The sequence below is a fragment of the Melanotaenia boesemani genome, chromosome 16 (assembly GCF_017639745.1).
Source record: "Melanotaenia boesemani isolate fMelBoe1 chromosome 16, fMelBoe1.pri, whole genome shotgun sequence".
NCBI lineage: Eukaryota > Metazoa > Chordata > Actinopteri > Atheriniformes > Melanotaeniidae > Melanotaenia > Melanotaenia boesemani.
The window spans coordinates 16,678,910-16,932,508 of record NC_055697.1 but is presented as its reverse complement, the minus strand read 5'-3'; the positions used below and the strand labels follow the sequence as shown (position 1 = coordinate 16,932,508).

Sequence of the window (253,599 nt, the reverse complement as noted above, 5' to 3'; positions counted from 1 at the left end):
AAGTGTAAACAAAAGAAAGTGGAAGTGGAATCTCTTGTCGACAATGACTTGTATCAGATCATTAACCTGCTAAAATCACGACAACAATGGGGGACTTCCGTGTCACATTATGCCGCCATATCGTTTTAATTTATTTAGTCTGTTGAAGCAAAACCTGTTTCTGGTAGAGTATTTATGCCGTCAGCTAAGACACAGAGGTTACATGTGCCAGATAATGAGTGGTTGACATGTGACGCTTCTGTTGTTGTGTTGTGATTTGCGGTCTTATGAGAATGCTGTACACTCCTGGGTGTGTCGTTGTAAAGTTTCATTGCCCAGTGGAGGCTTCTGCCTTGCACACTACAATGTTTCTGGTCCTTTTTGCCTTTTCTCCTGCACAGGAATAGTTTTCATTCCACTGTTGTGCATATGCATTTATAAAATACTGTGTTTTGCATGGAAACATTGACATATAAACGGCATAAGGCTGAGGAGACAAACATGCTGTTCATTACTCTTCCATACTGCATGTAATGATTCCTTAAATCTTGTTTTTTCTTTTTTGTTTGTTTTATTAACTGTGTTTACATTTTCATTGTTGTGTTTTTAATTTTGTAGTTGTGTTTTATTTAATGTGTAATGTGATGTTCTAATGTAAAATATAGCTGTGTTTATCTTGTTATTTTTGGTTTTATTCCTATTGGCTGTTGTTTTTGTTGTCCTCCACGCATCCACCACATAAAACTGACTTAACCTGATTCTTCATCATACGATTTAATGATTTACGTTATGGGAAGCAAGTCTTGACAATGTAACTGTGTAAACAGATTTATGTCCCCACAATATGAGTCATACAAGTACACATACACAATGGATCAAGGTTTTTTTTATTGTTTTTTTATTTTTTTAGGAAGAGAAAAACATGTGTTGAGTCAGGTCTGCTTTGATTTCTGAGGGTGTATATGATTAAAATAACCCCACTATTAAACTTTTTGTGGTGTGATTCAAAAATGACTGTTCATTCCAAATCTGGCTTGTTTATTTGTTTGTCATGTTTTCATTCATTTTTCTTTTGCAGTTAACGCATGTGTTGTCCATCATGCAGTTTGTCCCTTGCTGTTTCTCCCTCTTTTTGGTTTGTTTCTTTTTGTTTGTTTTCTATTTCATCTCATGCTCAAAATGAAAACATTTGATTTTCAGTGTGGAAAGACTCCAGCTCTGATCTTTGAGTTTCATACTCCAACTCTGCTTAACTTAAATCTCCAGGGTTTGAGTGCCTGTGTTACTTCATGCATTGGTGAAACTGCACTTACATCTCTCCCTTACTCTCTCTCACACACAGATATAGCCCCATTCTCACACACGCACATACTGGGATATAGGTTTTGCCAGGGTCCTTTCATAGATCAGCCTCCCTTGACAGCTCTCTTAAATGTCCTTGGCAGCCCCCCAACCCTAAGCCCTCGTTCCCTCTCTGTTCCTGCACCTTTTCCTGTCTGGCCAAGCCCCTGATGGATGCAGCCATATTTCTCTGCCTCTCTCCTTTGGAATGCACCCATAACCACTGGGCCCTGAAATGCAAGACACAATCTGTATATATCCCATTAAGTGTCACATTGTGAATGAACCTGTTTCTCTACACTTAGTTCACCTCAGAATGACATGCACAGCACCAAGGCTGGGGTTAACCAGCCCCTTTAAAGTCATGTCAAATGTCTCCTGGATTCTGAGTTTGACTAGTCATTCTGCTTGTGTTTCTTTTATATAAATTCTCTTTAAGGCTGCATTTAGCTACTTATTATTCTCTTGATCTGTGTCTGTAGCTGCACTTTAACAAAGTCTTAGTTTTATTTTTTTACTATTCAGCATGAATATATTGTAAAGTATTGCACCAAGAAAAGTGTATTCTTCACCCTCTGCACTTCCCAGATAATGTTTGTTTTTAGATCATAAGCTTTTATACACTCTGCTTTGCTATCAATCACATTTTTAATTTAATGTATGAATATGTGATTTATGTTGCCCAGGCAGAAGATATAAATCTATTTTGCAAAGGGGGGAGGTGGTGGGGGCGGGGGTAAGAGCTGATGTTCCCTTATTGATTGGCTGGCTTAATAGTGTTTGTTCTTTATAGCTGATCTCAGAAAATAAAGCAAATAAATAATTGAGAATGAGTGCAGTCACTGTGATGCTCACGAGGATGTGAGAGAGATTGAGTGAGGAGGAAGTAGAAGGAATAAAAAGCAGCAGATAAAAAATCAGATGGCAGAAAAACAGCTGAAACATCATAAAACATTAAGGATATACACAGAATATTCGCCCCATCCATTGTTAAACTGACAGTGGTTCAGAAGATCATTTCAGTTCATCAATTCAGATAAAACTAATTACTTGAAATAACTTTTTTTTTTTAACTTTCCTGTCCTTTCAGTTTAACAAGACTGGGCATGAAGTCACATGATGTTTTCATCAATTTTACAAGCAGCTAGGTCAAAGCAAAAGGTTAGCATAGTTCTGCATCTGTACTGAGCTACAATACAGTTTGCTTCAAGGTATTGCCATCCTTTGTGTGTGCAAAACGCTAACTTTTATTGACATCTTTTTGCAGTGTCATGAGTTACAGAACGTGACATTTTGTTTGCAAACCCAGAAGCCACATGGTCAGACGTCAGTCTTGAGTCATGTCTTTTCTATTAATGTGAACTGTCAGGCCATCACTTGCTCTAAGACAATTTTACAATTCTCGGAAGATTTGTCAAACTGATTTGATAACCCACATGGTGGTTTTTGCCCAGCAACAAGCTTTTTGGAAGAGTGATGAATTAAATTTGTCTTGACATGTTGCATGAGGGGCAAAAGGAAAGAAATTACTCTTTTACTTGACCATGTTATATAAAATAATTAAAGTGGCTACCTTGTGTACCATGAAATTTATCGTCTTATCTGCTATCTTATTAGCCAACTCCAGCCCAAAGTCTTTAATCATAAACCAATGAAGGAAATGCTAAAAAGACCTCAGATCAGTGACTTCACCTTCTTCCAACTTGGTCTACACTGAGAGGAGGGGATGGGGGCATAAATCCAGCCCATTAGCCCTCAGGTCTCCTGATGACAGTTCCCGCCCTATGGCTGATGTAAACCAAACTTCCTGTTTGGTGATGAAGAAGCCTGTCATATGGCTTGAGCCGCTTCAGCCCCTGTCACCCTCCCTCTGCAATCTTCCAACATTAATAGCAAATCGATTCTAAATAGGGGACAAGAGAAACAAGTGAGGGGGGAAAAATGGATTCATGTCCATCGGACGATGCTAAAGGGCAGGTTAATTTTAAGAAGCAGCAGATTAGGATATTTTTGACATCAGTTCTGCTGTCTATCTGTCATTTGCTGAGGAAAAGTATCAGAAGGTGATCAGGATGGAATAGATAGCACAGGGATCCCCAACTCAACATTGTTTTGTAGGCGTTCACCACTCGAGGACTTAACAATGTAATATGGTACGAGACATAATGGACAATATTTTGCCTCATTGTTGCTGGAAATAAATTAATCCTGGAAGAGATGACTCCCTTTAATTGGTCATTATCATATTAGTTGGTCAATACCATGAAAAGAAAACCTGCAACAAAATTTTATATTCTGAACTTTAAAGGTGGAGTGTGTAAAAAAATCAATGACAGAAAAATTCTTATAAATTTTTGAAAACCACGTTTCTGTTGGTACATAATTCCTTTATTAAAATAGCCGTTACTTTTTTTATTCACTTGGAATAAGGCATTTATATCTACTTGCTGTGGGTCCACATACATGGCAGCTGCCATATTTGTGCCACTATTTTTACTATGGTGTCTCTGAATGGACAAACAAGTCGTTGTGTGAATCAGGATTCCTCTGAACCTTAAAACTGCAGTATCAGCTCTGTTTGATAGGTGGTAGAGCACTGTTTAGCATAAGAAATGCTTTAAAAGGTACATAGAAGAAGACAGTACACATGTACACAGTTCTGAAGTAGTTGCAGTCATTGCTGCAACCACAACTGTGCTTGTCATTTGAATGCTTATCTTTTCATCTAACTGTCAGTAATTCTTACACAATGTACCTTGAAAAATTGTTTTTCATGTATTTCCAACATATCATATCATTCAAAATGTTGTAAATTTAGGTATGATGTTTTGGTGACACAATGTTACGGCCACCGCTTATTGCTGGCAGCTGCGGCTCATTCTGCCGCTGATTGCCAGCTCTGGAGGCTCTGTCTGGAGTGGCTGGACCAATCAGGCTGCAGCTTGCTAGAGGCTGAAAAGGCTGCAGCCGAAGCCAGTCGGTGGTGGGGGGAGCTGGTTTGGCACAGGCTGCTTCACCTCACTTAGTCACTATGTGTGTGTGTGTTGTAGGAATGTGGCTGGTTAGCACAGGTGGCCTCATTCCGAGTTGTGGTGGAATTTTTAGGTAGCAAAGCTTACTGGGTGCTCGCTGTGTTTCGTATGGGTGATCCGTTTGGTTGCCGACCATTTTGTGTTGTCCTGTGGGAGGACTTACTCGTGGTTTGGTTTAAGTTGGATTCACCATTTTACACCCAGTTTTGTTTAAGCTTTGGCTACACCGTTAGTTGTTCTGCCACAGTGGGTGCTTTGTGTTTAGTTACAGTGTTGGGCTAGATTAGTGTTTGGTTTTGGTTGTGACTTCCGTCACTTTAGTTTATGGATCTGCTGCTCTTTTGTTTGGTTTTAGCTTCACCGAGTCTTTGTACAGTCATTTGGTTTTCACTCTGTGGTTTTTGGTATAGGTTCTGGTATATTTCTTTCAGCAGGTCCGCTAACCCCAACACTCGTTGATTTTGTGTACTTTTTTGTTACAGGTTTTCACTCATCGTTCACGGGCTTTAATAAAATGGTTTTATTTTACCTTTACCATCTGTCCCCAGCGTCATCTTTTGTTATGCCCAATCATACCCCTATATTGGGTCGTAACACACAATATTAAACATGTATGGCTTGTGTACCTAAACAAACTAGCTACAGCTTTGCACTGACTGCCATATCTGCCAGCCTCAGTCAGCAAAGTATCCCTTTCCTGGTTTTCTGTTGCCGTCTCCTCAGTGAGGTAATCAGGCATTCTCCTGCAAGGTAATTCCTGCTCAGGAGTGCATGTGGCCGACACTGCGGAAATTCATTTTTTGGTTTAATTTCAGGCCTATTGATCGTGGAACGCTTTACGACTGCATGACATCCATAATCACAACAATGGTGTGACAGCACAGATAAATAATATGGCATAGGCAAGGAGAGAGAGAAGGGATGTGGGGATGAAAGGGAAGCAAAACTGAAAACAAAGAAAGAGCCAGGTTCAGTCTCTTACTGCATTCTGTATTAATTACTGAACTCCACCCTCCACCGTCACCTGATTGATCTCCCCTCACAGGCCATAAATTAGTTTTCTTTCCAAAGTTATCTGAAATCTGTTTGTTTAAGCATCCATTAAAAGATAGTAGCCTCTGCTCTATGGTAATTACTAAAGCTACTGCAATATATATAATTATTAGGATTAGTGGAGCGGAATTAAGTTACTGCAAAAGAAACCACAAGGGGCTAAAGCCACAGCATGATTATGAGGTTCTGCATATACTGATGGCATAGCTGAAATAAATATAAGTTAATTTAGTCAACTGTGAAAATAGACTGAAAATCAAAACATACAACTGCAATGTTTTGAGGTAATATTACCACAAATAGACAGGGCATCATAGAGTTGGAACAAGGATAAAAACGGAAAGAGAGGAATGGCATGCAGCACATGTCAGCTTTGATGTTGCAATTATGATGATTGAACCTTTAGCTTGAGGAAGTACTGAGAAGCAAAACTATTTGTTAACATTTAAATTGCAAACTTCTGAGTGTGAAATTTATTTGTTCTGGCAGAGCTATTCACCAATGTTCAACATGCCACTGGCTAGTTGATTTAAAATTAGACACTTCCACTGCATTTTACACCTCTTGTAAGATATTTGTAGAACTATGCACACATTCCTGGCATGATGTTGAGTCATTCCCCCCCCAGTAAGCATAAATGCTTATTTCAGAGACCTCGGGGGCCAGTGTGGTGAGAATTGGTGAGGGCAGAATCTTTAAGAGAGTCAAGGGAGCTGTTTTTGGCCAGCAGCAGAGGCCATGGCAGGTCTTTTGCCTCCCTAAGGTGTGTACACAAAAAAGAATTTATGTTACTTACTAAACATAGCTTTGCTTCATTTTAAACACTTCCAGCAGTGACACAAGTTTAAAACTAGATTACACACATACACTGCTCACACTTCTGGAATTAATCTGTCCAGTTAGGAAGTAACACTATGAACTAGTTTCACCTGCTGTTGTTAAAAGAAAATAAACAACAGGTGGACATGAGAGGCAATTAGTAAGACAACCCTTATAAAGCAATGGTCCTGCAGGGTGTGGCCACAGACCATTTCGCTGTTATCATCCTGTCTGGCTGATTTTTGGTCACGTTTGCATTTTGCCATTGTCCTCTCCACTAGAGGTAACATGAGGCGCTGTCTGCAACCCACAGAAGTTGTTCAGATAGTCTCATCCAGGATGGCACATCAATCTCTGCTGTGGCAAGAAGATTTGCTGTGCTTTCCAGCACAGTGTTGAGAGCATGGATGAGAAAACCAGGAGACAGACCACAGGAGGACAACAACAAAGCAGCAGGACCACTGTGCTCCTTTGTGTACTGCCAGAGTCCTGCAAAATAACTTACAACAGGCCAATAATGTGCATGTTTCTGCTTAAACTATCAGAAACAGACTTATGGAATCTGTTTCTGACAGTCACAAGTAGGGTCTATACTCACAGCCCAACACAGTGCAGCCTGACTGGCATTATCTAGAGCAGAAGTCCCAAACCCTGGTCCTTGAGGCCCACACACTTGATTCAAATTAAACGGCTCTATGATAAGCTAATAACTATTAATTATTAATTGATTAATATTCATTAATTAACAATGAACTATTAATTTGAATCTGTTGTGTTGTAGCAGGGAGACATTTAAGACCTGCAGGATAGAAGGCCTTGAGGAGCAGGGTTGGGGACCTGTGTGCTAGATAACACCCTTTGTTCTCTTCACAGATGAGAGTAGGTTCACATTGAGCACATGTGATAGATATGAGAGTCTGAAGACACTGTGGAGAACATTCTGCTACCTGAAACATCCTCCAACATGACCAGTTTGGCAGTGGGTCAGCAATGGTCTGTGAGGTGTCCTTAGAGGGTCGCACAGCTCTCCAAGCCAGAAGTACCCCGACTGCCATTAGGTACCTGGAGGAGATCCTCAGACCTATTGTCAGAGCACATGCTGCAGCAGTGGGACCTGGGTTCTGTCTGATGCATGACAATGTTCACCATGTAATTGGAGTGTGTCAGCAGTTCCTGCATGATGAAGGAATTGATGCTATGAAATGACCTGCCCGTTTACCAGACCTGAATCCAGTCGAGCACCTCTGGGACATCATGTCTCGTTCAATCCACCTGTTCAATCAGTCTGTGGTGCTATTGTGTCGCACCACAGACTGATCCCTGATCCAGATCTGGGAGGAGATCCCTCAGGAGAACATCCATCATCTCATAAGGGAGATGCTCAAACATTGTAGGGCATGCTTACAGGCACGTGGAGGCCATACACACATTCCACAGAACCTAATTTTGAATGGTCTTGAGAAATATCTACAGAAGTTTGGTCAGCCTGTGATCTAATCTTTCCACTTTTATTTTGAGTATGACTCCAAATCTAGACATATATATATATATATATATATATATATATATATATATATATATATATATATATATATATATATATATATATAAAATGTGACCTTTCGTAGTGTACATGCAGTTAAATGATAATGGTGCATAATAAACAGTGGTGGTACTGGGGGAGATGCAGCAGTGTGTAAACCGTGCCTATTCTTGTTGCTGGGCTCTGACAGTTTCTGCTCATAAAACGTCTCAAGTCAGGAAGGCGATAAGGATGCAGGTTTAATGCGGCTTGGCACACAGTTTTATTTGTATGGAGGTGGAGCAGTCCCTCTCCTCTCCCCCCACTCCGGAGAGGCATAGAGCAGAGTGGATACAGGTGCAGGACGGGGAATAGTGGGGCGACAGTGTGCTCTCTGTGAGAGAGCAAACAGTTATGAAGAAGGACACTGAACACTTTTACAATGGCCCTCATAAAATGACATAATTAGATTAACATTCATCGTCTACACCCGCTTGTTCCAATGCAGGGTCCCAGCTGCTATCAGGCAAGAGGCAGGGGACCCCCTGGACAGGTTGTCCATCCATCACAGGGCCAACACAGAAAGCCAAACAACCTCTTACAATCCTAGGGAGAATTTAGATACACTAGTTAACCTAACAGGCGTGTTTATGGACTGTGGGAAGAAGCCAGAGTACCTGGAGACTCCACACTCCAAACTCCAGACCAAAAAGCCCCAGCTGAGGTTTGAACTAGGAACCTTCTTGCTGTGGAGCAATATTGCTAACCACCACACCACCATCCACTTTACATAACTGTGTATTGACTGTATTTTCATATTCATTAGTTATAAAATCTCCACTTAAACTATATTTTAGTAACAAACAAACTATCCAGCACAACCAAGTAACTTATAAGCACTTCATATGCTTATGATTATGATTATAAGAAGATTTTAGGCATGCTGCATGTTTTCACTGCATATGTTTAATTACTTGGTTCCTTTAACTTGAGATTATTTGTCGTTAAAACATGTGCACTAAATAGGACTTAGAAAAGATCTGTTTTTAGCTGGGATTAGGTTCACTGCCAATGAATTGTAGTTCTAGTGCACCACTGATTAACTACAATTATTTGTATGTAAGTCAACACCCAGCATGCTTTCTTTTTTGGAGAGGACTATTGACCCTTTCATGGACATGACCTGTTAAGAGAGGCAGCATTTTCTTATCTGCATGCCCTTGGAGTATGCGCCCATTGACATGCCACTGTGACTCTATCTTCATGCCAAGATGCTTCCAATTATACGAGCCGCTGGAGTGAGGCAAAGCGTAGGTTTCTGTACAATGAAAACTGGTCCATGGGTGACGTGTTTTTCCCCCCAATAGAGAGGGCTCGCACACATAGGGGGGGTTTAAAAGAGCAGTTGTCTCTTTTCTTAACACCTCCCAGCTCACCACTTTTTCCTACAGTCTCATGACATCCATAAGGTAGGCTGATCTATCAAACTGATTTCTCCAACCACTATTACCTATTATATTCAGCATTCCAGAGTATCATATGTAAGGATTTTTACATGACATGAGTTCCTGTGCTATCAGTCTTTCTTTAGAATCCTCTCTTTACGCAACATGATGCCGCCTGACACCCCGGCTGAGGTGACCTCTAGAGCACCCTGTAGCTGACAGCAGACTGTCAATCAGCTGAAGTGACAGAGTCAGTGTTGGACAGCCATCAAGAGAACATGACATGGATGAGCCTTTATAGTAAATGGAAACTTGTCAAGCTACAAATATGTTTGTGTCAAATATAGTTTCCTTATGTGACTTTCCTCTCACTTCTGGGAAAATCTGCCTCTTCTAGCTCTGGTGTCTTAGTTTACACCTTTTTATCCATCTGTTGATAGTTGATATATATATATATATATATATACACTGCTCAAAAAAATAAAGGGAACACTTAAACAACACAATATAACTCCAAGTCAATCACACTTCTGTGAAATCAAACTGTCCACTTAGGAAGCAACACTGATTAACAATCAGTTTCACATGCTGTTGTGCAAATGGAATAGACAACAGGTGGAAATTATAGGCAGTGAACAAGACACCCCCAATAAAGGAGTGGTTCTGCAGGTGGTGACCACAGACCACTTCTCAGTTCTTGCTTTCTGGCTGATGTTTTGGTCACTTTTGAATTCTGGCATGCTTCCACTCTAGTGGTAGCATGAGACGGAGTCTACAACCCACACAAGTGGCTCATGTAGTGCAGCTCATCCAGGATGGCGCATCAATGCGAGCTGTGGCAAGAAGGTTTGCTGTGTCTGTTAGCATAGTGTCCAGAGCATGGAGGCGCTACCAGGAGACAGGCCAGTACATCAGGATATATATGTATGTATGTATATATATATATATATATATACATATATATATATATATATATATATATATATATATATATATATATAAAATCTAATGAGGAAACATCTTCTTTACACCTTTTGTGATTTGACATTTTCAGTTAAAGTCCTTTTATTTGGTTTTCCAGAAGAGGGCAGCACTTCTTTATCTAACATTATTGTAAAGGCTGCCATTTACTCTTATTATTTAAAGCACTGCTCTGTAATTCATTGAGGAGAGGCATGCAGGCAGAGGTCATAATCTTGAGCCTTTCCACATGGAACAGAGCAGGTTGTGCTGCTTGTTCAGTGCATGCTTCTCAGCTCTTTAATTTTATTTTCCCTTTTTCCGTATTTTAAAAGAAGTCCTTACTAAAGCATCGCTTGTGAAATGCACTGTGATTTATGAAAAATGCACATTACAATTAACATAAGACTTCAGTCACTTCCGCATATAATGCCAGCTTCCCTTCATTGCCCCCCCTTTTCTCTCTCTCTCTCTGCTCCTGCTCCACCCTATAATCACGCCGGTTCATGGCTCTCATTTGGAGTGGTATATATAGCAGTAATTGTCAGGGTGCAGTACGGAGACTGGGCAGAATGTGTGTACTCTCTCACAGGGCTGTTTTGCAGTAAATCTCTTAGGGGAGAGGATGGGGCGGGGAAGAGTTGGGGTTATGTACGTGCACAGGAACATGCACACACATAAAGACAAACTCATTTACACACAATGCTCAAACAATACAATAAGCACAAGGTAACTGGGTGCAATTTACAAGCACCTTCAGTGATAAAAGGCATTTACAAGCATTCTCTTTGCTTTAGTTAGTTATTATATATCACTGCCTATTCATTTATACTCTGACATGAAAATTGAGGGGGCCTCATAATGTGTTTTTCCATCAACAGAAAGAGACAATTATGCTAATACATTCATTATTCAAAGAGGCCTCTTTGTTTTTAAGTAATTACTAACAATCCTAGGTGATGAGCTGTGTGTCAGGTGGTCTGCTTATGATCAATACTAGCACAGCAATGAAAACACGGAAATCACTTTTTGAGCAGGAGAAAACACAACATCAGTCATATCAGGCCCGTAGATTACGCAGGATCAGTTTATCTCTCTGCATAAAAAAAGCGTGTCGTCATGAGGCAAAAAGCTGCCACATGCATTTCAGTGGAGAAATTCCTGCTCAGTAATCTGAAGTTTGATCACCAGAATCTCATCCAGAGTCTGGCAGCCTTATAAACCATGGAACACTGCCTCCAAAAGAGATGATGGCAAAACCTGTTAGGCCGTTAAGGTGTTTGCATATGTGCCTGTCCAGGTTGGGGGAGGGTACCTGGTAGCTTGTATGGACAGGTCTGTCATTCAGACAGCACACACAGTCTCCATTATGGAGCTGTCTGTAGTTCCCATTGGGGCAGGGTGGGGTGGCAGCGGCCCTCCCAAATAAAAACACATCGTGAACACAGGAAATGGAGAAAAGTGAGGAGAAAATAAAATAAATGGAGAGAGCTCACACTTTCTCATCTCTTTCTTATATGAGATTTCGCTCTTTCTGTTATGATTCATCTTGACACAGCTATTGAGTTGGCTTGGGTTTCAGTTCAGATTCAGAAAAGTTGGAGATATAATTAACTTATTAATGACATAATCACATCCTCTTATAGCAAGGTATTGATACCTGTGTCTGCCAGCGTTGAGATCATTTAGCTCTTTTCCAAGGAAAAAGCATCTTTCCACAGAACAAGTGGATTAATTTTTAATTTACACTTCTAATGGAATATCCTTTTTTTTCTTTTTTCATTTTCTTATAATTTTTTTTTATCTTGTTCAGGGTCATGGGGGTGCTGGAGTCTATCCCAGCTGCCATAGGAAGAGGTCATCACAGCACTAAAGGCAGACAACTATGCGTGCTTACACTCAAATCTACTGTAAATTTAGAATCCATAGAAACCTGAGCACTCATGCAGGTTCAAGAAATGAGTGTTTACCAGTGTCACACTTTGCTGAAAGTGTATGAAAGGATGCTGAATGTATGAGTGCACACCATGAACTCAGGTGCTCGACTTTCAAGTGTCTCTTTCCTGTTTGCCCAGCAGCTGTTTCATCCCAGCAAGTGACCACTTCACAGCTCTGCTGTTTTCTTTCTGGGTGGATTTCTCAGCTGTGATCAAGTCAGACTTTTGTCGAGAGTAAATTTTCTTTCCAGACATAGCTGATTACTCCACCCACGTCCACCAGGCCTGATATGCTTGAGTTCAGTCATTAAATCTTGGACATTTTTGTGTATTTGTATTACTGGAAATAGTTAAGCAGTTCCTCAGTTCCCAGGACAAGATGTATTTGCTAAGGCTTTATTTACAGCAAACCTAACCGCTTAAAAGGTTTGTCTTCTGGCAGACTAGTTCAAAATGTTCTTAAACATCTAAGGCAATAAGTGTACAAAAAGTATCACAGCAGGTAGCAGGAAAATTCAATATCACCCAATCAGATACATTAAAAGTTCTGTGACTGTGCCACCATTGGTCAGAGCTGTTCTTGATCTGAGACACTTTTTGATCAATTATTGTGCAGTGTCATGTATTAACAACAAAAAAAAGGCACAAAGTCGAGGACAGATTAGTATGAGATGAAGTTTTATTGATTCACAGTAATGATGAATGAATGTATTGTGATTTGACTCTGACTCAGCCAGTGTGTATCCACAATTATCTGAATGTCCCCCTAGGCAAAATCATAGCACAGCTTATCCCCATCATACCTTACATTTTTACCTAAAAAATAAACATGTGGGTACAGATTAGGTTTTTTAACAGAGCTAACCGTTCATACAGCTTCATTTCATTTGGTGTTATCACAGCTAAAAGCAAACTAAGTCACATCATATGAAATGAATTTTTTACTATTTAGATGAGGTCAAAGTCCCTGAGAGCACAGCTTTTTTAATGAAAATGACTATAGATGAGCGCCATTTAGATCACACTCTCAGCTTTAAAGACACAAACAAAACTGGCCATAGAACACAAATTCCCACTGCTATGTTGGCAGCATGGGTACTAATACAGTAATATGATGATTATAAACCAACTTAAACTATGGAAAGGCATATGATTTTAAATAACACACAGAACAGAATATGCTAATGCTTAAAAAAAAAACAAAGACAAAATGACAACAAAAAAAACACATCAGAAATATTTAAATTCAGACTTTCATGTCTAACAAGACCAGCTTTGCTGATCTTTTTTACTGTATTTATGAGTTTGACTGTGTTCATGCAAGTGTGCACAATCAGAAAATGTTATTCTGAAAAACTTCCAGACCTTCTTTGTAGAATAAAAATCATGAAAACTGTAGTAAGGATTAGAAAAACTGCTAAAGAAAGCAGTTAAGTCTACAACTGTCTTTATGGGTGACACGTCCTGTCAATTAGAAAGCCAGCTTAGCAGGTTCAGCCACTAAAACAAGAAGTCACGTCAAACACATTAAAGGGCAAAATAAACATCATTTACACATGTTCCAAGTTGGAAAGAAATAGGAATTGTATCATTGCCTAGTGTGCTAAAGCATACTTATTCAGCATTGTGTAGAAATGTACAGTACATCTAGAAGGCCTGGCCTTGGTTAAAAAAAAAATAAGGTTAATGTTTACTGTGCTGAAGCATGAATAGAGGGGTTTATTTTTTTGTACTAGACAAACATGTTGTTTTCATTGGGGAGCTGAAAATGCCACCCTGTGGTCTCTATATAGCTGCCTACAAAAAGGAAGCTTTTGTTGTAAAAAGTACGCCTGCATAAGTCCTCCACACTTCATCCCTTTCTCATTCTGTCTTTCATTTGACATCTCCTTCAAACATCAGAAAATCTCCCTTGTAGTTTGAGTAACGATGGAAATCCAGATTCATGCCCTTTCCATGATTGCAGAAGTAACAGTTTCATGGTCTTTCTTTATAAAACACATGCTTTAGCCTCAATCTTAACCATAACCTTAAGTCTAACCAAACAGACGTAATTAAAAGGCTTTTTATATGCTCTCAAAACCCAGGCTGCCTGTCTACCACAATACTGCGGTTTTGTCAGACCAGTTTTTCTTTCCATCAGAGAGGCTGGGGGAAAAAAACTGCACAGTTACAATTGTTTTAATGATTAAAATTAAATAAATTAACAATTATTCATATGCTTGATGGAGGTGTTCTAATACTATGTCTTCTGACTACTGCATGAACCTTTAATTTTTTTTATTCTTGATTATGTCAGAAAAACAAAATGCTTTTTCTAATTAACACTAGCTAACAACCCATTGTACTGAGCATGCTGTGTAAGTGTGAAATTCATGAATAAATAGAGCATAAATAGCACATTTAAAACTAAACACATACCTTACATTTCAATGTCCCATAATGTAAAACACAATAAAGTCATATTAGATCAACACCCAAAAATTGTTATTTTTGCTGCTAATTAAAAGCAAATGGGGGTAAAACTTGAATACTGATGTTTAAAATATAAAGTGCTTTCTTCCATAAAAATAAACTGACCTCTTGTTTTCTACTCTAAATATGAAGCACAAGTACATATTTATAAAATTATAATTTTGTTAAAATCAAAGCAATAATAATATAACAAATGAACTGCAATAAAAAGTACCCCAAATATCCTGTATAACACCATTCACCTGAAACCTGATGAGGTTAATGTGACTACATACAGTTTTGTTAGAGCACCAATATTTAAGAAGTCTAAAAGCAAAACCCTTCTAAGTGAGTCAATTGTGAAGTCAAATAAAAATAAAAATAAAATTTGAACCATCTGTGGTAGTTTTTGCTAAATGTGCATCAATTCAGCCTCTTGTGAAAAAATTTACACAATCTCATAATTTTTCATCTCTTCCAGATCTAAGATTTTACAACAGTACCAGCTTCCCTGTTGCCTGTGTGACAGATATTCTACAGTTATCTTTACACCTTTCGTGGGTACATGATTTGAATGACAAATTTCAGAGTAATCCCCATTCACAAAAATCAGAATAGTTTAAATCTATATCCATAATCATTTCTCTTTAGTAGAGCCTACTAACACGCTGAACTAAGCTGCCCCTGTTCCACTCCTGTTGTCAATGGCTGTTTGAGTTGAAATTGGAGCCTCTGTGATGGCTGCTGTTGTAACATCATGTGCTCATATTTTAGCCACATCTGCCAAGGAGATGGGCAGGTGCCACTTTGCGTGCTTTCTGTTATTGTGGGTCCTAAGGTCCCAAGGTCCTGGGGCCATTAACTAAAGCCCTCCCTGAATTGTCTCGTCACTCCATTGGAAGGCCTTTGCACTGGACCCTGGGATGGGCTACACAAAGTTGTTGGTGATTTGCCTCTGGTGTTCAAACAGGTCTTCAATTTCTGCACTATAGGCGTCACCTGTGGGGTGAAAACATATGGGACAATAACATCAGGCCAGGGAAGAAATTTAAAAGAATGTAAGAATGATGAGGTGTTTTCTCTGGCTTACCTGCATGACAACTATACATGTAAGCTCTGTGGCCATCATATCTGCATCGACATCTCATCACATTGTTCATAAAGTCTGACTCAGCCATGTCCATCGAGGGATTGACTTCCACCTGCAAAATAACACAATCATGACCAACCTCTTTCACCTTCCGTTGACATCATATCTCCAGTTGACCAGGTTCATTTTCTTCACTCACTGGCAAAGCCATTTTAAATAAACAGCCGTTGCATGTAAAATTGTGAGAGGGGCTGTTATTAAACTGCACTCGGGGCTGGAATTGTTTTTATAGTCAATCTGCTTCTCATCTATAAAAAGAAGTCTGGATGACTTTTCCATACAGTATTCCTATTTGTAAAGATGAATGCATATGCAGTACTTTCTCATGTACTTGATGCTTGAATGATGTTAACTTGGTTGTCTGCAGCTGGACGTATCAACAGGGTAACATACAGCAGTAAAACACTTGCTTTTACCATGTGCTATGCAGAGCATTACACACACTGGAAGATCTTTAAGGGAAACCCATTGTAAAAAAAAACATTTATAACTTGTACAGAAATGTAACAAAGGCTTTTCTGCCCCAACAAAACATGCTAACTGGCCGATATTGGATTTCTGCAACTTTACAGGGAAGGGCTGACAGAATTTAGATATAACACGTCGTAGGTTCAAGCGTGTGCAGGGCACAATTATCCTGTGCTCTTAAAACCACTGCAGAGCTGCAAAAACAAAGACTGAATGTGAAATCTGTCTTATTCTGAGTACTGCCATACATGTAACAGTAGCGTGTCATTTGCAGAGCAACTCTGTAACTGCTGATACAACCATTCTCTTAATCTAGCCTAGTGATAATACTGAGAAGCAATTTTCTTAAATAGCTGCTCTGCAAACTGCTACACCCACTTTAAGTACAGGTTACAAACAACTTCTTGGAGAAAGAAGTCAATCTACAATAACAAAAAGAAGGAGAAAACTTTTTAAAAACGCTGTGAATGTGTCTTGAATTTTCTGTGTAAATTGTGTAAAACAGTGTTGGACCAGAGTGTATGAGGATTTTGCTGAGAGCTGGCTCGGTGGGAGAACCCATCGTTCAGTGAGAAAGGGGCTATAAAAATAAAAACAGGGCACAAGGAATTCCTTGGTGGCAAATTAGCCGTTCCTAATGGAAGGGGGGGCACTAGGTGCTGTTTGACTTAAGGGATGCAATAGCTAATTTGGGTACATTGGTGTGTATCATTAGCATTGGGTGGTCAAGGGCAGGCCTGATGAGTCTTTCTGTAAAGCCCTAGATCAGAAAAGCCAGACATCATCTGCACTTTATTAGATAGAGGAAAGAACATGGCAAAGAGGAGGGCTGCATTTTTCTGCATTTTTTATTTGTTCTATAGCCTTGATAAATAGTGACTTCATTGCACAGCTTGTTCTTTTTTCTTGCTCTCTCTTTGTAGTGACATTTCTCTTTAGAGCTGAAATGATAACAACCTTTTGACCTCTTAGTTCTTTTCATTTCTTGCTCTCACTTATCTAAAGTCCAGTTTTGGCTTCCTCTGTCATCTATCCCTTCTTTGCTCCTCCATACTGTATGACAGTAAAGTCCCAGTTTATAATTATACCCCACTCTAAATGCTTAAAACGCACCCAGTCAGCATATGCCTTTACAAAGGTGTGACACATCATCCATGAGTAAATTAAACAAAGTGGTCTTCAGTAGAAAGCAAAGCGGTATTAATTACACACGTTCATGGTGTGACCTCTCAGATAGCAGTTATTATCAAACAGATAGTTGGAAGTAATTGGCATCACGCTATGATCTGAAGAATACCACATACCACAGTGGGATCAAGGGTCTAACATAAAAATGGAGGCTACAGAGGAGTGGAGTCTTTGATGTGTTTTAGTCTGGTACCACAATGACATGACACTACAAAAAAAAAAAAAAAAGGAGTGGTTGAGGTGATGACTGTGAAAAAAAGAAGACTGGCAGGTTTTACTGGTATAGAAATAGAAACACTATCCAGCTACAAGGAGGTCCACCTTAAGAGCCTGTGAACATCTGGTTCTTAATTAAATCTCTGGTCTTCAGCAAAGAAAAAAACTTTGATATATATATATATAAAGTAAAAAAAGTAAAAAAAAAAAAAAAAAAAGCAGGAAGCAGGAAGCAGGAATAAACATTCAGCCTGGTTTTGTCAGAATAATCCACCTAAGACCACAACTAAAGCTAATTAAACAGCACATCATAGTATATATTGTGTGTTTAATCCATACAAAAAATGTGCATAAAAATGCAGTGTTTCTCCAAAAGTTTTGTGCCAGATTCTTTCTTGGCAAGCTAGCAGAAAGACAAAATGCCAAGACAACATTTGAGGTTTCCAACCATAATCCAAGGTGGCAGCCATGTTTATTAACAGAGGTAAAAACTGTACGGAATTAATCTTTATTAGCACCTTTGTCTGCTTGCATCTCTTAGATCATACTCCTCACTGACTAACTTCCCTTCCTATGAAGATGTTGCTAAGGCATATTTTAAGCTACAGTGTCTAGTGCATTTAACAGGTTGCATAATGCACTATTCTAACTGGTTTTGCTTACAACTGCAAACAAGAGAGTAGTCCAACTTCAAAATGTGAATGTAAATGGAATACTTTCATGCTTTCTTTCACCAATAATAAAAAAATAACCTCCTACCTGGAAGATGTAGTCACCTGGCCGTACATCTGTCACATCAACCCACTGACAGTCGATATCGTGGCGGTAGGTGTCCCAGCAGCCCACAGAGATGCCCTGATCACCCATGTTGTAGCAGGAGAACCGTTTCTGTAGTCCTAATATATATTTACACATATGCCAACAATTTTATCAGTCACAACATCAAAGCTTATTGAATGCTTGACACTCACTGTTATTTTCAAAAATCTTTATATTCGTGAATTGCAATAGGCTCAACACTCTATGAATGCTGTCTTTTTCATATGAGAAATTTCATCCATTACATAAGTAAACGGGGAGTGAACAAGATCAGCAACAATCTAATACATTAACCACAAAGTATAAATCTGAAAGCTGTTGCTGGAATATTAGTATTCATTTCCTGTCACTAATAATAAGTACTGTATATTATTGGGACTCATGAATAGTGTTGAACATTTACCATCAGGGCAGTAGGTGTCCTCGAGACAGAAGCTGGCCTTGTGTCCCTCTGCAACCCTTGTGCCATTGAGAGTCAGCAGGTCATAATGTGTGAACACCTCGATGCTGTGGTAGTGCCTAAGACGTCAGAAGGGAAAGTCCACGTGAGAGTGTGTATCTGCTGAGTGTGTGCATTTACTTGAAATGAACACTGGCTCCCTATGGCTCATTTCCTAATGACCTCACTGCTTGAACATGAGCATGGGTGTCACCATAACACCTCTAACAGAAGCTTGTTTTAGCACCAGCCTGGTTGGGCTGTTTACTCATTCTAACTGAATGGAGGGCTTTGAAACCCACATCCACAGCTCTGATATGCTGTAATAATCTGATGTGGATTTGACTTTGCATTGGCTACCCTGTCCCTTGTTTGACACCTGACCTGGGGTGGCTTGACTGGTTCAACCATCATTTTCACAGACACGCTAATGAATCAGGAGAGATGACAACGCTATTCCCAGTAGCAACAAACAGTCTCTTATGTCTCATGTCCATATTGCATGCCACCTGTCTCATCAAACTTCTAGCATGTTTTCTTTTCTGGCAGCAATTAAAAGCAAAAAAATTCAACATAAATCAAATTATTCAACATGGAGGAAACTATGACATTATTCCACATACATGCTATTTTTGGGGGAAAAGGGGTGCTTGTCATCATGTTTTGACAGTGTCTGAAAACCAAAGCTCACATGCATCCAAGACACACTAATCTAATGATTCCCAACCCTGGTGCTCAAGGCCCACTATCCTGCAGGGATTAAATGTTTCTCTGTTGCAACACACTTGATTCAAAATAAATGGATCTCTGGTAAGCTCTACACAAGTCCGTTATTGAGCCATTAATCTGAGTCAGGTGTGTTGAAGTAGGGAAACATCGAAAGCCTGCAGGACAGTGGCCCTTGATGACCGGAGTTGGGACTAAGCCATAGTCTGTTACCCTCCTAAAATCACTCAGAATAACTACAAGAGCAACAATAACAGGCCACATATGGAAGGAACTGTTATGACATACATAAGAGTTCTTTACACATCTAAGCTATCACCTCCCTTTTCCTCTCTTAAGGGATGTCCTACCTGTGGCACTGGTGCCATGTCCAGCTTTCTTTTGATGCTTTGGGTCTGAAATCAGATCGACCCAGGTTCATGATGCGGGAAGAAAAGCGCAGCAGGCGTCGGTGGCCATACGGCCAGTTCATCCTAGCAGCAGATGATGACAGACATTTTTCCTCATGGGCACAAGTCAGCAGATGGAGGGGACGGTCCTCTAGGTAGGCTGTCTCCTGGACCAGCTGGGCATCCAGAACTAGGTCCGGGGCAGCTGAGAAGAGTCAGATGTGAGATGTTAAGTTAGCTTTACTATAGGAAATTTAAAGAGGCGTTACAGGAAGCTGGCTCAACTTACTGTCTGAACAGCTGACTCCAGCAGCTCTATTTCCACCTCCACGAGGACAATGGACATGGTTGTTGCGACGACATTGTTGGATTGAAAGCTCTGTGCCCACACAATGAGCTCCACTGAGAATCACTTCACTTGCATTTGGGTTACCAGACCAGTACCAGGTCTCCTGTCATTGAAGTGCGAGGGGAGAGGACATGGTAAGCTTGGTAAAGCAAATGGTAAGTTTTGTTTTGTCTTTTTTTTTTCTTCTTTTTATCAGTAAGCATAGCTTATTGTTCACTGCAGTGAAGACAGGAGATGTGACTATGGATCAGTCACCAAGGGTTCATTTTTATTCTCTCATCAATAACTCATACACTGCTGTTGGGATTTTGACAGCTCCTGGAGAAATAATGCCTAACCACTCTAGTTTGTCATTTTCAAAATTACTTTAACTAGTTTAAAAGTGAGAGTTCAACTTTGTTTTAGTATTCAGGACTTTGAGAAACATCTGTGATAACATGTTACAATTTATAGGTTGGAAAGTTACCTGATGAGCACTGGCAGCAAAGCCCAGGCCAAGCTGTCTGCACACCACCATGGCCTCATTGATGTTCCAGTTCTCACTACAGACAGAGCCCCAGCGCTTACGACCTCCAACCTCCATCAAAACCTCCACACGGCCTTCTGATGGAACTCTTCCACCAGCAAGCCGCACCTGGACATCCATCATATTAATAAGATTAAATGGGTCTTTCATTATTAGTGAGCAGTACTAAAGTTGTTACAAGTGATTCTGTTGATTTTATACCGTCTTCTCTGTGCCAGTCTTAGGAACATTGCAGCGTACAGAGGCATCTTGGCTGTGTTTAAATGTCCAAGGTTGGACTTCCTGGAAGTGGCAGTCCAGGATGGAGCGCTCTGATCCTGTGCACTGTACATTGTTCATATGAATAGGTCCTGTACCTGAAAAGGGAGAACTTGTGTTAAACTGATAAAAAACACTAAAGCAGGGAGATATAGAAGCCACAAAAGCACAGATATACATAAAGGGCAGTATTTATTTCCCTGGGGCCACCCAGTATGGTCAGAATAGAATTAGTAGATTTTATCATGAAAAGGAGCACTTGTACATAGAAATGAGGATTTGTGCTCTTTTCACATGAATGAGCATTCTCTATTTTAGCATCAAACCAACAATGAAAAGCTGCTATCTGTCATAGCAAAATGCACTTGCATGCTTAAGAGCTGCAGCAAAAAGATCTACTTAGGGCATCTGTCACACCTCATTACCACTTTTCTGTTGCTTTAAGTACAACAACAACAACAACGTGTTAGTGTGCCACCCTGAGTGAGCAAACAAGACCATATGTATGTCAGCAAAAATAAAAGGCTTCCTGGCATTCGTTTGTCGTTTAAACCCAGATAATCTCTAAACAACATAGAAAAAGACAGAAAAAGCTAAAGATTTTGCCAGAGCAAACAGCTCGTGCCATAATGATGGCAGTACATGAAAACACAGAACAAACTATGGTTTCAGTGTTTTCTTAAAGCAAAAGTTGCAAACAGCAAACTTGGAAATGAGGGAGTGTTGAAATAAACACGGCCAAAAACACAAAAACTGTGGGAGCGAGACAAACCAAGAAAAAGGGCGTAAAGAAAGATACTTGGGTGACCAGATTGCAGCATAACTCAATCTGCCTCTGTGTTGGTTTTAGTAGATTGTAGGCCTGCTTTCATGCTGGTCATCATGCTTGGGTTTATATGTACGAAAAGGACAAGCCTTCATCACTTCCACCTCTATCTGCACTGTATAGGCCACAAAATAGATACAATCTCCCACTGTTTAACTTATCAGGGAAAAGTCACAAAATAGGTCCTCAAAATGAGCTCTGACAGGCTCTATTTAAACCTTACCTCAGAATAAATGCCAGAAAACCGACCACACGTACTTTATATGCACACAAATACACACAAGTGTAAGGGTCCTTTTACTGTATGTATACATAGTACCCTCTGTGTATGTACTCATGGACAAAATTACACAGTAAAATAACAATGTTGGTCAAAAAGGAAATAGAAACATATCCCCTGTAATTTAACTCAGTGGTGGTGATGATAAATGGAATGATAATGAGAGCTGGCAGATGGTCTCTAAATGGACGCTCCCTGACATCAATTTTCCAAATGATCCAGCCAAGAACTTAATCATGGAATACATTTTTTAACGCATTATCACACCATTATCTCAGTATTCTTAAAGTTTCTGAATAAACCTGTGTGACTTAGTGCATTTGAAATCAACATAAAAAAAGTTTAAGATGACACAACTTATCCCAGCGGAGTACGCTGTGTCCTTAAATCATACAAAGGAGCATAAATTCATGAGATGTGATAAATGAAACCTTATTCAAAACCAGAACTTCAATTTACATACCATCCTCTACATCCAGCCAGTCACCCACTGCATTTATCACATTATCATGTTTTATGATCAGAAATAATTCAGTTCTTTCCTGTGAGATTCCAGTTTCACATACTAATGACTGAATGAAGTAACTAAAATGATCAGGATTGTTTGTCTAGTTTGGACAGGACAGCAAGTGTAGCTGCACTGTCACGCTGATGTATTGCATGCACAAGTTAACATTTTAGACAACAGAACAATGCAAGACACTTTCAGGATGTCTTTGTGATGGTTGTTTTTTTTTTTCCAAAGGCACTTTAAGCATTTGGAAAATTACATGTCACAGAAATACTGTATGTCAAACAGGCTGCATGTTACATACAGAAAGCTCTGAGAGCTCTTTGAAGCCCAAGCAAGGAGTAAAAGAAAACTGTGATGTGTGTGTTTATGTACCTGTGAGAAAAGTGAACATATTTGCATGGCTGAGTTTATAGTTTGAACTAAGTTTATGAGCATATGGGTTGTTTTGGTCTGTTTTGGCCCTCGTATGACATGACAAGGACAAAATAGATGAAAAAGGAGAGTGTTGTGATTAACTTCTAGTCTGTCACATCCCTGGTCTCATCACTTTGAGATAACAAGGCCAATAACAAAAAAACTAACCACTCTGATGTGTGTAGAAGTGTATGGTGTTATTGTGTTTCAGCCTGCTGCCTTGGAGATACTATTTATTTAAGCTAAACACCAGACAGCTGAGCAATTGCGCTGTTCTTCGAATGCATTATGATGCATCAGATTTATCAGCATGACTATTCCGTTGCCTTCAGATGGCTTCTTGGTTTTATTGGGAAAGCTTTATTGTAGCTATAGGGACAGAAAATAGGGGACACTGTAAAAAGCTGTCATTATTTCATAGTAAAAAGGCTGATAAGATGGATTTATAAACTAATGCTATAGCTTCATCTTCAGTACAACAAACTGGACAGATTTGTTGCAGCTAATCTGGTCAGTATGTTGCCTTTAGCTTCAGGTAAATATGGATGCTTTTACTACAAGTCCAATATCAGACAACAAAGAGTGAGCCTGTCCTCCCTGTCAGTTGATAAGGCCACAGGTCTGGACCTTATTCCCTCTAGGTTTCTGAGAGATAGTGGTTTTGTAACATCTAGTATTCTTACTCATGTAATAAATTTCTCCATTAGTCAAAGTGTTTTTCCAAATGAAATGAAGAGGGCTAGGGTGGTACCCCTCTTTAAGTATAATAGTAGATCTGATGTTGGAAATTTTAGACCAGTATCAATTCCTAGCCACAGTACAAAAGGTTCTTGAGCGTCTCATATATGAGCAGGTGGAGGAGTATATAATTAGACAAAATCTGCTTTATTAATTCCAGTCTGAATTTAAAGCAGCATACTCAACTAACACCTGTTTCATTTATCTCTTTGATTATGTGCGTCAGAATTTTGATCAAGGAAATTTCGTTGGTATGCTACTTGATTTGCAAAAGCATTTGATACTGTCGATCATGTTGTGCTACTCTCAAAATTACAGTGCATGGGTTTTAGTGAGATGGCACTGAAATAGCTTTCTTCATACATCACAGGCAGGACTCGAGTCTATGGTGTTGAGGGGACCATGTTTGATCCTTTGGGCATAACATGTGGGGTACCCCAAGGTTCTATCCCGGGGCCCCTGTTATTCTTGGTTTATATTAATGATATGCCAGCTGCCACACAGTGCAAATTACTTTTGTATGCCGATGATGCTGTTTTACTTGTCCCAGGGAATACAGTTAAGGACATTGAAATTACTCTTGGAAATGAACTTGTGTCAGACAACCAGTGGCTGGTTGATAATAGGCTTCCTCTACATCTGGGTAAGACTGAGTCTATTTTATTTGAAAAAAAAATAAGATAAAATAAAATAAAAATGGCAAAATCTAATCCTTTAAAGGTCATGTGTAATGGAACTGAAGTAGTGGCTAAATCTCAGTGAATTTATTGCTTCCAAAGTATTAGCTAAATGTGCCTGCAAATTAGAGTTTATATTTCATAGGACAAAGTGTTTTGATTTTCCTGTGAATATGTTACTAGAGTTGTCTTTAATTCAGTGCCATTTGGATTATGTGTGTTCTGCCTGGTTCTCTGGAACTACTATAAAATAAAATAACAAATTACAAGTACAGCAAAACCATCTCATTCAGTATCTATTAAGTGCTCCTCACTCATATGGGCAGGGAAGAGTTTAGCAGAGATGTTCTCCTGCCAGTCCATCTCAGGGTAGAGCATCTCAAATTAAATCATATACATAATATCATCAATGGTCATGCCCCAAAGTACTTATGCTCTAATATAACCATGGTTCACACACAGCACAATCATAATACAAGGGCTAGTATCGGTTCCTGTATAGTGCCACGAGTTAATAATGCAGCTAGAAGCTCTTTTCACTGGTATTATGGGATGGAATTTTTGTCAACCTCAAGAAAACTTGTAACATCACAGAGAAGTGTTAAAAGCCAGGTTAAGCAGCTTTTATGGAACAAGGTGAATGTTGTTTAGTGAAGTGTGATGGGCTTTTACAGCTGTTTTGTTATTTATGCAACTCGTTTATAAAATGTATATATGTGATTTTTCACTTTGAATGTCTTAGTAGAGTAAGGCTCTCTTGCTCTTTTCTTTTGTTTTGAACACCAAGGATCATGCTGGAAACACGTTTCATATGTTAGCACTTTAATCCTAGTTAGTTGCTAATACGTTGTTAAAATCATTCAAATAAAGAAATTTTTTTTTTTTTCTTCAAAGACAAACACAAGCACAAATTCCTATAGAGCAGGATTTTTTTTCTTGTGTACATAGGCAAAGCACATTTATATTATATTTATGAATAGGTAGATTTGTTACACTGGTTCTGATACCCCTGGTCATGACACACAGCAGGGATATGAATCAGCAACTGAGAAAACAATGTACAGGAACTTACAATTCAATGAGCATAAAAGAAGAAATATGACATAAAAGGAGAGAAGTTGTAGAGAAAGTAAAAACCAAATTACCAAATGTCAAACCACATTACAGCTGCAGAGCCACATCCTAACGTGAAATGTCTGAGGCTGATTTTATTACACAGTGCCACTAAACGTCTACATGCGTTTAGATCAGTGAAAACTTGTTATAAGGGAGCAACAGAAATCTCTTTGGTCTTTGTTGATAAATGACACTCAAAAGCCAAATGCTGATCAAAGCCAGATGTTAAGGGGTGTGAGGACTTAGAAACGGTCCCCTTAGAAGAGCCAGTTTGAATAGACCTGTTAGACTCATCAAAAAGAAAATCTGCAGAATGAATATCTTCTACAGAAATCCCAATTTCAGAGGTTAAAAGGTAAACATAATTGACTAGGCCAACTAATTCAAATACAAATTTGCTTGCTGTGATCATTTGAACAGCTAAACCAGCAGAATATAATCCCATATTTCTTCTCCTTCAGCATTTTTGAGACTACACCCTAGCCTGAGGCATGGGGAAGCCGTTCTCTCATATATCTCACAAGGGTGGGGAGACCACTAGCACAGCTGGATACCAACTGAAACTGTGTGTGACACCGAATCTGGACATTTTAAATTGAAGGGGGGGAAAAAATGCAGCACTCAGTGAGTCAATGAAAAGCTCAGTTGATCCAGCAAGATTATGTCTCTGGCTTTAGTTGCCAAATCCAAAGTGTCTGTGCACATGTGTATGGTGTTTGGGCAGCTGGTAGCACTGGCAGCGTTCACATAATCACAGCTGGAGATTCTGCAATCAACACATTTGCAGCTCACAAGGTAACATACACAGACAGAGAGACAAACACACATGCCCGTACATTATCTAATCAGTCAGGGCAGACGGGTGCGGCGTCTACGATAAGCAAAAGATAAGCAAAAGTCTCCCTGTCTTCTCTGGAATACCATGACGTATGATAAACACATTCAAACAACCAAATTGTGGACTGAAAACAACTAGATTAAATATGGAGTTTTACAGAATTTCCAAAGTTGTTTGAAAGCCTTCACTTTGAACAACAGCAGTTTTCTCTCTCACCTTGACCCATGAAGGCTCCATGCAGAGCATCCTGTGCAGTACCAAAGCCCAGCTCTCTGCACACCACGCTGGAAGCAGTTCTATCCCACATGTGATCTACGATGGTTCCCCATTTTCCATCTCGGAGCACTTCCACACGACCCTCACCCAGCCTGGGGCCTGCTTTTAGACGTACAGGCTGTAGAAGGGAAGCAAAGATTACATAACTCAGTTTTAACCAAAATGATTATGCCTTTGTTGATACAGTTTTATAACTCTTACCACAATTGGATAAGGAGCCTGGGGTCTTCCTGATGAAATGCGAGCAAACTGAGGCCCTGGTACACACTTGACTACTGCATGTCTCCCATTCTTACAAGGGCTTGGACTTCGGGGGATAGACAGCTGAGCGTGGCACTCTGACAGGCTGTTCTCATTGCCAAGACAGTGAACTTTCTCTACCCAGAATCCCTTCTTTTTTGCCATGAGACTTATTCTAGAAAGATAAGAAAGTGAGCCTTAGTAATATATTCTTAAAGTCAAGTTGATCTTAAAATGCTTTGATTTACTACCAGCAACCTTTGTTAAAGTTTAAGGGGAAAAAATCAGACAATCTGATTAAATGTTTATTACTCAGAAACTAATTAAACTGATCTGATTTATCAGGACTGTTTGAGCAAATGCAAATGACCATTCTGCTAACATAAGCAAAAAGCTCTAAAATCTTGTCGAAGTTATTTTGAAGTATTTCCTGTTCTTATAAAGCATGGTGGTGTTATAATGGTCTTTTTATTACCTTGTTGTGGGATCAGCAACCTTGGTATCCCATATTTTCCTGTAAGGGAGCAAAGAAATAGACATAAGATAATATATATTCTGTACTTTATACAGTTGGATGCTGTGTAAAATGAAAACAGAATGCAGTGGTTTAGAAAACCATTTCTTATTCACAACAGAACTAACAAACCAAAAGTGAGACACTTTTCAATTTCATGAAGATTATTAGCTAATATTTAATTTCATGGCAACAATGCATCTCTAAAATATTAGATCAGGCTTATACAGGCTGGAAAAGAAAGCACAACACTTTGAATAGTCCATCATCTACAGTACATGATATCAAAACATTTAGAGATTCTGAGGCCATCTCTCTGTGCAAGGGACACAGTCGAGAATCATTACTGAGTGCCCGTGAGCTATAGTTCTTGCATTAAAAGCAGCCATCGTCAAAATCACTGCTTAGGTTCAGGAACATGGTTTGGAGGCACAGTGCAATGTGCAATCCACAAATCCAGGTGTGAGCTCCTTCATGCAAAGAAGAAGTCATTGGTGAACATGACCTAAAACAATGCAGTCTTCTTTGGGCCAAGGCTCATTTAAAATGAGGCAAAGTGGTAAACTGTTCTGTGGTCATCCAAATCCAAACTACAATCTGACTTATTAGCACACAGTTCAAAGTGCATTAGTGCCTACAAAACTAGCCAATTTGCACATCTGGAGAGGTACCAGGGACAGGGAAAAATATAGGTTTTAGAGCAACTTAAGATCCCATCCAGGCAAACATTTTTGTTAAGGTATGCCTTAACAAAAATGCTGCACAGTGGTAAAGTTTGCACACAGTAAAAGGTTGGGTTAACATATACTGGTAGCAATGACTAGTCTAGTCTTAATTAAGCTGTGTTCAGTCTCTTCATAATTTGATTTTTCTCATTCTGTACACTGCTGCAGTATTTCTTTACAGCTCCGTTTGAAATGTTCAGTTTTAGCTGCTGAAAGGCTCAATGTGAGTGGCCAGAGCACAAGACAGATGTTCATTCATTGTTCAAGGTGAGCCAAACCAGCATCTTCTGGCTTCACACAAATGTCTTCCATAATGATGCTGACAATTCTGAGATGAGAAACAAACAAACAAACAAACAAAACTTTGAATAATGAAAGTACATAACAAAGTGAAGGAAACTGATGGGGACACGCGCATAAACAGTATGTTCTATTTAAAGAATTGCATTGAAGTGCAGTTTCTTCAGCCATAAGTCAAAAATACTTCTGGCATTCACCAATATAAAGTAGTGCTCATCAAGAATATTGTGGGCAAGGCATCAGAATGAAACCCCATTACAGAGATTTAACTCACACAGAGCCAATTCATGTCAGACCTTTAAATTGCATGTTTCATTATAACAAAGATATGCATGTAACTCCAGGATGTAAGAACTATGTAAGTACGAACGAAACTACAACATTAAGTTATTTTGAACCTCCAAAGCCACATGTAGTCCACAAAAGAAAAAAAGGAAAGATCATAACATGCAAGATCAGAGAAACAGGACATTTCTGGGAAAGCAGACTTTGACCAAGCACGATATACAAACAAGAACATTGGCACTATGCTGGAACCAAACAGAGATTTATGCACTGAGTAGGCTGACTGACTTGGCAGGGCAGTGGAAGGGAAAACCTGTTCTTTTGGCAACACAGACACAGACCATACCAGGACATCCTTAGACCATTGCAAAGGGCACGTCCCATCACCAACAATAACATCAATTACACCACAAACTCTCCTAACATATACATACTACAAGCAAAGCATTCATTATCTGCAAACCTCTTTAAGTGGTAATGCACAAAAACAATTCATAAATCAGGCAAAATTTATGATATAATTTTCAATATTAAAACCGTTTAATGCTTCTTACAGGGTGGAGACAAAAGGCTTGTTTGTTGGGCTGTAACATGAGCACATATACACCTGGATTTCATCAAACACTTAATGACACAGAACTTATGTTTTCAAGTTTATTTTTATTTACATCACAGGTGTGAGAAGCTTCAACACGTAGAAGAAATGTTCCCTAAAACATAACAAAATGCTGAGTTCAGTGACCTCCCTTTTATGGAAACAAACACATCCATATATATTTGTGTAAAGCAAAGGCAGATCAATATTTATATTTCTGACATGAAACTCCAGACATTCCTGTGAAGCTGAAGCACAAACCTTAAAAAATAAACCGAGGATGTTGAAATCAAGGGACTCATTGTCAGCAACATAATGCCATGTTGATGGTTGCGTGAAGTCATGGACTGCTGAATCTACCCTTTCCACAATCATATAATGACTTGTTTCCTGATGCTGCAAGTAGTCACTTAGCAATGAGTACCTTATTGCTCTAAAGCTAAAAATATCACTCATCAGCATTTTTCAGCATTTTTCTTAAAAACCAGTATACATAAATTCAGGCAATCATTTAGCAAACTGACGGATATTATTTTTGAATAAAACTATTTAAATGGGCCATTTTTCTGGCTCATTTGAAGCACAAACTCAGCTTGGAGAAGCTAAATGCAGGACTTAAATTAACATCTACAAATGTAATTTTGGTGGCTGAAACAGTCTCAGTTGGTGTTTCAAAATTCTTTTGAAGGTGATTTTTGATAAATGAAAAAAAACACCCAGAAAAGGAAAAATTTCAACTGTGTTCATGGCTCTATATAAAGCTGTTTGTGCTGAGACCTGCTGGAAGTTGTAACTCACTCACTGCATAGATTTAAATACTTGTGCTTCTCTGTGTCTGGAGTTGCACTTGTAAAATATCTTAAATGTGTCTGCCATGTGGCTTTGCAGTAGCATAGGGTAGAAAGCAAGGAGCATTCATATACACATTTTCTCATGAAGCAAACATGTCTATGACTTGTTTGTGACCTCACCACAAGTAAATCAGCTAACCAATTTTCCCTCTTCAGAAAGCAGCGGGACTACTACTCAGGCTATAAATGATGCCTGCAGGTCTTTCATTTGACTGAATTACAGCTATGCTGATCTTCACTGAAGAGCAATGAAATGTAAATTGTTTTATACACACACACACACACACACACACATACATATATATATATATGAGTATGTATATATATATATGAAACATCTAATAATTAACATTAGATCGCAGCTGTTAGTTGTACATGCATGTAGCTGCATAAGAGTTTTTCTTAACAAGTTGTAAACTCATGCAGCTGAATAGGCAACCCAGCGATTAGTTTGATTTTCTTCTCCACAGCAGTCATCTGCCTTGTGTAACCATAAAGTTATCTTCACCACTTGATGAGGATCCAGTAGAGCAGAAGCTGATGATAAGGGTTCCCACCAGACTATTATGAGACAAGACTTACACCAGCATTTAGGTTACCTCATCCTTACATGTCTCAATATCTCAACTCTACTGTATGTCCTCTGATGTCAGTGGCAAAAGTTTGTCTTAAAATAGTGTGACAATGTAAAATATTATTATTTTTTCACTATAAACAGACAACTTCTTATCCCTTTCTAATGAGAAACATAGATAAATAGTTTAAGTAAAATAATTTGTCTCTTAAATTACTTAGGCATCTTTTTCTGTGGTTGGATATATTTAAAATATTGTTGGAGCAGAGAGTTAATTTAACTTAATTGTCAGCTTGATTCTTGGCTAAAAATAAGATGAAAAAGAAGGCCAAGATGAAGCATATTTTTCCTCAGAATGAAAATGAATGAAATATTTTCAAAAGATAACATTTTTAAATTCCTCACAGTGTCCATGAAAGGGCTCTTACTAGTGACACAATGGCTGGAAATCTCCATGAAGGCCTAAGTGAACAGATAAAAAAACCACAGTGCTTCAACTAAGCTTGGAAAAGCCAACTTCCACAGTCTGACTCAAGCCAAAAAGATAACCACTGGCATGCATACAGAAATTAAAAGTTGGGGGAATAAATCAGAGAGAAGGTCATTTGAGGAAGATCACACAAACAACAAACAGGAAAACCACATTCAGTTACACAAACTGTCACCAAAAAAAACTGAAAATGATACCCTCATCATAAGAAAATTTCAGCTGAAAGATAATTAAACAAAATACCAGTTAAGTCCCCAAATCACTATAGTGACAGAGGAAGACCAACAGCCGCTGACACAGCGGACAGTGCTGCAAACTCCTGCTTTAATTGGCCATATTTCACACGAGCAAGCAAAAATCTGGCACGTCTGACTACTGCTCTCTCTTCTTTTTTTTTTTTTTTTTTCTCCGTCACCTTTTTCTCTTGTTACTCTCCTCCACTGTCTTTGCCAGCTCTGTTTTACTCTCCCCGTCTCACACACAGAGCTGTAATTGGGGGTGTTTTTTCACCATCAGCAGAAACCCAGGAAAGCTTTGGTTCTGACCAACTTGTAATTACAGCATCTTCAGAGTTTTATCCACGAGACACATGGAGCACAGAGAGATGGCTGGGTTCAGGATTTCTAATAATGGACTGAGAGACTTGGGGAAGGAGTAAAAATTGGGTTTGGTTGCAAACAGTTCTAGATGTTCTTACAACTAGAGGAAGATGTTACACCAGCAGTCAAAGGGTGGCTTTGTTTTGTTTTTTTCTCCATACATCTTTTCTTATAATGCCATTACATTTACCACTATGCAATTTCAGTAAAGTTTCAAAGGAAACCTATAAGTTTTCCTGATTCTTGTTTTAGTTGCTTTTTTTTTTTTTAAGAGAATACGTTAAAATTAACAACTGAAACACTAAGGCTTTTGTACCTTTTTAACCAGCCTGAAGTAAAAAACAAAAAAAGCACATTAACATGAAGCAAATAAACATATGTAGAGGTAGAAAACAGCTACAGATGTGGTAGCAAACAATTCATCATGGCCTTCGGCCTCAGCAAAACACCAGGTCACTCCCAGGACATGCAGACCAAAATGCAACAATTCATGACCGCTTCTAAACTAGAGACATATAATTTACCCACACGCAATAAAAAGAATTCAGTTTACTCGCATTTCCATTTGCCTTATTTTTCTTGTTTCCCTGTTTTTAAATAAACAGTATTATCCCTTTTTGTGGTTCAGTCAAAGATTAGAAAAGTAAAAGAATTACTATTATTTAAGCTCCTTTAGTTGATGTAAGAGAAAGAGTTTAAATCTACATCTTAAAACAGCCAGTGGGCAGATTCCCTGCAGGCTTCAATCCTAGTCCTTCAAGCTACAGCAACCCTGCTCTCTTTTGTAAGATCAGTCTTCTCAGTAAGCAGCCAAATCTGTGTTAATATGTTGCAGCCATACAAATCCACTCTTTCTTCCCTCAACTAAAATGTGTCTTATCTTCAGTTCTTTGCATCTGTGCTGTCAAATCCTTACTGCAAGAAAAAATTTAACAAATCCACAAAAAAAAAAGCATCACACCTGCAATGCAGGGAAGCTGTAATAATAAATGACCCTGTTCAGGCCACAAACAGAGTCAGGCTGTGCTGTTCAGCAGCAGCTTATTCTGAGGGCTTTTTATGATTGAAGATGTGATGCGACATAACTCCCCACTCCAACAGCAGGAGCTTGTTATACCTTCAGTGTTTCCATTAACACACAAGTTCAACACAGATACCTCATTTTAGATGTAACGCAGAATACTTGAAGCGCCTGAACGCTGTCCAGTAGGGATGGCTTATAAAGTCTAATAAAAACTTAGAAAAGTCAACAAATTAAGTGTTTCCTCCTCAACAGTTGCAGTCTTTTCAGTAGCATGAGGAATCTAGCACCTACAGTACAGAGCAGAAGTTGTGGCCTGTCACCAGTTGTGTCAGAATAAGCCCAGCCAAAAAAGGGAGGGAATACCTAAACTGTGAATCACCTATGGCTAACAACTCTCTAGGAACAAGATCCAACTGGGTTCCCCTTCCACTGATGTTCAGACACTACTCATTCCTATAATAGCAGTGGGGTAATTCTGTGCTAATGTGTGGTCCTCCTGTGGTTTTAGAGCAGAACCTTCCCCAAAACCACTGCTTTTTTTCAGCAAGCAGAGAAGAAATGTCCATCTGTGACAAAGAGGCAAAAGGAAACACCTAAAGACAACATATTAAGCACGTTTCACATGCTAGCATGAAAATGTTTAAAAATCGCTTTGGACCTCATAATTTTTCAAAGTAATAATTTAAAAAAACATACACTTAAGTGAAAAATTTAGATGCCACTCTATATGTCAAATATTGTCAACAACAAGCACTCTGCTGCCTAAGTTTTGTAGGAAATAAGTGAGCATAAAGATTTCTAAGTTGATAATAATTTTTCTCTAACTTTAGTTTGTGTCTTATGTGGAATAACATGAAGTGTAACATACTGCAAAATGATTTTAATCATAAACATGTGCACTTGCAGGATGTCAGAGAAGCTAGAAATGTTCAGACATACATGGCTGTGTTGTACTCTAGGAGGTTTGCTTGCCAATAAGACAAGTAACTCCACTCAAACCTTTATTCTGCTCTCCTGCAGTAACCCCAGTCTCACATGGGGTATAGATGAGACAGTTAAACCAAAATCAGCAGTAATATTACACCTCAGCATAGGTATCGAAGAGTTTAAGTACTGCTCTTTGTCTGAGAGCAGCAAGCTGAAGATAGCATCAGAAAGAGAGAGGAGAAAAGAGTGAGAGAAAGGCAATGAGGTGTGCAGAGGTGATTTGCCACGGGGAAAGTGCAGAGAAAGGGCAATGGAGAGGGGACAGGGATCTTTTTATCATCATCCCAAAGCTGAGAAAAGAAGAGTGTAAAGGGGGACACTAAGGCGAATTGGCTGGGGAAGAAAGATAAGCCTCAATGTGAGCTCTTTACTCAAAGTGGCTCTAAGCGAGATGTTGCTGATGTGTCTTCATTCTTCAAGATGTGTTTTTATTCATTTCACAATAGGATGAATTGCATAGCATGTTGCTCTTTTGAACCACAATCTATAACACTGAGCTGAGTTCATAAAGGTGAATTGTGTTGCTCTCAGTATAGCGGTTAAGAAAAAGACATACTCACTTGTATGTGTTGACATTGTACTGAGTAGCCTCTGGAAAGCCAAGCATCCCGCACACAACCCGGCTGCTATTGAGACTCCAACCCAGGTCACAAACTTGCCTCCATCTACCAGCATGCTTTACTTCCACTGCACCCTCTGTGATAAGGCTCTTCTTCTTGGTAGCCATGAGAATGGGACGAAGACGGACCTCTTCGATTCGCACCTTACTGTGACCCTTTCAGAAAAGACAAATCACATGTATGATTACATATCTTTCAGGGAGCAACAGGGATTTAAAAGATGCAAACTGCTGTACCTGATAGTGTTGGTGTCTTTGCAACTGGGGACTCTCATAAGAATGTCCGTTTCCATAATATCCGTATCCTGGATGCCTCTGGGATGCCACATAGCCTCCCCACTGAGGTGCAGTTCTGCCCTGAGATCTAGCAGGAGTCGAGTAGTGTCTGCTGGTAGGTTGATCCAACCTTCGTTCAGGCATGCACACTACCCCTAGGTCTTCTGAGTGTTTACAGTCATTTATCCCCCAACCATTGTGTTTGCAGTCTTTCAAAAACTTCTCAGAACCGTCGCAGCGTACATTATCCATCCATATCGGACCTTGTGAAAAAAAATCATTCATAACTTCATTCATTAGGATTTCAATTGCTTGTACAATAAACAATCTAGTTCATGTATTTACACAACAGCCAGAATCAGTTACTAAACACCTAGCACTTGACTTTTATGGGGAGGCTGATTTAGGGTTGCACCTTAGCAGCGTGTTTAGCAGTGGATACACAGTATTTTACAAGGCGGCAGGGTGCTGTAGATCCTGTTCCTGAATCCATTCAACCTTCTCTTTCATTTGGATTTAAAAGCAGCAGTAAAGAATGTCCATAAACCACAGCAAGTGTTGCACAACTCTGGCAGGCAAATGCTGTCATTATTCTTAAACAAATGCCCCTTTTCTGCCCATATATTTGCTCTGCTGGCCTGCAAGTAGACCTTAATGAGATGTAGGCTCCAATCCCACAAGTTATCTTTGTCACTTTATGATGCTAGTTATTTTGGATTTCTTAATTAGTGGTCTTTTCATGAAGCCATACATGTGAGTTGTAGGCTGTTTTTGGAGAAGATTTGGAGGTGACAGTCTGAGATTAGCTGTCTAATGTGACAGGCTGCCTCTGCTTACTGTTAAGCTGAAAGTAATTTCCATAACAAGCCTGAAAAATCACAGGTGTAATTAATGTAGTTATTTAGCATAATGAAGAATCGCTTTTTGCAAGGCAAGTCAACATATCAAGGCTTATTGGAGCTTGTTCTGTCACTAACAAATGGTCAATTAGTCTTTGGTTGTTAAAAACATTTGTGTTTATTCAGCAAAGTTTCTGAGCGCTCTCACCCGTTCCTTCTCCATACTTTGCGCTGTGGGCCCACGTTACAGCTCCTCGGAAGCCCAGTTCTCGGCACACCACATTGGCCAGTTTTATGTCCACTTCATCATCGCAGATTGTACCCCAGGTGTTGTTGTGTAGCACCTCCACGCGCCCTTCATGCGCCTCTCGCGCAAAGTTGCCCGCCAGACGCACTTTGACTGTAGGTGCACGAGTGGCTCTGCGCTGAGACAGCGTGGTCCGCCGAGGCTCGGCATGCGCAGGACAAGAGAGGAACAGCAGAAGGAGGCAGAGGTTCAAGTAGAGGATGCGTGTCATCATTTAGTGAGAGGAAGAACCCTGTGGACAGAAAAGGTGGGCACACTGCATGTCTTTGTTTGCTCTGCTTTTCTTTTATGTTATTATATAGGTTCAAGTATTTGATTGTCTCGTCATTAAAAAAAAATCAGCTTCAGTTTACTTTATGACAAGTCAAACAGCGAGCAAATAGCAACTAAGATGGCCTTGTTATAAATCAGACCAACACTGACATCCTCCAGACAAAATTTGTTTAGTCTAGTACAGCCATGTTATCAAGATATGCTCTGAGACAGTTTCCAGTACTCTGGTAACTTATCTACTTACAATCAGTGAGATAGGGCTTGATTTATTTTGTATTCTCATATTTGTTAGTGCCACAGTGTCACTCGCAGTGTGATGCAATGAAAGCCAAAACACATCAAATCAATACCTTTTTTTATCATATCAAACGCTGGTATATAAATAGAGATACATTAGTTTAGTTTTGTAAGGCAGTTCATAAACATCTCTGAAAGGCAAACTCGCCCCACAGACCTGTATGAGGCAAGCTTTGACTGGTGGTGAACAAGCATTTCAGCCAACACAGTGAAAGAGAGAGATTCTTGAAGTACTGACACACAGCAGGCCAAGGGGACAACACAGTGACCAAAATATGTATGTTTACCTTGATGATAAAGTTACAACAAACACCAACAAGTAAATAGAATCTGCAGAGTAAACCTCACTGAGCTCTGCATAAGCCAGCATGCAGTTTCTAAGATATTATAAAATGTTTTATAAGATAACTTAAAACTGGAACTCAGCTACTTCTGTAGTACTATTGCTAAATGATATGAAAAAATACATCTACTATAAATAATAGTTTATATATGCATTGTCATCCTTCATAACACCTGTTACACTTGCACTCTGATGCACCTGTACTAAAACACATAAAACTAAAAAATTATTTTAAACCAAATCAGGTAAAAATAAGATGATTGAGGTAAAAGATCAAAAACTAAAAAGTAAATTAAAAAAAGAGATTGTAAGTTGACTCACCTGGCAGGCAGCAAATATTGCAGTGGTGAACGTCAGTGGCAAGGGGAGAGTGGCTGTATAAAGGAGTGTGTCTACTAAATGCTCTCCTCACTCAATCCTTCCCTCTTCCCTCCTATTCCATATAACACTCCCTGCCTCCTTCACTGCCTGCCTCCTCTTTCACTCTAGATCTTTTTCTTTCACGTGTGGGCTAAAATTAGAATACTGAAATGTACAGCTGGTTTATTAGAAATAAAACCAACTGTGCAGAATTTTCAGATATTGCCTAAAAGAAATCCTGAAGAGTTGGGTTTCACCCACGAATTATTCATTTTAGTATCTTGACATTTGTATGACTATGGATGTTAGCATTTTCTACCGTTCCTTTATGCAAATATGATTCAAGGGTTACATAAAGTGATTTACCGCAAACGCAAGAATAATTTATTTTAGCTTGTGAGGTTCAATACTCGAGCAGAAATGGGTTTAATATATTCTAAAATCCATTTTCTGTAAGTCAAGTGCTTTCTAAGTTTTTTTTTTTCATTTTTTTCTTTCCTCATTTTATGACTTTATCTCCTGACTGGCTAAAGGTGCTTTACGCAACTGTAATCTCAGAGCATTACACAACTTTAGAGTGAACGTGTGGAAAATGTAACCAACAGGAAGGACTATGGTTCCAGAATAGTTTCAAACATCAAGTTCCAAGTGTCTTAAAGAAGCTCCCTATACCACAGGGTAGATATTTCCTTGTTGAGATGGCCACAAACCACCAACTTTAAAATAGGCCCAGCCTTACCGTAGCCATGGTGAACGTGACTGATGAGAATATGCATTACCACCCCAGCCCAGGAATATGTTACTATAGTCTAACCTATCATCGTGGTGTAGAGAGCATAAAGATGTAAGTCATTGGTGTACAGAAGCGTTAAAAAAAAAAAAGTCCTTTTTTTTTTTTTTTTTTGACTGTACAAGAGTTGACCCAGCTAAAGTTTCTCCCAGATGTCTACCAAACCCTCTCTATATGTTTGAAACTTGTTTGTTTATTTTTTGAGTCATTTTTGGAAGGATTTGGAACAAATTTAGCTAAATGGAAATGTTTGGCCTCAGGGTGTTGTGTTGATAAACTGTATTTCAGTTCACAAGTAAACCTCAAGCAAACCTTTCTAAGGAAACAGGGTTTATTCATAGACATGAAAAATGACAATTATGACAGGGAAAGTAGGAATCTAAACCTCAGCCACAACCATTAAAAACACTTGGCAGTATGCAGATTTCCAACTGGATGCAAAGGAATTAAACATTACAAACTCTAAGTGTGAGTATATATATATATATATATATATATATATATATATGTATATACCATTTGAAGCTGTAATAGGGATTTTTATGTGTCTCAGTGATGGTGTGACTGGGTGGCAAGGTGGTGGTCCCTCCCTAAGTTGTAAACCAGAGCAGGAAGACCAGACCCCCTATTAGCGGGGCCAAATCAGAGGGATCTCAAAGGCCGACAGAAAAAAAATGAGACATAAAAAGAGGAAAAGCAAAAGAAAACAAAGTGCAAAGATAAAAATGCAAAGCATCTGAAATGTGGAACATTTTGCAATTTATGATACATTCTTTTATATCACACCAACAGAACAAGACTAGGCAGGTGTCCCTGCCTGTCTGTCATTCCTTTTTTACAGTGGGGGTGTGGACTAGTGAGAGTGTGTTTCAAGGCTCGGAGAGCATGTAGGACTGTCTGAGCAAAGCAGGTCTCTGTGGCAGAGCGTTCTCTCTCTCCACCTCTTTAATTACGCAAACCGACCCGGCTCTGCCCTTACCCACAATCTGTGGAGGCATGAAATAAATACATGCTCTCCAACAATAAACAAGTGCCTTTTCAAATGACAACACCTCCTCACGCTCACCCCTACTGCCATCCCACCAAGCTTTCATAATGCATTTACTTTGCACAGTCTATAGGAGTAAATGAGTTCATGGAATATGCAGAGAACTAAAGCTACATATAGGGTGACCATATTCAAATTTGTATTAAATCGTTTGCATCCTGCACAAAATCTGTATTCTAAAACGTAGCATAAGAAGTTGTGTTATGTAGCTCCAGTGTTAAGCTAACATTACTGAAAAGGCAGAGGTGCAGAGAGCTCAGGAGCGAATGGTAGAAGAAAGAAAAAAAATAATAGAAAACTAGAAAAGACTCAAATGTTGTGTAAAATATACCTCAGAAATTATCAAGATGAAACCAAATTACCTGTTTTCACTCAGACCGAATCCTTAAGTACGCGAAGTCTGACTAATAAACCATGAATTAACAAGGTACTGTCAACTTTGCTATTCAACAAGACAGCCAGCAAGTCTGACAACTTTCTTAACAAAGGAGCAATGAGCTTTTTTGGTTGTAGAAAACTCTGGATTTCACCAACTGTTGAAGACATTGGAGCTGTAATGTAAGATGAAACAGAGCAAGTACAAAATTCACTGAGATACTGAAAAGATGCTGAGAAGATGTGGCTTTTATCTTTTATAGTGGGGAATTTGAACTCATTTGACTCCTTGTTTTTATTACCACAAAGGCTAGTTTTATGTGATTGTATAGTCATTTGAGGATTCAAGACATTTGTCACAGTTTTCATCCACTGACATTCCCTTAAAGGAGACTAGCACTAGCCCCATTAATTCCAAATAAGAAAAATGAGTGTAAACACATATATTAATTCCTCTGTGGCTCTGTCTAGATCCATTTTACTCGGTCCATTTTTCCAGTCTGTGGTTATATCCTAATGCATTCCAGGCCATATCTTTTATTTTAATGACAAATTGGACAATAATTTTCTCACATGTATTTATGTTTTTTTTGTTTGTTTGGTTTTTTTTTTTAAGACAATGCTAAACTAAAATTTCAGACTATAAACTAATTAGAAAATGTTTACTGAGTTATTAAATCCAGGGAGACATAAGGTCACTTTCTCATGAGCCACCATTTAATGAGACCACCTTTTTCCCAGCTGTGGAGCTGCCCCCTATTGGTCCCTGAAAAATAATACAGGTTAAAAGCAAATCAGACTAGCTTAATCTTTTTTAAACAGTTTGTGCAAGACTGGATCAAGTGGAGGGATGCTTTGGTACCACAATCTGTAGACCAAGGTAGAACACACTGCTCAATAAGTTGTCCAAATTGAAGTCATTTCAAATTTGAATGTTTTAATTTATTTTCTACTCTACAAACACTTTACTACATGCATACTACCACATTACATTTATCGATTAACAGCAAAAAAAATACTTTCTTTAGCAGCTGTTTTGTCAGGCTGAATTATGTGCATTTTAATAAGTAAACTATAAACTTTAGCAACATAGTGCAAAGCTTACACATGCATTTGCAGGTGGAATCTGTTCTTCTTTCTCAAGTTTTTTCACTCTTCCTTTGGTTGGTTGTTGGCCACACAAATGTCTGCTACTAATGATGAGAGGGTTACCGTGCTCTGCCCACACTGGACTGGTCCGCCTTGATTTACTATGTCAGGGTTTTGAGCATCAGAAGGTACTTAAAGAAACATAATGGATCCTGGTAATTAAAAATGAAAAGTGCATATGCAAAGCATAAGGGGAAGAGATTTCAGTACAAACCTTTCAAATACAACTCTGCCATCTTGTGGAGTGCAGAAACAAATTTCACTGCAATAAAATAAATCAAAAAGCTGCATTTCTCACTTTCTTCCCACTTATGTAGACACTCAGACATTGATAGTCAATATATGTTTATTAAATAAAAAAAGATTCTTATTTCGGGTGCAGTAATGCAAAATATTTGTGGGATTACTAAATAAGATTGCAGTGTCCAAGTTATAATTGTGAACATAATTTGAAAAATATTTGACCGAAAAAGTCTGAAACATAGTAAAGAGACCAAGAACAAAAAAGCAAACATTAAAAGTCAAATTTATAATATTCATATAATGAAATTAAAAAATGCTATACTAAAAAAAAATGATAAAAGTCTACACAATTTATTGTACTGCAAAGAGATCTTTAACAGCACCAGTCAAACAAGAAATGAACAAGTACGTTACATGAACAAGAGCAGTTTTAAGCTCGGTTTCCACTTCCTTTTTCCCAAGTTTTAGCTACGAGACAGAAAGTAACACAAGAAAAGCAGAAGTGCAGCATGTGACAGTGTTTGCACCAAATGGCTCTTAATGTTTGCCTTGTAAAGCCTAAAAAAAAAAAAAAAACAGATGAGGGGTGTTCTAAGATACATACATTTTTAAAGTTAAAGTCATAAAATAAATGAAAAGTAAAATCTGTTTTCAAAATAGTTTGCTATAAAAATGAAGAAAAAAAAATGTATAAATAGCTAAATAAATACTCTCACTATGTAATGCATAGTTTACTGGTGAACGTAGTGTGGACTTTAGATGTAGTTGTTGTTTAGTGGATGATACAAACACATGCCAGTGGGCTTGTTATGCAACTTTTAGTGTCCAAACACATGATAGAATGAGGCCATTTTCAAAGCAGAACCATTTAGCTCACTGAAATACTGAAATGGAGGCCCTAAGGTAATAAACACTGCTTCTAAAGGTTCAAAAGTAAATCTTTCTAACAATGTTGCTGTGTGTGACTATTTGTGGCAGACATTGTGGCTGCAAGTATGTCTGAAACCTCTTTTTTGCATAGATATAAAACTTAAAAGTTTGGAAAGTAAATGTATACTGAATATCCAAATGCTGATGGTATAATTGTTGAAAACTCAGTCTTATAATCCACAAAGGAGGATGAAGAAGCCTGCAGATCTAAAGCTTTTTACACTTGATAATTGCATGCAGTCCAGAAAACCAGGATCCAAAAACTGTAGTTTCAAAACTGCTTGTGAGATAAAACAATACCCGAGCAGTACAGCTTTTCTGTTAAGGGCCGATTTTACATGGCTACATAATCTTGTCAGGTTTTGCCATTTCTTCAACCAGACCCTTAATTTATCACAGTTAGTGTCTCCATAACTTGTCACAACTCATCTCACGTCCAATAAGTGTATTCAATCTCTCAACACAAGGGCAGCCAGTTGGTAAATAAAGTGAAATATGCAATTAATCCATGCATTAAACAACTTTATAATCCTTTAGTCCAATTACCCACTTATAATCATCTTAAGGGTACATAGAAGAGTTTTAAGGCACCCTGGATCACTGTATGTTATTGGTTTTAAAAAAATGCATAAGGGAGGTACTGAAATATCAAGTACATCCAGTTGCAAATCTTTGGTCTGGTGCTGATACAGGCACAGGAACAAGTGGAATGCAGCTCCAGGATTAACTGCAGACTGATGTGAGATGAAAGCAGCTGTGAACAACAAGTACTTTTTAAATATCGAAAACTGGAGAACACTTTCTTTTTTTTAAAAAAAGGAAGGTCCCTGGAATAACAGCGAAACTACTGATGTGGCCCAAGTTAATTTTACTTCCATTGTATGTTGCTGGTTTTTGATGTGATGTTTAGTGTCCCTTAAAGAGGGAATAAGTCGCCATGTGCTTTGGAGGCCTGCAAATATGAAGGTTTGTTGCTCCCTTGAACTACTGAGCAATATAATCCAGTCTGATCTTGAAGGCTGAAAAAGCACCCCTCATGCTCTCAGTCCTTTGTGGCTCATGTGCGACTATCCCTCACTGAGAGCCCAACATCTGGTTCTGATCCTTTACTATTCTAGTCCTTTCTACCACAGCAAATATTTTAAGCCTAGAGATCTCAATTCAGTAAATACCAGCTCCAATGGCACAGTTGGTGTATCTCAGTTTTCTGTGCACCACAGAGGCAGGGCTTAAACTGGGTTCAAGGTTGAAATGGTTTCCTGTCCTTCCCCTTCTGATCAGGAATGTGTTTGTAGCGACATTTGTCCCCAAAATGGCAGCCAGTGGTTCTCCAGAAGTAACACTCGTCTCCGTTTACTGGACCACGTCTTCGAGGACTGAGCAGAGAGAAATATGACATATATAGAGGCAAAAGACAAAGATACACATTAGCCATAAATAGAAGTAAAAACTGAAAATTCATTTTTGCGGTGCATGATTTTCTAAGCTAAAAAAAAAAAAAAGAAAAAAAAAAAAAGAGAGAAGTACACCAACATCATTTCACATCCCGATAGGACATATTAAAGCATTTCTAACATACCCTATGTAAATTAAAAAAGATAAAAATTAAGTAATAATAGTAATAATAATAATCATCATAGTAATAAACATTAATTCTGAAGTCTCACTGTATTATTTCAGTGAACTAGAGTTTCAGAGTGTTTCTTACCCAGCAGCAGCTCCTGCCTGCTGTGTGACAGGAAGACAGGTCTTAAGTGGAAAGGGGAAGACCCTCTGAGTGCGACGGTCAGGATAGCGCACCACCAAGCGTGTGTTCTCAATACAATAACCCTGTCAGAGCAAACACACATGCAAATCTAACAATAGTCTTTACAAAATAAAAAGCAAAACTGTGAGTAAACAGAAACTTACATTTAGTTTCTCCATGGCACGGGTTGCCATGTTTGCATTCTTAAAGTTGACAAAGGCACAGAATCGCTCATGCAGCACACGAATACTCTCTATCTCACCATACCTGCAGTGCAAAGCAATGAACAGACAAGTCAACACATGGTTCAATATTAGATTTCCATGTTCCTGTGCAAGAACAATGTGCTTATATGGACTGAATTTAACTCAGATTAGGGTCATACATTTTAAAAAGGTCCCACAAGTGTTTCTCTGTTAACTCAGTTGTCACATTTCCTACCCAAAGAGATGGGCAAGGGCTTCTGAAAGAAATATAAGAGATATTGAAACAGAGGTACAATCACAGTTATACAATTTAAAAAAAAACTTCTTCATTATTTGGCTTAAATCCATAGAACTTTTCCAGTGTCTTTATAGGAGAAACAAATAGCCACCTACCCTGGTTGCACAATTGCTGTATCTTGGCCCCCAGCTGCCGGAACAAAGTGTCATTACCAGAATGCATAGAAATTCAATTACAAGGCATTAGCACACATTACAATGAGAAAATACTGTATGGGTTCATAAAATATTAAGAGTCTAACCTCTAGCTGTATCAGGACAAGATGCCAGAGCAGCCTGCACAGTTGAAAATTTTTCCAGCAGCATGACACTTTGCACCTCATCAAAACCAAGATCCTGGCAAAAAATACAAGAGAAAATTAAGGGGAATAATTCTAAAGTAGCTACAGGCAAACCATGTCAACTTATTCATCCATGGGACTTTTGTAGGTTTACATATTTCTGGTAAACAAAGTGGTTGTCAAACAAACCAAAACGGCAAATGTCTGAGCATTTTCAGTGTTTAGATGCAAGTTCATACAATACTGTAAAAAGACTGAGCTACCTGATGGCATAAATCCTCATACTTTATCCCAAATAAATGAAGAAATAAATACACCTAATATTTTATCAATATCTTAAGCTTTAAAGTTCAAGACAAGTTTCTACACAATGAAGTGGTTGAACATGTGAAAAAGACTGGAAGCCTGTAAATTCTTTGTGTGTGAATGGGTGAAAGCAGTTGGTATAAAGACCTTTCATGACTAATAATGCATTGTTTCTTTTTGTCTAAGTTAGCATTTTCTAAGTCTAAGTTACCATTTCATGGCCTAGGTTCGTTATTGAAGCCCAGTCTATGATGCCTTCATAATAAAATTTTCTAAGCTATTCTGAAAAATGAAGCAAATAACTAGCTCAACGCTCATGTTAGCTTCTTGCTTGGCAGCTGCAATCTTAATGAGTAAACAAGAAACCAGCTATGGCTTATTTCACCCGATGAACTTTAACTTACCACAACTTAGCAGAAGCTAACAAAGAACGACCCTAACCAACTAAAGTAAAGGGATTTTAACAAAGTGATCATGGCAAACTGGTATGTTCTGACTCAGCTCCTCAGGATTGCAATAAAAGGTTTACAACCCCCCCTCCTTTTTTTTTAAACTTCTTTTCATATGCTCCCCCTCATTTATTACTGCACAAGGAGTTCTCAAGTAACCTCAGTCAGATTCATAATTTGAAAGATTGTAAGAACCAAAACAGTGCAAACATGAGGCCTTTTATAGCAATCAAGAACACGTTTGCCATGCATGTTTTTGTCTAAAATGAGCTAGAGTGGCCACCACTCCATGCCACACAAAACTAATGAGATGGATGTAACGTCATGTGAATGCAGGCAATATGACTAGCTTTATAACAAAATGTGTCTAAAATGAATAGCTAAGCATTTTTAATCATGTCTGCCATTTTAACAGGAAAAACATTGCTACTATATTTGCAGTTTTATTTACCATTAACTGCAGCACTTTGCAGTTAAAGAGGTCATTGACGGCTTCCTCACAGTCTTTGTCCAGTTTCAGCACCTGCTCCATAGCCTTTTCTGCCTCACTGTACCGCTACAACACACAAAAAGTGCATCACAAGCTTAAATCATAAGGTCACTCAGCAGATATTTCTCTTATTATTTTATAATCACTTATTTATGACCACAGTGGCTGGTGCCCACCTTCATGCCCATGAGAGCACTGCCTTTGCGGAAGTATCCTTTGGGCCACTCCGGAGCCAGCAGAATGGAGCGCTCAGCATCTGCCAGGGCCAGAGGATACTGCTCCAAGCAGTAATAGCAATAAGAACGATTCCCAAAGAACCTAGAGGAAGTCATTTAAAATTCCAAAATAAAAAAAAAAGATTATGTTTTAACAGTCTAAAATGTACCATAATAACTAACAAGTCATGATCAGAGATATACCTGTAATCCTTTGGATCACATTTGATGGCTTCTGTAAACATGCTGACTGCTTGTGCATACTGACCCTCTTGCACCAGCTTTATCCCTTTTTCTGCAGGACATGAAGCATACTTGTAAAAAATGTTCTGTTGCAACACTAGCCCAAAAGCTTCAACAGACCTCGGTGACATGTTTGCATAAAGGAATGCAAAAATCAATAATTCTCTTGAAGTCTTAGATTCCATTTCAGTTAAAAAGCTAATAAAATGTTGGTTATATAGCATACCCTGTAGAAATAATTCCTTACCTGTCAGTGAAGTACTTTTCTTAGTCATGGTGTCAGTTCCATTTGTCTGTAAGTAATGTAGTATTTGAATCACTTTATATTCATTACAATGTGTACACACACACACACACACACACACACACACAGAAACGCGCACAACCCAATATTAAAGCCTGTCATGGTCCAGAGTCCATTTTTCAACTCATCAGACTTTGGAACAGCCAGATGAACACACTTCTGCCACAATAAAAAGATGAGAAGAACAAGACCTTCTGCTGTAACAGCTGATCTTATGATATCATTAGTATTCATTCACCTCTCTCTTGGCCTCATTCTCCTTGTTTTCTTTGGACTTGCGTCTTGATCCTTTGGGTTTAATATGACTAGCAGCATTAGCAAAGAAGGCACTGCTCACATCCCACTCTGGTTCCTGTGGGGCACAGAAAGACAAACAATAGTGTTGGATAATATTCAATTTAGATCCAAAAGCTTTCATCACAAAAATTACACAAGCTAATTTATACTTTGAGATCTGTAAGATAAGTAATAAAGTAGCAGCAGACAATGTATAGTCAGCACCTCTTCAGTGGTCCTGGCTTTTGTCTTCTGGTGTCCTTTGATTCCTGCAGCAGCCATGACCTCAGTGGAATCGTACTTGTGTGAAGCTGTTGGCTTTGCTTCCTTTTGCTCCTCTTTTTGTGCACTTTGTTTCTCTTCTTCAGCAATGATATCTGCCTCTGACTCACTCTCATCCAGTTCAGACTCTCCACCTCCATCTTCCTCTTCATCCTCCTATTGTATATTATGGGTTGTGTAAACATTCAGCTCTTCACAGCAACAGAAAATAGCAATTGTGTTCTTCTAATTCAATTACCTGTTCAACACTGTCATTCTGCTTAATCTGCTCTTGTTTCTTCCGTTTTCGACGGCGCTGAAACAAATAAAGTAAAATGCATCTTACCCGTCATTTACTGAATAAAAGAATAAAGAATCAACACTTTCTGTAGGGTGTTTATTTATTTTGACTGCTCACCTTCCTCTTGGCTCTCCGTCGCTCAGCTTTCTGTCTGACCTTCTCATCCTCACTCAAATCTTCCTCTTCATTTAATGCTTCCTAAACAAATACAAAGACATTTAAGACTGTATGTTCCACACAGTCCTGCTAATGCCCTGTCAGGATGACACCATTTGTTTACCTGTGACAAAGGGGCATCATGACTTGGGTCAGGGTTTGCAGCACCACAGTCCATCTGCTCCTCCTGCTGTTGAACAGCAGGACCTATGGAAATAAAACAATGCATTAGGTGATTGAAATGCATTACTTGGCCTTGTATTTTCTAAAGTTTTTTTTTTTTTTGGAAGCTTTATTCTTTTTCTTTGAATTAAAACTGGAAAAGCGACCTCAACCATAAATGGCAAACATATGTTTTCTTCCTGCTCTGAATCATAATTTGACTAACTCTTCTCAATAAAATTTTTATTCCACATCCACAAAAGAGGAAAAAACTCCCCAACACTGAAAGTACACTTTAACAGGTTTCTAGAAAACGTGAAGTGAAACAGGATGTACTGCTATGATATAATGGCCCAGTCTTCTCGTTCCTTCTTTGTTTCCATCAAATACAGAAACAAACAGTAAGCAGCCCCTTTAAATGTTAACAGAGAAAAGCTTTAACACTGTAATTTGTAGTTTGACATTTCAAATTCTACAAGTAGGCAGACCATTTTTATCTCTACAAGTGTCCTGTTGTCTGGATGGTACATGAACATATTCCTCCTTCATATGCAGATTTAGACACTTTGACAATTGATGACAAGTCAAGAAAGTGTAAGTAACATTGGGTGGGGACAGAATTACATCATGCCAGCTCATAAGAAGCAGGAAATGCTCAACATGACATAAAACTGCACAGATTACTGCTTGGTGAGACAGATTCAGCCGAATCAAGTTGTTTTATTTTTGTTAGTGATATAGAAATAGAGCAGTTTACCTATTATGTACTACATACAGCTGCCTCAGGCACTGCCGTTTCAGGGAAACTTGGTTATATATGACAGAGACAACAGCCACTGCCCTGAATATGGGAAACATGAAGGTTTGTTGGGGCATAGATCAAACCAAATAAAAACACTGTCATTGACTTGCGCCGAAAGGAAGGAGACCAATAGCAAGAAAAAGCAAAAGGACGCAAAAACCTTGGAGGAATCTGTGTGGTGTCAAATTTTCCTCTTGTTCAGCAAAGATTTCCACAGAGTGACAAATCCATACTTGGTCTGTGACTCATGTAGTAACTGCTGAAGCACTAATAGGTGAGCTCACTGCAGTTTTAGTATTTAAATGCAGATTCTAGACACTGTATACCAACTTTCTCCTGGGAAAAAAGAAAACAAGCAGCCTCTAGACTTGCTCATTTTCTCTTTATTTATATTCTGTAGGATTTAAATGCTCTGGTCACCAATCCAGATAGCAATGAAGAAGTCACAATTCCACTTTGCAGACAACAAAATCCAAACAACTCCTGTCACAGACTAATATTATCTTAAGTAAAGAGTCGACTATCACAATGCATCTGAAACATACATATTGTAGTGAGTTCAAGGAAATACCAACTGTTCGCGTCTGGCTCTCAAATGTCAAGAAAACATCCACTGGTATGTCTATTGGTTTTATCAGGCTTTTGTGATATCTTTCTTTTGACAGAATGTCCTGTTAGCACATAAATGATTAGAAAAATGGTGGACAAAAGTAACAAGAGTCTTTGTTTCTTCTCTTTGAGGAATCTTCCTAAATTAGCTTTGAGCTGAAAGGTGAGCTCTCTCCACAGGAATGCAAAATAACAGTCTATCATCACAGTCTGTTGTGTTAAAGAGAAATCAAATTCACTTCTCTCCCCCCCCCCCCCTCCTTTTACTCCTTCTCAAAAGATTAAGAGAGAATGTAACATCGTCATTAAAACAAACACTATTAAACATATCTAACGTGTTTTATGTTATTTTGTCACATAAAACAAGTCACAAGAGACATAGGTGATTGCACAACAGTATAATAACATGCTGGCACAATTTCCAACAACAAAGTAAGTGGCTGCAAGGCACAGCTGTTTCTGGGAGAAACTGAGTCTATAAAGTTTAGACATCTGTGAAAAATCAGCTTTTCATCTCAAAACAAGCAGTAAACAGAGGACAAATATGGAATCTGCCCTCTGGTGTGACTTAGCATGTACACAGATAAGTGAAAATCTGAATATCTGACATTTGAAGTAGGAATAAAACTAGGGAAAAAAATTGTAGTTATTAACGGTTTGTGTTGAAAGAGGTCTTTCGGGATGCTCAGGTGCCTCTGATGTAACTTTAACAGCAAGCACATTAACTAACATGTTACAGCCTGCAATGAAAGGAAATTTAACACAAACGGAAACAAAGAAAAAGAGGAAGATACTATGGTCGTGGCATAAACATAACCTCATGCTTAAATAATGTACTGTGGGCAGTTGCCACCTATGTAAAGCATTGTTGTCATACCAACAAAACCGGAAAATGCATTTTAATTCGATTTGGTCAATTTTATAAACTCACTTTTGCTTAATATGTATAACGTTGAACTTTTCATTGTTAGATTCCCCGTTATTTGTTTCATAAACTCAATACTTCGTGAAAATCTGACTTAGTTGTAACTACAGTTTTTTTTTACTACGCAAACTTGGAAGAAGTGCGAGAAAGGGTGGAACTGGGAAGAAAGGAACTTTTATTGTTAGACCACGTACTCAAACTGATCCTCGACACAAAAAATAAATTAAAAAATAACAATATAGACTACTACTGATACACATACAATTAATCCCGCTTTAGCTGTATTAAAAACTTTAAATGACACATGTATCTTATCACTTTCGGGATCAAACTTGTGGTAAGTTCATAAAGTTTTGAAACGAAGAACGTTACTTACCGCTTCCGAGTCCCAACAGCCTGCATATATCTCTGGTGAATTTCATGAGCGCAACCATTCAGCATTATCGTCTCAAATATAATCCAGAAACATTTAAACAATTGTTAAACTAATGGGACAATCGCTATCGAATCTGCGGGAATCTTTGGTGGTTTAATCCACTTCCTGAGCGTCAGACGCAGCGGCTGGATCCACCCTGAACAGCGTCTTAAAGGTACAGGACACAATTTCAATCAAACAGAAGAGGTCTTGATAACAAGACAACATAGCATAACCGCTCATTAAATGTGCTGAATATGCAAATGTGCATTTCATAAAATTAAACTAAGACTTAAATTTTTCGTGTCAAATTTTATTAATAATGCACATAAAAAAAGAACACAAAAACTGACAATGGTGCTCATCAATTGCTTGGGAATATATATATATATATATATATATACATAAATTAAACTTTGCTATACAGTATAGCAAACTATCATGAACTTTAATAACTTTTATCCAATAGTGAACAACTGTCCTGTCCTACCTTTTATTCAGCAAAACAGAAATAACACTTCCAGCACGTTTTGTAGATAAAGCGATTTCTTTTCTCCAAACCTACTTTTCATTAGAGAATAGATAGTTCTGATTTCTCTCATCTTCTTAAAATGTCTTTTCCCCTTCTTTGTTAAGTTAAGCCAATTTCAAAGAAGTGGTGTTTTTGGAGACACAGTACCATTTTTGTTTTACTGGTAAGAGAGGCTTTGCAATGCTCACACATCACCCTGGGTTTCTTTATGACATATTGATTATTAAAGACTGAGCTCTTGGAGTAATCTTTGTCAACCACTCCAAAGAAGAGTAACAATAATATTAAAATGTCTCCATTTGCACACAATCTGTCTGATTGTGGTAGATTGTTGGAGACTAAACACTTAATTTTTACCAAGATATACATGTTGTGAAGGTCAGACTTTGGAAGATTGCAGCCAAAATTCAGTTGTCATTCAATTCATTTAAAACACAGGACTTTGCCTCTAGGTTCTTAGAGGTTGACGTGTTTGTACCACTTAGACATATAACATTTTCTGGTAGACATAAATGCTAATTGTATTTTTTTTATTGTGCTATTTTTTCTTTTTTGTTTGTTTTGTTGCTTTTTTTTACAGATAAGTTTAATGTTATTGGAAAAAAAGAGTGTCAAATGATTAAATAGTTGCAAGCTTAATTTTCTCTAGTTGTTTCAGTTTCAGGTTGCTGACTGGCAACATGTCATCATTAATATGTTATTGATAACAACTGATGACCAAACATGTCAGGTAAAAAAACTCTTTTATTAAACTACTTGTGGAATAAATGCAACATAAAACACACCTATTCTATATTTTTCCTGGCTCGTTTAGATTAACCTCCAATCACAGAGTTTTCGAGGGATAGCCTGTCTTATTTAGCATCTCTTTTTTTATTGTTTTTTTCTCTCTCATCCATATTACATGGACTAATAAATCAAACTATCAAACATCATATCACCGTAAAGAGACTAATCAAAAAGACATCTTAAAGTACACTGAAATGTGCACTGAAATGTATTTTTCAGATTGGTTGAAATCACACATAATAGGTATCATGAAGCTTCACTGAGTGAACCTCTGATGCTGTCATGTGTCTCAGCGACGTTTCAGGTCAGCAATGACAGCAAGTGCTGCGTTCCAGCCAGCAGAACCCATCACACCACCACCTGGAATCAATGCACACATGAAAATCACACACTGTTTACTCAGTCATCCTAACTCACGAGTCATGATAAGAAAATGACTCACTGTCATTTTTTTATCAACATCAGTGAAGATAAGATCTTAAGGTTCAGTTGCTGTGCCTTAAACACCAACTAGCAAACTAGTTTTTAGACCTGTTGCTGCACTATACATAACAAATTTCAACATCCAGCGGAGCATTAAAGACAAACCTGGGTGACACCCACTGCCACACAAATAGAGCCCTTTAACTGGTGAACGGTAGTTTGAGAAATAGGGCAAAGGTCGTGCTAAGTAGAGTTGATCCAGAGACATTGATCCATGGAAGATATTCTGTAAAAACAAGACCAAAATGTTTATTTATTTATTTTTTTTTTTACATAAAAGAAAATACTGTGATTGGTTCACTGCTTCTTAAAGATATAAAAAATATAAAGTTAATAAACTGAGCTGAGATAAGTGGAACAGTGCTGATGTGAACTTTGATTCAGCTACACAGGTTGTGGTTAAAGCGTCTCTAACCATTAACTGCTTATATAACAGGCCAGCCCCAATGTGGATAGTGAATGACTCAACACTGTGTAGGAAGCAAATTACTTCCTCATCCAATGAACAGATGATCATGCCAAGCAAATAAGCTGCATGTCAACATTCAAATTGCTTTTCAGATCTACAATGTCTACAGTGTACAGTTTGTACCCCGCCAGTGAGTCCAAAGATCCTCTCCAGGTCTGGTGGACACAGGATGTCTCTCCCCACCACGGACTTTTTAAACCCAGGTGCATATTGCTCCACCCAGTCAAATGCTGCAGAGACAAATCAATAAATGTTTGAACTAGCTTATTTGTTTTGGAAAAGATTTACATCTTGGAGTAAATATTTTCTATAAGTTTGTCATCAGTTTTATATCAGTGTTGAGCACTGTGCTACTGCAATCTTTAAGCATACTTAGAATGATAAAAAGTCCAACATGATTTGTGTTTCTAACCAGTGTCTGCGAAGGCCTCTTTGTCCTGTTTGGTCCACTCTCTGCCCTCTATGCGGTAGGGCGTGAACTGGGTGAACAGTGACACCACATGACAGCCAGAGGGAGCCAGAGTGGGATCTAACACTGATGGGATGGTCATCTCCAGCATGGGTCTGTAGAAATATGGAATAGAGGACCATGATGAGAAAATGTGGCAGGAATTAAAGAATGGGTGAGGTGTTACCTAAATGTTTTGATAAAACAACGTTTTTTTTTATAGTTACCTTGGAAAACAACTGTTTAACTGCTCATAATTGGGGGAGTGTTGGCCTAGTGGTTACAGTGGGTTTGGGTATGTAAAACCCAGATTCAAGTACCCGGTGGGCCAACAGAGGCGAGCCACCCTGGGCACCTAAGCAAGGCCCTAAATGCTCCCTGCATTCTGAAACATGGCAGCCCACTGCTCTCTAGTAAAATCTAGAGATAGGTAAAATGCAGATGCTAATTTCCCAATAATGGAGGAAACATTAATGGTTCTGACCAGTTCTAGCAAAAAAGATGACATAATTATTAAACTACAAGAACACTAATTCTATAAATCACTGTATAGCTACTTCAGGGAACAAACCAGATCAGGGAACAGAGTTCAGGTGTTTGAATGTTTTCAGAAAATATATAGTAGAAGGTACACATGACTTAAACCATATCTATTATGAGGAACAACATATTAGTGTGCTTTTTACACTTTTTTTTTTGTTTTGTTTTGTTTTGTTTTTTTTGTAGAGAGCTCACTTTTGTAGTGAAGACTTTGTTTACCTGGTTGAGGGCCGTTCATTCCTGGCATCGTTGTATGCAGCCTCTAAAATGTCCACACTTTCACAGTTGAGATGGATTGAGCACTGATGGTGGGGTCCTGGTTTATCATCTGGTGTGGGAGATGCTAGGAAGATGGGTAGCTTGTCTACTGCCACTTTTAAAACAGGTCCCAACAAAGAACAAGTTTTACTTTTCACTGTCATAAAAATCTCACTTTTTTTTTTGCAGAGAAAAAAAAAATAAAGACTTTAGATTTACACTTTTCAACACCTTGAATCTACATTTCATGACTAAATAAACTTTACAGAACCCAAACCCTGCTGTATTACAAAGCAGGTGATACAAATAAAGTACTTTACTCACCACTGTAATAGTGTGAGATTTACACAGTCTTACAACCCATGTTCAAAAATGTACTTTAATAACTTAGATTGTGCGATTACACAACACAGCAGTATCACATTTAGTGCATCTGTTTTAAACCTTCCCACATCCTCCTATTAACATTGATGGTGGTGAATTAGTACACAGACCCATTTCCTCAGGTCTGCAACAGACTCATAATTGATCTAAATTTACAGCTATATACTCTATAATTAAGCAAGAATGCAGTACGGTCAGCAAAATTCTTTGTAGACATCCATGTACTGTGCCTGCCAATTTAGAGGTATGATGACTTGATTTGTACATAGTGTCTCTTTATTTAGACAGCAATCCTCTGTGTATACATGACACGCCTCCTTCAAGCTCCTTCAGTACCAGTGGTGCTAAATATGAGGGTTTCACTTGAAAATGTGATCAAAGCGCTGAGTAGTTTGATTGTCCAGCATGTAGTTTGTTGCCCTGTTTATCCAACTTTAATATATTATTCTGTCTGATACACAGATTACACCCTTTAATGTTCAACACAGAGAAATGTATGTCTTTTCAGATGAGTGAAAACTTTGGGAAAGACTCATTTTAACTTTCCCATTGTGTTTTAACATCCAGGTTTATAAAATCTGCTCATGGAATGACAGGTGCAGAACAACAGCAGGTATGCAGAAGGCTGCTGGCTGAAGAGCCTTCTTAAATCAGAAATGGAGGGTTTCATTTCATATGTATCATAGAGTAGATGAAATAAGGATGATAGAAACTGAACAGACTTACCGTTGATCTTAGTAACAGGTGAGGTGTAATCTATCTGATCTACAGCTTTGATGAACTCTGGAGAAAGGGCAGCCTACAAAGAAAACAGAGGCCAAAGTAAATTCCATTGTCTGCTTCGATGCTTTGATGCTGATTCTTATAACTACCTGTGGTGTGAGGTTCTTGAAAGTGATGTATGGGGTAGCATTTGATAAAACAACTTTACTGTGGATCTCTGTGCCATCTTTGAGCACCACCCCCTTAGCGACACCATCTGAACCAACAAGGATCTGTCCTACATCCTGCCAAGGATACAGAATCAACAGCTGGAGATACTGGAATACAATTTTAATGAAACCAGAAAATAAACAGCAGTAAATCAATATAGTCTATGTAAAAAATAATATTACCTTCTCAGTAAAAATGTCAACACCATAGGACTGAGCAGCTTTAGCAATAGCCTGAGACACACCTCCCATGCCTCCCTCCACATAACCCCATGCTCCCTTCTCTTTCTCAAGCTCTCCCATCACATGGTGCAAAAGTACATACCTTCAAGGCAAAACAATTGAATCAGTGTATTTAGAGGTTAGCATTTAATTCTACTTTCTTCCATGTGTTATTGTTGGCCTGCCACAGGTTGCTGTGAACTATTTCTCACCCACTACCGGGATTACTAGGGCTGGTCATGGCTCCTATCACACCATCGGTAGCCAGTGTTGCTCTCAGGGGCTCCGATTCAAACCACCTAGTGAGAATCTTTGACAGAGAATGAATGAGTCATTCTTGGAGCAAAAGCAGCTGATGCTTAACTTTGTGTAAGCTTCAACCAACCTTCATTATTGGCGCAGTTAAAATCTCATAAAAGTCTGGGAAATTTCTGCCAAGTTTCAGACCTTTAATTTCAAAAGCAAATCAAAGCTCACTGTCACTCAGATGGAATATTGTTTAAAACTTCATTTCCAAAGCGCACATTCATCAACGCACCACATTTGACGAGAGGCATCAGTGTTTTAGCTGCAGCCAGCCGCTTCCTCAGTGGTCCAGCTGTAACACCTGGTATATTTGCAGGGGGAGTGTCCAGTAACGGGTGAATGGCACTTGCCAGCTTCTCAAGGTGTGTAGTGAATTCTGGATAAGCCTGGGACAAGTTAAAGCATGGATGGAGATATGAGTGAGGAATATGGAATGGTTCAAGACAAAGAATCACTGTGATGGAGAGACTGTGAACAATTCTTTGGTTCTTGTATGACAAGAAATTGCATTCAAGTAAAATTCAGTTTCACATCCTAATGCCTTAATCACCTTAGCATCCTTCTGTGAGAACTTGCCAATCTCATTCTGGTTCTTCACCAGATCTGAGCCGAGGATGAGGGATCTTGGTGGAGCACCTTTTATCCCCTCCTCCAGCATGGGGGTAAAAGCATGGGGGTCTCTCATGTACACTTTCAGCCCATGTTTCTGAATGAAATAAACACAAAAATAAAACAACAAAATTAAACAAATGAAGGGCAGAAAACTATGCCTATATCACTTTAACCCACAATGAAATCAGCTAATTGAAAGATTTATTTAATGTTTTTAAATGAAATGGCTGTGTCTACCTTGAGCTCCAGGTCCTTGCATATCTGTGGTCGTAACAAACTGAGCAAGTAAGAGCACCTGGAGAAGCGAAAACCTGCGTGCAAGTGTTATATCTCTGATAAGAATAAAAGACATGCAAGCTGGGGAGTCATAAAACCTGCCACTAAAGTAAGAAATGCTCAAAATTTACTGGTAGTGGACCCCCAGACCCACAATCTCTATGTAATACTGTATGTCCCACCCTACATTAAACCTATTTATGACCTTCATTCACTTCCCTTTTACACATTTGCTCACAGTTTATACACTGAGTCAAATCTACTCCTAGTTGAGTTCACATAAATAAAAGACAACCTGTTTTCCATGTTTTCACTAGCTGAGCAGATAGTTTGGGGGTTTTGTTTATAGCACGATACTCTAACAATGTCCAACACGTAGCTTACTGATTAACCAATATTCTGATAAATGTTTGTCAGAATATTTTGCTTTGATGCTGGTTGTGTTGTTTTTGCTTATGAGATGAATCATTCATTTATAGCCCGGGAAGAGCCAGGATTGTTTTCCTGTCGGGGTAAATCCTACCAGGGAAGATCTCCTCTGAAACGGCTGCTCCTCCTAGCACATGTCGGCGCTCCAACACAGCTGTCTTCACTCCTCCCATCTGAAGATAGGCAGCCTACACACACACACACACACACACACACACACACACACATATATACATATTACCTTTACCCTCTTGTGTGCATAATGTACAATTTGTGTTGTGAAACAGTTGCATGAACTCACTGCCACCAATCCATTGTGTCCTGCAATGAAATATAAATGATTAGATTTCTCCTTATTAAAATTCAGCTTCAGTTATATAACAGCGTTTGGTTGTAGTTTTTCGTTCAGAATATTTTAAAGAAAGGTAAAAAAAAAAAAAAAAAATCCAAAGATCCAAAGTACAAGACGCGCAAAGACAGAGCCAACTCACTTCACCACAATTCAGTCTTTATTTATTACACAACCAGTGAGAAACATATAATAAAAAATGACAAGCTTGGCTGCAGTGTTTATACTAGATTTGCAAAATAAGTCTGCTGTTAAAGCACAGCTACAGAACTTTTTTTTCCCTCCTTCTTTTATTTGTTTTAACGCAGTCCACAGATCTCACCTCCACCGATGACCAGCGCGTCATAACGGGACTTTAATGCGGTGTGATTTGATCTAGATCCGCTAATTGTCCCCGCCAGTCTCGCAGCCCTGCGTCCTCGATCAGCCCACACCGCTGCAGCCATGGCAGCACTTGGAGGCAAATTAGTCCACATCAGTCCCGCCTCCTTCCTCCACAGATTTCCGCAAAGTAGATCCGGGTTTCGAGCGACCACTGTGACCCCCAAATGAATTCCTGTTCTTATTGACGGGAAACGGATTAGGCAACCACAAATGGATGCATATAATTCTGCAGTTTAGTAAAAGTGTTTACAGATCGTATGGCGCATTGTGACATTTTTTAAAACAATTTTCTTTTGTTCTTTTTCAGCTATCAGTTTACATCAAAATAGTTTTACCAGAAAATAGAAATAATTGTTTTTCTGGGTTGTTTCTGTTCACGTTGATGTAATGAAGTGAATAATAGACTGTTTACCTAAACATAAACATATGAAAAAATCTGTTTGAATCATATCCTCTTCGTTTCAGTTTCACACACACACACACACATATATATATATATATATATATACACATATAGGGAAAATATCCAATCAATCCACTTTATTTATAAAGCACATTTTAAAAACAAAGAAAAATCTCCAAAGTGCTGCACATCAACAATCAACAATAATCAGCAATATTGATTTAAAATAAACAGATGATTTTATATATATATATATATATATATATAGAGAGAGAGAGAGAGAGAGAGAGAGAGAGAGAGAGAGAGAGAGAGAGAGAGAGAGAGAATAATGTGACAATCAAAAATATTGTATTGTTGTTCCGCAGTTCGCCACGAGGGGGCACAGTTGACCCATTAAAAGTTGTTTTGAAGTTTTTCAACAACTTCAAACTTGCACCAGTTTTGTCTATAAAGTCAGTAAAAAGGTAATGGTTGATTATTATTTGACCGTTCTTCACGTATAACTGAATATTTAGATATTGACAATAGCTTTGGACTTGAGTCATCTTAAGATATGAGGGCACACCTTAAGAGCTTTAAGATGAGCTCTTAACACAGAATGGTTTCTTAGTGCTGCTATTGAAGATGTCATGTTGGCCTAGTGGTTCATTTACTGTGCATTAATGAGATAAGAGGCCATGGATCACGTTGTCAACCTATAAGACAGAACTGGAGAGGCAGACTGTCTGCTGAGATCTTAGGAATGGCTGGTGTTAATTGTTACAAAAACAACCAAACACAGCAGAATATAAGCAAGTTATCTTCTCATCTTGTCCATATAATGTGGAATTTTTTTACCATGTTTTGCTTAGACAGTGTAAAATAATTCCTGAGGTTTGTATGGATTGCGCACTCTCTTGGTAGTGGGAATGAAATTCGGTGTTATAGTGATCTAGAGTTTCCTGCAAGACCTAAAATGCCTCTCCCTTGTCATATTAGAGAAGCATTAGTTTCATGGAAGAGAAATGATCCTGAAATGCTGTCTGCTGGGTTTTCCTTAAAGGAGTGTCTGCGGGCAGCAGCCAATCAACCATAACTAGATCAGAGGATTCAGGCAGGAGATTTTGTTCTTGTAAGCAGAAATTAACACTTCATTCCCCTTTGTCGGCAGAAATTCAACACTGCAGCCCTTGAAGATACTCCCAGGCAATAAAGGGGAAAATTCAATTTCATTGTAGCAGCTCCGTAACTAAATTATCCAGTCTTCATTACAAAATGGGCCTTCAGGCAGGGAAGTTCACCAATGCAGATGTTTTTTTTTTTAAATTATAAACTACTGTCTCATAGCAACCTTAAGAGGTCTTGTGTTGTTAAAGGACATTTAAATGTACATTGAAGTTATTTTACAATGAGGGAGAATAATGTTAGGTAGTCAGGTGTTAGGTGGTTTATTTACGTAATAAAGAAATATATTATTGACAACTTGTTCCTTTTTTGTCATGACACAAAAATAGCAGCTGATTTCAGAGCTGGTGGTGTGTTTGTGGAGTAAAGTGATGCTGAAGAGGTCTGACACATCATATTATGAGGCAGCTTGGGTCTTTCAGTGTGGAGTTCATATGTTCTCCATGTGACTGTACAGATGTTTTCCTGGTCCATTCCTCATGGTCCAAAAAATGGGTCTCAAGTTAAAAGTTATTTTTCAATTTACTGTAGTACACATGGCTGTCTGTCTCTCAGACACCTGTTGTGGATTGATGACCTGTCCAGCTCCCCTGAGACACTCAGAAGAATAAAACATGGTTTCTGAATGGATGGTATGACCGTGTCAATTTTTCCATGTGCAAGATAAAAAGAGTGTTATACCTGTGTTACAAGGTGTTTAAAGTGTTTAGACATATTTTACTTTTGCCCAAATTAACAATAAAAAAACATCAGAAAATCCATAATAAGCATTTTAAAAATATACACTTACTGGCAACTTTATTATGGACACTTGCTGAGTTAGATTTATCTGCTGTTTACTAAGGCCTCATCAAAAATTATGTTCAGAAGGGTCTCTGTATGTTTAATGTGTAATAAGCCATTTTTGAGGTAGGGAAACAGTGAAAAGGCTGAGATTTGCCACATTGCAATAACAGGACTAAAAGTTAGTCAACGGCAACTGGTCTTAAGAACTGATGGATACTCCCCACAGTCAGGACCTCATTAATCAAGCAGTCTGGGATTATCTGGACAGAGAACAGAACAAATGGCAGCCAACATCCAAAAAAGAACTTTAAAATATCTGTCAAGAAGCATGGAGAACTATTCCTGAAGACTAAAGAAATTACACAAAATTTTGTCTGAGAAGGTTCAAGATTTGTCGATAAAGGTGGCGGTCATGCTGTACTCAATATTTCATTGAACAAATTTTGCTTTAACCTTTTATACTATAATTAGACCTGAGCACCAAAAGCAGTGCAAAGGCCTATTTAGATTAAATTGTTTATTTTTCTCCATCTTAATCATGTTTTTGGTGATTGCAACATGCCCAAACACTCATGGAAGTTTGCAAAAGCCCCCAGTGGAATGCACAGAATTGTTTTGAGCATTTGTAGGGAAAATTTCCATGACAGCGCCCCTCATTGTGGTTATCCATTAACTGCAACGCATTTTCTGAAATTTGGTACACATATTTAATATGAGAACACTGAAAAAAATTCCTCTTGGAGTCACAGTCTAAAACCAACAGGAAGTTGGCAATCTTGATTCAGAGATGTAATTAAGGCGATCTGAAGGCGTTCAAACCACAGATTTCATTATTTTGCTATGTGGCATGTGTGATAAAAATATATTGAAAGCTTACATTATTGCCGTGGCCATGGCAGCCCTTTCAATTTTGACATTTTGCTGTGAAACACCAAAATTGGACAAGAAGTTGTTATAAATTTTCTCCCACGTACAACAACCAATATGCAACAGACTGAAGATGTTTGATGGCAGCCCCAACCTGATGAAACCTACATTTCAATATTTTGTCAACTTATTTCTCTGAGCTTCTTCACACATAACTAAGTTTAAATGTGGTCAGTGAGCAGAAAACAAGATGATGATCTTTCACTGTGAAAACTGTGATGCCATAGCTCTACCTGCAGCACCAGAAACATCTTGATGTTTTGCCATTTTGCAATAAATCTTTATTTCAATTTCTTTTTACATGCCAATGCACCACATATATTTTAACCTTGGTCTGAAATGATTGTACATAATCACTTTTTCATTCTCCATTTTTAGAGCAGGCATAGCAAAAATGTAATATGAAATGTAGATATGCAATTAAAATTAGTATTGTCTTTCCTTAATGCATATCTCATACTTAGTAGTTTTAGTAGGATTAAAGTCAGGTGAGAAAGGAAGCCAGGTCATCATCTGGCTATAAAATGAGATTATGAACTGGCAGAATGTATCTCTACTGTAAAGAAAAGGCAAAAAGTGCAGAGACCGCTCCGACTGCAAAACTTTGTGATAAATAAAGGAAAACACACAAAAAGAGAGGGATTTGTCACACAAATGCATTCATTAACATACACACTTTTTATGATTTACACACTGACTGTAGGCTCAAATTACTTATATTTTGTACTGTCCAAACACTTCGATAAATTTAATTCTAATATTTTGGCATTGCTGTTCAATGACATAACTGAAATGTAGCAATAAGAGACAACTTAAAATGTAAACAAACTCCACTAAACTGAATTAGCTTTATGATTATTTTTAAATGGCACAGAGTGACATTTGGATCTTATGAACGCATTCACATGTGTGTTCTGTCAAGTACCACATAACAGGGTTTGAACTCGTCAACGAATCCAATTGTGAGTGACATGCCTATCATCCAATAGCGTAAACGGAACTTGACAGTTGTAACCAATTAGCGATCACTTCCTTATCGCAGTCTGGGATATTTGTCCGTTACGACCTCCCCCTGCTGGGCTTCGGCTAACGAGAGTGGAGGCGGGCAGAGAAAGGTGTTGCAGGGGAAGAAGCTGAGAGACAGCCCCTGGGGAATGTAAAACTTAGGCCCTGGAATCACTCACAAGAAGGCGTGTGCGCGAGCTAAAAGACTTAAAGCGTTACCGTGTTTCTCATGGAAGCTGATGGATTTCTGAGGAAGCGTCGGATGACAGCGGGGACCACAGGCAATGATCCCGGGGTTGCAGGAGCCTCTGCTGGTGCAGAAGTTCGATGGCTGGGGGGCAGATTCTGGGGAGTTTCTGAAAGTATCGTGGGAAGCCTGACTCCTCGGATTGTAGGGGAAGCGGAACTGCAAAGTGTTGATTTTATCTGTAGTACTCAAGATGCACAAACAGATGACTATGAACCGGACTATGAGGCTCTACCACAGGGAGCTTCTACTAGCACCCACATGTTGGCAGGAGCCGTGGCTGGGATCATGGAGCACTGCCTTATGTTCCCCATCGATTGTGTGAAGGTAGCATAGCTCACTGGCTAACAAGCTGACTCACAACCCGTTATTACTGTTAAATGCCTTCACACTGGTCCTTCATATGTTATGTAGCCTGCATTTTGTTATTGTAGCTAACATGCACGTTAGCATTGCTAATTAGCTTTGTGGCTAACCTTAACACGCCACAGAGCTGACGGCAGAGGACAAGGTCAGTCGGCTCAGTTACATTTCACAGCTTTAGCTATAGTGTTAGCATTATGTTATTAGTTGTGTGCGAAAAACGTTCGCTATAAAATTGGTTTAGCATATTTAATTTAGCAAGAAAAGCTAACTGAGACGCGTACCATGTAACTAAGTTGAACACCAAATCCCTCTACTGTCAAAACTTGAGCGGATATATTATTACGCAACTTTACACGTAATGATTTGAGGTTCACTTCATTAAACACTTCATTAAATTGAACATTTAAATATATTACATGTCAGTAAGATTCATTCAAACTACTTAACATTTAACAAATCATAGAAATGACTTAAAAAACAACAACAAAACAATAGCAACACTTTAAACAGCAGTTATCAGTCGAGAAAAAAACTTCAGGGCGTGTTTGCTTATGGGAGAAGCCTACTAATCTCAAATTCAGCAACAGACCAAAGCTGTACTCTGTTAGCAGGTTAGAGGTTAAACAAATGCACCTTCCCCCAACTATTATTACATGACACAAAGGAATGAATTGCTCTGCAATCCTGAGACAAATTGTTTCCTGCAGCCAACAGAGAAATATCTGTTGCCACGTGAACCCAGTGTGGTACTAGAAGCTGCTTCACACACTTCATGCCTAATTGTCTTTTCATCACGAGTCATGCTGTCACTTTGGTTCAGTTCTTTTTATGACCTTATTTAAATTAGTTTAAATTCTGCTAAATAGGCTTGACTTCTCTAACAACCAAATTTGCTTTAGTCCCATACTAGTGTCATTCTTTTAAAAAAGTGGAGACAGAAAGCAAAGGGTTAAATATTGAAAAGCTATTCATATACTCATATTACATCAGCGCCTTAGCACTGCAACCCTAAATCAAGATAAGACCAAGACCTGTATCATAAGATTTAGTGTTCATTTAATAGATGTTCATCATTATAATCTAGTGAAGAATGTCATTCATTCATTCATTTATTCTAAAATAATTATCAGTAATTAGCTGTGGATGTAAGGAAGGATGCTCCACTTGTAGGTCTGTTAGTGTGCACTGCACTGTATGTGAGATCACAGTATCCAGTCGTAGCAGAAGGGAGAAAAGTGTTTTCTCTACAGAGCAATGGACACTGTTTAAATAGAGCACAAAGGTCATTGCTTTCTAGTAATGCTGACACAACCTTATACAGATAAACACTACAGACCCATAGCTGGCTTGGCCTTTATACATGTGTAGGCATCAGTGAATAAACTAGTAGTTTACAGTCAATGAGTCCTGCATCTGCACTAAAATGTGATACAAAGCTACATTTATGCATTCTTAGTATGGTGCACACATGCACACACGGTGGGGTAAGTTTGTCCATTCAGATGGAAGTTTGGTATTCCGAGATTAGGTCACTTCTGGTTCCTCAGACAAATACACTGACCCACTCCATGACCACACAGCCTTATCTAGATTTTAATTAACAGGTGACCGGTCTCTTCTGCTTTTCTTTGAGGTACCATTTACGCATTCTGTTTTTTACCTTTGTGTGTTAAGACGTAGAGAAAGGTTCAGGGTCATAGGAGAGAAGAGGATTAAAGGAAGTCAGCTTATGTCCCCTTGTGACCCTGGAGCTTGTAACTGCATACTTCCTTCTATTCAGGCATTCATGTACAACAACATGGACTACACCCAATGTTGAACACCTCATTTCCCGCATTTGACCCCTGATTCACTCTGCGGTTGCTTCACGTTTTTCTGTTATAGCCATGGAAAGACTTTTTAAATAATGTATTTTGTTTTTTTTTCTGTCAAGTTGAAGTCAAGTACATAAAATGCAATTCTAAACGTAGCTCTAGTTTCATATTGGGTGAATTAAGTTGTTTTCTACATTCCAAAATTCTTCGTTCCAGACTCGAATGCAGTCTCTCCAGCCCGAACCTGCGGCCCGCTACAGGAATGTGATGGATGCTCTTCGCCGAATCGTAGCCACAGAGGGGGTCTGGCGTCCGCTGAGGGGCTTAAACGCAACGGCAATTGGGGCAGGACCTGCTCATGCCCTTTATTTTGCCAGCTATGAGAAACTTAAAAAGACTCTAAGTGATGTCATTCATCCAGGGGCTAACAGTCATTTGGCTAATGGTACCATAAAGCACACAAATATACAGTATTAACTATAAATGTGCAAATCATGTGTAGCTTATATTTTGAATTTGAGAACATAAGGACTCCAAGCTTAGTACCAAACAGCCTCTGTGTGAGATCAGTGATGCTGCTTATTCAGCTTAGTTATGTAAAAAAAAAAAAGACGAAGAAAATACTGGTAAGCCATAAAATGAGTCTCTTCATTGCAGTAGCTGTAACCTGTAGAGAAGCGTCAGCTCTTTCTACTTTCTGAGAAAACTTGTCTTACATGGATTAAGCATAGCGACAAAATTAAAAGAGATTCCAGCAAAGATTTGTTTTGGAAGCCTTGTTCCAAATGTCCAACTTGCCATTATTCTGTGTTATCCCTGCTCTTTTTCCTCTTTTTTTTTTCCAGTTTAGTGGGAGGCTCGGTAAGTCCACTTTCTCCCATCTAATCTGCTAGGTTTGGTTTAAAAATCCCAAAAAAAAAGTTTGTCCACTAGGTGTCTCTCTTTGCTTAGGATTGGCCTCCTGGAAGTGGTCAGGAATTATCTTTGGTTTACCTGTAGAGTATGCACCAGCTCTGCTCTTTTAATATAATGCTTTGAGTATGACACACATAGCTTTTAAGGCTGTGACACAAAAAGATGGATTCTGTTCCTTCCTTTGTTATGTGTAGTAATTTCTGAGGCGTGTGTTTCAGGAGCAGCTGGTTGCGTGGCCACATTGCTTCATGATGCAGCAATGAACCCAGCTGAAGGTAAGGCTTCATAGCTTTTCTTTTGCATTTTCAGTGTGAGTTAAGGTCACAAGATATTTAGTCTTTCAAAACAACAGTTTTGAATTTCAGAGAAGCAGCTTGCAGGTGGTAGGCCTGGGTGAGCTAGCTACACATGTTGGCGTCCAACCGGTAGTCTCAGGCACTCGCTTTCACAGCTGTCTCTGCTCCACCTGTTTAAACATGTCAGTAGAAGGACATTGGTCTGAGTCCTCTTATGCAGCTGTTTGCTGGGGTTCAGCTGTCTGAGCAAATGCAACCAAATTGATATACAGGATGCTTCTGTATGCTTACATTTTCATTTACTTCAGATAACTAATTCCAGTTGTTTTTCCCCATGTTTTTCACCTTGGTACTGTCAACCCTGGACACCTTTGACCCTCTTCACTGTTGTTTCTTCTACTTCCGTGCCCCAAGTTGTGAAGCAACGCATGCAGATGTATAATTCGCCCTACCGTGGCGTGTTGGACTGTGTACGCGCCATTTGGCAGAAAGAGGGCCCTGCAGCATTCTACCGCAGCTACACCACCCAGCTCACCATGAACGTGCCCTTTCAGGCGCTCCACTTCATGACCTATGAGTACCTTCAGGAGCTGCTCAACCCCCACAGACAGTATAATCCCTCATCCCACATGTTGTCCGGAGCTTTGGCCGGAGCAGTTGCAGCAGCAGCCACCACACCTCTGGATGTCTGCAAGACCCTGCTCAACACACAAGAATTTGTAGCCGTCGGCTCTTCTGGCCAAAGCCAAGGAGCCCACAGACAAATCTCAGGCTTGGCCCATGCCTTCCGAACAGTTTATAGGCTGGGCGGCCTGCGGGGCTTCTTGAAGGGGGTCCAAGCCAGGGTCATCTACCAGATGCCCTCCACAGCCATCAGCTGGTCAGTCTATGAGTTCTTCAAGTATGGACTAACCAAGCGCCAGCATGACAAGAGGAGAACCCAACACATCTAGCCTGAGATGTCGATATGTCTTTGGTTTAATCTCCTCTAATATTGCTCTGCCCTCGCTGTGAGGAAGAATTAATACGCACATAGAATCTGACTAAAATACGCTTCAGTTGCCATGACCCTCTCAGACATAGCAGATAAGAAAGACATCTTCAAAGGCAGTTTGAGTAATTCTGTCTCGGCTACATTGTTCAGGAGTTGATGTGATCTCAGTTCTTTTTGTTCTCTCTTACAAGAGAAAACATTCACCGCATTATAAAGTTTGCTAAGCTAGATGAAACGGAAACCTTTTTTGAAATGAGGATTTTGTTCAAACTGAGCACATATAAAGAAGTGGAAAAATTGTCAGCAGGGGGCAGTCCCGTTACTCTGTCAGCTCTTACAGCTTTATCAGCTTAGCTGTCTTTGCAGATTTTAATTTTCACCTATTGAAATAAAATCACAACCGACTCTAGATCTCACAGAGTACATCCAGTCCTGATTTATTTCCAGCTAAAAGGTATTTCATAAGTTTAAAAAGTTTAAAACTTGGTAAATGTTTTGTTATTCTAGTACACAAAAATATGTATCAATGTCCAGATAAGTTTTAAAAAGTTTAGTCAAACCCAGCTGTTGATTAACCAGTGAGTTCATTTAAATGTCAGCCAATAGTATTTGAGCTCAAGGTCAAAGTTTAGAAAGATGTAAGGGTCCTTTTTGTTTTGCTTGTTTTCTTTTGATTATTTCTTTAATAGAAATTAATTTTAATTTATTCCCCCCCTTTATTAAAGTGTTAAAAGATTGTTACCCATTATTTAATTGGACCGATAAAATTTATTTGTGTTTAATTTATTTTTCATAATTATAAAATAATGAATGCCACCCCCCATCCCCTGTATTGGAGTCACAGCGGTTTGATATCACAATATGTATCTAAACCAACATTTAATGCACATGAATGGAAGCTGTCGTTCTTACTGATTGATGTCTGATGTCATTTCTGACACTGAATTGCACATGAGGAATAAACACTTGGCAGCGGAGCTCTGCTCACTGCTCAGAAAAGATGGAAGTCCTTTTTTTTTTTTTTTTTTAGTTTAAGCAGTTCTTTTTCTAATAACATGAAAATGCCTCAGTAGAAAATGTTTGCATATTCACTATTAAAATAAATAATTCAACTGAGTTAAAATGGTTAGAAATGGGATAGAAGCCACAGATTGGCGTGGCTGAAATGGGTCCAAGATACATCTACACTGCCAGCAGCATGCACTAAGTTTGTGTGTTAGCAGGTATTTATTTTTCATTTGAGGCAGGTACAGTTGTTTAGTCTTAAGCGCAGGTGCAAATTTAAACTTTGACCCTTAACTAGAAACACAACATGAACTTGTGGATACGTTGCCTGCATACAAACAACTGGAAGAATGAAGCTTTGGAACTCAGCAAATGATGCATGACAAAGTAAACTCTGATAGGAAAACTGGGAGATGGTCGTGAACTTGAAGATGAATTGTATTTATAAAATATCAATGTTTTAAAATTCAGATTAGAACTGTAAAAAAGTCTTTATTCATACCTAATATATTTTCCAGGAAGTGGGTGCAGGTTTACTGGAATGTGCAAATATAAACAGAAATACAGCATACAAGGCAGAAATAGTGTTTTTAAATTTCTGAGTAAGAAGTATTTGGTCCCTTTATTCTTCAGGACACACTGAACCTCTCAGGCAAACTTTTTTGTAATTATTTTTGTAGTTTTTCAGGCTTCTTGAAGGGCATTTTAAAGATATCTGCTTTAGGGAATATCAGCTGCCTTTTGTTCTTTTTCTATACAGATCTCACACTGTATCAATATTGAAGAGGTCCAGGCTCTGGGGAGGATTCATCACTCCATAAAACCTGTTGCCACTGATTTTCAGTCTAGTTCGTGTGTAATTTGGCATAACTCAGCCTTTTAGTCCCTGTTTCCCTTACAAATTACTCCTTGATAGTCATCCTCCCACAGACATAATTTCTGTAGATGCTTCAGTGAACAGTAGATGCGTCAGCTGAGGGTCCAGATGCATCTCTTAGATCCTGTGCACTTTCAGCTAATTAATCTGGTGTAGATTGTTTTTAAAGCCTGATATTTTTTCTGTCTTCCACTGAAGAAGTGTCAGGACATGCTGCAGAGTTATGCAAAGTCCTTGGCTAAGAGTGCTTTAAAAATCACCTTGGTTCAACTATTTTATGTCTGGAAAACTTTAATTGGCATTTTCCATTGATCCAACTCAGGAGATTGTAACTGGTCCAACTGGACTTAAAGCGATCTGACTATCACTTAATTATGACGTCCCATCTTGTTTTAATTCATGCTTGTGCTGTCCTTTCTCTCAAATGTAAGTCACTTTGGATAAAAGCGTCTGCTAAATGACTGTAGAATAGAATAGAATAGAATAGTTCTTCAGACAGGAATAACATGCACGTACAACCAGACACTGGACAAAGATTTTATTTGTATTTAAAATGTGGGTAGGGAAAGAAAAACAAAACAAACAGAAGGGTACTCGGGTAACATAACCCCTGCAAAGACTTTGTTTCACAGTTATAACAAAACTGATCTGGATCAGCTCCATAACATATAATATATACCATATAAATATATTAGGGAGAAGTTATAAAATAAATAACTGATTATTTTTTATGAAGATTTGTTATACCATCATAAATAGGTCCGCAGTCTGAGCGACAGTCTTTTGGACATGTTCACCTCTTTACTTCTTTTTTTCTTTTTCTTTTGGAGAAATGTGAAACAAAACAAAATCTTTTGGCTCGAAGACATTAAATGGACTTGTGAGTTTTAGAGAAGCTTTCTTAATGCTCTCACAGATTATGGCGAGGAGTGACAGCTCCCCCACCCCAGCCTCCACATACACACCCACTTACATCCATGTTTGTCAGGCAGACACCTGTTCAAACAGGGAGAGTTAATGAACTGTCTCTGTCATTCACTCTCTCCCTCTGTGCATGCATGTACAGTGCACAGTATGTGTGGTCTGTAATAGCTTTTATAACAGTGTGTGTGTGCATGAGTGTGTACTTATCGTTCTCCTTCTGCTGCTCAGTCGCATAGATCTTCCCCTCTATGTCTCTTGTAATGAATCTCATATAAATTGGCTGATTTATATATAGATTTCATGAGTAGAAATATTGTGTGAACACAGAATACAAAACAAGTTTCCTAACATTTGAGAAAAATCATTTCATCATACAAATTCTCAAAAATCAGCATTTTAAGAAACACCAGAAAACAAAAATGACTATTCATGTCTTTAAAACTTCTAAAGTTCACCCTGGGCAATTTGCACCTCCCTCTCTCTGTTCTCCACCTCAGTGATAAAACTGACTTTACATGTTATTGGTGGCTGTCACTGGCTGGGAAAGGGATTCCTACACAGAGTGGTGTTCTTAACTCATCATAGAAACACAGCTGTCAGCGTCCGGAAAGTTACTATCCTCTTCATGTGAGTTGTTGGTTGCAGCTGTCAGTGCCTGAATTTTCCTGTAGAAGTCAGCTACAAGTAAACAAACATGTGAGTGTGATTGTAAAAATAGATCAAAATGAAATGGTGACAAGGAGTGTGACTGTGGGTATAAGGATACCATCCCTGTGACCCAGGCAGAAGTGCATGATGGTAGAGGTGTTTGAACATGTCCTAGCAAGAACATTGAAGAAGGATTTATTAATGTTAATGACTGTGTTGTGTGTAAGTGTGCCAGTTCCACGCTGTGAAGGTAATTGTAAAATATATTTTATGGCAACACAGCAGTCGTGTATTTTTATTTGCAATGCTTCCATTTTTTCAGAGCTTATTTAAAGATACAAGTTCATAATCTGAACTGAATCAAGGACTATCCAGTGAAAGGAAACCAGAAATGGTTGCTAAAAAACGATGATTTCAACTGAACAAGCCTAAAAACTTGAGGCTGCACGAATGCCTTATGGAAGAGAAGTATTAATATGTATGAGTGTGGGGTAGCTGCAGCCACTTAAGCCTGGAGTGTTTCCTTTAGCTATTGATATTATTACTTTTCAAGGCAATTCTTTTTCAGACTTTATATCAATAACACACAAAAATACATACATAAACGCTGTTGTATTTTTATTGCCATAATTGAGCATTAGTACCACTGAGTTTAACCTTTAAAAACCACATCAACCCCCTCCAAATTTAAATAATTTATTTTATGACATGTTGTCTGAACATTACTGTAGACACTTTCTGTTGGAGAAGGAACAAATGCATAAACCCCCCTGTGTATTGGTGTAAGCTGCTGTTTTGGAAACTCAATCCTGTGGTCAAAGCCCCCTGTAGCAAGCACCTGGGTATTTTCACACACACACACACACACACACACACACACACACACACACACACACACACACACACACACACACACACACACACACACACACACACAAATAAAAACAAATATTTAATTTACAAATAAAATATAACAAGAAATAAAATCTACAATATACAAATTACAACAAATATACTGAAGTTAGAATGTTTATCACTCTTTCTGTTTAATGGTGAGACCTTTTTAATGATGTTGAGATGATGTGAGTCGCTTTTTAATAACATGAAAATAATCTTATTTTAATTTTGAATTCAAGAAGAAATGATAAAATTATTTGTACATGATAACTGAATCAATACTGCCTCACGAACATTTCAATATGAAATCAACCAAAATGGAGCTCAGAGCCAGTTTTAAGATGTTTTCCGTTTCAGAAATCACTGTAGATCCAGCATTCATGTTAATGATGCTTCAACACTGATTCAGTTAGATTTTCTTATCTGGGATGACATTTAGGACATTAAATATTAAAATAAAGTTAAATAATTTGATTGTATTAAGATGGCTTCTTCTTTTGCGTGTCCTGACGATCCTAGTGGCTATGGTGTTGGGGGCTTTATGCCCCTGGTAGGGTCGCCCATGGCAAACAGGTGTCTAGGGGAGGGACCAGACAAAGCCCGGCTCAACAGACCCCTATGATGAGTCAAATCAATGGATCCAGGTTTCCCTTGCCCGGATGTGGACCACCGGGGGCCCCCCTCTGGAACCAGGCCTGGAGGTGGGGCACAGAGGAGAGCGCCTGGTGGCTGGACCTTCGCCCATGGGGCTCGGTTGGGCTTAGCCCAAAAGGGGGACATGGCCCCCCCCTTTTGTGAGCGCAACACCTGCAGGAGGGGTGCAGTGTGAAAGCTAACCTAGGCTGCAGCCTTGGGGCCCACATGTGTAGGTGGCCCCTATTGGCCAGAAGATCTTTAACCTTGACCACTATTGACATATTACATACACTGCTGAAAAAAAAAAACAAAAAAACAGCGATCTCATTGACTAGATCCTATAAAAATAAATAAATAAAAGGATAACTCTAATTAACAAACATAAGAACAACAGAACAATACAACCGCTGAGCAGAACAGAGGAAAAAAAGTGTGACAGAGGTGCACAAAAACAAAAAGCACAGCATCTGAAACAACTTCGTGATCAAGATCTATTCAAGAAAATCCCTAAATTGACTGGATTTTTTTAAAGAAGCCGAAACTACATCTAGTCGTCAACACAAACAACCACAGCAGGAGGACTCTCAGCTAACAGCTAACATTGGAGCCACTCAAACGACAGCAACAGAATACTTTGCTGAAACTTTATCACCAAACCCTCGCCACAGCAAAGACTCTCTCTCAGGCCCGGGTTACTGGATCTGCGTTAAAAACTCTGCTAGGTTGTGCCACCACCACTCCAGAAATTAGCTATGACCCAGCCATTGTGAGTCCCTCTGTGATGGCTGCTTCACCTGCAGCACCAGATAGCGACAGTCTGTTAAGCCTGGTACACACAGAACGATTTTTGGGCTGTTTTTGTCCAGATTTTGCCTCTTCCATTATATTAATTCAGGGCACTACATGAGTAAACCTTGCTTTTAACTTTCTGTACATAAATATTATTAGATTTAGTGCAAATTATGGCTTGGTATATATAATAACACAAATTCGCTGAACTATAGACAGGTATAGTAGCAGCAACAAGACAAAAGACAGTTCCTTAAAGAGATGACATTGTGCCTAATCACTCGGGTCTGATTCATAAAAATATAGAAACTTTAAACAGTATATCATAACTACACATCTTTACAAGAAATGTTTGGAGAACTTTGGTTTCATTTACTCATGCTCAGAACAAAGGGAACTGACTGTGGAAGGACAAATGTTTTACACTTCAGCATGCTCTCAGCCATATTGGATGTACATCTGATAAAAGGTGGATTGTCACTGGCTACCAAAATACACAGGGGCCTATCATATAGCCCGATATTCAAGGGACTGTTACAGGTCTTAAAGGGGCATACACATCTATCTAGGACATTTTCAACAGTTGCTGTTTGCAGTTTTTCCTGATGGTATGTTTTGTTGAATTTGCTTTATTTCAACGCCTGCTCACATGGCACTGATAAGGCTGGTAAGCATTAAAACTGTACGGACAGCTGGAAGACATTTGAGTAAGTGTGCCTTTGGTGTTCCCAATATTTTAAAGGGTCCTGGAATCTTTGCAGTGTTGCTCTCTGCCAGGTATCTCTGGACCTCAAAAATTGAATTGTCTGTGGAGTTGGTGGTCTGCCTGCCAACGCCCTCATGCAGCTGCTGCCACAGGTTATCTAAAAAAGAACAAATGGGCATTTTAGTTTTAGTCATCAATTACAAATCCGTGCAAGATTTGCAAGCAACACACAAAAACGGATAATACTGAATACTATGCCTGAAGTGGGTACTGATATCTGTTGTGAAGAAGGTCCAGGCTGTGGCCCTGTTGATGTGTGCCCAATTACAGCTATACACCCCTGTTTCAGTCCATCGACTGCTTCACTGCATTTGGAGGAACTATGAAAACCGAGTGGTTTAAATCTGGGGTCTAGAAGTGCTGATAGGGTCAACACATTTAATGACTCCAAATTGGAAGCCGTGTCTGTAACTCTGTGACTAAGGTGTTCATGGAGGTGGATTGCTGTCTGTGTGTGCAAATTTGATGTGGACACATGAGTGCATGATAAAGCATTTATATTGTGGGGATGACTTTTGATCCTAAAACTCTCTTCTCCTCAGACAGCTCCAAGGTAGCTTGATGGAAAGGAACAAACACAAGAAGTGCTTCTCATATGATGGTAAACTCATCAGCAGTCAGTGGAGTTATGTCTGTTTGTAGTGAGGCAAGAGATACCCACACTGGTTCCTTCTCATCATTTAGCCTTGCCAGCATTTGAAATGTGCTGTTCCAACGTATTGATACCTCACTGATAAGTTGTAGCTCAGGAGGAAGAGCAATCGTAGGGTAGGTGGATTGAGTGATTTCTTTACTATTCGTTTATGAATGTGTGCAGTGTAAATGAATGCAGATTTTGAAGAATTCTTGTAGATGAAATTATGTTTGGTGCTGCATCAGTCACAAGACACTTTATTAGTTATGGCCCAACTAGGGGCCAGCTATGGCCCAGCTATGGCACCCCTATGGCACAGCTATGACTATGGCCCAGCTATGGCCCAGTCATGCATCATGCCCCTTTTGACTTGTGATGGGTTGTCAGCACTGTGACTTTGTGGAAAGTGTTGCATTTCCCACACAGATGTGCACAACTACATATTCTCATTAATGTGGTTACAGGTGGGAGCCAGGTATGCCTCCATGTTCACAGATGTCCATTTGTCAGCTGTTATACTTACTGCCACAACTTGCTGTATTTCAATTTTCACTTGTTCTTGTTCCTCCTCTTTTTTTTTGGCCAACATTTCTTTGACAGTCTTAAGAGTAAACCAGGTTAAACCAAAAGCAAATCAATATCTGTAAATTAAATATTAAACAAATTAAATATATCAACTACTTATCTAGACATTTTCTATACAAACTTTTCTGGTTGGCAAAACATATGATGGCTCAAGGACCTGAAGCAGTTCCCTGAACCCCTCACGCTCAACAATGCTGAAGGGGTTGGCAGTCTTTGATAACAAAATTCAGAAGTGCCTGGTCTGACGCCGGTGTTTAGCATATATTGTCAGATCAGCATACGCGTAGTGCAAACTGACGACTGCACCTAACCCTAACCCGCATGCGGGTTAATGTAATGTATAGTACTCTGATGAGTATGCTAAACTGACAGGACACCGGCTTTCTGGAAACTTGATGGTTAAAAAAAGAAATAATAACAAATCATATGTTTTCATCATTAATAACGCAACCATGAGGAAGTTTTAAAATGTCTGTATACCTGTGTGTTCTAGGTGTGTTTCTCATGTGTTTCTCATGCCTCGCTCTGTAATGTCTCAGCAGTGAGGAGGTACTTTTATACCTACAGAAAATAAAATGAATGATTAACACTAAAAGTCACTTTGAAATGGATTTAAATTCTGACAGATCAAGTGGTAACTGAGAATAACAGGATGAAACAAAGAAATAAAAACAAATACCTTATTTGCCTATATAAGATCAAAATGTCACTGCACGACGGAAACCTTTCTTTTTGTTTTGTGCTCCATATCACGATGGATAAACGGGAGAATTGTGTTAAAAAAGATCTGTGATTTTTTTTGGAAGAGACGAGTCCCGTTGACAGACGTGCTTCCTTTTAAAGACAGTTTGGTGCCGTATTGACAGTCAAAGCAGCAGCTGTAACGGTCACGTGACTTCTTCTTACAGTGATACATGCACTGACACGGGGTTTTGCTCTAAGAGCGCATCAGTGTTTTCAGACCCATCACTACCTCCCAGTTATGTTCTTGACGCACTGTGTTGCTAAAGGCGGAATTACTGGGTACGTGTGCGACACGTTATGGCTGCTCTGCGGCCTCCACTGCTATTTGCGGCCATTTTAGTCAGTGGTTTCTTTTATACCGGGTGCGCTGCAGCACGTATCAGAAATATGTATGGAGGGCCGAATGGACCAAAACGTCTATTTTGACGTTCGTGTTAAGACGTACATTTTTTACGTGTTAAGACGTAAACCCCGGGTCCCGGGTCCCGGGGTGGCTGCGCTGGTGGGCTGCTGGCTCTATGGGGGTTGGGTCAAGGAAGGGGTCAAGGGGGGGTGCTTGGGGCTCGCTGTCCGCTGGTCCGCCTGGGGTGTCCCCCACGGGGCATGGTGGGTGGGTTGTGTGTGGCGTGATTGTGTGGTAGTGAGTGATTGTGGGTGCGGCACGGGGGGAGGGTGTGAGTGTGGGGTTATATGGGGTGCAGGTTGAAGTAGATGGGGAGTGGGGGGAGGGGGCCGATAGCACCCTGGTTCCCGGGGTGTGCGGCTGGAACATCGGGGTGTGTGCTGGCCTACGCCGGGTGGCTGTCTGGGGGGGCCTGGTCCTCCTAGGCATGTTGCGGGCCCTCTGCCTTTGGGGGGTGGGGCGGCCGCCTCTGGGCTCCTGGGGCCCTGGGCCCTTCGCTTGGGCTGCCCTGGGTGGCCGGTCCCTGGCGGGGCCGGCGGCTGCTGATCTTGGCCCACTGGGGCCTGTGACCCGGGACCGTGGGGGGCTCTTGCTGGGGCTCTCCTCTGCCGCCCTTCGGGTGGGGCTGGAGTCGTCTTTGTGGTGGGGTGGCATGGGTTGGTGCTCCGGGTCTGCTGCTGAGGGCCCGGCCCAGGCCCTGGTCTGCCTCTGGCCTCCGTGGAGGCGAGGTCGCATTTGCATGATCTCACTCACCACTCTTCATCACTGATCACTCCTTGTTTCTCATACTCTGCATGCTGACACAGTCACTGAGTTGTCTAGTGGGTTTTTAATACTAAGCGATAATTATAAAAAAAAATTTTGTATTTTTCCTGTGAGTTAGTATCTGGTCGCTGTTATGTCTTTTTGATTTGGTTATTATTTAAAAACTCTTAATGACTGGCAGCCCTGTTTTGTTTTTTTTTGTTTTTTTTTTGCTTGTTTTTTTTTCCTGTGTGTGTGTTTCTGCTTTTGTAAAAGTTGTAGGAAATTTTCTGGTGTGTTCATGTACAGGTGTAACAGTTTGTTGTTTGGTGATGGTGTGGATTGAAGGGTCGTTTCCTTCTGTCTGTGATGTTTTTGTCTTCTTTCTTCTTTCCCTTTTGCTCTTTTTGCTTTTTTCCATCTTTTTCTGTACCCTCCGGTCAGGTCCAGCAAGATTACATAGATTCCGTGATTCAAAGTAAATAAATAAATAAATTAATCACATTATCAAGAGGAGCCTTACCCATAGGCCTCCCCTTGGCAGAGCAAATTTGTTCAGCACGATACAGCAACCAGATTATCATTTTGCTTGCTATGATGCTGGACAGGACAAGTTAGAAAAAAAAAAAAAAAGACTTACAAAGTGTCTTAAGACAGGGGCAGACAGGAAATCAGACATGGGAGCAGTGTAAAAGTATTTTTCAAAATAAATGCCCCCATGTAGATTTACACTGCTGAACCAGTAACACCAAAGACGAAAAATCTGTTGTTATATTTTCTTGTTTTAGCTGGTTTAGGTCCAGCATCGCCTTTCTTTAGATGGATTTAAAAACATATCCATAGCTACAAGCTAATTCACAGCTGGAGCAGCGTCCTAAGACTGATGAGTGACCTGTTACCATCACATCACTTCATTGGTCCAAAGCTAACATAAGCGGAGGTGTTTGGTTCAGTAGTCTCTTAATTACCACAATGGTCCCAATATGTAGTTATTCACTTTTCAAAGATAAACAATAACTTTATTGTTATTTATTTATTTTTCGAGGACCCCCAAGATATGGTTTGCAGACCCCTGGGCTTCTGGGGTCCCCATGTTGATCTGTATGTCTCTATGCACCTATCTGTCTATATGTCAGTCAGTCAGTCTCTATCTATCTGTCGCTGTCTGTCTGTCTGTCTCTATATGTCTGTCTCTACCTTCCTGTCTGTCTGTCTATGCATCTGTCTGTCTGTGTATCTGTCTTTCTGTCTCTATCTATCTCTGTCTGTCTGCCTGTATGTCTCTATGTCTGTCTATCTGTCTACGTATCTGTTTGTCTGTCTGTCTGTCTATGTATCTGTCTGTTTCTGATTGTCTATGTCGAAATGTATGTCTCTACCCACCTGTCTGTCGGACTTTCTGTCTCTATCTTTCTTTCTGTTTGTCTGTTTATATGTCTGACTGTCTGTTTGTCTACCTATCAGTCTGTCTATGTCTGTCTCTCTTTATCTTTCTGTCTCTGTCCATCTGTCTGTCTTTCTGTCTGTCTGTCTGTCTGTCTCTGTCTCTCTACCTTCCTGTCTGTCTGTCTCTAATTACCTGTCTGTTTACGTATCTTTGTCTGTCTCTATCTGTAGATCTATTGGTCTGTATCTACGTATCTGTCTGTTTGTCTCTATGTCTGTCTCTACCTACATATCTGTCTGTCTTTCTGTCTGTATCTATACATCTGTCTCTGTCTGTCTGTCTCTGTCTGTCTCTACCTACATATCTGTCTGTCTTTCTGTCTGTATCTATACATCTGTCTCTGTCTGTCTGTCTCTGTCTGTCTCTACCTACATATCTGTCTGTCTTTCTGTCTGTATCTATACATCTGTCTCTGTCTGTCTGTCTCTGTCTGTCTATATGTCTCTAACCACCTGTCTGTCTGTCTACCTACCTCTCTGTCTGTCTGTCTTTATAGGCGTATTCGGAAGTTCTAAGAACGCAGGGTCCACCATGTGATGGAAGGCAAGTGACGTGTCCATGTTCAGCTGAAGCAATGCTGGTCGCTCTGCAGCAACTGGTCCTCTGGAGTAACTGGTCCTCTGGAGGGCTGAAACGATGCCTGGAGGAACACTTTCATGTGCTGAGGTCCCAACAGAACAATGAAGCAAATTGTGAGCACCTTGACATAAAGTTTAGCTACTAGACTTGTTGATAAAGTTGTTGATATTGTTATAGGAGACGTGCAGGTTGCAATAAATTATTCCTTCGTGTATGTTGGAAATTCTTAAATTGTTGGTGACATTATTTAAAAATGGTATGACTTCCTAAATTCAATTTCTGTTTTGAAATGGCAAAACTAAGCCAGCTTATGAGAACCTCATGTCATATTTAAAGCAAATTGAGTTAGAATGTATTGTGTGTCACTAGATAAGTGACGTAACCTCACCAGTCAGGTTGTGCGGATTTGCCAGGGACAGCGGCTCCACTGCTATTTTCATCATCTTCTCAATATTTAAAGAAATGCAAAAGACGCTACTTTCTGCAATTACAGACTGACATAACCTCAGCAGAGGCATGCTAGTACGTTTGAACAAATAATATTTTCAGCAAACGAAAACACTCATAAAGCATCTCACCATTTTCTGCAGCCTTCTCGGCTTCCTATGGGCAGATGATTTGAAATTTCTTGTCCTTTTTTCCTGTTGTAAGGCAAAAAGACAACTAGTTCAAATTCAAGTTTGTCAATAACAGTAGTGTCAATAACAACAACAACGGTTGTCATGGTTGTTAAACTTTCCTTTAAATGTCAGTCAAGGCAAGTGATTTTTGTGTAAAGTTATTAATGTAAATTATTAATATTTCTGTTAGTCTCAAAGAAAGGCCATTAAGGTGATTAAAACTACCATCAGGGAGATTCAGGATAACAAGTTGTGCATTTGTATAAACACATGAACACTTTATAAACACATAAGCATTGTTACCAGCTCAATTTTGAGAATCCTTGGCAATAAATAGAAAATCTGCATAGTTAGAAATCTGGAAAATCTGGAAAGTTTAAAGCTAATATGGTGAGAATATACTGCACAGTCAGCGCAGTATCGGATGAGTCAACTTATCTGAGTTTTTTAGAACTTTGTTGTGATATTTTTATACAGGTTTGAGTTTGTGCTTCTGTGTTACTACACACACACACACACACACACACACAGAGTAGTTTGGAATGCTAGTGTCTGATGGACTGAAATCCTTTCCTGCAACTCCCTCAGTTGTTAATTTCCCTCTCTAAATTTATGAAACTTTAACTGTTTCTCATGTCAGGTCTCTCTCCATATTTTAAGCCATATCATGACTGGACCACTTTGCATGAATTACAGAGTGATCCAGAATTACATCATTATGTCCTTTTTGCTCCATTCTGGCTAGCAGCTAATGGATGAGGTGTGATAACAGACTCTTCATCTAACACGCTGGGCTATTCTAATACAGATACAGATTTTGATCTCATGCTCCTTGGGGGTGCTGCTGGATAAAGAAGCTGTTACTGCAATCGCTTTGGCTGTTGTAGCCTTTTTAACTGAAGGCAGCATTATGAGGAGAGGTTAAGCAAAAAGTGTTAGAAAACCCAAGGATTAAAGTGAAATTGAGAACATTTGAATGACACATAATAGACAATAAATACTTGTAAAAGAAGCTTTTAAAAGTGGCATGATCATTTAATTCTTAATCTTAGGTACCTCTAGATTAGCTTTAATCCACAAGTGCAAAGCCTCAGTGGGAGTGATTACAAAAAGGTTATAAACTAATAAAAATAATTTGATAAAGTATGTACAAATATGAGATGAATTAAATAAAGATCTTGTTAAATTTTGTAAATAATAGATAAAATGCATGAAAATTAGATTTATTTGAGTATATACATACAAATAATTAGTTGGCGAGGACAAATCTATCTTGTCACCAGTTAAAGAGGATGACCAAACAAACACAAAGTATCCTAATATAGTCCAAATAATCCAAATTAGAACTGTTCAGTAAGTAAATTATTATATTTGAAATATTTTATTCAGTAAACATATCAGTCTGTCATTTGTGGGTGGGGCTCAATCCAGCTTCAAAAGCATGAAGCTGAATTTTACTCCTGAACCATTTGGTGCACTGTAAATAAGATGACACACCAAAAACACAACATGTATATAAATGACACAAGAAATGTGCCAACAGAAGGATATTATTCAAGCATTGCCATTGGTTCATGTTGATAGAAATTATATAGAAATAAAATCTACTAATGATCAAATAATAACGAAGAAACAATAGAAACCTCTTTGATAAGTGTAAAAGATTTACCCTCATGATGTAAAATAATTAGCTATGTGTGCAACAAGAGAGGCCTCGGCTTCCCTATATTTTTCTCAGTGTTGTTGTTTTAGTGAAGAAAGTGTCAGCCAATCGTATTTGATCTCAAGGTCAAAGTTTAGAAAGATGTACGGATCCATTTTGTTTCACTTATTTTATTTTTATTTTTTTAAAGAGAAATTAATTTATTTTCCCCCCTTTATTAAAGTGTTAAATATTAGACGGAAAATACAAATTGTTTTGTGTTTAATTTATTTTTCATAATTATAAAACAGTGAATGTGTATCTTAGCCACTGAATTAAATGTAATACATATAATAAGAGCTTTCAGATTATTTAAAAAAATGATTTTTGTTTTTAAGTCTGTACTTCCAAGATTCTCATGTTCACTTATTTGTTTAGTGAAGTACTCTGTTAAATAGTTTAGAAATGTATCCTCATCATTTTTATTACTAAAAGAAGCAACACAAGCGACAACTGCAGTAATAAATATTGTAGTTTCTGGGTCTCTGGTTCTCAGCATCATGGCGAATGAAAGCTATCCTCTTAGCTACATTTTCACAAACCTCATTCAGACCACAGAAGCTCCAAAGCAAATCATCACCTCATAGTATACGCAGGAAAAAACGGAGCTTTGCATTCAGAAGCTGTTGGTGGAAAGGGAACAAGAGGAAAGCAGGAAGGAGAAATACGATTTGGAGGAACAGAAAAAAAAACTTGGATGCACTGAACAAAAGTTAAGAGAAATACAAAGAACACCATGATGAAAAACTCAAGGAGAAATAAGTTTTTCCAAGACTTGCAGGAGCAATGGAACAAATTTAAAAACAAAAAAAAGGAATAAAAGAACCAGTCTAAAGAAGTGGAAACAAAAGAGGTAGAAAAAAAATGTTATAGGGAAATAAAAAGAGGGAGGAGAAACAAAGGAAAGGTAATCAAGAAAAATGTGAAGAAGTGGAGGTGGAAATCATTAAAGCTGTATAAAGAGATTTAGATAAAGGAATTAAACATTTGGAGAAGATGAAGGAAGAAATACACTTGAAAAGGAAAGGTTGTGATGAAGTTAAAAACCACAGAAAGAAGCAAAGGAACAAAAACAGGAAAAAAAGAAGATAATGGAAGAAACTTTAAAGAACTGGAGTGGAGAGGAGTAAAGACTAACTTTAAAAAAGAGAGAATCCACGGAGAGCGAGAGAGAGACAGTTGAGGAAACAATGTCAGAACTTCACCTGTGGAAAAGGCTAAAAACAGTTGGGGGAAGGAAAGAGACAAAAACTACAGGATAAGATAGAAACAGCAGTCAAAACCCTGCAGATGGAAAAAAAAAAGATTTGGAAGATGCAGAAAAAGATGGGGGCAGAAAAAACAGAAATTACTGAATGTGATCCAAAAGAGCAAGAAAGAAGAAAAAAGACATGCAGGTGAAAACTAGAGAAAATGAGATGGATAAGGAAAAGAAAAAATACAAGAGAGAGTAGAAATGAAAGAGAAAAAGATAAAATGAGAAAGTACAAGAGGAGGAGAAGAGGAGGCTGTGGAGCTGGGTTAAAAGAAACAACAGGAGGCTTGAGGAAGCTTGTTGTTGTTCTACAGAGACTGAACAGTTGCTCCATCTTCCTCATCTTTTCTTACCTTTCATCACTCTCATTCTCAGCTTTTCATCTTTGCCTCACCCTTCCTCCATGACCACACTGCCCATCCTCTATCTCCCATCCTGCACCCCTGACCTCTTCCTCCTCTCCATCCAGTTTTCCATTTTTTCCCATTAGATTTTCCTTTTTATTTTTCTTTCCATCAATTTCTCATCTCCACCAAATAATTACTCCTCATTACCTCATTACTCCCCTCCATCATCTCACTTTCTACCACTTCTGCTCACCCCCCAAAATTCCCCTTACTGCCTCTTTTCAATACTTCACTTCTGTGAACCATCTACTATTCCTCTAAACACAGCCTCTTATTTTTCTCTCTTGCCTTCAGTTTTTTACCTCCACCCCTCCACTTCTTACACCCTTATTACCATCTATCTTTACCCAATAAGAGCATCAGCACAACCAAAAGAAACAAGCATCTGCGATTGCGTCACATATTTGAGTCTGCCCTCGAGTTTCAGCAAAATACAATAACATGCATTTCCAAAGCATCAACACAAGTCACAGAATCATGTCCAGTAGTTTTACAAGGCTGTGTCTCCTGTTGACCCTGGGCCTGTTGACGCTCTTTAAAATTGTATATCTGACATTAAAACATGGATGCAGAAAACGTTTTACAGCTAAACCAGGACAAAACTGATGTTTAGTTATCTGTCATGAAGCTTAGTGAGAAACTTTGAGTGCATCTACATTTACTCACTTGGAACCCATCTGAAGCAGTAAAGAATCTTGGTGTTATATTTTATTCAGATCTTAGTTTTCAGCGACTTGTCAGAAATGTTACTAAATTTTTTTTTTTATTATCTTAAGAATACAACAGTTTCTCTCTCAGGCCGATTGCATGGACACTTTTACATGCTTTTATTACTTTCAGAACTGATTATTGCAATGCTCTCTTGTCTCCCAAAGAAAACTATTGCACCCCTGCAGCTCCTCCAGTATGCAGCTGCACCAGTTCAGATCTGGAGCAGAAAGAAAGCAAACATAAAACCAGTTTTAAAGTCTCTGTATTGGCTTCCTTCCAGTGTCAGAATTGAAGACTCTTCTTAAGGCTCTTAATTGTCTTGGCCTTAAGTATTTATCTGAACTGCTTTTACAGTATGAGCCTGTTACATCATTACAAAATATAAACCTTCAGGTTTATATTTTCTACTATACTTCTTATATTCCTTAAAAAAGTTTTGGCCATAACATTTTCAGCATTAGAGAGGTCACAAGTGATTCATGACTGTTTTTTGTTATATCAGACATGACTCCAAAAATGGCAACATCAGACTGAGTTATGAAGCTGAGAGAAATGTGAGTTCGTGATAAGGGCAAGTCAGGCAAAATAAGAGAAAAATTACCAAGTTGCTGTGCCAGTTATAGCCTGAATGGTTCCCATAGTGTTGTACTTCGAGAATTAGATTGTGGGGGAGATGGAGCTCTTTTCATCACTTAAGAGAACAAGTTGGAGGAGGATTCTTCCCACCACCTCCAAGGATTCAAGATGCTTGCTAACACACAATCACATATGGCCTTTAAGCATGCTCACTCATGTAGTGATTTTTTTTATGGGAGACAGCAATGAAACAAAAAGCAGAATTTTTATATGTTAATACCCAGCAATCAGGAGAATTTAGATGGCATTGGCGTGCATGTTAGTTTGAAACAGGATCCTTTTCACTTCTCGTGCCATAAAAGAATATCATGCAAGACTTGCACTGAATAGAAAACTGCTGGATAAATCTGAGTGTTTACAGTGAAATACCGTTACTAATGGGCCAGAATTGCAAAATGAGCTTTTGTAACAGAGAAACAGATATTTTCAAATGAGCTGGCAAAGCCAAAGTGTGATGATAGAAAAAATCAAGATGTTAAAAGAAGAGTTTAAGAGGCTTTGTGCAATAATTAGACTGGACATAAGTGTGAAGACAAAAGTTTCTGTGTTGTCTAAGGAGGAAACTAACTCTGCCAGTGTCTTTCATGATCAAAGAAAAAGCCATGTATACATATGTGTGTGCACAACATACACACACACACACACACACACGACTGGGCCTTTGGAAGTGAAGTGGTCTGATTAGCTGCAGCATTGTTACAGATTATTCCAGGTGTCCAGCACATTCTGTCCTCTGCCCGTCCATGTCTCAAATGTTGAGTCAAATTCCTTCAAAATGTAAGCGAGGTCATAGAATCAACTCACAAACGCACATCCAATATGTGCACAAGTGTGCAGACACACTCAACATTTTACACGAACATGGCCAGAGACCAAAAACTCAAGATGTCTGTCGGTGCAGTGGGAGCAGTGAAGACTAGATTGCTTGAATGTGAATGTGTACATGTGTGTGTCAAAGCAACACAGGTGCAGTCAGGGACACTGAGGAAGAAACAGACCTCCTGCCCTTTGAACTTGATCTTGAAAAGAAAGCTGTCTTTGCTTCCTGTCAAATAAGATTAACCACTATGCCTCCGAGCACAAGTCAGCACAAACTGGTCTGGAAAAAAACTGTAAGCCAAAAACATTCACACTTGTTGCAAAAGACTTCACAGTTTACATTTTCTTAATGTTTAAATTCTTTTTTTTTTTTTTTTTTTTTTTTTGTCACCTCAATTTTTTATTTTTATTTTGGACAGCCATATATTTGTCCAAAATTTTTTTTTTTATCTCTGTCAGGTCAGAGAATTTAGGGAGGATATCTGTGCAATTTGCGTTGTATCTCTTAATGTGTATCAGGCTTTTGTGTGTGTGTGTGTGTGTGTGTGTGTGTGTGTGTGTGTGTGTGTGTGTGTGTGTGTGTGTGTGTGTGTGTGTGGGTGTGTGTGTGTGGGTGTGTGTGTGTGTGTGTGTGTGTGTGGACTTTAGAAAATGAAGCACTGGTTCAAGGTTAGGACATATTTTTAACTTGGACTCTTGGTCCAAATCCATTAGCCCTGAGAAATATTTGTAATTTAATGATGCTGTATGACAAGAAAAAAAAACTATTCCTGATATGGGGGATAAAGACAGAAAACTGATCCACTTAATCTAAAGCAGACGACTGGACAATGGAAAGCACTGATTTAATTGGTGGGGTGATGACACCTTGAAATGACACATGGGTACACAAAATTTACTTTTAAATACTTTCTGCTTCATACAGGAATGATTATAGTCTCCTCTACTGGGGGTGTAGGAGGAAGAGGGAAGTTTGAGAGGCTGTAAGTGGGGCCAGAGTAGTTCTTTTATCAGTCCTCTGATAGGAAATGTCTGTGTGTCAGAGCTGCTCAATGCTTTCCTTGTCTCATCTTATCACCACTAATTAAAACATTTGGATTTCTCTGGTTGGCTCTGGAGGAGTGTTCATCTGTCTGAGCATGTGTGTGGGAGACATGAGAGCGGAGAAGAGTCAAGGAAGAAGATGTTGCAACTTTGAAAACCTTCTGTCCATCTTTGGACAGGAGAGCTCAATTCGTGTATTATTTCTTGGATCTTTCCTTCATATATTAATAACTTCCACTTATTTGTTATGTTATATACAGAAAAAATAAGTCCAAACAGTTGAAATAAAAGGAAAATTTCAGAAGATTATCTGGAAAATAATGTTCATTCTCCTTGGCTGTTACATACATTTACCTACTTATGATTCTCTGCTGGAGTGCTTTCACTTTAGGAAATAAAGCGCTCTTCTAGGCCTGGAAAATAGGTTGCACGCTGCTGCTGTCCTTTCCTAGTGCTTCATGAGAATGATTGGCTTCCACAGAGAAAATCATCTGCACTTGGTTTTGACTTGTCTTCAGATTTATTATTTTTTTTAACATGTGCAGATGTAAAAGAACAAAATAAATCAGATCTGCCTGTATGCAAGAAGAAATCAGCATACTGAGGACAAATGGTGTGTTAATCTCATTTCTCCTCATCAAAAAACTGCCGTTATTTGACAAACATATCACATTATGCTGTTAACAATTCTCGGGGCTAAGACTATATATTTTCCCAGTGAATATACACGTACAAATACTATGAAAACTTGTATTGTTTCCTTAAAAAATGGCCATGCTCTTTATAAGTTGTGGGTGGGCTCATCTCCCTATCCTTCCTAATCCTCTCTATGACCCCTGCGTTATCTCCAAACACAGATGGGATCACATAATTTTTCTACTCATGCAATTCTGTGCCATCAAAACTACTGCTGTGTCTTTCAAACAGACTTGTGTGCAAATGTTTGAACTGCACACAAAATTTTATTAAATGAGTTTAAAATGCATTAAAATCAACACTAAATGTTAACACAGCCAAACCAAATGGTAGCAGCTTCACCAACATGCCAAACAGAACAATACAGGCTGATTACACTGAATCAGATCAAATTGTGCAGAAAGTTACGATGTCTAATTCCTTTTGAAGTCAGGGGAGCTTATAAGAGCTGATGTGGTTGCTGTGTGATGGATGTGTCTCCCCCAGGGGGAGTTGATGTCTTTTAGCTTTACTGTAAATGTTTACATTCCAGCATGCACTGATGCTATCTGCTAATAGTTTCTGGGACTAGCCTGAAGAGTCCTCTGGGTGGGATTATTTGCAATGTGTGTGTGTCAGTATGTGTGTGAGAAAAAGACTGAGAGCAAGAGGTCAAAGGGAAGCAGATCTGTCTTTAAACAGAGGTATTAACCATGACCCCTTCCTTTCCTGAGTCCTGCCCTGTGTCTGCTTAAGGCCAACACATTAACTGCAGTAAAACACACTCAGCTCTTCCATTATTCCATAAAGTAAAACATTTAGGTGTTACTGATGTCACAATCATCCGAGCTTAAATAATTTTGGCTAGATTCCTAAAAAGAAAACCTCTCCCTGCCTCTGTCGTGTGAGCTCTAAATCCTTTCATTTCACCCAGCAGTCTTGGTGCCAGCAGCCGTTATGTGAAGATGCTGTGTTTAAATCAACAAAGCCCTTGAGAACATGATTCCTCTTACAATAGACACATCGGAAATGAATGTGTAATTACTGCTCATGAGCCTTGTGAGAATTCTCTGTCAATACATGTGTATCTTACAAGTATACCTAGCATGGATTAGGTCAGGGCTGCCATTCCTGTGTTGCACACCAGAGAGGGCAGCCCCACCCTCAAGGCATTCCTCCCAGCTGACAAATCTGCAGCAATAGAAAGGCGACAGGAAATTACCTGCTTCCACTTGTTTCAATAAGTATTATTTAAATCTGCCCTTTTAATATTTTTGTTGTGTTATGTAAGCTGTTGACACTGGGCTGATATTGTTCAGAGAAGTAGAACAACATGTTCTTCTGCACTGCTGTCTCTCTCTCCTCTGTTTTATGAGTCTGTTCATGGGAAGACACAAATATGAAGTGCAAATCAAAATGTTTACATATTTGAGCATTACATATTTATAGGCAGATAAATGTTTGTGGACCACTAGCTGGAGGATATGCCCCAAAAAGAAGTAGTTAGAGCTGACCTGAGTTATGACCTGAGAGTGATTTATACTGGTGATAGTGAAGCAACAGACAAAGGATACAGGCTTCATATAGCAGGACTGTCTCATCACCAGATGAGTCTAACAAATTTGCCAACTCTGTTGTACGGTTGATGGACCCTATGTAAGGAAATAAGCCTAAAGTTGTGTCAATTAGACATAATTCATATGCCCCTGACAGTCATCAACAGTCTTACTTCTTATTCACTTTAAAAAGATCAAATTTAATTCTGAGTCTGTTGCTCCACTTTGTTGGCAAAGCTAAGAATGGTTCAGCTTTTTAAGCTGCATCAGCCAATCAAACGGCTTGTTGAAGTAATATCAAACACCAAGCTGCCTACCATCAAGCTGCATTGTGTCCATGAAAATGTTTGAAAGAGGAAAATCATCCATCTGATGGAAAAAATTTTCAAGTTGTCATGGAAACTATTTTTAGGAACAAATTAAGGTTAAAAATGAAGTTGCACATGTACTGAGAAATTTCCAGTAGTTGAACAAACTACCTACAAACCGCTTGAATTAAAAGTGACACTTTTGCAAACTTTCTGGTCAAATCTCTTAATTGCTTTTTTGTTTGTTTGTTTGTTTGTTTTGTTTTTTGCCATTAAGCAAATTTCTATTCAGCACAGAAATCTTGTGTAGCTCACAGATTATCACAAAGTAGGGCTGTTTAGCCGTCAGCTCGTCACTTTGCTGCACAAAGAGCATTTTCCAGAATGCTAACAGATTTACTCAAAGAGTAACACATTATCTTAAAAATGTTATTTTGCTGCTCACCATTTTGTACACTATTGATGAAATGTACAAGGTGCAGATTAAAGCTAGCAGATGCATGCTAACATTGTAAGTGTTCCACTTACAGTCTCGCAGCAACAGGTGAACAAGTAACTATGCAGACTGGCACAAATGACTTTTGCCAGCTATGATGTTTTCTTAGCATCTAATGTGAACTAACACCTTAATCTAACCAAGCCGTGAATTAAAGCAAAACGGAATAAACTCGAACAAACTATTAAAATTAAATAAAATCAGACACATGTGGTGGGCAGTCTTAAAGCTATTGGATGCCATGTCCTTGTTTTGGTCCTCTGCCCCTCCTACCCCAAACACAGACTTAGTTGACACAAAAATGATCTTTTTAAGAGAAGTTATTACTCTTTGAGATCTAGCATATCCAAAACATTAATTAAGCAATTTTTTGTGATAGTTTAAATAAGTTTTGAAAAACCCATGAAGAACAGAGGAAAACATTACATCCTCAGCATTAGTGACAATCCCTTTAACCACCACTGCAAACATAAATAATGATAATAAAGTGTGAAAAAACAGCTACCAAATTAACAAGTAAATTTGACAGGGATTAAAAAACAGAACATTCTTTTTCCTTTTAGTTTGGATCTTACTTTCATTGTCTAACATTCCTGATGATTGTTGCAGAGTCTGGGAAAAACCAGGGACAGACAGACAATCCGGAAATTTAAACTATTTCAAGGTGGGAAAAATGATGCCTTATTTCTCCAATGCATTTGCTTTGACCAAACATCTAAACTGTAGTAGCACATAATCACAGATTTCACTGCATAAATCAGTGGTGGTAAGAAAAAATGCCTATAACGTTAGTTTTTTTCTAATGCCTGACTGATTACATGTGCTTGGTTTGTCCCTTCAACAATCTAAAACACCTATGGATCCATACATATGACCTGTGTCACATTCGCTCTGTCACTGTCTTCCTTTGTTGTCAGTGGAAATTCACATCTATGTGGCACCACAGACTGGGTGCAGCAACAGAAGAAAAGAGCGTTATCTGGTCACGGCACACAGCAATGACTAGACCAACCTTTCACCAGCACAATGTGAATAATCAGAGCTCACAGAAAGTGGCATACCTCGCAGCCATGACCCAGCAGTGCTGCTTTTTACTCACTGAGTCTTGACTGTTGAATATGTGTAAATGAAAATAATTACATTCAAAGACGAGGTGGTGACAAAGACTAGAACAATTACAATCCGATACCTTGCTCCTCCCAATCCAGAAACCTGTTGTGCACAATGCCAGCCACTTACGATAACTTGAAGTGGTGTTTTGATGTGAGAGATAGATGAGGTTTTGGGTTTGTGCCAGAGTGCAGCACAAAGTAATCTACCATGCCAAAGCAGCCTGCATTGGGAAACAGGAAGTTGAAGTACCTATTTTACATTAAAGTTCTTTGGTGTCACGGCCTCTTTAATCTTGTAATATTGTATTTGCAAGGATAACAGAGACAGGACATGACTGTTTTAAAGCGTGCATACCTTTGTTCCTTGTAGTGTCACACTGATATCAGTGAACATGTACTGCAAATTCAGCAGCTATAATGTCTTTGTATTTCCAGCTTGATTCATTTGCTTATCCACTGCTGTTTGAGTCTATACAAACCAACTTCGTCAGCTTTAATATCATCTGGCTGGTGATTCGGTTAAGAAATAAACCAGTAAGATGCTGGTCACCTCGAGTAAGCGTTATGTTTTCATTGCCATATCAAGTGTGGTCATTGTGTTTGCTGGTTTCAGATGAGGGTGTTGTCTTTTCAGTAAAACATGATTAATGTGTGCTGTCTTACATGTGCAGCCAGGCTGGATGGTGCAACATCTTCATGGTCTATTGACCCCCTCTGACTCATGCAGAGCACAAAAGAAAGTACAACTATGCAGTATGTTTTGCTCATATGCAAAACAAAAAAACTGTAAAAACATTGAATATTCACCGTTAAGACATGATATAGTTGAGGTAGTAAAAATCTAAAACCATATTTAAACACACTTTAAATCCAAAACATTGCCAATAAACACACTCTTCAAAACATAAATAAAGGTGAAAAGAGCTGTAATGTGTTATAAAAAGGTGGGTTTTATAATCAATAAATGGAGCCAATAAACAAAATATCGACTTAAAATGTCTTTTTTTTTCTCAGGGCATCAACAGAAGTTGTTGTCCTTGTTGGGTTTGTACAAATTTAATATTCCTTTTCTGCTCTGTCTGTAGGGTAACAGATAGCTTATTGCTAGTTGCAAGGAAAAACAATACAAAATGCAGGTCATCATACAGCCTTGTGAGGTACATCCAGTAGGATTTACTGGGAAATTCAAATGAGCTAATGGCAGTTCTGAGATGTTGAATAATATAAGATGAGTTGCCTAAATGTCCACTATTACAATTATACTTTAAAAAACAAATAATATGAAAATATAAACAAATTTAGGATGTCATTCATTTCACAGACTAGTGAGTTAAAAGCCAAATGGTGATTGGAATTAATTGGAATTGTAGTTTTTCCTCATTAAATAAAAAGAAATAAAAATTTAGTGAAAAAAAAATGTATGATGAGAAAAATTACTAACATACAGGATTATTTCCTTAAAGCAAGTACCCTTACGCATATGATTGATGTGTAAGCAAATTCAAGTCAAAATAATAAAAATATCCCATCTAATATTGAATATTAGCAGGAATATCAATATTGAATTTCATATTATCTAAAATTATAATTAGCTAATCATAGAAACGTTTTTGTTAGAATTCCAGCTTTAAAACTTTATATATATATATAGTTTTAAATCAAAATAAAGTAAGAAAATAATCTATTGTATGTCTTTATGCTTTCTTGGTCCAATAACTTTTGTACTGTAGCTTTTAAATGTTTTGTTAGACTCTATTTGGCGTAAAGAATTAGCCATCGGTCATATTCTCCTACAAATTTTTGAAAAAGAAAATAAGCTGAATTTTAAGAAACAAACCATCACACATAACCCTATATCTGATGGGGAAAAAACGTACAGATGTATATAAAAACATTTTCTGCACCAAAACGTCCGTAGGGTGCACACAACGCTCAGTGACACAAGTTGGATGCTTTTCCTGAGACTAGCTTCAGTTTCAGAGCATCCCTCCATACGACATGGCGTCCACGCTCCAAGGCTGGTAGTAGTAGTGCAGGTAGGGATAGTACCGATGGCCCTGGTACAGAGGCACAGCCATGGGGGAGTACCCTTCATTTCCCATGTGATACTGTTTCTGCTCGTTCCTCACCAGCACTTTTACCGCCACTGTCTTTGGTGAGCTGAGCGCAGCCAGCTCAGCCGTCATCTGGCGCCGTTTTGTTTTATATCTCCGGTTCTGAAACCAGATTTTCACCTGGTTCTCCGTGAGCTTCAGGGCTCCTGCCAGATCGGCCCGTTCGGGGCCTGAGAGATACCTCTGAGTGCTGAACCGGCGCTCCAGCTCGTTGACCTGCGCGTGAGAGAAGGCCGCTCTGGAGCGTTTCTTCGTACCTGGCCTGCACCGAGGCTCATCTGGCGAACAGCTGATCGTCTCATTTCGGTGGTCGTATTCATCTTCCCCCGCATCCATCTGATTTTTCTGCTCCATGCACTGATCTGTAGCGGCTGAAGGACAGCAGAAAAATGTGATGTCAAGACGAAAAGATGGACAGGACCACTGCAGAGCCCGCAGGGGTACTAGTGGGAAAGGGCCATTATGGCTGATAGATAGTAGATGTGAAGATTTCTTTATTTAAATTTTCTGTCACAGAGTAGCCCATGTGATAAGATAAAATCATTAATATTTATAAGCCCTTAAACTCTACAATATGGCGTCTCATAAAATGACTAACATACTTCATACAAAGTTTGCTTTAAAACTTTATTCTTATTGTCACATTTATTTCATTATAGATACCGTCATGTCTACTGAAATCTGTATTTAGTACCTATCAGCACTATAAGGATGTCATTATTTTTCAAATGATGGGAATTAAAACATATTTTAACAAAGATTAGATAAACATCCCCATCAAGGTGAGGCAACTGCAGTTTTCTCACGTCACCTGTCAACGTGCGCAGATCCAGTGATGCAAACATGAAACCGCCATATTTTCATACCTGCTGCAGAGTAAAACCACAGAGCCTTTACAGTTATTAAAATTAAAAATCTCCTACCTTCTCTGAGCTCATCTTCCGCGGACTCCTCCTTGCAGGTATCGGATGGGAGGTTTCCAGGAGACGCACCGAGATTGCGTTTTGGTGCACAGAGCTCTTCGGCACTTGTGGTGTCGGGTGTCCATCGGGCATCACGTCTACCGAGAATGTCTTTGATAGAAAAAGGCGAAAAACTTAATGTCATGATTGACAACAAAAAAGAAAAACGGGTATTTCCTCACTCTCACGTGCAGTTTATGTGGAGGCATCAAGAGATCAACAATTTGAAAGCAAAAAAGGCAAACCTCACTGATTCCGTCTTTTTACTTTCTGTAACTGTTCTCGTTTAATTGAGGTGATCTTCAAGTCAGGTCTGCTAATGAGCAACATGGATCAAAAGCTGTCAGGACTTAAAGATAGTCTGAGTGCGAGAAGCAGTTCAGACTTGATAGGCTGTTTGCTCTGCCTGGTCCCTCCTCCGCGCCGCCCAGCTGAACGCGGCTGTCCGCATTCAGGACTCCGGTGGAAGAAGAAGGGCTGTGATTCTACAAGAAATATGTCATGGTGAGAATTTTTATTTTCAGATTGTGATGTGAAAGAAAAAGAGTAGAACAAAATCACTACAAATGTTGAAAATGTCTGTGTGAGAGTGTGAGAAGTGGAATTTATGCCTAATTAAAGCTATTGAAAATTTCAAACATAAAACCTGAGGCACATTGAGAAATCTGCAAACGATTTAGATTTTATGCATATGTGTAAATCTGTAAATGTAGAGTTTTAAGTCGTCTAAACACACTGCAGTGTATATTTCTAGAGGCCAACCAAGATTGAATTTAGTTTCCACATAGAATCAAATTCATTAGAGTGCGCTCTTTGCCTCCATTTTAAATTAATGTCAGAAAATAATTAATTGTTTTAGCTACTTTTCAAAATAGCTAGTATTTTATATATTTTTTAAAGCTGTGTATGTTTAAACGTATAGCTTGGAAATGTATAACCAACATCCTATAAAAACCTCTTTATTTTACCTCAGACAGATGAGCAGCGCCGCCACGTGGCCAGGATTCATGCTTTCCAAAACAGCGAGTGAAAAAATAAAAGATAAAGTGACTAAAACCCCACCCGAACGGGGATTAGCTTTCAGTAAAGCAGACGTGATGACAGATGCGGTGATCTGCCTTCTTGGTCCTGTTTTGTTCTCTTCCGGAGAAATCGCCGACAGCCGCAGAACCAGATCACCTCTGGGTATCCAAGTTGTGCCGCAATTTAGCTCATGACTTTACTTACTGTTAAAAATGGTATTAATTAGCTAAGAATTGTTGCACTCTAACTCTTTCTTTCATTGCAACTAACACCTCTTTATAACGCATCCAAGTCTGTCGGTGCTTATGCAGTCAGTTTCTTATATTATCTGCATGCGCATCAACTTTACATTGATAATAATCATGGTGTGTGGACACACATAAAAGAAATAATAATAAATTAATTAATATAATTTGAGCCGATACTTGCTCGCAGTGAAATCAAAATTATTATTGAAAACACGCACACCTTTAACCCTTATCTTTTCCAAATGTGTTTTATTAAGAACCTAAACAAAAGTTTCTTTTAGCCATTTAAGTCTGTAAAATTCTTGGTTATCCGTCATTAACATCTCTTTAACCTCAGCTTTGTCCCAAATTGTCTCCCCCCCCCCTTTCTATATTTGGACCCTGGCTATTCTTTCTTTTTTTAGTGAGCCCTTTGAGTGGTTGCTATTGGAGACTTTTCTGTTTTGGGAAACTCCGCACTTGTAGCGCAACGATGAGCCGCTGAGCTGCTATCTTTGGAAGCGCGCGATAGTGATCGCGAGCGACTGTCAGAGCAGCCGTGGCCCGTCCGCTGCGTCCTCAGGCATCGCCGTCCTGTCGCCAGTTCTATTTACACTAGTGACTGCGCAGCACTTAGAGCTGACACCAGGTATGTCCTACCGGCAGTGCGGTAGCCAGAGGAAGTGGCCAGCGAGGCTATCAGAGGAGACAAACACTCTGTTTACTTTGCCATTCATCTCCATTAATAGCGTCTGCATGTTCGTCCCATGCCTTGTAGGTGAAGGTATTTGCTTAAGTCCATCTCCAGCCGACGGAATGTATATGTGTGTGTGTGTGTGTGTGGGTGGGTGGGTGGATGTGTGAAGCCCATGTTGCGCTTTGAGTATTGTAAAGAAATTGTAAAGGCATTATTATTATTATTATTATTATTATTATTATTATTATTATATAGGCCTATATTTCTTTTTGGGTCACCTATTTATCAGAGTCCTGCTGTGGTTTACAGCCTGTATGGGTCCGGAGGATACTGCCTGTCTGGTTAATGTCCATCTTTAGCTCGCCTTTAAATTTTCTCTGTTTCTGGTTCATGTCTCAGACTCAAGACTTTTCTCACAGGAAAAAAAGAAGGAAAAAAAAACTATTTGGCTTGAGAAGCTATTTGAGATCATGAAAAATGTTTAAATGAATCCAACTCATCATTTTTTTAAAAGTATTTTTTAAAGGGCATCCTGCTCATGTTGATCTTACACACAGAGACAAAAATAAACACACACAAAGCACATAGTCCATTACAATTACTTGTGCCGTTATATTACTTTTTATGCAATTTAATTTAATCCCAGGCGATCATTTTCGTCGTTAGGTCTTTATAACCTCACTGCTCATTTTCCGTTTAATCGCCCGTTTTATTCAGAAAGTCATTTCACTAAATTAAAAACCAAACATAAACGTCAAACACAACACACTTTAAAAGAAAGAAAGAAAACAGGAAAACTAAATTACCATAATATCATTTTATGGCGTTATTGTTATTTTTCGGTAATGTTTATAAACAGGTCTTCTTATGCAAATAATCTGTTCGTCATATGCGCGACTCCACACCTAAAACGTTCATTCTTACAATAACACTTCCCTTTATTTTTCCAGCATATTAAATTGAATACATCTATTAACACTGACTCCAACATCTTGAACAAGTTTACTAAACAAGTGGCTCAGAGAGGGGAAAAAGCGCATATCATAAGTGTTTTTTATTATCATTTTATCTGAATTAGAGGCTAAATGTTACTTCATATACCTGTCTTCCGTTACAACCAACTAATCAACACTTTCTGTCATTTTTAAGGAGTTTAGGCGGCATTGCGTTGCATATTTGAGTCTATCCAGTAAAGTCCGGTGACTGCGCCTATACAGTCTGTGCTACCATGCCCGGATGCCCTGCAGAGTTCCCTGGCAGGGTGTGACCACTGATCCTTGGGGAGCCTGGCTTTGCGTCTGTGCACCGAGATTTCCCAAATTCATGTTCATGAAAGCGTTAGCTGTGTTGCTCGGTGGAAGAGCAGGTAAACTAGAATAAGTACAAGAATAAGTGTTGGTATACACTGAGTTGTTGTAACTGTAGGCTGGGTAGCTGTTGTAGCTGTACGGGTTTGGAGCTCCAACTGTGTAAGAAGGATTGTAATTCTGGGATCCAGTCAGGCAAGGCCTTCCATCTCGAACCAGCACCGGCACAGCCACCCTCCTCGGCGGCGGCGGTGGATGATGATGGTGGTGATGATGATGACCTGCAATCTCCAGAGTCTTGTCCTGACGCTGCCTTTTGCATTTGTACCTCCTGTTCTGGAACCAGATTTTGACCTGGGTGGAGGTGAGTTTCAGAGAGCTGGCCAGGTGCTCTCTCTCCGGGGCGGACAGGTAACGCTGCTGCTTGAAGCGCCGCTCTAGCTCGAACACCTGAGCCTGGGAGAAGAGGACGCGGGGCTTCCTCCTGGTCCTCTGCTGCTTGCTGGCGGGCTTCTCCGAGTCAGCATCCACACACTCGCTGCGCAACGCACTGCCGACTTCTGTTACGGGGATGTGAAAATGAACCCAAGTTAATCATATTACATTCTTAAAAATCCATTCGTGCACTTTCGTTATGCTCCTCTTCACTTTTATCACTTTATTTATTGTTCATTTTAAATGACATATAAAACAGAAAACAACATCGTTGCTGGCTTTTTGAATATTTTTGTTTAATTTGCATTTTTTAAGTAAACATTTTATTCACCCGAAAATGTTTTGATATATATATATATATATATATATATATATATATATATATATATATATATATATATATATATATATATATATATATATATATACATACATACATATGAACGATTCATGCAAATGAATAGGAAACAGTTGATATATAATTATTTTAATCCATGAATTTAGCTTATTATAATTGTTCAGATATTCAAAATTTAAAAAATATGGTCAATAATAAATATATAAAATTCCTAAAAGTAATTCTGTTCATTAGCCAGTTCAACTGAGGGATTTTTTTCAGGGATTTAAATCTGGTTGCAAATCTGTACATGTGTAAACAACAATGAAATTCTTCAAAGCATTGAGTAGCCTATGATCACTTCCAGCTAAAAGAGCTTGCAACAATAATCCCACAAGCGACCCTTGTGTAATTTGTAGCTCTTCCTTTAGAGATGTTTTTATTGATTTATGCCTGTTTAGTTTAGTTTTGTACTGTTATTTCGTTGCAATCATAAGCGAGACATTAAACCCAAACGTTTGGTTTTATTCAGGTTTCCATTATTATTAACTACAGTACATTTAATTAAGGATACTCTCCTTTTTGTGGTCATTCAGTTTTTATTGACGAATCAACTTATTGTCTCTCGTGAAATTGCATTTCTTATCAATTGTTTAAACTTCTAATAATAAATTATTATGATTCATTCTTGTGTATTACAAAAAAAATAAATAAAAATCACCACTATTCAGTTTTATTTTAATGTTTATTTGAATACTTACTGCCCCGCTCCTCCTGCTCCGTCTCTTGTCGGAGGTCTGCAGAGTGGCTCTGCGCCGTGTTTCCGAACGCCTCCAACGGCAGAACAGACTCCGCCAGCCGCTCCTGGACGCTCAGCGTGCTGAGGTAAGACATCCTCTCCTCGTTTTCCGAGAAGCAGGAACTGATGGGACTAGGACTGTCTCTGCCCGCCAGCATGCAAGAGGGTGGTGAATTAGAACCGAAGGATTTGTTTTGGAAGGCTCCCGGCTGTGACAGTGCACCAGAGAGACCGAAACAGGACATCAGCTGGAACTGTTGCTGAGATTGTTGCTGCAGCTCTAACTTCAGAATGTCCTTCACAGAAAAGGGCGTGGTGGAAGAAGCTACAACCGGACTGGGAATCATTATTACCGCCACGAGATGACAAATTGTCACCAGGCCCAGAGCTGAACCAATTTGTATCCAGACGGCGCGTAAAAGAAATGAAAAGCCCGTGCGTAAAGTTGAAAAATGGACGCGTTCTGTTGGTTTTTCGTGCAGACCGAGGAGGGCTGACTCTCCTTCAGCTGTGACATCCCTCTCAGTTGGGTTTTCGTCTGTGGCTGGAGGGCTGGGAGAGAAAGAGAGGTCGATCCTGTTTGGTTGGCTGAATTCAGATAACTGGAGAAAGAGCTAGGTCAGCCAAGATACTGTCCTCTCCCTTTCAGTGACGTCTTGAAGCGGGGGAGGGACTGGCAGGGTCTCTCCTTTCTGTACCTGCGTGTCAGGAAGACGTTTCTAATTTATTGATTAATATCGACTTAATCTAATTCAATCATACTGTTAAAGATGTTCAAAGGTAAAGTTTTATAACATGTTTGTCTTTCTCACTTTCTCACTAAGCATAAATAATGTCGGCACAACCACACAAAACGCCTTGCTAAACCATGAATTAATTGGTTGAGATTATCCACATACGTTTAACATCATTTGATCATTTTGTATTTGCTGGTTAGCTCAGTGACCATCGCAGCTCTTCCCATCATCACGATGGTTTTAAGATTAGCCATATCTTCGTTTCCTGTCTGAGCAATCCATGGATAAGATAATAATATCGCCAGAGTGGCAAACGAGATAATTCTGGTATACTGAGGGGTCATTAGGAATAGAAATTCATTGAGTTATCATTAATTTATTTACTTAATCTTTATTTGAAAACGTTGGGTTGTTTTCCACCTAAAGTCGATTATGGTTATGATTTACTTTGACACAAAGCCTGTATTTTAGGGAAATTATAGCAAAATTAATATTAAATTAATATTAGGCCAAATCTGCTCATGTGATTGTGTCTGTTCCGTGAGGAATATCTAAAACACCCAAAGCCAAACAAGAGTGGGAATTGAACATTTTCTCAAGCGGACTACAAGGTTTAGCTATTTTACTTTTACTTTACTTGGGTAGTTTTATATGTTATTAGATTTTATGTAGTGAATTTAACTGAATTATTAGGGGAAAATTAAAACACTAAAAACGCATTTGTATATCAGAAGTATGTTTGATCTGTTTGTTTTCTCTTCTCATATTCATCGTTTCTTAATAGTTAAGTCCCTGAAAACAGTTATACAGAAGGGTTTCAGTATTTATTACCAAATTATGAACAATAATAGTGATAATATACGGTCAAGGAGCTCAAATCTATTAATAAAAGACAATTATGCGACTTTTCTTAAACTTTACTATAGGTCGCGTGATGCCTTCCGATACACACATACTTCTTCCAATTATTATTAAACAATAATTATTACTATTATTATTATTATAAATAGAAAGAGAAGCAGAATTGTGATACATTTCTATTATTACCTGTGTGCTGGAGGCCCAGGACGATGAAATGGGACACCTCTCTCTTGGTCGACTATCTGTGGCCAAGTGCAGGCGCCAGGGTCTGAGGGCCTGTTGCTTTTAAAGCCTGTGGAAATAAAAGGAGGGAATGTCCACATAATCTTACCTGCTCACCATCAGCAGGACTCTGTTTAGATTAGGAGACCTCGCCATTTCAGAAAGCTAGGAGAGGCTTTGTGTCTGCAGAAAAACAAAACTAACAAACACACACACACACACACACACACACACACACACACACACACACACACACACGCACACACACACACACACACACACACACACACACACACACACACACACACATACATACATACAAACAACGTTTTCCTTCATGCTAAAAATGGTAAAAAAAAATAATTTGCAACCTGACTACACGGCAAAAAAAAAAAAAAAAAAAAAAAAAAAATCACATTGCTGACCAGTCTTTCTCGAGGTTTATGTAGGTCAGCTACTTGTAATTTACTGTCTACTTCCACATAATCAGGGACCATTTTTGCAAGACTTTGGTGGGATTTATGAAGAGGAATTAGCTCGTAAAAGACATTTAAAGGCACTAAATTAGGTCAGTTCATTTACAAATATTTACCCATTCCTCTTTATGTGTAATGATTCAAAGAGACAACAGACCAAACACAGACATCAGTGCGTAAGAACAACTAAATTCTGCCCGGCCTTATGTGAGATCTTGAAACGTTTGCATGCAGATTGTCTCAACATTTGATAATAGATTAAAAGGACTTCATGTCAATCTGAACACCCAGACCACTGCCCCAGCGCCACACCGTCACGGCTCAGAGCCACAATCACCTTAATGGTTCATTTAGCTTTCAACCCTTTACGCACGTCCACGCGCACAACCTCTCAGGTCCTCAAACTGACCGTCACCGTCGGCGGTCTTCGCGTGCCACCAGCAGCATAAGAGTGGCCAAGCAGAGCTGTGTGTTTACGGAGCGGAAGCGTCTGTTTCCTGCTTGTAACAAAACCCAGACTCTCATAGAGTGTCAAGGAGCTGCTCGCTGCTGAGTGCGCTTGACCAATATATCATCTTCATTTCAGAATCATCGTGATAAGCTGGGCAAGGTCAAGCCCACAGCACAGGTTAGCGCGCGTACAGGCTACAGAAATCTGGACATGACTGTAAAAACAAGACAACCTCAAGGAAATTTATAACTGAAATAGATTTTTTTTAAGATCTCCTGGGGGTCCTTCATTCTTCTTATTTCACTTTCTGAGTTCTTAAATGTTAGTGTTTTACCAGGCCTTGCTGAACATGTTTCTTCTTGCTTGTTTTTGCCTTCATTATCTTGATCTAGAAACTCTTAGCCTCAGCGTGGCAGGTGTATAGTCATATCTATAGTTGCAGCAGGCCCGGAAAGCCAATCCATTGGGAAATGTAGTGTTGTTCTTGAAAGACAGAACCCTGAGCACATAATGCATGTTAGATGTCTTGGTAATCAGTGTAATAATCTCTCCTCTGGTTTTTCATTTTTTTTACCACAATATAAACAGGCCTGATCACCCGCAGCCTGTGGAGGAGCAATGTGGTGTATTTGATTGTAAATGGAAAGAGAGGATGTGTGTGACATGACTGGACAATGATTTTTCAGATGATCATGTTAAATCTTTATACAAAAGTGTTGGTTGTGTTCTCACAATAGCATACATGCATGACGAGGAACAGAAGTACAATCAGTTTTCCTTACCATGCTCTTAATAAGCCAATATAATCAGTAGATTGTACAATTAGGAAACGTAACCTAGATAAGCTATAGGGTAACAGATAATCTAACAGAGTATGATAGCTTATATTCTGGATCATGCATTAGGAAAGCTTGCTGGTTACTGAGGTCATCATGTTTAAAGGTCCTTGAATTTATATAAAGAAGTGCAACTCCATGCAGAGTATGGTTACCCCACAAAGTACCTTCCTTTTTCCTTTAATTTCATGGTCATCAGTAAGAATGGCAAAAGACCAAACTGTTGTATGTCAGTAATGTCTTAGTTCTTCTGGGTCCCGGAAGGGGAGTCTTATCAGCAACCCATGTGATGGTGTCAGTAGCCAGGACCCAGACTGTGCTATTGTGCCCCTGCCTGGGCCGAGTGACGAATGACAGCGGCTTCTCACTGGAGGAAATGAGAAGGCAAAAGGGGAGCCCAGGGCCAGATTTGATTTTTTAGCAAACCTTGTTCTCACCCACTTATCAGCTTCAAAAGTATTCCACCAGGACTAACTTGCCTGGTTTAAACAATCCCTCAGGACTCATTGTGTTAACCAGGTTAGAAACAAAACGATAAGCTAATTAGGCAGTTTGCTTGAAAGACTGTGAGAGTCAACCAAAACCCTGTTTTGTGTAACTTGGAGACCCTGAAAGGAGGAAGTGAGGTTAGGCCCGTCTGGGTCCCCTGCCCTTTACCCTCCCTTGGGTCTCATAAATTAGGCTGCTGTAATTCTCTCCCGGACGGCCTTGCCCCAGCAGGTGTGTGTTTGTATACATGACTGTTAACAGGGGGATGTAAGAGGCTGTAATATCTGTGATCTACGGTGTTGGGAATTTAGTTCGGGAGGAAACATGGAACCTAAATAAGCTTATCCTTTCTGTTGCTGTTGTGCAGAGATGTGGTTTAACCATGTAGGATGTTTGGCACACTGGATACTTATATACTACTTACATAACTGGAGGAATAAAAAATCTTTAAAAAAAAATATAAAAAATTTTAATTAGTTAAATGTTGCTGAAGCAGTGACCTGTGCTGGGAAAAACAACATAGCCATAAAACTAATGTTTGCTTCAAGAGGTAAACATCATTGATGGATAATCCTACCAGCTGTCCAGTAGACACATCAAAATGGTGTCTTTTTCAAATAATACTTAAAAATAAAACATCCAATAATTTCTTTTCATTAACATCTAATTCTGGTTCTAACTAATGTTGGTTAGTAATGATACTCTGATTAAGTATATCAAAATCACATTATCTCATACTGTGAATTTGTGGTAATACAGCAGCATTATAGCATTAGAATTGAATGGAAGAATGAGATGCAAGAGCATATTAAATAACTGAAACAGAAAACAAGGCCGGAGTACTATATAATGCAAAAATATACAATATCCAATTTACAATATCCAAATGAAAATTGAAAAATATGGAAAATATGAGATTTAAGCATAAACAATGTATAATTAGAGTGAAGATGTATAATAACATGGTGCAGTGGGCTATGAAAGGAGTAGAATTAAACAGCATAGAGTCTGGAGTCTATTTGAGAGAAGATCAATTGTACGGTGTTACTGCACGTGGCAGGAATGATCTCTAGTAATGTTCCTTGTGACAGTGGAGAGAAATAAAGAAGAAATGCAATCCTTCAGAAAGAAAAATATGGTGAAGATACAAAAAGTAGTTTTCTAAAGTGAGAAAAGGTGGGAGAAAAAAGAAAGTGAAAAAAATTATTTTCAGTGTCTTTGCTAATCAACTTTACTGGAACATTTTCAATATGATGAGTCACAACAATAAGAGAGAGAGATAGAGAGATACTGATACTTTATTAGAAGGTTAACTGGTGGATGGTGAGGGTGTCAGAATTGGGTATAAAATGAACATCTAAAGGCCCATTTATGCTCCCTTGTGCATAAACAGTGACGTCCATTTTAAATGTTGGCAAACGTCGCCATGTTCACACTTTCATGCATCTTTTGCATTGCCATGGTTGTTAAGTCAATTCCTCCACTAACAGGCAGTGCTAAGTTCAGCGTTCACTCCCACGAGCCAACATCAGTTTTAGACAGCATTTAGCAGCGGTAACGCAGTGCTAGAAACTTGTTTCCAACCGTCCAACACGCCTAAAAATTCGCACATAGTCTTTCTTCAAAAGCTCGCACAATTTCTACAGTTGTGCTCATCTTCATTCTTCTTCTGCTGGTTTTCTTTCTTCTTCTTCTTCTCTGGTTTGTCTCTTTCCCAGGTCGCATGTTGGCTTTTCTGCTCATCACTGCCCCTGCAATTTCCAGTGGTATTCCTCCGTCTTCTGCGTCAAGCAATGGATGGCTAAGCTCCCTGAAAACTGGCCAAATTACACACGTAACTGATGCAGAAGACTGACGAAACTGTCCACCCGTATGCATATCCGACTTCTGCGTTGAGCATAAATGAGCCTTACCAGGGGTTTAGTCTTTTCAAGCAATGCGTCATGGCTCATCACTTTGTGCCAAACTCTGTGAGAGACTCTTCATTAAGTGCCAATAAATCTATAGCTCAATGCAACCTTGCAAAGAACATTGGTTTCTTAATGTTTACAATAAATAATATTGTGAATAGATATAAGAAGTCTGGGGGTAATCTCAGTGTGTAAAATCCAAAGCTCAAAACCAGTGTTTGTTGCATGTCAACTGAAAGCCTTTGGGCAGTATTATGTGTGAAACTGTCACGTCACAAGGACCATTATAGGTATATGAGCTCAGGAACACCTTGGAAAAGTTTTTTTTTTAACTTTACACACGTTACTGCATTCAAACATGTAACCTGAAAGTGTATCATGTGAGGAAGAAACTATCAATTATCTCTGTGCAGAAATGCAGCTGAGTTCTCTGGACACAAGCTCATCTCAGATGGACAGAGAGGCAGTGGACAAACATCCTCTGGACAGCTGAGTCCATGTTTGATTTGTGCTTGGCTGGCCTGTCCACTATCTAGATCTGTCTCCTACTGAAAGTGTATCATAAATTGCTGAATCAGACAGCAACAAGGACAAACAGCTTAGCAGCGCAGATAAAATTTATTAACAATTGACTCACAGTCATCTTGCATAATGGCAACATTTTTTCTTCAGTTTCCAACCAGATAAATTGTAATTAAAAGGAAAGCTGATGTGACACAATGGTATACATGCCTCTATTCCAGCATTCTTTGGGTGTGCTGCTGCATCAAATTCTAGATTTGTATATTTTACAGACAAGCAAGCTGGTTAGTGAAGACCATGACAACATCACTTTTGATGTTTTATTCCTATTAAATAAAGCTTTGAATCTAAATACTTTTTTAAAGACAAATTTAAATTTCTGTTGGAAGACCTTCCAACTTTTTTAAAAATTGAAAAATTGTACATGTTAAATCCTGACTGTATAACAGTCCTTGACCTTTGACCTCTCATAAAAATTCAAAATCAGATTATTTCTATATGCTGATGAAGAAACTAGCCCATGATTATAAATCAAAGCAAAAAACATTTGGGCATCTGAGACAAAAAAAAAAAAAACAAAAAAAAAAAAAACTGCAGTTAGGGTAGAAATTCAGATGTAAGACTTCCTGTTCCTGTCTTTGTGCCTTAGCATACATATTTGTGTAAAACTGGAGTATCAGAGTCAGCCAAAAGACAGCATCAATCAGTTTGAAGAGCACAGTGTGAGCTTTGTGTTTGAGGTCCCACCCAACTTCATGACCTGACTGCAACATCAAAGCAGTAAATAACAAACTTAATAGCAGACTATTGTTAATATTCCTCTGAACCAATCTTTGATCACATCACTGAGGATGAATTTTGCAATGTGTTATATTATCATTTCAGCTATGACAGTCAATTGTTTGAGCTCCTGAGACATAGTACATATGCAAGGATGCAACACCAATATTCATTTATTGTAAATAACTTATTTTAGGTTAACATTAAGCGTACACTATAATACTAATCGTTTCTCTCGAATGGTTATTTTGGCTAAAACAGACAGTAAAACTTTAAGTTCAGTTGTACATGCAGTATAGGGCACAACGAACCCGCAGAAACATGAGAAAACTCCCAAAACAAAACAGATTTCATGTCATGATATCTAATGGAGCACACAAAGGTATTTACACATAGGTTGAACAGACACACACACACACACACATACACACACACACACATATGGAATGCAGTCATACACATAGATGACTGATGTGTGTTACATGCGCCATCAGTCATTGGAGTATAGAGGGAGGTCCTGTGCTCTGTGTTGTTGCTGTGTCTAGTCCCTTGTTAGAGAATTGATGACACTGTCTTTGGAAAACAAACAAGGCGGGAAGCAAAAAAGGTGGTCACTCACCACAGCTCTGTGACCCAGAGACAGAAAGGCCATGGCAGCATGTGAGCAACGCTGCAACAGCCCCCTTGGAATGTGCAGCAGTGTATGTGTGAGTGTGTGTGCACACGCTCTTGTTTGTGTTTCAGTGATGCCACAGCTGGAATGTGACTGTCTTGTGCCTGAATGTGTGCCTTTGTGTGTTTTAGTGTCAGCCTCCTGCAGCAGCAATAATAACCCATGTGCAAAAAGAAAAAAACCTGCTGGAATTATTTCTTTCTTTTTTTTTTTTTTTAATGTCATATTTGTGTTATACAACATGATGCCAAGATAAACGTACCACATGGAGGATTTGCACACAAGGGGCCTATAAATATTTGGCTGAGTTACTGAGTTGATCAGGGGATGACACACTTCCCCCTGCGGGCACTGTCTTGCCAGGGGCTTCTCCTGTCACTCCCTGCTCTGACTCACACTTCACATCACAGCCCAGACCGTGGCCCTGAGGCCTTCTCAGTACGCACACACCAAACCCTGCTCCAGGCCCCCAAGCCTTGTTCTGGGAGTGAAATCCCTTAATTGCAGGGCTGACAGTGATAGCTAACATACGAGACACCCTCACCTGGTCGGAAAGAATGAAAACATCTACTGTCAGTGTGAAGCAGGGAGGTGAGTGGGGGTGGGAATGGCTACAGGGAAAGTGAGTAATATGCAGGACATAACAGGAGAGGGAAATGGTAACTGTGTTCTGTGGCAGCCAGTTTTAGGATTCATTACACAACTTTAGTTAAGTATAGTTTTCAGGCTATTCTTTTGAACTAGTATTTTTTGCTATAGTCGTCCTTACCAACTACTTAGAGAAAAAAAGGCTGTTTTTGGAGCAACCGTATGCTCCACGGTGTTCAAAACTTGAGAAAAAAGATTAGGCTGAACTAAGACAGTAAGATTGAGGACCCTTTAAAGTGTTGACATTAAGCTTTCATACTCTTTCAAGTTTTCAACATGTATGTTTTTTTATGTTCCAACTAAATTTGGAATGTGTGTAGATTTATCCATTTAGCAAAAAAATCTAAAAAAGGCTTCATAAATACAGTAAGACTCTAAGTAGTTTGCTTTCTCCACTTGGAATTACTTTGTATTTTTCTACATCTTTCAGTCTTTTCAGAGGACAGTTCTCACCTGAACAGGATTAAGAGACCAACATGATGTTTAACCACCTGGATGCTCAGGGGCTGTTTTCTGTAAATCCTTGTGCTACACACATCTCCTTGAAGGAACTCTGGGTTTCTTATATGATCATTTGCTTCTTATTCATGTATCTAAACCAGTGGTATAAAACTTCTTTTCAATATTTTCTCACCAATTTGTTCTCAAATGTTGGATTAGTAAAATAACAGTATAATAACCTATAAATAATGAAGACTCCATGTTTTCCCCTTTGTTTTAGTGCAAATAAGTACAAGAACATTATGAAAGATGTTAACGTTTCAGGATTTATCCTTTTGGAAGACATTATGAACAACCTGAAATTTCTGGAGAAACATAAGTGCTGTTTCAACAAGACTTTGACTCATTTACACATTAACATAATTTTGTCATTTTATTTATTTTTATATTTTAATTTTATTTATATCATTCACTATTTTTATGACATATATTTGATAAAGAAAATATAATATGTATTCATTTTTATAATAAAAATATACACAAATGTAAATATTTTAATATTTGTGTTTAAAATGTCTATATTGTTTTCTTTATAATAAATGTTATTAACATCATATATAAAAAATCTTATATACATGAATTTTACTATTTTATATTTTTATCTATATATTTATTTACTTACTATCTGTAACTGAAAAATACAGTGTTTCACATTATGATATGAATAACTTTTTAGGATCTAGAAGTTATTTTGAATGTACATATGTGTACATTTCCACATCTGTGTAGTAATCCTGTCCACCTGGACTGACTCACTTCAAAATACAAACTGAAGTCAGATCTACGAAATAAGAAAGACATGGAGCGTCTCTAAGTACCACAAGGGATATGTGTACCCCCATTAGAGAAATACTGATCTAGCTCTCTGTATCTAATTACCTGACATAACTGGGCAGCCAGGTCCAGAACGTCTGTTGGTGGTAAAAAAAAAACTTCAATCATTATAGAATGATGGAAGCTGCTTTTTTATTGTAGATGGGGCAGATTTATGTGTCCTTTGTCAGATCTGTGTGTTGACACAATTCTTTCTCTCAGGTCTACAGATAATTTTCTCAACCTCCCTGTACTGTACATAAACTGCATTCATCAATATAGGTGAGAGAAGTAGGATGCGCCTGAACTTAGGTTTGGAATACTTGTGTAAATCTATTAGAACTTCCTGGTTAGACATGTAGGGAAGAAGCTTTATGGTGTAATATTTAGCCCTGGTCAGTGGCCATACTGCCATCATGTCTTTCCTTGCCTGCAGAAGAATCCTGCACACATGTCCCTGTTATCCCCCTGTTCCAGACCCACCCATTCACAAACCAGGCCCTTCCATCTAGCGTTTTTATTTTAATTTATATACTTTAAAATATCATTTTCATTTATAATATTTAGCAATTATATATATTGTGGTATTAATTCCTCATAAGTAGAATCAGTTCCTGTTTGTGCTTTTTCGGCACTGAGAAAACTTTTCTCTCAAAATATTTGCAAGTTGTGTGTGTGTATTAATGGGTATCTATGATCTATGTGTGTATATAATCACCAAATCTCACAATGACAATGAAAGAATATAATGTGTTCTTTAAGTCATCTTTAATTCATTGACTAGCTTTGATGAAGTAGTCGTAGACTGATACCTTTGGATAGTGATGGAGAAAGCAAAGCTTTTTAAACCACTGAATCAATATGAAGCAATTGTCTTGAAATGGTTCAGGTTTATGAAGCATTTGACACAGTACAGTACTTTCAACATAGAATCTGCATGGAACAATAAAGGGCAATGTGTCATGACACAGTTAGGCACTGTTATATATGACAATTAAGGTTTCATGCACATTTTAAAATCTGAGTGCTTTACCTTTTAAAGACCTTTATGATATAATTATGTTATATACTGATTGTGCAAGCATAAAACACTGTATATAACGGTTTGCTTTTGCAAATTTCCCTCTACCTCTTTTTCTTGCTGCTGTTATCTCTCATTGTTGTTATGAAAGGGGACTTACCTTTGGCATCTCTGTAATGTTGACATCTTGACTGATAAGTTAACAATTAAGCAGTTAGATTTGGAAGTTGCAGCAAATTGAAATGGTGAGATAGTAACTTTTTATCAGCTTCCTGTGTTGCATGAAGTGAACCACTGGGCGGAAAAAAGTGTGTTTAGAGTTTTAAAGGCTTTAACTGAGGTTTTCTCATGCTATGCTTTTTAGAAATAGGCAGCTGATTTAAAAAAAAACACACATGACACTTTTCACAGTCTTAAATTAATTAAAAACAGCTTTAAGTAAGGAATTACTAATTATATGCAGAGTTATTATGTTGTACATCAGGGATCCTCGATCCTGGTCCCTGATGGCCAGTGTCCTGCAGGGTTTCAAAAGTTTTCCTGCTGCAACGCACCTGACAGAAATCAGTGGGTAATTAGCAGACTGGTGCAGAGCTTGACATCAAGAGTATGAGTCTGAAACAGATGTGTTGCAACAGGGAAACTTCTAAAATCTGCAGGACACCAGCTCTCGAGGACCATGATTGAGGATATATACATGGCTATCCATGATGAAAAACTGTACTACATTCAGTATTATAATTACATTAGTATTACTCTGTGTGTTCAATAAAAATATTGAGTAAAGTGTTACAACATTACTGACTGAGTAAACATACCTTGTCATCTCCACCACTAATTTACTGGACAATATACTAAGAGTTGACACTGAGGCCTCCGTCACCCCTTGGCCTGCTTTCCAACGAAGCTGCATTCCCAGTGGAGAAAAGCAGGCTGGACAAGCATTCATTTATCAACCACTTCAGCTCCTGCAGACAGCTCTGGGGAGAGCACAGAGAAGCCAGAATGTTTATACCATATCTCAACAGTGGTCCTCAGGACAAAACAGATGAAGATACTTGCACATATTAATTTAAACAGTTTTACACGCATTCACTCATACAGTGTGGAGTCCTGACTCTCTCCTTATGTAGGGCTGATTCAAACTGACATTTATGATGAGAAGTCTGGCCTCTGACTTTGCACAAATTCATAAGTTGCCCTGTATGAGTTTTTTTTTTTTAAATTGTAGATACCCAGTGTAGACCAAACTTATTCTACCAGTTTCTCCAGTATGCCTTGACTCTGTGGCAACCTACAACCTCTCTCAATGTTTTGGCGCCACCCTGTGGTATTTTGTGTCAATGCAGCAACGCTAAGAATCACAGACATTTGTTGTGAGATTTGTCAGTCATGCGATGGACGCATTCATTGGCCTACAGCCTTAGTGCGTGTGTTTTCTTGAACTTTGACCTGACATGGAGCGGCGCTGCGATGGGAAAGTCGGGTTCCTATTGGTCGAACCACATACGCCCACTTTATAGTCCCCAAATATAAGTTGAAGGTGAAAGTCTTCTTCCATCCCGTTCGCAAGCCGCTCGGGTTACTGGTTATTACAGCATCTAGGAAAAAGAAACCATGTCGGTATTTTGTGAGGTCCCACAAGCAGTCCCTGTAGCTGTTTTCAAGCTAACGCAAGACTTCAACAACGACCAGTTTCCCAATAAGGTGAACCTCGGAGTGGGAGGTAAGTTGCCCGCAGGGAAGCTATTAGCCATGGCAACGGTTACCCGGGGTAATAAGCTGGCTAGAGCGTCTAACCTAGCGTAATTTAAGAAGCTAGCGGAAGATGGCACACTGAACTGAAAAGTCTCTAAAGTGTCCGTTACCCCTTCAGGTGTTTTCCTGCGACCATGTTACCATGATATGAACGAAAATACCAATTTGTCATCCAGTGTTTTACTCCATATAGCACTGTAACACAGTCTGACAGATCACAGACTTATTGGTATCTCCATCTTATCAATAAAGCTAATATTGTTTTCCAACTGTTAACAAAAATAGGTAAGCCACATCAATAGTGATTACACACTTCTTAACAATGTCATTTGTCTTGAAAAAGTGTGGAATAATGAACTAAATCACTTCTGCCCTCACCCTTTGGTTTTATTTTTCTCCAATTATCTGCTATTCTGCTACATAACCTCTGGCTCTGTGGACCAGGCAGTGGATTGGATTACTCTACTGTTGCTACACCAGAAAATGCTCCTTGCAGCAGTTTAAATTTGCATGGCTTTGTCTGACTTTATCTGTAAAGCAAGCAAATGGGACATTTCGGTTATCAGTACAGTTGTTTCTTGTATTAATTTCATTGCAATATGATTAGGGTTAGTAAATCAAACTATGTAAGAATAACGGGAGAAACTTATGTGTAGCTCTGCTGAAGCAGGACTAGGCCATCTGAGTCCCGTGATTAGTACTAAGAGCTGAGGCTTTTATAATCCCAATCCCTCTGCAAGATACACAGAGCTGCAGATGGTCAAACACTTCTGTGCAGCTGGTAAATGTAGGCCACACAGTTTCTGGTGCCACACACTAAAAGTTATTTATAGAGCTAAAATGAGTAGTATGTTAAACAATAAGATAGCATTAATTACAATACATGCCACAAGTTACAGCAGCAACTTTTTAACCATAAAGATCTGCTGCTTTTCTCTATTCTGAAGTAAAGAGGTTATTGAATACTTAACTCCTTATCAGGTAATGACATGAAATTCGGCAGGTGTAAACGTACAACACATGAAAGTATATGTCACTTACAAAGAAACAGCTCACTGTTAGCCATTCTACCTACCTAATGGTGCTGAACTCAAATGTGCCACTTTGCTTACCTATATTATCCAGAAATGTGTCAAAAGAAGGCATTTCTACATCAAGAAAGGAAAGTCTTATGCACATCAATGGGATAAATGCTATTAAAGCCCACAAGTTTTTGTTTATTTATTTATTTTATTTTACTAAAGACATTCTATTCAGATACAACCAGAATGGTAGATTTCTAGCATCAGGTTCATACCTGATGTTCACATCAAGGTGTAATTCTACTACCTTGTACTCTGGTACTTCAGTAGTAGTACTTTTATTTTACTTTATATATATTATTAATTATGTTGTTCCTTGCAGCCTACAGGACAGATGAAGGCAAGCCCTGGGTTTTGCCAGTGGTGAAAAAGGTGGAGAAGATCATTGTGCATGATGATAGGCTAAACCACGAGTACCTGCCTATCCTGGGTCTCCCTGAGTTCAGATCATCTGCCTCCAAGATTGCACTGGGAGATAACAGTCCTGCTATCCAGGAGGACAGGGTTGGTGTTGTTTTAAAAAAAAAAAAAAAAAAAAAGCATGCAGCGCTTCACTTCCTCATGTATTTACATCTAAACTGACAAATCTTTTCTGTTTTGGCTAGGTGGGAGCTGTCCAGTGCTTGGGTGGTACTGGTGCTTTAAAAATAGGTGCAGAGTTCCTCAGACGATTCTATAATGGAAACAACAACACAAAAACACCCGTCTACGTGTCTGCACCTACTTGGGGTAAAACTATGTTCACACACACAAAATAAATAGCGAAGCAGCAAAAAGTAGAAAAGATCCTCCCCTTGAAGACAAGCCCATCGTTGGAGGACTTTGATTGCTTAACAGAGGGATCTTTACACTTGGAGTAGACTTTAGATGTCGTTTACGCTTTGTATTAGTACATGTTGTAATACTATTATCTTATCAGAGGTTTTTTTAACGACATAGATGTGAAAAACACCAATAAAACGGTGTTTGCTTTGTAGTAAAATGTAAACTGATCATCAGAGTTTTCTTTGTTGTTTGTTTCAGAAAATCACAATGCTGTATTTGCCAGTGCTGGCTTGGAAGACGTCCATCCATACAAATACTGGAACGCAGAGAAGAGAGGTCTTGATTTGGCTGGTTTCCTTGGTGACTTAGAGGTAAGGAGTGTGTGACAATTTTACTCAGTTTTTGACACTTTTTTCATTGACTGTTTACATTATGTTTTCCTCTCTTTTCTTCTGCAGAGTTGTCCAGAACGCTCGATCGTTGTCCTGCATGCCTGCGCCCATAATCCAACTGGAACAGACCCCACACAGACGCAATGGAAGCAAATCGCTGAAGTTATGATGGTAGATTACAATACTTACGCAGTGCAAGCATACAAATACAAAACAGTCTGTACATTCATCACTAAAAGAAGTGTCATTTTTAACAGAATATCATTGAAACTTTATGATTGATGATTTATTGATGATTATAATTGAATTTCCCTTTGGGATTAATAAAGTATTTTTCATTCATTTCATTCATTCATTCATTATCTTGCTCTTTTCTAGAGGAGGAAGCTTTTTGTGTTCTTCGACTCGGCCTATCAGGGATTCGCCTCAGGTAGTCTGGAGAAAGATGCCTGGGCCATACGTTACTTTGTCTCCATGGGCTTCGAAATGTTCTGTGCTCAGTCGTTCTCCAAGAACTTTGGTCTCTACAGTGAGTCCTCTCATATAAAATAAACTAAGGCGCTTACATTTTTATGTGAACTTTCTGGAAAGATTAAATGATGTCAAAGCAGCAATCTAAATAAATGTTGTATCTCTTATATTCTGACTTCAAACTGCAGCTGTGGATGTAGTTATGTCAGCGCGGTCTCCTAAAATGAACAGCAGGATTGTTGCACCTGTGACTTGTTTTTGTCTCATCAGATGAGCGTGTTGGCAACCTGACAATTGTGGCCCATGATGGAGACAACCTGAAAAGGATTCTCTCTCAGATGGAGAAGGTTGTCAGGACCACCTGGTCCAACCCACCGTCTCAGGGAGCTCGCATAGTTGCTGTCACTCTTAACTCCCCAGAGCTCTTCTCTGAATGGTTGGCACAAAAATCTCCTTCTCCCTTAAGGCTGTGCATGAGTGGCAGCAGTCACAGAAATTGAGTTTTCCTTCTTCTTTTTTTCTTTAGGAAGGACAATGTGAAGACCATGGCTGACAGGGTCTTGCTGATGAGGGCTCAGCTGAAAGCCAAGCTTCAAGCACTGGGAACACCAGGGACCTGGGACCATATCACTGACCAGATTGGCATGTTCAGCTTCACAGGACTGAACTGTGAGTTCAAGGACCTACAGATAACGAAAGCACCTCAGCACAATGACCAAACACACAGCATGGGAACTAGTCTGGTTAATGTTGTCATTAAAGTTGAAAGATCTGCACAGAAGATGCTGACTTTATGTGATGGGGGGGTGAAATAGAAATTTTACCATTGATCCCTTTTGATTGACTGATCAGCTGTAAATGAATTAAAACATCTTGATCTGTTGTTTTTCCTGCAGCCAAACAAGTGGAATACATGGTGAAGGAGAAACATATCTATTTAATGGCCAGTGGTCGCATCAACATGTGTGGTTTGACCACCAAGAACATCGACTATGTGGCCGAGTCCATCCATGAGGCCGTCACTAAAGTGCAGTAGAAGAAAATATCCTTAGCTCTCATCATTCCCTGCTGCTGGGCTCTGAGCCGATCTGATCCCAGGGACATTTGTTTCCAAAGATTTTTTGCCACAGATATAAACTTGCCCAGTTTCCTTTATGTTTTAACTAAAGATACTGTAGATATCAATCTTGTCATATACCACAAAACCTTTTAGATCATTACAGTTATGTTATCATGTTCATAGGTTACTGTTTTATCTTCTCTTTGTTTGTCACTTACGTAAAGCATCTTATTTACTTTTTCCCTTTTATTTTCCACATGTTGTGTATTATTAGTTAATTGTTAAGGATTGTTTAGATGATTAAGAACTCTGTGACTGTATAAATAGAATTACAGTTACCTCAGCAGTGCTGACTCTTGTCTATAAATGTTCAGTGTTATACTGTAATTCCTTTAATCAAAGTGATAATAGCATATTTCCACTTTTATTTACTTAGCAGCAGCTATTGCTAAAAACACTTAAAACAGGGCAACATTAACTGAACCAAACTGACTGACAAACCTCTAGGAAACAGATTTAATGAATGATAACTCTTATTGCTGGATGAAATTTAAATGCTTGTTCTCAGGATTGTGTTGTACTTTGCATATGTAATAATAATTATTATTATTATTATTATTGTATTTGCTAAAGTCTTCTGCCCACTCGGGTTGCAATAATTACCTCACTTTAAATCTGAATTCATGTAGTGTTTTTTTTCCCAGCTTGAATTAACATAAGCACAAATGACAACGAATGATCTCAAAAGAGAAATCTGAGCCCTGCAATTCTGCTGAAGGTTTGGATGTTTCCAGTTCTGTCAGGTACCTGCCTGTATATGTTGACTGCCCATAGTACTAGTGTAATATTAAGCAAGACTCATGAGACAAACACAGTAATCATCAACCAGGCTGCTATCAAACAGTATCTCTATATGCACAGTGCACCTGTAAAAATGTTTAGTCAAGGTGGAAGATAGGGATAGGATGACTGACTTAATCCAATAAAGAACTATAAATATTGTGTTTGCATTGTTTGCACACATGTTCATGGGCACATATTAAGTAGAAGATAATAATGAAATATTACATGAGGAAATATAAACAGTGGAAACAAAATGAGAAAGACGGGTAATAGTCAAGTATATTTATTAATGTTGCAATTATTCCCTCTTTAGACTATATGGTACGTATTTTCATATCTCTGTGTAACATATATAATCATCTGAATTTTAAATATAAAATTTACCTTCGCTTGTTTATCCTAAACAATTTCCCAGTCTTTACAAATATAGAGCAATGTAAACCTATTGCAAAGTCTTTAAAAGCATTCTGCTTAGAGTCCCTGACCCACAAATCCTCTCTGTCTGAGTCAGCCGTCAGATCAAAAGGCTTCCCCCTTGCTTGTTCTTTGTCTGTGGTGGGGTCATTTTGAATAGCTCAGCAGTGCAGTATTCTTTGTACTTACGTAAGCAGAGTGAATGAAATCACTGACTGTCCCCACACACCACCTGCGTGCGATTGTATGTTTGGATGGGGGGGGCGGTGGCGTGACGTCAGTCTGTGTCGTATTGCTTTCATCAGGCAAATATCAGCGTAGTTCACCTTGGACATTTTAAAATGAGTCAAATCCTATTTTACATTATTGCACTTGTACATTTTTTTTTTCTTTTGAGAAATGGCTTGAACATTTTTTTTTTTTTCATTGAGCAACGTACTGTTGCTCCATCCCCTTGTGCCTTATCAGCAACTCCCCGAAGGATTTACTATTAAACTTCAGGCTGCAGTCTTTTGCAAGACTCATAAAATCTACATCTAGCTTAGTGGGGAGAATACAGTAGAAATCGGCATCCTACTTAATATTCATTAATCTTTTACATGAGCATGCAAGTGTAAATACAAGGATTTCTATGGGGACGATTCAGCAGCAGAAACATACATGCAATTAGCAACTACTTCTTCTAGAATATTCCTGTATATCCACAGATCCAGAAATCCCAGACGCTCATAACCCCCCAGCTTATTTTTAAGTGGTGTATGTAGCTCCAGTGTCCCTGTAAGAGATGAACTGTACATATGAAAATTACAGATATATGGAGATAATGGAAATCATCGTCAGTGCACGGACAGTGTTGACTGAATGTACTCAAATAACAGACTTACAAGCCTTTTTTTTAAACATCAAGAAAGAAAATAGACCAGTGAGGGTGTTTGATTGAAAAACTACAATTACATCTGTTTAGCAACATATGTAGAGCAAAGACCATGTCTTAATGGGAGAACAAACAAAAAAGATGTCCTGTACATGTAACATGCATCTCAGTTGGGATGCTGCATTTTGTAGACAAATGTGTAAGTATGCTGATAAACTGGAGCAATTTTCTGTGTTTTAGATGAACTAATATTTTTTTTCAATTTCATTTGGTAATCCAGACACTTAACAATCATCTAAGGAACCATATTCTTTTTGTTTCCAACAGTCTGCATCTGCCTCATTCAGTAAGTGGTCACTCATGCTGAGAACTGATTATTGTATATCTTTTTTTGTAACAGTATTTAGTTTTAAGTGAAAGTTGTGCTCTTTTTTTAGTGGCTTTCTCCTTTTAATTGTGTGTTCTGTTAAGCTGGCAGTAGGTGGCGCCCTTTTGGCAACATTAGGACAGTTCCCTGTGCAAACATTTTCAGTGGTGTGGGAACTGCCTCTTAGTAACATTTAATGAAGAAAAATCAGTATTTTCAGTGTTTGATCACGTAAAAAGTAACAGCTGGCTCAGATACTGTCTAAGAACCTTGTTAGGTTGAATACTGAGAGGTTTTTTAGTAACAACACACTATAGCTAAAATGCAGTAAATCTGTGCTAAAATTATGACTACAACTACTATATAAAAGGTAACATGGATGAGGTTTGCATCATAAATGTGATTAAAACCAGCTGGGTCCATACTGTCCAGTGTAAGGCTGGATAAATCCATCACTTAGATGTTTAGATTTTCCTAATCAAGTATTTTTTCAGGGTCAGGCAGAGAGGGAGCCAATGTTTCAGAGGGGTCCTGAGAATTATTGATGGCTACAGAAGATAGGATGGCTCCATTTCATGTGAGGGTTGAGTCGGAGCTTGAAGGGAGCCTGAAGAGGTGACAGTAATGAGGGTACCCAGTGAATGAGAAAGAGGAAGCATGCTTCATCCCTCCTCCTCAGTGTCACTGTGCTAGCTTGTCACTGGTGGCTGCTCTGAACCCTCCTCCAAACTCTTTTCTCCATCCCGAGACTTTTTCCTCTTCTTGTTACCTAGAAACAAAGGAGAACATGAAACTCTGATGCATCAGCACTGGTTAAGATACATTTTCCCCTGCACTCTGCCTGAGACTATATATTTTATCTGCGTTACAGTTGTCATGGGTTGGCACATGCTGTAGACAATAGTGCAGCTATTTCCAGAAATGGCTGAGTAAAATTAAATGAGTCATGTATGTGAGCAAATGAGGATAGCTGCATCTGGAGGATGTGCCTGTTGAGGGGGATGACACCTGTTGCTAAGATACACTTGGGACCATTGCTGTGGCTGACAGAAAAGTTCAGGCACATCTGACGATATGTGTGGGTGAGCTGTGGTAAGGGTGTTCGTGACAAATTACTCACTCAATTTACGCAAAAGCTTCTTTCCAATGTTCTCCTCAGAGCTGGATAGAGACAGGGAGCTGATGAAGGGAGATGTGGACGGCTCTGTAGGCACATCTGTAGGATACAGTTAAGAGCAGACTTAGTAAAATGAAGCTGACATGAGTGAAATTTATTGGTGAAACTAAGAATCTAATCCAGAAACTTTACGTGTGCAACATATTAACACTGGTGGTATTCAATACTGCAATATTATTTGCTTTAAGACCACTAACAGATTAATAAAGGAAGCAAAATGTGCATGAAAGAGATGTCTGGATGGGAGCATTGTACTCTAAAAACTCTATATACTTTTCAACATTAATGATTCCTTCACAGATGTGTAAGCTACCCATGCCATAGGCACTAATGCAACCCAAACCATCAGAGATGCAGGATTTTGAACTGTCCACTAATAAAAAGCTGGATGTTTTCTCTCCTCTGTAGTCCACGTGACACAGTGTTCATAGTTTCTAAAAAATGTCCAAATTTTAATTAATCTGACCACAGAACAGTTTTCCACTTTCCCATCTTAAATAAGTTTTGGCCTAGAGAAGATCGCAGCATTTCTGCTTTGTGTCCACTTGTGTCCAGCTTTTTTAAAATGCACTGCTGTCATCAAATTTAAAATGGGTTAATATTTTACCATAAAATTGTAAAATGTCCCAGTTTCAACATTTGATAAATTGTTTTTGTTCGATTGGGGATGAAATTTGGGTTCATGTGTTTTGCAAATCTCTACATTCTGGTTTTATTTACCTTTTACACACCGTACTAATTTTTGGGGATTTGATGACCAATCTAAAGCATCCTTTAAAGCATTTATACACCAATATTCCACTTTGTGCATCAATTTTTGAAAATCGTCTCTTATATGGACTTAAATTTGAAATTTGGTGGCTCAGTGGCTTTTAAAGCCTAAATTTGCATGATGAATCACTGGGATCACTGAACACTTTCTGTTTTTGTGGCAGATTAAAGGCATGAATGTATGATGTATGGAGCAGTGCTTACCATTGTCTCCAGAACTTTCTGGCCGATCCTCTTGTATGTAGGGAATCTCATCCATGCGAAGGAATACTGTATCGTTTGGACTCCTCTGTCCATCAGATTTACTGCCTGAGAAGATTAAATTAGACCAATGAACCGAGAACTAATACAAAACCAGCTTGTTTACAACCCTCCTCATTGAGGGAAGTAAAAACTTTACTGCTTCAGTTGGTGCTTTCATTTATTTATTTAATCATTCATTTGGGCAGGGTTTACCCAAAAGGTTAAACATAACCGTGACCTATTTAGGATTTAGGATTAAGGATTTAGATTCCAACTAAAGATGAGATAGTAGCTGTAGAAAGGATTTAATTGAGAAATCTGTAGATGAAAAGAAAAGAAAAGAAAAGAAAAGAAAAAAACCTGACAATATAAACTACTCTTTTATCAACAAGTAATGGGACCATCTGTCCAGTGACTTTTTTTTAAATGATGAAAACAAAAACACACAAACTAAATGCACAAGACAGATGGCATGTGGTGAATACCATAAGCCTTAAAACCAGTACAGATTGGTTAAAGCCTTGTTTGCACCAGTTTTGTGAGTGAGTAATAAGGAGTGAATGACATATGTACAGTACATGAGTCATACATACAATACAATATGAAGTCATTTAAATGACTTATATTCAAAGTTTAGCTAACTTTTTACACATTAGCTGATATTTTACAGTTAAATGGCAAGAGAACAACATTCATCTTAGTTTGCTTCTGTCAGGTTTCGGGGCCTACATACCACTTTAATTTGCATGAGTTTGAACGTTTAAAGATCATCTTTCTCCTCAAGTTACTTCATCAAATCAATTTAATGGAGTTGTTGTTTGTCTTTTGAATGAAGACTATCAGTGAACACAGAAGCGAAACTATAAATCAGTAAATAAAAGTGTGCAAGAGGTAGCTCAGATTTCATATCTATATTTACTTGTGAAAGTTGATTTAATGGGGAGTGAATTATTTGTATGGCCTCTGCAGGTGATAACTGACTCTTTGAGAACCCGTGTTCTGATCTTCCCAAATTGTTTGACTTGTTACATAAGCACATGCACAACTTACGAACAATGCGATTTCTTTCATTGAGCTGGGAAGTGTTGCGAAGGCCACCATGGGGATGGAGGTGTGCAAGGCGTGCCAGCCCCATCCGAGTGTGTGTGTTCATGAGGGGGAAGGCGATGCTGTTTGAGCGAGCCTCGGGCACTGGAAGCCTCCCTTTAGGGTCAGGATCCACAGCATCTGGTGTTTGAGGGGAGCTGTCCATCCGGGTGGCTGTTAGGGCATTCTGGTAGTGGTTTCTGGTGATCTGGTTCAGAGAATAGAAGTGTTATCATCAGTCTTGCATATGTGCATGCATGCATGGCTGCCTTCATAGCCGTATAACACCTGTGTAATACAAGCAGGATGTATTTGAACTGTATTTGGATAAAGAGAAGAAGAGGTGAAGGGAGAGGGCATTTCAGTCATGTAAGGCAAAAATATCCATGCTTGAAAAGGAGCTCAATTATTCTCAGTGATTAAAGGAAAGAGGGTTGGTGGAGGAGAGAGTGAGAGACAGGATGTCTGTGTTCAGTCAGAATTGGGGATTAGGACATATCAAAGGCTAATGCTGCAGCAAGGGAAAAGAGCAGATTTTCAAAAATTTTAAGATTAAATGAAGGGTGCTTAAAAGTGCACTTTCTTGCTTGTGATCCCAAATTATTGCCCTCAGTGCACAGGAAATTATAGATTTAATTGAGTTTATAATAACAGGAAACTAGTAGTTTAATTTAGTTTATAATGATGGTGTGTTTTTTGTATGTTTCTGCATTGTGTTTGAGTATTTGTGTTTGTAACCTTGATGATCTGCAGGTCTGTGAGTTGTCGGACAGAGTAGTCTGGTAAATAGATCCCCCCGCCTGTTGTGAGCTGACCCACACTGCTTCCACTCAGTAATAAATCTGACTGGTTCAGGCCACTACCACGCGAGCTATACCTGTGAGCTGAACAGAACAAAAGGAAAAAAATATTCTTTTAGTTGTGCATCTTTTCTCTCGAGTCAGTAATGATCAGGTAGTGCAAAAGAAGTTGATGAGAAATAATTCATTTGGAAAGTTTTCAAGTCTTTTAAGTTTTCCACATTCAGATTCCAATTTTTTTTCTTTCTTTCCTCTCATTAAAGACATACCTCTTCACAATACAGCTTTTTAAGTACATTGAAAATAATACTATTACCATTCTAAAAACTATTTAAACCCTTAATGCAACACTTGTTTGATGCAGCTGCTTGCACCTTTCCTGGCTGAATACTCCCCTTCCAAACTCAGTAGGGATCATTGGTGCAGTTGTTATCAGGTCTTTCCATCTCTGCTGCTTTCAGGTCTAAATTTGACTGGATCTTTGCATTTTTCTGAATCCTTCCCACAATCCATCCTAACTTCCAGGCTTCCAGCACATCTCAAAGAAAAACATCCCCACAAATTGTTACTGTGATATTCATGTTTGACTGGCATTAATAAGGTTTACCAGCCTGACCATGACATTTCACCTTTAATCACTCAGTGTTGTTTGGCAGCCGTCTATGAAGTCTCTTTGTGGTTCCACAAATGGAGACTGATGGAGGCTGCTGTGCTTTTAGGCATTTAAAAGGCTGCAGAAATGTTTCTTTACCCTCCTAAGGCTTGTGACTTCCTTTCTATTCTCGCTGGTTAATAATCTTTACATTGTGGCTTAACATGTTTAACATACTTAACCAGCTATAAGGTTAAGCTATACCAGCTATCCCTTTCAGGGTTGTTTAAATCCAGTCCTCAAGGGCCACTGCCCTGCAGGTTTTAGATATATCTAAAACCTGCAGAGAAGTAGTTCCCAAAGACCAGATGTGGACAACCTTGCCTTATGTAGACAGGTATTAATCCTGTCCTATAAATTAAATTGGGCGTAAGTGAAATCAATTGAAATTGCAGAAACCTCTAAAGCCTCTAGATGTACCAGAGCTCAACTATCAGCATCATACCAGAAGGTGAGAATTTATATTAGGTCGATTGGTTTACAGGGAATCCCTCAGGTGACATGATGCAAATATCATGTTTTCACCTACACCTAACCATTATCTAATCCTGGTCAACAGCAAAGTGAAAAAACAGAAATAGTTGTACATTATTGTAAGATGGGACTTAAGCCAAGTTTAATTGTCTGACAGTGATGGTATAAAGTCACCATAATTATGTGTGAGCCTCAAGTATGAATAATATCTACGGATGTTGAGTTAAATCTATATGACAGAACTTGGAAAATACAGGAATTTCAACATCTTCTGCGAGCATACTTATAATAAAAAAAATGGCAATAAATGCTTCTTGTGTCATCCACTGAGGAAAGATAAAGAGAAAGGGGAAAAAATAAAAAAATAAAACTTGCTGTTTTCAGCTATAATACTTCTGAAGCTGCTTGAGGAAAAATTCTTAAATCAGTAAACTCCTAAGAAGGATTTTTTAAATGTTTAATGGGAGCGCCAAGAGCTTTAAACTCCGCCATGAACAGCAAACATTTAAAATGTGCTCACAAGCTCCATAAGAAATGAGAGATAGAAGCAGGCTTTCTGCTTGCTCAGCAGTCTTAGCTTGGATTTCATCTAATCCTGTGCAGGTCATGTCCTTCCACTGGGAAATTCTCTGAAATCACTTCTCTTAATTACTTTTTTGCCACAGTCTCTGCTGCAGGCCAGGACAGACGTTGGGTGGCATTTACACAGGGAAAACCATCCACCACGGGTGCTGCATCTGCTCTGATTGTAACTCCTATTACCGACTCCTCATTAAGTGCATTACAATATTATCTGTATGCAGCAACTTACAAGTAGGCAGAGGTGGGATGAGTGCTGGCATGCCGTAATAGGAGAACGCTCCATTTTCAAACCGGAGAGCCTCCTTCCCTATCTCTACCTCCACTCGGCCCTAAAACATGAGCATAAAATGGAATAAGTCAGAGCTTTATGTTTTAAATGTAAAATTAATGCTTTCATTATTTATCTAATCGAGTGACTCCAACTAAGTGACTGTCACGTAAATTTAACAACCTGTGAGTTTGGGATTACCTGGAGGATCAAGATGAAGTAGTCCACCGGCTTGTTTCTTTGATATAGGTAGTGTTGAGGAGCATGTTTGTTCTTGGGGTTAAACTTGAGCTCCTGTACAACGCTGGGATGTTTGATGAGACGCAGCAAGATCTTATCAGACAGGTGACACAGCCTGAAAGGCTCCACTTCTACAAGACAGAAAGAATATAAAAACACTTGTGGCTCACATGAAAAAAAGATTAAAAGGAAAATGTTTCCCACTGCATGCCTACACTTTAATTTGATCTCCTGTGTGAACCTTGTAGAAATTACCTGTTGCTAAAAAGCGGTGTGTGGCGAGCAACAGTTGTGGCGAGATCTTCACTTTCAGCTCATTTTCTGCCACTTTAAAGATGGAAAAATCCTGTTGCTTCCTTTCATGGTTGGAGACTCGCCGCTTGGTCCGATTGTCAGCTATGAGCACACACAGACTGCAAATTATTAAAAGTGCATGTAATCAAAGTAGATTTAACATACATGCTCAAACAATAGGAGATGGAGGTAAATATGTTCTTTTTCACTGATTAGGTATGTCTTATTAGATGTGCACGGTAATTTTGTTAGCATAAAATAGAATTAGCTACTACTCTGATGTTCCACTGACCTCATTAGCTGGTACTTAATATTCTTCATGCTCAGGGTATTTTTATGCAGCTGCAGATAGCTGGGGATTATCTGGTGCTGTGAGCACCCCTCAGACTGATAAATTTACTGATAAATACTCTGTGGATTAGAGAATTATTAAATATATAATAATCCATTAAATACATCAAAGCTGCAATAGGAATAACTGATGCTGTAACATCCTTCGTCTGAAAAGAAGAACTCCCTCTGCTATAAACACACACAAATGGACACAAATAAATAATGCACTCACAATATGTGCAACACTGGCATCCTGAGTGTAAAAGTGCAACACATTTAAAAATGTTATATTCCTGGCTTTTAGGAGGAATTTTTGTGTTTTTTGAACAATAAAGCATGTTCCCACAACTGTAACAGGACAGATTAGATATGACAGGAGGGGAGATTGCCATTTGAATGCTTTTCTGTCGAGAGCCTTTCCAGCCAATTAAAAGTAAGCGGATTATGGTGATTATGTGTGAGCCTGGGTCATTTATTCACATTATTTAATTATGCATCAGAAAAGAGCTGGAAACAGCAGGAGAGGGAAAGTAGAGTCAATAATTTGATGCAGAAACAGAGGAGTGGATGGCAGTAAGATGCTGCAGCACATACTGTGCTTCCACTAACATACCATCTAATAATATGTAACTATGCTGTAATAATGTTTTTTTCAGTTATAAATAAACACCATAGCTAAACAAACATAGCAAACTGCAATATATGAAAGCAATAATAAACAAAACTAAAGCTGATTCTGAAGCTGAGAGTGCTTTTACATACTGTACAGGTCTGTCTCATCCACAATCTCTGACTTGATGATCTCCTCAATGACATCCTCCAGGGTGACGATGCCCATCACCTCGTAGAAAGGGTCTCCCTCACCCTCGCTGTTCACCCTCTGCACCACAGCCAGGTGAGACTTACCTGCAGGGACAGAATATAAGTGAAATACTTTCAAGATGTGAAGTCAAGCTAAAAAAAACTGCTCATGCAATGTGTTAAGAGGCAACGTCACTGGATAAAAATAACTCCAGTCAATAGCCTCCAACTTGATCTGTGCGGTCAAGATGAAAAATAGCAAAACCCACTAAAGATAAAGTTGAGAGACTATGAGCACATGGAGGGATCTACCTCAGACGATGGATTTTAAATCATCTCAGCATCAGCACTGCTCTCATGTGAGTTTTCAGATGATGATAAAGTAAGCATTGAAGGATTTGTCTGGAGATACTTTGGGAATTTTGAGGTTTGACCCCTTATGTAAACACTATGATTATGCAATAGGTTTGGGGGTATGCTTGCGTCTGCTGACTTAACTGCCCATAACGCCACCTCTGTAAACACAAAACTGCTGCACTTTACAGATCCATGAGCAAGCCTCCCACACAACAGCCCCGCTCTCTGTGTTTAGCTGAGCAAGACAAGCCTGACAGATGCAGACACACAGCGCCAACAGCATCTCTGAGTGAGGTCAACAAAGTGAATGTGACAAGAAGTCAGTGGTGCCACAAACCCTAAACATCCAGAAAGAGAGAAGAAAAGAAGCATACTACTGTTGCACTAAAGGACAAACTATCTGGTCCACACAGATCTGTTTCTGTCTCATATTAAAATATCTACATAGTGAACAAAAGAAAAAAATGCTACTACATTTAACGTATGAATTTGATGTCATCTTTTTTATCTTCATATTTAATCTCTCGCTTTGTGACTCTGTAGACATAAGTCAGTTTGGTGACCAGCAAAGTTACCTAACAAATATTATGACATCACTAGTGCTCAGATTTTGCCAGAGACATATAAATAGCCTCCAGCCTTATTTTGAACAAAATCATCAGTTTGTATTGTAAGAGATGTCCTGATTTAAGGAATCACTGCCAAGGGATAAAATGGATCAAATGCTTTAATCCAGTTTAACAAGGAGAAAATAAAAAATCTGATTGACTGACAGGCAGCCATCTCTACAAATCAAACTGCGGCTTTATGTGATTGGCTGAGACAGCAAGGCTGCTTTCATTGCTCAGGTCAGCTTGTCTGAAAAGCACAGGTGAATCAGAGGAGGATTTGTCCTCAGCTGCTGATGCACTCAGGCAGTGCATTACATCATTCATGTGTTACATAATACTCTTGCAGAGTGGCACACACTCAGACATGCAGGCACACATGCCCAGGGTGAAACCAGGCTCTCCGTGGATGTCCTTTTTGTCAATGTTTCTGCTCTACCAGTTTCCCAGACTCCTGCAGCAAATCCATGTGTCCTTTCAGATAGTGCACATGTTGGTTTCTATTTTTTTTGTGTTTTCGTGCAGAGAAGAAACACTTAATTTATGGCTTTGCAGCAATACATTTTAAGGCTGTTTTAGATGTGTACATACAACAACTAATAAGATTTTATGTTTTGTTTTGTGTATTTATATTCTTTGTACTAAATTATTTTCTTTATAAAACACTAACAAAGCCAATAAAACATACATAAGTTTGACTGTTTTGTACATTACAACGAGAAATGTATCAACCAAGACAGAAAGTTTCCATCAAGACAAATTATTAAAAATTGTATTATTTAAGCATCATTGCATTAGTAATAACTTTATAATAACAAGCTCAGAACCTAAAACTTTGCTATTTTAAGCATGTTTTGTATTTAACACTAATGTACTTCTCAAGTTAAACTGAAAATCATGTTGCCTACTTTTTATTTTTTCATCATTTCTTTGTCACAGCCTCATAAATTCAAATATTAATACATCTTGAATAGCTCATCACATTTTTATACAGTAATTGCAAATGAAGAAATAACAGTCTGACCTGAAAGAGTAAAAAATACATATATTTAGATGGCAGTACAATTTTGTTCTTCAGCATCAACTTTAGTTTTGCATCAGGTTTGCATCAGTATAGAAGTACAATGACAACTCTTTACGCATAGGTAGTAGTCACAATTTAAAGATTCAGAAATAAATGGGCAATTATGCATACACTGCATGCACAAATATTTGATAAATTGCCACCCTTTGAATTAATTTATTTGTTGTACAAATATACATGTTCATATTAGACCAAAACTGTCACTGAAACTTAACCTGCATGTTTAACTAAGTAAAGTAAAGTAAGTATCTTTCTCAAAGAGACATAAGTGTGAAAGTGTGCAGTTGTTTAGACACATTAATACAACTGCAGGAAAACCAAATACTTGCACACATGATGAAACACTGTTCTGCATAAGGATCGTGTGACTTATTGAATAGTGAAAGTTTCTTCAAGAAACTGGCAGCAGCTTTTCAAGATGATTTTCTGTCATCTTCATTGTTAATTAAAATAGTCAATACCTTCGTCCCTGAAGGGTACAGGTCTGAGTCAGAGCCATCCCAGCCTGGCTCAGAGTGAGACCCGGTGCCCATTAATCAAACCTAAAGACTGATCCAGCCGCTCAATCAGAGACCGTTATCACCATTTTATCTGCCCATAAAACCTTTAAAGTCATCAAATAACATTTTTTAACAAGCTTTTGTAGGTTATGGGTATGCATTTGTCTCCTAATCACTGTCAAAGAAACATGTACAACCAGCTGGTTTACAATTTTTCCTTGGAGAATGTGCAACTCTGTTAAAAAAAAACAAAACAAAAGTTTTATGAGGCTACATAAATATTAAAATTAAGAAATAATACTAACATGTTTTCTTTAATACTGACATTTAATTTGGAAAATGCAGAGCTGATAAAAAGAGGTGGCATCCTGTGTATTATCAGTATCTGTGATGTTTAGTGGGGGTACGTCAGTGTCGTGTCTAAATTTATCATCTGGCATTAATGTTATAATTGAGTTATAAATGCAGTTTTGGAGCAAGATATCCCGCCATCCAGAGGAAAACTTTTTTAGGAAACGTCTTGCTTATTTCAGTATGAAAATGTAAAAACGGCATTCTACACACCTGAGCATGTAGCAGCATGATTACGTCTGGCTGTCAGTCTACACCTACCACCCACTAAAAAGTTTTTTAGTGATGATGAAAAAAGGAATGTGATCAACCCCAGTCTTTACTGGAGACAGGTTTATAAAGATCACTTTATAATCAACTCTGAGCCATGTGTGAGCTCTGCACGAAATATTGCTGAAATGACACAAAGTTAATAAATGGTGAACCTGTATAAAAGCCTAAAAACACATGAAAGCAAAAAAAGTCAGCTATACAATTTCATAGTATCTTCCATAAACTGTCCTTCTTAAGAACCCTGAAGTAACTGGTGGTATTCCCATCCTGAGCTATAAACAGACCTCAACCCTGCCCATCACCCTTCTCAGTGAGACATCATCACAGCTTCCAGTCATCCTTCCTGAACAGCAGGAACCTTTAATCCCTGAGAGCACAGCGAGAAGCAGGCGAGAGGGGAAGGAGAAGGTTGAAGCTGAATTTTTCATGGTTGCTCTACAGGCTTGAATGGCTTTGACCTACAGAGTGGAGGGAACTTCAAAGTCACAGTGGGCTGACAATTAAGTGCACAATAATAATATAAAGGTGAAAAGCCTGACCTCATCTTTCCATCCTTTCCATACAACACACAAACATTAGACACACTGGAATTCTTGCCGAATCTGGTGTATATAACTTAGGTAAGGCCAAAGCCATCTTTCATAATCCAGAATTATAAAAGGCAGTAGACCTCCTGCCCTATAAGTGGCTATTTTAATTTATGACCCTGACAAAGCGAACTGCTGCCCCTTGACTGGTATGTATTAAGCTCTCTTTGTTAGAAAGCAGATTTAATCTGCACGACATAAACCACTGCTATTGAAATATTTCCCTTCATATTTTATTATATGTTGCGGAGCCATCTGAATTGTTTGGTGCAGAGCACTGATTCTAAATCTTGTTGAGTGTTTTTAACAATGCTGAATAGCCTCCAGAGGGAGGAGACACACTTTTTCTCATACTGAACAGATGCTGTGTGAGATGCAATACCATCAATCAGCATTGATTGGTATCAAGCAAGAAATGCCTAAGTGAGAGTGGGGGATATTCAATGCCTCAACTTCCACTTCAGTGAAATCAGAATCCACCTAAATTCCTTTTTGAACAGCTCAATATTACAGCAATGTTTGGAGTTCATATACATGTTGACAGGGGCAACAAGAAAGGGTGGTGAGACTACATGAAGTTCACAGTGCTGTCATGGGAAAATTACTTCAATCTCTCATCACATAAATTCTTAAGATAACTCTATTCTGGTTCTTGGTAGTCTCTAACCTCTGGCTGAACCAAACTCACTGTGTGACACAGTATCACATTTCACATATGGTTCTCACTGCTGGGGGATCAAAGGACTTTACTGGCAGGCCCACTTTAAGCCAATGGACTGATGTATACACTGACTTCTGCACTGAAATCTTAGTTTTAAGTGCACAGTCGCTTCAAAGGGCATTTAACTCCAAGGTGGCAGGCGGTTGACTCGAGACTGTTCCAAAACATATGGCGCCTCATCCACTCAACGCTGACTTCTTTCTTACTCGTAAGTCATGCACAAGTTTTGGACATGTAAAAACAAAGGATACACAAGGAGTTATGCAGAGTATTTCCAAAGAGCTTCTGCATGATTTAAAGTTAAATTACCTCTCTTGAATTCCTCCAGCATCACATCTAGCTTGGTGTCACTGAAGACGCAGTGCATGGGATGCTTGTAGAACTGAGTAATTGTTTTCAGAGGGGTGCAGTCGTCTGGATCCACGAAGGCCAAGTCTTTAACAAACAGGATGTCCACGATGTTGGACCTCTCGTTTTCGTAGACCGGGATGCGAGTGAAACCGCTTTGCATCACGTCGGACATGGTGCAGAAATCCAGCACGGCATCTGAAGACAGCATGTAACAGTCTGACAGAGGGGTTAGCACGTCCTCTACGGTCTTGGTCCTCAGTTCCAGGGCTCCCTGGATAATGTTAAGCTCCTCTTTGACTAGGTCGTGGTAGGGATCTGTGACACGCAGCATGGCCACTAGCTTCTCCCTGGTGTAGAAGCTGCTGATTTCTTGATGCAACATGATGTCCAGAATCTTGGAGACTGGATAGGCGATGGGAAAAAACACCAGCATCAGCAAGCGGGTTGCGCAGAGGGTCTTGGAGGCGATGGCAAGACTGTGTCTGGACGCTACAGAATGAGGTAAGATCTCGCCGATAAAGAATATCCCTAAAGTGCATGAGGCAGTTGAGAAAGCTGTCATTCCTAAAATCTGGCACATCCATACCACAAAACATGTATTTGTGAGCACGTTTCCCAGCACCACAGTGCAAAGGATGTAGTTCCCATGTTTACGCACTGACTCTATTTTCCGTGCGTATTTCTGCTCCTTTTCTGTGCCACTGTTCTGCAGGACCCGCAACTCCACGGGGTCCAGGGCCAGCATGCTGATGTTCAGACCGCTGCAGAGAGCTGACAGTCCCAACAAGAGTACCGAGACCCCCGCTTGGAGCCAAACATCAGCCTCCGGAGGTCTCTCCACCACTGCCAGCCAAAAGTCTTTGGTGCTGAAGTGTTCCCATTTCACCCCATCAAACGCACACATGGAGTAATATTTAATAACCTCATCTCTGCGCAGGTCTTTGGCGAGCAGCTCCACCAAAACTGAGTTGTGACTTGAGGTGGATCTAAAAGAACCCAACAGTTCAATATCAGAGCTGCGGGCATTCTCCTCTTCACATGGGTTCCCGCTAGACCGGAGCCGCGTCTCTGCATCCCCACTGTCCTCAATTGGCTCCTCTATGAACGCGATCCACGGAGCGGCAGGTGCGGCGTCAGGTCTTCCGTTAATGTTCAGGTTGTTGGGATGTTCTGATGCAGGAGAAGTGGAGTAATAAACCCTCAGCATGAAGCGGGTCCCCTCTGTCGCCCTCAATATTCCGTCCTGCACAGACAGTCCTCCGCTCTCGGTGTCTTCCGGTCGGACACCGAGTAGCGCTGATGTTGGGGCCGGCAAGGAGGAAAGGGTGACGGTGAGAAGGAGGAGAAAGAACCGGCGCGGAGGCAGGATGCAGCAGAGAGAATCCGCAGCATCCGCAGCCATCATGCTGAATGAACTACTGAAGGACGTAGGAGAAGTGGGTCACGTGGTGTGCGGATAGGATGGATGGAGCAGCTGGGTGGTGTGTTGTAGAAAGAGAGAAAGATCAATTCAGAGATGGAAGGTGGGGGCCACTGAAATATAGATGTAAACACTGACGTATGTTCGAGTTGCTTTATGCCTCCTTGGAGAAACAGAACGGAGGAGATGCTCATTCATTAGTGAGTCATTTGATTAAACACTTCGCCTTAAAAGCAACAGAAATATCCTGCTCAGGCTAAATGCCAGACTAATGATCTATAAAGTTCAAACAGGAAAAACTGGACTAAAAAGTGCAATTACAGCCACTATAGAAAAGCGCGGTTTTAGGCTGCTCAGGTCGGATTCATTTTCATTGGGTTTACAGATTCCACTAGATGGCAGCATCACCTGCTTTGAGTTGACCCGTAAGATAAAGCCCATTGCTAAAGCAGTTCAAACTTGAACATTGCTCAAGTTAAAATGTGTGGATCTATTTCTTTTACGCACAAAGTTATTTTGATCGCAGAATTTGCATCGATTGACGAATTAAATAATTGCTGTGATGTTTCTGCTTTTTATTGAAGGATGCGATTTGATCCTGCAGGCTTAAAAGGACTTTAAAAGAGGCATAGATTTACTTAACATTAATCAACTGTGTGATTGTATTATAAGGGTTTAACATTTCAACATTAAAAACTTTGGCAAGACCAAGAAAATGTCTAAACACTGTTTATGGAAAGTTGCAAGACTATTGTTATTATTGTTATTTTTATTAGTAGTAGTAGAAGAAGAAGAAGAAGTAGTAGTAGTAGTTTTCCCTGTTTATTGATGAGCTACCTTCTTGAAGAGTGAAAAATAAAAGAATGCTCAGGGAGCTGTGTTTGGTGATAACAGTTTTGTCGGATTATTTCTGCTCGAAGCAAAAAACTGATGTTATATTTGGTTACATTCTGCTCTTATTTAGCAACTGATCCACCACGGCATTTGTTTATTCATCTGTAAAATTGCGATTAAAAAAATAAGAAGAATAAGAAGGAAAATAAAAAGAAAGGGAACTAATCAATCTGGATATCAAGGTGTGACAAATGGATCCAATTTTCATTTGGCCGCACTTCTTTGGAAGACAGAAGAAACACACATAGGAGCTGCAAATCACATCGGATCACTTGGCGCTTATATCTCAAATAACTTCCCTGTCCATAATATCAATGAACCGATTAAAATGTTTGAAGTCTTACTTATAAAAGAAGAAAATGAAAGTCGGCAAATATGTATTGGGAAAAAGATAATAAGAATAATCATTTTTAAAAAGCTAAATTCCCTCTCTCTGCTGATTAGGTTTGTTATATGACTATATGTAAACACCAGAAACAAAGATGTCAGTTTTCAACGAACATCTTTGCGTTTTATTTCCGATTGCTTACATGAAGCTGTTTTCCCCGAGTAGATATAAATAAATAAAAAAAAAAAAGACCACAGACTTTTAAGCTATTTAAAACTCGTTTCCTTTTTCTACAAACCGAGCTAATTAGTGGCTAAAGTCTTCATTATAAAATATTTTGATATCAAGGGCTGAACAATAAACAGGTGTCCTTAGTTTAAAAGCAACGTTTAGGAAAAATACCAGAAGTCATTAAATTTGAAAATAATTGCATTTTTTTTTTCCACAGGAAACTGTTTTGAATTTGAATTAGGCTACAAAGGCAGCTAAAGGGTTTCTGTGTAAATAGAAACTCCACCTGGTCTGTTGAGACTTAACGTGTCTTGATAAAGTTTTTCTACTGAATGTTTTATGTTAGTAAGAAAATGTTCAGACAAAATGCGCTGCTGTCGTAAATCATCGACTGAGCGTTCACTTCAAAGCTGCACATGTAAATATTTTCAAATGTTCTGCTGGAGAGGGATGAGTATGTAGAGCCATTGCGCCCTGCACGAGGCATTTATCCGATTATCAAATATGTCAGCAAACCAACTAACGAAAAATAAGTTTATGTCTGTATACTGTCAAATATGCTGGTCTGTGAGAACAAGCTTTTAGAAAGCTGGATTAAAATCAAACAATAAAAAAGTCAATCATGATGTGCCCAGTAAACATTTTTAACACACTCATGTAACACAATTATATATCAGAATTTCATTGAATTAACATTTCTGCTAAGTAACATTCTATTTAAGCTTTTAATATTCACTTAATAGAGCCAATCAAATCCAAGAGCTGAAGAAAGTCAGGTATTTTAGAATTGCATCTGAAAACAAATCTACGATTATGTTTTATAACCTTAATCTCACTCATATATCTCAGATCTCATGTTGCTAACGGTTCGCACTCTTCCTCTTCCTCCACCTCTCACTGTACTCCATTCACGCCTTACCTCCATGGGAGGCAGAACATTCAGTTGCTCTGCTCCCTAGTTAAGGATCTCACTCCCCTCTTCAAATCCAAACCTGACTCCTCTTTTTAAACTCTGCTACTCTCTTTGATCCTCCCACGTCCAATGTGTCCTGCTGTTCATTTTTAACATTTTCTCCTGTCCTTCTAACTAGCTAATTGTATTTCATTGTATTTTATGTATCTTTGACTGTAAGCTGACCTTGTGTGTCATGAACGGCGCCCAAAAGTAAAATTTATTTTTATATTAAAACTGCATGCTATTGCTGAAGATAAGTTGAGCTGAAGTGACACATAAAAAGAAGCAAAAACATTTGGCTTTCTGTTGATCTACTCTCGGACCAGACAAATAAATATTTCTGTCACGATTTCCCACAGTGTCTAAAACTCGAAGTGACCCCATTAGCTTGACTTTTGCATTTGCACATTTAGATGATTGATTAATATAATAATTTGTTCATAACAAAAACCCACTCTGCTCTGTTAAAAGCAAAAGGAACTAATGTCGCTATGATTCATTTGGATGGCGTTTAAACAATAAGTGCCCTTTTATTTTAAACCGACATTAGAATAGAAAGAAAGAAGATATATTAAAGTGGGCTTTGTGTGTTAATTTTCTTTTGATGTTCTCATCTGTGAGATGGCAGTGACCTTAAACGACCACCTTTCGTCACACTGACCACCCGTAGAGAGCGCGGCGCGCTGCGCCCTGGAATCACAGGAAAGTGCACTTTGTTTGCTGCAGAGCTGCACAAGAAATTACACAAGCTTCATGAACAGGAACTTCAATACACAATTGGTTTTGAATTTATTTAGTTGTTTAGTGGAAAGGTTCTTTTCATTTTCCAAAATGTGCAATCAGTTATTTGTCAAAACAGCTTTGGCTTTGACAATGAATGTGAAACATGATGAGATTGTGTTGTCCTGTTTTTGTTCTCTTGAATCGCGGCCTGGAGATTCTTCTGGTTTGTCATGTTTTTTTTAATGTTTTTTTTTTAAAGAAAAATATATAGGCTATTTGAAACGTGCAGTTAGCAGTGTTTCTAAATAGCTGCAGATAAACGAGGTCTAACGTGATCATTTCTAAGTATGACCTGCAGCTTGGGTCAGAGCCCAGTTCAGGTTATTAGACCTTAGTCTTGCATTGCCCTGTAAGTCCCTTCTCATTTAACAAATTATTGTATAGTAACATTTTTCTTCAGATTATCAATAATTTTCGGTTCATATCTATAAAAATGATAGTAACGATTTACTTAAATTAGAAAGCCTTGTCATTATCGTCATTGTCATCCTCCTCCTCCTCCTCCTCATCATCATCATAGCGCGTATTGATGTGCACAACTACTCTTACTCTTCAGATTCCACTTCATTTATGGTTTTCAACAAAATCATATAGCAGTTTTTGCCATATTTTCGACTTTATATATGTTTAAGAAAAATAATGACCTTAAACCACTACTATGTATGCTGTACGGTATTTGCAGGACATCTTTCTTTAGAATCCATTTGATAAACATAAGAGCTTGAAAAAGTGTCGAACAGTCTCATACTTCAGAGAACCTTGGAGGGGCGGTACTGTCTCCTCTCCTCCTCCCTGTTTCTGGCTCCCACAACCGGGAAGGCTGGCTCGGGGCGTGCGCTCTTGTGCGCAGCTCCCAAAAATACTCAGAGGGGCGAGGGGCAGAGGAGGTGAGACAGCTAGACAGGAAGACAGATCCAGATCGATGAGACCGAAACAAAGAACTGCCATAGAACTTTGCTGCAGGGTGTTTTTGTTTTTTATTCTTCTTCTTCTTCTTCTTCCAGCTTTTAAGTCTCATAAAGCTCACTGATCACCCAGCTCTCCAAAACTGAGAAGATGCCCAATTTCTCACAGTGCGTAGTCCCTTGGTCCTCAATGTGGCTGGCATCTTTGCTTATTTTGATGGTGCAGTCGGTGCTCTCTTCCTCGTACTCTTCATCCTCGACGTATCAGAGACCTGCAGCTGGCGGGAAGCGGCCGGGCTTCATGGGGAGGACGTTGGTTCTCCTGGATGTCAACACTCGCAGTCCGATCAGGGTACTCAACGACAACTTCCTCTCGCTGCAGCTGGACCCCTCGATCATCAAAGACGGCTGGTTGGACTTTCTGAGGTACCAAATTGCTCTCCTGCTCGTCATCAGCGTTTATCTATGAATGCTCATGTTCAACTGGTCTTTTATTCATTACGCACGCAGTCACGGTGTCTAAAATATCATGAAGCGATCCAACACGTTTCTTCTTTATTTAATGAACCGAGAAGTCCAGCAGCTCGGCGTTTATTTAGACTGATAGGTTTTCAGACTAATCATAACATTAAATAATTACTACAAAGTTAATCTTGGACTTGTTGCTGTTTGTCCTGCGCGCATGTAAAGAATATACATATTAAGATTGGACACAACTGCACCCCGAGGCCTATTAGTCTGCAACATTAGTGTTTCCTAATAAACTAAATCTATATTAAGGTTTCAGTCATCATTAATTATTATGGCGGTGGTAACTAGATGTATTTGTTTTAACAAAATAATTCAAACGTCAATTTGAATTTAAATTCACTATAATGTCAGCTTCATTGGTTCATACGTGGAAGCCCACATTTCTGTGAACATTTTTATTATTTAATCAGAATTGAGTTTAGCTTATTCCACAAAGATTATACCAGCGTCACTGTTACAACAGAAGAATGGCATTAAATTCAGTGTTTATACTTAAATTCAGTGTTTATACTTACCGCATAACACTGACAAAACCAGTTACTCCTCGTATAGGCCTGACAAGGTTGTATTTTTATTCCATTTTTTCCAGACTTGTTTCTTTTCCGACAATAGACTTTTTCATTGCAGTCTCACTGGTTAGTTCTTCCACAATTTTGAAACCTTTTTAACCAAACGGAAAGTATGTTTTCTTCTATGTCCTATTTTATAATACCCCCATAAGAGAAGAAGGGAAATGTTTATCTTTCATATATATATATATATTTTTTTCTCAGTTCCAACATAGGTCTATGCCATGTGTTTTTATGGCTGGGATACAATTATCCAAATAATCACTTTTACAGCGTTGTATATGGTTGCACACAATTCTTTATCAAAACAAAACAAAACAAAACATACATACATAAATAAATAAATAAATAAATAAATAAATAAATAAATTCAAACAATCATGTACCTTTAACATCAACCCCACTCTTTAATGGAGTTTCGTGAAACCTTAAACCAGAAGCGGTTTGTAGCTACTGGGACGTCTCTTTATGCGTCGTCTGTCATTTTGTTGTCAGTGATCCTTAACTAAATACAACTCCCCTTTGAACCCTCTTTTATTTGTTTTTAGAATAATTAAAACTTTATCCAGCGAATATTAGTACATTGTAGAGAGTGGGGGTAATGAGCAACGACTAACCTCTTATGGGACAAAATAAGTAAAAGCCACTATTTTCGGTTGTCCATGACAGTGGGAATTAAAGCAGCACGTGCTTCGTATTTAAAATGGACTATTGGAGGGTAAAGCTGCTCATCCCTCAAACATTACATTGGTCCTTAGTGCGTGCGGGTGTGTTTTAATCCCCCCTGCCTCAGTGTTCTACCTGAGCTTCTGCCTAATTATGGTGTTTAGGTATTTATCTTGGTCTAGATGTTAGAACAAATAAATAAGTAAAACAAAATTAAAACAAAACAAACAAAAATATTAATAGTTAAAGGTAGACGAGGTCTTTTGTATCTCACTGAGAAAACTGGATTAAAATAGAAAGAAGGGTAAAGGATTTTCTCTTCCTCTCAGATATGTCCTTTACTATAAACCGAATGTAAACACACAGGTGGCAGGTGAGTACACCACCTAAAAGTCGTGACGATTTTTTTCTCCTTTTCACTCTCTGTTCTACGTGTCCGCAGCTCCAAGCGACTCGTGACCCTGGCGCGCGGCCTGTCGCCTGCTTTTCTACGTTTTGGTGGAAAGCGAACCGACTTCTTGCAGTTCAACAACCAGAAGAACCTCGCTAAGTTCAGAGGACCAGGGCCAGACTATTATCTGAAGAACTACGAGGACGGTAATTAGACTCGACATTTCTCTTACTCTTTTGGTCCGACTTTGTATTTATTTGACGGACTTTGAGAAGTTTCAATTGGCGTCCGCTTCTTGGGTGTCCATCTCTGCTTCCCTAAGCAGCCAGAGAGATTTTAAAGCAGGTATTCACTCCTCTAAAATTTTATTTTTACGCAGTTTGTAAAACAATGGGAAACACACTTAGAACCAACATAAGCGCGGAAACTAAAATCGTGATGGACAGGTTTGTTCATTTTCATGCTCCAAACTAGCTTAAATTTATGCTAATGCAGCGGTAATTTAACGAGTCCTCGTGAATCACACACTGTTCGTTTTCTTCTTTTGATTAGTGGTTTTAATTTATAGCCTGCGTTCATGAAACATTTCCAACAAAATATTAGAAACACCTGTCAATGTAACGGTCTACCCGCAAGTTAATAGTTAGTACATAAATCTATTTTGACTTCATTTATACAGTAAAAAAGTAAAAATAAAAACGAGGAATGAGGATGCTAATCATAGACTATCATGGGGTTATAAATGTGTGTGTGTGTGGGTGGGTGTGTGTGTATGTGTACCATTAGAGCAGACAAAGGAGAGTATTTTAGTAGAAGGTAGTAAAAGGTATTTTTAATGGCATGTGGATTAAAATGTTTCTTTAATTTACCTCTTGTATTTGGTCTTGGCTCAAACTTGCTAATTACATTTTTAAAGCAAAATTTGTGGGCAGTGTCAGTATAAACACCCCATAATATTGATTTATCCAAAATTGATTTTCATTTGCATTTTTTAATTAATTAATTTATTAATTTTGTGTTGTTATTTTTTGTTTTTTTGCTGGCTTAAAGACATAGTGCGCAGTGACATTGCCTTGGACAAACAGAAGGGATGCAAACTGGCCCACCATCCTGACATCATGCTGGAGCTACAAAGAGAGAAGGCTGCCACTACACAACTGGTCATGCTGAAAGAGCAGCTGTCCAACATCTACAGCAACATTACAATAACAGGTAGGAGATCACACACACAAACAGTCTTTTTGGCACCTACTCATAGCCTGACATGTTGTCTGGACTCTGTGGGTCATGCACATTCATGTGCGTGCACTCACATAAGGTTCAAGGTATGCTAGTGTAAACCATGAGCTTTCAGAATGACAAATGTAATTTGAAAAGAGGGAATGTTAGGATGGTTGGAGAGGTGCAGCAACAGAGGCTAGTAAACATAGAACTGAGATTTTCGCTGGTTACAATTAATGCAACCTGACCGCAGAAGAAACTCTGGCGTCCTGATTTTGGGTGGGCCGCATTTCATATCTGTTATTGTGTTTGGCAAGGATGGGAACGGGGAGCTGAAGAGAATATTAAATGATGCAAAAGTAGAGATAGGATTTGTTTGCAGTGTTAGGCAGTTATTACTTGATACGTTTTGTGTGGTTTTATGCTTTAATTTCCAGGTTAAATTAATAAAATCATCAAAGAGTCAAAAAACTAAATTGTGTTCAGCCTTACAATGATAGCTTTTGCTGGCTGCTTATCAATACAATATAGAGCCATAAAGTAAGAATAATAAAGTCTTCACTTCTCTCTCCTCCATAGTAACCTGGACAGTCAGTGGTTGTAGAGTGGATTTTGTTTAGGTTGGATTTTGATCCCAATACAGAACACGCTCCTGGAGGAGAGTCTTGGAAGCTTAAGAGCTCTTATAAAAGTAATTTGGAAATTTAATGGCAACTCAGTCTCGGAGAATGCATACATTTTCTGCTATGTCGCTGCCATAATCTTTTCAGTCTTCCAATATTTAAAAATTTAGATATTGTATTGCACGCAACCCCATGTTCATGGTCGATGCAGGAACACATTAAATACTTGGATGCGTGTGTTTAAAAGACACTGATAAATTACATAAAACAAAGAATCCAAATCTACCTCATGTGAACCCATTTGAATTTATCGCTCATATTTTTGGTCATTACAAAGGCAAAGCCGGTGGCCTCGCATGAGTGGGTCTGTGGTGTATTTTTCATGTACTCAGACAGTTCCGCTTTCCTGGAACAAAGTGACCTTCTGAGTTTTGCTGCATGAGTGATAAAGGAAGATATGAGCAGCATAAGTCAGCTGTGTATTTTCAAATAGTCTCAAGTGCAATAGTCAAAACATGGCCAGGTTGCATTTATCAAAGTAGACAAATACAGTAAGAATTTGGACCTGTTCGTGTGAGGGGGTCAATTCACACGTTTAGTTCAGTAGTCACGTACTGCAGCACATTAATTCTGGGGAGCTGCAACTGTGTTAAAAGGCCTTTTGGCCTTCAAGTCTTTAATTTTGTCACAAAATTTAAGGATATTCTACAAGTCTCCACCACTTTCAAATGGTAAACCTAAGACTTTGAACACGTTGTGAGTATATATTCATATACGTATTCTTTTCTGCATATGCTATAATACAACAATTTCATAAAATTAAATTAAACAGATTTGACTAACTTAGGTAGATATTAATTTAACACACAATGTTATTGCAGGGCAGCCCTTCTAAATATATTAACAGCTGTCCAAATCTGAAAAAAAAAAAAAAAAAATCGCATAGGGGAAGATTTAGCATCCTTTAAAACAAAACTTTATTACTTTTTGTGCAATACTGTTACTCCTGTTGATCCTGTTGAAACAAATGATCCTTTCCACTTAAAGCACAGAAAAGGAGAACTTGTGTTGCTTCATCCATGATAAACAATACGGACTTACATGTCTTGGCTGACTACTTGACAGCAGTCTTTTCATTAAAATAAACAAGAACCTCGCTGCAGCTTACAAATACTCTGTTATAGCAACATGGATAACAATGAATGAAAATTTTACTAAGCAAAAAGTATGTTGTGAAGTTTTGTTGTGATGGTATGGAATGACCGCGCCGTGCTGCCACAAGTATAATCTCTTTCTGTGTGAAATGCTGTTAAAATGATTATATACACGTCATCTGAGGAAATTCTAATTTTTATCCATAGTGCACATATTTTGTATTTTAAAGGAGAAAAAACAAAAATTATCAATTAAATGTAAACAAATGATTCAAAATATTGTTTCACAGCAACTCCACCAGCAGGCTTGCCTACATTATAGGTTATCTGCCCAATGCCCAAGACGATATTGTGTGATGAAATTGTGCACTTATACCCAAGTTGATATTAATTGATGAAATTGTAATGTTTGTATTTAAACAAAATGCTTTAAAAAACTACAAAAAAATATATATATACATGACAGTACCTGGGTCCAACTGGACTCACAGCAGTCTGACTACAACTTAATGATGACGTCCCATCTTATTTGAATTCTTGCTTGTGTTGTTCTTACTCTCAAATGTAAGTCGCTTTGGATAAAAGCATCTGCTAAATGACTGTAGAATAGAATAGAATAGAATCTGCATTCATCTTTTGGGTAAACCAGCTGTATAAAAAACTGGGAGAACAGGGCTGACAATGTCAAAAATCATCATCATTAATTAACCAACCATTTGTTAACAGCAAAACTCATATAAGTTCAGTCAATAATATTACCATCATCACACTTTCAAACAAAAGTAAATGGTTCACACAATCAAACAGTTAAGCACACAATATTAAAATAAAATGAGTTCTAACATTTTACAGTCTTATTATAAGAAGGCAGTAATGTCTATATATTGTGCACACGTTAACATCATTATGCATCATATATTTTTGTCTTTTTGTCATGACAGCTTACCTCTGTATCACACATGTGGTAAAGTGCAAATGCTTCTCAAGATTGGGACCACATTTCCCATAAACCCTGCTGCTTCCTGCCACGAGAATGAGACTACTTGTTTGCTTTACCAAGCTGCAGTGCAGAGGCCAACCAGTTGTCTCTGTGATAGTGAAGTAAAAATAAACACGAGAAGGATTTACAGAAGATAAAATATGCAGACTTCTTTTAAGCTTATTGTGGAGACTGTAATTACTTTGGTTAAGTGCCTAAAACTTAAAAGTAAACATTAAAACTGACTTTACAGGTGGAGTCAAGATGAAATATAATTAGAAAATATTGATGCAGTAAAACATATGGCGAAAATTAATCACAGCTAAGTGTTATTTTCCCCACATGCTAGACATTTTTGTATCATTTTACTGATGGATTGGGACCCTCTGGAGAATTTTATCTTCTTAATCTTGAACTCTTGGTGTGATGGTTCTCATTAAGAGGTAGTAGTGGTGTTGAGGGATAAAGAGATGTGTCATAGTTGTTATCAGCCTTTTTGGTGTGAAAGGTTTGTCAGTGCCGGGCAAAAGGACTTTATTTACTCAAAGACGATTTACTGTGAAGCGGTCTTAGAAAAATTTTCATTCTTCCAAGCACAGACTCAAGCTTAGTCTGGGAAATGTTAGTCTGAGGTCTAAAGGATATGTCTTTGAACGATGTCTTTGAACGATATCTGTGAACGAGCAGCTGCTGTTTTCTTTTCCTGGTGCAAAATGACTCTGGTGGAATTTAACATATATTGCAATGGGGAAATAGGTCAGCAGAATAAGGCTTGATGACACTGAAAAAGTGGAAAGTGTGAACACGTCTGAAATATGGCCACCCTATCAGGCTTAGCTGAATTGAAAGCATGTTGTGTAAACTAAAATCTGTGCAAAGACGTTTCATCTCTGTGGTAGAGAGACCTGGGTTGCAGAGGCACTGAGGATGTGTTTGGAAATGGTCTGGTAACAATTAGTCAAGATGTTGTGTGTATGTGTGTGCAAAGGCAGGTGGTGTTTAAAGGACCTTTAACAGTCGCACTCCATCCTTTTCCACTCACCACTGTCTGGCCTTTGACCCCGGCTTGTTAGAACCATCAGTAATGGGGCCACTATAAGTTAGCATGCACACACACATTCAGCAGGGGAATTAAGTTGAGAAATTACCCCAACCTCAGACAAGGTCATGGTCAGCGTCATTTCATGTCTCTCTGCAGGAGTATATCCCTCCATCTAGGATCACTTCCTGATTTTTTTCTTTTTCTCTCTTTGCTCTGAATTCTACTATCCTCAGCTTTCTTCCTCCATTTATTCTTCCTCCACAACTTAACACCATTTCCATAATCCTCTCTTTCGTTTGCAACAACATTGTAAGAGCAGCTGATAGGACATACATACGCTCAGCATACATGTAAGCAGCTTTACAGATAATAGAAAAAAGGTAAAGATTTACACTTTAATTAATACATGTTGTGATCATATGGAGTTGGAACAACATTGTGGATGCTTCAGCCAGCTATTCTTTGTCTTCAGAAGCTGCAGTTATTGGATGATGGTAAAGGAGGAAGAGGGGCTGGACAAAGGAGCCAATGAGACAAGCAACACTTTTTATAAAAATGTGCCCACATGGAGTGAATAAAAGGGACTGAAACTTTCACAGTGAGCGGCGATTCCCCCCGTTACCTGTTTCAGTTAGGTGGGATTTATAAATATTGGGAGGGGTGCATGTATACATTGCTGTCCTCATAACATGTGAGATAACAAATCCTCAAGTTGTGTGGCTTCGCAGTCCGCACAGTACTGCAGACGGTAGCGGACTCAAACTTCTCCACTTTAGTACCTGGCTTTAGACATGGTTGGTTTCATGGAGGCTAATCCCTAGCTTCGTGTGGATGAAAGGGTGGTTTGCTAAAATACTTTTGCGTTTTTACTGCAGTCCGGCGTCGTGGGGACGGCTCCTAATACACCCTTCTTAATACCACACTGAAGTTGGTTAGCTTAGATTGAACATTGTGTGCATATCACAGCGTGTATTAAACTGGCACATTTTAAACAACCTGCACGGTGGTGTCGTGGTTCGCACCGCAGCCTCACAGCAAGAATGTCGCTGGTTCAATCTCGGCTAGGATGGGGGGAGGTTTGATCCTTGAGGGTGGTGGCCTTTCTGTGTGGAGTTTGCATGTTCTCCCTGTGTATGTGTGGGTTCTCTCTGGTACTCTGGCTTACTCCCACCGTCTGAAGAAATGATGTTAATTGATGACTCTAAATGATAGGTTGTTTGTTCCCTATGTGTTGGCCCTGCGATGGACTGGTGACCTGTCCAGGGTGTACCCTGCCTCTCACCTGTTAATGCTGGAATAGGCTCCAGCTTACCCGCGACCCGTAATGGACTAAGCGGTTCAGAGAATGAATTTTAAACAACCAAAATACTTCTAACACATATACAAGTATTTCCTTAACACATTCATACTCACAAAGATGAAAGTTTCCCAAGGCACGAGCATGTAAGGGCACATTTAGCGTATTTATAAGCTGTTTCCACACTTATTTCTGCTGAAGCACTTCACATTACCAGAGAAAAAACTGTTCCAAAGACTGTTCTATGGTGAGAGTGCTCACTTGCTCACATAGCTACATGTACAATATGACAAAGATTGTTATGATACAGATATCTCACCCTGATTAAATCTCAAATTCAAAACATTTTAACCGTTTTTTAGCATAAAATTACTTTTACTATTCATCAACTATGAACTCTTTTGTTTATTATTTATGTAAATTGTTCACAATATGAGCTGATTACAGTCTTTGACCAAAAGGCATCACAATACATGTTATCTCAACTACGGGTCCTACAAGGTCCTATTCTAACCAAAGATCACTTTTTACTGTTCTCTTCCAACTTAAGGCTTTTCTGAATTTATACAGTACTACAGTTTATCATTTTGCCTCTTTTGTCAGCAGTCATTTCTTTAAGCTGCGTCATTGTGCTTTGGTGGCTCCCTTTTTTTCACATTGCCATGGCATAACACAATTAAAGGGGCAAGAAACAAAATCGCTTCACTGCAAGGTGTGCTGTTGTGCACTGCTTGTAGACCAAAACAAAGTGTGTCATGAGCCACACGTTCCTCCACCTCTTCCCCCACCCCCAACATGGAACATGTCAAAGTAACTTATAACGCTTGTGTTGTTACTTACTGTCCAGGAGAGGAGCAAGCTTATAGTCAAATTTCAGCCTCGGTGATCTCCTCTTTGGATATACCAGGCCAGTATTAATCCAGGTTATGTTACCTTTCTTTATCAGATAACTTCTTCGCCAATGAGTGTAGTTTCTTTAGAGGTAATGTCAGATCTTGGTCGTCTGCAGGTGAATGTTTTGTTCCCCTCTCCAACATTTAGAAAATATGAGCTGCCATTGCTCACTTGCTTCAGCATTTTATCGGGAGGGATAAGGGCTCTGAGAGAGGAGAGGAGGCACATGAACATATATGAACGCACGGCCAGACCGGCTGGTAAACACGGGTGTGGAGATCAACACAGAGAGACGGTGTGTGACGTCATGCTATACTCCCTAGTTCTTCACATATCGATTTATGCCCTGTTAGCTCAACTTCTAACTCTACACTATATTGAAGGTTTTTTTAAACATTACTTTTAAATGAAATGAAATGAAATTTTATTTATAAAGTGCTTGTCTTGCAAAGAGCAACACAAAAACAATTTATAAACAATTTATACATATTAAAATATGATAAAAATAAAATAAGACTCCCACACCCAATCACACATGCACTCATGCACACACACACACATACAAACAAACACACACATACACCATCTCTCTTTCTCTCTCTCCCCCTTCCTATTCTTCACAAACATGAACTCCAACTGCTACTGTAATTTCTGTCTCATAGCTGAATGTGGGTATAAAAATATTAGTAAAACTTAACATCTGGCTCGATGCTGCTGTGTGGAAAACAATATCTTTGGGATCCGTCCACTCCAGGACTCAGCCCACCCATGGCCACAGAGGGCACCACCACAGGAACTGCCCAACTAAGTACAGTACACGGCACATTCACAACACATCATCAGCAATCTCCAAAAAAGTATTCTAAAGCAAAACTGCCAGCGTATGAGACCCACCAGCATCGATATTGGAACACAGACCAGCTTGAAAGTCTGCATTTTGCCAGATAGGTGTCAATAAACACTGTTCATCAAATACATTTTATTTGATTTGGTTATTTACCACAATTCTGGTTCTGTACATGGAAAACACAATATAAATTCACACTTTAATAAAAACAGGATTCGGGCAGTAATTGGAACCAACAGCTGGCTTTCTCTATCGGTTGATATAGTGGAGGAAGACAGAGCAGTGAGGGATTAAATAGGCTGTGGTAGTGGACATCAGGGCTCGTTTCAGTTCATAGATCAAAACACACATCCTGTTGTCATGGTTTATGGGTGTTTGCTTCGGTGTTTTCTATTCCTTAGCTTCTATTGTCTTAAGTCTTCTTTTTTTCGTTTCTATTTTATATATATGTATATATATATATATACATATATATATATATATATATAATTTTTATTACATTTGGACAAACAGCTCAGACATGACAGGAAAGGAGAGCAATAGAGTATTGACATGTAGGTACAATCGATAAAGGATAAAAAAAAAATAAGAGAACAGAAATAAATTACAGCGGGTACAATTTCCAGTCTTGCATAATGATGTTGTGCCACAATTTATTTGTTGGAGCATCATTATTGGCCCAGCAAAAGTCTGTATACTGAAAAGTCTCCTGTGTTTACTGTTACTGATTTAACCATCAGGGAGGTCAAGCATCAGGCACAAAGGGTCCATCCATATTGAGACACCAAAAATAGCATTCACAATACTAGACCAGTACCAGAGACAGTGAACATAATTACCAGTATCAGAAGTGCATTTCCAGCAAAGCGGGGAGTTAGTAGCATCCATTTTGTTTTTAACAACAGGTGTTATAAGCATGCGATGTACAATTCTGAACTGAATGGATTTAGTACGGTTACATACAGAAATTTTCATGGCCTGGGATCAGACTTCCCGCCAGTCATCATCATCAATAGCAACACCAAGGTCTTTCTCCCATGCTTGCTTGGTAGCTTGTGAGGTAAGAGAGGAATTAGAGTTCAGGGCTCTGTAAAAAGCAGACACGCATTTTTTGCTAATCTGTAAAGACAGGGCCTGGTCCACATATGACATAGTGTTGTTAGTCATTAAGGTGGTATCTTTAACTAGAAAATGTCTGATTTGTAAATATCTATAGAAACACCTTGATTCAATAGCCAAGCTGCTGAAAGGACAGTAAAATCTGGTCTTTAAATAGATCACCTACTTTCTTCAGCCCTTTGGAGCTTCACACCTTAAAGCCGTCATTACAGCCTGGCAGGAGGTCAGGGTTATCAAGAATAGGAGTAAGAGATGTTAACTTAGACTGGATTGCTATGGAACTGATGGATCTCCAGACTCTGATAGTACTAAGAGTAAAAGGGTTCGAGCAGAGCTTTTTGACAGATTCAGGGTTGTTCAAGTACAGTAGATTCAACACGGGACATTTGGACTGAAAGGATTGTATATCATACCAAAACGAGGATGGGTCACGTTTGCACCGGCTTGCAATCACTCGCAGGTGAGATGCAAGCTGGTAAAATCTGATATTCGGTTTCTTGTCCTATTTTGTTGAGCCACACCCTTGCATGTTCTGTGCTCTGTCCTTCCTGATTCAGCACACCTAGTTTAATTAGCTCGTTTGCTTCCCCTATTCCTTGTTAGTATTTTTCAGAGTATTTATACCCAATACTTTCAGTTTTCCTTGGTCAGATCATGCATCATGTTTCCCCATCATGTCAACCCATTTTTGTTCCTGTAAGTTTTTTTGTGATTTCTTTGGATTAAAACCTTTATTCCTGCATTCCTTTGGCCTCCTGCCTCTGAGTCCTGTATTTGGGTCCTCCTCCTCGCCTCTGCCGTACTGTTCACAACCAGCATTTTGATCTTGAGAGTAGCACAATTTCTAGAACAGAGAACATCAATTCCAAAAAGACGTCAAATTCAATAGATAGCCGTGAATCAAAGCTAACCATACCAGAGTTTAGGTTTTGCAAAAATCTTGTAAGATTTGTCAAACTAAAGAACATGATTTGAATGTTAAATGAGTCAAAGCTGGCTTCATGATCATTGTGTGTTGTATGACTTATGGTTTAGCTTCTTGCCTTTCACTGTTTCATAGTCTGATCTCTCTTGCACAGTATCATGTGGCAGGAATGTTTACAGTGTGAAACCAGTTGTTAGGCTAAAGTAAACATTGCTGAGAATACATTAGACACTAATACCTGAACTCCTCTCTTTGAACTAATACAGAGGTGGAGCTCTTATAGCTAGAAGCCTCTTACTGAGAGCTGCAGGTCTCCACTAAAAGAACGAATAAGAAGATTGACACAGACATAAGCAATGTGAAACAATATTAACGTAACAATATTTCCACCACAAGACACAAACATGTTGTAATGAAATGCCATTATTTTCATGAAGATAGTGGTTATGTCAGTTGTTTGGCAGTCTACAATCTTTTCCTAACCTAACCGCATCTAGGCTGCCATGTTTTTAAGAGTTGCTTATATTTTGTTGTTTTGTCAATTTCTTAACAGTTTTTTGAGTTGAGATATAAAAAAAAAAAAAAAAAAATATGCAAGTAAATGGTAAATAGTTAATGTCAATATTACTAATACTTTGTTGATTGGATAATAGTTTGTGGACTCTACTTGAATCTACACCCTCCTTCAACAAAGTAACATCACTAATCTGCATGTACTCATCAGTACTTGGCAGCTGCTTTGGCTACGATATCAGAGTTCAGAGCACAACACTCATATTAGTTCTGTGAAAAAACTGAAGTCAACATTTTTTACCTGACAAAAAGCACAAGTCGCTAAATGGGATCTAGAGAAAGCTAGAAAGTTAAGACAAACATTAGGAGCAGGCACAGAGAAGGGAATTCATTAAACAACTGTGAATGGCATGAAAAATGTTTTCATCTAAACAAACTGGCACAGCTGTCTATAGAGTGCCTTAAGTTATAACTTTCTGTTTGTACTCTTTTGAAAATCAAAACATATTTTCTCACAGAAGGAAACATGCTCCATCTTTTCTATTAGTTCTGCTATGTGGTGCCTCCCAACCTTTAATCCATTCTTTTTTTTAATCCCACATATTAAACCTTAATTTTTAAGAACTGTTGTGCTTTTCTAATGCCTGCTTTATCTGTGTTTAAAACTCCCTCAGTGACTGTGCAGAAGCAAGTTGTAAATGGTGTAAGACTTTGTTTTTTTAGGTCGGCGCTGCCTTAGCACCTTGTCTACCTCCAAGTTATCGGTGAATACAGATTTATGTGACTTTCTCCTGCCAAGTTTCACACTGTTACACCACAGCACAGCCAGTTGCCTTGTCGACAGGAGAATGAATTTAATCTGTTTTGATTTGTTGATATCCATAAAGAAATGATTGGATATGAGCACCCATTTTGGATTCTTGACAGACTTGGGTAAAACAAAGAACGTTAAAGATTGTAGCACCTTTTTACACATTGGAAATTGCTTTGTTTAAGTATTTGTAGAAGGGGAGCTGGAATGCTGCTGGGCTGCTCTGCCAACAACTGGGGCGAGTAAGAAAGCAGCACTTTAATACAATTTCATCAAGCTTTGGAGCATGATCATAAACAACGGAGTGATCAAAATCAGCAGTTTGGTTAGCCAATCAACAATCTCTGACTTTTACACAGGCGAAATAAAATAAAGATTGTTTTTTTACTAGTAGGTATATGTACCATATAATGATACATATTAAATGTTTAATTTAAGGAAATACATTTTGTATTGTTCATCTCACTAATTAATGCTTTTTGCATTTTTTTTTTACAGTTTTAATTTTTTTTTTTAAACAATAATGATATATTTCGATTAGACTATTTGATATAGATAAAGGCCTTTTAACTTTGATGCTGTTAGATCTGGAGATGCATGTAATACTTGAAAGTTTAATTTTTGTTAAGTAGGTGTGCTAATGGTAATAATAAAGCAGAAACAAAACTCCAAAACAAAGCATAATGCCTTGATTCCTGGCCTTTCTGGCAGCTTTGTTTTGTGTTCATTGACTAGAAAAAACACACACAATAAATAGGATCAACATGATTAGAGAGGTTTGCAATCCAGTGACATTCAGAACTGTTATCCGAGTCTCTTAAACAATTACAAAACAATTAAACTAAAAAAAGCCAATAGTTTCCAACCTAATGACAAGGAAAATAGATAAAACAAATTATTACTGGTAATTTTAGTGTCATTTTGTTGTGTATAACATTAACTAGTTGAAGAACCACACGTTCAGTTTTACGTGACTGCATTTATTGCATTACTTGATCAGAGGTTAATTCTCACATCACCTCACTTCATGTGCATTTCCAGAACAGAAAATAGTGCCACAAAACAACGTAATGCCATTCTTAAATATATAACAACTAGTCTCATTCTACTTTTAAATAACACAGAGCTCATTGTTGACACAAATGATACATTTCGTTGAGATACACAATTTAGAAAGTGGTGGTTGTCCTGAAATAAAGCTCAGTTTGTTACCATGTCACAATTTACCATGACAATGGACTGGCTAATCTGTCTGTTTGAAACAAGTCATGTTATTTTTTAGTTTTTATTTTAAATAATCTCTGCAAGTATAATTTCATGGATTCTTTGGTTTGTGTGTCTGAAGCTCCCCTTCACACATATAATAGACAACAGGGGATTATTTTTTTAGACACTTTTTCACTGCTGGAAGTGCTCAACAGAGGCGCCTGGTCAGACTGCACTTGAAGCAGGTCATGCAGCAAAAAGTGTGCTGTGTAATTCGCGCTGTACGTTTGCATGACACTAGAGAAAAGTTATTAGATTTGTCCAACCAAAACCAGACTTTAAAATACATGTAAATGCAATGACTCTGTTTAAATTAACACATTAACTCATTCACATTTTTTTTCTTTTGTCAGACGGCCAAAAATGTCAGAAATGGTGACTGTGTCAAATTGTTATCTCTTAAAGTATTTCCATACTTTTGCTCAGCTCTTCTCCATTTTTATGATTGCAACATTGTCTGAGAAAATCACAAATAAGCAACTTAAAAACAATATTTGCATAATAATTTTGGTTATACTTACATGTACAGTGATCTCTCACGGGTAAAGTTAAAAGCAAGTGAACATATTCTCACATAAGTCTGTTGCGTCTTAGTGTTCTATCAAAAACACAATTGTACTTTCCTCCATGTATACCGAGTCAAGGAAAATAGTCAATTAAATGGCCCAGTACCCATAACTCCATTCAGCTGTGCATGTTACCATGGTTACTGTATTTAGTAGTGGATACAAGTTGATCAGTCCTGAGTGTCTTATCTGAACTGTTGTCCTATCTAATGATAGCAGTTGGTTTCTGTTTAAAATTTTAATCTTAACATCTTTTTGTATATATTGAATATTTACAGTCTGTAAGTGCAGCAGACAATCTATAGTGATTTGCTTGACTGATTTAATGTTGTAATAACAAATGAGTTAACCAGTAATATGTCTACAATAAGAATAGAGAATACTTATGATCAAAGCTAACAGACAATCACAACACAAAGTCACCTGAGAGGCAGTGGACTGAGCTATTTTGAATTGTGTTTCTGCCTGTAATTAAGAATAGAAAGACTCTTTGTTGTCTTTGTAAAAAGTAGTGAGTTAGGATTCCACTTCTGATTGCCAGCTATTCAATGAAGTCAACATCAGCAGTCCTCTCAGTTCCCTCACCACAAATATGTAAAAATGTTGTTAACCAAAATATTTGTTGTTTTGGGGGTGGGGTGGTGCAGTTGAGTGAATTCATATAAGTTGCATGTCACTTTGAATTTCATTTCAGTTGGTCATAGTTTTGAAGATCTAGTAATTTACACACACACATATCTGCACTGTTGATGAACAAATATAATGTCTGTTATATAATGTAGAGACAAGCAGAAAAGAGTATCAAGCAGGTGATATGTTGTCAGTGTTCTTACTTAGCTTCTTTATACATACACTTGCTCTGCTCACATTTAGAGTAAATTAGACATTAGGGAGCTCGAAAAGTAAAATGAGCTACATTTTCTGTTTGACAGGGCTGATGTGCATGTTTGAAAAGAGCTATATATTTGTGGTTTAGTTCATTATATTTTTCTCTCTCTGCCACCATGTGCTTTTTTTTTTTTTTTAGCAATGTTGCGTTTAAAGTCATGTTTGTTTTAAGTGCATCTTTAATGAAAACCATTCTTTAAATATCTAGATGATTAGATTACTTATGTTCATCTTCACAGCAAAAGGGTTTAAGCCCTGCGGCACAACGCTAGAGTTTCACACATGGAGCCCTTTTACAGTGTAACACAGAGAAGTATCCTCAGACAAAGGACCTCTGTCAGAACATGACTACATATAAAATTACTTGACCTTCTATATTATGTTTGCTTGTTTGATTTTTTAGCATACTATATTTTCCTTCTTACTGTACCTGTCAGTTTGCAATGATCAACAGTGAAATTCTTGATTGCTATATAGCTGTTTTGTTTTCCTTTACTCTTTCCACATGGCCTGTACAGATCCAGAAGTGTGTGTTTTTCCTTGATCGAAAGAATACCTAGTGTTTAAATCATGGATGGACAGAACATGTAATTCCATGTGTTTGCAATATGCCCTGAGACAAGTGCCAGCAACCTGCAAACGAATGTCATTTTAATAGCCTGATGCATGGGAAATGTTTGAAAGCCGCCCTTCCTTTCCTAAGATTGTTTGGCATGACATCCAACCTCCACATTTTCCCTCAGATCTCTAGAAAACATACGTTTTGTGTCAGATTTCACATCATGGCACTTTGTGCTTGACTGCTTTGAGCCAGTTTGGTACCAATGGGACAGATCTGTAGCTGGAATGCCGGTACCTCTTTAAATTATGTGTGTGTGTGTGTGTGTGTGCGCACATACACAATGAATGTTTAAGCTCTCTGAGTCCACATGAACTTGTTATTCTGAGGGAAAACATATCCCCTTCATTACAAGTGAAACACATTTTATTTCCCTAATTTGACTCTCAGGTTGTCATCCATTATTTATAACTTTGTGATGTGTATGTGCCTTTGTGTGTCCCTGTTTGTGTATTTTTGTGTGTAAAGTTTGTTCTAGAAGTAAGGCTAGCAAGAGGCTAGGAAGCTGTAACCACTGTTTAGAGAAGTGATTTGACTTGGTGTTTAAGAATGTTACAGTAATGTTTCTTCTCTCAACAACTTGCACTGGAATTTAACACACTCATTAGTATCACACAAATGTTTGGAGCATGTTTTTGCATGTGTGTGTGTGTGTGTGTGTGTGTGTGTGTGTGTGCTCCAGAAAAGCATTTATTTTTTTATAGTGAGAGAAGTATTTTTAAGATCTGATCAGTCATCATCAGTACGAATCAAGGAAGGTTAGCAAAGTTTTAGCATGGATACCTAAACAAAATTCTTTGCACATGTTTTTCTTGTACACTTCCAAACAAAATATTTTTAATTCTTTCTTTTGTCTGACTCAGTGTAATGGACACCCAGGGATTTTTTTCTCTGCAATTTCTTCTGAGTTGTTTTTTTTTTTCTCATGGTGTTATTTATGTGGCATTTGCTATTTATAATAGTAATTTGCAACACAAAATTTTCTTTACAAGAAACACGATATTACACAATGGCAGGGTTTCCATTCACAAGCAAAGTGAATCAGGACCGATCTTTTGAAAAGCTGCCAAAAAGAAATGTGAATCAGAAACACTTCCATAAACTGGCTTACACTAAATGAAACAGACTGTATCATTTTGTCAGATGTTGGCGATATAAATGTCTTTATTGTTGGTTGTAACTTATGTAGTGGAATTTATAAAATGCTCTAACAAAGACAAGTTCTCTTTTAGTGGAAACAAAAAAAAAAAAGAAAAGATATGTTGCAGAGAACATCCACAAGAAAAATAAAAGAGCATTTCTTAAGGAATTACTTTAAGCCCTTAAAATATTTGTTATATTGTGAGATGTCTGTGAAGATGCCAGCGAGTCATGAATATGTTTGGGAACTCAGACTGCCAACAGTTAGTGAACTGAGCCATTTTAATCTTTGCAAAGTAAGATATGATTTGTTAAATTGTTTTCATTCCCCTAATATACACTAAGTTTTCTTAAGCATGCAGAACCCACCTCAAGTTTGGTTTATATGTGTATGTGTGTGCATTAGTGGAATTATTGTTTTTCATTATTGTAATTTTTTAACTATGCCTCAGAAATGGCAGTGAATTACATAATGATTGTTTAGCTGGATTTATATGTGCACGACAACTGCATAAGGTCAGTTACAGCGTCACCAACGTATGCTATGCAGGTCTGCAGAGGCTTGACACGCACCTCTTATTGCAGCCCTGCTTGCGGCATGGTTACACTGAAGTACTCCCTTGTGATTAGTTGGTTTGTGATTATGTATTTTTGGATTTCTGGAGCTTTTTGCTGGATTTTTGCTGTAACTGCGGAAGAGAAACTGCAACATTACGCTTGTAACCCTACGGCTGAGTACGAGAGTACATTTCACCAGCGTCAGCTAGGCCGGCCCTGATGTTTGCAGATGCCGTGTGAGTATAAATCCAGCTTTAGCCAGTTGTAGAGTTCAACATCATTAAGATCAAGTGTATCTGCAACCCATTACTATGACCTGATTTGGATGTGCCTGTTCTTATGTGTAAAGATTGCCTCTGAGCTTTTTTGGTTAAGAAATAATAAAATAATTTCTTTAAATGTGTTATGATTGGCTACTTAGGTAATGCCAACTGGTATCCATGCTCCAACACGGGGGACATTAATCTTGCTTTGTCAAGCCCCCACCACTGATATATTTCTGTAAACTACAGAAAAATCTGCTTGCGTAAGATTTTGGCAAATTTATCTTCTGGCCACTTGTAAATCCTCTTTAATTCTACTCTTTTTTACTTGGAACATATGACTGGTTGGATTGTGTTGGACCTTGTCAGAGACCATCTATCACTCCATGATGTCCTGCTGAGTTGGAGATTCACAGCACAGCTCGCAGTCCTCAAAATGAGAAAACAAGAGCGCAGTTAAACAAAGTGAGGTTGAGAGAGTATAGATGGAATGGGGGAATGGAAAGAGTGAACGATGGAATAACAGCAAAAGGCGGATGGAAAAAAAATTAAGGGGGTAAATGAGCAAAGTAAGAATGCAACACATTACTTCAAAAGAGAAAACCAGAGTGTTTTCATCTTTTCTCAGAGGTAGTCTTTTGCCATGCCAGCCACGTTTTGCCTACAAGGCTGAGCAAGTGCTCAAGGTTCAGCAGCTTCTCAAATGGTAAATTCCCAACAGCCTCAGAGCACAAATAACATCTTCAAGGCTCTGTTAAGAAAATATCTAACAAAAATGGTGTTTCCAAAAAAACCTTTCACAACCCACTAACTTGCATTAACTTTGACATTTACATGGAAAACCAAACAATGTATCATTCATATTTGTTTGTAGCATCAAAAGTACATTTTCCATAATGTTTAATAATTTATGTATCTCTATTATGAATATTAATATTGTTCTGTATAAGAAAATGAAAAAAGCTTAATGTTTTAGTAAACATATCCTTCCTTGTTTGAAGGTTTGAAAAAGAACGCTCTACCCCATGTAAAGGAATCGCTGCTGGCTAACCCCAACCTCTGACCCTCACATGAAATGAGAATGTGAATGTGCCTCAGAGGGGTATGCGAAGAAGCTACTTCCTAATTATCCTGGATGGAAGATGGTGTCTGAGGCATCCTAAAAACATCTGGCAGCAGAAAAAAAAGTCAAATGATATCCATGGGCACTTTACTTACCAAGAGACACGTCTGGCTTTTTGTTTCTGCTAGGCAACCTTAGCATGTCTCAAAATAACCCACAGTGATCAGAAATACATATTTAGTTTTTTTTCTGACAGAATATTTATGAATTGGGAGATTTTTAAAAAAAAAGTGGTCCCTGTTGTGGCATTATAACTTGATTGTTCTTCCCAAATGCCATTAGCATTAAGCAAAGAATAAGAATAATTTCCTCCTCAATAACTGAATATGTTTCTCGCTGTGAGATGGAAATTATGCATTTTTGTGTTGAATCATCATTTCCCAACACACCTGCCTCTTTGGCCCTTGTGGTTTTGCTACAGAGATGTGTTGATTCAATGTTAAAAACTTTACCTTTTAAAAACTCAACAAACCTACAAATCTGGGCTGTGTCATTGTGTGTGTTAAATATTAGTCCTGTGGAACTGAGTGTAGGTCCAAAACCACCCATAATGTTTTCATTTTCTAACACAGTCGCTTGTTTTGTTTTCTGCTGCTCAGCGCCCTTTCAGTTTAAAAAACTTTCAAATTCTCAGAAGAAAAAGAAATGCCAAGTACTTGTTGAAAGTTGAGCAATCACAAGTGAATTAGGGAAATTTGTGGCTTCCTATAACAACAATTAAAATGAAAAAGGTTGCTTTGTATTAACTGGGGCTCTTACTCAGTTTAAAGTATTCAGACCACTGCAGTAAAGTGCATATTATTCAAATTATCATAGTATTATTCTACTAATATGATGAGAAACATACTGTGCCCTCTTTAATATAGTGTTACGCACTGAAATCATTAAGGCACATTAACATACCTCCAGCTTTAAAAACTAAAACTAAAGCTTCTTGTTCCTTTCTTGCCATTTTTTATGGTAAAAATGCAGTTGCTGTTATTATAACAACAAAAGGTGTTTGCAACAATTTTTTGTTTCAGGTTCTTTGAGCTATTTTTTCCACCTGGACTAAATTTCCTCTCAGTGTTTTGCTTAAAAAAAGATGCTACATGTGAATGTTCTTGTTATTCTCTTGGATTCCTGACATCCAATATGAATATGCAGCGCCATGCACAACTGTAAGGGAAAGACGTCATTAATTGTTGAGGAAAGCAGCATAAGGAGGTCGCTAGTTAATTGACTTTAGGTCAAATAACATCTAAGTCTTGTGAGCAAAGTTCAAATGCATCTTAGAAAAAAACATTCAGGCATGGCCCCTAATTAACTGTTTCTAGACACTACAGCATTACAGGTGCCCAGCTACCTTCCCAAACAATGATTCACTGCAGACTTATTCAAATAAACAGCCAAATAACAAAACTCGAGCATCCACACAACACAAACAGATTTCCTGAAAACGGCTGAAATGTTCACTAGGAAATTGACTTCATAGCAGAAGTATTCCTCTGAATATTTTTTGCATCTCTTCATTATTGGGAGAAATACTGATTGCTGAACAGCTTTAGGGGCACTGTTGGTTTTTGGAAGCTTGCTGAACCTTGTGTTTTGGTCAAATACAACTTTGATTCTCTAATTTAGAGCCGACAACTCTGCAGAGCCTAGATTTATAGTTGTTCGTAAGGTGTAGAAAACATTTTAGAAACTTGGACGGACACATACAGAAGCCACTTTAGGCTTGGCTTTGGACGGTCACCCAGTTTTACTGAGTTAGCAGTTTGGCTACAACTTAAGATTAGTCATCTCATAAAGGTTTATGGTTTCATTAAAATATTAATGGATACTAATTCAGTTAAGTTTGTTTTTTTTATTGATGTTTAAAAGTTTTTCTTTGTTTCTGTTTTGTGTTAGATGATATAACTGACCAGTAATTTGTTCCCTGGGCCTTCATTTGACAGTTTATTATTTGCTGGGTGGTTATGAGATTAAAAAAAACAAACAAAAAAAAAAAAATCATGACTTTTCCTCTTTTAGCCTCTTATTAATTGTGTCTTAGCTATGGCATACAACTGTTTATGTGTTTTAAAATTAAATGAGAATGGACTGGTGAATGTTGGACTTAACATAAGTACACAATGTTGATTCCAAATTTATGGTAATCTATTACTGCGTAGCCTAGGTATCACCAACTCAGGCCTTGAGGGCTATTGTCCTGCAGGCATTACATGTTTTTCCTACTGCAACACCTGATTCAAATAAAATGGATGTCCAACAACTGGACTTTTTGTCAAGTTCTGCACAAGTCTGCTAATGACCCATTCATTTGAATCGGGTGTGTTGCTGCAGGGACATATCCAATACCTTAAGGATACTGGTCCTCCAGGACCCGCGTGTAGCCTTTTGAGAGCTGAAAAGATAAAGACATTAAAACTTGGTTTGGTAACCTCTCTTTGCAGTACGGCTCATGCAGACTACATGGACAATTGCAGGTAAAAGACAGCAGAAATTTCTACATTCTTCCCGCTGTATGAATAGACTGTGTAGACTGGCCATTCTCAAACTAGGGGGTCCCAACCCCCATGACAATTTCAGGGGGTCGCCAGATCATTGTTTTTTTTTAAAAAAAAAAGCTTACACTTATCAAATAAACATGGGATTTTTATTAGGGCTGTCAAAATTAGCATGTTAATATAAATAGATTAATCTGTGAAATCAGCATGTTCATTTTTTTGTGTATGCGTGCAGTATCTTGGGGGTCATGGCTCAAAATGTTTGAGAACCACTGGTGTAGACAACCCATCATGTGCACACTGCCAGTTTACTGCCTTCAAGGGGGGGAATTAAGAGTGCTGCACTGTTCCTGTGTTAACAGTGAGAGGCATGCATCAACAGTGCTTCTTTCTATTGTGTTATCACAGCCAACCCGGCTAGCTTCTGACTAGAATGATTGATGAGTAACTAGAACATGCATGATTTGCAAAATTGGATGGAAATTTGTTTGATCATTGGTGGTTAGGTGTGAAGTTATATTTGGAGCTAATGAAGTGTAATCTCAGACTTTCCTGTATCCCAAGCTACTTTTATATCCACTCCGGTCATTGAAATTAAATGGAAGCTATGCAGTAGGGATTGAATCATCACGAAAAACGGAGCTTATTTATTATTGACTATTTTCCAGGTATAGTACCTCTTTTCACTTTTTATATAGATTAGCTTTTTTCTCTTTGACATCAGGGTTTGATTTTCCATTTTCTTTGACAATAGTGATCCCTGAATCTTGTGTCATGCATTGCATTAGTCCATTTCATATAGCTGCGTGCCCTTAAAGCCTTTTTATTCTGAGGCTTTTTAATTTTGAAAGAACTTTGGTCTGTGGGATAGCGCCATGTTATTGAAGGAATTTTATGAGTCTGTAAGTGTGTAATGAAATTGGCCTCGGTCAGAGGAGTGAGGCATGGAAAGGAAAAGTGGAATTGAATTTTTGCTGGTATTTTTCTCAGACCTGCATTCCCTTAGGGAGTGTACAAGACTGCTTGCAGTGGCCCAGGCAAGAAAAGGCCAAGTGAAATCTTTCTCTGAGGTTTTGAACCTTTGCTCTGAGTAGCAGGAGCCGACACCTCTAACCAGGAGCAGATGTTTGGCTGGCTTTAGCTTGGCCTGGTCCTTCCCCTGGCAAACTAGGAAACCCATGTTTGATTGAGCCAGCATGTGCCACTCGTAACACTAATAGCCTGGCCCTAAATACTTGGGCTGTCCAGTCCACTGTTTTCAAAATCCCTCACTGCAGGTCCAGAAAAGACTTGGTGACAGAACTGAGCCAAAAAACTCACACAAATTAACATTTATAGTTCTATACTTCACTTGTGTCTGCAATTGGATCTTCTAGGATACTTTACAGACATCATCTGCTTCTTGTACACCTTTAACTTATTTTTACACTAAGTTTTAAATTAGCATTCAAAATCCTTATTATATAAGTTTAATACATTTTTTTAAGTTCTACTCTGGAAAGAAAATGTTGTAAAGTGTGCATTGAATCAATATGCAAAACAAAAACATTTCTATGATTTCAAGATTTATTGCTTTTACATTCTCACTAGTGGATTTTAAAGGTAATATGTTACAAGAATATAATACTAAACATTTAAAATAGTTATAAGAGATTGTGTTGTGAGCTGTTTTATATGCCCCATGAACTGGTGTTATGAATTAAATTCATCATTCATTCCACAGTCTTCACACTATTTTTTATGCCTTTTGAAGACCTGATAAATGTCATTGCTTTCTTTCAGGGCTGCAGGTTTTTATTTACTCAAACAGTAATAATTAGACCATACTGTATGCAATGGCTAAAGTCAACATTTATACACTATGTTTCCACTCTCAGTTCAGATAGTTTCAGAAAAAAAATCACACATCAGCTATCAAATTCATAATGGGCTCTTTACCTTTTAAAAAAAAAAAATTAACAGATTTTCTAATTATTTCTCATTATGGTATATCACTTCACAGTCATCTTTCAAATTTAACATGTGCCATTGGTAGTTGTGTAATATTTACTAAATGATTATGTACTATTATAAAATAAATAAATAAATAAAACTGACACAAACCAAAAGAACAACACTTAAGAAATTAAATGCGCTACTTTCATTACTTTGGTTTTCAAAAGATGCTGTACCATCTAAGTTGTCCAAATTAAATTAACAAAACAAAATGAATACGAATGAATTTATAACAATAGATGACCCCACAGAAGCAACTTAACAGGTCAATGTATTCCTGAGGTTTTCTACAGAGTTTGAATGAAATGGTATTTATTTTTTAACTTAAAAGTGCTGATCGTAATTGATTCCAAACATTTAGAATACAATATGGTTTTGCATGAGTTTCAAATATTGCCGCAAGTATTAAAGCACCAAACCAAGTGTCATTTTTCCATACTCTAAAAACCCTATTGTGAACAGGCTAATTGACTAAAACATAAATAATAAAACAAATCAAATTCTCACTTGCATGAGAATGTCTTAATACAGATGAAAAGCAGAGTGAAGAAAAATGCTTTTAAGTGTAGAAAAAGGATCGAATTCTGAGATGGTCTTCAGCCAAGATTGCAAAGCTCAGCAGTAGCGGCAGCACAAGACTGATGAGAAGACGGTTTGAGACTTTGGGAAGTATTTGTTAAGATGAATGGTTGGAAAAAGTCCTATTCTCATTCCCCATAACATCTGGCAGACCCATCCGTCACAGTTTTGTCATAACAGGTTGCTGCACAGACTCAATGGGACCAGCCATCATTTTGAGCATGAGCTGTAACATTTGTCTTTCTTTTTACATGAGCTTTGTTGCTGCAGGATGATGTCATTATTTCACTACATTGAAATGAAGCATGAACATCACTTAACATGAAAGACGGTTCATCCTAGAACATTTATTCTCTAGGAATATTGTAAATATTAAGTTAAACCATTACAGGGACTTACTTCTGTGTATGTAGGGATATTAAAACATCTATTTTGAAAGCATTTCATTACAAGAATTTTTTAAGATAACTGATGTAAGATCATATCTAATAATTGTCAAAATCTTACATTAGTTAATAAATTGTACCATCATTCAATTATATTTAATAAGGATCATTATCAGTCATTATAGGAATTATAGGAAAGTCTGACAGTCAGTATGGACAGTAAACTGCTGTACAGACTAGAATTTGTTAACATTTCGCAGCCTAATGTGGCAACTTAGATTATAAATGTATAATATCTTATAAAATGTTGTAATGCAAGATGTTTATTCTGAGTGTTTAATCTGGCTCTTCATGCTCTACTGAAGTTAGACCTTCGTTTTAACTGAAGCATAAGTAATGTGTGTGGATATGGTTTAAGAGTGCAGGATGATTGCTGTGATTATGGTGATTATTTCAGCAGTGAAAGGGGGTCTGGGATGCTGTGTGTTTGCATTTCTACCCTGTTTGGGATCTGGTCTTCATAACCCTCATTCATCATACAGCCTGGAATCAAAGATACCTTTCTTAAACTGCAAATGTAGCAGATGTCATCTAAGCCTCAACAATTAGTATTATTATTATTATTTTTGCTCTGGATTTTTGCCAGCTTTGTGATTTTTAAAAAAGGTATGAAAGGTGAATTTGTTAAGAACTTGAGCAATCAGTGATTGGCTCTGTGTTTGTCGCTGCAGAGACTGATTTAAGTGTAAGCTCTTTTATGGTTTAGGGGTCGTACAGCCCCAGGTTTGTCTCTCTCTCTTGGAGTCTTGTTTTCCTGCATTTACCGAGCATTCAGTACTCAATTATAGTATCAGCAGAGGTGTGTGACAAGATGGATAACCAAATAAGACATATAGCTTTACAACTGCACTTTTTGGAGATGTCAGTATTACTAATCTCTGGTTGTAAAAATGTCAGGCATGGAACCCCTGTCTTCAACTTGCTTAACTCTTATAAGAGCAGTGCTAGTTACTCACACAAGTCAGATTTTTAGATGTTAAGAAGACATTTAGTGAAAATTAAAAGAAAAAAAAACAAACAAGACAAAACAAAACAGACTAAAAAAAAACAACTCCAATTTCAACCTACAACTGATGAACTTTAGGGTTGAGACCTCAGTTTTTGTATTATACAGTCTGAAGTATTTTTCTTCATCAGCTCTTAGTTCTTAACAGTTGGCTCTTCTCGTGGAGTTTATCTGCTAACAACCTGCTGATATTTTACTGGATGGGTCATGTCCTACATATACTCTTACAGAAACAACCCTCTGTAAATTTCAGTTTTACTGTTTCCATTATGATGCAGGATCCATTATTTACTATTTATAAGGTGAAATAATAAGTTTATGACATCTTTAGCCTTGCCCTTAATTCACCGTACAACAGAATAATTGAAGTTATGAATGTAACTATGAATCTGTGAAACTAAAACTACTACAAAAAAGAAAACAAAGATGGTCTGCATCTCTGCCAACTCAGCTGTCAGTCCAATATGCAGCCTAAACTGTAGTGCTAAAGGAGCACTTTAAGTGTTTCTCAAAATACCTTTGTTTTCTTTTTAATAAAAAAATTGTATTAGAGCAATATCAAGGTCACTCCATAATTTTCTTGCTCAATAAGGGGTTGACTTTTGTGGTTTTAGTTTGAATGCCGTGGACGTTTTAATGGTAAATTGGACCGTACGGGGCAGAGGACTTGTGGGCGCGGATAACAGCTTGTAATTAAGACATTTGTTTGTTGCAGGCAAAGATGAATCTTGAGTTAGATTCAAGAGTTACTGAACAACCTGCCGTGTTGTGATAAAGTAATCATTCCTGAACAGTTTTGGCTCATGGTACTGGCTTCTAAATTTTCTCTTATTTTTAGTTGTGCTTGGTTGTAGTTTGGAGGTAGCTTCACAGAGCAAACGAAAAGACAAAAAGACATGGTGATGTTCCTCTCCTGGGAAAATAGTACTTCTGCACACCTTCTGTCTTAACAAGCCAAGCACACTGAGGTCATTAGTAACTAAAAAGCGTACTTTTCCCATTAGGGAGTGATAGACAGCGGCCATTGCCAAACAGATGTGAAAACCACTCACACCCCATACGCATTTCCCTCACACCCTTTTCCCCCAACAAATGGTTTGAGTTACATGGCCCAAAGCCAGTAGTAGACAGTTGATGTTATTTTGTCCACTTCTCTGTCTTTGATTTGTTTTTTGTTGCAGACTGTTGCCTAGGCCAGAGCACACACACACACACACACACTCACAGCATCACAGAGTGCACTTTACATGAAGAGCAGTGTATGTTAACATACCACTCATCTTACTCACCAGGCCTGTCGACTTGCTCTGCATCTCCTTACACAGGGCTCACAAAAGGGGGCCACACGCAAGTCTAGTCACAGCAGATTCACAGATTGAGGTAATCCCTCTCTCACATTCTGCTTTACACACACACACACATGCACCCTTGTACACACATGCACACACAAAACGGTCCCCCTCTACTAACAGAATTGAAAACAGGTGCCCACCACATATCTTGCATTCTTCCACAATACAAAAGTGGTTTGACCTGAATGGTTTTTGCTGGATTTGGAGCCATTCTGTATGAAAGAAGAGTCCATGTGGAGACGTATGTTTGTGTATGTGTATGTGTGTATAAACATGGAGGCGTTTGGTTCTGTGCAACATGCTGGTAGAGCAGCACCGACTCTCACTATATTGGAACCACATTTCTCCCTCTATGCAACCCTACCATACAGTGTCAAGTTAACATGAGGATGAGTAGCTGATACACCCCGCAAAAATAGCAAAACACCGCATTTAAAGTATTTCTGTACAGCGACTGTAACAGTATACAGCTCTGGCTTTGACGATATGGATGAAGGATGAAACTGCATCAATAGTCGTGCTTAAACTTTTTGTGACTATCTGCTGAAAGAACTGCAAATTGGAAATGTCAGACTTGAGATGACCTTGCTTCAGTCACTGTGTCTTGTTCTGCAGCCATAGAGGAACTGGTTCAATGAGAAACATAAGGCAGAGAGTTGCTGGATAATCATTGGAGCTGGTGGAGGAAATAGAATGAAAACATGTTGTAGACGCTGTTGATAAATGCATTGCACTTGGGTTTTCCTGGATATTTTTTCATTTTACTTCCAAATCTTTCATTACAGGACTTGCTGGTTGTCTGTAACTGCACATGATGTGTGTTAAGTATAAATGTTGGATTACTTTTCATCCATCTGGTAAAACCTTAAATACTGTCATCAACAGTTGTCTCTGCAATGGTTATAAGAATTTGATTAATGCATGGTCTCAAAGTAGCCCTTTCTGCAATGCTCTCCTTTGAGCTCACAATGCAAATTTAACGTGTATGTTTCAAAGCACATTTCAAGACAGTGTAATGTGAGTTGTTATAGCTGACAGAGAAAATTACAAGCATCTCCCACACATGTGGACAGGCTAACAGACAAGATGTAATTTCATGCACATTTCTTTTGCTTTATAATCCCTGTTTTTAATTTACAAAGTATGAAATTGCCTCATATTTCTGTATTTTGAGTTGCATTTAGAGATCATGTTCATGACTGGTGTGGACACTAATGGTGTCTTTTTAAGGTCTCTGAAAGTGCAGTATCTGTGTTCTTAGGTATGGAAAATCTCGTATCCGCAAACAGGAATAAAGACTCGCAATTAATTTCTCTAAACAGCCTTCTTCCTTGTCTGCATGTCTCTTGAGGATTGGGTTTATATTTAGCTTTAGAAGTAAGCCAGAGCTCAGCTCAGGACTTTTTGTTTGCATATGTGTGTGTGTGTGTGTGTATGTGTGTGTGTATGTGCTTGATTGTTTGCTCCAGACTGACTTTGAAGGAACTAAACATCCAAATTGACATTCTCCATGGCAGTTTGCTGCGTCTGGCCGCAAGACATTATATTTGGTATTGAATGAAACCAGGACAAAACAAAAGTTTGCAGCACTTTTCAGTTTTCTTTTCCAAGGCATAAATGAAAGAGTGTGCAGGAATATATTAGCAATTCAAAAATGTAATTTTGTAGTTCAAAACAAGAATTGTTTTCACAAATCATCCGAATCTGAATTTGAAAGACAAAATTCTGTAGTTCTCTGCATAGGCAAGGTTCACACAGTACACAGTGACAAATTACAAAAAAAGAAAAATGTTTTAAAGGTCTAACTTTTTTAAATGCAACTTGTTTATTCAGCAGCTTAAAGGTATGTTAAAGATTAAAATCCTTTATATGGGTAGATTTAATTTTTTTCTGCTTTGAAAAAAGATATCCTTATATTTGAAATATTACTCTAAGTACAGCCTTTTGAAAAGAAAACTTAAATTTAAGTGGGTGCATTTACAGTTATTTATTTTGCTGGTAGTTGCTTAAAGTAAATACAAATAAACCCTTTGGGTTCCATAACTTTCACTATATTCACTATATATATTCACTTTCAATATACTTCTCTCTCTCTCTCTCTCTCTTTCTGTATATATATCTATCTCTCTCTCTCTCTCTCTCTCTATATATATATATATATATAGGTATGTATATATATTATATATAGGACAAATTAATTGTGATTTTATTTAGAGATCAGATGTCGGCTTGTAAATTCTTTGTATTGTGTTGAATCATTAAGAATCGCATCATGAATCATATGAAACCACTGTATATAGTCAAATTGTTGTCAAATAATTGCATTGTGAGCAGGAATGAATTGTATTGCATCAGTAAGGGGTTTCATTGTATCGTGAATGTATTGTATCACTGGCAGTGTATCGAAATGCGTATCGGATCGGCCTCAGTGGTGGGGATTCACATCCCAATTGCAGAGACTGAAAATACACCTGTCTAATTAGCCAGCAGCAACTCACTGAAGGTGCAGCAACAGAGACCAGTGTGGCTTCACTGGAAATGTTAAATGGATATCTGTCTCATGTGGGTGGTGTGCAAACCAAACACTGTTTGTCTAAGTGTGTACAGACCCAGTGTTCATAGATGTATGTGTGCCTCAGTGTTTGAGGGAATATGCAGAGCTGCAGAAATGAGGCATAGCGCTGACTGATGCTGCGGCCTCTCTGCTTCACAGAACTGGCTTTTCTATCAGATAGACAGCTTGACAATATCCAGACCCCGCTCTTTCCACTGCACACAAACAACACACTAATGCACGCCAACAGATGCGCACAGACACAGACACATCTGCACATGTACACACACTGCCTTCTTGGTTTGCTTTGCTTGTTTCTGGTTGTACTGTTTGCGAGATAAAAGGGGAGTTTGTAGTTGAGTGAGTACAGTGAAGTCTAACCTCTAAGAAAGGCTTTCATTGTGGTAAGTGTAATTAAGAAATTTTGAGACCCATTTTATTGCAAAGACTTGTTTCAGACCTTTAAAAAAATAAAAATGGGTAATTCAAATTTTTCATTTTGTGAATACCATGGAAGTAAAGGTTATTTACTGTATTAATATTTATTAATACAGTATTTTATTAAAATTATTAAAGTTTGATTATTTTTAAGTAATCACTTCTGTGCTTCAAAATTGTAGACATGTTGGAAAACAGAACTAAGATATTGTAAATAGACATTTATTTGACAGTACATGCTGCTCTTGGACCTGCCAACAGGGAAACAGTATTTTTAACAGCGTGATACATCTCAAGATGCCTTGATAATGTGTGCAGGCCTAGTCACTGTGTCTTACAGCAAAGTTGGTTGCCTCTGCTTAGATCTCAGGTGTGGAAAGGCCTGGAATCACTCATCTTGACAGCAACATCTGGCGCTACTTTCTATGTCCTGTTGCCCTCAACTCTGCTCCTGCAAACAGACACCACTCAGATTTAACCACAGAGGGAAGGAGTTACGGTAATAGCGGTTATGATAATAGCATTATTGGTGGTTATTAATGAGATGGTGAACAGACAGTTACACAGGAGAAATATGCTTCCACAGACTGCTGTTTGCAACAAGGCTACTATTACAGCATGTTTTTGTTTTCATGCTTTATCTCGCTGAAAGCTGATTAATGCCAGGTGTGGCAAGAAAACCCTCCATTCTCTCCTTTTACTTTTTGGATTATAAATCACCATTGCTATGCTGGATGTACAATAATAAATGCTGACAAGAATACATTTGAGTTCAGGCATAACTTAATAAGCAGTGTTTGATATTTTGTTTTAAGGTCATGCAGATTTGTTTTTTTTATGTTCATATATATATATATATATATATATATATGCACCTTTCAGCACTTTGACAAAAATCCAGAAGAATAACCTCATATGCACCCGAACCTTTTCTGCTTTTGTCTTCATTCCATGTTGGAAGAAACCATCATTTGGCAAGCTCAGCTGGTTCCATATTCAGAGTTTAGGACAAATTCTAGCAGAAACCAGATCAATATGGTCTTCATCTGGTTTCCGTTGAACCTAGGAAGTAAGGGTCGTAGTTCAGGGTAATATTTACGTTAATGGAATGACTCCAAACAGATTCAATTTCAAAACAAAAACTCAAGGTATCTAGGAGCAGCTTGCCGTCTCACATTAAAATATAAACAAATACTTTTGGCACCCTCACATATGCCAGCATCTGTGGTAGGTCCCTTATACTCTCCTTTTAAGAAGATTTTATTCTAATGGAGACAGCAGACATAAAGGTGAGTGAGCAGGCAGCTGCAGAACAGAACAGTCCAGAGCTCGATGCTTTGTGGGACACAACACCACAGGAGTCCATGATGGGAAAATCAGCCTGTCTGGATTCTCACTAAAAGTTGCTGAAGAAGAAACTCAGCTGTTGGGTACAAATGGACACACACAAGCACAAGCTTTGCACAAGCACAAAGTTTTGCAACTGGTGAACAATTGGTTGCAGAAAGCACCTCAAGGTGTATTGTAAAGTTGAAATGGTAGCTTTGCAGTCATCCAGAAAGGCAAACTAAAACCATCTCCTACTTCTGGAAGAAGTAGGTTGAATTGTTATTATATTATAAGTAATAATGAAATTATGAGCCATTTTTTCAGATAAAACTTTTAATAATTAGTCAGTTCAGTTCAGACCAAACTGGTCTGCAAATGGTTGCCCTCTAACTTCAGTGAGTTTGAGCCAGTGTTACCTGTTGACTTACTGCAGAGGCAGCTGAATGACAATGAAGGCTGCCTCACCAGTAACATGGCCAAAATGCACGTATGAACACGAGACTGGACAAGTTGAAGTTAGTTCTTCTTCACAAAGGGAAAAAATGTTTGTATAAGTTGGGCTTCTGGGCTGTGAGAAATGATTGTCTTTCATAATTTTTTTTAAATTTTAAAAATGACTGTTTTTAAGAATTTTAATTATAGAAATAACAATAACAAACTAAAAAAAACTACCAGTACTCAAAGAGCACAGACCTCTGCCAAGCCATAGGGTCACTCACCGGAGAAAAACCCCTAACGGCCCAACAGACCCAGTTACAAACCCTATGCCAACACTATAATGTAAACTTCAAGCTAATAATTATTTCCATCATCAGGACAGATGCCACATCTTCTTTAGAATCCTCAACCCTGGAAACATACCCTTAGACACAAAGATGAATCAAACGACTATAATAGTTTTATAAAAAACATTTTAAAGAAATTGTCATTTTCTGTAATCTGGAGTTAGCTGTTAGTTTATTTAAATAAATAAAGCAAAACAACGCAGGATAATGTTTGCAGGAACAATTCGTGAGCCACTGACCCTGACTCATTTATGGTCACAACTTTAGCCCAGTTTGTCCCATGGTTAATAAACATCTTGGACCCAGATCCATGACTTTATTGTAATTAAAAGTAGTTGCAGAAGTTTTCTATTTTCTTTTTCATCAAGTAGGCAAAACCTGCTGCAGATATACATACAGTAGCTGTGGTACATAAAACACCTTAGATATGGTTGTAGAGCTATACTCAAGCATGTAGAATGGAAGGGCTGAAGTAACAGTGGATCCATTAGTTCCACATGGTTTCCATCATGTACATATGGCCATATGATTCCAGATGAATGAAAAGAATCAAAGTTACAACTGCTTTGTGGGTTTTTCCCAGCCAGGTCTTTAGACAAACTGTACAACTTTGCCGACTGTGCTGGTCTGCACCTGATTCTGGGGCTCAACGCGCTACACAGAAACCCAGACAACTCCTGGAACACCTCATCCACACTCAGTCTGCTGAAGTACAGCGCTGGCAAGAAGTACAACATCTCCTGGGAGCTGGGCAATGGTCAGTACAGCAGCATGCCACACACTGCCTTGTAAGTAGTCATTTAATAGGTTACAATCAGTAGTAAGAAGGTAAATTCTTGAGTGTGCGTTTCATTAGCTGCCCCACTTAGAGTAAGTTGCAGAGTGTGATGCATATTAATGTGTTTAATTAGGTTCACTTCACTTGGAACTTTGCTACATAAGCACATTGGAAATGAAAAAATAGTGTTAGTATACAGACTGCAGGTGCTCTATAGAAAAAAAGAAAGAAAAAAGATTAATGGTGATATTGTTAGGCTTTAGTATTCTTTCAATTAAAAGGAAAGAGTTCATAGAAAAGTTCAAATTAAAAACAGAATCTGTTACCCAAAGCGCTTTGAGTTAACATCTCCTAAATGAAGTGTCCATTTAGGTCATGTTTTAAATGAATTAGAGCCATTTTAAATTGATGGATTTCCTTGGCTTTATAATTTTTATCCTTTTTTTCTCTGTTTTTTTTCTCTTGATAACAACTTGCAATTTACTCTGACATTTACATTTAATGTTTATTACAACTTAATACAATATTGCTATTAAAAATTGTTTAATGAGCATACTTTCAACTCTATGTCTTAAGTGAAAAACCAAACTTTTATCACTTGCAGTGGGGATTTTTTTCCATTAACAGCTCTGTGCAAGCTAAAACACAAATGGAACTTTTACTGTTCAGTTAGCGGAGGTTTTAGGGAAAAAAGTAAAGACAAGATTCTTTCAAACTAATCTCATTGATATTTTTTATTTTGCAGATAACTTACAAAGAAAAGTAAAATAAAAATAAAAAAAAAACACAAAAAAACAAAAAGAAACGCATGACAGTGCATGACATCTAGATTAGATTTAGGCTCTCCTTTGCTTCTGTCTCTTAATGTTAAGATCAGGGCTATGTGGGAGCCATACCATCTGTTGCAAAGCTCCTTGGTCTCCTGGTTGCTAAGAATATCCGCTGTGGCTCTGGCTGTATGTTTGGAGTCTCTGTCATGCCACAGAAGTAATGTGGGTCAGATGCTTCCTGATGGTATGGTGTTCTAGATAAGAATCTGAAAATTAGAGGAAGAGTTAGCCATCACATACTTTTGGCAGCACTTAAACTGTTACCTGAATTAAGTAAATTACAAAATTCGACCAACATTACATGTAAACTTGACATTTTGTCTTTTGCAAACTGGACACCTTTTGATCTAGAAGGCATTGAATGAATAAAAATACTTGTATATGACACCTCTAATGAACAAAATACATAATGTTTTAGTACACTGCAGTCATGTATTTTGTGCTAGTGAAATGTAATTTTTTTATTATTATAATTTTTTTTAGTTGTTTAAATAATAGATTGTAACCATGAGCCCAGCAGTTTGGTCAATGAAGAAAGGAAAAAGTGTTCAAATGCTGCACAACACAAGTTTTCTTTTATTTTGGTATGTAACGAATCTCACAATAGAAACTTTTACTTCAGCATAAGGTTGAAAGTATCATACAAATTCCATTGATTAGAACATTTAAAAAAAATTGTAAGGACTTGAACCATAGCAAAAGCAAAAATTTCAAGTAAATTACGCAAGCAGTGCAGACATGGAGCAAATTTATAGAGGTTAAATGAAAGTTAAAAATGACTATTCTCAGTGGTTAAACAGCAGTAGGTCTACAAAAGTTTTACATTCCTCTTTTTAGAGCAAAGTAGCTCCTTGTTTCAATGAATCGCAGGGCCACAATGTGCGGTTGGACCATTCCCCTGACACTGAACCCATCTGTCCGTATTACTGCGAATTACCCAATTATCCTTTTTTCCTTTTTTCTTTTTAATGTCGGATACTCTGAGAAAGCATAATTGGACAACAACAACAACAATATTCTCTGCCTCCTCCCCTCTGTTGCTTGTGTAAACCCTGTCTCTCCAGCTCATTGTACTGCATCTCCTCCTACCAGAGCCCAATGCCTACCGCAGCATGGTGGGTCGTGCCGTAAACAGCACCCAGTTGGCTCAGGACTACACCAAACTGCGGACCCTGCTGCAGTCTGTGCGTTACTACCACCGAGCTCACCTCTTTGGCCCAAATGCTGGACGACCCCGGAAGAATGCCATGCTGCTGCTGGATGGGTGAGTCACCGAGTACAACAATGATTGGCCAGGTTTCCACTCCATGTTAGGCTATCCTGCTGGGAAATAATAGGGGGGAGTAGTGGAAAGTATGCTGCAGCATTTTGAGACTTTACGGAGCTTTACTTTGTTTAATGCACACACACATACACACTCATTCTAGTAGAGCCCAATGTTTATGAATTTCCACTCTGCAGGTTTCAGTGTCTCAGCTCCACTTTTACTATGTCAGCCTAAATAAAGTGTCATCTGACTGATAACGTGATGGCACTAAATCCCACCTGCTGGTTTACGCTAGAAGCTGCAGCAGCTTTGGCTTGACTCTAGTAATTTATCTAACACACCTTTTAATCTGCAGCCTTTTGCTTCTGACATTGCAATCACTTATCATATATCACTGTATTTAAATATTTGCATCAAATTAAAAAACAGTCTTTTATAAAGTTTTGTATTATGTTATTTACAAGTCATTAATACTTTAATGTTTACCACTTTTAATCGTCTGGATTTTACTCAGGTTCACAAGAAAGTCAGCATGAGTCAGTATTAAACTTTCTTGCCACAAGATACTGTTGCAATAAATGTTAACTTTGCTTTTACAACATACATTATAACCACCACTATGCTTGTAAGAGTGCTGTTTTTGTTCATGCTCTTAAATTATCCTCTTTGAACCAACAATTGGCTTCCCAAGCTATGGTTTATAGAAGATTAGAAAAAACAATAAAAACTAGTGTTTTGTTGATTTTTTTTTTTTTAACGTTTGGGAACTGAGATAGTTTTACAACAGGAATCTGTATCTATTCTTGCTGAATACAAAATTTGAGATTTCAGCTGCTCACCAGTTTGTAGTTGCCTGGTTCTCCTCTTCATACTTTACAGCGCTCCATACATTTTCAATAAGAAACAGATCTGGACTACTGGCAGGCCAGTCAAGCACACACACTTTGTTGCTGAAAATTCCACGATAAGCCTCTATATCAGTGTTACCTTCAGACATATGCAAGTTATGGACGCTGATACACCACCACACCACCTGACTTTTGCACCTTGCACTGGTTAGAGTCTATACGGTCTGTATCTTATTTGGCATGAAGAGCATAACATCAGGTTTATGTTTTGAGTGAAAATGGTTTTCCAAAGTACTCCTGAGCCTATATGCACTTTAAGAAAAAATGTTAAAAACAGAGAATCTCCTGGCAGAAAATTACTAGGACATTTTACCATTATATGGGGCTGCACGGCGGTGTGGTGGTTAGCACCGTGGCCTCACAGCAAGAAGGTCACACGTACAAGCCGTGGCTGGGAGGAGGTTCGAATAGTGGCTTTTCTGTATGGAGTTTGCATGTTCCCCCACCATCCAAAGACATGCATATTAGGTTAATTGATTACTCTAAATTCTCCCTAGCAATAAGTGTGAACATGAGTGGTTGTTTGTCTCTGTGCTGGCCCTGCGATGGACTGACGACCTGTCCAGGGTATACCTGCCTCTCACCTGCTGATTGCTGGGATAGGCTCCAGCTTCCCTGAAACCCTTAAATGGACCAAGCGGTATAGACAATGGATGGATGAATTGATTTTACCATTATCTGTACAAACACTTCCGTTAATCCAAAAATGCTCAATTCTGTGCTTCTATATTATATACCCTGTTCCATTCATGGACTTAATTTGATGTTAATTTGAAGAAGGAAAATTACTTACTTTCATAGTATATGTGGGTTACACCCTGTTACATTTACAGAATGACACCACACTGAACAAAAGAAAGAAAAGTTCAACCAAATTAAAATATTTGTTTGAAATGGTAACAAGTGATTGAATCCAATAGTTTACCAAGATCAGTAATCAAGTTTTTATCCTGTATTATTTCTGCTCCCAGTAAAACACATAGGTTAGAGGTAGTGGTGGTTGGTGTTACTTCTTGTACTGTCCACTGCACTCATGGTGCAAACTTTGACATTCAAACAGAACTGAACATCCCAACAACATTATTGTCTAAATATTAACATAACACAAGCACATAACTCAAATTTATAAGGTGTTAAACTCCTCCGGAATATGGATTTACAATAAGCCTGTGCAGTCTTTGCACGCTTGTTACTATGGATCTGTGAATCCGGAGAAAAGTGTATGTCATTAGGATTCTAAAGCTATGTCAAACTGTATTGTTGAACTTTGATAGTGGAAACTAATCTTAGATTATATCAGAACACAGGAATCCAGATATTTTTCAGTTTGAAAAGAGTTCTTGTTCCCAAGATCTAATCTGAGAATTATAAAAATACAGGTGAAAAGTAAAATTTCCCCTTATTTATACTGGCTTTTCTTAAGGTGTTGCTATTTCGATCATAGTGGCATTACACTTTCTGATTCAATGTTACCAGAGGGCTTGAAAGTCTCCATCATCTATTAGTGGTTTCTGGCCTTGCCTTCTGGAAAATGAGTTCTCCCCTGATTCCCTTAATCTTTTCACAATTTAATCCAGTGTGGATGTTGAAAGACCAAAGCTTTTTGCAATTTCCCATCCATCCAAAGATTTTCTCTACCCGTTTATTCCAGTGCAAGGTCAGCAGTGGGCGGAGCCCATACTAGCAACTACTAGACAAAAGGCACACCCTGGACAGGTCATCAGTCCATTGCAGTTTTTGCAATTTTGCATTGAGAAAAAATTTTCTTTTAGTCTCTATCAGAAAAAAAATCATAGTTTGGCACAAACTGGTGAGCCTGGACCCATCCGTGCTTGGAAAAACTAAACTTTGGCAGATGTTTCTTTTGCAACCAATCCTGGTGTCTTTATCTGTCTCTGGTTAATTTTCCACTTGTAAACTCTTCCAGAGTGGTGTTACTTTGATATTTATAAACTTTGTTTGTCTTTCTCTCTCTCGCTCCCAAATTTCTTTAGGTGTGTTGTTGGCTTCAAATTCTGGAATTGTTTATCATGTATCGACATTGTTTTATATAAAGGTTAAAACAAACTAATAGATCACATATTTAACTTTGCAGTTTTTCTATAGGTTGCTCTGAAAATGTCTTTAATGAAAGAGGTACATTTTTTTGACAAATACATAAAGTTAATAACAGCTTACTATGTCACTATGATGTTTAAACTAACATTATAGTGTCCAGTTTAGTAATTATTCATACAATGTTTATAAATGTTATGTAGGCAACATTTTTTTAAACCACTAATGATAAAATGACTATATTTATGTACATAGTGGATGATAGCAATGTAAAGGAGACTGTAGACAATGTTTTGCAAGCTAGTCACAATTTTACAGGGCTTACAAGAAAAAATAATGAAAAGATGTTTAGAAATGATGGAGGGGGTATATGTCATCGAATAGTATCTCAGCCAAATTACCGGTCATGAAGTCAGTTTAATGTGTGCTGTATTTACATATTTAAACTCCTGCATACATACGTGCATGTATGTAAGTTCATCAGAATCAGATGTACTTTATTGATCCTAGACCGAGAAACTGCAGTGTTACAGCAGCATTATAGAATAAGAAAGGAAATGAGAATACAATTAAATAAACTATATGATGCAAAACTACTGTATAGAGTGAATAATTAACAAATATAATGGGTATCATGTGTAGGTACATGTGCAGTTTAATCCCCCAGTATATCTCAGCTTAAATCTGCGTCCAGCACATTTTGACAGCAAGTTGGAAGCCAAAGCTGGGATAATCGTTTAAATTGAGTCTCTTCAGTGTACTTGAGCTACTCACATGAATAATACCATTGGGAACTTTTGTTTTTAATAATTAAATGCTTATTGTTTAGATTCTCCATAAATAAAAGGTGTGGCAGTGTGTGTATTTGCACTGTACTGCTCAGACTGATTAATGAGCATCTTTTAATAGGACAGGGTAGATGTAGAATATAGTGGTGAGAGAGTCGGAGGAGAGTGAGGGGATGACGAGTAGAGAGCTGGAGTATCTGTGGGTCACTGGTGTCACATTTAACGATGAGACGATTCCTGTGTGTTTAGCACTGTTACAAGGGGGGTGGCCCTTGTGTTTGACAATCAAACACTCTGCTCCTCTCAGGAAGTAACATTAATTTGATGCTTAACTGCTTAGCAGTCCAAATATGAGAGCTGTGCAGACTAAACAAGCCACAGTGGTGAACGTTGGGTTTCTGTGACAAGATGTTTAGAGACACACATATTAAGGTATGTCTGCATTGCTGCTAGCCCCAAATATGGAGGGATTTGGATCAGGTAGAAGTGCACAGACGCAAAAGCTCAAATTCAGGAAGGCACATAGCAGGAGGAACTTTGTTTATTTTAGTGTACAGGATGAGACTTTTGAAAAGGTAGATTTGGTTCCCAATATATTTTTAGCCTGAAAATGCTGCTGAAGCCAAAATAGGTCAAGGCTTTAAGATGTTTTTTCTCTCATTCTTTTAGTTTTGATTTCAACCTTATAACTCTACTTTTCATGTATTATTCTACATGAAAATAAATGTGAGTTTAAGTGAATATACTAAACAATGTAATTGTTTTAGAATACAGCGTTATTATTATGCCAGAAGTAAAACTGTGACACCACAAACCAACACAAAAATGTAAACAACATTCTGCAACTGCAAAGAAAAATGAGATTCACTTTTCACCTCACACACATGACACAGATCGCTCCAGTTATTATCCTCTGGAGTAAGAAATGGCTGTCAGCTGTGCAGTTTTAAAACTGGGGCCATACTTGATTTTCATAAGCATTTATATCCATCATGCCGCTTCATACGGCAACACTTCCTTTGGTTAGAACTGGTTTAAAAAAACTATTAAAAACAGATATAATGGCAACATAATATTTAAAATGTTTGCTATTGAACACATTATTTGTATCAAGGGTAACTTTAAAATATTCAGAAATCAAGGCATAGGACAAATGATAATGTAGTGAGTTGCAATCATGCATCACCCCAATGGTTCCTCGCCATCCATCCAGTTTCTGCTCTTTTTTAACCTCTGATGATGGTTGTAGCTTCTGATGTTACGTTACCCGTTGTCAAAACAGTAGAAATTAATCTTCCATTTCTAAAAACTTTAAAAACATGTGGAAACAATGATTAATTAAAGAATATACACTTTAAACTCATCAAAGGTTGAGTAGTTTCCCATGGAGACCTGTGCAGTTTGTTGGTTGGACTTTTCTTGCACCTTCTAATTCACCATGACCCTACCATTAATCCATGTCCCTGCACGTTTTTTGCACCACATTATCACCACATTAAGTGCGAAGTGAGAGTGTCTGTGCATGTTTAATTGTGTGTGCATTTGTGTACAAGAGCAAATTTTTCCAAGTATCATGCTGCCCGCCTGCTTTAAATCATCATATTAGTTTTATGAGTCGGAATGTATTATAATATTGATTATTATTAATTGTGAAAATATTTGAGGTAATTTTTCAAGAATGAGGAATATCAGGTAAATATGTCTTTGTTTTTTTTCTGATTTTCAGGTTCTTGAAGAATGCTGGCTCTGTTGTAGATGCTGTTACGTGGCAACAGTAGGTATTTTACCTTTTTTTTCCTCATCATTTTATCCAAAACAAACAACTGATTTGTGACTTCTTGAAGGGTGAAATACACTCTTTATTGACCATAAATTCACGTCCCTGCACGTTTTTTGCACCACATTATCACCACATTAAGTGCAATAGCCAGTAAGGAAGCGTTTACACTGGCACTGTTTGGACAAACCCTGGTCTGCTTCCATGCATAGTGCGGTTCATATGGAGTAGTGTGAACTCACATTTAAACTTTGGTGAATGAGCCATTTTCAGCCCTAGCCAATCGATGATTTTCTTCTTCCTTCTTGGCTATTTGTTGTTTCGGGAAAAACAACAGTTACTTGCTATCGGTTGTAACTATGTGATGTTGTTCAAGTAGTTTGGTCTCCTTGAGAAAAGTGTGGTGTGAAAGTGAGCCAAACCAAACAAAGGTGCAAAACTTTTCAAAATTCCCTGTGTGAAATGTGCCCCAAGACTCACTATTAACACAGTAAAACTGGAGACTGATGATTATGCAAATTATGACTTAATCATCAAATGGAACAGAAGGAAACACATCTTGTAGGAATGCAAGGAAATAAATGAATGGTTTGATCTTTCTGTCCATGGTGTCTGTCTCTCTTTACATGCAAATGTTAAACATGTACAAAAAGACACACCCACTGTGGGCTCAGGCAAACCCTCTAGAGACTGGGCGAGTGGTCATAAAGGTGAAGGTCAGGTCTAATTAGAAGAAATTGGAAGAAACGGAAGGTGGAAAGGCTGTCAGTAAGGTTTGGAAAAACACCACCCACACTGTTAAAATCAAACCATATGCTCTGGCTCATTCCCTCTGTCAATTAGCCCGTTTTACACTCAGGGTCCAGATTCCAGTCTAACCATGCTGCGTGACAGAAGCTCTGACCTCTATAAAAGAAGCCAACCTAACAAAAGTGGAGCTCTCTCATTAACATGTCTACGATGCAGCTTTTACTCCACCTCAGCTGTTTCAAGTTAGTTGTAATTAGTTATAGTAAGTAAGAAACGTAGAAGTTCTGATTTAGTTCAGAGAGTGATTTGGATTTATTAGAACGTGTCTTTATCACATGGTCAGAGATTTTCTGTTTAAGCTTTCAGTAATAAAACATGATGGTTATGAGGTGAAATTTATATCTCAAGATCATAAAAACATTGATTTGTTGTTGACATTAAATTTTATTTTTGTAGTTTATTGCTCATCGTATTAATAATGTAGTTTCCCTTTTGGAGCTTTTTGTCTCACTTTTTTTAGAGGAATGAAAGCTTTAACCAGATTCACTTCTCTGTGAAAGACTGTGCAGTAAAATACTTCAGTGCTAAAATAGCTAAGACTCTGAGGATTACATTGTCTATAATGCATTGATTTTAAGTATTTCTGTGCAAATCATTTCACACAAGGGACAAATTTGAAAACTATTGCTGAATGGCCGTGATCTTCAGGCCCGTATGCAGCACTGAAAAGAAAAAAATTTTTTTTTTGCAGAATTCCCTGCACTAACTCAGGAATACTCGCTTATTCTGAAAAGACAAGTTGAACTGTGGAGATATGGCGGCATGGCTCCATAATGAAAGTCCAGGTGCGGCCTTCCTGCAGTCCATTCCTCCCAGCCACTGAAAACATTTGGCATATTATGAAATGGAAAATTCTACATTTTAGGACAGCTTGACCTGTATTAAGCAAAACCTGCCTAACCTAAGAAAGAATGGGGAAAGCTTTGAAAACTACTATCATTTTCTTTTTTTACAACACAGCTATAACATGACTATTTCAACTCTTTTTTTTTTTTTTTTTTTTTTTTTTTAAAGATTTTGTGTGAGATTAAAAATGTGCACAGATTTTTAAAAGATGTCTTTGTTTGAATTATTTAAACGGTAAAGGAAATTATTTTATTTTCTATATTCATTGCGTACGATGTTGGTACAGTGTTGTCTTTTGAAACAACTTCAGAATGAGATGAAAAACCATCCAGGCTGAATGCTTTGGTTTTATTTGCTTAGGTTTTAATCTTCTTACCTGTCTGCTTACAAAGTGATGGTAAATACATTTGATGGTGAAGTCCACGGTTGTTGTTTTACTCCTAGAAATAAAGGATCTCTTCCAAAGTGTTACAGTCATTAAAATCGACAGCACTTTAAATCTTGAAATTCAGTTTCTGTTGAAATAGTGAGGCCATTTCTTTGGCTGAGCTGTTTGTCTAACTTGAGGAGTGACAGGGTTGGGTCATCCCTTTGGTCCTGGCTGACAGATCTATTCAACTGTTTGATAGATTGTCATGAAACCTTTTACAAATACTAATGTTCCCCAGAGAATGAATCTCAGTGCTGATTCCCTGATTCTTCCTCTAGCGCTGCCATGAGGTTGACATTTGTGGTTTTAGAGAAACTTCAATCAAACACTAAACTGCAGCCAGACCCTCCAACCGTATGTACAGTCAACTGCCCTACCGTCAGGGATCAGTACATGGTGAGAGATTTTTAAGAGTCCAAAGTGTGTGAACAACCAACTCAAACTGTGAAATGAGCAAGAAAAGAAAATGACAAATTCATTCTTTTCCACTAGAGTTGCTGCGTAGATGCCCCGAGCAGAGCGCATGATGTGAAGCTAATTGTTCCAGTGGTGGGATATTAGTGATGTGAACATCTGTGTGTGAAGCAAACAAGCAGTCTCCCACTGTTTAACTCTTCCATAATAAAAAGCACATTTAAATGGCATTTGCTTTGAAAATGTAGCACTTGTTTCAGTAATTATCACAGATTCAATACAAATTTGGATTTTTCCCCCCCTTTTTCAGAACATGACAAACACATTTATCAGTTTTACTCTTTTCAGCAATTTGGCCACAGTTTAAACGGTCCAGGATGACACATCATAGCACATTGTTTTATATCTCTTTTGGAATGACCTTATCCCAGGTGTCCTTCTTACTTACAGCTGATGAAAGAGATATGTAAAGATTTGTGATCCTCTCTGGAAGAAAACTCACCAAGGGACTGTTAATTTTCTGATGGCATTCCTGAGGGGGGCTACATATCCATCATCTGTTAGGTAATGATTGATTAAGCCGATGATGACCTGGTGGTTCACATCAAGGGACACATCCTCGTCTCTCGTTGCTACCCCTCTACTCACCCCAAATCACTTGTTACACCAGATGGATAATGCTTGACCCTAAATACAGAGTTATTGCAAGTATATTTTTTAGCACTGTACTAACGGTTTACTTTAATTTTTTACCAACTTCTACAGATGATTTCAGTTTATTTAGTCTGTTAACTAAATAGAGGTTTTCAAAGATGAGAAGAATCCATGCAAAGGATGGGACATTATTGTTCAAGATTCTCCTATGATCAGTATCACATTTGTGCAAATTTTCTATTTTTCAGCACTTCAGTACTTTTGTTTGTTTTACTGCAAATCAAGGATAAATGGAATACTATGAGTTTCAGTATATTTCCATTTTTGGCAGTGCTCCTCCTGCTCTGCTTATATCCCCTCTGTCTGATTTTATCACATCTCTGTCTGCACTGTATTTCTGTTGGTGGAGCTGTTTATAGTTTTGTTAGGGATCTGTCTTTGATGTGGTGCTGGCACTCAGAGAAAGTTGTGTAAAACAAGCCGACCAAGTGAATCTTTGTCTGAAAACATTCAGACTCAGTGTTGTTTTTTTTTTCATTTTATTGAGTACTGGTCAGCAGAAGTATCTCGCTAAATGTTAAATAAACAAAACAAAAGTTCTAAGTTCTGCTGCTCTTTAACAATCTTATGATACCTTAAATCTTCATCGAAATACTTAAAAAAACTCTTTATTTTAATTTCTTTCGTTATAAAATCTTGTTTTTATATAATACAACCAGAATTCAATTAGTCCAGATTTTGAGTGCAAGATGTAGCTATGAAAATCCCTTTTTTTCCCCCACCAAATCTTTTTTTTTTTTTTCCATTTGTTAAAGTGAATTTCTTTTACTAGGATCTGGACTGAAGCAGTATTGTGAGTTCTCTGGAAAAATGACAGGATAACCAAATAATTTGAATGACTTAATCCATGCATTGTTTACAGTTTGAGGCCAGGAGTTTGGGGTCTCGCCAGTGTTATGAGGAAAATTTCAACAAGGTCAAGCTCTGATTGCAACACTGCTTTTACCCAGCATGAACTAAATTTAGTTTTCTTCCTTTCTTGCTTTCTTTCTTTCTTGCTTTCTTTCTTTCTTTCTTTCTTTCTTTCTTTCTTTCTTTCTTTCTTTCTTTCTTTCTTTTTCTTTCTTTTACACATCCGTCATTTCCACAGCTTCAGTACAATTCATACCTTTGTTTTTTAATCTTGTCATCTTTTTTCTAGTATATGAATTTATGGTTGAGGTACACGTATTTACTGTCTATTAAACTCTTTGAATGTGGTATTTATATCTTTACATATTAAATTTTCTGCTATCTTCTAAAAGTAAATAACGAATGCTTAATCGAGCTAATCAGTTCTACAAAACAGAACCACTGACAGGCCCTCAATGGAATTTTTCCCACTGTCTTTTACATAGATGCTGATGAATAAGCTTGTGAGACTTGAAATGACCTTAACGATCATTTAACTAATAAACTCTAAACCACACTAAGGTGTTTTCTATTATAGTGGCTTCAAATTCCCAAATTTGCTCCTCTCCTAAATTGTCAAAACTCATTAAAGGCAGCTGAGATGATTGATTACTGATAATGTCTTACCAGAAATATTACAGTTAGATTTCAAGACTCCTGTAACTTTTTTGTTATCCTCTGCTGTGCAAATATGATGTTAATGTTTCCATATGGTACCTGAAACATGAACTACAGATTGTGGTTGTTGCTCTCTTGTTTTCTTTCCTTGAACTCTTGCAGCGGATGTTGGAGAGGATTTTGGTCTGCCCACAGGGTGATGATCCTCAGGTCTTTGGCTCAAACTATCAACATGCATTCTTCTCTTATCGTGTTTTCTTCACATCAACTCCTATTTTCATTTCGCTTTGTGTCTTTATCTCTCTCATACAGAAACAACGCACATGGATTTCTGTATTGTTCTTTCTCAGTTTGAAAAGTCTAGTGCTTCCAATTCAGCTCTTATGCAATCCCAAATTTTGACATCATATTGGATCATCTATGTACTGAAAAAGAATGAATATGACAGTGCCTGATTATCAATGTGAAGTGAAGCACCGCATTGTTTCCATTGTCCTTAAACCAATGAGAGTTATAGTTAACTCTGGGTAATCTTTGCTGGTGTTTAAAGTTGTTTTTCAAAGTTATTTTCTAATATGTTATCATGGGGTACACACACACACACACACACACACATATATATATATATATAGTAAGAGAGAGAGAGAGTTATAAGATAATTATATAATATCAAATAATGTTTATTAATGCTGTTTTAATTGGAAAATAATTTTAGATTGCATTATGTCAGTTAGATGTACAATCAAACTATTATAATAAAACTTTTGCAAATTTCAGTTTAGTTTTGACAATAGTGCTTATATAGTTTGATTGTTCACGCTGTAAGAAACCTGCACAGTGTTTGCATCACAGTGTATTCCTGTATTTCTGTTACAGTTACTACATGGATGGCAGAGTGAACAAAGCAGAGGACTTCCTAAAAACTCGTCTTTTAGACACACTGACGGAGCAGATTACTAAAGTCACCAAGGTACTAATACATACAGCTTAAATCATTTTTTAAGTAACACATATATCTTTGCTGGAAATATAAGATTAATATCAAGCATGCATTTCAGATGGCTTTCTTGTATTTTTGCTTTTAAGCAGTTATTTCTGTCAGTTGAGACTTTAAGACTTTTGAGGGTAATGATATGAAGAAATAATTCAATTTAATCATAAGGTATGTTTGCATTTCTGTTGAGTTTGCTAAGTTATGGATCATTCAGCCCACAAATAGTCTTTGTGATGAATAAGCCACATGTGCAAACCACAGGAGTGGGTCCTTGGGGTAAAAGGGTGATGTCTGCCATGAGGTAATAGTATCAACACTAGCTGCTGAGGCAACCCTGCTAATCTGTAAAAGATAAAAAGCATCAAAGTACCTCAAAGAAAAAGAAACAACCATTTCCCACAACAAAAATTCAAAATGATAAAATGTAACAGAAGATGGATTCGAGTCTGCATTACAACTCGACCACTGAGAACAGGGGCCAGATGTAGAGGTTATGCATACAGACAAAAAAACACATGTGCCCCTATTACCTCAAACTCCAGACAGTGGATTTTTCAAAGTAAGTCAAGCTTGATATTATGAAGTAAAGGTTAAGAACAAGGTAAGACTGAACTTAACATGAAACAAAACACATGGTTTTACAGAATCCGTTTGTTGTTGAGTTAATGACTCATTTTTGCTTATTTTACATTATACGTTCATTTAGCATTTACAGTATATTCTTCACAAGTGTTATTGAAAATAAATGTTCTAAGTTAATTGTAAAAAGCCCTGTTATTTATTTATTTTGAGTTTGTTTTTGTTTTTTTTACTTATTTTCACACATAAAGATGGGTGCTCTGGTGTCATTTTTTTTTACTTCCTACCTGGAATATGTAATCTGGCCTTTGTTACATTTATCCTCTCAAGAGGTCTCCAACATTGAGACCTCAGATGAAAGTACACTTCCTTCTCTACACCATTTCAATAAGTATTAATTTCTATTCAGCATTCAGTTAAAACTGTGTCTCTTCTGTGCTGCAAATGATCTAATCTAATAACTTGCAGAAGAAACACAATTTTTTTCAGTATTGATGATTAATTTAAGGAGTTCTTACATCCGTCTATGATTATGTTCACTTTAATTGTGATTAACATTTACAACGTGGCATTTTATGTCCTACAAGTGCTTTCTGGTACTTGTCAGGCCAACACTGTAAATAAGAATTTGTTCTTAAAGTTTTGCTTGATCAAATAAAGATAAACAAAATTTAAATAAAGGAGAACAATGTCAAGAATGGGCTTAAAGATTTGGCAAAAAGAATACATGTGTAAATTTCTGCGTTATGGTGTACACATGGATTAATTAAATTAATCTACACAGTTTCATGCATTTTTTTTGTGCTTCTGGATTGTGCACATCTGTGCATCCCCAGACTTCTGTGTAACTAGTAAATTAACTGCTTTTCTAGTCCTACAGAAAGTGCTTTCTATCATAAACAACACTTACCAAGCACACATTCATTTAGCTCTTTTTAATTCTGTTTAGCAGTCTCTGTGCTCTTTTATTGCACCTACAACATCACATTCCTGTTGCACAACCCACCCTCACAGCTGCAAAAGTGTTTTCTAATGACTCTTCATTTACTTGCAGAGTCATTAAATTCGCAAGTTTAGTAAAAAAAAAAAAAAAAAAAAACTTTCATTACAACAAAAAAATTCAAACCAATGCAGCTGGAAAGTGACACTTGCATTTTGTATGACTGCTATAATGAGTATATTTCTAGAGTAGAGACTTAACAACTGTATTTCCACCTCTGCCTGCAGGTTGTGAACACACATACTCCTGGTAAGAAGTTGTGGCTGGGTGGACTGGGGCCAGCTTGGGCAGGAGGTGTCAATAATCTCTCTGACACATATGCTTCCAGCTTTCTGTAAGTGCTGTTATCATATTGTTGTTTCTTTAGAAAACACTGATGTTTACTGAGGCAACTACAGCAGATTACATTATGCATTTCGTTTTGATTAATATCAGCAGCTCAATTCTAAATATTGGTCTCTGTGTTAATTTGTGCTCTAGGTGGATGAACACATTGGGTGTGGCAGCTGTGCATGGCATCGATGTTGTTTTGCGTCACTCATTCTTTGACTATGGATACACACACCTTGTGGACCAGCATTTTAACCCTTTACCTGTAAGTCTCTTTATTTCAGCTGAACATGAGTTAGAGTGGATATAAACTATCAGTCAAAAAAGAAGACTCTAACCTGACTGCTGTTGCTAGGATCTGAACTTTTCTGTAAGACCCAGTGGCTCGATGTCACCTCTCGCTCTTTCCCGTGGGAGCTATTAGCTGAGATGAAAGGCGTTTAGTGGTGATGAGAGGTTGGACGCGAGGGCGAAATGCCATGTAACCTTAGCCCTTTATCTGTAGCTCAAGACAGTGTCACTGCTCCCCTCTACCCCCCCATCATATTTGTGAGCTTCTCTGTGCAGGACAGTTGACTGGTGAGAGATTAGCAACCTGAGATTTTGATACACAGACAAGTTGGCAAAATGGCCTGCAACACTGTGTGGAACCGAACTACCCAATGCCAAGTTTCCCTGTGGTTTGGTCACACAGGGACAGAAATACACAGTATTAAAATTTATAATTGTTGTGCAAAATCTTCATGTGAGAGGGGAAAAGATTCCAACAACACTTGTGTAAGAGGTGTTGGTTTGAAGTTGGTTATGTTTTTTATTAAACACATATTAAATCATTTTATGAGGGGCATGTTATAGCCTTAGCACAAAACTCATTTAATGTAGCTGCTAAAAATAACATCTAAGTTTAAGCAAGAGAAAAAAAGGCTGCGATGAGCCAAGTACATCAAAAAGATTTATTTAATACTTTGTAATGAGTGTATGTTCAGCTGAAGCAGAGCAAAAGTGAGAGGCTTATTTTAATGACATGGTATATAAAACACTGCTTCCACAGTTATGGAGAAACATCAAGACATTTAAAAGATGCTTTATTGATTTTAGTTCCTAGATTGAATATTCATAGTCACAAAATACTGATTAACTACTGATGTTACAGGCACATGAATCCATTACTTTTTGCTAAATTGGACATAAATTTTTCATTGAAATCCTGATGAGTTTTCCGGTGGGAATGTGCTTATTTCTGCATAACTAGAAGATATTAACCAATCAAGATGGCTTCATTTATCCCCCCTCCTCTTCTCCATTATTTTCTTTGGGAATGTTGATCTCCTGCTAGGATCACAATGCTTTTAACATGGCTGGATGTCTGAGGGCTGCACAAGCCTACCTGCTGAGAGAATTCACTGCAGGGCCAAACTGTCTTCTGCATAGGAAATTTATGACTTGGCCTCTTCCCCTATAGGATGACTCCACCATTGGTAGAATCAACTCAAAGCCCCAAGCTCACTAAATGACTCAACCACTTCATCTTTTTCCACACATATCCTCTCCCCCCCTTATTGTACTTTAACCCTCTGTCCCACTCATACTCCTTTTTCCTGTTTTGTGTTGTTTTCACTCCACGTGTCAGCTTTCTGCCTCCAGAGGTGGGTGGTAAATACCTTATTTAAAGTGAAGACGATCTTGTCACAGATTTATTCATTGAGAAGCAGATATCTGCCATGGTTGGCAGTACGTTATATGATACCTAAAGGAAAAAAGTCTATTTTTTAAAGCATATAGATTCAGCAGTTGGTTGCATTTGTAATTTAGCTTGTCTTTAATGAAAGCCTTCTACCTACAGAGTCTGCAAATTGCAATCTTATCCTAAGTTAATTGTTATGTTCTAGTTTTGATAGCAGCTTTTATCATCTTAAAGATTGATTAAGATTTATTTTTTTAAGGATTTTAGTTCAAAAACTTTAAAGTGTTGTACATCCAACATGATTAAAAAAAATACTGTAACATGGAATTCAGGGGGATGGACATGTTTTCTTTCAATCACTCTAATTCTCATTTGTGTTGTCTACCTAAACACTGAGCACTTATTGTAATTTGCAATGCCATTGTCCCATATGATCTAAACCTCCAGGGAGCTGAGGGTTGATTGGTATCTGTTGTGTGTTTTTGTTGCTGGTTTACTGGTGCCCGCCTGTCTTTCTTTCCATTTGGTTTATATCGTATTTTGATTGGATCACAGAGTAATGGCTGTTCCTGCAGTTTATGTTTGTCTTTCTGTCTATCTAGGGAGGTAGAGTCTGGGGCAGACAGGAGAGACAGCAGGCAGTTAGACAAGAAAACAGGCAAACAGTCTGACTGCTGGAAATTTAGGACATCGTCCGATATTTCTCTAAAAAATTTCTGAATTACGGAATGCCTATTCCTGATCTGGTCTGTTATTTTTACCACAGGCATAGATTAAATTAATCAATATATTGAAGGATTTTGTTATTTTGTTTTGAAATGTAAACACAAAAAAGTATGAACTCACTCTAGCCATCTTTCACTAATAAAACTTATACCTCTCCTTTGTTTTATACACTATGTAATAATGACAGCTCTTAGCCTTGGTCGTATATTCATCTATCCATCCCTCTGGCCGTGGCCAACAATATACTGCTCTATACTATGCTCTGCTTCTTCGATGCCTCGGCAGCAAATTAAGTTAAAGCCTGCGTGGAAAAAAGAAGCCCTTAAATGTTGCCATATGCAGGATTGCATGGGAACTTCCTGAGGAACACATGTTGTTCTGGGTCTCTTGGAGAGGTGTTGAGTCTGTGTAGTCTGTAGAGTGAGACTCAGCATGGTGGACCACTCAATAATAATAACAGAAAACAGCAATTTATGATATAGCACAATATTTTGTAAAGCTGTCATATTTAGGACTTGTCATGTCTGAAAATGTTAGGGGTTGTTTGGGACACGGGGCATGTCACATGGGACAGTAAACTTTTACTAAATGTTTAATGTCAAGAGTACACACATACTTGGACTTGACATTTATGTAGGACTAGCTACCCTTTAGTTGTTTTCACTTTGTAAAACCTAATTTTATTCTATAATTGTGAGGATGGATTTACAAAATAGAGATTGCTGCAATATTTTCCTCTTGGGTAATTTTCATAATATGGGCTCCCTTTATTTATAAGTTTTTTTTCCCCATATTATTTAAAGTGTCGCAGTCTTTAAACTCTTTGCAGTCAGTGTGCACATGCTTGTTTTTCTATTATATCTTTAAAACACAATTATTAATCCTCTTTTAAGGATCGTGATGTGAAAATGACTAATGTTCGTAGAAAAGTAATGTTAAATGTTTATCTGTATGGGCCTACACAGGATTACTGGTTCTCTCTGGTCTTCAAGCGTCTGGTTGGTCCAAGAGTTTTAGCTGTGCGGGTGGCTGGACTGCAGAGGAAACCACAGCCAGGGCGAGTGATACGGGACAAGCTGCGGATCTACGCCCACTGCACCAGCTACTACAAGTATGTACAACCATTTATGTATAATGTGTAACAGTGTAATCTTTTTTTTCTTCATCTTCTTTCTCTTTAATGTAAGGTTATAGCCTTTCAGGGCAGTGTAACGACGCTTAGGGAGTACTCTTGAAGATTTAGATACAAAACAGACTACTTCAGTTTAAACAATTCACCGTATCATCCTGCAAACACCTGAGGCTCATTGTCTGGTGGGGAGGAACAGAATCCCCAGTCGGCCCATTTGGCTACTCATAAATAAGCAGTCTGTGGACACCCGCTCATTCACAGCTGAGAGTCTATAAAACTTAACGGGTATCACTTATCAGGTGTGTGGGTTCCGTCTCCCTGTCGTCAAAGAGCCGCTGAAAGGTGTGCTAGGCCTTTATCCCATCTCGGATTGGCTGAAGGGGGATATTTGAGGGGGAAGGGGAGGGACAATAAGACAGTCTGTGCCGGGAGAAGATAAAGAGTGCCACCATGGCCTGTTCAAGGTTATCATTTAACCCAGGCTAGTGGCTGTCAGCACCAGGCTAGACTTACGGCTTTACTCTAGACAGGGCTCGTTTACATGTGGTGCATCTCTTGGAAAAATAGCAGCGAGCTGGACAGATAGATGTAGATAGATAGCCAAGAGTTGGAGTACTAACAACACACATGCAGATATTTGACATAGTTTTCAACAAGTGCAGTAAATCAGTCACCTGGTGAATTTGGAAGAGTTGGCATGCAGTGCGGCTAGACTCCTCTCCACATACCAGTCAATTCTGGATTCACGATCAGTCTAAAACATTCCCGCTTAGATTCAAAGCCACTTCAGTTGCCATCATTTCTGCTACTTCGTGGTTTTTGCACAGTCAGTCCATGAGTAGATAAACCATTTGTAGTCTTAGTGGTTTGACTGGACTGTAAATGTGTCCAGGCAGTCAGCAGTAAAAAAAGACTTTTTATCTTACGTATCTTATTAGACTTTTGCTGCCCTTTTTACCCATTTTAGTGGTTTGCATGGCTTTTTTTTTCTTTCCAGCGATGCCCAAACATCTAACAATATCAAAACATATCAATGTTTCTGGTTTGTGTCTCTTAAAACCTCGGCAATTGAAAGGCCTGAGAGTTTATTATCTCTTCCTCCATCTAACCATTGGATCTATCATTCTGAGCCTCGGTACTCATTACTCTAAAACATGGCTCTGAGAGTTTAACCCAGACTTTGTTCCCAACAAGACACTACTTTATTTCTTCTGGTAAATGTTTCTCAATACTTAAAGTCTTAATTAATTAAGGTTAATGTAAAACATGGCTAACCCTATGCCTAAAAGAATAGAAACAGAAAACCAAGTCCTCTGTTAGGATATGAGATTTCTGAGGTAGTAACTAGGGAGATGTCTACCAGGCTATTTAGCCCTGACCCTGAACGCCATGACTGACATGTGGTATTCACTACAGCTGTGTTGTCTTTGTCCTCATTTCTGGGCCCTTATTAGATTTTATCATGTTTGTCTTATCTGTCTCGCTCTGTTATTTACCTTTAGCTAGTATTCCTATTAAGTTTTGTCCCTGGTGCTTTACTCTTAGGAGAGTGACTCAAACACTGTTGTCTGTGTAACTCAAGAAGTGTTGTCCTTTGTGTTCACACCCTTCATCTGACCCTGGATCAGTCAGTGGCGGGTTTTAATATTGAGTACTGTAAAAAAAATGCAGACTTTTGTTTGTACTGGAATGATAGAGTTTTCAAATATAAAATGTGGTTGGTACTAAATATAGATAAATAGCTCATAGAGCCTGACGAAGGGAAAACTGCAGCTGAGTGGATTTCCCTATATGACCATTCTTTATCCTTTTCAATTTTCTGGGAGCCTTTTGATCCAGATTAGATCAAGGAGTTGTGTTTTTTTTTTCTTTTTTATTCCTATATGTGATAAAACTATCAAAGACTTTCTTCTCTTTGTTGTTATCTTTATAGAGAACTGTATTCAACATGGCTTTGTAATATATAATGAATCAAAGTAACAGATGTGGAGAAGATCCTTTTTTATTTTTAGTTTTGTCTTGTTAGTTATCTTAGTGTAAAAGAAAATGATGTTGTGCTGTTTATCATTGTTTTTTTCATATCAGTCACAACTATATGAGGGGGTCCATAACAATCTACATCATCAACCTGCATCGGTCAAGAAAGAAAATCAAGTTGGCGGGAACGTTACGGAACAAGACTGTCCATCAGTACTTGCTGCAACCCTACGGCACAGATGGACTACGAGCCAAGTTCGTATATCTTTTGTTGGTGTTTTGTTGTCTTTTTTTTTTTTCACGCATACATATGCAGTAACATTAAACTATTATTTTCTGTCTGGACCACATTGCTTTTATGCTGATCCAATAATATAAACATATTCCTAAGAAGCATTTATTATCAATGCTGCACAAGTCATCCATTCACTTTATTTCATATGGAAAGTATGCGAAACAAAAAGCACTAAAGACCATGTTTTTTGACTCTTACAATGAAAACCTTGTTCAAAGCTTTGAACATTCTTGGTAAATGTTTAAAATACACAGAAATGAAGAGGAGGGAAATTAGAATTTCATGAGCAATTTTATGAGTTCAATGTTTATAGGGTGTGAAACTCAGACGCTTTGGAATAGCGCATCAAATGAAATGAATTCAGTTGTCAGAAGTCAGGGCTGCGGCTGATAATTAATGCTGAGTCAGCATGTTGTTAGAATGCCACACAAAGCATGTAAATACACGCTTTCAGCCTTCTCGTTGCCTTTACCAAGCGAGAAAAAGAAACTCAACTCAAAGTCAAGTCATAAAAACAATGCCACTAAAGACATTTCAAAAACAGGCGTAAATGTAATTTTTTTTTTTTTTTTTTTTTTTTTGGTTGGTTTTTCGTGGTTTATTTCAGTAATGTTTCCTCACAGCTGGCTATTTATTCAGACAGTTATTATATATTGTGCTGCTTCACTGAAACTTGCCAGCCTGGTGTTTGCAGCACACAGCCCATCACGAAGTGCCAGCATGTTCATGTGACATGGTGTGAGTTTGTTTTTTTTACCCTTTAGTAGATGCTTTATTAGTAGATCAGTGCTCTTCTGAATGTTATTTAACCAGCTATGATTTATTACACTTTATGTACTAAAGTCAAACCATTCCCATTTCCTTAAAATGTCCCCTAAAATAAAAACTTTATGGTTTCAGTCTTGTACGCTTTCTTTAAGCCTCTGGCCTATTACTCTGACTTTGACTTAAGCCTCAAATCCTGGAATAACAACGTAATAACTCAGGACTGTGTTTGTGTGTGTGTGTATCTGTCTTTGAGTTATATGATACCAATACATGGCTTTAATGGTGGCTCAGGCATGATCCTTCAATAAGTGCATAATGATGGAGGATGTTTGAGGTGTTGGAACAGGATTGCAGGCAATTAATAGGCGAGCTAGCTAATGATGTGCCCTTTTTTTTCTTTTTTTTTTATCCTTTAGTGCTTTCTTTTACCAGCCTTTACCAAGGGCAGTGCATGAGTTTAACGATCAATTCTCCGACACCAGATGTCTATAAAATTCATGGGAGTGGTACTTTTTAAAATGTTCAGGCTAATTTATGCTGACGGGCTGCTTTGAACAGTTCAGACTGACTCGGAACTTCTCATTATTGACCATAATTTTATTTGATATTTTATTGATTTTGCCTCTTGTAAAAACCTCCAGACCACTGTTCTTCATTCCCAAAACATCATAAATTTAAGTGTCAGAAAACCAAGCAAGGCTAAAAAAAAAAAAAAGACCAATAAACAGAACAACAAACAAAAAAAAAAAACAACTCTCCATTCATAGCAGCACTATTTTGGGGGAGTTTTTGGATGGTTGATTATTAAAAGTGGCATTTTGTGCAGTAAAGGGAAACTCTTTTCAAAAGTTATGTTACACATTGCAGTTACTGATGACTGATATAGTTAAAGTTAATTTTCTTTAGATAATCAGGGCAATTAAATTAGTAAAAGTCATACTAAAGCTTTTTTTTCCCCTTACTATCCGTTTGTAATCTTTTGGTTCTACTTTGTATATTTTGTTTTGTTTGTTTGAAACTCCTACTACTTTAAAGTCATCATGCCAAGAGTTAAAAACAAGAAAAGTTAATTATTATACTGTTAATAGCCTCTAGAAAGACATGACAAGTAATTGTTTTTTTTCCACAAAGAAAAATTACATTTTAACATAACAAATAAACTTAGCAGTTGCCGCATTTTTATTAGTTTTAAGTTTTTTTAAGTAAGTACCCCTACTATTTCTGTTGCTTTTATTTTCTCTAAAAAGGTTTTTTTTTAAAGGACAGCTTGAATGCCAACTTGCTGCAAGTTTTACATTGTGGGATGTTTAATAGAAATTATTAGAGCAGCCTGCTTTTTAGATGAAGTTCGGTTTTTATTCATGACAAACTTAAATTTTTATGTCAAACATACGGCTTTCAGTTTTGAGCCTTCGTTGCGCTTATTACAAGCTGCAGGAGAAGAAGCTAAAATCAAATATTGTCTTTAAATTTTTTAAATATTTCTTTAATAGAGTTGACCCCAAACTGTTTAGGTTACGTTTCATTCCTGGCAGGTCTCACTTTAAAGGTCAGTTTGCACAGCTATGCCGCTATTTGATTACAAAACTGTAACAACAGCACCCCCAAGTGTACAACTGATATATAATGATAGAAGCTGGTTGAAACAATACAGACAGACAGACAGACAGACAGACAGACAGACAGACAACTTTATTTATCCCCGAAGGGAAATTGCTTTGTTACAGTAGTCCAGTGTCATACGTGGCATAAACTATGAATAAAAAATAGAAGTAAAATATACAATATAAGTAAAGTGGAATAGAAGTAGAAATAAAATAAAGATAGAAATCCAGAGTGGAATAAAATTAGAAATAAATAAAATATGAATACAGAGTGGATTGGCAGATAAAGTGCAGTGGCAGTAATAATGAAACTAGCTATCAGATATTAATATGTCAATATGACTATGTAAATAAAGGATGTGCAAAGATGATACAGAATGTTGGATGTGCAAAGGATACAAATATTGTATAATTATATGATATATAATATCAAGCGACAGTTATAGGTTGCAGTAAGTTCAGTGGTTGGCTTAGTCCAGTTGTGTGATCATGGCTTTGGCAGAGGTGGATGAGTTATGGAGTCTTATTGCAGCAGGAAGGAACGATCTCCTGTACCGTTCCTTAGAGCAGCGGGGTTGGATCAGTCTGCTGCTAAAACTGCTCTTTAACTTGTCCAGTGTGCTATGGAGGGGGTGGGAGGGGTTGTCCCTGATTGCCAGCAGTTTTGCCAGCATTCTCTCCTCCACCACCTCCTCCAGGGTGACAAGTTTAGAGCTGACAGCAGACTCTGCCTTTCTGATCAGTTTCTTCAGTCTGTTGGCGTCCTTTGCCTTGATGCCCGCACCCCAGGACACTACAGCAAAGAAGATGGCGCTCTCCACAACAGACTGATAAAACATCTGCAGCATCTTATTGCAGACGTGGAAGGACCTGAGCCTCCTTAAGAAGTAAAGCCGGCTCTGCCCCTTCTTGTAGATGGCGTCAGTGTTGGTGGACCAGTCCAGCTTATTGTTAGATTAGATTAGATTAGATTAGACTTTATTATCTCACAGTGGAGAAATTCACTTGTTACAGCAGCTCTTGTTATAGAATAAAGTACAGAGAGGCAAAATAAGGTGAACATGCATCACAGCAAGAAAGTGCAATAGAAATTATTTACAAGTCTAAGAAAAGCAAAAATATGTACCGTTATAATATAAAGATATATATATATATATATACATACATATATATACATACATACACACATACATACATACACACATACATTATATATATATATATATATACATACACATATACATATATATATATATATATATATATATATATACATACACACACACACACTACATCCATACATAAAATAAAATAAAATAAAATATAACAACAACCTCACAGACTATATACATATTTACATGGTGATGGTGGGATATGAAGAATATGATGACATTGATAATGGGGGGTATTGCACAGTAAAATATAAATAAATATTACACAGTAATATGACTATACAGACAAGTTGTACAGTCTGACAGCAGTGGGGATGAAGGACCTGCGGTAGCGCTCCCTCCTACACTGAGGGTGTCTCAGTCTGCTGCTGAAGGAGCTGCTCAGCCCCCTCACAGTCTGGTGCAGTGGGTGAGAGGTGTTGTCCATGATGGATGTGAGCTTGGCCAACATCCTCCTCTCACCCACGTCCTCCACAGAGTCCAGCGGGCAGCCCAGGACAGAGCTGGCCCTCCTGACCAGCTTGTTCAGTCTCTTCCTGTCCCGGTCGGTGCTGCTCGCTCCCCAGCAGACAACGGCGTAGAGGACAGCAGAGGCTACCACAGAGTCATAAAATGTCCTTAGCAGAGGCCTGCATACTCCAAAGGACCTCAGTCTCCTCAGGAGGTGGAGGCGACTCTGGCCCTTCTTGTACAGGGCGTCTGTGTGGTGTGACCAGTCCAGTTTATTGTTGAGGTGAACACCCAGGTACTTGAAACTGTCCACCCGGTCAATCTCCTTCCCCTGGATGTTCACCGGTGTGTGGGGTAGTGTCCTTCTCCGGAAGTCAATCACCATCTCCATGGTCTTACTGGTGTTTAAGCACAGGTGGTTGCGCTCACACCAGTCCACAAAGTCCCTGATGACTGACCGGTACTCCAGCTCGTTCCCCTCAGACACACAGCCCACAATGGCTGAGTCGTCAGAGAACTTCTGGAGATGACAGCTGCTGGTGTTGTAGGTGAAGTCCGAGGTGTAGAGGGTGAAGAGGAACGGTGAGAGCACTGTTCCCTGAGGGGCCCCCGTGCTGCAGACTACCACCTCAGACACACAGTTCTGCAGACGCACGTACTGTGGCCGGTTGGTGAGGTAGTCGATGGTCCACGCGGCTAGCTTTCCATCCACACCAGCTCCTTCCAGCTTCCCCCGCAGCAGCACCGGCTGGATGGTGTTAAACGCACTGGAGAAGTCAAAAAACATGACTCTCACGACGCTCCCAGCGGTCTCCAGGTGAGCCAGCGCCCTGTGCAGTAGGTAGATGACAGCATCATCCACCCCGATGTTTGGCCTGTAGGCAAACTGCAGCGGGTCCATCGCGGTGCACACCACGGAGCGGAGGTGACCGAGGATGAGCCTCTCCATGGTCTTCATCAGGTGGGAGGTCAAGGCGACGGGTCTGTAATGGTTCGGTTCCTTCGCGTGTGATATCTTAGGAACCGGAACCACACAGGAGGTCTTCCACAGGACAGGGACCTTCTCCAGGGTGAGGCTCAGGTTAAAGATGTACCTGAGCACCTCACAGAGCTGGTCTGCACAGGTCCTGAGCAGCCTGGGGCTGATGCCGTCGGGTCCTGCAGCTTTCCTGTTCTTCAGCCGCCTCAGTTCTCTCCTCACCTGGGCCGATGTAAAGGAGAGGGGGGAGGTGGAGGGCAGTGGGGGGCTGGTGGTCGAGTCCATTGGTGTGGAGTGGAGATGGGGGGTAGGTGAAAGTGGAGGTGAAGATGAAGGTGGTCGGGGGAAGGTGATGGTAGACGCTGGACTGGGGATGTGTGAAGAGGGGGGAGGGGGGGCAGGGAGAGTGGGGTTTGAATCAAATCTGTTAAAAAACAGATTTAAATCATTGGCCCAGCGCTGGTCTCCATCAGCTGTCCCTCTGGCACCACTCTGTCCAAATCCAGAGATCTCCTTCAGCCCTCTCCACACGTCCCGTGTGTTCTTCTGCTCCAGCTGCTCCTCCAGCTTCTTCCTGTAGCTGTCCTTGGCCCGCCTGATCTTGTACTGGAGTTCATGCTGAACTCTCCTCTGCTCCTCTCTGTCCCCTGAAATGAAAGCCCTCTTTTTCTGGTTCAGCAGGACTTTAAGCTCAGGGTTGTTAAGTGTGACGCCTAAATATTTGTATGAGTCCACTGAGTCCACATCCGTCCCATTGATGCAGACAGGAGAGGGCAGAGGCTTGTTCCTCCTAAAGTCCACCACCATCTCTCTCGTCTTCGCCACGTTCAGCAGTAGGTGGTTCTCCCCACACCACCTCACAAAGCGGTCCACCAGGTCCCTGTACTCTGCCTCCCTCCCCCCCTCCACACATCCCACAATGGCCGTGTCATCAGAGAATTTCTGCAGATGACACGACTCAGTGCAGTATTTAAAGTCTGATGTGTATGTGGTGAAGAGGAAGGGAGACAGCACAGTTCCCTGGGGGGCCCCAATGTTACTGATCAGACGATCAGACACACAGTTCTGTAATCTCACAAACTGCGGTCTGCCCGTCAGATAGTCGTCTACCCAGGCGACGAGGGGAGCACTCACCCACATGTCCAGCAGTTTGGCCTTCAGCAGTCCAGGCTGGATGGTGTTAAAGGCGCTGGAGAAGTCGAAGAACATGATGCGGACTGATGTGTCAGGTCTATCCAGGGAGGAGTAGGCCCTCTGCAGCAAGTAGATGAAATACAGCTGAATTTTAACCAACTTGTCATTTCTATACGCTGTAAACCCAACAGTTTCATGTTAGAAAGCAGGTGAAGAAGAGTTATCTTTGAATATCAGCCATCAGTTCTGAAGCATACAGGCGCTATCTCACTCTGATCTAATTTAGTCTGGGTCAGAAATTAAAGCTCATCCATTAACCACATCATTGGAACTTATCTCACTCAAAACGTTTAAAAATGATGTGCTGTTAAACAAAGAACAAACATGATTCTGCCCCATCTTTAGGATACAAAGATTTCAGTTCAACTGGCTTTTTTTTTCTTTATTGATTTATTTGTTTATTTTTTATTGAATTCCATAAATTTTAATCATCCATTTTAGCAGGAAGGTTTGAGAGCAGCTGCAGCATTGATTCTGACCTTATTTACTGGCTGATGCGTTTTGTAAATGAAAGATCAAAAGACAATTTTATTAAGTCTGAACTGGCATTTCCTTTTGTCAGCTGGAACGGGTCAGTTCATCTCAAAAGTAGAACCAGATTTCTTTGTATAGTTAAAGTGTCAAATTGAAGATGCGGTAACTTTGACCTGATCGCTACAGCAAAATAAGAGCCGACATTAATACTATGAAGAACATGGCAGTGGCTAGATATTTGTAGAAGTAGGCTATATTCTTCCTGAAGCCAGGTACCTATCTGGCCATTAAGTCTGTGCCAGTAAATAACAAGGGAACTATTCCATCTACCTGGGCGATGGAATGAGTAATGCAGCTCCTGATTGTTCATCGGTCGTCTCAGATGCATGTTAGCATTGGAGAGGCTAATGACTAGCATGTCTGGGTTGGTGAACCACAGGACTGGACACTGCCGCAGAGAAGCATTAGTACAAAGAGGCTGGGAACCCATCATAACCTCCTCTCCTGCTTTATCAGATTATTATCTGACAAATGTTAATAGGATTAGTTACTGTGTATAAGGATGTTCCCACCGCCAGATGCTCAGTAGTATTCATTTTGGCCTCTCCCTCCCCTGAGTTTAGTTTTCTCCCATCTGGCTGTAGATGCAGGAAGATAGTCACAAAAATGCTTTTATTTAAACTGCCATCAGCTTTTAGAAAAAGAAAAAAAAGCAAACCTGATTTTTATCTTTATTTTGTGAATTCTTTCTGTTTCTTTTTGTTTATCTAATGGTTCTGTGGTTACAGTCAACAGTCTGTTTCTCAGCCAAAGTAAAAACACCCCATATCTTCATGTTTCTTGTCTCCTCTTTGCAGACACGTGCAGCTGAATGGGGAAAGGCTCCTCATGCAGGACACAGAGACATTCCCTGAGTTGAAGCCCAAGACACTGAGGGCTGGAAGGACAATAGCTATGCCTCCCATGACCATAGGCTTTTATGTAATCAAAAACATTAATGCATATGCCTGTCGAAGATAACAGAAACCCTTCACCCCCAAAATGCAGAACCACCAGCCCCCCACCAGCTTAACTCCAATTTCTAAAACCAAAACACTACTCAGAGGATTTTGCCATCTTATTTTAGGACACTTGAGCAGCGTGGACACTTGAATACACCACAATGCCCTGGTTAAATAGCATCCTCTTTACCACTGTGACAGATTCTGTGGTAATGTTGAAGCCACTCTTTCCCCCCGTTCCCTTCTCTGTTTCTACAAAGACTTGCTCTGAACTTATTTAAAGGGCTGCACTGAACACTTTTTCTTTCTTTTCACTAGCAGTTTCAAAATGCTGCAAGAATCATATGGACTGTTAGTGTTTTGTGAATTTGATGACATTTGTATTTTCTTGTCAAGGTAATAGAGTGAAAATCTACATTGTTTGAAGCTGTATTTTATTCTCTTTGACCGTCAAACGTTTGGCCTCCTCAGTAAAAATTTTTTACTGACCTACAAGGGAAAAAAAACCTATTCTGCCCTTTGAAGGAAAATGCTGTATGTGTATGTTTATGTATGCATGTGCTCTATTGATGAAGCTACTGATGTGCCTGTTCAATCTTTTGGATGTGCCACTGAAAGCATGATTTTTCTCCCTTACCTTATCAACAGGCTGAAACTGAAAATCTTTTTCCTTTTTTGTACCGTTGTCCTTCTGAGTTGCACATTTCCATTTAACTGTGGAGCATTACAGCCAGGATGTTATTTTTCAGTAATGGATCGCTAAAGAACAATGTGAACCCATCCATCACAAGCTTCCAGCAATCTGGGTTTTGTTATACAGTACTTTTAAAAACATCTAAAGTCACGGTTTTTCTGGTGCATTTGAACGTATCTTATTCCTCCTTCGTGTGATCATACATTTATTAATCCTTAAATGCTGCTAGGTTTTTTTTTTTTTACAGAATATACATTATATATTTCACATTTTGTACAGATTTACTGTCATTACATAATGTGTTGTACATAAAAAGTGAAAGAGATTTAAGCTTGTAACATTACATTCAGTATACGCTTAATTTATATGATAAAATACATTGTACTTTATATTTCTATTACAGAAGGCCCATGTTAGTGGTACTTATGTCCCAACTTTAAAAGAAAATAAAAAATAGTAAAGAATGTAACTGAACGATGGGACAACTGTGCTAATATATAGATGGTCATATAATTTCTTTTTTCAAGAAAAAAACATTACCCTGTAGTTCTTGTTTTATAATATTTTGACAATCCTATTTAAAGAAGGTCCTGTTATTGTTCAACTAAAACTACACACTACCTGGAAAGATTTAATCACATTCCTCATCTTCTGCTCTGAACTAAACCATAACAGTTCAAAACGTACACAGTGGACAATGAGCGAGAGCAGGTTTGGTGTCTGAACATATTAAATATAAATATTATTTGCCTCTGAATGTGTTTATACTTAATGTAGAGATGTTCATATTTGTTTTGGAGAACATTATTTTAATATGTAAATTGTGCCTATATTATTTTTTGTTTAAAAAAAAAAAGTTTACAACGGAAATAAACACAAATAACAAACAAGTGGTGTGTGTCTTGTATATTGTTTTTAATCCCTCATGCCAAAGACTGCTGCAAATAAATGTAGACAGACCAGACGGTTAAACTAACCTGTGAACTTATTATGCTGCATACAAGAGGGGATTTGCTAGTAAGTCCCATCATGTGAACTTGCGTTAAGCATTGAAAGCAGAAGCATATGAAGCCAGAAGAAGAAAAAGAAACAGAGATTAGAAGATATGATTTATGCTTGCACAGGAGCACAAAGAGAAGCAGATATACCCTTGTACAGAGACCATAAATAAAAACTGTCAAACTCTTGAAGCATCGTTTCACAAAGGTTCTGCAGCATTTAAAAGTACTGTTTTTGTGTGTGCTCTCACTCATGCACACATACACAAACTGCTACATTCTGCGGCCCCAGATGTGGAAGCAGCTGGAGAAAGCCTTTGTAGTGGTGTCTTGTCACTGCATGAAGCAGCTGCTGTTGGGAAACGTGGACTCAGGATGGGCTTAAAGTCCAGACCTTCAGCTTTGGCCCCGACGGCCTAAATATGAGCCACACTTGGCTCCGTGTCAGCTATTACACACAGACAGACCGGGATCGGCTCGATAGGAGATGAAGGATGTTGGTTAGATCTTGTGTTTTTCCGACACAAGCGTGGCACACAAAAACCACACTGCATTGATTTCTGAATTGATGTTTCTTGGCAGTTGTTAACACCAGAGAGGCTGTGATCTAAAACATGTACCTTTAATTACATTTACTTTTAAGTTCCATTCATCTGAAATGGGCTCCTGCTTTTATGTGAGAGGCAGAACTGTTTGGTCTTAGAAATGAACATCAGGAACGACCTTATTTCACATGTGTTTCATTTTAAACAGGCCAACACTGTTGACATGTAAGAGTCAAAGCAGGCTTGTTAACACCTGGCTCTTTTCATGTATAACGTTACTCATTATACTGCTGGCTGTAGATAAATGCACATCTAGAGTACATTTAGATAAATATGCAAACATGCTTCTTTTTTTTTAAGCCACAGTGACAGAAAACAGACATGACAAGGCAGAGAAAGATAAGCAGACCGAAAAATTTGCAGCTTTACCATAAAAAATACTTGAAATCAGCTGTGGGTGCATTTAATATGTATTTAAATCTGCTGTATCACCTTTATCTACCAATGTAAACAACGAGGCTTTAGCAATACTCCAAATAGCAAAGCATGATCTTATCAAACAAGTTCATGAAATGGTTTTACTTGGCAAACTTTGGTTCATATAAACCTGTATCTTGTAATAACAACTCCTGAGCATCACTTCCTCTGACAAAATCTAATTATGTTGTGACTTAGAAGAACTGCACCATGTCTAGGCCATTTCTGCGTGACAGTGTCTCCTTAGTGGAGGTAACTGTTACACAGGCCTGCCAAACATTGTTTATACTCAATGATCCATTTTGAGACATGCAAGGCTCCTTTGCCCTGTTGGCAAACACTGAGGATTTCATGATGTTTACTCTATATATACAGGAGTCAACTTAAATAAGACTTCCATGACTGCTGGATCCCCCAGAAAAACTGATGGACTAGATTAGATTTTGGCCCACAATGTAGACGTTTCAGCATCTTGGACCATTTTGACCCAAGCGAGGTTAATAAAACATAAATATTTACGTTGCTTTGGGGTTCTTTGCTCCACACAGAGACCAAGAATACAGTTTGGGCAGAATATTTTGATATAACACAGATTTGTTGAAGCCATCAAAACCTTTTCTGAAAGCCAACATGGTGCTTTATCTAGACAGACAGACAGACAGACAGACAGACAGACAGACAGACAGACAGACAGACAGACAGACAGACAGACAGACAGATAGATAGATAGATAGATAGATAGATAGATAGATAGATAGATAGATAGATAGATAGATAGATAGATAGATAGATAGATAGCCTCTGGACACTGGATTTGGGGTGGATGCACAGACCCAACTCCTGAGTCAGTAGCCATAGCCACTCTTATTGATTAATTGGCTGAGGGGGTTCAGGCCTTTGCAGAACAGAGCATCTCCTTGGTATATGCCACATTTGATGGAGACTTGTGCAGTTATTTTGAAGTTGGCCTCAAGGGTGGTCTGCCACAGCCTCATTGAGTTTGCAATGAAGGCTCTAAGAGTGTTGTTGATCTTATACTGCTTCAGCCATTCCTTGTATGTGGCATTGAGTCATAGGCTTTCTGGTAATCATTCCAGGTAGTGCACAGGTTTGTCTGTCCGGTTTTGCAGTCTTGGGTTTAAAGTTTAAATTATTTGCACTGTACTATATTCTGTTTATATTAAGTTGTTGCTGTAATGTAGATTAAATTTGGGACTATTGGTATTTCTTTCTAAAATGTTACTTTATATTTTACATGTATGTCTCCAACAAGTATTTTTCTTATTTAGAATGTGAATACATAAAACAAACAGAATTACATTTACAGTGTTATGTGTTGATCTTAGATGTTGCTTTGCCCTTTCTATTTTGTTTATTTGTTTTATATATTTTTTTTAATAAAAGATTTATAAATTCTGCTCCAGGATTATTTCATTTCACTGGATTGAGATCTGTATTTGAAATTCAACATTATTTATTTTGGGGTGTCATGTTTTTACAGTACACTTTATAAAGTACAGTATAACAAAGATTTATTGTCCTGAGTAACCTTATGCAAATGTCACCAAAGGATTAGTTTATTAGGCCTATTTTCTAACCAGACTGAAAAATGAACGGGCACGAGCCCTTCTAATCTCAATCTCATCCTTGAAGCTACATTCCACAAATACCGAACTATTATCTACAGCGCTCAGCCTCTCAGTCATGTGGCCCATTTCAGGCACATGACTTTTTCATACCTCACCAATCATTAAGCTCCTGGAGGAGCAATCTACTGCAAACACCCAGCACTTATCTTTGAGCAGCCTCCAAAGACTGAAAGACTGGTCTCTTTTGTCAGATTAGCACAAACTTCCTGCCCCTGAAGTCACGTGACTGGGTGGTGCGTGTGGCGAAGTGCGGAAGGAAACAAGTTCTGTTGAAGCAGCAATCAGAGATGAAAACATTCACGAGCTGCAGGAAAAATTGACCAGATCTTCCGTTTTACACACCAAAAGACGCCGGATCGGGATGCTCGGATCATCCGGCGCTGACAACTGTGAGTGACATGAGCTGGACATGAGTGTGTGTCCGAAACACTAAGATACACGAAGTTAGAAGATTGCTATCGAGGCTGTACGCTTTAGGTAAAACACGGGATGTAGCCACGGATTGGGACAACTGTGGATGCCAAAAGCAGTTAATTGTTGAGCTTTGGCCTCATCAGAAGTGAATAGCCAGTCATGCAGACGCACATATATTTAATCTCAGACTCATCGTTTGTGGTGAAAACTTGAGCAAACAGGAACAGTTGTGGGTTTACTGGGTCACAGCTGAGATATGTGATCAAATGCATTCATTATTTGTCCGTATAGATAGTATTTGATTGTGTTTCTTTCTGAGATATGTTGAAGATGATCATGTAAAGGGAATTTTTGAGGCACTTTGATTGACAGGTGACCAACCAGAGTTCATCTCTCATAAAACATTAGTGTTTCTTTTCCTTTCTTTTAGGTCAACAGGTAATAAAACTTAGGGAAAATGTTTCCCTTGATTTAGCTTCTCAAGTAGCTGATACAATTCATAAAAGGAACCTTAGTACAATCTTGCTGCTTGCCATGATGCCCATAATAAAGTGAAGTTTGTTTTGACTTCTGTTTCACTGCTTCAGGCAATTTTTTCAGCATGACTCAGCTGTGAATAGTAATGAGGCAAACCTCTGTATGTCACCTCCCCATTCCGTTTTATGCCCGTTGTCTCAATAGTTTTGAATGATTTCCTTTTCAGCCTGAAGTGTGTAGAGCTGCTGGAGTGAACAGGACAGCCCGGTAAAGCAGGACAGGAGCTCATCTGTGGTCCAGATGAAGTGCATGCTGATAGCCAGTGAAAGTGCCGAGGTCCTCTTTCACTGGACTGACTTGGAATTTCAGCATAATGTCCAGGAGCAGTATGGAGCATCTCAGGAAGAGGGCGAGGGGGTGAGAAGGATGGAGAATATTAATGCTTTTCAGCTTGCTTCCTGCACTGAAGCTCTTAGAATAATTCTTAATTGCTGAACTTTTTTTCCTATATTCCAGCTTCCAGCCTTTGAGGACATCATCAGCACTCTGTTCGCTCCCATCATTATCTCCTGTAGCACCATGGTGGATAGGCAGGGTGACAGCTACACCTCCTTCACCACAGAGAACAAACACATCTACGTACTACACCAGGTAGCACCTGCCTTTAATAGAAAAGCAGTCTTGACCCCTCCCCTAAGTAAACAAGAAGGCTGTGATTGTTATCTCTCTTGACCTACTTGTGGCGTATTTGTAGAAATTCTGACTTTGGCTTCAGTACAGTGACCTGAATGCAGATCTAGTGAAGTGTCATGTGGGTCTGGTTATAGCATCAAACCACGCTTTGTCCTCCTGCAGCACATGATGAAGTTCTGCATGTTTTAAGGCTGACTTTGATCAGAATGGAGTCAAGAGATGGTCATCCTCACTTTATTTTCCATTTCATTTTCCACCAGGCAACAAAAACAAATCAAAAAAAAAAAAAAAACTAAAAATGATGTTATTGTGTGTCCTCAGTTTGATGAGTGTCTCTACATTGCTGTGAATGGAGATGGTGAGGAGAAGGAGGACGATCTGAGGAGGAAAATATATGTGATGAAAAAGATGATTGAGGTCATGTTTGGCATGGTCACCCTCAGTGGGAACCTCCTGAGAAAAGAGTAAGACATTTTGTGTGCTCTGTCTTTGTGCGGGATGGTGTTAACAGAGCATATGGTTGATACATGATTTTTTTTCTTTCACCATCAGATTGCGTCCTCAGGACACGGAGCAGAGGGCAAGGCTGTGGAAACATCTCCAGAGCCTCCTGGAAACCTACAGCCAGCTCAGAGAGAATGACCAGAGCTTTTTAGTGGAGGTGCTGTACTTTACTTTACAAAGCAGACTTTTCAGGAGGATTATGCCCTTTTTTTTGTTTTATATAGTTTTTTTTGTTGTTATTGTGTTGTAGTTCTGTAGTTTTTATTTAATTTTTGCACATTCTTTTCATTCATTGAAAAAAATAGGTTAAATAAAACACCCAGCATTCAGATGAATAAATATATTTATGCAGAAATATGGAAAACTAACAAATACGTTCTGATGTGACACATTAAAACCATGATGAAAACATTTAACTGGCGTTAAAATGTCAGTTGACAACAAGTCAGCCTTTAACTAATGCTATGTGTGTCGTTTCAGGCATTAAAAGGTAAATTAACAGATAAGCTGGTATGTGTCATATCGGGTTAATCACTGAATTTAATTATAATATTAAATCAGCTTTGCAACATTTAATATATTAAGCAGGTAATCCTTGGTGGATTTGAACCTGAACTAAAAACTCAACCTTGTGCTACAACACGCTACCATGAAAACCTAAAGAGGACAAGAGGAAAAAGAGGACTGCAGTAATAAAATGTGTTGCACAGTCACAAATGCAGCAGAGATGTTGGCAGTTTGATCCTCGGCTGCAGAAACTAGCTCCAAGGATGCGGGATGTGGAACGTTGGAACATTACTTTTCAGGCAGGGAAGGAGCTTGAGCTGGTGCCTGAGGTTGAGCGGTTCCAGCTAGATATAGTTGGACTTGTTTCGACACACAGCTTGGGCTCTGGAACCAGTGTCCTCAAGAAGGGCTGGATCCTCTTCCACTCTTGAGTTGCTCCCAGTGGGAGGTGCTGAGCAGGTGTGGGCATATTCAGTGCTCACTGACTTGGTGCCTCTACACTGGGGTTTACCCCAGTGAACGATAGGGTAGCTTCCCTTTGCCTTCAGGTGTGTGTGTGGGGGGGTCCTGACTGTTGTTTGTGCCTGTGCATCAAACAGGGATGGATGGATGGATGGATGGATGGATGGATGGATGGATGGATGGACTTCTACAATCGCCTGCTCTTATGATTGAAGTGTTGGGAGATCTGTGTATTTTGTACAGAGCATTATCTTTAAAGCCCGACTGTGTTAAACTTGCTTAGGATGAAAATAAGTTAATACTATGTAAAAACTCACTCTTTCGTGCCATCTCCTCCCCCTCTCAGGCAGTGGAGAGGTTAATCCACCCCACACTGTGTGAACAGTGCATTGAGTTCCTGGAGCGCCGTTTAGTTCAGCAGCTCAACAACAGTGGAGAGAAAGCAAGAGAGGAAGTGCTGCATGCCTTCATCCTGGTTCACACCAAACTGTTGGCTTTCTATTCTAGGTACACATGTTTCCATTAACCTGTCACTTTGCAACGGGAGGTTTGTCTAAAGTACGCCTTGTTTTTGTCCTTTTTCACTTTAGCCGCAATGCCAGTACACTCACCACCTCAGACCTCCTGGCACTCATCATTATGGCACAGAATATGTATCCTAGTAACGTAGATCAGGATGATCTGAGTCCTGAGGTACAAATGGCTCAAAGCCATGCCAACATAAAAGCATTAACATGTTGTGGACTTTGTTTCTTTTGTTCAGTTGTCTTTTTTTCAGCATGTTTTGTTTCTTTGTAAAGGATGTTGAGAGCACATCTGGTTCTGGTCCTGAGAGTTTTTATACCCCAGAACCTTCTCCTTCCAGCAGAGACTCAAGTAGCTCAGGTGGGTTAGTAAGAGATTGAGTATATGCATATAGTCTATTACATCTATTTCATATGCAGTTTACTCTCCATAATTATGACCATCACAGTGCTGTTTTTTTGTTAGCAGAGAAGCCTTGCAGAGGAAGCACTCCCGTGTTTGAGTTTGTGGACCCAGACATCCAGGTGAGAAAAAATTCCAATGCTAAATAAACAGATTGTGTAATCAAGATGATGCCTCTCACATAATAATGTCTTCAGATGGCAGAAGACAGCTTGCATACTCTCGAAGTTTGTCCACCTGACCCATCAACCCCTCGCAGAGTCTTCCTTGAGGTCTCACTTAAAGAGGGGCTGTGTCCCATGATGCCTCACTCCATGTACTGTCTCCCACTGTGGCCTGGAATCACACTAGTGCTGCTAACGAAGGTTTGTGTTTGCACCAACATAACTAAATATGTGTAACCAAATATATACTCCCCAGCCAGCAGGGGCAACATAAGTTGCATATTTCAACCTGTTTAACCACTTTTCTTTGCCTCTGTCACAGCGTCTAAACACACATTTGGTCCCTTATTATCTATCAGATTCCCACTAGTGGAGTGGCCATGTCAGTGTATAAGTTTCTGGAGGCCTTTGCTAAGCTGGAAAATCGTTTAAAAGAAGCCCAAGGAGGTTCTGCTGTGGCGAGAAGTCAGCTGAATTTACAAGACGTCCGAAGTAAACTGGACAAATTCATTAAAGCCTTGGAGCCTAGTGAGTTACAGGTATGTGGTTTTATGGATCATGCACCAGTGTTGGTTACTATGATCAAGAATTGTCAACTTTTAAATTAAACTTTTCCATCTAACCAGATCATGCCCATCACTGTCCAACACAATTTTACGTGGAATTTCTTAAGTCAATATTTAAGTTAATTTTTCTCTAAAACATTCTTTGTTTTTATTCTGTCAGCCTTACTCAAGTCCATCTTTGTCATTATAGAAATTCTATTAATATTACGATTATTATAGTAAATAAAAAAAGACACAGTCTAAACATCAGTAAACTAAGCAAGGTTACTTGTGTGTGATAGAAACAACTGTAATTAGTTATGTGAAAATAATTGTATGTTTAAATTTTCAGTTTTTGAGCCAGAACAAATATGTTGCTTCATTCTCTATCTAGCATGCACAGTTAAAAAATGTCTGGACAGAGTTCAAGAACCGAGCCTTCACCAGAGGAGGACCGGGGTTCAACAAGGAGTAAGTCTGCTGCAGCCCTCTGCTGGCCAAACCATGACACAGCAAAAGCTGTTTGAGTCTCCTTTGAGTGACTTGTCTGTTTTGTTTAAGTCTTATCCCATGGTGTAAGAATATGAAGACCCAGCTGTGTGGCATATACCGGCAGTGTTTTCTAACTGACTCTGGACCAGCTGACATTTCTCAGCGCCTCCCCCCTGCTCTGCAGGAACGAGCCCAGGCTATGATCCAGTGCGTACAAGTTAGCCGAAAATCAGTTTATTTAATGTCTTTTTTTAAAATGTGTCTTAATCTTTTCTTTTTTTATCCTTGTTTTACTGTTCCAAACTTTTACTCTCACACACTGCCTCTTCCAGAGAGAAACTGATGGACTGGAAGGATTTCCTGTTGGTGAAAAGCAAGAGGAACATCACCATGGTGTCATATCCTCTTAGCAAAAATAACCCATTGATGTTATGTTGCGTCTCATTTCAGAGCACTTCTTTAAAAAAAAAAAAAATCCCCCCCCACACACAGAGGTTCATGAATTGTAACACACTGTTACCTTGAGTGTATGGATCTTAACCTAGTTATTTTACTTACCTGGAGGATTTCCCTGGCCTCATTCATTTTATTTGTGTGGACCGATCAAGTGGCCAAATGATTGCTCCATCGCTCACCATTACAGAGCGCAACACATCGGAGCTAGGGAAGGGACCAGTGGCTCACTATATCAAAAACAAGGTTAGACTAATTCTATTTTTTTTTTTTTTAAGTTTATTGATGCTGTCATTGAAAATTGTGTAATAATATAGAGATAGTGAATTAAAGTTAATATTGATGTAATCATAAGTGCCTAAAGAGCACTTGGTATTCTTTTAGTTCTAAAAGATGTTTTCCTCTCATCCATTTCTTCTGATCCAACAAGGTGAATAAGGAGTCTCGACCTTTTACATTGCCTCTTGGGACTACAAAGCTTTATCCAATCCTGTCTAAATCCTCTATAAGAACTAAAAGAGTCAAGTTTTCCATCACTTTCTACCTGTAGGATATTATTGTTATTAATATTAATGAAGATCTCTACAGATCAGTGATTCAACTTCAATATCTTGATAACTGTAAATATCCCTAAAATAGATATACTATCAAAAATATATTTGGACAAAATATCTGAAAAACGTGTTTTTGATTTAGGTTTATGTCGAGATTCAACAAAAATGTCTCATCTTTTGACAGACTAGCTACTGCACTATGTTTTTTTTGTTTTTGTGCTACTTTAGCTAGCTCTAGCTTAGCACTAGCTCTAGCTAGCAACAAAGAAGTGAACAAGCACATTTAGACAGTTTTGGTCTTTAATAAATTTCCTTTTTTTAAACCCATATTAAGGTGTGGGGCCTTGTCAGGACAACACGCCACTATCTTCAGAAAGGCTACTCTACTGTCACGTTGCGTGATGGAGATTTCTTTTTCTGCTACTTCCTGTGGTTTGAAAATGAAACGGTAAGTCCGCAGCACGCCATGTTTTACTTTTCTTAAAAAAGAAACCAATATATCACTGAAAAGTAAAAGAAAATAAGAGTGTTTTTGATCATCAGGGGTACAAGTTAGAGGCAGGAGACATTCCCATCTTACCTGATGACTCTGCCCCCATTGGGATGCTTGCCTGGGACTACTACAGGTAAACTGCTTAATCCTAAAGTGAGTGGGATCAGTTGGAAAGGTTTATCTTTGGGTTAAATAAAGTCATGTGTGTTGCAGGAAGCTACTTCGATACTACAGTAAGAACCACCAGGGTGAGGCAGTGAAGTGCTACGAGCTCTTGACGGTACATCTGGGGGTCATCCCTACTGAGATCATCCTCCAGCACTGCAGACAGCTAGCAAGCAAACTGTGGGAGCCCTCACGCAATCCGCTGCTGTAAACAGACCCACATACTTAGACTGAGTGGGAGATACTCATTTGTTGTTTATTAAAAAAACAAAACAAAACAAGGATCTCACTCTCAACTTGTTTTTTTTATTAGTCTCACAATACTGTCAGAAATATGATCAAGCATGAATTTTATTTATGTGACAGAGTTCTTCTTTATAATAAATAATTTTATGGAAAATGTCAGTGTTTTTATATTTTCTTGTTTATTGAATCTTTACAAACAGCTTCATGATGGCACTGTTTGCTCCATTAACCATTGCCTGTCACCATATTTTCATGTCAAACAGCACAATTGTCACCTATATGATAAATACTCAGATATTAACTGGTAATTTTGATTATTTAAAGGAGTTTGAATTAGAATGCCTTTACTTGGTCTCTGCAGTCATCGAGTGTTTACATTCATCAGTAAAGCTGTGATCGTGTTTAATGGCTGTCCTTGCTGTGGAAGGTTCTGTGCAGAGGTTTCCGAGACTGGCTCACAGGTAGAAGTGGAGTGCATGTAGAGTTCGGTGTTTTCATCTTACAGTCCTCCTGTGAGGTCAGTCACAGCTCCTGCAGCCACCAGGTCCCTCAAGAAGAGCTTTTCAGCACTGACATCATGTACCACCTGGATGATTTTGGTAGGATAAATAAATGACTGAAGAAGAAACACTAGGCTTTAGAGCAATTAATGTCAAGTTTGGTCATCAGTCTAAACTTACTTGAGCCTTCATGGCATCCATGCGTATGGTCTCATAGTAGTGAAGCCTGGCCTCTGGGTGTTGCATGTCATACCCAAACCCTGCAAGGCTCACCTGGTCACACAGCTGCAGAGCCATCACGACTGCACTGGCACCTAATGTTGGCACCATCTTTTTGATGGAAGAAAATCAGCTTTGATCTCTCTTTAGCAAAAATAAGAACAAGCTTTCACTGCATAGAAATGATCCAACAATAAATTAAAACCCATTCAAAGAGTGACGTGTTGTAAATAATGAGCCTAATTTTAAGATCTGGGCTTTTCCAGTGTTTTAAAGCAAGATTTGAGCAGGGAGTGTGAGTGTATGACGGTTTTTCAAAAGACAATTAAAAGAATAATGGTGTAAGAACTTACATTTCCCTGTTTTAGAGCATATTTTTGTAAGACTTGCCCCGTCTTGTGAATTATCTCTGGGTGGAGGATTTTGAAGCTCTCTGGTTTCAGGGGAATATTATCCACCACCTCCCTCCAGAACCACATTTTGGACCAGAAGCTCTATTAAAAAGTAAATAAATAAAAAGAACACGGGGATTGTTGCATTTAGTATTGTGATCACAGTATTGTTAAATAAAATGCTGTGACACTTGTGGCTTATGAAATACAGCATCTCTGTGTGCAATAGCTTTTGTGATCTAGGCTTACCAGAGGCTGTCTGGTGATGACAGCCGTGAGCCAGTCCAAGTCCAGGCTTTTAAAGACCACCAGAGCAACCATGGAGGTCTTTCTGTACTCATTAGCCGAGTGAGGTGCTCCCTCTGGGTACATCAAGCGGATAGTGGTGCGAGATCCAGCATCCCTCTCAAATCCAGACACTGGGGCATTATTGAGCCTGGTAACGGAGATGTACCCTTATTTTTAAGGGTTTTAATGTGTTGCATCATCACAAAGTACTAGAAGACACATTTTAAGTGCAAGACACTGCAGACTTTAGAGAAGAAAATGATCAGGAATGTCATCAAGAGCCACTCTGCAAGGACCTTTTCATAACTAGATTGACTGTTCTGGAGTCAAAGTTTCAAGATAGATTAACATGAGTGATTTTGATTGTGGCTGACATTGAGGTTATCACCGCAGGAAAACTCTATCTCTTCCACAGCAGCACATCAAATCCAGACTAAAGTTTTCCGAGCGTGTCCTTTGGATTAATGAACCAAAATCAGAGCTTTTGGACATGCGTGAGTGGTGCATCCCAAAAGTGTCAAAATCCGCTACGATATGCTGATGGTATTCACTTTTCTTTTGAGTTTCTTTATTTGGTGTATTGAATAATGGCCCTCTACGCAGTAATAAGGAGAAAACACAACATATTGGCCATTTTTACACAATTATTTTGTGGGAAAGTCAGCCAGCTTGGTTGACCTTGGTTGTTCCAATATGTCTGTCTTTAAATTAGGTACAGTGTACTCCTAGTCATACACCTGTGACCTGTCAGCACTCAAATCTCAACCACCAGGAGAATATTGCAGGGGATTTTCTTACATTTCTTGAGGGTGCTACTCACACATTTAGCTGTGTTGCTCATTCCAGAAATGCACAGTGCTCTCAAGTTATATCTCGTTGTAAAGATGACCAATCAGAGTTTACTACAACGTCTAATACAACACCTGTTGGTATTATTAAAGGGTAAAGATAATTGAATAACCATACTGTAAATTACCTTACTTTTAGTGCTAAGTTAAATATATGTATTAAATATTTATACTATTTGGTAATAGTCATTTATTAGGAGTTTAAGGTTAAGCAATTTGTCCAGTTTCATAAAGAGAAATAAAGATTTTTGTAACTGACAGAGTACATTCGATATGTCTTTTGATGTCTACTTTCCCAACTACAATTCAATTAATTATTAATTAGAAGTGCCATCCAAACCATTGTACACATTGTGTCCATCTTTCTCATATACACGTACCTGATGATGACATCATACTGATCTATATGTGATCCAAGATGGCTGCCATAAAGAACCCCTCCACTTCCCACCACCACACATCGCCTGCAGCTCTTTTCTCTTCTCAGTGATGGAGGCAGGCCAGGTTGAGGCATAGAGGCAAGAGCAAGGGCCAGATGCTCTTCACTGCCCTGGAGCCCAAGAGGAGGGGCCAAATTCCACACCACTGGTCTGTCCTTCTGCACGAAAACAGGAATGTCCAGGAGACCTTCTGAACAGGACAGGGGCTTGAGGTGGTTCAGACACCAGCGAGGCTGACAGAGACGTGACAGCAGGGAGGCTGACCGATTAAATAAGACCTAAGAAGAAGAATGAACATTTAAATTAAGTCTAATGGGAGGAAATAAATTACCTAAAACATTTGTAAGGATGTGCTTAGATGCATCTTTACCAAATCTTTGGGATTATGGTAGTCATAGCTGGCAGCTTCCATCTTATTCAAGGGAAAATATGCAGGAATCAGAATAGCCAAGTAGCATCCAATCAACAGAAGCAGACTGGTGGCAAAATTCTCCTTCCTGTACAAAAAAATTCCAAAAGTATATAGAAATAGTAATACTACAAACATCGGATTTCCCTTTTCCTTTCAGTAAAAGTAAATGTGATAACCTCTGCCACAAATAAAAACTCTAGCACAGGTCTCCAGGACAAAAGTCCTGCCACTTATTCCACACTTAACACTGCCATTTACAGGGTCTGCCCACCACTGAAACTGGATTAGATGTACCTGCTTAGGAAAAACTCCTTGGAGTCAGTCTTGGTAACCACTCGCTGTCTGTGACCGACAGGCGTTGGTGCTGTAGTCTCTGCAACCACCGGCAGCAGTGGAGAGCCATCGTCTGGATCCTCTACACTCAAACGATTCAGTGTCACCATGGCACTTTCCTACTTTCACTTTCCTCCACCTGAAATGTGTAAACATCATTCATCTCATGGTGGTGAACTCTCTACATAAGAAGACTAGGTTTCTTAATAACTTCAAAATATTCATAGAGCTTAGAGGCTGTCATGTTGCCTATTTTACAATCAAATGTGAACAAATAATGCCTTTAAAATAGTTTCTGTCCAGTACAGCACTTATCTGAGAAACACATACACAAGAAAAAGTAACTCACACCCAGCCTGGAAGAAATTTACACTGATAGTTAACTGTGTCTCCCCATGGTTGACAGGACAACAGTAAGATGTAGTTCCTGCTTGGTTAAAATGGTTGCTGCTACGTTGTACCTCCCTGAACTCTGCCTCTTCCTTCAACAACAGTGGTTAAACATTAACATGTCACCCAGTCATACACTAACTGGGAATGCTCAAGAATAGGTGTGCATCTACATGACTGGGTGTTTGTATGTTTTTTTTTTTTATCATGATGGGGCCAAAAGCTGACGGGACACTAACTGATAGGAACGCCTTGTAACACTGGGATCACACTGTGCTCCAACAGCATTCCTTTTGGGGTTAAAATCTGTTTTGGGGGTTAGAATTAGATTAAACCCACTGCGCCTTCACACAGATATTTACTGCAGACGAAAGTGAAAACTTACTACTACTTTAAAAAAATTAAAAACAAGAGCCAAACTTTTGTAATAGATAAAAACACAGAGTTGCAATTATAGAAGGATGGAAAACTGGGAGCTTTTGGACATGCATAAACAGTTGAATTTATTTAAATTTATTATGGAAAACCCCTTAAGATGTAACATCTCGTTTGCAAGGGGGACCAAATTTGTGATTTACTTGTACATGTGTTATGTGTCTGTATGCATGACAAAAAGGAAAACAGGAAGTGAAAAGGGGTGGAGAATTCAGGCTTAACAAGTACACACAACAAGCATATACATGCCAAAGTGCAAACACACTTGTTTGCTGGAGTGTCCTGCCATAAGCCCAGCATTCAACCAGGAAATCACTGAGATTTTAGCACTTCAGGATGAAGTGAAACACAGTCAACTGTGTTATCAACTGCTTTTGTTTGATTTTCCCCCAAATTACATATAATATCTGAGTTGTTCAAAAATTATATCTTTGCAAACATCACGCCAGAGGTTTTGCGGATTTAAACCAATGTAATGGGCCATAAAACAGAACAGAAAAAATAATTAATGGTACTCACTCGGGTCATACCCATTTTGTTTCTGTAATGACTTGTGATGATTTACTGATTATCATTCAGTGTAAGGAAGGTTCCAATCATTGCAGGACTCATCACATAATCCTTTCATTATAGCAGACTGTACATCACACATCTGGAGATTAGCAAATATGAAAAGGTCTCATGCATGCAGTTTTAATTTGATCAATAACAAATTGCGTACAACAATATTACTATAAAAAGCAGGTTATAGGGAGTATTTATTATGGCTCAGCCTAGTCATGTTTTTTTTAATGTCTTTAATGACCATCCAATGCCAACGGCTATCCAGGCTGGAAATAGTAAGTGACTCTGTACTTACAACTTATCCAATGACCACTTGGAGTCAGATGTGCCAACTAGAGAAAAGGCAAACATGAAAATAAAAAATCCACAAAGATTCACAGGGGTAAAAACAAAGAAACAAAAAAACATAAACTAAAGAAAACAACAAAGCATTGCACACCAACATCAAGCCCTCTTTCCATCTGTGAGGTATGGTGGAGGGAGTATCATGGTTTATCATGGAATCATATTAAGTATATATGTGTGTGTGTCAGCTGTTCATTAAAGTACTTAAAACGGCACTTTAACTTTAAATATGTTCAATTTTGGCCAGGGATATTTTCTCTTTCTTTTTCTACTATTTTGAATTGAAATTCAATTAAATGCATTCTTCCATACATTACTAGAACTTGAGTTTATAATATTGATCTTAACATCTATTGTAAGATGTAAAGATAAATATTATATGTATGTCTGTATGTATGTATGTATTATATGTATGTATATATATATATTCATTCTCTGTACCACTTTATCCATTACTGGTTGTGGGTAAGCTGAAGCCTATCCCAGTCCATCACAGGGCTGGTGACAAACAACCATTCTCACATGCATTCAGTTCTAGCGAGAATTTAGAGTGACAAATTAACCTAACATGCATGTCTTTGGACGGTGGGAAGAAGCCGGAGTACCCGGAAAAAACCCACACATATACGGGGAGAACATGCAAACTCCACACAGAAAGGCCACCACCCTCAAGGTTCGAACCGCCCCCCAGCCGAGGCTGAAACCAGTGACCTTCTTGCTGTGAGGCTGCGGTTCTAACCACCGTGCAGCCTATATATATATATATATATATATATATATATATATGTGTGTGTGTATATAGTATATACTATAATTACAATATATACATTATCCAGCTCAAGAGGACAGCGTTACATTATGTGTCTCATGACGAACCCATGGGTTTATGTATTGTCATGTGTTGTCTAAACACTTTCAGAAAAGGGAGCTGACGTAAATTTAAGAGACAAAGTAAGATGTGTGAGGACACATGGTTCTAAAGATGATGATGAGATTGGATGAGATTATCTTCTCACACTAAAGCTCTGAACTCTAGTGGCCTGAAGTCAGCAATACTAATAGGATGGGCCCTCCTACTGTGTTTCAGCTGTGCAGCTCTACAGTGCACCATGCCAGCAGAGGGGGAAGTCTGAGAGCTGGTAAAGCCCTCAAGAGTCATGGGGCTGACCTTAACATTAGAGATAAGACCCTGTTTGTTCACATATATATTATGTATTTGTTTTAGGATGGATTCACATTCCAATAACAAAGTTGAGCCCATAACACTGCAGTTGAACAGCATTGCTTTGCATGTGGACACAAGAACAGGCCACACAGACAGATCTGTAGCACTCAAGATCTATTTCAGCGAGACTTGAGGTAGCAACCTATCATGGTGCTTCACTTATATGTTCCACCACCTCTACAATCCATTTAAGGAATTAATAAAATAAATTGTTTTTCTTTTCGGAAGGTTCCCCCAAAACAGAAAAAGGTCAGCAAGGGTGTGTGTAGTTGCAGGCGCTGACAAAAAATAGCAAATAGTGTGAGTTTAACCCCCTGCTCTGGACATCTGATTTAGCCGGAATATTACAATTTAATAGAATCAGTATTATAAATACTCACATGAAACCACTATTGTATGTTGTATTTATGTTAAATAACTTCTTGAATATGATGCTATATCAAGAAGCCATGGTAATATCATAAATTTGTCGACTTTGCTTTGACACTTAAGGATTTTGGAGGTATTCAGGCAGAAAGCCCGGTCGAGTCTGCTGAAAGTAGCCATTTTTCTCCAGAATTTGTTGGTCAGTACATTCAGGCTGACTTCATAACACAAGAGACAAACAGGAAATTGCTAGAAATACTGGATCCCTGCAGACTGCAGCTGAACAAGCAGATTTACATCAAAATGCAGAACTTTACAACAAGCTGTTGGGGAATCATTTTATTTTAAACAGGTGTTGACAGTCAGGAAAATTTAAAACTTCTGTATACTTCTGGAAATTTCAATAATCCATACTGATATAAAGTAAGACCTTGAATCAGTCTGTCAAGGTATACCAAGGTTTGCCACCAAACATCACATACATCATACTGAAAACATAAAAAACCATATATAGTGCACTGCAACATAATGAAAACCTTACAGAAATAAATATACTAAAAACATGGTTCAATACAAAAAACTACAGGAACAAAAAACCTGAAGTGTTCAATAGAACTCTGAGACATGACAAGACATTCACTAAAAGAGCTTTTAATGCTATTAAAAACATAACTGTTTTAATGGAATAGAATCCAGAGATACGTGGGCAATGCCAGTCACAACCCTGGCTTTTTAACCAACTTCTTGATCTTATTTTTTGTCATCTACACAAATGCTGGCCCCCCAGCACAGCACAGCATAAAGAAGAACACTGGCTAGAATTCCCTGATAAAACACACGGAGGCTTCTGCTCACATTTAAAGATCTGAGTTTCCTCAGAAAGAAGAGTCTTGTCTGAGCTTTCTTAAAACCACATCTGTGTTCTTTATAATAGCAAGAATACCATCTCTGAATGCACAACATGACAAACGTTGAGGCAGATGGATTACAGTAGCAGAAAACCACACCACATGCCACTCCTGTCAACTAAGAACATGAAACTGAGCCTACAGTTCACACACACACACATCACCAAAACTGGACAGTAGAAGATTGGGAAATGTTGCCTGGTCAAATAAAATAAAATAAAAAAAAAATTAAGGAGGTTCTAAAGGAAAAAAGTGGGCCCAACTGGTTACTAGTAAGGTGTACCAAATAAAATAACCAGTGAGTGTGTGTATTAATGTCAGAAGTTTCAAACACATTATTTAATTCTACAGAAGTGCTGTATACATCATGCTTATAGCCAAGCATTGAATTTAATGGCATGTAATGTGTGCTCACCATCAAAATCTGCCTTTCAAGGGCATGACTGCAAACCTTCTGAGATTATCTGAACCATCACATTAGAAAATGTCAGACTAATGTGAGAGATTTGGAAAGATCTGCTTTAAAAGGACAGAGGAAAAAAAAAACACATAATTGAGAAAACATGGCTTAATTTCTAAAAATCTTTAAGCCAGCCTTTGGATTTTGACATTTGCTTTTACAGAGTTTTATCATCTTAAGGGTTCTCTAATGGATATTTCATATCTGATATCAAATGCCTTTAAAAGTTCAATGTTAATAGATAGTGCTGCACAAAAGCTGTGTGAAGTCTGTGCACAATGGAAGTGATGGAAACGGCCAGCAACACAGTGGTACTGTGTTAGAGATGCCAGCTGGTCATGTTAGAGATGACTGGTGTTTTTTTTTTTTTTTTTTTTTTTTGCTGCAGTCAGGAATTCAACTGCTGCTTGTTGGACATACGTGTATTTGCTTAAAACTAAACATTTATTTTCTTCAGTTGCTGTTGTCCTGCTGCTGTATTTTCTGATGTACATATAAAATGGTGTTTTTTAAAAGCAGCTACTTATATCTGATGGGTGCCAAGTGTGCTCAACTCTTCAGTTATATTATCAGTCCCATGCAGCATTTCCTGTTCTAGGCAACTGTCAGGGACAGTAGGAACACGAACCATGCAAACATTCTAGATAACACACTGTATGCAAGAATTTCACTTTGCCAACCTGATCCTTTAACTGTGATTTAGCAACACAAAAAAGCAACACAGACTCAAATCTTCAAACCTAAATCTATTAAAATGCATACTTCACAAATTTAGGTTGGTTTCTTTTAGCTCTACATGAAGTATAAGCTAGATGCTAATGTTGCCAACGAGGGGATGAGAAAACTGAAGGTTTCTGTTTCAAGCTGCACTGGACCAAAATCTTGAGGAATCTGTCACAGTTAAGCCTTTATAACACCAGTAAAATTCTCCATAATGGAGCATCTTTCATATGATTTTATGGAGAATCAACATCAAATACAGTGATTCTCTTTGAGCAGCAGGTTTTGTTTCTAATACAATCCTTTATTAATCACATCTCTGCGATACAGGATCAGATGAACTCCAGGAGAATGAGAGGGCAGTAGTTTTAAGAGCACTCAAACAGCATTATAATGCTACTTAAAAAGGTAACCATGGTAATGATATTTTCCAGGCAAGTGAAAGTCTGGTCAGGCACACTTTTAAATCACCATTTGTATTTTTAGACAGAAATGGCTGTGCAATTCTCTTGCATTTAGTTACAGCCAGGCAGGAGTGTGTGTGTGGGTGTGTATGTGTGTGTGCAAGAACAACATGGGGCTATGTTGTCTTCAACATGGTAGAAAAAAAATTGCAAGATGTGAGACAAAAACACTGCCAACACTGAAGTATGCCTTCAGGTGGTGGTACTCATGCCTATCTAAGTGTCTCATGTTTGACTGCACCAAACAGGTATTTCAAGCAAACAAAAACGTGCGCTAACAACACTGGCAATTGATTTATTTTTCTTCATACATCAAAGTCAGGAACTGCAATAATCCTGACAAGAGACTCCAGGAATAGATGCAACAGAATTTCATATCAGTTCCCTGTTTAATCTTCCATCCTATTGTTTTTCATGTGTACTTCAAGTCCCGGTGGAGTTTTATTGAATTGTCTTTCTAGTTCAGTTGTAAGATGGAGCAAATATACCTTAAAGCTGACTGCTTTAAGCTTTGCTTCCTGTGATATTGTTTCAGTTGTCTTTGGTTGAAATGTTGTAGGCAATCTCCTTTAATCCTGTCTACTAATGCTCTGTAAGGCCTGTTAACTGTTTAAGTACACTGAATTAAAATCAGAGTAGCTGTAACGCTTTATAAATTCCCAACATCTAAATGTATATCTACACTGGTTTAAAAAAAAAAACAACACAGCTCCACAGTTTCTGCCTGACCAAGTATTCATTCATTTAAAAAGTCTGACTAAATACAATCAACCACAATAAATATATATCTGACAAAAACAAAGACACACATTAGTATTACGTGCTCTTAAATACATAGCAGATATATTGTTTCATTCAGCTGCCTCATTAAAGATCTAGTTCATTAATTCAACACATTTAGCTTTCATTCAGTCCTTTTTTAGGACATTTGGTCAACCTGATCTTGAAGGTATAGGGGAAAACTGAGTTAGATCTCTTCTAAAGTGATTTATTGGAAAAGAAAATAGGCTTGACTCGTAAGTGATGGGAGCAAAAACTTGCGTTTTGCAATGCGTCTCTCAGAGTCAAGGCAATCTTCAAACAGACCTTAAATTGATTAGGCTGATAGATACCTTCAGGCAAGCAGTGTGGAGGAGCGGGGAAGGAGAGGGTGTTGTTCATTATCTGTTTTTTGTTCCCCAATGGACAGTCTTCAAATACACCACTGTAAAAAAATGTCTTTAAGGCAAACGTGAATACTGATCTTCCAAAGGGTGAAACATCAGTGATTAAACAGATTCCTTAAAAAGTTGAAGAGAACCATTAAATGAGATGAATTAAGGTTGTTGAGTTGTTGAAATGGAAAAAAAGTTTACATTCTTTTCAAAGCATTCGCAGGGCACAATTATTCACATCACTGTAAAGATTGCAGGATTTTTATATTTTTATATTAAATCTATCTAATGGGTGGTTAACGCTTTAAATTCAACAAAAATTTAGTTTACCAACTCTGAAGAAAAAGATACGTAGTAAGACTGTAGAAGTCTTTTTTCTAAGTAGTGGAGTCCCTTCCATTGTTTGCACTTGAATGCATGATGGATATCAATTCTAGAGAAAAGCACTAAGACACTTTGTAAGAGTACAATCAGAACATGAGAAACATGTGCTTCTTGCTGTTGTGCATTTCAAGTCAGTCATTCAAAGAGCTGTTATTTGGTTGAACTGCATTTGAATTCCAGGTCACCATGAGTGTGAAGCAAGGAAGATGCAGAAAAGTAAAAAGCATTGCGAAAGAAGAGAGAAAGATACAGGAAGAAGAGTTGGAGGGGAGCATACATCCCTCAGGCCCTTCTGGAAGGTCCTGGAACTCTGCTTGTGTTTCCTCCTGGGTTCCAGGACTGTCAAAGTGTTAGACTGTGAGCGCTGGAGGCTGAAGCCTGTGCACGTTGCACCACTCCTGGACATTTCTCCCTTTTCTGCAGCTTATGGTTTTGAAACAAGCCCTCATTTCGTGGAGCACCATGAGTTCCATCTGGGAAAGTCAATAACCCTGGAGGCACAGGCACAGAACATCATGACCAAGCACTGGGAAACAATATTGACAACCTGATGGACATGCTGTTCCAGTGGTGTAACAGACTTACCATGTCCCTCAACCTGCCCATCTTTGAATTCGCCTTCAAATTTCATGCCATCATATCGACTGAAGACTCCTGTTCCGTGAAACTTTCCATGTGCAAATTCTCCTTCGTACCTAACATGGTGTAAAAAGAGCAAGTTGTCATTTGTAACTTTTGACTAAGAGTTAATTTTGCTTGATTTTAATCTTACTCTTGTTCTCACACCTGGATCCATCTGTAAAAATCAGTACACCAGAGCCATGAAAGAGTCCATTCTCAAAATAGCCAGTGTAGCAGGTTCCATCTTGAAATTTGAGCTGACCAAGACCGTGCCTCCGACCTGCAAAGGACCACATCATAATAAATAATGACTGAAACAAATTATGGAAAATTAGGAAATACGAGCACTCCAAACTTTAAATTAATTGTCAGACCATAACTGATTTTTTAGGTGTTTTTACATCTCCAAGTTATCAGAAAAGAAGACCTCATTTCGTGGAGTATGTAGACCATGGTTCTCAGCCAGAATAGACTCATCTCGTATTTGGGATTGCTGATTCTCATCCCAGCCACTTCACACTCGGCTGCAAATTGTTCCAGTAAGAGCTAGAGATCATGGCCTGATGAAGCCAACAGAACCACATCATCTGCAAGAAGCAGAGACCCGATCCTGAGGCAACCAAACCAGATCCCCTCAACACCTCGACTGAGCCTAGAAATTCTGCACATAAAAGTTATGAACAGAATCGGTGACAAAGGGCAGCCAACCCTCACTGGAAACTAATCTGACTTACTGCTGGAATGCAGAGACCAAGCTCTGGCACCGGCTGTATAGGGATCGAACAGCTCATTCAAAGCTGTCCAGTACATCATTGTTGTGCAAGTTCATGTTTTTCATGAACTAGTTCTAATTTCATTTAATTTAGTTTAAAAAGAAAAGTTCATATTCATTTTTCACCATTTAAATTCTGAACTAGTTCATACACACACACATACAGGAGACGTTCATCCTGGACATGGAGAATCACACGATCCTGTGATTTCGTGATCTCATGGATTTAACTAGGTGGACTGCACTCGTGGGCACTCTGCACTTGACATGCTCCCAGTGTAGATTGCCTCACCATGGAGGTCGGAACAAAACCATGGAGCAGCCATAACATGGCGCACACACACTCGGTGGAAATGAGGGGTAAGAATAGAGTCATTGCTTGTACACATTGAGAGGAGCCAGATGAAGTGGTTCAGGTTCTGATTAGGATGCCTCCAGTATGGGATAAGACCTTGCAGAAGACCCAGGATGCTCTGGAGGGAGTTCATTTCTAGGCTGGCCTGGGAATGCCTCGGGATTCCCCCGGGTGAGCTGGAAGAAGTGGCCAGGGAGAGGGCCACAAGTCTGGACCACCACAGATAAGCAGCAAGATGATGGCTCAAGTCCTGTCCTGCAAAAGCCACAATCCAGCAGGATATCAATGTATTCCTTCAACACACCTGAATCAAATTAAATCTAACAGTCTATCACAATGACTCATTAATTTGAGTCAGATGTGTTTGAGCAGGGTTATATGGAAATCTGCTGGATTTCACCCTCATTGGATTAAACTGTTTAGCCCTGGTTTAGTGTCTTTGTAAGATAATGACTTCTTTGAAAGACCTGTCCTGATAACATCCTGTTTAGATTCCCTTCTTTGTGATTACTTCCCTGCCTAATAGTCTTCTCCTAAGTACTATTGTCTTCCTTCCCTCCAAGATAATTAAGCTGTGTTCATCAAAGCATTGACTCTATAGGTATGCTGTAGTAACTGGCAGCAAGATGTCCGAAGCATCCCACACAGATACTTGTTTAGACAAAATTCTGGATAATTTGGAGGCCAAATCAAATTCATGGTAATTAATAAAAGATATTTAACTATTTTTGCAGGGTGGGAGAGCCTCTTTCAACAGAATAATGCTGAATGAGACCTATATCATCACATGAAGGTATGTCCTTGGTCAATGAAAATGTTTAGGGTAGAGGAAAGGGAGAAATAAAGGTTTCCCAGCAGAATTTTCCCCTAAAACGTCACGCTGTCCCTGCTGGACTGCCTTCTTCCCATGGTGCATCCTGGTGACCCAGTTCCTAGGTAATAAATGCACAAAGGTCAACATGGGCACAGGTCTATAACTACAGAAACCCCTACACAAGAACTGTGATATACGACATGTTCTGTTATCTTTATGTCTGAACTAGCATTAACTTTTTGAACAATCTGAGCCACAGCAGACCCTTGTTATAGAAAAATTACCAAGAGTCTGAATGAGTAAAAGTAATTAGAAGATTTATTACGGGAGAAGTATAAAATACAAAAAATTTCATTTGCAAGTTGAGAGTCTAGCCTGTGATCTTCATTCTTATAGAGGGTGTGGAAGTAATTTTAATACATATGGCAATCAATCATATTTACTCATACAATAACTACAAGTGTAATCATTCTTTTACTTGTAGTTATTGTATGAGTAAATATGATTGATTGCCATATGTATTAAAATGACTTCCACACCCTCTATAAGAATGAAGAACACAGGCTAGCCTTTGTTCCCCACATTCATCAGTGAGTCTTCTCACCGATTCACTGGTTTTCCCTCCTTGGACCATTTTAGTAGAATTTGAATCCAAACCACTGCCAACCAGGAACATCCCAGAAGAGCTGCGGTTATGGAGATTATGACAATTGTTAAATTTGCTCAGATTCTTACACTTGTCCATTCCCCCCTCCAGCATGTTGACTTCGAGTACTGCAGCGGTGTGGAAAGACAGGAAGCTGTCTGCTCTTTGATTGGACAGTTTGATATTTAACAACAACAAAACAACTGCTCTTGTCTCTAGTTTTGCAAATGATTTGGTTCTCTCAAAGGACTGTAGCTGATCTCCTAAACAGGTCCTAAGTATAATCAAGAGGATTTGTCAAAGAAAGAGCTGTTAAGCCAGTACGAACAGAGCCAGATTTATCAGGGCCAGCTAATTAGGGTTTATCTAAAAAGCTTGAGCTTGCATGTCACTATCATCACTGTATGTGTATGCAAGACAGTGTTAGCGGTATCCTAATCTTAACCAAAGGTGAAAAAAGTTGACAGCATATTTCCTGTCAAATTTGGGCATTAGGCCCCAAGAAGTGCATTTTTAGCTGATGTCATAAGACATAGGGTTTACTCCCCTGTATTCGATTTTTCAAAAGTAATAATTTATTTGAATGAGTGCATGAGACCACATCTAAATAAAGGAAGTCTCTTTTATGCCTTCAGATGAACTTACAGTCATGCGAAAAGGTAAGAATACAATCTTTAACTCAAGCCTTACTTATCAGGAAATTAAAAAAAAAATCATCTGGTCCTAATCAGGTCTTAAAAATCAGGTAACTACAACCTCAGATGAACATCACATGGCACTTTTTCCATTACATATTTAACAAAAGACTAAGACAACATGTAGAAGCGGTGTGTGGAAAAACTAAGTATGAGTCAACTAAGCATGAATTAACAGCTTGTGTAGATACTTTTAGAAGCAGTAAGCTCAAAAAATAGTTTTCTATCCAATGTTTTCGGTCACTCAAGGTGTGGAGAGATACTGCTCCACTCTTCTGTACAACGTTGCTTAAGCTCATTGAGGCTTGCAGATGTTCATTTTTATACAGTATTTAAATTAGGCTGATGTCTTTGATTGGACCATTACAACAGCTTGATTCTTTTCTTTTTTTTCCACTGAAGTGAACTTGGGTTTACTAAGTTTTTTTTATTTATTTTTGTAACACTGCTTTAGCATTTTTGCTTAATTTTTGGTAAATCTGTAATGAAGCAGCGCAATACTATGTATTATGTTATTGTTGAGCATTACAGGTATTAATGGCCTAATTTTAAGCCTTGTGAAGGCCAGATCATTCTTTATTAAGCCCTGATACCCAAAGCCTTAGAATCAAATAAATTTTTCATGACTTTTATGAGCTGGTACAGTTTTTCTTTTTGCAAATTATGATCTTGTAAGAACAGTGATAATGTGTTAGACAAGCAAATATAATATATAAAAATATAAACTACAATAATGAAAGCAATGATTTAGAAAACTTTTAGACTGTATGAATGACTAATTTAGAAGACCAAGGTATTAGGCACCAAAACTGAGACACTAAAAAATAATGATGGCAATTAAGTGAATTTAGATAAATCTCAGTGTGGAAAGAAAAAGTAAAAAAACCAACACTTTTTTGACACCTTCACTGGAGCTTTATACTGTTGTTGAAAGAAGAAGTGATACAACAAAGTGGTAAACGTGCCCCAGTCACAACTTCTTTTTAAAGTCTTACTGACATCCAGTTAGAAATAAACATATTTTTGTGTCACTGCCATTAAGGGGTTACATGTTTTATTTTATTAATATTTAACACAGAGGCACAGATTTTCCCAGTAGATGATAATTCATCACGCTCTTATAAAGACACAATGATTCCTCTGAAACATTGTGCAGTTTTGAGCTACACTACTGTTTAGATAGCAAGCCAGAAAACGCTTTTTAAAGTTAAAAAAAAAAAAAAAAAAAAAAAAAAACAGAAGCATCTTGCCTTCTTTCCACTCTCCATGGTACTCTTCCCCACTGGCATAGGTGAAGGATCCTCTGGTCAGAGTCATTGTACCCCAACTTTTAACACACAAACACAGTCATTGGCCACAGGAAAAAATAGGATTAACTGTTTATTTGAGATTGTTACAGTTGCTGACCTTTTCCTTAACTTAAATCAGTTATTTAGGACATTTTAAACTGTGCAAAAGGTTCTTCATGTGAGTCTCAGATTACCACAATCTGTTATACTGGAATATATGAGCATGTCTAACTGAACTGCAATCCTGTTATCAAAAGGATGAAGTCAACTTACACTTGATCCTTCAACTGTCAAGCTAGTGACTCTTGAATACGCGGCGTGTGTCACCTGGGCGACTAAATCCCTACCAAAAAACCAGACAGGACGCGTGACTGTTACGTAACTGCAGACATAAACACATTAAATTAAAAATATTGTTCAGTAACTATCACTTTAAAGCAGATGACACGGCGTTAAACAATGGCAGTCTGGTGTAATTTTACTCATGCGGTCGCCATGAGATAAATAATTCACCACACATAGACTGAAACACTCCCACGTTACTGCAAATATCAAACCTTACAATATATTTCGATCAGTACAACCTCACACATCGGCTACATGTTGCTGAGATGGCTATCGATTTTATTAAAAGCCTATGTAAATAGACTGTTTTCTATGGCAACACATCAATAAATGGGGTACGAAGAAGCCCGAAAAGGCTGTAATTTACCTGGACACAACAGATCGTCCCTAAAGCATGTAAACCACCGTAGAGGAGCGGAGGGGCGTGAAGAAATGAAAACACCGGCTGAGAGACGTATGTTGCATTCAGGAGTTGCTCGTAAGTTGGACAGAGATGAACGTGTGGCTGATGTGTCTGGAAAATTGCCACTTGCTTTATTACACAGAAAGAAAGAACAAGAAAAAATATTAAGTTAACTAAATTTGTTTTCATAAAAAAGACTACGTGTTCTATAGAAAGCTATTCTCTGTGCATTACGTTCGTAAACAATAAAAATCGAAAATTCCGATAGCCTTTAAAGGCAACTTTAAAACAGCGGCATAGCAGCTGAGAGACAGTGGCAAACATTTATTATTAAAAGATGGTGGACATTCTTCTGAAACTCATTGGCTTTTACTATTTTTGACACAACTAAAGTAAAAATAAAATGATTTAAAAAAAGACATTTTCCTGGATGGTCTTCCTCATCTTTGGCATATATATATATATATATATATATATATATATATATATATATATATATATATATATATATATATATATATATATAAATCCAAACTCTATTTTAAACTGTACCAGAATAAGAAAGCAATGCAGCAGACTATCCTCCAGACATATCACTATGGTTATGGGTCTGCCTATGCCAGACTAGAAACAATATAAAAATATGTTTCATTTGATGAAAAATAAGTTTCCTAAAGATCATTTTGGGGAAATGTGGATATTTTGTGCCTACCCCTTCTGTACATATTGATATTTTTCAAAGGATGAGTGAAAATATAAAAATGGGTTGGTTAATTTTCAAAAATACTATAGAAAAAAATACATTTGCATTTAGTTGATCTAAAGCTTAATATAATAGACATAGGTATAAAGAAAATTTATTTTCTTTGGCTTCATGTACCAACTTGATTGTAAATGATCAACAAATTTAGAATTTGATGCCAGCAGCAAAAAAAAGTTGTGATAAATGATAATTGTGTTACATCAGCCTTCCTGCCTTCCTTTTAGTTCCAAGTTTAGGAACTGATGAGACTAATGGGTGCATTATTCAATAAAAATGTGCATCTATTTTTTGCTGCAAACAAAACTTGCTTAGCAGTTTGTCATTTTTGTCTGAATCACCCACTCATGATGCTTCACACACTTTTCAAAAGAAGTGGACTGCATGACAGCCAAACAAACACACACATACACACACACACACACACACACACACACACACACACACACACACACACACACACACACACACACACACACACACACACACACAGTGTATCCATGAAGCCACCCTGTTGTAAGTTGTACAGAATGAGGTCTGAGAATGTCTTGCTGAAATGAACTCTGACCTCAATGGGAAACATGCCACCTTGTTGATGGTAACATGTCTCTCTAAAATGTCAACATATACCTCTGCATCAGTGGTGTCATCACATGTATGCAAGTCATCTATTCCATGACCACTGGTGCATTTCTATACCTTTATAGACACTTTTGTACCTTTCACTGAATGCAGCCTGGATGGTCTTCCTCATCTTTGGCATGTTACAATATGATAAACCTTTATTGTCAGACACATGTCTGAAATTTGTTTTCAGCAAGATGTTTATACAAAATATATCATGGACTACACACACACACTCGATTCCTCAAAGTTCTGAATTTAGTTTTAAAATTGGCTGATGTATAAAATAGTTTTTTAGTCTTACTTTATTGAACTTTAGAACCTGGCGTCTTCTAGATGGTAGAAGCTCATACTCTGTGTTCAATGCATGATTTGGAACAGATGTTATATTCTTGGCTAGTCTCAGTATATTTTTCTGATAAGATGTTTCATAGAATGAGTGTAAAGGTTGTTGGAGCTTATTTTTAGTTGTGGTTGTAGTTTTGATCTTTCCGCTATAAGTAAACTTTTGTACCAGGTAGTACTTTTACTGTAGGACGGACATGATATCAGGTGTTTCAAACAGCAGCAGACCTTCTTACTCGTCCTAAAAGACCAAATCCATCGGAGGAAATCAATCTTTTATTTTGTTTGAGTTTTTTTTACAAATCATTTTAGATCCTTCCAAGACAATAGCTGGTCAAGCATGAATCCTTTCTCTAGATAGATAGATAGATAGATAGATAGATAGATAGATAGATAGATAGATAGATAGATAGATAGATAGATAGATAGATAGATAGATATTTCAGCTGAAAAATAAATGCATTTTAGATAACTTCCTAATTTTTCTACAAATGGGATTTGTACCTGGCAATCCAGAATCTTTTATGATGATGCCATTTCCCTGTAAACTGAATACGTTAACCTGCTGGACGAAAGTCGATTTGCCAACAATGGTTAGTCTAATTTCATGACAGAACATATTTCTGTCTGAATTAAAGGGGCCTAGAAATGTATCCCTGCAGCAATGCTGACAGCACTGTATCAAAAAGAAGGATCCTAAAGCCTAAAAATGTCAGGTGTAATGACATTACTGCAGACTTTCTGGCACATAGGCCTAGGTATCATAGCGCTTTTGGAGCCACTGGGGGCTTGGGGCCCTCAGGCATTTGCTCTCATTGCCTCTAGCCCTGGGTAAAGCCTAGCCTTTGCTACAGTCAGTGTTACACCTCAATGGAAAATGCCTCAGCCACATTAGATGTAAATTGGATAAATAAGCTATCTATTTAAAGCAAACATTAAACAGTTTATAAAATTATATTTTTAATAACATAATGTTTAATGTTTTTTATTTGATTGCTTGTTTTAAATACTCCAAATATACTTACTGTTTTACACACTGAGTTAATCAGACTGTTTGGTTGGGTTATTATATGTTAATGAGAACTGTTGGCTTTTCCCTCTGGAGCGATTTCCTTATCTGCGCGGAGGCGCGCGCGTTCACATAGCACAGCGCTTCCTTTTCGCGTGCTGGTGCCCGCCAGAGAGGAACGGTAGAAAATGGCGAGTCTGTGCAAAAAGCAGCAATGCACAATCGACAGGCGCGGCTTTCGGCAGGAACTTGACTCTTGGCGACACAAACTAATTCACTGTGTAGGTAAGGATGCTTGCAGTTACACATTTTACCATTTTACGGGCTGGGTTTCGCTTCAGAACGACCTTAATCGGTGTAAATAACCATCTATTACTGCACTGACTCGGGGCATCTCCGAGCGACTTTTTTTGTCCTCAACAGTTTCCTTCTCACGGTAGCCAGTCAAGGCAGCTAGTTAAATGTTGCAGTTTGTATAAATATTGCTCCGCCTCTGGGGTTTCGGCGCTGTTTTAATCGGCGTTAAGTCTCAACCGAGACTGAAAGTATCTACTGGCTTAACGTTAGTTTGTTTAAAGGGCACCGTGCTTCTTTTAAAGGGAGTGTCACCGAGTGTCGCGTCGGCCAAAAGCGACCCGGTTGCTAAAATGCGCGCTCCCGTATGATGATGATACTGTATTTTTGGATGGGGGGAGGGCGACACAGACCCGCGAGGTGATGTTCTCAGTTAACGATTAGCATTCTTGCCTTTCTCAAAGTACCACCCGTGGACGCGCATTGCTGCATTGAGGAAGTAGAAGAGACCGTACTGATGAGCTAGTTTCCTTTTCTGACGCTGCACTGCGAAACTTCCTCAACCTTACTAAGATAATCCAAACAATAGAATTAAAACTATTCAGCGTCCTGTTTAGGATAGTGTCAGTAGGTGAAAGAAGAGGCTTAACTTTAAATTATTCTCACAATACACGATGAACCCTTTAAATGGTACACAGTTTTGATGTAAACATGGCAGCATGCTGATGTTGTACATTTATCATAGGACCAATGTGGTCAGTTTCTGACTTTAAAAACTGATAGCATAGCTGTAGGTGTGTAATTGTTTGGAACAGTTTAATTCAAGACAGTTAAAGTACTTATAATATATAAATAAATGTAAATACATCTAAAGAATTTGTTTTAGATCTGCAGATTAGAGCAGATATTTTTCAGCTGAAGCTGAAATGATTCTTACAGGGAAACCCACTTTAACCTGCCATTTGGTCAACAGGATATATTATTCATATTTATATCAGTTAAAATTATGATAAAAGATGCATTTTTCTCCTAAAGTCACATCATAAACTACACTTTTACCTAAACAAAAAACAATTTAAGACTTGTAATAAATGCAGATACATCCATAATGACATGCCAAGCTAATCTTTTCATTTTCTTTACAAATAACAAAATGAGTAATTTACATTAGTGTGAAATATGCTGGTTGTTTGCACAGTCGTTAGTGAAAAGGCCTACTAAGAATTTAATTCAGTTTAATGTGTTACATACACAAACACACACAGCTAGTGCTGAAAATACTCCTGTTCTTTTAAGTTGTTTCTCAGAGACACTTATTCATGTAATATCTTTCCAGACTCATTGTCACTCAGATAGCAATAGCCAATGCTGATGAATTGATTATCAAATAAATGTGGACCAGAGTGGCCCCGTGAAGCGATTGTCTGCTATGAATTTAACATGCAAATGTTTTAATAGTTTTAATTTAAATTCATGTTTGGATTATCCTTTGTCCATCTTGCAGGACTGTGTATGATTATTTAGAATATTTATTTCCTGCATCAGCTCTCAAAAGAATATAGGATGCTTGATTAGGGAATTTAAAAAATTAGAATAGAAAAATCACTTTCAGTTAAATAATTTACTTATTGGCATTTTGTGCAAGTCAGTAAAAGAATTCATTTCTATATATTTACATGCAAAATCATACTAGAAAACAAAGCAGATTTTGTTTTAAAATCAACAATGCTTATTTTATATCCAGCAATGTCACATTCAGTTATAATGTAGCATTGATTGATGACATTTATTGAGATAATCTTAGGTTATTTAAGCTATGTAAATTACAAAAGGTAATATTAATTTGCTGGAGCTTTGCTATTTTTTTCTCATTGGCTAGCTTTTGCCTACTTGCATGTTCAGTGTAATGAACAGTTATAAAGTCATAATTAGAAAAAGCAACTGCTAAAACACAGTAATACAAAGTGGCTAATGCTGCCTTTTGCTAATGACCATAAGTCAAAGACCAGTTTAATCAGCTCAGGTCCATAATAATGGAAGATACTTAGCTATAATATGAACATTACATTCTTTATGATATTAGGACTTTAACAGCAGCAATTGTTGTTGGACCTTTTTTGTTCACATTTTATATAATATGTGCATAGTAGAGTAAGTTTTAGCAGTTTTATATTTATCCTGGAAAAAATAAGTAGTGCAGCAAAGAGGTTATAACGCTAGGTGGACTCTGCATTTGTCAGTGAAAAGAGAGGGGGCAGACAATTATAGTATTCTAGCTGGTCACTATCTGTGTTCCCAGGACTGTTTAGTGAGTTTGCTCTTTATGATTGACAAATGTCTCTTGTGTTTGGGTAATAATTGTAAAGCTGCAGACTACATGACAACAGCATCAGTCTGCTGGCTGTAGAAAGGCATATTCTGTCCACAACAACAAGGACATACTTTTGTTTGGCTTTTTGGTGGAGAGGGTTGCACGCCACTGCCACCACCACTCCACTGTCCCTGAAATGGACATTTTGTCCTCTTATCTAATGTGAGCAGTAAAACTGCAGGGCACAGACAAGCACAATTGTCCCACTGAACAGCAGCAACAATTGTCTGTATGTCTGCCCCATACATGTGTTTATGGATCATCAGCCCCCAGATGCAAACTGTGTGGTTGAAAATGTGTGTTCTGTCTGAATTTGGGAAAATTTAGAATGAAACATCAACAGCTGACATTGGAAAATGTTTGGAATGCCAGTTATTCATGCTTGCATTTAACATGTGAATGAGTGGGATCAAAGATTTGCTCAAACAAATAACAAGCAAATATTGACGTCAGGCAAATAGTTTTGTTTGTACTTTATCTACTGCATAGCAAATATTCTGCATGCACCATCTATTACACTTTATATTGGTTTACATTTTCCTGATTTTGCCAAATAAGCAGGCACATTTTTAACATGACCAACAGCTTATCGACTGTGTGTTTATTTAGGCATGTGACTGGGCATCCGTGCACACTTTCACCCTTTTCCATATTTAGCTAAAATCAAAATGGTCTCATATTTATTATTCAAAGTTATGTTTCGTTAAGCATTAACCATTTGGCTCTTCAGTTTGCATCATGTCATGTTATCTATTCATGCAGTTTCTTTTTAACTTTACTGTACATGCTGCTCAAAGCTGTCACATCTTTTTGCTGTATAGCCTCATCATACCACAATGTATTGCTTGTAATGAACAATATTTTTAGTAATCAAAGTTCAACCTTTGCCTTGCTCATGGCCATACAATGTCTGATAGTTTGTTGACTTAAAGAAAATTGCTTTTTTGTGGATGGCTTCATATGCACCAGGGAATGTTTTCCGATGGTTGGACTTGGTGTCTGTGTGGTGGTTGACTATGGATGAAGATAGTTATGTACATCAACTTGACTTATTTGTTCAACTTTGTCATCTCTGCTGTCATCCTAGGCTTTCTCCATCTCACATCTTTAAAGAGCATTGCCCATACATCGTTCCTCTTCATACAAAGTTATGCTTACATGATCATATCTGAACACTGGTATCATTTTACAAGCAACTGCTGATCAGTTTCATTTAGTATTTCCAAAAGCCATGTCCAGAACCACTGGGTTTAGCAAGTTTACTTAGCCTTTATGCTCATTTGAGCCTAGATAAACTCCTGTTCTACTACAAGCTTTTGGTTACTCCTTCTGGAATAGTAAGGGTACAGTGCTTGAGTGGGGGATGGGCTAAGTGGGGTTTGATGCAATACTGTACACCGTCAGCCTCTAGGGCATCAGGGAAGGGTGGGTATTCCACAAGAAGAGCATGTATATCTCATGCTTAAGCTGAAATTTAGTATTTTATCAGCTTTGGGTAATTAGTTTAAGAATACGTAAATGTAGCAGGAAGGCGTGCCAAACACCCTGAAAACTTTGCAGGTGTCTTGTAATTAATGGTCTATTCCATAGGGAAGAAACAGTGGCTCTCTCTCATTAGAAACGGTAATGAAATAAGTTATAACTGTAAATTATAATAATAGACCTTTATGAGTAGACAAGTGAAAAATATATATAAATGAGTTGGGTTTGGTGGCGATTTTATTCATAGTTGATGGTAAATTATACTCGGGGCATATTTAAATTCAAGATTGAAGGCTAAAAATTTGTTAAACAAAAATGAAGAATTCTTAATTCTTTTTTGTTTTAGACCGCTCTGAGTACTCTAAGGCTGTGATATATAGATTGTTTTCAAATATGATTTAAACCCACTGGTTGGTATTTTCATGAACGCAAATAATTGCATCCTGATTTCCCAGAATATAGTTTAGAAGTTTGCAGGGAAAGACCATGCAAAAAATATATTGACAGGTTATCAGGAGTAATTATTATTATGTGTAAAAATGGCAAAGCAAGATTGAAAGGGCAAAAAGCAAAATCGTTTCACCGCAAGGTGTGCTGTTGTTCACTGCCTGTAGACCGAAACCAAGCGTGTCATGAACCACACCTTCCTCTTCCTCTACCTCTTCCCCCACCCTCAATTCACCTCATCTGCGAACAATTGTGCAAAGTGCAAACACACAAGCCCCATTTTGTGGAACATGTCAAAGTAACTTAAAATGTTTATGTTGTTACTTACCTGTCCAGGAGAAGAGATGGCTCATTGTGAAATTGTAGGCTCTTTAGTTCTCACTCATTCATTTTGTTTTGAAAATATGAGCTACCATCGCTCACTTGCTCCTGCCTTTTATAGGGAGGGAGGGCCTCCCTATAGAGCTCTTGTAACGATTCTTTTTTAAATTCCTTCATTCTAGAAATGATGAATTTCCGCTTATTACTCCTTTAAGGTTATCATAACAAAGAATCTACTGCCAACATGCATTTACCTTCTAAACCTCTTTTTCTTTTATTGCCTCCCAGCTATCATTTTAGGCCCATAAAGTACAGCTACTCAAGAGAAAAAGATATAAAAATCAACAGACTTGTAGGGCTTCGAACACTGATACACGAAAAAAAAAGGTCATATTTAAAACTGTAGTTTGAGTATTTTTGGAATCCTATATCTGTGTCAGGTTTATTTTATTTATCCCTCACATGGTAATGAATGTGCCTGCTGTCATGTACTTTTAATGCAATGCAAAATGACAAGGGAGTTGCTCATTGATTTTGTGCATAGGCTCATAAAAGAAAATTAACCCTCTGGCTACAGTGTCAACCTACATACTGCCAAAAATAAACAGTGAGGAGTTTTTCATTTTATATTACATCTAATTTAAAGTAATTCGCAACATAGGCAAGAGTTTGGATTTAGGCTGATATTAGACCCAAGGGATTTCTCTTTCTAAGCACTGATGGGAAGGACAAAGGTGTCACTAACTCCAAATCTTTCTCTCTGATTGGATCAGATGTAGGTCAGAAGAAAGCTAAAGTAGATTGGATGGAGTTAGCACTCACCATGAATGCACATCGAATTTAACAGGCCTGGTTTATTTCATGCTCAAGATTCATGGATCATGCTTTTTGGTTTATTCAGCAAGTTATGACAAACTTCGTCAGAACTGAAATGAGGAAAAAAATGTTTTTTTTTTCCTTCTCTGGTTTAGTTATTGGTCGTCAAATGCAAATGTGCCACTCAGTTACTGTCAAAACAATGAACATGTCCTTGCTATAACCACGATAGTTTGCAAATTAGGATTTGTTCTGACACAAAGTGAGCAAGTAATTTTGCATTAATGATAATGGATATTCAGATTACATTTATCAGTTTATAATGGACAGTAGTAAGCTAGTGTGGGTCATAAAAGCTTCAATAAACAGAAAAATACATTTGTACATAAATTACTCGCCATTTCATGGCTAAATATAGTTAAAGTATATTGAATGATCCTAAGTCTATAGTTAAAAAAATGTGGTCTTTTCCTGAACATTTCTGATGCCATTTCTTTTATTTCAGCATGTTTTGTTTTTTTGGCGGGGATTGATTAGCTTTCAGTAGATATCTAAAAAAACAAAGAGCCAACAAGGCTGTGGAAAAGTTATTATTGTAAATCATCGTTCTGCTCACATAACAGCTGATTGGCATAATGGGCACAAACTAAAAAACATGGAAGAAAGGTGTTTGATCATATGTAGCCAAAGCAACTAGACATGTTTTACAACGATACAATCTATAGAGATTGTTAACTGGATTTATTTCTCCTTTGTAACTATTATTAGTCCTTAAGTTGTAATGTTATTAGTTCTCTCTACTGGCTATAATTCTGTACAGTTTTTTTTTCCTTTTTGTCATTATTATGTTCTACCAATGTATCCTGTACATATTACTGATCGCATTCAGTAAATCAGTTATTTCTAGCGACAGCTTAATTCCCTATTCATCATTATGAATCAGTAACTGTTCTTTTGTAAAGGAAATTCAGTTTAAATGAGCAAATGACAAAATGTAGACAGTTGTAGGGCACACAGCACAGTGACATGATGTTTTTATTTCCTTTAATCAGCATCCTTACTCTGCCCATTGTTTATATAAAAAAAAAAAAAAAAAAATTCATTCATTTTTCAGAGGCTGCTTGAAAATTTTACATGCCGTTTATTTATTTATTTATTTATCTTCAGTGCCTTTAGGCTGCTGGCTCCTCTTAATTTCTGTTACTGGTCCCAAAAATGTTTGATCTTAAAGAGGCTTGTTTTTCTTCCTATCAGTCATTATACCATTCGGCGCTCTTCTAGCTGGACAGTATAATATGACCCGAGTTGTGGATTACAGTATGACACATTTTGAAATGCCCTAAACTGAATTCCTGAAGAGTAGTTTGATGTCATGGCGCTGCTCTGTCAACTAAACTGGATGACCCATTTTTCTCCTCGTGCTTCTGAAATATTTCAGAAATAGGATTGGATAGCTACAGCTGAAGTCCTGTGCACTAACCCAGAAACACACTCATGCTGCAGCTATAGGCAAAGCTATGTGTTCACCATTTTACCCCCCACCCCCTTTTATGTTTGGCTACTGAAAAGTGGGTGGGAATTTGTAGAGAGGCAGAGTTGGGCATTTTAACAGATGACAGCTTTTACTGAATTCACTTTGAGTTTGGAAGAGAGTGGATGGTAAGAACTGACGATTTTCTTACTGCTTTTACTGCTCATCTGTAAAGATGTAGTGTAAGTAGGCATTCACTATGATTTGTAGTAGGATGGCAATTCATTCAGTTTGACTTATTTAACTTGTGATATTAATATTCATTTGGGTCTGAATATTTTGAATTTTCAGCGCATTTAATCTATATACTGTATGCTTATTAATGTAGCTTTTTAACAACCACGTGTCTTGTTAAATATGTCAGAATAGTATAAGTTCTTACATTTGGCCTTTTAAAATGTGGCACATTTAGAATGGTGTACTCTCATTTAAGATACAGTTCAGTAGACAGATGTTCTGTTTGACCTCTTTATTGCTTGATTTAACTCGTGTAGTGGTTTTGGATTGGTTATGCTGACCCTGCGGCAGCAAGCAGACATTGCATATTGTGCTAATGCATAGTTAAGTCTTGTGCAGCTTAACACACTATATCATTCCAGCAGCTGAGACTATAGAATATTTCCTCAGCCTGTATATGTGGTATAGCTTGTCTCTAGTGTTTTCCTTTGGTTTTTACTAGGCTGTAAATTGTCAGCGGAGTGAACATTTGGGTCTTTTGAGTTAATTTACTCAAATGTATAGGAAATTTTCCTAGCACTCTTGTTGCTTGCGGTTCCTTTTTTGATGTTATAATATGCAATCACTCTGGACTCTGTAGGTGCTTTTGTTGCTTGGCAACAGGAGGATAAAGCATGTATTTAGTGATAATATATGTTTTAAGGAAAGCCAAGGGTGGTTGTCAGGTTAGAATGGGAATGGAAAGGCAAAGACATGTCATGGTATATGGCTAAGCGATAATCACATGAGATCTCAGTAATGGTTTGTAGAAAGGGCTCAAACATTTTTTTCCTGTCTGAGTGCAACAAATTAATTTGGGCCCTTGGGAGCAAAAAGTTGTATTAATCAGTGATTCATTTTAAGTGTCTGTTTTGCTTTGTCCTCCACACGAAGCATGGAATAAATATGACCAAATACGAGCTTAAAATGTGTATGTTCATTTTGCAAATGCACTGAATTAAATGTCTTTCTTCAGGTTTTGAGAGTATTCTTGAAGGTCTGATTTGTCCAGAGCTGCTAGAAGACCTAAAATTGTTTAAGGGTAAGTATTGCAAACTATTTCTTTATTGTAATGCTCATTATGACAATGATGCTGTGTTGTACCATCTGGTACCATCAATTCTGTCCCACAGCCTACAGAAAAGAAGATGGCTTGTGTTTCTTTCTAAAGTTGGTGTTTTAGTTGGTGTGGAATTTTAGAAACATCATGTTGTAGAAATGTCTGTGAGACAATAGCAGGCATTATTTGTGTTGTCCTTATGTTTGCTGTGAGTCAAAGTGGATTTTTTTTTCACTAGCATTCACTGCTGAACATTCAGCTGATACACTTAAGGCTTTAAAAGGAGATGGATGTAAAGTACTCTGATGCTTCACTATTTGGTTTCTGTGATAATGAATACAAAACCGAACAAAAAAAAATGTGTGTGCTTTATTGGGACTTTTTTTATTTTAGTGTCTTATTTTATTTTTTCAACTTAGTTAAAGATGGGCATCTAGTTCAGAAACCATTACATTTACCTGAGTAAAACTCCAAATCAATTAGTATTTCAGAAAAATTGAAAACAACAAATGTTTGTACTTCATTACCTGTTTTCCCTTTGTGTTTGCAGACTTAAAGCCTATTGCAGTGTCTGATTGGTCATTTGATGAAAATTGTTTATTCTGCTGTTTGAGAAGAGACAAAGTCAAAGTAAGATTTCTTTTCTCTGTGTCTTTCTTACATTAACCATAGTTCCATGTAGTTGTATGAGGGGAACATTGCATGTCTTATTAAACTAAGTTAATAATGATTTAATAATTAATGAATTAATTCAAACTGATAGTGCAGGTGAAGGACATCAGATATGTGATAAACATCACATTCCTGATTTCTTATAGAAGTACTTTCAAGAGGAGAAATGGGTCAGATGAAGGGGTGCTAAGAATTTATTATTGACACATTTTGTTTTCTATTCCATCATGATATCATAATAGAATTTGTAGTTAATTACCTTGATTAAATTGCTTAAAAGATTATTATTCTGTGTTTCTGCGAATGAAAGACCACTGATCTAACAGTTTTGCCTTTTGACAGGAACACTTAATTGGCTTAAACAAGGAGGGGGTAGAAGAAACACCCAAACCTCTTCTGATTAAAGATCAGATCACAATCAGCAGACTAGAGAAACAAGCCGAGGAATTTCTCAATGCTGTTCTTAACAGAAAAGGTGAGTCTTGATGGGTCAATATTTGGGCTGCAGTAGTGTAATAGTACTTACATTGTTATACCAATAATGAGTCTGGACAAAGACCAGCCATGGATAAATGGTTATGTATGTAGATGTAAACATGGTTGTAAATTAATGTGGATTTCTGCAACTAAAACTGAATGAATTAATTTATTGAGCTAAGTTAATCTAAGTTTATTTGCAGACAAATGAAAAGTATTTTCTCTTAACATATTAGTTTACATACATTATTACATTATTATGTAAAATCTATATCTATTGAACCGTTTTTATTTTGTGCTGTGTTTTTATAAATGTTGACTGCTATAGCATGATGTCTTGGCCAGGTTTCCCTTGAAAAGGAGACTAGTGTCAAGGGGCTTCCTGGTTAAATAAAGGTTAAACAAATCTGATGTTTCTGTAAAGGAATGTATGCTGAACATTTTATGCCTTTTGTATTTTTGTCCTTTCAGATGTGCCAAGTTTCTCAGACCCACACATTCCAGTAGTGGCTCGAGAGATTCTTCAGAGAATGATCAGTCAGTTTGCTGCCGAATATACCTCAAAAACCATCTCCCCTCAGGACAGTCACTCAGACTCCCCGCCTCACTCTGACCAAAGCCTGCCGACCCCGCCCTTGTATTCAGGGGCTCCTCCTCCTTCTACCAGCCCTGCTGCCACCTTGACTGGGCCAGCACACAACCAGAACCCCGTCCTAAGCAAGCTCCTCATGGCTGACCAAGATGCTCCTCTTGACCTCACCATCAAGAAGCCCCTGGCAGAGCCCAGTGAACAAGGTAGTGTGAAAAAGATGTGTAACAGAGCAGTTAATTCATTTCTGAACTAGCTAACTACTTATAATCCAGCCTGAATTTACCACAGAATCTAAATATCTTTTCTTTTTTTCATAGATGGAGTTCTTGACTTATCTATTAAAAAGAATCGCTACAGCAGCAGCCAATCTGTCCACAGTCCCTGCGCTTCTCCTGCTGCATCCACATTAAAGGGGTAAGAAAAGTTTTTCGTATAGTTCCCAGTCCTTAAGCGATGATGTTTTTAATTAAGGGGGATGACTAAGATTAAATTAGAAGGTGAAGAAGTTAATGGTAGTGGCATCAGCCAAGGTCTGAGACTCCAGTTCTAAAATTGGAGTTGATGAAAAAATGAACAGTAACAAACATGGCTGTGCTAACAGATCTCTTTTCCCTTAACAACAAAAAAAAAGTCTCTTAAATGTTTCTGCTAACTCTGCTTTTAAAACTCCCACTCATCCAAGAGGATGCAGTTAGTGTTATGCTGCTCTTCAACGTGAACCACTTTGTACTTTTTAAATGAAATTCTCTTCATCTCTTGAGATTTCACTTGTATGACCACCAGACTGAGCAGGCAGCCATTGTTTGATTTTGAGCAGGTGTGGCTCGAACATATTCTGTTAGCTTGGCTCTGTTTTTGGTTTCTGCTCATATTGTGACGAAACACTTGTTGGCCCGGCAGTTATGATGATTTACTGTAGGGGTTGCAGCTAAAATTCTTGAGTCTTAGTGCAAGGTGAGTCGAAAAAAAAATCTTAGACTGCCGTACCTGATAAAGCCGTGTGAAACTGCCCTTTGCGAAACCAAACACAAATGCAGTAGAGAATAGATATTTTGCAGTACATCATTCATTAACCAAAGAGACACTTCAGAATGAGCTAACATAGCAAATGTGTTGTTAAATTTACATTCTTATTTCAAGTAAAATTGAGTAAAAAAAATATTGAGTTGTTTTTAAAATGAATTTTGTTCACCTTTTATGATGCTTGTAACTCAGTTTTTATTTTGCATGAACATGATTTCATCCATTTCTATACAACATAGTTTCCTAACACCAAGTTTAAAATAATCTAAATTTCTTTTACCATCTTTCATCTAAATCAGAGGACTATATTTCAAATTACTTTTATTTTCTGTAATTTGTTCTTTGGTTTATTTATTTTTTTTAATAAATCAAGCGTTTGTGATCCTTTTATGTAAATATTTTTCTTTATTTCTCATTTTTCAGTTTGGTTCTCTTTCCTTTGAAAGCAAGGATTCTTTTATCTTTCTCGTGAACAAGACTTGAATGTGCCTTTTAATTAAAAATGTATTTGCATTAATTAAACACCAGTGGCTTTGAATTATCCTCTTCCACTCCTTTGAGAATTAATAGGATCTTTTTAGTTTCAGGATCTGGTTTTTGAATGTGATATACTCCATGCACTCAGTAGGCACTTCAGTAGGTTTTCATGTGAAAACTATCAACATTTATAGAGCACAGAATAATGACGCAGTGAAAACTAAAATGAATAAGGCACTTTTTAGTTATTGTAAATTCTAGGCAAGGCCTACAGAGAATTAAATTAGATTTCAACACTTGGTCAACAATTAAATAATTAAATTCTTTTTTGTGGTGTGGTTAGTTAGATTTTCAGTTTTGATAGTCTGATGCACGGAACAACCCTCTGCTGGCTTACTCTTTTATTGCTGCGCTTGTTCAGTGGTAACGTCACACACAAGATGTTAACAGCTGTATTTGCATTAGTCATTTTAAATGGCATATTTGTTGTGCCCTGCTTAAAACCTACATGCAAAACCCCCCAACAGCAATGATAAGTAATACCACTTCCTGGCTGTGCATATGAGCCACAGGAATATAAAGATTTTCTTTGCTTTATATTTTCCTTGTTTCTCTCCCCTTTCTTTCTTTTTTTAATTTTTCCTTTGTTGTTTATTTTATATTCATGTGAATATGTGTCAAAAGTTAACACAAGCAAATTATAAAAAAAAACAATTTCAAACTGAAAAATCTTGTTCATAATTCTCATTTACACAGTCAGTTGCTTTTATAGACAGTGATGTTACCAAAGCAAGGTCATATAATAAAGGAGTGGCCAACATTCTCCCCCCACCCCACCCCCAAACCCATCCTCCTTTTAGAGAAAAGAAAAGGGCACTGTGCAAGCTCTGCTTACACCCAATTTCCTTCCATCCAATCAGGCGAACCTTGAGAGCGGACGGACAAGTCGGGCTGTTTAGGAGGAGCCTACAGGATGGGAGGAGGAGGGAGAATTTCGGCCACTCCACCAGTTATAAGCCTTCCTCGTCCCTTGCATATTCGCTGCACATCAAAGAGGAAGCTGATCTGGAGAGCGACCCCGAGTCACCTCTCAGCCATAACCACCGGTCCAGCCCCACCGAGCTTTTCAGAAAGGCATCTCCTTCCTGGAATTCCAAAACTCATTTTGGGGCCCTACTCAAACTCAAAACCAGCACTGAAGCTAGTGAGCACCTTAAAGACATACCCAGGTTGTTGGAAGCTGCAGGACTTCTGACTAAGTCACTTTCTACTGAGAAAGGAAACCTCAAAGAGGCCTATGGGGATCAAGGCCTTGCCTTTTCTCGTTCATCTTTTGACCTCAAGATTCCTCAGGTGCGAGTTTTGGCCGCAGGAACAGATCCTTCCTGGGATTCCATAACCACCGAATATTCAGGTTCACTCTGCGAGAATGGCCTTGAAAAGAGGCTTTTTTCTATTTTGCCCAGACAGATCCAGAAAAGGAGCAGCGTAGGTTCTAATAGCTCAGGTTCAGAGAAGGAATACTGGCCTTTCCCTACTGACCACCAATCCTTGGTGGGGAATCATTCTGTGGATTCAGAGTCAGACCCAGGTAACAAGCAGCCACGGAAGAAACGGGGGCGATATCGACAATATAACACTGAGCTGCTTGAAGAGGCCATTGTGGTGGTAATGGGCGGGAAAATGAGTGTGTCAAAAGCTCAAGCAGTCTATGGAATTCCACACAGCACCCTGGAATACAAAGTTAAAGAGCGTTTGGGAACCTTAAAACATCCCCCTAAAAAGAAAATGAAGCTGATAAGCCAAGTGGAAGAACGGGATGTTTCACAGTCCCCCGAAGAAAAAGAACTCCCAAACTCCCAGAGTACTGTCTCTGAGAAAACAGGGAATACATTTGATGAGCGTGGGACTGATTTCCCTGATGGATGACTTTTATCCAAAGAGTGATGATTCCTCTGTTACCTGCTCACAGTGATGGGATTTTTTTTTTAACCAGTACTTCTGTTAGACAGTGGTAGAACTTGACTTTGTTGTCTTTAAAACCTCAGTACCTGTATTTAAGTACTTTTAATCCCACTTTTGGAGAATAACACATTAATTTATATATTTATGATATTTAAACATTCAAGTGTCTCTCTACAGTACACATTGTGCCTGGAAGGCATGCCTGCTGTTAGTCAAACATTTCCGATATACCACAGCATTTTATTAATTGATTACACATTATCTTAGTATGCATAAAAAAGAATAATTCCCATCTTTATGAATTTGCTCTCTACCCACAGCACTGTATTGAAGCTTAGTGTGTGGCGCCCCTGTGTGTCTTCTTTCAGTACTGGTCATACACTAAAGTGGTGGCACTGCAGAGTGAGTGACAGCAGATTTTGCAATTGCACTTATATGACTAAGTTGACACTGGATATAACGATATGTCCAAACACTAAAATATTTATTAAGTCTAAATTCTATATAAAATATTTATTTCTGAGTCTAGTATTCTAATATAAACAGCAAACACTGTTGTCTTTTCTTTCTTTCTGTATTTTTGCCTATGCTAATAATTGAGATGCAGTTTTTGTTATGGAGATTTTTATTTTCTGTCACATTGGGAATTTCTGCCCAAACATAATTATACCTCAGCTACAGATATGTCCTTTAAGTATTACTTTAACTTACAAGTGTGCTGCACCTTCTCTGAGATGTCTACTTTAGGTAGTAACAGTAGCATTGCAGTGCAAGTGTAGGCCTTCAGCTTTGTGTGATTTAGGACTTTTATATCTCTCGGCTTCAGGTGTTATCACTGAGATGCAACATGAGAAATCATTCAGTATAAATGTAGACTGGGTACATGCCCAGTGTTTATGGTATAGTGTTGTTTCATAGTCCTCTTTTATGAGGCCCATACTTCCTTTGCATCTGTTAGTCGTGGACATTTAATTTCCTGGGTACACTCCTCAATACACAATCTAATTCTTAATCCCAACAGTAAAAATTCAGTGAAGCTATTAATTGCATTCAGCAGTGCTGTAACATTACAGTAACATTAATGACTAATTAATGTTACTGTTTTGTCATGCTAAGCTGGGCGGCAACATGGATACCCACAGTTTATGTCAGATTGACACCTGTAATTTAACAATTGACATCATCGTTTATTTTATTCTGCTCAGACATGAACAGAAATGCCACCTCAGCAATGGCAGAGGGTCTACTTCTGGTCGCTTTAGTCTATAAGAAATCATTCAGAAGTTAAAGCATGCAGCAAGTTATGCTAGTTTTAAATTTCTGTAGTTTTAAATTGCTCAGTGAAGCTCAGGTTGATATAATTTACTAAAATTGTATATTAAGATTATGTTATGCTGCTTTCAAACTGAAAGGCTTTAGAGCTAAACTGTTACAGAAACTTTCACCGTTGCCATTTTCATAGAATTTTTGCCTGGTTTTAGACTCTGCTTTGTCCCACAGGACATATGTTGGTGCATTATCACTTCTACCTTTGGATGCTCCAGAAAAAGGGGCCATGGCCCGTTATCTTTTTATGAGGTTGCCACAGCTCTAGCAAATCTTGCTTATGGAGTTTTAGCAGTACTTACATTCTCGTTTTAGACGGACATTTTCTCAGATGATTGAAGATTCTTTTGATTTGATTAATGATATGGTTACACAGTTAACTCACGGTTGTATTTTCAGTCTTATGTTAAAAAATGTTCTTCAGATTAAAAGAAATATGAAGTGACAGCTCAGATGTTAAGTAAAATTCAGGTACTTGCACACTTGTATACTACCAACACAGTCACAACAGTTGAAAGACAAATTTACCAACTAACGTGTTGGACTACTGGCACTTCTTGCAGTTCTTTATATTTATTCATGTCTTTAGTTATGAACGACTTCAGTTGCTGATTGAGTTTTGTTCATTGCACATACTTTTTATACACTTTATACTTTTCATAATGACTAAATAACTTATGGGAAAAAGAGTTCCTTCAATGTCATTTAAAATGAGGTAAAGTCTAATAACTTACCTTTTTGATTGTCTCCCTCAGTAACAGCATGACAATCTTCCAGTGTGATTCGAAGATCACTGTTTTTAAGCTTCTTAATAGGCATGTGAAGGCTTTTTTTTGTTGTTCATGTCTGTGTGTTCCTCACTTTCTATTGTAGCAGTTTTAACAGCTGACTACCTCATGTTAAAATCCATATCAGATTCTACTGTTCTCAGCTGTTTAATGTAGCAGGCCTTCACACACAACACAACTTACAGTTTACTGTAAGATTTTGATTTATTTATTTTTTTACAGAAAAGGTTTTGACAGCAGAAAATGTCAAAGTTGCACTGTATGTAAATATTTTAGTGCATCTTTGTAAATACAATTATGATTTATTTTATTTTTTCTCTTAAATATCTCATTGGAGTAGGGATAAATCCGTTTGGGGGCTCTTTTTTTTTAATGGCAACAAAAGCATTTTTAATGGTTTTCTGCTCTCCAGGAGCAGTTTTGTTCCTAAATGGGAAACTTAACCTCCCTTTACAATACTTTCTCAAATAGATGATATAGTAAGTTGCTTTGCTCATACTTTATTTTTTTTTTATATAATATTGATGAGTTAATGATTATATTATTGCTTATAGGTAAGTAATCATAAATGTAAACAGCTTTAACAAAATATATTACTAAAAAAAGTTAATAGACAAGTGTATGGTGTGTAAAAGTCATCGTAAAACGTACTGCATGTTAGATGCAAAGATTTAAGAAAGTTCTGACACAAATTGGTTTTGTTCTGTTCTGGAAATACACGATATACTTGAGATAATAAGACATGAGCATCCCTGAACATGGACATATGTACAGCTTCTCTATGTGGTTTCACACTTACAGTATTCAGCATGATTGGATTAAATCATGTGTGTGACTGAGGTTTGTTGAACAAGGTCGATTTTATCTTTGAGGATGTTTACTTGTGGAGAAATATGTGTTAATGCATATGCGTTTCCACGCCCTGCCATTGATGCATTAAATATATTAACTGAAATGCTACTAAAAGTCTGGATAATAGTTAACTGAAGATGTAAAATAGAAAGCCTCTGTTGTTTGTAATTTCTAGATTTATTTCCCTGATGTATATTATATCATCGTTGTTGTTTAAGGTATCAGTTTGTGTATGCGTTTAAAAGCTGTAATTTGGTTTGCTTGTGCTTGTTAGATGGATAATGTTATTTCACTGGAAGAAAAAGGCATGAACTTTGTTTGTTCCTCACAGCAATGCTAAATGAAACCCTCAGGGATGAAACATCATTCGTAATTCAGGTACTTCACTCCTTAGACCTCACAAGCAGGGATGTGAAGATATGATTAGCAAAGAAAAAACAGTTAGCTTCTAGTTGCAGAAATCTTATTTTTTTTAAATCTCTGAAATTTATTTTTAAATCTTTAAAATTTACATTTGTGATATTTTGGCATGTTGTAAAAATGATTTTGTGTTTAGAGCTTAAAGAAAAAGAAAAGGGGGGAAAAAAACCTCCTAACTTCATTTCTGTTTTTATCAGTTTTTATATTGTTACATGATGAATGTCAATATAACCTTAATGCAGGTAAGATGTTGACTAGTGGGTATTTATTTTAACACATTTCTTTTCAAGTCAGTGCCTCAAACAATATAAAATGCAAACAAAACAAACCTGCTTAATGTAACATCATAAAACTGCATTTTGTATTTCAGCAAAACGTCTGAAAACACTGTTGAGGTATTTTATCTTTTGTGATACAAATCTGAAATCCATTTTTATTTAACAACCATTGTTATGTTTCAGTCTGTTATTGTGTATAGAAGCACCAAACAGGATTTTTTTTTATTTTGAAGAAATCAAGTATGTTGATTGAACTGTGAAATTTTACATTTGTGTAATTGCTGAGAACCGACACAGAAAAGAGGCTAAATTGCAGACTTCACACTATTTATTCAACTGTTTTTGCTTTAGCTCTAAAAAGGGGGGAAACTGACACATTTCAGATTTACACTGGCTGGTATTTGACAATATACTGTGGTGTTATTGAAATTCGTGTACAGATACAGTACTTTTTTAAACTTTTGGTTTAAACAAAAAATGCCTCCAATTTTTATTCTGAATGGGGCTTTTCATTTTCAGTCAGTAGAAAAAACAGGTTATCTAATCTAAGAAATCTTGATTCAGTTTTCTTTGCCCATTTATTTTCTTGTTTAAAATAACAACAACAAAAAAAAAGAAATTTGAGAGAAAAATCTTTCATACTAATGAGTGGGTGGTTTTGGGACACGATATGGTTCTGTAAATGCTCCAAGTGTATTGGATGATTTTACAGCAGACCTACTGCACCACCACAAAAAACGGATATTTTTGTGGTCGATTTGATGTCTTGTACTTGTTAAATGGCTCAAGCTAGTGAGCACTTGTATCCAAATGTCACCTTTTGCACAACCCATAACAAAATTTGACATCAAATTTAAACAAAACTGATGTACTCACTGTTTGCCCCCTCTATATATTACAAGTGATAAATGTGTTCAAACTGGGCTACTATAATTAAATGTCTTGTGCATGTATTATTTTTACGTATACTATATGTATGTATATTTAAAACAAAACAAAAAACACCTGTGCAAACAGCAATAATAGCTATAATGTAATTGGTCAAGTTCATTGAATAAGTAATCTACTTATAAAATTGGTTATTCTTCTAATAAATATGCAATGATAAACACTGTATTTAATGTGTGAATGATTTTACACATTTTGCACCCAATTTTTGTAAATATTAGCAGATCACAGGCCAGTCAACAATGTGAACCTGTTTTCTTCTTCTGTCTCTATAGAGAGTCTCCAGACTTCCATGTTACAAAGGCAAAGGACCTGCAGTCCACCTCCACACTGGAGCAGTTCATGGCCAAACTCTGTCCCCACCATCAGAGGCAGATAGTAGATGCCATAGGTTTTCTTCAATCTGAAGTAAAAGCACATTCATCCTCTAATGCACAGAAAGCCTCTAACTCTACCTCTGGCGTCCAGGGAAGTGCTTGTGCTACTGCAAGCTCCAGTGAAGTCACCCCACAGAAATTAGGCCCTGAACTAAGCTCTCCCAGTCAGTCCACTCCCAAGACAGAAGTCCAGGAAATGTCCCATTCTATCACAAGCAGTTGTGCAATTAAGAAAACTCCAGAGCATGCTCTGTCCCTGAAAACATCTGGCCCTGAGTTAGATCATTGCAGCCCTGGACCAGGGAGTAACCATCCTCCAGCCTCTCCCACTGCTAATCCAGTGGATGGAGAGCTGAACCGCCACAACGATCATGCACCTCTTAAGATGAAAATCATGACCAACAACGGTACTGGTAAGAAGCTATCATGTGTGCTCAATACAACTCTTTCTTCTCAAGCTGACACTTTGGAGGACAAACAGGACAACTTGCATTCATTCAGCAAAGCAGAGACTCAAAGCGCCAGGCTCAGCTCCTCTGTAAAAAGATACAGTCAGTTGAGTCTCGCACATCAAGCTAGGCGAAGGGAGACTCTTGGGCATCCCAAAGATACATCAGCAAAAGTGTTTCCTGTTCACATTACCATTCCTTCCAACTCTGCAAGGACTGCGAGGAAGACCATCAGGTCTTCTGAACACCGGATGAGGCACTCCTCTTGTAGGCAGATGGTTGACCCTGATCTTGGCCGCTGTGACATTGTTTTTATTGACAAGCCAATAACAGAGTGTTTAAAGGAGCAGCGGCGCAGCGTGCTCCCACGCCGCAATGCCAGAAAAAGCACCAGGGGGCATATGTATTCAGATGAAATCTGGGAGTTAAAAACTGTCCGCACATTGGCCGGGAGGGGCAACTGTCCTAATCCAATGCCGGAGCTGATCACACTGATCACCCCAAAACAAATCCTTTCAAAGCCAGAAGGTGTACCTCCTGTACATATGCCGTTTGCCGGAGCATGCAGGGAGAAAATAAATCAACAAATGTCCAATGAAGAGTCAGATGAAAGTGTATTACCAGGCGCAGGAGATGTTGTAGAGGTTGCAGCTAGTAAAGTAGATATTGTAGTTGAAACAAGTCAGACAGATCAGTGTCAGAATAAGGAGCAGTCAGATTCGCCATCTCCATTAAGGTGCACTACAGAGAACCAAGAAAAAGAGGCAACTGTTGAATCAGGGGTGAGAAGAGAAAGTGAAGATGCTGTTGGAGAGCCAACAACTGAAGCACTGAAAGAGAATGAGCCAGAGTCGCAAGAGGTCACACATAACAGAACAGAGCAAACAGATGCAGGAGCAGAAACAGAAGCAGAGCAATTCCTGAGTATTACCACAGAAAAAGCTGTGCCCCAGCTTTCATCAGATAAAGTACAAGCTTGTGAGCCTGTTTATCAGGAGACTAGCTCCCCAACAGCCAGTCAAGTTGAGGAAGAGGAGGAAGATAAAGGAGAGAAAATGCAATATGAAGAACCTAAAGAACTTCAGCCAGAAATGCAGAAAAACTCTGACAACATTCAGGTGACAGAAAATCTGTCTACTGCAGGTACAGCAGAGGAGCTGATAGTAACGGAGGTGGATGTTATAATGTCTGAAACAACTGACAGTGTTGAGCCTCTAGAAACAGAAAATAAAGACGAGAGTAATTTGTCCTCAAAGTCACTTGATCCACTCTCAAAGAAGTTACCACCCAAGAGTCAGCAGCGTAGGAAAAAAGGTACCAAACCTTCACTACCAAAGAGTTTAGTGCAAACAGAATCAGTGATAGTCGGTTATGTTAATGGTAAACCTGTATCGGCCTCTGATAGAAATCTGCGCCACAGAGCAGGCAGCAACCCCACATCACCCAGTGGAACGCCAGTAAAATCCAGTCAGAATACACCCGAAAAAACATCAGCTGATCCAACTGTTGATTCAGATGTTGAAAATAAAAAATTAGAGAAAACGCCACCTGAAACAAACAAGCCTGTAAAATTGTTAGAGACTACTCCTGTGATTCATGAGACCGAGCCATCTTCTGATGCACCATCAAGCCCAGGAAATAAATTTCCCTCAAGGACTAAACAAACCCACAAACAAAAAAGTGTCGTGAAAGGTCAGGAAAGTTTGCCTGCACTCGCTGATCAGACTTCTGAGTCTAAGCGGCAGCTGAGATCAACCAGTCAGAAAACGTTGGGAACTTCAGCTTCAAATATCCTCACTTCCATTTCTCCCCCAGACCCTTCAACCCTTATCCTTCCATCTGCAGAGCAGATTCCTGCTCTCCTTCCTTTTCCACCTCCCATAACTTCATCTCTTCTATTCAGGTCATCTGATCCCCCAGAGTCTAAACAGTCCCAACAGAGCACAGCTCCAGAAACCGTTGAATCAGACATTGAAATTGCACAACCTGCAGAGGCAACATCTAAAGATATACAAAAGAATGAGTTAGAAAAAGAATCAGAGACCAAACAAAAAAAATTAAGATCTGCTAAAGTTGTTTCAGACAACAATAAGAGTGAGAAACATAAACTCTTTGGCGAGGTATCAAATCCTGAAAATCAAATTCCTGTAAAGACCGAAATGCAAACACAGCCAATGCCATTAAGAAGTAAGCGGGTTCCGCAAAAGGAAAACGAGGCGAGCGATGATTTGATCCAGAAGAAAAGTGTAGCATATTTAGAGGACAGGTCTGTAAGTCACGATGATAGCAGTTCCTCTACATCAGACAGACCCACAAGAATGCCATTAAGAAGTGAGACGAGCAAGCTTGACCTGTCCCACCAGTCTGCTTCCCAGTCACCATTATCCAGCAAGAAACTGGCTTTGAGATCACAAAGATCAGCCCCATTGTCCACCAGTACTGTTACAGAGACTGCAAGACAAAACGATGTTCGAATAATGCCAGAGAGAATAACAAAAGCTCAGGTGAAGCACCCATCAGTGTCTGTTACATCTGTGCCCCACAGCTCCCACGTAGCTGTCATCGCCCCAAAACACGAGCCTCCAAAACAAATGCCCAACAAATTCTTTGAGACTCTGACTGGAGAAGAGAGCCAGCACCTAATTACAAATCTGAATATCAAGTTTGATAAAATGCAGAAAGGCTGGGTGCAAATGGACAAAGAAGGTCAGCCAACAGCAAAGTACCGAAACAAGTCAGACAGACAAGCAGCTATTTGGAAAAGTAAACGCAGAGCACGGAAACCAAAGTCTTCTGAGCAGCAGAAATACTCACCAGTCCAAATGCTTTTCATGAAAGGTTTTAATCTCAGCAGTATTTGTCGCTGGTTTCTAGAATCTACAGAAACAAAATCCCTCGTTATTGTGAAGAAGGTAAATACACGTCTTCCGTCAGAAACTCAGCTCTGCTTCCACAGCTCGTCGGGTGCGTCAGGGACCTCGCAGGGAGTGTTTCCAAGTCTTCAGGCAGAACGCTTAAAGAAACATTTGAAAAAGTTTGCGATTGCTTCTCCTGTAAAGAGCAATCCTAAGAGTCAGAAACTGATTGCAAAGGCATTGGAGCAGGAGGCGAGCACAGTGAGAGGGAAGGAGAAAGCAGAACTTCCCAGTAATACTCAGACTGTGACTAAATCATACTCCTCTGCTAAAGCCTCTGCGCAGACAGGTGAATCACAGAAATCCTCTGGAAAATCAAAAAATCCAGCGAGTGCAAGAATCCTGAGGAAATACTCTAACATCAGAGAGAAGATGCAGGTTCAGCAAACCACCGTTAGACTGAAGGGGGGCTCAAAAATGTTAAAAAACAAAAAAATGAAAAAACCACTGGCTGCTACAAAGTCTGCTGCTAAGTCCAATTTAAAACCTTCACTAAAGGGACGGAAATCAGCCGTAGCTGTTAGTAAACGGATGAAAGAGTCAGCAGCAAAACTGCAGAAAAGGAAGATGTTAGCTGGGAAAAAGATGAAGAAGCATTATGTTCAAGAGAGGGCAGTGAAGGCTCAGGTCAGCAGTAGAGCTTCAAGAGAGATGTCTAGAAAAGACCTGCCAAAGAGATGTTCTCAACGACTTGGATCCCCTAAAGTATCTGAACACAACCCTGTAGATACACCGAAAAACAAGGTTAACAATAAAAAAGAAAAAGAGGCTGACAAAGGAGACATGGAAAAGTGCACACCGACAAAAATGAATTCAACAGTAATCCAAACAAAGGAGTCCTCAGAAAGCCCGGTTGCTGAAGTCAAAGGTAGCGAGAAGGCTGCAGAAACTCCACAGCCAAGCGTGGATGTCAAGGCTCCAGCCCCAACCGATCAGGTACTGACAAGATCCCAGAAAAAGATGGAGGCAGGGGCCTCTTTGGCTGGGAGCTCCAGTAGTGTTTCGAAGAGGGCAACAAAGTCCACTGCATCACCTAAGCGAGTCAAGAAGGCAGATGAACGGACGCTGACGAGAAGCGGGGCGTCAAAGAGACATCAGACAGCCTTGCTGCCACGCAGTGCAACAAAAGCAGCTGCCACCAAGAGAGCTCAGGAGCTTTTAGAGACCCCGGCAAAGCGCACCAGGACAAAATAAAACGAACCCTCAGAGATGCCATCTTTATGTAGAGGAGTTTTTGATTTTTCATTTTATTTGGAATATACTTAGAAGGACCAAATGCATCTATTTTGTATTCTATCCAAACTCTTCAGAGTATTCTCTGTTCAGGAAGGGACAAAAAAACAAACAAAAAAAAGAAACAGATATTAAAAATTGTTTAAGCTTTTGTAAAGCTTCAGAGTGAAAATGCAAATGGGATGGCATATTTGCTGAACATTTGTTCTGTGATCAGGGGCTACAGACAAGTTCTGTGTGATGTCCGGTAGTGGCTAGCAGCACTCTACGGCATGGCTGGAGATAACAATAGCCCGTCAAACCCCATTTTAGAAGCTGGGATAACAACCATCAAACTTAAATGCTGTTATGAAGGTGTAAAAAAAATGAATTTACTATCTTCTAATTTACTGTTTTTTTCCCTTTGGTTTTCCCTTTTTGTATATAAATATTGTTTTATGTTAGCACGTATTGCATTAATGTTCAGAGAGCTGGAGAGGAAAGAGGAAAGGAGCTTTGAATGAATTTTTACATGCGGTAATTTGGCAGTTTGTATCTCCAGCCTGTCTTCCAATCACGGCATTGTGAACATGTGACCGTTGTGACCAGGTGCCTTATTTATGAAATGTAATGTAAACTAATGTGTTGCTAAATGTGAACCCCCCCCCCCTTCCTGGAGAGGCAGCAAACGTTCATTTGCCTCAAGGAACGAGCGCAAACTGTTCAGGTGTTTGTCTCACTCCCTGACAGATTAATCTTTTATGCCCTTTTTTCCCAAAGCATTAACATAGAATTGCTCTTATTATAGCTGTATTGGATGTTGAGGTCAAAGATGTTAAAACAAAGAGGAGTACCCGTTATATGTCATGGCAAGTTTGCTTTTGTTTTTGTTTGTTTTGGGTTAGTTTTCATCACTGTGTCTCTGAGTGTTTTACCTGCTTCTGCATGTGGGGAATCTTGTTAACATGGAGAAAATTTCTGCAACTCTTACAATGCAGCCAAGAATCCCAGCGTTATATTTATTCACCGGCTCCTTTCAAGACTGGCTGCACATTTGGAGAGGACTTTGGAGTTCTGGTCTTTGTATCACCTTAAGAACAGTAATTCCTCAGGTCTGATCTGAATGAACTCCTGAGTGTTAGTGGCGCATTGAGGAGCGATAATTCTTTCCCGGGATATTTCACAAGCTGGTTTTCAAGTTTTGTGTTGCAATTTTATGTTATTTTATTGTCACCGACTGTTGGAGCAAGTTCTCATAATGTGAAGTTTGTTTACTTCCGCAGTAGAAACTTACATTGGTGTATTGTTTAAGAAACAAAAAGAAAAAAAAAAAAAAACAACATAATTTTAGCACAGTGTTAAATATTTCTCTTTTTTTTTATTCTTGTCTTTTCCTTTAAAAAGTGAAATCATTTGTAAATGCAAAACAGGTCCACAATGTTTTTATTGTTATTTAAGAACTCCTTGTAGGCTAACGAATTTTGCAAATCTTAACAACCCACCAAATATCAGACTTGAACATGTTTATTCTTTACAGTTGCTATTTAAAGATTTTGATTTTGTATATTAGAAAGAAATACCTGCTTTATTTGTGGTAATCCCAAGAATGATACATCTTTATGTTAAGAACTTTGTATTTTTGCTGGAGTTGATATAAAGATGTTTGAATTTTATGGTTTCTTGACTTATTTCTGCCGTTGTTTTAATCTTTCTTTTTTATTTTATCCAGACAAAGATGGAAAAATGAAAACCGAAGTGTCACAGAAACAGCATTTGTATTGTTTTGCTTGTGCACAACACAAAAAAAGCAAAGGTTGCATAAAGATGACTTGAGAGGAGCTTCCCACAACTTGGCTCATCACTGTTCAGTGGGATTGTTTTGAGTTGCTTTTTAACTCTTTGAGCTTCTTTTAATATGTTGGCGTGCTTTTTTTTGGCACTAGGCATTTTTAATACCTTTGTACCTAAAAGGATAATTCACTTCTTAATAGCTCTAGTACTGCTGTGAAATGCCTATGTGTAACCGCTGATGGTGTTTTCACATGACAAGAACTTGCCATACGGTTCACAAGCACCACAGGAAGCTCCCACTGTGGGACAGATCGGTCCCACAGTGGGAGCTTGGATGAAGTAAGACAGCTATTTGTCATCACATCCAATCAATCTATGCAACACATTACTGACATAAAACTGCTCTCTGCATCAAAGAAATCTGATGTCATGATTGATGACTGGTTTCATTCTCTGACCATATTGTATCTGCTTCTTGGTCATGTTGCATAGGCGTATCTGACTCGTGTATGTTGTGCAGACCATGGTTATCTCTTATGT

At 38.4% G+C, this 253,599-nt stretch overlaps 13 protein-coding genes across 24 annotated transcripts; 5 read left to right on the top strand and 8 right to left on the bottom strand.

Annotated features, from left to right (window-relative positions):
• Window positions 1-12,755: 12,755 nt before the first annotated feature.
• On the bottom strand, window positions 12,756-37,329 carry loxl4 (lysyl oxidase-like 4). The gene is made up of 15 exons (XM_042011234.1): window positions 37,209-37,329; window positions 35,876-36,206; window positions 34,790-35,091; window positions 34,494-34,708; window positions 27,465-27,503; window positions 26,951-27,164; window positions 26,690-26,867; window positions 21,014-21,168; window positions 20,753-20,920; window positions 20,227-20,389; window positions 19,899-20,142; window positions 18,787-18,902; window positions 18,324-18,460; window positions 15,633-15,744; window positions 12,756-15,541 (listed from the first exon to the last, which is right to left on the bottom strand). The coding sequence occupies exons 2-15, from the start codon at window positions 36,186-36,188 to the stop codon at window positions 15,471-15,473; spliced, it is 2,427 nt and encodes an 808-aa protein (XP_041867168.1). The 5' UTR covers window positions 36,189-36,206; window positions 37,209-37,329; the 3' UTR covers window positions 12,756-15,470.
• Window positions 37,330-40,523: 3,194 nt separating this feature from the next.
• Window positions 40,524-50,362, bottom strand: zgc:123010 (uncharacterized protein LOC641500 homolog). 4 transcript variants are annotated; one of them, XM_042010260.1, is made up of 16 exons: window positions 50,189-50,362; window positions 47,439-47,521; window positions 47,276-47,356; window positions 47,117-47,173; window positions 46,822-47,034; window positions 46,559-46,672; window positions 46,264-46,309; window positions 45,978-46,068; window positions 45,735-45,876; window positions 45,520-45,624; window positions 44,275-44,368; window positions 44,129-44,150; window positions 43,915-43,992; window positions 43,694-43,796; window positions 43,491-43,612; window positions 40,524-43,158 (listed from the first exon to the last, which is right to left on the bottom strand). In XM_042010260.1, the coding sequence occupies exons 1-16, from the start codon at window positions 50,244-50,246 to the stop codon at window positions 43,023-43,025; spliced, it is 1,545 nt and encodes a 514-aa protein (XP_041866194.1). In that variant the 5' UTR covers window positions 50,247-50,362; the 3' UTR covers window positions 40,524-43,022. The 4 variants fall into 4 exon arrangements, with proteins under 4 accessions (XP_041866194.1, XP_041866195.1, XP_041866192.1 ...); XM_042010261.1 differs by having other exon boundaries at window positions 43,915-43,989; XM_042010258.1 differs by having other exon boundaries at window positions 44,129-44,162; window positions 50,189-50,361.
• A 1,123-nt stretch (window positions 50,363-51,485) lies between these two features.
• Window positions 51,486-57,722, bottom strand: pyroxd2 (pyridine nucleotide-disulphide oxidoreductase domain 2). Of its 2 annotated transcripts, XM_042010301.1 has the most exons (16): window positions 57,579-57,722; window positions 57,209-57,228; window positions 57,002-57,095; window positions 56,440-56,513; window positions 56,141-56,296; window positions 55,823-55,976; window positions 55,670-55,731; window positions 55,497-55,594; window positions 55,246-55,387; window positions 55,003-55,137; window positions 54,857-54,929; window positions 53,708-53,861; window positions 52,913-53,064; window positions 52,624-52,730; window positions 52,137-52,257; window positions 51,486-51,908 (listed from the first exon to the last, which is right to left on the bottom strand). In XM_042010301.1, exons 1-16 carry the CDS (start codon window positions 57,700-57,702, stop codon window positions 51,838-51,840), a joined length of 1,737 nt encoding a protein of 578 aa, XP_041866235.1. In that variant the 5' UTR covers window positions 57,703-57,722; the 3' UTR covers window positions 51,486-51,837. The 2 variants fall into 2 exon arrangements, with proteins under 2 accessions (XP_041866235.1, XP_041866236.1); XM_042010302.1 differs by lacking the exons at window positions 56,440-56,513; window positions 57,579-57,722.
• Window positions 57,723-61,992: 4,270 nt separating this feature from the next.
• On the top strand, window positions 61,993-67,550 carry slc25a28 (solute carrier family 25 member 28). Of its 3 annotated transcripts, none has more exons than XM_042010223.1 (4): window positions 61,993-62,499; window positions 64,569-64,797; window positions 65,486-65,542; window positions 65,978-67,550. In XM_042010223.1, the coding sequence occupies exons 1-4, from the start codon at window positions 62,155-62,157 to the stop codon at window positions 66,514-66,516; spliced, it is 1,170 nt and encodes a 389-aa protein (XP_041866157.1). In that variant the 5' UTR covers window positions 61,993-62,154; the 3' UTR covers window positions 66,517-67,550. The 3 variants fall into 3 exon arrangements, with proteins under 3 accessions (XP_041866157.1, XP_041866159.1, XP_041866158.1); XM_042010224.1 differs by lacking the exon at window positions 61,993-62,499 and adding an exon at window positions 62,537-62,683; XM_042010225.1 differs by lacking the exon at window positions 64,569-64,797 and having other exon boundaries at window positions 62,427-62,499.
• A 22,956-nt stretch (window positions 67,551-90,506) lies between these two features.
• Window positions 90,507-93,071, bottom strand: nkx3.3 (NK3 homeobox 3). Its single transcript, XM_042011208.1, has 2 exons — window positions 92,614-93,071; window positions 90,507-92,061 (listed from the first exon to the last, which is right to left on the bottom strand). The coding sequence occupies exons 1-2, from the start codon at window positions 92,795-92,797 to the stop codon at window positions 91,553-91,555; spliced, it is 693 nt and encodes a 230-aa protein (XP_041867142.1). The 5' UTR covers window positions 92,798-93,071; the 3' UTR covers window positions 90,507-91,552.
• Window positions 93,072-95,088: 2,017 nt separating this feature from the next.
• Window positions 95,089-98,051, bottom strand: nkx2.3 (NK2 homeobox 3). Its single transcript, XM_042011207.1, has 2 exons — window positions 97,440-98,051; window positions 95,089-96,466 (listed from the first exon to the last, which is right to left on the bottom strand). The coding sequence occupies exons 1-2, from the start codon at window positions 97,822-97,824 to the stop codon at window positions 95,823-95,825; spliced, it is 1,029 nt and encodes a 342-aa protein (XP_041867141.1). The 5' UTR covers window positions 97,825-98,051; the 3' UTR covers window positions 95,089-95,822.
• An 11,895-nt stretch (window positions 98,052-109,946) lies between these two features.
• Window positions 109,947-116,098, top strand: got1 (glutamic-oxaloacetic transaminase 1, soluble). Its single transcript, XM_042010148.1, has 9 exons — window positions 109,947-110,143; window positions 111,580-111,761; window positions 111,863-111,986; window positions 112,281-112,393; window positions 112,481-112,585; window positions 112,793-112,943; window positions 113,156-113,321; window positions 113,412-113,554; window positions 113,782-116,098. Exons 1-9 carry the CDS (start codon window positions 110,035-110,037, stop codon window positions 113,919-113,921), a joined length of 1,233 nt encoding a protein of 410 aa, XP_041866082.1. The 5' UTR covers window positions 109,947-110,034; the 3' UTR covers window positions 113,922-116,098.
• Window positions 115,260-130,677, bottom strand: LOC121655468 (metal transporter CNNM1). The gene is made up of 10 exons (XM_042010146.1): window positions 128,955-130,677; window positions 124,126-124,269; window positions 122,992-123,132; window positions 122,698-122,867; window positions 122,458-122,557; window positions 120,459-120,604; window positions 119,685-119,928; window positions 118,596-118,700; window positions 117,564-117,659; window positions 115,260-117,212 (listed from the first exon to the last, which is right to left on the bottom strand). Exons 1-10 carry the CDS (start codon window positions 130,399-130,401, stop codon window positions 117,133-117,135), a joined length of 2,673 nt encoding a protein of 890 aa, XP_041866080.1. The 5' UTR covers window positions 130,402-130,677; the 3' UTR covers window positions 115,260-117,132.
• A 3,811-nt stretch (window positions 130,678-134,488) lies between these two features.
• On the top strand, window positions 134,489-198,547 carry hpse2 (heparanase 2). The gene is made up of 12 exons (XM_042010147.1): window positions 134,489-134,938; window positions 136,721-136,875; window positions 137,720-137,881; window positions 168,074-168,247; window positions 170,191-170,362; window positions 175,843-175,890; window positions 181,493-181,586; window positions 183,417-183,523; window positions 183,670-183,784; window positions 186,895-187,040; window positions 189,147-189,293; window positions 196,832-198,547. The coding sequence occupies exons 1-12, from the start codon at window positions 134,664-134,666 to the stop codon at window positions 196,992-196,994; spliced, it is 1,758 nt and encodes a 585-aa protein (XP_041866081.1). The 5' UTR covers window positions 134,489-134,663; the 3' UTR covers window positions 196,995-198,547.
• Window positions 198,548-201,496: 2,949 nt separating this feature from the next.
• hps1 (HPS1 biogenesis of lysosomal organelles complex 3 subunit 1) lies at window positions 201,497-208,593 on the top strand. 2 transcript variants are annotated; one of them, XM_042010428.1, is made up of 18 exons: window positions 201,497-201,727; window positions 202,456-202,646; window positions 202,746-202,880; window positions 203,244-203,386; window positions 203,475-203,583; window positions 204,742-204,902; window positions 204,986-205,088; window positions 205,196-205,280; window positions 205,389-205,444; window positions 205,520-205,687; window positions 205,846-206,025; window positions 206,426-206,502; window positions 206,593-206,730; window positions 206,856-206,921; window positions 207,078-207,222; window positions 207,865-207,978; window positions 208,074-208,156; window positions 208,237-208,593. In XM_042010428.1, exons 2-18 carry the CDS (start codon window positions 202,530-202,532, stop codon window positions 208,397-208,399), a joined length of 2,043 nt encoding a protein of 680 aa, XP_041866362.1. In that variant the 5' UTR covers window positions 201,497-201,727; window positions 202,456-202,529; the 3' UTR covers window positions 208,400-208,593. The 2 variants fall into 2 exon arrangements, with proteins under 2 accessions (XP_041866362.1, XP_041866361.1); XM_042010427.1 differs by having other exon boundaries at window positions 205,386-205,444.
• Window positions 208,594-208,808: 215 nt separating this feature from the next.
• On the bottom strand, window positions 208,809-212,326 carry st3gal7 (ST3 beta-galactoside alpha-2,3-sialyltransferase 7). Its single transcript, XM_042010429.1, has 8 exons — window positions 212,216-212,326; window positions 211,828-212,005; window positions 211,492-211,618; window positions 211,062-211,399; window positions 209,795-209,981; window positions 209,507-209,647; window positions 209,115-209,264; window positions 208,809-209,020 (listed from the first exon to the last, which is right to left on the bottom strand). The coding sequence occupies exons 2-8, from the start codon at window positions 211,974-211,976 to the stop codon at window positions 208,934-208,936; spliced, it is 1,179 nt and encodes a 392-aa protein (XP_041866363.1). The 5' UTR covers window positions 211,977-212,005; window positions 212,216-212,326; the 3' UTR covers window positions 208,809-208,933.
• Window positions 212,327-217,491: 5,165 nt separating this feature from the next.
• morn4 (MORN repeat containing 4) lies at window positions 217,492-225,265 on the bottom strand. Of its 3 annotated transcripts, XM_042009524.1 has the most exons (6): window positions 225,186-225,226; window positions 224,747-224,816; window positions 224,435-224,511; window positions 220,068-220,182; window positions 219,867-219,976; window positions 217,492-219,772 (listed from the first exon to the last, which is right to left on the bottom strand). In XM_042009524.1, the coding sequence occupies exons 3-6, from the start codon at window positions 224,499-224,501 to the stop codon at window positions 219,624-219,626; spliced, it is 441 nt and encodes a 146-aa protein (XP_041865458.1). In that variant the 5' UTR covers window positions 224,502-224,511; window positions 224,747-224,816; window positions 225,186-225,226; the 3' UTR covers window positions 217,492-219,623. The 3 variants fall into 3 exon arrangements, with proteins under 3 accessions (XP_041865458.1, XP_041865459.1, XP_041865457.1); XM_042009525.1 differs by lacking the exon at window positions 224,747-224,816 and having other exon boundaries at window positions 225,186-225,265; XM_042009523.1 differs by lacking the exons at window positions 224,435-224,511; window positions 224,747-224,816; window positions 225,186-225,226 and adding an exon at window positions 221,060-221,348.
• A 2,842-nt stretch (window positions 225,266-228,107) lies between these two features.
• Window positions 228,108-252,941, top strand: wu:fc17b08 (ligand-dependent corepressor). 3 transcript variants are annotated; one of them, XM_042009648.1, is made up of 7 exons: window positions 228,108-228,244; window positions 236,414-236,479; window positions 237,048-237,127; window positions 237,512-237,644; window positions 238,118-238,441; window positions 238,556-238,652; window positions 240,659-245,095. In XM_042009648.1, the coding sequence occupies exons 1-7, from the start codon at window positions 228,148-228,150 to the stop codon at window positions 241,665-241,667; spliced, it is 1,806 nt and encodes a 601-aa protein (XP_041865582.1). In that variant the 5' UTR covers window positions 228,108-228,147; the 3' UTR covers window positions 241,668-245,095. The 3 variants fall into 3 exon arrangements, with proteins under 3 accessions (XP_041865582.1, XP_041865579.1, XP_041865581.1); XM_042009645.1 differs by lacking the exon at window positions 240,659-245,095 and adding an exon at window positions 246,591-252,941 and having other exon boundaries at window positions 228,118-228,244; XM_042009647.1 differs by lacking the exon at window positions 240,659-245,095 and adding an exon at window positions 246,591-252,941 and having other exon boundaries at window positions 228,229-228,240.
• Window positions 252,942-253,599: the final 658 nt, after the last annotated feature.

Bases quoted from the DNA above. Each gene is read 5' to 3' on its own strand.
- loxl4 (XM_042011234.1), bottom strand. From the start codon at position 36,188: ATGATGACACGCATCCTCTACTTGAACCTCTGCCTCCTTCTGCTGTTC. The intron at 20,921-21,013 runs GTATAAAATCAA...ATGGATGTCCAG, and splicing joins AGACTGGCACAGAGAAGACG to GTGCGGCTTGCTGGTGGAAG. The intron at 18,461-18,786 runs GTAAATGTTCAA...AATATATATTAG, and splicing joins GGACACCTACTGCCCTGATG to GACTACAGAAACGGTTCTCC.
- zgc:123010 (XM_042010258.1), bottom strand. From the start codon at position 50,246: ATGGTTGCGCTCATGAAATTCACCAGAGATATATGCAGGCTGTTGGGA. The intron at 47,174-47,275 runs GTGAGCAGTCAA...TATTTGTTTCAG, and splicing joins GACGGAGAGCCAAGAGGAAG to CGCCGTCGAAAACGGAAGAA. The intron at 47,035-47,116 runs GTAATTGAATTA...AATATACAATAG, and splicing joins AGAATGACAGTGTTGAACAG to GAGGATGAAGAGGAAGATGG.
- pyroxd2 (XM_042010301.1), bottom strand. From the start codon at position 57,702: ATGGCTGCAGCGGTGTGGGCTGATCGAGGACGCAGGGCTGCGAGACTG. The intron at 57,096-57,208 runs GTGAGTTCATGC...GTGTGTGTGTAG, and splicing joins GACACAATGGATTGGTGGCA to GCTGCCTATCTTCAGATGGG. The intron at 54,930-55,002 runs GTAGTTATAAGA...TTTTCTTTGTAG, and splicing joins TCAAGAACCTCACACCACAG to GCTGCCCTTTCTCCAGAGTT.
- slc25a28 (XM_042010223.1), top strand. From the start codon at position 62,155: ATGGAAGCTGATGGATTTCTGAGGAAGCGTCGGATGACAGCGGGGACC. The intron at 62,500-64,568 runs GTAGCATAGCTC...TCTTCGTTCCAG, and splicing joins TCCCCATCGATTGTGTGAAG to ACTCGAATGCAGTCTCTCCA. The intron at 64,798-65,485 runs GTACCATAAAGC...CGTGTGTTTCAG, and splicing joins TAACAGTCATTTGGCTAATG to GAGCAGCTGGTTGCGTGGCC.
- nkx3.3 (XM_042011208.1), bottom strand. From the start codon at position 92,797: ATGACATTAAGTTTTTCGCCTTTTTCTATCAAAGACATTCTCGGTAGA. The intron at 92,062-92,613 runs GTAGGAGATTTT...GCTGTCCTTCAG, and splicing joins GGAAGATGAGCTCAGAGAAG to CCGCTACAGATCAGTGCATG.
- nkx2.3 (XM_042011207.1), bottom strand. From the start codon at position 97,824: ATGATTCCCAGTCCGGTTGTAGCTTCTTCCACCACGCCCTTTTCTGTG. The intron at 96,467-97,439 runs GTAAGTATTCAA...TCCCCGTAACAG, and splicing joins GGAGCAGGAGGAGCGGGGCA to AAGTCGGCAGTGCGTTGCGC.
- got1 (XM_042010148.1), top strand. From the start codon at position 110,035: ATGTCGGTATTTTGTGAGGTCCCACAAGCAGTCCCTGTAGCTGTTTTC. The intron at 111,987-112,280 runs GTAAAACTATGT...TGTTTGTTTCAG, and splicing joins CGTGTCTGCACCTACTTGGG to AAAATCACAATGCTGTATTT. The intron at 112,944-113,155 runs GTGAGTCCTCTC...TTGTCTCATCAG, and splicing joins CAAGAACTTTGGTCTCTACA to ATGAGCGTGTTGGCAACCTG.
- LOC121655468 (XM_042010146.1), bottom strand. From the start codon at position 130,401: ATGATGGCTGCGGATGCTGCGGATTCTCTCTGCTGCATCCTGCCTCCG. The intron at 123,133-124,125 runs GTATGTAAAAGC...GTGTGCTCATAG, and splicing joins GGATGAGACAGACCTGTACA to CTGACAATCGGACCAAGCGG. The intron at 122,868-122,991 runs GTAATTTCTACA...TCTGTCTTGTAG, and splicing joins ACACCGCTTTTTAGCAACAG to AAGTGGAGCCTTTCAGGCTG.
- hpse2 (XM_042010147.1), top strand. From the start codon at position 134,664: ATGCCCAATTTCTCACAGTGCGTAGTCCCTTGGTCCTCAATGTGGCTG. The intron at 183,524-183,669 runs GTAAGTGCTGTT...TTTGTGCTCTAG, and splicing joins ACATATGCTTCCAGCTTTCT to GTGGATGAACACATTGGGTG. The intron at 189,294-196,831 runs GTTCGTATATCT...TCCTCTTTGCAG, and splicing joins ACAGATGGACTACGAGCCAA to ACACGTGCAGCTGAATGGGG.
- hps1 (XM_042010427.1), top strand. From the start codon at position 202,530: ATGAAGTGCATGCTGATAGCCAGTGAAAGTGCCGAGGTCCTCTTTCAC. The intron at 205,445-205,519 runs GTGAGAAAAAAT...TAATGTCTTCAG, and splicing joins TTGTGGACCCAGACATCCAG to ATGGCAGAAGACAGCTTGCA. The intron at 206,922-207,077 runs ATATCCTCTTAG...TAGTTATTTTAC, and splicing joins AGGAACATCACCATGGTGTC to TTACCTGGAGGATTTCCCTG.
- st3gal7 (XM_042010429.1), bottom strand. From the start codon at position 211,976: ATGGTGACACTGAATCGTTTGAGTGTAGAGGATCCAGACGATGGCTCT. The intron at 209,648-209,794 runs GTAAGCCTAGAT...ACTTTTTAATAG, and splicing joins TCATCACCAGACAGCCTCTG to AGCTTCTGGTCCAAAATGTG. The intron at 209,265-209,506 runs GTAAGTTCTTAC...TCCATCAAAAAG, and splicing joins ATGCTCTAAAACAGGGAAAT to ATGGTGCCAACATTAGGTGC.
- morn4 (XM_042009523.1), bottom strand. From the start codon at position 221,162: ATGAACTCCCTCCAGAGCATCCTGGGTCTTCTGCAAGGTCTTATCCCA. The intron at 220,183-221,059 runs GTACAAGCAATG...GGTCCTTTGCAG, and splicing joins CATCTGGCTCCTCTCAATGT to GTCGGAGGCACGGTCTTGGT. The intron at 219,773-219,866 runs GTAAGTCTGTTA...CTGTGCCTCCAG, and splicing joins TGGGCAGGTTGAGGGACATG to GGTTATTGACTTTCCCAGAT.
- wu:fc17b08 (XM_042009645.1), top strand. From the start codon at position 228,148: ATGGCGAGTCTGTGCAAAAAGCAGCAATGCACAATCGACAGGCGCGGC. The intron at 236,480-237,047 runs GTAAGTATTGCA...TTGTGTTTGCAG, and splicing joins AGACCTAAAATTGTTTAAGG to ACTTAAAGCCTATTGCAGTG. The intron at 238,653-246,590 runs GTAAGAAAAGTT...CTGTCTCTATAG, and splicing joins GCTGCATCCACATTAAAGGG to AGAGTCTCCAGACTTCCATG.